At 44.5% G+C, this 217,993-nt stretch overlaps 6 protein-coding genes and 1 pseudogene across 22 annotated transcripts; 3 read left to right on the top strand and 4 right to left on the bottom strand.

Annotated features, from left to right (window-relative positions):
• Window positions 1-8,292: 8,292 nt before the first annotated feature.
• On the bottom strand, window positions 8,293-10,263 carry CCDC184 (coiled-coil domain containing 184). The gene has a single exon (XM_019748366.3). It carries the CDS (start codon window positions 10,113-10,115, stop codon window positions 9,525-9,527), a length of 591 nt encoding a protein of 196 aa, XP_019603925.2. The 5' UTR covers window positions 10,116-10,263; the 3' UTR covers window positions 8,293-9,524.
• Window positions 10,260-40,355, top strand: ASB8 (ankyrin repeat and SOCS box containing 8). 7 transcript variants are annotated; one of them, XM_074325776.2, is made up of 4 exons: window positions 10,260-10,648; window positions 34,883-35,042; window positions 36,489-36,593; window positions 38,461-40,355. In XM_074325776.2, exons 2-4 carry the CDS (start codon window positions 34,914-34,916, stop codon window positions 39,091-39,093), a joined length of 867 nt encoding a protein of 288 aa, XP_074181877.1. In that variant the 5' UTR covers window positions 10,260-10,648; window positions 34,883-34,913; the 3' UTR covers window positions 39,094-40,355. The 7 variants fall into 7 exon arrangements, with proteins under 7 accessions (XP_074181877.1, XP_074181878.1, XP_019603922.1 ...); XM_019748363.3 differs by lacking the exon at window positions 10,260-10,648 and adding an exon at window positions 31,657-32,114 and having other exon boundaries at window positions 34,879-35,042; XM_019748362.3 differs by lacking the exon at window positions 10,260-10,648 and adding an exon at window positions 31,658-32,114.
• Window positions 22,317-23,520, bottom strand: LOC109456193 (ERO1-like protein alpha pseudogene; annotated as a pseudogene).
• A 1,046-nt stretch (window positions 40,356-41,401) lies between the features above and the next one.
• Window positions 41,402-87,339, bottom strand: PFKM (phosphofructokinase, muscle). 4 transcript variants are annotated; one of them, XM_074325772.2, is made up of 25 exons: window positions 86,324-86,350; window positions 85,065-85,155; window positions 84,304-84,426; window positions 64,145-64,237; window positions 57,383-57,456; window positions 56,464-56,541; window positions 54,909-55,098; window positions 54,515-54,680; window positions 53,741-53,785; window positions 53,174-53,282; window positions 52,965-53,060; window positions 52,619-52,711; window positions 51,878-52,003; window positions 50,682-50,746; window positions 50,127-50,190; window positions 49,211-49,360; window positions 46,911-46,981; window positions 46,474-46,561; window positions 46,239-46,391; window positions 45,584-45,748; window positions 44,510-44,571; window positions 44,160-44,271; window positions 42,356-42,455; window positions 42,169-42,274; window positions 41,402-41,928 (listed from the first exon to the last, which is right to left on the bottom strand). In XM_074325772.2, the coding sequence occupies exons 2-25, from the start codon at window positions 85,144-85,146 to the stop codon at window positions 41,784-41,786; spliced, it is 2,556 nt and encodes an 851-aa protein (XP_074181873.1). In that variant the 5' UTR covers window positions 85,147-85,155; window positions 86,324-86,350; the 3' UTR covers window positions 41,402-41,783. The 4 variants fall into 4 exon arrangements, with proteins under 4 accessions (XP_074181873.1, XP_074181874.1, XP_019603914.1 ...); XM_074325773.2 differs by lacking the exons at window positions 84,304-84,426; window positions 85,065-85,155; window positions 86,324-86,350 and adding an exon at window positions 87,114-87,339; XM_019748355.3 differs by lacking the exons at window positions 84,304-84,426; window positions 85,065-85,155; window positions 86,324-86,350 and adding an exon at window positions 67,352-67,505.
• Window positions 86,392-134,691, top strand: SENP1 (SUMO specific peptidase 1). 4 transcript variants are annotated; one of them, XM_019748361.3, is made up of 19 exons: window positions 86,392-86,506; window positions 90,216-90,263; window positions 91,703-91,833; window positions 92,978-93,062; window positions 93,916-93,957; window positions 98,168-98,327; window positions 102,844-103,015; window positions 108,852-108,955; window positions 109,038-109,324; window positions 111,371-111,425; window positions 116,435-116,473; window positions 117,322-117,406; window positions 117,714-117,869; window positions 118,783-118,914; window positions 129,412-129,615; window positions 130,478-130,557; window positions 131,482-131,566; window positions 132,084-132,179; window positions 133,120-134,691. In XM_019748361.3, the coding sequence occupies exons 2-19, from the start codon at window positions 90,260-90,262 to the stop codon at window positions 133,180-133,182; spliced, it is 1,980 nt and encodes a 659-aa protein (XP_019603920.1). In that variant the 5' UTR covers window positions 86,392-86,506; window positions 90,216-90,259; the 3' UTR covers window positions 133,183-134,691. The 4 variants fall into 4 exon arrangements, with proteins under 4 accessions (XP_019603920.1, XP_019603916.1, XP_019603919.1 ...); XM_019748357.3 differs by lacking the exon at window positions 86,392-86,506 and adding an exon at window positions 86,529-87,076; XM_019748360.3 differs by lacking the exon at window positions 86,392-86,506 and adding an exon at window positions 86,529-87,131.
• A 36,634-nt stretch (window positions 134,692-171,325) lies between these two features.
• Window positions 171,326-202,460, top strand: COL2A1 (collagen type II alpha 1 chain). 2 transcript variants are annotated; one of them, XM_019748445.3, is made up of 54 exons: window positions 171,327-171,642; window positions 175,778-175,984; window positions 177,453-177,469; window positions 177,670-177,702; window positions 177,815-177,847; window positions 177,945-177,998; window positions 178,157-178,258; window positions 179,245-179,322; window positions 179,953-179,997; window positions 180,097-180,150; window positions 180,552-180,605; window positions 181,374-181,427; window positions 181,822-181,875; window positions 182,007-182,060; window positions 182,351-182,395; window positions 182,921-182,974; window positions 185,564-185,608; window positions 186,065-186,118; window positions 187,648-187,746; window positions 188,055-188,099; window positions 188,195-188,293; window positions 188,470-188,523; window positions 188,915-189,022; window positions 189,413-189,466; window positions 189,563-189,661; window positions 189,813-189,866; window positions 190,304-190,402; window positions 190,792-190,845; window positions 191,236-191,289; window positions 191,645-191,698; window positions 191,864-191,917; window positions 192,141-192,185; window positions 192,375-192,473; window positions 192,679-192,786; window positions 193,125-193,178; window positions 193,459-193,512; window positions 193,890-193,943; window positions 194,341-194,394; window positions 194,704-194,811; window positions 195,392-195,445; window positions 195,853-195,906; window positions 196,650-196,811; window positions 197,046-197,153; window positions 197,397-197,504; window positions 197,845-197,898; window positions 198,074-198,181; window positions 198,293-198,346; window positions 198,503-198,610; window positions 198,873-198,926; window positions 199,371-199,478; window positions 199,835-200,123; window positions 200,564-200,751; window positions 201,082-201,324; window positions 201,869-202,460. In XM_019748445.3, the coding sequence occupies exons 1-54, from the start codon at window positions 171,558-171,560 to the stop codon at window positions 202,013-202,015; spliced, it is 4,464 nt and encodes a 1,487-aa protein (XP_019604004.1). In that variant the 5' UTR covers window positions 171,327-171,557; the 3' UTR covers window positions 202,016-202,460. The 2 variants fall into 2 exon arrangements, with proteins under 2 accessions (XP_074181880.1, XP_019604004.1); XM_074325779.2 differs by lacking the exon at window positions 175,778-175,984 and having other exon boundaries at window positions 171,326-171,642.
• A 3,519-nt stretch (window positions 202,461-205,979) lies between these two features.
• Window positions 205,980-211,726, bottom strand: TMEM106C (transmembrane protein 106C). 4 transcript variants are annotated; one of them, XM_019748438.3, is made up of 9 exons: window positions 211,549-211,567; window positions 211,302-211,395; window positions 210,853-211,064; window positions 209,496-209,559; window positions 208,849-209,008; window positions 208,617-208,757; window positions 208,119-208,168; window positions 207,631-207,684; window positions 205,980-206,712 (listed from the first exon to the last, which is right to left on the bottom strand). In XM_019748438.3, the coding sequence occupies exons 3-9, from the start codon at window positions 211,034-211,036 to the stop codon at window positions 206,616-206,618; spliced, it is 750 nt and encodes a 249-aa protein (XP_019603997.3). In that variant the 5' UTR covers window positions 211,037-211,064; window positions 211,302-211,395; window positions 211,549-211,567; the 3' UTR covers window positions 205,980-206,615. The 4 variants fall into 4 exon arrangements, with proteins under 4 accessions (XP_019603997.3, XP_019603996.3, XP_019603998.3 ...); XM_019748437.3 differs by lacking the exons at window positions 211,302-211,395; window positions 211,549-211,567 and adding an exon at window positions 211,615-211,726; XM_019748439.3 differs by lacking the exon at window positions 211,302-211,395 and having other exon boundaries at window positions 211,549-211,617.
• Window positions 211,727-217,993: the final 6,267 nt, after the last annotated feature.

The raw sequence follows: 217,993 nt of genomic DNA, 5'->3' as shown, positions 1-217,993 counted from the left end.
TTTAAATGTACTCCAAAGCTACTGAGCTATATGTCGCATTCTGTGTCTTAGTTTTTTCACTAAGCACTGTGTTTCATCTCCACCCACATTGCCAGATGCTAACATTCAATCTGTTGCTTCACACGGATGTTTAGCATTCCGTGGTGTGTGCTCACCACGCTGTACCTATCCACTCCCCCAGTGGTGAACACCAACTCTGTGCCGCTACAAATAACCCTGCGGAGAACACCCTCATATTAAACCCCTTCTGGACTTGGAAAGAATTGGTTTTATATTACTTAGCAGAGGAATTGCTGGGCTATCGGGTATGATTCTATGTAATGTGTCCAAGTACTGCCAAATAGCTTTCCAGAAGTAGTGCAACCATTCTTGCAGCAGTGCAAGATTCTATATTTCCACATCCTTGACATTTGTAATTATCTAGATTTCTAATTTTTCTTGGTTTGATAGGTGTAAACTGATATCTCATTGTGGCTTTAAATTGCATTTGATTACTAATGGTTTTCATTAAATTTCCATACACATATTAGCTTTTTTTAAATTCTGTAAATTGTTCGTTGATATCTTTCGCACCCTTTTTTTCCTATTGGGTTATCTTTTTCCTGTTCATTTGCAGGAGTTCCTTGTATATTCTAAGATGATATTACATCCTTGTCAGTTTTAGACAAAAGCAAATATTTTCTTCATTCTGCCATTTGCCTATTAACTGTCCATGGTGCCCTTTATAGAACACAAATCCTTAATTGTTCTGTAATCAAAGCCCTCAGTTTTTGCTTTATGGCTTGTGCTTTTGAAAGTGTTGAACTATGTGGACTACTTTCTTAGTTATGCCTACTCTCTGCCCGACATCTCTAAATCTGAGTTCATTGGAAAGGTCCCTAGAGTCATTCCATCCACGCCTCTTCATTGGACACCAAAGTAATTGCACTGACTGAATTTCATTCTTAAGAGAATTTCACCTTCCTTGAGCCTTTCCCTCAGGCTATGAAAAATCACATCTTTTAACTCTTTGAAGTTAGACTTCCCCTAGCCCTGGACACACATCTCACCTCATCTCCTTGTCTGTCAGGAAGAACCAAAATGGCAGTTCCTTTCTCTTGAGATTTTCCTCACTCCCATTTCACTAATCAATTCCATCTTTGTGAGTCAGAATTAGATGCAGAATTGCTATTCTGCTCTGCCATCCTCTTCCTTCTGAAGGACTATTTTACATTAGATGAACTTTTCCCTCACATCTGGAACGTGGCTTTGCGCTGGTTTCATTTGTTTGTTTCCGGGATCTAGATGATCCAGTTTGTGTTTTGGCAGACTCTAGCATGTTTTTATAATGATATCACTTCCTTTCTTCTCTTTTATCTCACCTTGAGAATTTCTTTCTTGTTTCCACTCTCAAGCACATATAATCCCATATGAGACTCTTTGTGATGGGAAGTGCTCCTCTGATTCTACTATCATTTTCTTTCGTTTTTGTTTTATTCCTCCTACTTACTGTCTTCTGTCATTTTCCTTCTTTCCTCCCTTCCCTCCCTGTTCTTTTCCTTCCTCCTTCTCTGTTCCAATTTTGGAAATGCTGAAGGCAAGGGCTGACTTTCTGTAGATCACAGTAAAGCTGCTGCTTCTGTTCCAGAAGCAGGTTCTTCACAAACATATGGTGTGTGTCGCATAACTGGTAATTCCTTTCCAATTACACATTGGAACCCAGTTCTGTTTCTTTGGAACGATGCACTGTATCTTTTTTTTACTGCATGTTCCAGGCATGAGTCCCATCTTACCAGGGTTTTATATATATATATATATATCTGTGAGATATTATTTTCCTCATTGTATAAAATCTCAAGTTCTATTTGTGTATTTCCTGTATTCTGTGCACTGATGTAAAGGCCATAAGTACTTTGCCCCCCACCCCAACTCCTTTCTACTTACTTTTTCCGGAGAATTAGAGGATGTCACCCTTGCTACTGCTGTTCTTCCAATGTCATACTTGATGTCCTCTGTAGTATAAAATTTGGGGGTTTTCTCAGTATTTTTAAAACGTTTGTCCTCTCCTGGCCACCAGCACACACACCATTCCCATTTTTAGATTAAAGTGCTTTTAATTCAGTTAACAAGGCTAACTGAAAACAGATTTTACCTTCAGTATTCTGAGAAGCACTCTGTCCCAAGTCCTTCCTTCATCATTAGATTGTGAGCAACTTAAGGGCGGGCAGTGTAATTTCTTGGCGTCTGCCCCAGAGCCTAACACTTTCCATAAGACATGCTAGGCAGTTGGTAAAATCTTTGCTGACATCAAAATTCAGTCAAGTTTCCCTTCTTGGATGTCTTTTATCATCATGCTTATAAGAGTTATTCGCTTGCTTCAGAAGGAATTTTGACTTTTTTATTCCCAAAGCTGAATCCAAGCCACCCTACGCTTTCCCTAGCAGATTGTGATCACTTATAGCAGAGTAAGGTGCAGTACCATTTAATAGGGGGGAACCCCACTGATCTATAATTCAGATGAACAGGGTTCTGGGCCTAATGCTATCATTAACTTGCAACCTTGGGAATGTCACCCCATCCATTTCTTTAATTATATGCAATTATATGTTATTCACTGTAACTCCTCTTAGAAGGAGGCTATACTTTTTAATAAAATACTTGTGATAGAAATAGGTAAATTTTCACCACCCATGGGATAAAATGTGAGAGAAACTATTTTCCTCAAATGCTCCTTACTGGAACAGGCAGGAGGAGGAAGAGAGTAAAGGAAGGATAGGGTGAAGGACCTCTGAAAGGTATAAAGTCCTCAATGGGAACTTCCATTCTGGTCACTCCCCCTGTGTATTTTTTTTTTTTTTATTCAAGTCTACAGTAAAAAATTTTAAATGCCTTGTAGGGTTATATTTCTTATTGAAACCAGTAAAAGGGTTATTTTATTTGTCCCAGAGCTGATAAGGAGTCAACTGAGGCAGCTTGCATGGATTCAGGGGTGTGGATACACAAGGAATCAGAAGCAAATAAACCAGAGGACATTGCAGAAATTGTATGAAATGCTGTGGAATTCCCAGATTTTGGAGATTGACTTTGGGCCACATTTAAGCATCTATCTGAGACATTGGCAGTCTCATCAGACATGTGAGTTAACATAAAATGGCTACATGAGCATCACTAAGGTTTCTTTCAACAATAACATTTTTGAAGATTCTAAGAGATGCTGGCATATTATTTTTTATTCCCAGCTCTAAAACCCTTTAATTTTTCATTTATATATTTAAGACTCAATTAAACACTTATTTTCTGCTTATTATGAGAAAGGTCCCTGGCTGATAATTTCATTGATTCCAGACACACTTTCCCCCCACAGTTTAACATCTCTGCAGTTGGAGGGGTCCATAAGCAATTATCGATGTCAGCTTACAATTACTGTTGGCCAAGCAGCAGTTATGGCACAGTTGTCATTGCCTACACATGCCTGGCTGCGCCCCGTTGTTATTCTAGGTGGCATGACTAGAAATCTACAATCCCCTGGTGTTTCATTTAATTAACAGTTTAAAGATCATTTGAAGGAATATTAGTCCTGGCTGTTGTCTGAACATCTTCCTTGAACACTTTTTGGCACGATAAAAAAAAGTCCCAGCTTTAAAACTTGTGGAATAGGTGTTGTGGCCTAGAAGAAATTCCCAGAGACAATAGTGAAGCTCTCTTTTTAAGAAATGCTGCTTCAGTAACACTAACATGGTCCAGAGAATATAAATGCATGGAAAAATACAGACATCAACAACTCTGAATCAATACGTGATTCAGAAGTGTCAGACTCAATATGAAGAAAGTATAAGAATATCGTAATGACTTTTAAGTTATATTTGTGTGCATTGTAGTGATATAAAAAAGTTTTATCTCTAAATAAGTCTAAATGAGCTCTTTAAATACAAGTGAGATTTTAAAATATAAGAGATAAGAAAGCATAGTGATAATTTAATTGGCAGTATTTTTTCTGCCGATTGATGTACCACACAATTGATGGGGCATTAAAGTCAATAAAATAAGGCAAATACTTCAGAGACTGTAAAAATAAAAAAGCAGTTCCAGCTCTCAAGGTATTCATAATCTGGAAGGAGGAATAAGAAGCACATGAAGAAAAAGTAATCGTCCCAAAAGGAGGCCCAAACAAAAAAATTGGGGCACTTAAAAAGGAGGAAGAGATCACACTGGAATGGAATGGAGTAGGAAGAGTAAAGAGACCGAGCCAAGAATCAGATCAGGAAAACGAGCATTTCTGGGGAATGGTGAATAACATATTTGGACTATAGGGTTTGCTCATCTTTTTGGCTTTATAGACCACTTTAAGAATTTGATGAAAGCTATGAATCCTATGCCTAGAAATAAAAGCACACATTCATAATCAGAGTGCTTCGCATATTGTTTCTGGGGATTTCCCATTGACAGGTAGTAGAAAAGAGGGAAGAGGGAAAAGCAGCCTTGGTGGACACCCCATGAGAAGCTGGTGCAGGCGACAGAGGTAGAAGTCCCTTTTCTGGAGTAAAGATTTGTATCTGACTGCACTTGGGAAGACTAAGGGAAACGTAATTAACAGCCAGGCGGAACTCATCCGTCCACTCATCCAGAGATGAAAAGAACTGGGATACCCTTGGGAATCATTTCTAGCTGACTGGCTGGTACGGACTTCCAATTGATGGGCTGGTGACTAGACAGTGTACCTGGGAAGTGAAGTGTACGGGCAAAACAGCACGCCAGGTCTTATTAGGGAGGCTCTGACGCCCCTCCACCCCTGGATTTTGTATTTAATTCAGGAAGTGATGGGGACATCATACAGATTTCTGAGGAGAATGAATGTGTTCAGAGCTGTGGTTTAGAAAGATTAATCTTCAGGATTATAGGTGTGTATGAGGCTGGGGGAGACGTGTTAGGAGTTTATCGCAGTTGGTTTTTATGTTCTCCAAATACGTTTTATTTATTCAATTTCCTCTTCTATCCCTGCCACCCACTATTTGGCAGACAGCCCGGCGGTTAGTAAGCATTTGGTAGTGCTTGCTGAATTGAAAGCCATAAATTCCCTTTGAGGGTCCCCTTGTAATGATCCCGCACCTCGCCAGGTGGCACCATTACGGCAGTATTTACAGAGCAGGCTTCTTTTTATAAGCACAGTGCTTCCAAGCAGAAAGGCTGTGTTTCTCTGGGGGAATTCACCTCTGGAAATAGTCGAGGTGGGAAGGCGGGGAGTGGTAGCTGGGATAAGAGTCAAGAATACTCCTTTGGTACTTCTATATTGTGTCTTATTGTAGCTGAGTGTCTTGGCTCAATTTCTATAGTGATGTAGATGGGGAAAAAATGCTTAGGAAAACCTGCCTTTCGAAAGATGCAGTTTTTTTGTCTCGTAAGAAGGATAGACTTAAATATATTTGGGAAAGAACTGTTCCTTATTTGTGGGGAAACTGGGTGAGCCATTTCATTATACATATCAAGCGGAGACCATGTCTGTGGTGATACTGAGTCCACATAAAACTGCGGACTTATGTTAGAGGCCAGTTTGCAACTCTTACAAAAATAAGCTATTTCTATTTCTCTAGTACAGATTTTAGTTGTGTCAGGCTAAAGTTGTAGCTTATTTCTACAGATGTGTATGTGTTTGTCTTTTGAGATGAAGAGCTAACCCTGAGAGATTTCCCTTAGACCGTGAGAGGTAGGAGTGCCAGGAACCGAAAGAGCTGTGATGAATTACACGCGGTGTTGTGTGGGGCCCAGACGTGAAGCGCAGCACAAAGCTACGGAGGGGACCATCTCCTCACCTCTGTGTAGCAGTCGTGCCCTGGCAGATTCTAAGTTTTTTTCTATTCTCAGCACATTCTAATGGATACCAGTATAATTTGGATTTGTTGAGTAGGTGGGGAGTAATCAGACTCATGTGAAGAGCTCCATTCAGTGTAGGAAATACCCTGGAGGCCCCAGGAAGCAAGGGTGTATTGCCAGTTCAGTATAGTACCAGTTCAGGCAGGATTTTTTCTTCTTTGCTTTGGTGTTTTTCAAGTTAAAAAGTCTCATTACTCTTTGGCTCACTGATTCTTTTTGACTTAATTCTTACCTTTAAGAATTAAGTTGAAATAACAGACCTTTTCTCTAGACAATGTATATACTTACATGATTTTTGCATTCAATTTCAAGGGGCTATGGCCCCTGAACTTCCATCGTGTCCCAGGTTAGGAATTTCATCTGAAACTCACTCATCAGGAGCATTCCAAATGAGAAATGCAAGAGGAGAGTGGGGAATAGGGAGGAAGGAAGAGGTGGGAGACTAACCTGTGTTGGATCCCTGTGAGACGCTGGTGCAGGTCACTGAAGGAAGGTGAAGAATTGCTTTTCCTGGGGAGATATTTTTTCTCTATCTGGACTTAGAAGGAATAGGTGGAAAACTTCTAGGAGGCTGGGCTAAGGGACTGATGACACATTTAGGACAGTTGGCATAGGAAGGGGAACCAAAATAGAGTCAAGGCTGCAAGGGTTCAACCAGACCCTTCTACAGAGGCTAAAAGGGCTGCACTGCTTTGGGATTCTCATCAGACTCTGCAGAACGTGAGCTATAGGGAACGGGAAAGAACAAGAATGGAGCTGTGTCAGGGAGTATCTGGGAACATCAGCTTCTTCCTCTCAAGGAGCAGGTCCAGAAGACCATCTTCTTGGTGCCATTCTTGTATTGCCATCCACTGGTATCTGAGAAGGGTCACCAAAACCTGAATTGCAATTCCTTGTTCCAATTGAAAAGATAAAAAAATGACTGAAAGTAATGTTATTTCCTTTTCAGGACTCTTAGACTCTTGATTGGGGAATAAAGGACTTTCTTCTCTGAAGATCCAAATAAAAGCGCAATTAATAGCATGGCTCTCATCAAGGGTTCTTTAAGTCAGAAGACCTGGGTTTAAGTTCTGCCAACTACTAGCTGTGTGACCTTGAGCAATTCTTGGAATGTGTTTCTGGAACTGTTAAGTGAAAATAATAGTACCTACTTTGTATAGTTGTTGGGAGATAATATTGGGCACGGTGTCTGGCACACAGTAAGTGCTCAATAAATGATAGCTACTATTGTTGATATTGGTGCTGAATACTGGAACCATAACAGGACCCTATCTCCTAGCCACTTCCAGGGACACATCCCCACTAATATGCTTTAGTTGCCTTCTCTAGGGCCCCAGCCCACATTCCCCAACCGCTGTACAACTCGAAGCTTCCTCTGGTCATACTATGTGTACAGGGCTGGCCCCCAAGACCTTTTTGGCCCATAACTGCATGACATTTATGATGAAAAGACCTATTTCAGCTTGGGAATCTCATCATCCCTCTTTACTTGATTATTCTGAAGGATAAGAGTTCTTTAGGTAGGGAAGGATTATATAAAAAGAGAGTTTCTAGAACCTTCCCTAGGTAGTTTTGTTTTCCCAGAAGAGCCAGTCATCACCATCACACCTCCCGACCCCCACCAAGAAAACTACATATAAGAAAACTAACATTTGCACAGACTTCCCAGGGGCCTTAGATAATTTTCTCCCCTACAACTTTTTGTCCCCATTTTACACATACAGAAACTAAGTCTCAAGAAGTCAGTGTTGGAACTGAGATTCTGTGATTCCAATGCTCTTTTCACCTCTCTGCCGCAAACAGCAGCAAACACACACACACACACACACACACACACACACCACCCTATTTCATTCTTCTCCCACATTTTGTTTGGGATAGCCTTGGGAAATCTCCTACGCCCAAGGGAGCTGACTAGAGCTGTTGTCAGTCTAAGCTCCCTGGGGAACACCTTACCGGCATTCTCCACTAGAGGCCGGAGGCAGTTATTGCGGTTTCCTTTGTGATGTGTCACTCTGCCCAGAGATCCCCGGCAAAACCTCCAGAACAATACCCTCTCCGGAAACCTCCCAGGAAACAGGTGTCATGCCTGCCATTCCAGGACTCAGATTTGGAAATCATTTATCAGGGGCCAGGTGTCTTCACTTGAAAAGAAGTCTCCTGTACATCTGGAGTTCTGGCTACTAAAAACCCTAATTAATTTGGGAGTCTCAACACGTACCCTTTCTTTTCCCAGTCCAGCTGGAGGTCAAGGTCCAGGATGGAAGGGAAAGCAGGTAGAGTTGGCAAGGACTGTCCAAACCAGGGCAGGGATGGTCAACTCCTTGGAACTGGAGGCAAGGAGAGAGGAGGGAAGGCATGGTCCCTGCGGTTCCCACTAAGTCCTGGTCCATGCAACGGGCCCAGAAGCCCGACCCTGACATCGCCCTAGGACCAGTCAGCAAGGAGGGGAGATGACACCTCTTTATTAAGATTAATACCAAGGAAAGCATTCAGAAGGAATACACAGAGGAGGAGGAAGGGCACACAAAGTCACCACTTGAGGAGATGGGAGGGAGGCACATCAGTTAAGAACCTCAGGACAGCCACATGCTCCATGCCCTGGTTGTGGGGGAAAAGAGGAAAGGAGAGGGGAAAGCGCCATGATAGCCAGGGGCTCACAGAAGGGTCTGAAGCCCCCTGAACCTAACACCAGAGCCACAAGCCCTGCCCCTAAGGGCTCACACACTACTACACAAGTCAACACACGTAACACACACAAGACATTATGGAGGCAACACCGAGAGGCAGCAGGCAGGGGACATATTGACAGGAAAGGAACTGAAGTTAAGCGGGTGTAGCCAGGAGAGAGACAGTTTTTGGCTGCGGCCCCCAAGAGTCCCTCAAATGTCCCCTAAATCTGGGCTGTTGCTGAACACCCCAAGTCTCTGCCTGTGAACTGGGCTCTTTGTTCTCTAAGCCCCAGTGGGTGGATAAAGCAATTCCAGATGAAGTCAGTGGCAAGGCAGGATCCGTTCTGCATGCAAAATCCTAGAGGTCGACCTATTATGTCTTCATGCACATTCACAGCCAGCTCCTCCCAGCCCAGGGGCCCTGGGAACCCCATTCTCTCAGATTCCTAGGGCTGCAGTTCCCTCCTCAAGCTTCCTTTACCAATCAGCAGCCGCAGAGATCTGTGAGGGGGAGAGGCTTCTGTAGAGCGCTGAATATCTTGGATTTCAGCAGAAGGGTAAATTTTCTGTTGCCAGAACAGAATACCCCAATTCCTTAATTTCTAGGTAAATCGTTAGAGACTATTTGCCATAGTCCTAGATAAGTCCTTTTTCATAATAGAAAAAGCAGCATTTTATTTACACAATTCAGGGGTTCTCCTGTTGGCTGGGGAGAGGGAAAGGAAGGTTAGAGGATGGATGGGAGAGTCCAGAGATGGGCGCTTCCTCTCCGGGAACCTCACCTTTCCGCAGTTTGCTACGTCTCGCATGGTTAGGCAGAAAGAATTCTTGATGCTCCCAAAGTCCTTCACCCTATCGATCTTTCCTCCAGGGAGTCTTTCTCTGCCTGACCCACAAGAGCAGCGATCCGAGTGAAGCGTGCTGCACCGCGCGGTTGAGTCCGCTGGCGTCATGCACTCGGAAACCCAAAGCCAGCCCGGGAAAGTAGTGCCCCTCGGAGTCCCCTCACAGGGAGGCCTCGCCCTCCAGCTGCAGCAGGGTAATGTCGGGCAGATCGAGGGGCTCCACAAGTGGCCCGGCCCCACCAAGGAGACCAGCACGGGGGCTCTCGAGGCGCTCACAGTGACTAGTGGGTGTGGCGGAGCGGGGCATCTTCTTTTCGTCCTCTTCATCGTCGTCTTCCTCGTCCTCAGGATCTCGACCCAGCAAACCGCTGTCCTCGATCCCAGGAGAAGGGGTCTCAGGTTCTTGGGGGGCTGCCGGGAAGCTCCCCTGGCCGCCGACCACGCCCAGGCCACCCTGGCGGGGCGCCGTGGTCATAATCTGGCACATGGAGACGATGGCCCGCTGGTTGGCGCACACGTCGTCCGAGAGCACCTGGATGTGCGAAGCCTGCTCGTCCAGGGCCCCCCGCATCGCCCTCACGTCCTCAAACAGGGCCTGCAGCTGGGCCTTCAGGTGCTCCATGAGTTCCTTCATGCCGCCGTTGTACTCGCCGGAGATCACGTCCCCCACGGCCGGCACGGTGGACACCTCCAGAGGTGCCGGCATTTCGCCGCCGTCCTTGGTCATGATCTCCAGCAGACCGTCCTCCATTGAATGGCAGAAGCGGGCGGTGGCCGCTCTGGGTCCGGTCCAGCCCGGCCTCCAGAGTGGGGGAGGGGCGGGGAGGAGGCGAGGTCCCGGGAGGGACTGGGAGGAGCCGAGGGAAGGGGCAGCTCCCGAGAGGGGCGGGGAGCCGACGTGAGGAGACGAGTCCCGGGCAGAGGCCGCGGCAGGATCCGGGGAGGCCCGGAAGAGCCTGCGGGACGAAGACCCGACGAGAGTCCCAGGGCCGGCGTCTCTCCCGCTTGCCCCGGGGCGAAAGTGCCGTCTCTTGCTGCCTCGCCTCCTGAATTGCGCTCGTGTCAGCGCCGCCCTCCCGGAGCCACGAGCAGCAAGTGCCCGCCGATTCCCTGGATCACAGAAGCGTTCGCGAAGGGACCCGGGTCGAGGCCAAGGCCAGCAGCAGGTCCAGCTCGGGACTCCCCCCCGGCCATTAACTGGCAGCGCCTGCAAGTGTGACAGGAGCGGCAGGGGCGGGCTTCCCAGCAGCGCCGCGGATGCTCCCGTTTCCAAGGCGACGCACGGTACGTAAATGACGTGTCTCCATGGCAACCAGGAAGTGGAGAAGAAAAGGGAGGATGGCTGGGAAGCTGCAGTGGGGCTCTGGTGTCTGAGCTAGCGGGTGGGGCGGGAGGGGAGGGTACGCTGCAGTGGCCTCAGCTGAGGCTGGGAAGAGCGTGTGGTTGCACTATTTCTTAGGGAAGCATGAGAGCAGTGTGCTGCATAAACCCCAGGTCCGGGAGAGGTCATCCCCTTTCCTAGTCTGGGTGCTACACACTGAGCCTACTACCTAGGAAGGATATTCACCTGCCCGCAGTCCTTCAGAGGATTGCGCTAGAGCCCAGTCCTGCTTCTCTGTCCTCCGGCGGTCCGCAGGAAAGCAGAGAGGATACGGAATCCTAGACGAGCTGGGACGCGGTGGTGCCCTGGAGCCGGCCCGGCCGGCCTTAGAGGTGTAGAGGGGGGAGGACACTCTGGAGGTTTCCGCATCGCTATTCGGCTTCTGCAGTAAATCAGCCCTCTGCGTGTAGATACAGCACAGGAACCGAGAAAGAATGAGATTCCCCCTCCCATATGAGACCCACCCACTCCTACCCAGGGCACTGGGAATTTTTCCAGGATGGTGAGGCAAAGTACTTAAGTTTTGAAAAAGAAAGCTCCATAAGAGAAGAGATTTTTGTCTCTTCCGTGCCTTCCATCACCATCAGGGAATCCCCTGCACCTAAAATAGTGCCTGGCACGTAGTAAGTAAGTGCTCAATACATTTGTTGAATGAAAAACAAGAACCCTATGTCCTGTTTCCCCATCGGTAACCCTCCAGCCCACACATAGTGGATTTTAGGAGACCTGAACTCAGTTTTGTATCTGCCACTTTTTAATTCAGAGACCTTAAATAAGTCGTTTTCCTGATCTGTTAGAGGATTGGACTCGATAATTTATAATGTTATTTCTGAGTAACCCTGTGCATCAGCTCACAGGTGGAAAGGGTGGCAGTGTGTGGGATGGGTGGATGGGGGGGCTGTGTGTAACGGTAGCCCCCCCTCCTCAGGCCTGGTGCCCAGGTACAGACCTACACTGAGTGTCACAACCTTTGTGACAATTCCTTTCCCTACTTAAGGGGCGAAGTGGGAGGGGAGCAGGAGGAAGAAAAATGGGATTTAACATATTTCCAGATGACTTCAGATTGAGAAGTAAACAGCACCTGCGCAGCAGCATACAAATATAACCTTGGTCAATTGGAGAAGCCAAATGATCAGAAACCAAAAATAAAGTTCACAAGAAGAAATAAATCTGGGGAGGAGAAACAAACTGTATCTCTCCAGGATGGGGGACAGCTAAGTATGAGTGAGTGTTTTGTATACTGGTGGTTCAAGTTTTCCCTGGTTGTGTACTCTGGTGAGGAAGAGTAGGACTGGCCCAGAGGAACTCTTATGGGCACGAAAGAACTGTTTGGCTTATGCCTGTTTTACTGCTATTAAAATAGAAACAATTGGGGAAATACCCTACACAGCAGAGTGTTTAAGGCATTGCTGATATAATAAAGTATTGTGCACCCATTAGAAATTTGATTTTCTAAACAAAGATATGAACAAATTAAAACCCCTACAGTATTGTATTTTCTAAAACAAATGATCCCATCCTATTTGCTTGCTCATTCCTTCCGTACTCATTCCACAAACTTGTGGCGCTCTCACCTTGGTTATCTCTCCCACCTTTGTCATGTGCTCTACAGGTTATTCAGAAAGCTCAGGAGAAAACAAAAATGCTTTTCCTTGGTTTCCCTAAGCACAGCTGACCTTACCAAAAGACTTTACAAAAAAATCTATACTCTGCTCTAACCAGAAAAGACGGTCGTGACTTGCAGGGTTTTTTCCTGGGTCTGTAGCTTCACATTTCTTGACCAGCACTTGGCATGGACTTGCCGGCTCCTTCACCCTTCAGGTGAGTTCTTGCTTCCATCTACAAGGAGTGACCCTGTCCCCAGTATAGGGCCTCCCTCTTAACCTTCACCTTACATTAAATGTAGCCCCCATCTCGTAGGAGCTGGATTATACCATCATACAAGGCCCTTTGCCACTATTGTTAAGGATACCGTGTATGTCAAGGCTTTCAGCATAAGATTACATCATGCTCCCAGAGGTGCTGGCAGAAGTCCACTGAGAGTACAAGGGGTCTGAGCCTAGAGGGAGGGGAAATTATTGGAGAAGCATGAAAGACCATGGGAAACAGGGGCAGAGATCAAGGGGTGTGGCTGATCCACTCAAGCTCCAGGTCAGACATTTGAGAGCCACGGGTGGTGGGAACTGGGGGAACGGACAAATAGCAGAACTTGAAAACATAAAGAGGAAACAATTGGTGCATCAGATTCAGAACCAGATAATTTTAGGAATTCCATGTGAACATGAGACAGGGAAAACAGGAGAAGGGTCTAGTCTCAGAAAATAAGGGGGGCAGATGCAGAGTGAAGTAGAGCCTCAGTTATCTTGCTGGGTTACAGGGCTGGGCCCTCTGGACTCCAGTGCCCCGGGGTTTGTTGAGTGGGTCCACTCCCAAGGAAAAAGAGGCTGAATGTGTACTCTGGCCATGTCGCTAGAGTATTCACACATAAAAAGTATGCCACATAGCAAGAAAAAAAGAAACCCTGCACACTCTTCTTCTGCTTCCCGCCTTTCTCTGTCTTCTGGGAATCACCTAGCTGTTCTGTTCCTTCATTCCAGTCTCATAGGCCAAGGAGGGGAATAGATTCCATGCTGCATACATATAAGTCTCCATATAGGTACACCTAGTTCCAAACATCACATTCTCTCTAAAATTATGATTCTCAGTAGTTCTGCCAGTTTTCTCTAGCTGTTGTGTAGTTTATCTCCAGTCTCTACATAGCTGGCATACTTTTTGCATTATAAATCTAACAGTCATGGTGAAGACGCTCGCTCTGTTCATCTAGGTCTAGAATAACTGCTTCATCCTTAGGTCCACAATCCCCGATATGTCTCCCCAAATTCAACTTTTATGAAGCTGAGTTGCCTTGTGGCCCATCTTGGCATGATATCACATTCAAAAGAAACATATCTAATAGCCAAATAGAATTAAAAAGCAATTTAGATTTTTTATTATAATCTCTGGGAAAACTCTAAAGGGGTTTAGCATAGAGGAAGACGTCTTATACTTCTCTTCCCTACTTCTTTATTCATCATTCACTTTATGGCACAGCTGTCTGCCATTCTCTCTCCTTTCTCCCCAAACACCCCCAAACTTTCTCTCAAGCATGGCCCTTGCTATTTCACTGCCTGCCCCCCTTCACTTCTTGGATGTATCCTTTTTCTCTTCTACAAGAAGAAACCCCTTGTTTCAGCTCCTTTGATTCTGTCCCCCATTCCCCATCATCTGCACAGGTGTCAGGAGCCCCAGCTGTCAATGACAGGGGTCCCTTCTTGGAGGGTAAGAAAGATTGAGAGGCTAAGAATACTCATATTGTTGCAGGTTTTGTCTGTCACATATTAGACTAAATTTTATCAGCCTGGGAGGGAGGTTTGCCTCTCATGGGAGTTTGCCACCCTTTGCTCATCTCCATGCTTATACAGAGAAATTGGCATGGTAGTTTACAAGAACCCTCAAATCTTTTGAGCCTTTGACTGGAGAGGGGTTCCAACTGCCTACTATCTCAAGAGACTCTAGTGTCACAGACATGGCCACGAGGTCACACACACACACACACACATACACACACACACACACACACCTCACTTAAGGCCCGAGTTACTAGACTTCCAGTTGCTTGCTGGAAGGAGTCCTAAAGGACAACCCCCACCCCACCCCCATTCCTTTCTCTTCCATATTAACTACTCAGCAAGAATTCCAGGAGACCTTCTAACCTCTCCTGTAGTCTGAATTTCCACGGAAAATAACCTGTCATTCCAATTAGACCTGTTTTTCTGGTGTTCACCGTGTCTTCCCTTTCTGCATTGCCCACTGCAACAGCTTCTCATGTCAACACTTGCAGGGGCTTTTCCCCATCTTCAGTGCACATTCAGTCCTGTATCCTGTTCCACTCTGACATGACTGGTTCCAGTCTAGGTTTTGCTGGTTAGTTGGCCACGCACACACAGGCATTCGGAGCACTGGGCAGGGCCTCATGCACCCTCCATCCTCTCCATATATTTTCTGCCCCCAGAAAGTTGCCAACAGCTCAGGGCCTGGTTTGGCTCCAACTCAGAATCCTCCTCAGGCTGTGAGAGTGCTGTACCCTCTGAGGACACTCACAATTTCTGTTGTCATGGCACAATTTTGCTTGACAAATTGCCTCTCCCAGAGTATCAGTTCAATTTAGAGGAAGTATCTGGGCGGGATACAGACTGTGGTATGCCTGCCACACACTTCTCTTCCAGTTAAAAGAATTTTTAGAAATTTACTGTTCCTCAGTTCTGACTTATGTGAGCTTCCAGACCCTTCTCACCTGTCATATCTTGAGGAAGTCTGTGGTATTCTAGCGTAGAAATTCATACAAAATTTTCTTGGTCTCACTCTTACTAATACATCTAGTTACGCTCTCTCCATACCTCCTAGAGGCCCTAAAAATACCATCAAAAATGGTTTCTATCACTTCCCCTTTGCTGTGAGGTGCTATCCCAACGGCCAGCAAGGCATTGTTAGCTGCAATTTCACAGCCACTGTGAGGGTGCACTGTGGTTCTATTCCACACGCACAAATGAGGACTGCCCTGGTATTCGTGATGTATCATGGACAGGGCCCCCAACAGTAATCCATAGCTTCCAAATACTGCAGCATAGTGAGGAGAAGGGCCCTTCCCCCCAACTTTTTCACTCAGACCATAAAGCCCGTGTTTTAGCAAGTCTTGCATGAAAATGGCTCCTCCATCTTCTGTGGTCAACCATGTGTTCACAGGTTATAGGCACAGTACCCGCTTTGTTTTTTGTTTGTTTTAAGGCAAAAGTAAAGTCCCTTTACTTTTCTTTATTCTTCTCCACAGCAGTTATCAACATCTGTTATACAATATTTTTACTCGTTTGTTTGTTTATTGTCTTTCAACTTTCAACTAAGGTATAAGATCTATTATGACGGGGGGTTGGTTTTGTTCGCTGCCATCTCCAGCACCTAGGATAGCACCTGGCACGATGACTCAATAAATATTTGTTGACTCGAGGAATGAATGAAGCCTGAATCCACACCTGGAGAAAGAAACATCTTCCTTAAGGACATGTAGTCTGCAGACCTCCATCTCTGTCTTACCTTAGAGAGCAGTGCTTTCAGCTTCTTTAATTTTGACCATCTACTTTGACGATTTATGGTTTGTGTTCACACAATTTCATGGCCCTTTTAGTGGCTTTTTTTGAACAAAGAAATACTATAAGACACATGGAAGTCTCCACCTCTTGCAAAATATAAAAGTGCTTGCGGCTTTGAAATGAGAGTTATCATCCAGTCACCCAGTCTGTCCCCCAGCAGCATATTCTACCCCTATTCCCATCAGTCTCAAAGATACTGGGGCCAAGTTTTAGTCAGGAATCAAGGTCAGAGGACTGCGTGTGCTCCCCTCCCCTCAATATTGTTTGAGGATAGGATGATGCTAAGTCTGTATTCCCATCCTGTATGTCAAGGAGAACTCCTGACTTACACTCTTATTGTACTAGAGACAGGCTCAAAAAATGTACCCTGCTACTCCTGTTTATAAGATTGGTAGCTAACGAAGAAGAGACAGTATAAACAGAAGTGTTACTGCACTTCAAAGGGAGTGTTTCTCTTCCCTTTCTGTTCCTGAACTGGTAGACTAGTAATTTAGGATAATGTTAGCCCCAGGTACTTTTTGCTGTAATAAAATTGAGGCTGTTTTGTCCTTTGCTTGTGCCTTCCCTACTTCTGTTCTAAAACCAAACCAAACAAAAACAAAAATTATCCACACTTATCAAATATATAACAAAGGACCTATAAAGTTCAGTCTTTCCAGGATCGTAAAACCAAATTAAAATCAAAGCTGGATCAGAAAAACAATACTCCAGGAGTCCAGGAATTGAGGTTAGTCTTTAAACAACCTTAGCAGCACAACTTCAAGAAGACCTTGCTCTTCTCCACAGTGCTGCTGTCTGGGTCTCTAAGAAGTAGAGGGCGATTTTATGTGACATTCACTGGTGATTGCCCAGATCGAATGCATTAAACTGGGACCTGATTCCCCTCAGAGGGTGACCCTGAAATCACTTATCCGATCTCCTGGTCATCCCAGCTCCTCCATTACCATATCATACACCTGCTTCCAGTTGCTTTTTATGTTATTAAAAATCAATTCCCTCTGTTAATGGCCTTAGTGGCTTTTGCTGCTCAACATGAGTACCTCCAAGACACCTCCAGGTGTGATAGATAATAGACTGCCCACAACTTCACATTATTAGAACATTGAAATCTCTGGTGTTTAAGTTGTAATGAGGTCTGTGGGACATAGGCCTCTCGGCTTCATGCTTGTGGACTTTTATTAGTGTTTCAGGGGACATATCTCCATAGAAAAGAGTGGTTATGGACAAAGGTACTAAGAAGATGGAGATGGAGCATGGAGATGATGCCAGGGCTGTAATTTGAGTCTAAGATCTGATGGGAAAAAAGAAATAATCAACAGAGGTGTATGAGAAAAGGAAAAGCTAGAAAAAAATATTTCTCAGTAAATGTTTAGCTCTGAGACAAACTAACACAGAGGACAGAGAGCACCATGGTTCCCTGATTCCACTATGAGGGCAAGAGGCAGGGTGAGGCATTTGAGTAACATTTCTTCAAGTGTTGGGTATGTGAGAAGAAGGAGCCTCAATCTCCTTTTTCAAGAGGTCTCGAAAACTGGGAAAAGTCTTATTTGAGTTTTTGGGGAGAGGAAATAGATTTATTTATCCCTGACACCAGCTTTGTCCGCACCCTACTGCCCACGTTTTAACCACAAAAGAAAAGTTGAGAGAGTCCTGAAGTGATTGTGTGTTTTTTCAAATAAGATTACCATCGTCTCCGATACCCACACATACTTCTCTAATCCATTTCCTCTTCCCCATTTCTACAAGCAAACTTCAGGACCTAGTTATCTCATGCCTGGAGAATTAGTTCCCCTTTCAGCCTTTCCTCTGCACCCTTCTCACTTCTCCCGCCTCCCAATGTCTCTGTCTCCTCACAGCATTCAGAAGAATCCACCTGAAATTCAGATTTGAGCCTTTTCACAACCCATCTTAAAATGTCCCAAAGGCTTCCCATAACCTCCAGCCTCATATTTTTTCACCCCTTTCTGCCACACTATTTACCCTCTAGATGCACAAATCTACCTGTAGTTCCCATATACCCAGCACTTTACCTTTATTCATGGTGTTCTCTATGTTTAAAATGCCTTTCTGGCCTTTTTCTTTTCTTTTCTTTTGGACTTTTATTAATTGTGAAATATAATACAAATTTATAAAGTGAACCAACATACATGTACAATGTAATGAATAAAGATAGTACCTGTACAATCACTACACAAATCAAGAAACAGAACATGACAAGCATCTCCCTCTCCCCGCCACCTGAAGTCCCCTTCCTATGCTGGAGTCAAAACCTTCTCCCTCCTAGGGTAGCCTCTATCTTGATTATTATCTTGATAATAATTTCCTTGCTTTTCTTTATAGTTAGTTTATCAATCACATGTTTATACATCCCTAAACAATAAAGTATAATTTTGCTTGTTTTTGAGTGTTATATAGGTGAATTTATTCTTTTGAACTGGATATGAATGGAATCACAGAATTTATTGTTTTGTGTTTTGCTTTTTCGCAATATATATTTATTTACTATTATTATTTTTATTGTTGTTATTATTTTTTATTGGGGAATATTGGGGAACAGTGTGTTATTCCAGGACCTCCAGGAAACATGTCAAGTCATTGTTTTCAATCTAGTTGTGGAGGGCGCAGCTCACTGGCCCATGTGGGGATCGAACCAGCAACCTTGGTGTTATGCGCACTGCGCTCTAACCACGTAGCCAACCAGTGGCCCCCCAACTATAAATTTGTAAAAGTCATCAGTGTTGTTGAGGTACCTGTGCTTTGTTCATTTTCATTGTCCTACTGAATTTCATTGTATGAATATACCGCCATGTATTTATCTGCATTCTACTGTTGATGGACATTCCAGTTGTTTTCAAATTTAAGCTATTGCTAGCAATGCTGCTTTGAATATTCTAGTACATGTCTCATGGTGCATATAACAGAAGTTTTTCTAAAGTTTAGACATATGGATGGACTTGCTGAATCATAGGGTATGGTATGCTTATCTTCAGCTCTACTAGAGAATATCAAATTGTTTTCAAAAGTGGTTGTAATAATTTATACTTCACCAGCAAGGTAAACGGTCTCATTACTCCACATTCTCTCTAACACTTGGTATTGTTAGATTTTTAATTATTATTAGGTTGGTGCAAAAGTAATCACAGTTTAAAAGGTTAAAAATAATTGCAAAAACTGCAATTACTTTTGCACCAACTTAATTTCTCTCTAATATAATCCCAAGCGCCTAGAACAGTGTGCCTAACTCATAATAAGCACACATTAAGTATTTGTTTAATAAATGAATATTTCTTAATTTCCAAGCATGGGACTTTACTAATTGTCTTTTTGTTATTAGTTAATAGTTTAAATCCATTTTAGTTGAAGAACACTTCCTGTTCAATATCAACCTTTAGAAATTTGTTAAAACTTGTCCAATACACAAATTTTTGTTTATAATTGTTACGGATATGCATTGTGAAAGGATGTGTTTTGCATTTGTTGGGTGCAAGGCTTAGATAGTTCCATTAGTACATTTAAAACAAATGTGTAAACTATTTATAAAAATTTTCTATATCCTAAGTGATTTTGTCTACTTATAAACTATTAAGAAGGGATTATTATAATCTTCCACTATGCTTATGAATTTATCCTTGCAGTTCTGATAATTTTTGCTTTATACTATATTCTGGTGCTATATTTAAGTGTAATTTACATTTTTAAATTGTAATATTTTCCTGGTGAATTGCACATTTTTTATTATTAGGTGGTTGTCTTGTTTAGTAATATGCTCTTTGCCTTAAATTTCATTTTGACTGATATTAATGTACTGGCACCAGTTTTCCTTTGGATGGGGTGCATGATATATCCTTTTCCATTCCTCTACCTTCAACCTCTGTTTCCGTAAGTTTTAAGTATGTTTCCAGTATATAACATATAGTCAGATTTTGTTTTGCTTTGCATATTACCCATTTTGGCATCCTTTGTCTTTTATCTAGAGCACTTAGTCCAGTTATATTTAATATTAATAAAATTAATATTTGGATTTAAACTATCTTTGTGGATTTATCTATTTCTCATTTCTATTAGTTTTTGCTTCCTGTATTTTGAATGTCTTTTATTGTGTCTTTAACAATTTAGGATTGTTATGTGCTTTTGCTTAATTCACTGCTTTATCATTATGAAATGATCTTTCTTTATGCCTGGTACTGTTCAATGCTGTAATATTTACTTAGTCATTAATGAAACCCTTTCAGATTCTTTTTATTAATGTTTGAATAGCATATTATCCCATTTTTTCTTTTGCCATATCTATTTAAGGTAGATTTCCTATAGGACAGAATATACATGGGTCTTACTTTTTATCCAACCTGACCATCTCTACCCTTTAATTGAGATATTTAGCCCATTTACATTTGTTATAACTATTGATAAGATTGGTTTTCAATCTAGCATCTTGCCGTTTGTCTCCTATTCATCCCATCTATTCTTTGTCTCTTTCTTTCTTATTTCCATTCCAGTGTTTAGACTAACTGAAATTTTTTTCAGACTAATTGAATTTTTAAATAATTCCTTTTTACCTCCACTATTGGCTTATTAGCTCTTCCTCTTCTTTTTCTTCTGTTTTATTGTCATTGTTGTTGCTTTAGAGCAGTGCTTTCTCATAGAATTTTCTGTGATGGAATCATTCTATATCTGCACTGTCCAGTATGCTAATCACTAGCCACATATAGTTATTTAATACTTGAAGTATAGTTAATATGACTAAGGAACTGAATTTTTAATTTTTCCTAATTTTAATTTTAATAGCCATATGTGGGGAATAGCTATTGTATTGGACAATGCAGCTCAATAATTTAACAATATACACCCTTAATTTATCAGTCTACCTTTAAAGAGTATAAGAATCTTACAACAACATACTTTGATTTCCTGCCTTATGTCCTTTGTATTTTTATTGTCACACTTATTACTTCTACGTATGCTAAAACCCCAAGTGCACTTCTTTTATTTTTCCTTTAGTCATTTATCTTTTCAAGAGTTTAAATTTGAGAAAAATATTTTAAATATTTACCTATATATTTATCACTTTGCACACTCTTTATCCCTTTGGTTGATCCAAATTTTCATGTTATTTTTCTTCTGCCTGAAGAACTTCCTTTAACATTTTATCTTTTGTTTGTTTAAAATAGTCTTTATTTCACCTTTATTTTTGAAAGATATTTTTGCTGGGTAAATCTTCTGGGTTGACCTTGTTTTCTGCTTTGCATAGTTCTTGTAAGAAATCTGCTGGCATTATTTTCTTTGTTCCTCTATAGCAGGAGATGGCAAACTTTTCTGCAAAGAACCAGATAGTAAATCTTTTAAGCTTTGCAAGCCATATAGTCTCTGTTGCAACTACTCAACTCTGCCATCATAGCACGGTAGCAGCCATAGCAAATACATAAATGAATGTGTGGGGCTGTGTTCCAACTAAACATTATTTACAGAAACAAGAGGTAGGCCAGATTTGATCCATGGGCCATAGTTTTCCAATTCCTTTTCTCTATGTAATGTGTCAGTTTTCATCTGGCTGATTTTAGAATTTTTTTTTTTTTTTATCCTTGGGTTTTAGCAGTTTGATAATGATATGCCCTGGCATGGTTTTCTTAAAGTTTATTCTGCCTGGATTTCATTGAACTTTCAAATTTGAAAATTTTTTAGTCGTTATTTAATTTTTTTATTATTTATTTATTTATTTAAGCCCCCAGCTCTTCTGAATCTTCAGTTACATGTATACTAACCCACTTGATATGCCTCACAGATCACTTTGCTCTGGTTCTTTCTTTTTAAATCATTTTTTTTTTCCTGTGCTTCATTTTCTTTTTTTTTAACTTTTATTTATTTTGAGTGTGTTTTTCCAGGACCCGTCAGCTCCAAGTCAAGTAATTATTTCAGTCTAGTTGTGGAGGACACAGCTCACAGTGGCCCATGTGGGGATCAAACTGGCAACCTTGTTAAGAGCACCCGCTCTAACCAACTGAGCTAACTGGCCGCCCCTGTGTTTCATTTTGAATAGTTTCTATTTCTGTGTCTTCAAGTTTTCTAATATTTTCTTTTGTAGTCAACAATTTGCTGTATTTCCTCCTGTGAAAATTTTTAATTTTATTCATATTTTAAATTTGATAATCCTGCTTTTATTCAATATTAAATTATAAAATTTTTGCCACATTATTGAAGTGTTACTTTGACTCACAATAATAGTATACATATTTAAACTTAACTCAATTACAAAATAAAACTGTTCACTTAAGCAGTATAATTCTCCTCTAGTAAAAGTAGCTTTATATAAAAGGTTTGACTTCAAACTTTCATTGCTATCCCACTCTTTGGCCTACATTGTCCAGAACCAGGCACATTTCTACAAATTTCTTTAATCAATATTTTGCAGCAAGTTCCTGAAGTTTTCCAATTTTTTTACACTTATAGAAATTCTTCCAAATGCATTAAACAATGATACTATTTCTTGTGTGTTAGATAGAATTCATAAGTGGGGCCACTTTTCTGTCATGTTTCCTGTCAATTTCTTTGCAAACAAGACTTTCAAAGTAGTGCCCAAACCCTGAGTCTGAATCTTGTCCCACAGTTGACATGTAAGCCAACAAACAGTCCATAATTTTGGAAAGATTTCTATAATGCAGCCTAAAGTCTGCCTGTAATTATCTTGCTTCTTTTTTTTTTATCCCAAGTAAAAAATGAATTCCATAAAAATGCAAAAGAAATTATTTGATTTTGTGAAATATTTCCAAGAATAACTTTGTTTTCTGTATCTTAAACTTCATTGCCAGTAAATAGTTGAAAATCTGGGTGCCCAGAGAATGGTAATACTTTAGATAAAATCCTTAATTCTTTTCAGTAGAGAAAATGCAAGTTCTTGAGACTTCTTGGACCTTCCCCTTCAGTCATAATTCCATCAAATGCACTGGTGAAATTCTGTAATGTATGTCTCCATTTCTTCTCCAAACAGGTATCGTGTAAAGGCTATCTTGCACTCAAATGCTCTTTAATGCCTGCGTGTAGTCCAGATATAAGTCTGTAGAATGCCTGCCCCCCTTTTTACACAGTGACCTTATAGCTATTGGTGAAAAATGTTCTCTTCACATTTCCCTTGACCAAAGCCAAAATATTTAAAGGTCTTTTAATTGCCTGTGACTTGAAACAGTTTTCTTTGTAGATGATTACATTCCCTATCTTCCAAACATCTGGTCTCTTATAACTGTGTAAAGTTTAGGATTAAGAACAAAGTACGTGTTCAGTATCAGGGTTTTATATGTCCTCAGCTTCACCGAAATTGTCTGAGGAATCATCACACACCTGGCCCCCTGCACAATCTTCTGTGTTTCTTCACTCGGATTCATGCATAGCGCCAAGTCATTCAGCTTCTTCATATCCTTCAGTGAGATTATCGGTTCTTTAGAATACCTGTAGTTTACAGATTTAATGTAACTTTCACAAAAACACTAAATTTTTTAATTATGTGATTTTTACATTTGTATTACTTACACTGAATTTGTTTACTTTAGCATATACTATAGATAAAACAGTTTCACAATACCAGTATTAGTACTAACACTAAAACTACAGAATGAAGTTTAAGGGTTCTTTGCAGTTTATTTTGTTCTTAGACTATATCCCACTAAAGAAGGACAAAGTCCTGTTTCTAATAGTCATTTGAAATAAATCTTTCTTTTTGGTTATGTTACCAATCTCATACACACCTAGTTTTCTTTCACTCGTTTTCAGTTTTAGGGATTGCTTTTCCCCCCCCCTCTTTTTAGTTTAATTGACTTTTCGAATATGTAAAATAATTGCATGATTCTAAAGTCAAAACTATATAAAAAGGTATAGCCAGAGTCTCCCATCCCCATCCCCTGGTCCGAGTTCCCCCTTTCCACTTCCTATAATAACCATTTTTATTTGTTTCTGGACAATTGTTCATTTTGTCCAAAAAGTAGCTACCATATACACTGTTCTGCACCTCACCTCACATAATACGCGTATATTATGAACATTTTATAGCAACACGTAGTAAAATAGTCCTCATTATGCTTATAGCTTCAGTGCTCCACTATGTACCACGGTTTATGTAACTATTCTCCTCCTCACTGTTGATAGTGTTTGGGGTATTTCTAATCTTTTGCCATTACAATAATGCCACAATGAATAACCTCGTGCATTTCAAGTTTGTGTAGATGTACTTTTAGTATAGATTCCTAGAAAATGTGATTGCTGGCTTAAAGGGTAAATGCATCTATTTGGAATTTTGCTAGATGGTACCAAATTCCCTTCTTTGTAAATGACTCTTCAGTTCATCTAGGAGCTCATAGCAAAACTCTAGGAGTCACTCTTGGCAATAAGTACCTCGTCACCTCCAGCTTATAATCAACCACCAAGTTTTATCAATTCTTACCTTAAAATATTTCAAACTCACTTCTCTCCCTTTCTATGGCCACTACCCTAGTCCAAGCCCCCATTGTTTCTTGCCTAGATCACTTAACTGCTGCTTTTCCTTTTGCAGTCCTTCCCTTTCTGTAATACATTCTTCATCAGAAAATCAAATGATCCTTTTATAGATGTGATCATAAAACCTATCAATAGCTTCCTACTCTTTTGGGATAAAGTGTAGAACCCTTAACATGTCCCCCAAGACCATGCCTAATCTGGAGCATCCCTACCTTTCCAGCCTCAACTTGTGCCCCCCACCTCTTTATTCTGGCCTCTTCCAACTTCCTAAGCTCTTTGCCTCTTGGAGTCATTAAATAGTCTTTTTTCATTTGCTAGAAGGCCTACTCCCTACACTTCCTCCACACTTTTGATCTGATCATATCTATTCATCTTCCAGTTCTGTGCTCAGGGAAGTTTTCATTAACCTCCTAGTCTGATTGCTCTACTGAATAGTCATATTGCCCTCTATACTTTTTCTTCTCACTACTGTGGTTATTAAGGCATTCAGGTGATTCTTTATTTAATGTTTATTTCTCACATTAAACTATAATTTCCCTGGAGGCAGGGCCCGTGTTGATCTTATTTTCAGATAGATCTTCAGCATCTATCACAAGGAACACAGTAATAGGAATTAATAAGTATTTGTTGAATGAATGAATGAATGAATAATTAATAACTATTAAACTCTGAGCAAGAAGCCTGAAGGAACAAATGCTCTATTTCCCCTCCAGGGGGAGACATACTCCAACTAGAAAAAGCGCAGGCCTCAAGAGAGCACAAAATTCTGAGATCAACCTAACTGTGCTTCTCAAGCCCCTGAAATTGATTCAGAGAATCTAGTCATTTCTTTGCTAGTAGGATTCTCCAGATCAGTCTGGACCACCCACTGGTACCAGGCGTTTGGGCATTTCCTCTGTTAATTTTCCCCCCTTGAACAATCTTAAAATCTCTCCTGCTAGAGTTGTCCACTGCAGTCTTGGTTTGCTAGGAAAGTTTTGCTGTAACTGCCCAAATTTGGGGGGAAGTAGTATTATGTGTATATATAATTTAAAAACTATCACAAACATTGTTATTTATATTCTTACTGTAATGTTTTCCCCAAAATTCCTCAGGTAATCTTTCTCTATGCTGTCTCAAAAGGTTTCAAAATTATTCTGATAGTGAAAAATATTGGTGACATGTAGGGCCCCCAAAAAATAACAAAATATTGATGAAAAACTGATTTTAGAAACACAGTGATTTATAAATTTCCCTGGGCCTTGGGGAAACTTACAAGAAAGAAGAAAAAGAGTGGAGTTTAATATTGACAGCATGTCCGCTTCTGAGCTGTTTCTGAAAGAAGTCCTTGTTTAATTCTGGTGACACATCTTGGGAGACTACCCCTGCTGCACATTAATACTGTTCTTTTCTAAGCTGAATTACTTTCTCTAGGACAAGGTTTAAGTGTATAAGAAGTTTTATGAGGCTGACATATTTCTCTGAAAATTTTTTTTGTTTTTCTTTGCTGTATTTCCAAAGCTCCCTGGCAGTTTTCCTTTTATATGTGCCTCTGAGTTCTTTCCCGATCAGGGATCAGTATATAGAGGCATTCCACTATTCCTTTTTTGGGGAGGTTAGTTCACTTTATGGTAATTCAGTTCGCATTTATCTAATACTGTGTGTTTGGGACTGTGCTATGGCAGGGAGGTAAGTGCGGGAAATCTAAGTCTCTGTGCTAGAAGTGCTTACAATGGAACTGGGAGGACTACACATTTGGTAACCTCGTTGAACAAATATAATATAATACAAAGATGACATAGATGAGAACCAACATTTATGTAGTTTACAAAACCACTCTTCACAAATGTGATCTAAGTTTTGTGAAATTCACCCTTTGGGGAGGTCCTGTTACTCTCACGCTGTTGTACAGATGCTAAGACAGGTAAAGTAACTAGAGCTACTATCAGAACTGGAACCTTGGTCCTGATGGTGTTTGCATCATATTACATTGTTTCTAAAATGAGGAATATGCTATAAGCAATATCCCTAAAAATTGAGAAATTCAAAGTAAAGAGGAAATAGATTATGTTAATGAAATAAAACTTATTTTTCCCAACTAATCGGACACTTGGATCTTATTTTTTCATCCTACTTTGTTAATTTTGACTGATCCCCTCTCTCCTTTGCTCTTAGGGTATCTCAAACTTCCTTTTGTTTCTTTTCTTTTACTTTGGTGATAGGAGAAGGGCTTTTTTGGAAGGAATCACTTCTTACTTAAGTCGCCTTTCTTTAGGAAGGGTGTCAGGAAAACTTTGCCATCAATATTAGCCAGGTGGCCCCTGAAAAAGGATAAAGCTTTTTCAGACAGAAGAGTGAGTAATGAGTTCTGGCCAGAAGCCAGAAAACGGTTATGAAGAGCTTCTTGTTACCACTTAGAGAGATTGTAAGGCAGAGTTCCTCTCCTCCAGCACACTGTCACTTTAGAGGATTGCACTCAAAATCAGGAAAGAGTTTGGAGCCAGCAGGTAAAGAAAGGAATTTTTCACTCCAAAAAGGCCTGTGGTCAATAGGTAGCCACAGTGCTCAAAGAGCAAGACACCCACATCTGTCACCTGGGACAGCTTGATGGCATCTATCCATGGAGACTGGATACTGACACAAGTTGAACAGTGATAGCAACAATAATTACAGGCAAAACATTATTATCAAATTTCTAGTTCAAGTTTCTGCCAAGGTCTGAAAATAGAAACACTAGTGCCACTGTAAATCAACCCTAACTAATGAACACTTCTTGAAAGCAGAACTGGAATTAGCAGGAGGGAGAAGAAAAAATATTGACTTAAAAGTTTTATGAGAGGGCTGGCCCGGTGGCTCAGGCGGTTAGAACTCCATGCTCCTAACTCCGAAGGCTGCCGGTTCGATTCCCACATGGGCCAGTGGGCTCTCAACCACAAGGTTGCCGGTTCAACTCCTCGAGTCCCACAAGGGATGGTGGGCAGCGCCCCCTGCAACTAAGATTGAACACAGCACTGAGCTGCCGCTGAGCTCCCAGATGGCTCAGTTAGTTGGAGGCACGGGCTCTCAACCACAAGGTTGCCGGTTCGACTCCCACAAGGGATGGTGGGCTACGCCCCCTACAACTAGCAATGGCAACTGGACCTGGAGCTGAGCTGCACCTGCCACAACTAAGACTGAAAGGACAACAACTTGACTTGGAAAAAAAATAGTCCTGGAAGTACACACTGTTCCCCAATAAAGTCCTGTTCCCCTTCCCCAATAAAATCTTTAAAAAAAAAGTTTTATGAGAGATACAACACATATAAAAAAACTTAGGGAGTCACTTGTAATCAAAACATGAAGAACAGAAATAAACTGAAATATATATATAGAGTTAGGATATTGAATGCAAGATTCATGGGATGTCATCAAAATACAACTTTGTTTTTTGGCTTTTACCATGTTTTAAAAATAGTCATTGGGAAGGGATAATCTCCCCCTGCTCCTGAATGGAAAAATGAGCACATTCCCTGACTTTTTGTTTCATTCTTCCATAATTGACAGTCACTTAAAGTGAAAAAAAAAAGAGAGAGGCTTGATTTAGTAATTAGAATGTTGCCAGTCCAAGATAGTGAATGAATACTTCAGTCTTCATTCCAAGTTACTAGGTAGTCTAAGACTTCTCCTTCTCCCCCTCCCCTAAGTAAGGCCTCTTGTGACTGGTGGCTGCCTGCATCCAGCTTTCTGCTCAACTTACCTCCACCCCAACTAACTAACTGCTATTTGATCTGCTGTGTGGAGGAGGGAGGACAACTAAGGGGCTAGGGCAGTTCTGTCCTGATAGGCTGGGTCTGTACTACCTGTGTCTGGCAGATAGTTAGAGTTTACTCTTTTTCTTGCAGAGTGCTGTTAAAGGTTCTCTGAATATTGCCATCATCAGAGACCTCTCACTGGAGTCCCTTTGGCCTAGACTGACACAGATGGTTGCCTGTGACATCCTGTGTAGGTTCTAGGATTCCTGTGTTCATCTCTAACTTCTGATCACTGGGTCCCTCCACACCTCTAGACAGCCTTTTTGAATAGATGAATGGCAACCCCGTGCTGACTGTCTTGTATGTGGCTCACATCTGGTCCAGAGGAACATTTACACATTCATCATCCGTACCACATCTGGGAGTACTAGTAGATCGTAGTGCAGCCACCTCTGCTTTGTGGTACCTCCTTCTTTAGTTTTATAGGCAAGAGTTGGTGCAATTCTCTGTGTTTTCAAGTATTGGGAACAATTTCTAAGCTCTCTAGTCCCACAGAAGCCCCTTTTTGGCTTGAGGAAAACATACAGCCCAAGTACTGCTTTTCCCTCTGGGTGTGAGCAGAGTGGGAACTCAACAGCTCAAACAAATTTCTCCCCAAGAAAACTCTTCACAGACCCTCCTTCTCTCTACCCTATCTTGATCTCACCATGAAGTAGAACTATTTTTCAACATTCACTTTGTACATAAAGCTTCACTGAAATAATAAACTTTTATTGCAATTGACTATTTGCAAATCTGTCTCCCAACCCTTGATAGAAAGGGAATGTGTCTTTCCATCTCTGTCTACCCTGCATTGCACTGCTGAGCACAGAGCCTAGAACCTAGAACCTAACACTGTCCAAAAAGTGTTTGATGAATGGATGAATGAATGGATCTGAAATCTCCTTTGGTTGTGCAATCGCTTCTCAGAGACACTATAAAATAATCTATATGGATCGTCTATTGTAGAGTCGCTGGGAGACTCTAATCATTCTTATATTTATAAGACGCTGGGAGTTTCCCAGAATTTATATACCCCTTTTTTTACCAGCCAAGAAATTTTGAGACATGAAACAAACACGGGTAAAAAAATTTGTCTTTTTTCAAGGAAGCAATGTATAAATAAATATGAGATAGTTCAGGTTTTTAGGAAAGTTATGGGATGTCAAATCAAACCTCAGAAAAGAATTTCTCCCAAAGCTGTGGGAACTGTGGAAAATAATTAGTTTATTTCAAAACCCTAAAGCTGGACAAAAATAATAAAGAAACAAAAAATTAGATTAAAATATTTAGCAAAATGTTAATGTGTTAAATATAAGTGATGGATATAACAAGTTCATCATACTATTTTCTCTAGTTTTTTTTTTTTTTTTTTTTTTTTTGGTGTGCTTGAACATTGTTTTGATAAAAATAACATTTAAAACTTGAAGCTGGGAATTACTACTGTCTTTACGTTGTCTTAGAAATGAGCCAGAAGAAGCAAAAATGGAACAGAAACTGTAGACTTGGCCATCTTATAATTAAGCCTTCATAGGTCCCATTAATATGTTAGTGTTATGATAGACATAAAGCTGTTCTTATTTGGACTAGGGAGTAAAAATTTGGAAGCAGGAAGTTTTGCTTGGGCATTAAGTATATTCAGAATTTATAGAAATAGAAGGATATTTAGAAATTACTTCAGCCAGTGTTCCCACTTTACAAAAAAAAAAAAAAAAAAAAAAAAAAAGAATGAAAGAACTATTGATCTCAGAGCCAGGACAAAAAGCTAGGTTTTCTGTACTATGGTTTTTCTTTCTACCACCCTGGTTGGTACATGACATTGAACAAGAGCTGCCAAAGCATGGAATCTCAGAGAAGGGACAGATGCCACCTTTCAACTGTGGTACTTTCCTTTGCTGGGTCCTTTGACTCTATCATTTCTGTTGTGTTCAGGTGGGGACCTCCTTCTTTTGTGCAGTTGATTTTCCAAGACAGAGTGGTGGACCCACCAGAGCTAGACTTAAAAAGATGAAGGCCAGAGAAGCAGTCACCAAACCCTCATTATGTCAGGTGTGTGAAGCTATACTCCACTTTGAGAAAACTATGGGTGGTGCCAAGCAAAGCATCACCTTGATCTATAATAGAAAGAGGGAGATTTAGCAGGCCTGGGCCCATGGCATCATGGAATGCAATTTATTACATCTCTGCCTCTTATCTTATTAATTCTGCAGCCAAGTAGGATCCAAGGAGCTCAGGGGAGAATATACTACTGGGCTATTAGTGTAAATCACACAGTTCTAGACACAGGAATGGGAGTTTGACAGGTACTGACTGAAACGAGGTTAGATCTGGACAAGGTATGTAGGTGGTTTGATTTTTCTTGATTTTTTCCTGCTGGTGGGTAGCCAGGAAGGACTAAGGTTCACAGATGAGCTCCTCTATTTTGGATCAACACCAACACAGGTATGCCTTGCTCCTATGTTTGGAGGTTTAATGTTCTTTAGGGCCCAAATATAGGTTTCTGGTTTAGAAGCAGTGAACACAGAATCAAACTATTTCCAGTTCACTGATTTGATCAAATGCCTTACAGTAGTTTGGTGGGTTGGGGTGAGGAACTCTAGCTTCCACATAATCTCATTCAGGTTCCTTCAAACTTTCCCAAATAAATCTATGAATTAAAAACAATGTAGTTAATATGTAGCTACAGTTTCAAATCAACTCCCCAGACTCCCTCCCAATCAGAGGGCTGCCCCTAAACCTCTCTTCCACAGAGCTGTCAATGACCAAAGCAGCCTTAAATCCAGAGTCTGGAATTGGTGGCTTGCAGGCTGAATGTTGACTGCTTTTAAAAACGATTTTTTTTTTTTAAAAGAAAAAGTTGCCAACATTTGCAGTTTGGGAGAATTCACTTTTTAAAAATCTGGATTTCAGTTTCTTTTGAAATATTAGACAATCTCACCACAGTAGAGTGGCAGGAAGTGGAGGACACATTCCTGCATGGCAAAAATCCTTTTCAGTTTGGAATTCAGAGGAGGCTCACTCAGGGCATGATCTTTTCCAGTTTGCCGCCCCCTCACTGAGGTATATGAATTGTCTGAGCCCCGCTTTACTTTCAAACTGGTTATATTTTGTTGCTTAGAACAAGCTTTGGGGAATGGGCGCTGGGCACTCTTGGGCAAACGGGCTGCCAGGTGGTCCACAGCCTTTACAGTCTGTGTGGGCTGCTTCATTCTTCACATACATGGGCCTCTATGTGCTCCTGGCTTCGAAATGTTTATGCTTTGTATGGAAATTACATCTCAGAGGCGTCAGTATCTCCCCGGTGGGCAGGGTTATTGTCAGCATGTACCTCTTTTTCAGTCCTCAACATTTGGGCTACTACACCTCTTGGATGGTTGTTTATCTTTGGTATAGCTCCTTCTGAGGGAGGGTGGACAGTATCCAGCAAGGTTCCAAGGAGCATAGTTGCGTTCCAATATTATGAGTAATGCTGGAAGTCTCTTTTATTTGCCAAAGACATTTCTTACTAACAATTTGTCTCCTAAAATACTGAACCAGTGTAGCGAATTTGGGAATAATCTGGGAATGAGATGCCCAGGCCTGATCACAGACGGAGACAGTTGGAGGCAGCAGAGGGCGTGGACGAACGCACTGCGGGCCTGGACCCACAGATTCGGTCCAACAGCCGGGACCAGTGAGTTTTGTGTCCACCGCCGCTCGGCGGCCGAGAGCGCCACATTGCGCCTGCGCACAAAGCCTCAAGGCAATGCGAGAAAGTGACCGGTTAACTAGACGTGGATAGGACAGATGCTTCACCAGTCTGCGCAGGCGCGTTCCGCCCACAGCCACTGCTCGGTGCGCAAGCGCCCATCCTAGTCGCCTTCAGGTCCTGTAAACAGAGGGCTCCACTGGAGACAACTTCTGCTTCCGGGTCACGTCTTGACAGCGGCTTTCACGACCCAGATCAGCCCCGCGGTTTGGTGAGTGCGGCCCTCTCTGCGGTAATGCCTGCAGCCAGGCTCCCTAACCCGGTGCACCATACCCAGTAACGCTTCCTCCGCTCCCCGCTCGGGGTCCGCGAGCCCTCGAGGCTGAGACATCGTTCCCGGCCTTGGGGAGATCCGAGCGGGGGTTGGTCCGCCTCTGTGGGTCCCCCCGCGCAGATTGTGCGACCCTGTTAAAGGACAGGCCCCGGGAGATCTGCGGGGATTGAAGCGATCTTTGGGGAGCCCATGCGGAGAGTGACACCACACGTCCTCCCATTTCGTGCCCTTACCCTCCGTCCCCTGCCTCGACGAGATAAAGCTGCCGCGAGCCCTCTCTCAGCAGGTGCGGTGGGTTGGGGGCGCCTCTGGCGGGGCCAAGGGTCTCCCCGCCCGGGCGGAAGCCAGGGCCTCACTAGCACCACAGCTGTTAAATATTGCCTCTCTCCCACTTTGCTGCTAGCTTCGCAATAAAAGCGCCTTGGTGTTTTCTCTGGATCCGAAGGGAAAGAAAACGGGGAGAGGGTTTTCAGCTCCAGCAGAGGAAAGGGGCCTCTTGGGGGTCAAACCGTGCACGGGCTGCTGTCCGGAGATCGGTCGAGTTTAGACTTCCTTGACCCTTCCTGACAGTGCATGTTGTCAATGTGCCCTGGAGTTTCACTACTCACCAGTATCTTCGAGGCAGCAGCAGAGGACCACTGGTCATATTCTGAGTTAGGAGTTCTGGGGTCTAAGAGCGCCCCGAAAATGATTGCAGGGTTTATTTAGCTTCTTCCGATTATCATGGGCTAGAAACGGTTAACAGAACCACTTCAATCTAAGCCTTCCACTTCAGATGCTCTGTCTTCTGCCCCCATTCTTGGAATCGCTGACTCAAATGCCTCCCCCCCCCCCCCCATTTTTCCTTGCAACGAAGAAGTGTAAGATACAGACCCTTGTCTCTGAGGAGTTTAGTGGCTGTTGGAGAGATGAAAACATATGCCAAGTCTAAACTATCTAGAAAATTTGAGAGAGACATATAACAAGTGTGTAACCTTATTCACTTATAATAGGGGAGAAGAATTCCCAATTTGAATCATTGATACCTGTGAATCGAATATTTTTAACTTGTAATCTATTAATTAGTATTATATATATTTTAAACAGATAAATGGCTAGTAATTAGAAACCATTAGAGTGTATAGTATGTTACATAATATATGAGCAGATACTCTTATCACAAAAAGCAAAAATTGCATAGTATGAAATGACCAAAATAATTTTAGGATTTTTTTCCCCCTTAGTAATCATCATATACATAATGTGCTTAATTACTGCAAGGCTTGAATTAATTTTTTTATTTTTCAATTACAGTTGACATTTAATATTATATTAACTAATATACAGGTGTACAGCATAGCGGTTAGACATTTATATGACTTACCAAGTGATTCCTCGGGTAAGTCTAGTACCTACCTGGCACCATCCATTGTTGTTACAATATTATAAGTCTTGAATTGGTTAGGATCCGAAGTAATAAGCTTTACATTAGTTCAATAGATATTTATTGAGAAGCTGGCATGTACAGGGCACTATTGAAAATAATACTGTATTTACCCCCAAGCAACTTATAGTTTAATAATAACATAGATTCCTAAACAGTTACACCTAGAGAGCTGTACTTCATGGTATTTTCTGTACAGTTTTTGATATCTGCTTTTTCATTGAAATGCTCTACCTTGTTTGCTGTAATTTTAATTGTTTCCCAAATAGTACTCATATATGGCTGTTACACAGCCAAAACTTTAATCATCGTTGAATTTAAGTATATTGCATTATTTTTTTTTCTATTCTAGAATTCTTTGTCATGTTGTGGTTTCAACATATATTTGCCCAAATCTGTTTCTCAGTTGTCACAAGTGGCCAGTTATTAAAATTTTTAATTCATTTTGCACTCAAATCTACTTGTTTTCCAACAACTGCAAGCATGTGTCATTGGTGTGAACTTTGACATTTTTTTCTGATTTCATATAGATGACTCCAGAATTGTTATACTTTTGCATTCCTTCCTTATTTTAGAATGTTACCTCAACTAGTTCCCCTTTTTTTTCTTTTCAGGAAACATTTTAAACTATTTTACAATTGCCTTGTCATGAACATAGATGTATTTGTTCTATAGCCTTTTTCATCTCTTCTCACTTCCATACCTTTTAGCCAGTCAGTCAACCAATATTTATCAGCTACTTCTTTTTGTGAGACTCTGTGGATGGCCTTACATGGGCAAAAAAGTGGAAGACAAGGACCATGCTTGTTTTCCAATTTTTTATAATTTAGATGGAGAAGCCATATGAACATAACTATACTGCAAGGCCAAATGTAACAAATAACCTAAAATTGGTGCTGATAATAAAAACCACAAACTTCAGAGGAGGAAAAGAATGTTTTGCGGCATTTTCAGCCTTTAAAAAAATCCCCTTCCTTGCATACTCTTGTTGTTAAACCACACAGAACTCCCTGGGGGTCTTGGAGTCTCTTGGGGAAATCTTGTGCTAGACTTAGGTCAGAGAGTAGAACTGAGAGTCAGATCGTCTGTGTCCAGGTTTACCCGGCTCCCTAAGCAACTATTATTAACCTATTTCCTTACGATTAAGAGAAAATGATATTAATCAATCACTGATCATTGAAATCTGCTCTTAGTACTGGGAAGGCCCCAGAGAACGCCTGCCCCTAAGGACAGGTGTGCTCAGTGATACTGTGTATGCCTAAAACTTCTTTGTTCCAGACAGCTTGGAGCATGTGAACATACCCTGAGCCTTGATGAGTTCCAGTATGTGGTATATTATGCAGAGCATTCAGAGCAAATACTCTCTCTCAGAGCGCTTAATCCGAACAATTGCTGCCATTCGTTCCTTCCCACATGATAATGTAGAGGACCTCATCAGAGGGGTGAGTGTGCTGTTATTGATGCCCAAGTCCTTGGGGAGGTGAAGCGGGAATGTTCCTGGGGAATCCTCATAGATTACACATTTGTAGCTTTGACTCAGCTCAAGATCACAAAGAGTTTTTACAATCGTCATAAATGTATTGACTTGACCATTGAAGTGTAATTTTCCTGTTTTGCTTCTCTTCCCTTCGCCTTTTCACTTTGAGCATCTGATGTTTTTCTTCAGGAAATATGTTCTAGATAACGCCAGTTTCATGATCGTTGTAAAATCTGTCTGGAAATGGTGCATATGGGATCTAGCAAGCTCAAAGTCTTCTGTACATGTTGTACTAAGGGAGGAAGGAGATGAGCAAAGCAGACGTGGCTTTCAGATCCTTGTGCTTTATAATGATTACATAGCTATCAGTTGTCTTCTATTTTAACAACCGCTACCTCTTCTAGTTCTGTAGAAAATATCACCAACTCCTAAAATGCATGGTAATTTTTGACTTTAGAAAACACATTAGTATCTGATATCTGACCACTGCTGTTCAGTAATTTTGTTATACGACTAGTGTATCCTAGAAGGTCTTTATACCTTTTACTGTATATTATTCCTGTTGTAGAGAAGTTACAGGGTAATTTTTGATCACTAGAAAATGCATCCAGATGGTTACTTCTGTACATTCTTTTCAGCAACTTTCAAATCCTTATTTACAGCCGAGAGCTCTGTATCTGCTTCAGAATTGTATGCCACGGCTGTGAGAAGAAAATGTCATAGTCTTAGTTTGTTCTCAGCAAAAGTGGTGTCAGAAGGCTCAGCAGTAGAAATTTTGTCATGTTCTAATTCTAGCTCTGCTGCTGAGTCATTCAATGACTTTGGTCTGACTGTGGTATTTCCATCTCCTTTATCAGATTTGAAATAGAAGTACGAGCAGGGGCTAGGTGGCAGAGAAGGCTGGTACTAAGAGGCTACCTTGAAGATGTTTGTAAACAAAAAGATGATGTTAAGATGACCTTACTATTGTCTGTTGAATGACAAAAAGAGTGCGCCAGTTCTCCTGGCTTCAGTCTGACAGACTCACTTTCCTGACTTTTTCAGAGCATAATGGCCAGAGAAAGCTTTTCCAGCTTTCCTGCCTCATGATGAGGTTCCCACTGTTTTCTACACATCAGTTTATGTCCGCAGTGATGTCCAAATAACCTTCTGGCAGGCTACCTTGTGGAGAAACTTAATAACTTGATCTACAGAATTGACAGTTCCTTTATTCCTCTTCAGCGTATTTGCTTGGTTTGGACATTAGCATCATCATGTTATTTAATTAATAGGAATAGGAACTGAGACCAGTAGTCTGTTTACAGTACAGCCCGAGTTAGAATCCTCTTCCCCCCTGGACTCAGTTCTGAGTCTTATCCTGCTCGATGAGCCGGAGCTGAGCACACTGATTGAAGTTTCCTTCTGCCCATAGGGAGCAGATGTGAACTGTACCCATGGCACACTGAAGCCGCTGCACTGTGCCTGCATGGTGTCAGATGCTGATTGTGTGGAGCTACTCCTGGAAAAAGGAGCTGAGGTAATGTTTTACCACTGTCACATTAGTGATTCACAAAAATGTGAGCTTCTTATTTTCTTAAAATTTCTTATCTCTTCTCCCACCTTTTCCCTCCTTCTAGCTCATGGTCACATTGGCAGTGCCAATATTAAAGCAAAACGTAATGGCCAATATATGAAATGATCCAAAGGATTTTATTCCTTTGTCTTTCTTTCTTAAGCTGTCCATGGCTTCACGAAGAGGGAATTTTATCTCCCCTTTTTCTCCCAATGGAGTTGTTTGTATTTCCATTTAATCCTCTCAGTGCCTCTTAACTGTCCAGGAGCTATTAAGTGCAAAGGTCCTTCAACTCTGATTAAATCTAAACTATTTCAAACCTGCTACCGGATGTGCACTTCTAATGCCACTGTCACTGGGAGATAAATACGTATCATTAGGCAGTCTTATCCTCAGGATTGGACTTCTTGTGCTATTTCTGCCCATTAATTGTTTTCTGTTTTAATATATCTTGTTTTCTGTAGTCTTTCTAATGAGTATGTTAACATAAAAACCACAGCTTAATTTATGTTGGCATTAGCAAAAAGCAGCATAGTACAGTGAGTGATTAAAAGAATAGACTGTCTGGAGCCTGACTTCATTGATTTGAATTCCAGCTGTCACTTCCAGCTGCGTGACCTTGAACAAGTTACTTAAAGTTTCTTTGCCTTAGTTTCCTCATCTGTAAAATGGGGATGCTAATGATATCTTCTTTATAAGGTTATAAAGTGTTTAGAATGCTGGCATGTAGTAATTGCTAAGTAAGTGCTTGTTAAATAAATATATTAGTGGTTTTGACTCTTGGTGAGCAATCTTGAATGTGTATATGCTAAGGCGCAATTTGAATCAGACATGCCGTGAAGCCATTTTGCAGGCCCCAGACACACTGGTCAGTAGGCCTAAGGGGCAGCCCCCAGCGTCCTCATCTCCGCACAACCATGTTCTTCTCTACTTGTCATTATCTACTCCATCACTTTTGTGAGTGACCCTGGAATGAAAGCCAGTGATTTATGTCAATGATGAAAAGTGAAAACATCTTGGGGGAAAAGAAGAGGTTTTAGCTAAATAGGAAGTTTAACTCAGTTAAATATTTCAGTTATTTATTGCATTTTATGGGGGAAGGTAATATACCGTTTAAAAATTTGGGTTTTGAAGTCTTTGTAGCAGCCTTCAGAAATTAGAGGTGATGCTGCCTCTTAGCAAGCCAACTGCTTTTTCGGCACGGGGAGGTTTGTGCTCTTTCCTCCACATACTCTCACCCAGGTTCTCTTATGACTCCGCAGCATATTTTTGCAAGGGGCTGGCTTGGATGAACAATTTGAGCTTCTCTGCCTGGTTAAAGAGCACAGCAGAGCTATGTGGGCAGAGCTTAGTTTGGCCTCATTATGTTTCAGTCTGGTTGCCTTAAGCCACAGGATAGAGTGAGTTAGGGTAGATAAAATGCTCCAAAACCCTTACTCTGCTTAGTACATTCAAGCTGCTTTTTAATAAACATCTTTCAAAGTAGTTACAAGGACAGACTTCATCTTCTCTTTCTTTAGCCCCTGTTCTAATGTTAGAGATTCTAGTGAATGGTCACTAAGAACATAGCAAACACCTGAATAATGCCGGCCAGCCACTCAGTGCACATAATAGAATGGTGTTGTTTGCGGACAGATCTTTTCCAGTTTGTTGCTAAGCTCCTGTCATATCTCCACCTTGATCACCAAGGCCCCCTGGGAATTGCTTATTGACCCTGTTGTTGAGAACATTCCATAGCACAGGTAGTGGATACACACATGCAAGCTTCTTTGCCGGCCTGTCGTCCTCTCAGTCGTCTGTCTACTGTAATATAGTTCCTCGCTCTCTACAGGTAAATGCCCTGGATGGTTACAACCGAACAGCCCTCCACTATGCAGCTGAGAAGGATGAGGCTTGTGTGGAGGTCCTCCTGGAGTATGGTGCAAACCCCAATGCACTGGATGGCAACCGAGACACGCCACTGCACTGGGCGGCCTTTAAGAACAATGCTGAGTGTGTGCGGGCCCTCCTCGAGAGTGGGGCCTCGGTCAATGCCCTGGATTATAACAATGATACCCCGCTCAGCTGGGCTGCCATGAAGGGAAATCTGGAGAGCATCAGCATCCTTCTCGATTATGGTGCAGAGGTCAGAGTCATCAACCTAAAAGGCCAGACACCCATCTCCCGCCTGGTGGCCCTGCTAGTCAGGGGACTTGGAACTGAGAAAGAGGACTCTTGCTTCGAGCTCCTCCATAGAGCGGTTGGACACTTTGAATTAAGGAAAAATGGCACCATGCCACGAGAAGTGGCCAGAGACCAGCAGCTATGTGAAAAACTGACTGTTCTGTGCTCAGCCCCAGGAACTCTAAAAACACTCTCTCGCTATGCTGTGCGCCGTAGCCTGGGACTCCAGTATCTGCCCGATGCGGTGAAAGGCCTTCCACTGCCAGCTTCTCTGAAGGAATACCTATTACTCGTAGAATAGCCTGGAGGAGACGTTTGCACCATCACGCAGGCAACTCTGGGTGAGGTTGTTTTCCTGCAGTACTGTCTCTGTGTCTTGGAAAACGGGAAAAGCAGCTGTTCCTGTTGTGTGGTTTATATTTTGAGGCAACATGTCACAACAGTAAGCGCCACACCATCTCCCCTCCCCAAACCAAGCAACCAAACAAACAAAAACCTCTCCCTTTGTTTTCTGTGTACTGCTTACTTGGCTTCTTATATTGCACCCTGCAAAAAAGAGATCTCTCTTATCTTCCCCTTTTGGGAAAATGTCAACAGTACAACTACATTTCTCTAGGAAGATGAAAATCACTGAAAGAACGTGTGTTTGGTTTTCCTTTGGGGACATAATTAATGTTTCGGAAGAACCCCGCTAGAAGCATTTTAGCTGATCTGTGAACAACTTTAAGAAAATTCCAGCTAACATTATGGCCCTCAAATGAAAGTACTACAGCCTCAAATAGTGTGCAGATTGAGAATTGGCCTGGGTGGTGTCCCTAGAATGCCACATTATGGGGCATTCAGAAGGGACTGGCCCCCTTTCTCACCAACAAAGGAAACAGTAGTCTTTGCCTCTTTTTCATGGTTGTGCCCAAGGGTTACAATAGTCGAGCAATGTTATTTCAGAAAGATTGTCTCCAGGCTTTCCACATAGTAGAAGAGATAGCAGGTCCTAAGCAGTCCTAAGAACTTTTCTAATGCAGTTCTTTCTCTTCCTGAAAGCCAGTTTGCTCTAATGGCTTAGCAGGCATTTCCTGCATCATAGACGAAGGTGTTTGCTCTAGTGGAGGAGGAGTTGGGCTGCCTTTTCCCACGAGTCTTCCTCATTCCCTATACGAAGCTCACTCTGCCAAGAGTTTGGAGTTATTTTTCTTTCAGTTGTTTTGGAAACTTTGTTTTTTACTGATCTGTACAAGACATTGGTTGGGGTGGGCGGGGGAAGAGCATTACAAGAGCTTCTTTTGAGATGGCCCCCCTACCCAAAAGTAATCTGTTTTAGTGACCAACACTTAGTCAACAGTACTCTTCTTTTTTATGTTTCTAAACTAGATCAAGTTGTTATTGATCTTAGATGACCTGTATGCAAATTTGAAAAACCTTTTTTTAAAAACACTGATTGGGAACTACAAATAAAACTGAACAGAATCGGCTGACACAGCTAATTTTAAAAAGTATGTCTGCTTTTGCCCTTTTGCTATTGGTGTTTTTGCTCACTTCAAAAAAGAAATAAACAGTTCTAAAGCACGTCTGGCAATTTCTACTATTCCTACTTTTCTCCACGATTTAATCACCGAGCCCCCGTGTCCTCAGCTCTGAAATGGGGCTGTTGCCACCTACCTCATAGGCTGCTTTGAGGATTCCATGATAACAGTGCTTGATCTTTATTGTTAATTCCTGTACAAAAAGCACTGGCTGCTTGAATTCTGGGCTATGATAAGGCTTCTCAGTCACTGCGTAGAATTGTTTGTAGGGTACAGCAGTAAGACTTTGGGCAGCCAGCAAAAGTGATGCACTAGCGGTAATTCCTTCTTCCACCCCTTGTAACTTTGAACCTCCTTCCTGCTGCATGAAGCATGTGAGGAAACTGTGAGTTGGAAGGAATATATATGCCTGTGCTGAGAGCCAGGATGTGGTTTTTGGAGGCTAATCTTAAACCTGGCATTGACAGGGCACCATCCTGTCCATTTGGAGTGTAATCTGTAGTCCCAGTTCTGAAGACCAACTGCATTACATGGGTACTTGGCTACTGAGGAAGCAGCAGCTGTTATGGAACAGAAATTACGCTGAATAAGAACTGACATCTTTCCAAAGCAGTATGTCAACCAACCCGCAAAACCAGGTCCCAGACTTGGTGTCTCAATTTCCCAGACTTTCAAAATGTACATGTCTCCCTGCAAGTGGAGTCTTGCTTTCATCCAGGAAGTAGTATAGGGGGAAAGTTGAGAAGGAAGAACCCTAGGTCATCAGCAGAGGAAGAGAGATCATGCGATGGCTAGAAACATGCTACTCTGGTAAAGGGCATATGTTCAAGAGGTGACACACAACTTTAGCTTAAGGGAGACTGGAGCATCGTCCTGGCTGCAGAGGATGCAGGAGGGGCTAGTGCGGGACGAGGGTGAGGACCAGTGTACTATGTTCTAGGACCCCGTGTGAGCCAAGACATGCCGCAGAAGTCCACGGGGCGATCACCTCGCTGCATTTTCCCAGGTGTTCTGTCTGGGCGGAGTGTGGTGCTTGGGGTCAATCGTGCTATATTCTACTTGTGAAAACGGTAACAGGAGAACCAAAAACAGTGACCAGTTGGCATTTATTAGTGTAGTAATTGTTTGTCACTGTAGCAAAAGTAGTAGAGGAACCAAGGCTTTGTTATCACAAAGAAATAAATAAAGCTTATTTTTAGGAAAGTTCTAACCGAGTAACTGAAATCTAGCAGTAGCACTAGACGAGCCCAGCCTGTGTGACTGATGAAGCTGGGTAGAAGTCATGAAGAATTCTATCTAAAAGGAGCTTCCACTCATTGCCCCCTAGTCAGAGCTGATCATGGCTGCAGTTACCAAATAAAAGGAACCTAATGGAAAATGAGCTAAAACACTTGCAAATACACGGACTTGCATCTAGCAGGAGGTGAGCTGACCATAATCAGGCAATCCGTTCCCCTCACTCCAAAGATGCTTAGACAGGAGCTTCCCCAGACCGCTTCCGACTGACGTGCTCCAGGTGAGCGTGCTCTGAGGTATCCAAGTCGATCTCGTACTTGGCTAGGATTTTGAGGATGGGTCTCAGCTTCAGCCACCACTGTTCCTTGGGGATGCGGTGCCTACAAAGGAATGAGGTAGATGATGACTTAACCTTTCAGCACCGTAATGAACTGCTATCAAAGGTTATGGGGAAAAGGTGAGCAAGAGGCTGGATTTAGGGCACGGGCGTCAGCTCTGAAGTAGGTACAACTACAGGTGTTACTCCTAAGAGAAAAGGATTGAAGACAGTAAACAGGTTAGGAAAAGAAGTTCTTGGACCTACCAGAGAGGGAACCACTCCAGGAAGTAGATGTACTCACTCAAAATCTGTCTGGTCCTTTAGCTCAGTCACTGGTTGAAATACCAAGGCTCTCTTACGCATCCCCAGAACACAGCCCGAGTCTGGCGTATTGGCAAAGATCCGCCCTGTAATAAGGGATGGTCAGTCAGCTTCTGTACTGGGGAACCAGCCTCTATGCAGGGGGCTCACCCTCTTATCCCACCTACCATTACGGTAACTCTCTTTGATTTTCCCAGTCATCCAGTTCATAGCCTTGGCACCCATCTTAGTGGCAAAATTCCTGTCAAATGGAGTTGGGCTCCCACCCTAGAAAAAGAATCATAAAAATTACATAGTGGATGGACTCTAATGAAGTAGCAGAGATAGCTGAGTACACAGAAAAAAAGGAGAGCCCAGGTTTACAGCCAGAAATGGGAATCCAGAAATCAAACTATGAAAGGAAATCCTGAAACCGTTCTGGGAACCAGGATGAGCTGCCCAGCATATTTGGCCATTTGTCAGGTATAAGTTACTAATTAGTTAAAGGGGATGACTGGTCTCACAATGGCTTCTTCTAGCTCCATAGCTCTGACCCTGTTCATTGCCTTCTAGTCTCACTGGCCACTTGGTCACTTCCCTACCCCCTCAGGCTGGCAGCTTTGGTCAGTCACCATTATCAATGACACCGAAGTGTTCCTTATGGCCCAGTCTAGATGGCCCTGGTAACACCTCAGAATAATGTGAAACATGTCGATTTTCTCTGAACTAAGAGAAAGTAAGTGGGAAAGTGGGAAGGAAGGAAAAACAGGAAACAGGTCTTCATACTTTAATCGATTAGGACCCCATTCCTGCCGGGGCTAATAAGCTCATTTAAACTGAGATACTAGGAATTTATTTGCGGATAGAGAAAAGTCAAAGGTCAATGCTTAAGCCGCATCAGGTAGGGACGTTTGGCACGGGGGAGCCTCAGACCACTAGTGCCAGCTGAGTGAGGCCTGCCTTGGGTGGGCATGGAATGTGGGTGCTTGTGGGGACAGAGCCAGGAGAGCAGTTTCCAGTCTCTCGTGGAAAGGTGCTGGCTAGGATAGTAGATGGTCATCAGCTGTGACTAGTTGGCCATCAGCTGTTACCGGTTAGCCATTAGCCACTGATACAACTGCTGTGGCTGAGCTGGCAAGCACGGATTGTGGGTTGTGGATGGCAGAGAGGCGGATTGCAGTTGGCGAGTGAGGTTGGTTGGCAGGAAAGCAGACGGCGGGTTGCGGATCGTGTGGCTCCTGCTTCCTGTGTCTCCATCCCAGCCGCCAGCGAGAATATAGTGGTATGATTCCCCTATCTATGGCTCCGTGGGTGTTCCTTTTTGGCCTCACCATGTCCTGTGTTCTTATGTGGGGAGCGGGACCAGAGACCCCGCATGACACCCTGCCGTGGTAGAAAGGAATTCCTTTCCTCTTGAAACCCAGTTAGTGGAGATGGAGGCCAACAGCAGCGAGGTGCCTGTCCTCATTCCACAGGTTCCTCAGGAAGTCTGTGTGGTGGGAAGAGCCATGGCCGCGGCTGTCTGGCTCTTACCCAGGATTGATGAATGGCCCTGACAGAATTGTTTCTCCTCTCTGGGCCTCATTTTCTTCATCTCAATCAGTGGTTCTCAACTGGGAACAATTTTGTCCTCCAGGGGACATTTTTTAGTTGTTACAACATGGGATGGAGGTGCTACGAGCATCTCGTGGGTAGAGTCCAGGGATCCTGGCAAACCCACAATGCACAGAACAACCCCCCCGCGCCCAAGAATTATCCAGCCCCACATGGCCATAGTGCCGGGGTCGAGCAACCCTGCCCTAAATGAACAGGATGGCCACATAATCTGTAAGGCCACTTCCAGGATAATGATGTTTTGATTCTATGACTGTAAAAGACAGCAGGCTCGTGCTCCGTGGTGACAGCCTCCAGTAGTGAGAGCCCACTGGGAGCGTCGCTGGGTGTTGGGGGTGAGCGCTGATTGGTGGCGGGCGTGACTGGGGTCTTTCCTACCTGCTGCATGTGGCCGAGCACGTTCTTCCTGCTGTCAAAGATGCCCTTCCCCTCCTCAGAGTACAGGTTGAAGATGAAGTCAGTGGTGTAGTTCTCATTGCACTTCTCATTCCTGCCAGGTAGACACCAGAAGCCTGTGACTGTGCTTGTCTCCCCACCCCCCACCCCCAGCCACTTTCTGCCTTTGTAGGCTCTGTTCTGCCCTCTCGATTGCCTCCTGTGGTTCAGGTTCTCTCCCTTTGTGCCCACAAGTTCCTCAGAATGCCCGAACCCCGCATCCATGCCGGGGGCCAAGACCACAGCCTGACTATTTTCTCTCTTCACTTGGGGACAAACCGTGGTTGAGGTACCTTAACACCAAGCCCCTTTTCACAGTTGTTTTCATCTTGTGCACCAGATGTTCAACATTTGCCTGAAAATGAAACAGTGAATCCTAAGACTGGCTGGGAGTGAATAAGCTCTGGCAAGTGCAGAGACCTCTTTTTTTCCCATCCGGCCTCTCCAGGAGGGAGAGGGAAATAAAGGAAGCTGTTTACACTCTTGAGCCTGAACTCTGCCTGATCCCTTTACAAAGTTCAGTGCAGACCGAAATTTAAATGAAGTTCCAAATGAGACAGGCAGAACTGTAAGAGGGAAAGTTCAAGACTGTCAGTTTTCAGCCCCCCTCCAAGCCTTCTGTTTTCCTTTCCAGGTGTTTCTGGTTCCCCTTTCCTCGGAGGGGTGACTCTGCTCTCAGTGTCAGTCTTTAAATGCTTGTATGTACCTGGGAGGAACCAGTTCCTTCACTTGGGCTTTGAGTTGAGGGTGGGGGAGGAAAATTCCTGCCCTTCACTCCTGCAGGGGCTGGCTGGGTTCTTGGGTTAGGATCAGCCTGCCACCCCTCCATTGTGTGATTCTTTTTCCCCCCAGGGAACTAGGATCTTGGAAAATAAGGATCATATGGTCCCTCTGTGAAACATGAGTCAGAGCTCCCCTACCCCCCGGAGGTGAAAGGGTATCCCTCTCAAAAATGGAATGAGTCCACTTTGGTAGCAAGGGAAATCAGGAGGGGTGGCGTGATACAGTAGAAAGTCACCTATTAATGAGATTAGAAAAGCTTTGGACCTCTCTAAACCTTCCTCATCTGTAATACGAAGACAGCATGTCCCTTGCATGCCTGTTGTGAAGATAAAATGAAAAACATATAAAGGGCTGAGCAGCATGCCGCACCTCAAAATGAATGCTCCCACAGCAGGCACTGTGGTCCGTACGTGAGATCACACCAGAGAATGCCTGCTTGGGGCTTTCTGGTCCCCTCACAGGACTCCACAGACCAATCAGCTCCAGCCTCATCTTATGCTCTCATGGCATAGGTCACTGTGGGAACAGTGGGGACAGACTGGGGCAGGGGACAGCTACCCAGCAGGCTCTGGGTGGCCACCTACCTGCAGGTCTCGAATGGTAAAGGGCTCCTCAAAAATGTAAGCAGCATCGGCCCCAGCTGCCAGTCCTGCCATGGTGGCCAGGTAGCCACAGTAACCACCCATAGTTTCAATGATAAACACCCGACGCTTGGTGCCAGCTGCTGACTGCTTGATGCGGTCACAGGTCTGCAGACAATGGGTCACAGAAAGACAGGGTCAGGGGTCTCCTTCTCATCACTTCTGTGGCCCTTGTCATAACCCGACTCGAACTATCTCCACTCCAGGCCAGCAGGGCCCCTACATCTCATCAAGTTCTTGCCTTCCGGGATGGCAGGCACATTTGCCAAGCACAGTGTGGCACTTCTCTCCTGGGAAGGAAGGAGTACCTACCCTTTCTGTTGCTTAGACTAGGGAAATTACACTGTATGACCTCAGAGAGGAACAAACATTTAGTATGCAGAGTCCCGATGCATTTCTAGGTTAGAAAACTCACAAGGTGAGGAGAATAAACACCACATGCATGGTTAAATAAAGTCTGTGCAAACGCCTGGACTTGAAGAAGGATTTTTCAAATAGTGCCCCTTGTACAAAAAATATAGCTCCCTTCCTAGAACCGGACTCAGTCCAGGACTTATAATCGAGGCCAGAGGCAGTGGTGGTGGCGGTGGGCGCTCACCGTGCAGATCGTATTAAGCGCTGTGTCGGCCCCCACACTGAAGTCCGAGCCAGGGACGTTGTTGGAAACCGTAGCGGGAATGATGACAAATGGGATGCAGAGCTCATCGTACTGCTTCCTGCCCTCCATCAGTTCCAGGCCCCCCGTGTAAGCCTGAGGACAAAGGAGCACGGGCAGAAGGGAGGGGACACAGGGAAAGGGGGGCGGGAGAGAGGAAGAAATGGCAGGCACTCACCTCAAAGCCCCCAATGATGATAAGGCCTTGAATGTTAAACTTCGTGATGTTGGCACTGATCTGTTCTAAGCTCTTCTTGGGCAGAGTCCTAGTGGATTGGGGGGAAGGAGGAGTATTGGAATTTGGGGAAGACATAGCAGAATTGAGGGAGAGAAAAGTTAGAATTAGAAGACACTTATAATTTCTCGACTTGTGCCCTCTTCCCTACCCCACTTCTCTCCCGTGTCAAAGGACACACACTGGGGCTCTAAATTATCAGAGCTGCTAAATGATGGACGGTCATGTCTGCCCTCACTGAAGCAACTGTAACCTTGGGGGTAGAGGACCCAGACAACAGCAATGGTCCAAGCAGACCCTGACCATGGATTGTTGCCCACATTCCAAGGGACACATTTTATGGGGTGACTAGGAGGTGGTGCTCCTATAATGCCACTTACCTTTTAGTCCCAAGTTTAGAACCACCTTGGCCAATCCAGCCCCCAACATAGCTCCAGCCAGCTTCCTCGATCTGCAGGGGAAGGACACACGGGTCTGCATCATGGACTGGCACCACTAGAGTTCTGACCCCCGCCCAACACCCCTCCGGTTGGAAGAGGAACACCAGGGATTGGTTTTCCCCACCTCATTGAACTTCTTCCACCCTTTTGTTTTCCAAAGGAAAGAAAATATATTTATTGGAATACAGTTCCCCTTTTTAATAATTCTTTTATTTTTTTAAATTATAGTTGACATACATTATTATGTTAGTTTCAGGTGTACAACAGAGTGGTAACTTACAAAGGGATCACCCCAATAAATCTAGTACCCATCTGACACCATACATAGTTATTACAATATTATTGACTTTACTCCTTGTGCTATATTTTACATTCCCATGACTACTGTGTAATTACCAATTTGTACTTCTTAATCCCTTCTGTTTTCACCCCAAGCCCCCTCCCAACTGGCAACCATCAAAATGTTCTCTGTATCTATGAGTTTGTTTTGTTTATTTTGTTCTTCAGATTTCACATATAAGTGAAATCATATGGCATTTGTCTTTCGCTGACTTACTCCACTCAGCACAATACCCTCTAGGTCCATCCAGGTTGTTGCAGATGGCAAGATTTCATCCTTTTTTTATAGCTGAGTAATATTGCATTATACATATGTACCGCCTATTCTTTACCCATTTATTCATTGATGGACACTCAGGTTCATTCCATATCTTGGCTATTGTAAATAACGCTGCAATGAACATATGGATGCATATTATCTCTGATAAAGAAACCCAAAAGTCGGTTTATTGTCCTTCTTTGTCTGTTATAGCCTTTGTGTTAAAGTCTATTTTATCTGGTATAAGTATTGCTACCCCAGATTTTTATTGGTTTCCATTTTTATGAAATATCTTTTCCCATCCCTTTACTTTCAGTCTGTGTGTGTGTATCTTTCAATCTGAAGTGAGTCTCTTGTAGTGTGTGTGTAAGTCTTGTTTTCTTATCCATTCAGCAACCCTATCTTTTGATTGGAGCATTTAGTCCATTTACATTTAAAGTAATTGTCGATATATACTTATTGCCATTTATTATTTACATATATATCGTTTTCTTCTTGTTAAAGATCCTCTAACAATCCTTGCAATACTGGTTTGGTGGTGATGAACTCTTTTAGCTTTTTCTTGTCTGGGAAGCTCTTTATCTTCCTTCGATTCTAAATGATAGCTTTGCTGGGTAAAGCTATCATTGTTTGTAAATCCTTACTTTTCATCACTTTGAATATTTCATGCAGTCCCTGCTGGCCTGCAAAGTTCCTGTTGATAAATCAGCTGACAGTCTTATGGGAGCTCCCTTGTAGGTAACCAAGTTTTCTATTGCTGTTTTTAAGAGTCTCTGTCTTTAATTTTAATTATGATATGTCTTGGTGTAGGCCTCTGAGTTCACCCTGTTTGGGACTCGCTATGCTTCCTGGGCTTGCATGTCTATTTCCTTCACCAGGTTAGGGAAGTTTTCTGTCATTATTTCTTCAAATAGGACCCCTCGCTCCTCCAGGGGGATCCTCCACAGCCAAGATATCCCTCCCAATCTTTTTTTTTTTTAATTGGGGAATATTGGGGAATAGTGTGTTTTTCCAGGACCCATCAGTCATTGTCCTTCAATCTAGTTGTGGAGGGCGCAGCTCAGTGGCCCATGTGGGAATAGAACCGGCAACCCTGTTGTTAAGAGTTCGTGCGCTAACTAACTGAGCCCTCCACCACCCTTCCCTCCCGATTTTTAACAGTCACACAGAGGAGTGGGACCAGCCCATTCCATGTCTCTGCCCCTCCTGCCAGTGTCAAGGTGCTTCTTCTGTATGTCCTTAGTTGTAGGACTTTGTTCCAGTTAGACTTCGGGCTGATTCTCAATGACGGTTGTTCTGTTTAGTTTAGTTGTATTTTGATGTCACACTAGTTCCACCCTTACTGCTCATTCAGATACCGAGCACCTACTTATGTCAGGCACTGTGCTGAGCTTTGGGATAAGACATTCTCATTTAAAAATTAAATATGACATGTTGCTTGCAAAAGGTTCGTTTGAGTGGCCCCTGTGTATTCCTACCGCCCTAAAATTAAATATTTACTTCTGCTCAAATCCTGAGCGAGAAAGGTAGTAAGGAACAGGGGAAGGAAAGGGAACAGACAGGTCACCCCAGCTACACTTCTCGCCCTATGACCGCTCCTTGGTCGCAGAGTATCACCCCCTTTTCCTTTCAGCCCCCGTACCTGACCCTTGGCCAAACCCTCGAAGCCGTCATGCACAACCAGGACTCGGTTGCCCTGGATGAGGCCAATTCTCACAGTGGAGCGGACGGCAGCATTCATGCCTGCGGCAGGGGCCCCCACATTCATCACGGCCACTGTGTGCAAGCCAGTCTGTGGAGAAGGAAACAGAGAGGGACCAGGAGAAAGAGGGGGACAGGTCAGTAAGGAAGCTGAATGGAGTCCCTTGTGGTCCTAGAATCAGGACATCTGCCTGACAACACATCCCCTCTCTCAGGGAACACCAGCACACCTTGCTCCCTCAGACTATCGAAGCAATATTCTTTATCACAAATCAATAAAGCAAGCTGCTGCCCCTGATCCCAGATACCATTCTAAAATGAATAAGAGACCTTCCAGAGCAGCATTTCCCAACATGGACCACCTGCATCAGAATCCAACAAGGGAGCTTGTTAAATCTGCAGCTTCCTGGCCCCTACCCCAAATCTGAATCCCCTCTGAGGGAGGCACCCAGGAATCGGCATATCAACCCAGCTAATTATGATATACACTAAATATTGAGAACCACTAATCCAATGGAAGAGGTGGCTTAAATACACTTAGATATGATTTTTCCCAGATTTTCCCAGAGGACACAATACATAAGCCCTTCTTCCCATTCTTCGCATGCTATCTTGTCGCCCTGAATTGGATATGGGTCTTAGGTTAGAGACACCCATATCTAAGAACTAAGAACACAGTGGTGGTATCTTGGGTGGCTAAGAAAAAAATTATCTGAGTTGAGTCAGGGACTCAACACTGAATGTGAGTGGGACAAAGAAGTTGGCAAGGCTGTAGGTAGTAGGAATTGGGAGAAGCACTTTGTAAAGGGAAACTGGGGGTGGGAGAGGATCAAGTGGGGAGAGCAATTTGCCAGTACCTTAGATACTGGGGGTCTGACATGAGCCAGAAGCTTGTATACCTCCCAGTTGTTCATGAAGCTCCTGTAAAAAGCACAAAGAGAGAGAGAGAGGTCTCTTCAGGCCATTCCCCAGGCCAGCAGCCAAGGGGATCTGGTCTGAGGTTTTGCTCCCAGCTGAAGTTCCACAGGGCAAACCTCTCGGGACATAATTGGGGCAAGAGCAGGGATTGGGCAGGGACTGCAAAGGGGCCACTAATTCATCAAGCATTCCTGACACTCTTCCTCCAGGTTCAGCACAAGAGACTGCCGCTTACCCAGAGAAACTTATAATCTAGCTGGGATCCACATATAGAAACAACAGATTATAAAAGGCTAATCTCAGGGAGGGCATCCTTGGGATGAAATGAGGCTCCTCGTCACCTCACAACTAATTCTCTTAGGGAAGAAATTGTTGCAGAAACAATAAGAGGAAGAGGCAGAAGCTCATATTTTGGGTCTGAAGCTATGTTGACTTTTGGCTTCATTTCAGCATCTCATTTTTGTAACTTAGCGAGCTTCTGGTCATTTCCTCACCGGCCTCTCAGCTTCATGGCTTCCTCAAATTTCTTCTCATTCATGGCCTTGGTCACCTCTTTGGTCTGAGGGAGGAGCACAGCAACAGTCACAACTCCAGGGAAGGTTCTGCAGCTGGATTTCCATCCCATGGGGAGATTGCCCATCTCTGGGCTTGTGTCTAGCTCCTGCCCACTTTGCACCCCACCTTTTCTATGCCCCCCCAAACTTTCACAGAAATGTTTTTGTTTTTCATTAATTTTCTGAGTAATGAGCAGCAAAAGAATAGGGCTGATTCAATGTTCTTTTTATTAGAATATGGGCAGTGGAGGAGGGGTTCACAAATAAAATAGGACCTCCCTCCATCTCACACTCAGCCTCAAAGTAGCCTCTGAACTAGTGAGTGAAGGAGGGAGATCCTGCAGATAACCCAGTTAGAGAGAAAGACTAATCCCTACCATGTGTTTCCCAACTACTGATTTCTGCTCTGTGAGCCAGGGCACTAGCGGTGGGGCTTTTAGAGATACCGTTCCAAGCAAGGCCTGTCTAGGCTGTAGATCACTGGGACTCCCAAGTCTCGGAGAGAAGCAGACCAGGAGGTAGGGAGCACTCAGGCCAGACCCCTTAGCTCCCAGGCACAATGTTCGCTCAGTGGTATTAGAGTGATTCCTCAATAAGAGCCACAATATTTCCTGAGCATTCAACAGTCTCCGGGTACTGCATCAGACCCTTTACATATCTTCTCTCCAATCCTTCTAACCACCTTCAAGGTGAGTGTTAATACTCCATGATGATTCAGAGAAACATGTCCAGGATAGAAATCACAGAAAGATTTAAGCTACCCAGCTAGACCTTAATAACATTCCCCTGCTTTTAATAAAGTTTAGAGAGATATTTCATTTCTGTTTCAGTAAAGACATGATGAAAGCATTTGAGGTTGGATATTATGAGATGATGGGTCTCATTACTAGAGAGGATATAGAGTCTCCTAACTTCTTTAGGAACATTTCACACATGGAGACACTGAGGCTTAGTTAGAGAGGGAACAGCTGCTACGCAAAGCCCACTGCGTTCTTTCCCCATATGTCTCTTACTCCACCGTGCTGCCTTCTGCTCCTATCCCAGCAGCATTGGAAGTTGGTCTCTTTTCCCATAAACTCCAGCTCAGACACAAGGGCTTGGAGCTGTTAGAAAGGGGCGTTGGGGTTAGTACTTACCATTTGGACACACTCCATAAGAGGCAGGCGCACAGCCTGGTTACCAGAGAGGCTCACCACACAGGCTGGGGTGTCTGGGGTCCCCTCCAAAAGTGCCATCACTGCTTCTACACCCATCCTGCTGCCCTGCAGGAACCCAGGGAGAAAAGACAGTCTGGTTCAGGCCTCTCCATCTTGGATTGGCTTGGATAGCCAGTGCACTCAAAGCCCTTCCCAACTCACAGGGTTGAGTTCCTCAATTAAGGACTGTAGCAAAGAACTTACTGACTTTACCTCCCTACCCACATTTCATCTAAAGCTTCGTGACTCTTGCCATCAGAACCCCAAAGATTGTACCTGATTCCAGAAAATCATGTCCCCTATAGTAGTCAAGAGGATCAATGAGGCTTAATAATATTCCCTTCTTATTAATAAAACAAGGAAGGATATTGCCTCTCTGAAAGTAGAATTAGAGGGTTCAAACTGAGTGTCTGAGGGTAGATCTTATTAACTTCACTAATGCTCGTAGCTCTAATATATTAGCCCTCACCATTGGGGACTCACATAGTCTCCCATCATTATTTGCAACAGAAGAGAACTCTTGAGTGTGTGGGAAAGGGCCGAGTGCCACGCAGTCGAGGCTGGTGGCGGGCAGCATGACTTGTGGTTTAAGCCCCTGTGCTGATGACGGGCAGTCCCGCAGGGGAAGGACACCGAGTTGGGGGTTCTAAGGCAGGAGGGCCACCGAGCCCCAGGACTTACCAGGATTCGGTCAAAGGCAGATGGTGTCCCACCCCGCTGCACATGCCCTAAGACAGTGACCCGGGTGTCATATCCCAGACGCTTTACCACCAGCTGAAGAGACCAAGAGAGGGACAGAGAAAGGGATACAGAGAGTCAAAGAGAGAAAACTAACAGAGATGTAGATAAACCATGGACGACTTAGCCCCTTATCTTATAATGATCCCAGGTGGGAGGAAACCAGAGGGGCAGGAAATCTGGGGAGATGTGCAGAAGGACTAAGGGGAGACTCAGAAATCACTAGGGAATGGGGCCGGTGGTGGGTGAGGTAGGTGCCCAAGAACTCCCCGGCTTCATTCATACTAACATTCTTGATGTCTTCAGAGGTGATTGGTTTCCCATGCTTGTCAATCGCACCCTCAGCCACAATGATGATGTTGAGACGAGAACCACGAGTCCTGGTCTGGTCAAGCACAGAGAGAAAAGTGGTCAGTGGAAGGAACCTGTGGATGGGAAAGGGTCCATCCGTGGAACAGGGTGAGAGATTTTCTTAAGAGCAAAGAAAAGTGCCAGTACCTCGGTGAGCCGGCGACAAAGGTGGTCCTCCCAGTCATCATCTGGTGGACATTCAGGAATAAAAACCCAGTCGGCGCCACAGGAGAGAGAAGTGACAAGGGCCAGATATCTAAGATGAGAGCCAGAAGCATCACGCTAGGAGCTCGATTCCACAGGTAGCCTCACCCGTACCCAATAAGTTCGCACGTCCCCAGAGTTGGCGAGAGGACTAAGGATCCTCCGTTTCATTCTTGGGGTGAGGGTAAGAGCACCCCTGAGACAGCTTCTCAATGAGATTCTGTCCCCAAAGAGCACCTTCTATTCATGCTCACCTGCTGCAGTGGCTTCTAATCTCAGAGCACTCTGTTCTATCACACTGCCTGTGTGTCTGTGCAAGTACACACATGTACACACATGCAGAGGTAGCTATGATGGGGGAAGAGTGGAGACAGGGAAAAGGGCCACACCAAGAGGAGCATGCCCACGTCCTGATCTGCTACCACTGGGAGACCTCTCTGGACTCCCCAGGGAAGAGGAGAGGGCTATTGCTGGGTCCACAGGATAAATGAGTCAAGACAGAAATCTTACCCACAGTGCCGGCCCATCACTTCTAGCACAAATGTCCGCTGGTGGCTGCAAGAGACAGACATTTATACAGTCCAAGTGTCCCTATGGCCAGGATCAAGCTGCCACCCACATTGAGGCCACGTAACCTCTCTGGGAGATGCATTTATGCTACTAGGCCTTCCAGCAGGTTTCCTAAGAGAACAGGAAGACCTAAGGGAAACACTTTAGCCACAGGGTGTCCTTCCTAGTCCTGAGGAAACACCGCAGTAAAACGTCTCAATACTGAGGCTCTGTTTCAAGAAGGAATGGGGCCCAGGAAGGGAGGGAGAGAAAGGGAAAAGTAAAGAAGAGAGGACTCAACTCACCTGGAATCCTCTAGGATTGCCCTGGGGCAAACTGTCACCCTTTCCCCCTCCCATTCTCCCACACTGCCTCCCAGTCCCCTAACCTCTGAGCCAGGGTGGTAATGGCCTCTACAACCGCTATAATGTGCTTACAAAGGGTGGCTCATGTTTTGGGTTCCCTGGATGTGTCTCCGTCTGGACACTAATAATTTGGGAGACGCCACAGGTATTAAAGACCTCAGAGCTACAAGTTTGGATGGTGGGCTAGACAGTGGCAAGAGGCAAATCTTATAGCATTTAGCGAGCAGTGCAATTTCAGCGCTCTATGGATAATTCCTAGTTAAAAATGTGTTCCAGCCTCAGAAAAGTAGTCATTATTGTCACATAGCTCAAACACTTGGATCTTCCTTCACCCTTTTGGCTGTCTCAGCTGCCTCCTCCACCCCCTTACCTCTGAGCAGTAGTAGTGATGGCATCTACAATCTCTATTATTCGATGCAGGGCAGAGTCAGTGCCAATGGTCATATCAGTGCCACAAAAGTCATTGTCAATTGAGCCAACCAGGCCCACGATGTTCAGGTAGCTGGACTTCTTAGCCTCCTCAGCCGTGATCTTACCTGACAATGGGAAGCAAACCAGAAGCCCCTGGGTGAGGTGCCTGACACGCCTAAGGAGCAGATGACTGGAGAGAGAAGGAACTGTAGCCGATGGGAATTGTAAGCAGTGGCAGAAAAGGGAGGGCAAAGGCTGCCTATTTGTGTCTGGGTAACAATTTTCCTCCAGGGGAGGTAAGGGGTGTACTCGTGTATGTGCAGGCACACATACTGATGAGAACAATGTCTCACCTGCTTTCTGGAGGTCATTCAACAAGTCACTCCACTCAGAACGGAAGGTGTCAGCCCCAGTGAGGCTGCCGTCACCCCCGATGACACACAGATTGGTGATCCCAAGCTTCACAAGGTTGTTGGCAGCTCGGAGTCGTCCCTCTCGTTCCCGAAAGTCCTTGCACCGGGCACTTCCAATCACTGTGCCTCCCTTTGGGGAAGAGGTCAAGTCAGCTCACCAGGCGACACAACCAAATTTGGGCTCAACAAGCTAAGATCTCCCCTACTCCAACACTGCGATGGGCTGACGTAACTGCTCCCTAGGAAGTTCCCTGTCATCTTGAAGAGTCATCTGTCCCTTCTAAAAAGGCAAGGGAAATGATGGCGGCTGGGATGTCACAGCATCATTCCTGTATTCTGCTACACCTCTTGGAAGGTAGCTAAGATCAACCCATTTCCTTCAAGGCTTTGTCACCAAAGTGATTATCAAAGAGAATACACACGTCTGTTGGCTTTTGAAATAATCTCCATCTTTCACATCTTTTTAGAAGTATAAGAATGAGCAGTGACTTCAGTTTTTGGAAATTCTCCCTAATGGCCTGACATTACTGGATTGTGTTCACGTGCCCGGTAGTATGTTTCCCTCTCCGCCACACTGTGATTTCTAATTGTAACCAGGCACTGCAAGTCTTTTCCCCTTTGTTCCTTGGGATCTATGGTGCTAGTGGATGGGGCCATCAAACTCAGGTAGTCACAGGAAAAAATAGCTCTGGGTATAGAAGCCTCATATTACCAGGGGTTTATAGATTACCCCAAGAGAAGTAAATATACTTAAGGTTTTAAAAAGTCATATAAACTCCTGCTATCCAGACTTCAGGGGTACTGATGGAGAATTCTGGCTCATTCTCAGACTGCTTTATGGCACGCACTAGCACCTGTATAGAACCTTCATTATGCACTGCACATTCAATTTCTTCCCATGGATTTGAAGCGACTGAGGTAAACAATGGGGATACAAATGTAATTTGTAGATTTTTTTCAATAAACCAGAAAATGGATTATAATTACTTAGAGAAAGTAATGAAAAGGGCTGTGGATATGATCGGGATAGTCTTAGGTCTTTTTGGAAACTGTGAAAGGTTCTCTGGGTTCCTTCCTCCCTTAAATAGTCTGGTTTCAGGTCACCTCATCACCATCATATGAGGACTGGCAGATTTCAGCTCTACTTCTGGCTCTGGCTCCAGTCCTCTGCTGAGGTTATTTTCAGGGCCAGACCTTCCCCGTGGCCCCAGGGCAGGACTTGCTTACGTACCAGTTCCCCAAGTCTTGCCCATGACCTTTATCTAAAGAGCAAACTGTCCTGTGATCACATCCCCACTCCCTATCCCACTCTAGGAAACCAGGGTGGTATTTCCACATTTAAAGATTTGTAAAGGGCAAACACAGCCCCTGACTTGTCACTGAATCCCTTCCCATCAAACCACGTGGCAGGGAATTTGGGAAACCATGAGCCTAAACCAGAGTAGGGTGAGACAAGGACAGCACACATATGAGACAGGAGTCCTCGGGAACATACCAGCTGAAGCATCATTGAAACGCTCTCCCAGGTGGCTTCACGGATGTGGTTTCCACCATCCACCAGGCCTTGATAACCCTGTGGGGCACATTATATCCGTTCAGCGTTGGCTAGGCTTCCCCTTAAACTCCCAGGATTAAGACAGGATCCCTAGGAAGAGGTTCTCTGAGAATCAAGTCACCTCCTCCATTACTGATTCCTGGACGCTTGTGAAACTACCATACTTAACGCAGTCCAAGGAAGGGGGCATTAACTTTTTCAATACCCTCTTTTAGTTTCTCCCATTCTTGATGTCCTTCCTAATATTTAATCTTAATTCATCTTGTTCTTGGCTCATCCCATTTAATCCTATCTGCTTCCCAGGGGATCTAGATAACAGATGGTTTTGGTAACAACAGAGGGAAAGAGAAAGGGATGTTCGAGGGATGGAGGGGAATATGACTTGAAAAGACAAGAGACTATAAAATTTGAAAGAAAGGCAGGGCGACCTTTCCTAAAGAAGAGTAGACACAGAATGAGAGGGAACGGAAGTAAGGAAACCAAAGAGGAGTTAGAACCTTAGAAAGTAGGCAAGTTACAGAAATCTAGTGAGACTCTTCCATCCTAAGGCTCTCTCTGTGGATAGACTCAATTTGCTATGAAATACTAATTCATTTCAGCTTCTCTCTCTGTTTTGGGGGAGGTGGAGGGAAGACAGTTACTTCTTCCCTTAAAATAACAGACAACACGAGGACCCAGGGTGCCACCATCGTTACAGGAGCCAAGAGAGGGGAGGAGTAGACTCATGTAGACAGGGAGCCAAGACAAATCAGACATAACGATGTAATGGGGAGGTAAGGAAAGAGAAAGTGGGGAGACAGAAGGGGCAGGGTAAGCAGATACAGAGAAAGAATGATGGAGAATAAAGCAGATAACCAACCTCATGGACAAAGAAGACACGGGCACCAGTAAAAATACCAACTCGAACCACAGCCCTGACAGCAGCATTCATACCTGCAAGGAGGGAAGAAAGAAGTCAGGGACAGGTTACTTCTGAGAAAAACAGTCCTGGACGTTTAAGATAAGAGACAGTGCTTTTTTAAGGCTTTTCTCTGAATCTAGAATATTCCTCTCATCCAAGTCCTCTGGCCTCCCCATTAACACTGAATTACTGTATTCAATGTTAATGTAGCTCCAGGTACCTGCATTTATCTTCCATCTCCCCCAAATCCTGTCTTTCCTAAGACTTTTCCTTGCCAGGGCAACCTGGAGAATAATAACCTTAAATGTTTATTGTGTTAAGTGCTTGTCAAACATCATCTCTTTGAATCTGGAGTTGCCTCCATTTCACAGATTTCAAAACTGAATTGTAAAGAGCTAGTACTCTTAGAAAGTTCAGATTGGACTACAATTCCAAAAATACCTAAACCAACACTGCTGATCTCCATGTATGCCCTGCTAAGCCCAATGGCTGTACTAAGTTTTCCCTTGCCTTTTGCACTGAATCTAGACATCCAGCTTTGGTAGGCTTTTGGGGACAAAGACGTGACTCTCTGAGGCTCAGTGAGCTGACCAGTTAATTACAATCTGTTTATCAGTACGTCCATTACTTGTTGGTGGATTCTACCAGTTGCCACACATACACAGCTTTTTAGTGTCATTTGAGTTGGTGTACGAGGTGTAATAAAAAAATACAATAAATGTTTAAATTAAAAAAATTTATTACACTAAAAGACACATTGCCATTAATCCCTCTCAAAATACTCCCCCTCGCTTCAAACACACTTATCTCATCGTTCTTGCCATTTTCTGAAGCAGTTCTGGAAGTCCTCTTTCGTGAGTATCTTTAGTTGTGCTGTCGTGGCTGCCTAGATGTCCTGAATCAATTCAAAACATTTATCTTGCATGGTCATTTTCACTTTGAGAAAAATCCAGAAGTCGTACAGTGCCAGATCTGGTGAATAAGGTGGATGAGGACATACTGTAATGTTTTTATTTGACAGAAATTGCCATACCAGAAGTGATGTGTGACATGAAGCCTTTCCATTGTGATTTAAAAAAAAATACGGTGACTGCTGCTACTGAGTGCCATCCAGTGGAAAAGCAGGGATCTTCAATACGGGAAGCAGCGTGTCATACCTTAGTAAGTGTGACAAGTTTCAACTTGTTCAGTGCAGAGTGCAGTCAGTCAGATGTGAGGTACAGTTGAGAGAAGGTGTGTTTTAAAGAGAGCCATAAATGATCATCATGACAACACTCTGTGTCACACATCACTTCTGGTATATGGCAATTTCTGTCAAATAAAAACATTATGGTGTGTCTGCATCCACCTTATTCACTGGATCTGGCACTGTATGACGTCTGGCTCGTCCCCAAAGTCAAAATGATTCAGGACATTGAGGCAGCCACGACAGCGCAACTTAAGACACTCATGAAAGATGCTTTCCAGAACTGCTTCAGACAGTGCAAGAATGATGGAATAAGTGTATTTGAGGAATGATGGAATAAGTGTGTTGTGATGGAAACAGGGTGGTATTATATGGCTATTAGCTCCAAATCAAATTGAAGGTCCATTTGCTCATTGAACAAATATTTATGGAATATCTATCATGTTCTGGCACTTGGTAGGCACTGAGAATATAGCACAGAATGATACAGAGTCTGGAGACACAGAGATAAAGGACTTGGTCATGGTCCTGAAGACTTGTAACATGGTAACAATATGGATCCCTATGAAGGAGATTTATACAAAGTGCAGTGGAAACAAGGAAAAGAACCATCTCAGCTGCCAGAAGGAAGTTTGGAAAGGCTATAGAAAAAAGATAGCATTTGTCCTGAGACCTAAGGGACAATTTTCTTTTAAATCTTTTTGTCAGTTGGACAACTTGGGGGAAAGTGTTCTAGGCAGGGAGAGTAGCACAAACAAAGGTGAGTGTCAAACAATAACCTTGAATAATTCAGTATTATAAAGAATAAAATATTAGGTAGGAAGTGGTGAGAGATGAAGCCACACAGGTGGGCAGACACCTGTATGCCACACGAAAAAGTCTGGCTTATATTCTGAAGGCGAGTGTTTGACTAAGGATCCATGGGTGATGGTTTTGTGGGCATGACATTTCTTTTGGGAGGTCTACAGCTTTCATTTGATTCTTAAAGAGGCCTGTGACTTAAAAATAAGGAGTTGCAGACAATGGAGAATCATTGAAAAATGTTGAGTAGGGAGACAGGATGAGATCTATGTATCAGAAAGATCATTCTGGCAATCAGTGTGGAGGACAGACCGAAAGAGGTGACATTAGGATTAGGTGGCTATCAAGCAGCCTAGACAAAAAATGATGAGGGCCTGGACTGGAAGAGTGACATTTGTGACAGAACAGACATACTGGACAGGAGACACCTGGGAAACAGAAGCAACAGGACTTACATCTAGGCAGCAATGTGATTAGATTTCAAAGTTTTGGAGAGGAAGAAAGAAATGCCCGTGACTGACTTATGCAAAGGGTAAAACTGCAGTGCAATTAACTGAGCAGAGGCAGGTATTGATTTGGGAAGGTGAGGTTGGAGACGATATATTCATATTTGGATATGCTGAGTTTGAAGTTCCTGTGGGACATCCATGTGGACTTGGAAGAAACTGTCTCAAGAGAATATGTAGAACTAGAAGGGAAAAGGGGAAGGAATGGAACCCTGAGGAAAACCAACATCGAAGGAATGGGCAGGGGAAAGGGGTTCCACGTAGGCAACTAATAAGGAGCAATAGAAAAGATAAAAGGAGAACTCGGACTTAGCAAAGTCTTAGAAGCCAAAAGGGACAGTTTCAAGAAGTTGGAACAGTGTCAAATGCTTCTGATAATTGATTTAACATAAGAACTGCAAGGTTGGGCTTGCCAACAAGAGGTCATGGGTGAGCTCTGATGTCAAAGCTTATTTACGACATCACTGAGGCAAAGCCCCATGAAGGCTATAAGTCTAAGTTCACACCCTCACATTGAAGGAATCAAAACGGAAGAATCCGTGAACAGTTACCCGGGAGACTTATCAGAAGCTTTAGGAAAAGCCTGTGTGCATGAAAGGAACAAGGTCAGAATCCACACAAAGCTATCAATGCTTTAGGAAAGATGAATACAATCAATTTCAGTAAGATCAGGACAGATATGAAACTACGTATCGTTTATTTTCTAGACTTTCACGAGGTCTGTAGGATTTTCTATTGGATACCTGGAGTTCTGGGGTATGAATTTATAATCTTAAGAAACAAGGAAAAAACATTCTTCCGAAATGTATAGCTTGGAATGTTGTTGATTGCTCTTGAGCTGACTAAGGGTAGAGGAGAAAAGATTTAAGAAAAACAAATGACCTAAGAGGTTTTAGCTGTAAAGCAAAAAATAAATGGTGGGCATGAAATATCCAAATCTATTAGGCAGAAGAAAAATCCCACAAGCAAAATACATTCTTTCCCTTCTCTCCTTCCTCTGCCTTCTTCTTATCTCAATTCTATCAACCTTCAGAGGTCATCCTTCATGCCTCTAAATTGGACACCTGTTTCCCTAGAAATCAAGCTTTAGGACTCCCTTTATGCTCCTGAACGTCTCAAACCCCTACTCCCCTAGAAATCAGACGGGGATGTATAGAGAACTTATACTAGGGAGTCCCACTCATTCTTTGGACTCTCCTTTCCAACCTCTTTGGCCTATTCTGGCCCCAGGCCAGTCTTGGCCAGGCTCCCCTTGGCAGTTCCATGTTGCCCTAAATAACCGTCTATGAGCAGCTGTGTGACTTATTAGAAGCAAGATGAAGGATAAGATTACAGGCATCATCCAGGGAGTATTCTGGGTTCTGGAGAACATCAGAAGCATGTACTTTGGAGTCTCTAATTACATATAGCCTGTTGGAAAGAGGCTTTGGGGAGAACTATGGGTGATGGTGCTCTGTGAGATGAGATGGAAAAAAGTAATAAATGACTTGGTCACTACCTTTTTGAAAACAGATGCTAAAAAGTTTCTACCTTAACTGAACTTTGATAAGAAAAAAATTATTTAATTCCAACATGAGGAATAAATACATGATTATTAGATATGAATTACACTTTCTGATAGACATGTAATTAAAAATTATAAATCCTAGAACAACAATCTAGAGAGATAATAGAATCCCTATTCCTGTAAACCTGTAAAAATAGGATGAATATGCATTTGGGATGGACTGACACAAATGACTGGAGGTCCTTTCCAGCAGAATATGTGGATTTCATAAGGCCAAATGTGGCATGGTTTGGGGGGCCTGGGGCCTGGAATGAAAATTAGGATTTGGTATCTAACCAGCCTAGCTTCTGAGCTCAGGATGTCTCACTCCTGACCACTCTTCTACTTTAAGAGGTTATTAGCTTTGCTAAGATCAGGGCATGACAGAGCTATGGCCACCATGGATCTTACTTTCCCACATGGCCCATAGCCTCTAGGGAAAACACATTTCTGTGCTCTCTCTCTGGGAGAACTAGGGACCTTTAAACTTATCTCTGGGCAGGTTGCTTCTGATTTGAGCTGCTCCTTCAGGTGGGACCTCTTAGCTCTACTTTGAGTTTTCTACTTTGCTTCGCTGCCTCACTAGAATTTCATCCTCTATCACTCTCAGGGCCTACTGGCATGTGTCTGTGATGTTATGTGGACTCGCAATGGGATATCTCCCTGGGTACACTGTGTCTGTCACAGAGTGCCAAAGGCCGGGCCCAGCTGGGCCCTCCAAAAACCAGTTTATCAATATGCCCCACTTCCATGGAATACGATCTTCCCCTTAAAGCAGGTGATGGGCGTCTCTACAATCAGAGGGTCTCTCTGTTCAGGATCAGAATCTGGAAGAGCCCTGCTGCTCTTTTCTTTTGTCCTTTTTGTTTTACCTCTTTCCCTTCCCAAAGAGCTCTTCCTTTTAATAATTTCATAACTCTGTGTGGCTCACTTGGATTATTTAGCAGGTTCTTGCTTCCCCCAATCTGACAATCCAATTCTATAGGCCTTCCTACCAAGGTTTTAGGATCAACACTCAGAGTTTACGTTGAAAAACCCAGTATTGGCCTGGGATTCTCTCCAGGAGGCCAGAGAGAAGCAACAGAAGCCAGGTCAACAGTCTCTACAGCCTCAGCTAGGGGCTGCATTCCTAATCTGGCCACTAGTCTTACACTCAGACCTCTGTGCCCTGCTTCCTCATTCTAGCATTCTTCTACTCAGAAAATATGTCACATTTATAATGAAATATACAAAAGACTGGTGTTTCCTCATACAACACTGGAAAGAAAGAGACTAAAATAGACTTAATGTCTAGCTTTATGAATATACTCATGAGAAGGATAATAAGAGCAAAGACAATGTGTGACTTTTTCCTTAATGTATCCATCCTTAGTACCTACTACCATCCTGCTTGGCACACAGCAGATGTTCAATAATTCACCTTTATTTAATTAGCAATACATTTATGGAGTACTTACTATGTACCAGGCACTGTTGTAAGCACTTTAGTTGAACGAAGTGTTCAGTTTCCTGAAACTTACATTCTCTGTGAAGTTTTCCCTAGTTAATCCAACCAAGGCCTATCATTTCATTATATAAGTGGATTCCATTTTGGTTAAGGCACACTTGGTTATTGTTATTTCTGTGCCCTCCCTAAGAATTCTAGTAATGTATGCTATCTTGTCTCATTAAACTGTAAGTTCCCAAAGGAAATCAATTTCTTCACAACATATGAGACAGGGTTCCATACAAAGTGGGTGCAAAACACAAAGTCTAGGAAAGCCTAAGGAGAGCGGTGCAGAGGGAAGGGGAGACTAGCTGAAATCTCTTTCTCTCTTTTTCTCACCACATTCTCTATGTCCTGGTATCCCTTTGAAAGAGATTTTGCCTCTCTTCAACATAGTATAAATGAGAATATACAAGATCATCAAAGGAGCAAAAAAGTACAATGAGGCACACCTCCCCTATCTCCTGCTTCATTTTCCCATATACCTGATTTTTCTGAGGCCTGGGTTTCTTAGCCTCAACCCAGAAATGGGTTTTCTCTGGCTTTCCGCCCACTTGCCCACCCCACCACAGATCTACACTTGAATAACTGCTGCTGTTCTGTGTGTTCAAGGGCTAAAGAGATGGGAGGGGAAGAAAGGCCAGAGGAAACAGAGAATGAAGCAGAACTGTGCCTAGTAGAAGAACGTGAGCTATAGGAGTAGGTGCCTGACCCTGGTCAGTGCAGGAACTCTGCAGACATCAGAGTTGGTACTGCAGATCTAGCTAGAGCCCAACAAATACCAACTCTGGGTCTCCCCTTTCCCCGTCATTTCCAATGAACTTGAAGGGAATCCACCTACTGCCTTCTCGACAATTTTATCTCTTTAGTCTCTTTCTTTCCAATGTTGTCTGAGGAAACACCAGTCTTTTAGGTACCAAAGGACCCAAATCATCCTACATCTTTAGAGAAACTTGGAAAGAAGTTTTCTGAAGATTTGGGTAAATAAAAGTAGAGCAAATAAAATCCAAAAGCAGTTGAGGACTTAGACCTGACAGAGATTTTTTTAGGAAAGCCCAGGATTCCAGTATGAATCTATAGCAGGAGGCTATTAAGGAGGATAGTTCTGTTCTACAGGCTAAGGGGAGTCAAGAAATGCAAGGGGGCCTGTCAGCCATGTTTTTTGTCACTAACCAAGCAGGGCCCTCCTCCTTACCTTGGGCATCTCCACCAGAGGTTAAGACGGCGATGGCTTTGCCAACCCCCAGGGTTCTGGCTGCATGGTGCTCTTCATGGGTCATGATCCACTCTAGAATTCAAGAGAATGATCAATTAAGACACAGCTGGATCAAGGTGCTCCGAGCTCTGGCAATGGCTCGCTAGGCTGGATAGAGCCACCGCAGTCAGGCTCTCCCACTATACTAAGTCTGGGCTGTGCAGCCTGAGAGCCTGGACTTCTTCCAGAGGAGAGCCCCACCCCCACAGAGTGACAAGCTAAAATGTCACAGTAATCACACCCAAGACTGCAAAAGTCCTGGCTAATCCTTCCCACTCCAATTGGAGCCTATTTGGATAATAAGCAAAGGTCAAAGAGAAGGGCGGTTGACTGAACAGAAATGAGAAAGGAAGGAGGAAAGTTAAGTTAGCTCACGGATTCCTTCCTTTTAATGAAGTGGTGGAAGGACTGTTGCAGAGGATAGGAATCAAATGAGAACCAGCAAAGCAGAAACAGAAAAGCGAGGGTAGGTTGGGTTATGGTTAAGATTAGGGTTAGGTGTTACAGAATTGGGCTAAATTGGAACTGGAGTTTGAGGTTATAAAGGCACATTAGAGCTTAGGCAAATGAATGGTGTCAGGCTCAGGAATGGGTAGGGAATTTTCTATGGCTTTTCCCATTGCTCCTGAGCATCTCTTGAGCCTTTGTTTTCAAGCCTTGCCCCTCACATTACATTCGATCCAATGAGAAGAGTAACACAAAATCACCGTCACAGATACACAGGTATGTACACAGGACACGTGAATACCTTCGTAGTTTTGTCTTTAGGGCTTATCGCTCTCAAAGGAACACACAAGACATATTTTTGGATCCACAAAATGCCAATAGAATCATCATTCTCCCAGTTATCCAGGTTAAAATCTGTTATTTTTAAATTTAGCTCCTCCTTACTCTCAGAATCAGAAGTTACCAAATCCTATTTTTCTCCCTTCTTATTATCATCCCTTTTCTGTTCTCCTCTTTTCTATCCTCACTGTCTCTTTCCACCTGAATTGCCTACCACAGTGGCTGGTCTCCCTCTCCTTGTGTTTCCCTTTTCCACTCTATTAGAGACACAAAATAAACCTCCATGGGAAGGTCATAGACCCAAGGCCTCAGTGGCAAGAGGATTCATTCACAAGAACAGGGGCTGATGACCTAGCATAGCTCATGTCTCTGCTGGGAATCTGGGGAAATCAGCGCAGAAACACATAGATCCACACATATGCCAATAAAATACATGCAATGAGACACTCATGAACACATATGCACACAAACACCCATAGGATTATTAAGAGACACAAATTCACAGACATAACTTCATATAATCAGTACTGACAGACAAAATCCAAACTTCTTGGGTTGGCATTCAAAGCTTCCATGATCTAGCCTTTTCCTAGAGCTTCAACTTTTGCTCCCATGAATTCTGTTCCATCATCACCTGAACATTACTTTACTCCTCCCCACTTCCATGTCTGGGCGCACTGCGTTCCTTTTCCAGAAGCTTTCCAGTTCCTTATTGATCTGTGGGCCTTTTCCACAGCTCAATACCCAACTCCATCATTTAAGCCTAGTCCTAGTCGCACCCCTATTAAACCTATTTAGCCTTCACTGATTACCGCAGGTGAAGGGGGGCTTCTTTTGGGGCCTCCTCTAATCACATATTGTCTGGAACAGGATCATGCATGTAGTGAACTGGATCATTCACTTAACGACTACTTTATGTAGTATTTTAATTGCTTGTTATATATTGAAAATGTTAGACCAGGGGTTAACAAATTACAGCCCATGGGACGAATCCAGTCCTCCTGCCATTTTTGTATGGCAGCTAACTATGAAAGGATTTTATATTTTTAAATAGTTGACAAAATTTTTTCATGGCATGTGAAAATTATATGAAATTCAAATTTATCTGTCCATACCACTCTCATTCTTTCACGTATTATCTATGACTGCTTTTGTGCTACAACAGCAGAGTAGATTGTTGCAACAGAGACCAATAGCCTACAAAGCCTAAAATATTTACTACCTGGCCTTTTACAGAAAGTTTGCAGAACTATGGACTAGATGATTGCAAAAGTCATTTTCCCTAACTAGACTGCGAATTCCTCTAGGAAGGGATCACGTTCATTTTTAAAACTCTCCCAGTCTATCAAAGCCTAGCGAAGTCTATGCACATAACACGAGTTCAATAAATACTTGCTGAAAGCATTGGTGAACTGACCGACAACACAAAAATGCACATAAATACATGAAAAAATTTAAATATGTTGAGATACAGCTCTGTATTCTCTGCACTTCTAACACATACAGATACAAATAGAACCTAAGAAAGCATATAGTGCCAAATAGTGAAAGAAATATAAACCCACATGAATAGAGACACTTCTTCAACTAATGTTTATGTCCAAATTTCTACTGTTCTCAAGAAAGGAAAGACTACGTGTCTGCTGCAAACAGGAAGGCAAAAATTTGGAAAGAAAAGAACAAAATATGAGTATGCTGATCTCTTTTCCTGAGTGTTTTTCCTTCTCATCTACTCTGGGAGCTCATCATTGATAGAAATTCACACAGGGATCTTCCACTCCTGGAGACTTCAGTGAAGGACAGAAGTCATTGTAACAAGGGGAAGGTTAGGAGTGCTGATTGCAAAAAACAGCTCATTTTCTTCTCCTGCATCTCTAAGACAGTTTTTGAGGCACAGGACACAGAAATGCACACAGATTCATAGATAAGCACCCTTTAGAGATCCACAGTGACACGCACGTAGAAATAAAGATATTAAAACATAAACATAAAATCACGTGTGTAGAGAAGCACGCGTGAGGGAGAAATACATAGAGACAGCATCATAGATGCACTGATTTGAATAGGATGAGGACCAGGGTAGGAGTCGGGAGGCCAAGGGCAACGAGGTCCGAGCACCACACACCCACCCGATTCCCAGGGAATGGGGCTGTGCTGCAAGCCGAGGGACAGGAAACAAGGGGCGAGGGTTGTTCACGACTGCTCTACCCATCCCCCCTATTGGCTCCTGCTTCTGATGCCACAACACCTCTTCTTTTCCCTGCTGCTCCTTTCAGTTCTCCCCACCGCCTCCTCCCTGCACGTCCATTCCCACCTCGGTCTCGGCTTCCCCCTCGCTCGTTATCCAAGGACCCCTCTTGCCTTTCTGTTTTAGCTCTTCTCGACCGCGGATTTCTTGCACACTGTCCTTGGGGAAGGGGGCAGGGGAGCCAGCGAACACAGGGAGGAGCCAGGTGGAGGCCACAGGGAGGGGAAAGCGGAGAGGCTTCCCAACCCCCACTGGCTGATGCTGGTCAGGAGGCTCCGCCTCCCCCTGCTCGCCTTTCTCCTCCTCTTCCTCCTCCCCCCAAGAACGCAGCTCAGATTTGTTTTGGGCTTAGTTTCTTCACTCTCCAGAGGGTTCTCGGGCCCGATATCAACCTCCGGAGCCTCCAGCTCCCGTATACAGCGGGAATCAGAAATCAGTTAGTTGCTTCCCGTGCTGTCAGCAGATACCTCTCCTAGTCAAGCATCCTCAGCAACTGATGGGTGATAACCTCTCCCTCAGGCCCTATCCATTCTCTCTTATTTCTATCACTCTTTGAACAAACACGCATTGGAAGGCTGTGTGCCAGGTTTTAGGCGCTAAGAGATGAAAAGATAAATGAAACAGAGTCCCTGCCCTTCAGGATCATTAAACACTGGTATTTACTGTAGAGGGACTTCAAAAACTACTTTTCCATGTATGTTACCTTTCAGAGAAAATATAGAAAAACTGGCTAGCAATGGGAGTACCAAGAGGCAAGACCCCTGCGGGAATAACCCCCTCTCACGCCTGCAACACGAGGGGGTGCAGGATCCTGGTGGTGAAGCCAGCATGTCTGCTGGGCTGCAAAGCACACGGGACCCTCCCTGGGACGTGGGGCAAGGAGTCCCAGAGCAAGAGGTGCATCCTTTACTCAGAGCCTCTTTACTCCTTCCTCTGCTCCACCCATGTCTTTGCTTCAATGCCTCTCCACAGTCACCTCTCTTCTTGCTGCTTCTACTGCCCTTCCTCTTATTTTTTGTTTCTGCCTCTGCACACTCTGGCCACGGACAATAGGAATGCAAGTGACTAGGAGATAAAACCATTTGATTACACAAAATTAACTTTCGTGCTGCAAATGCTAGTATCAAAAAATTGAAAAGACAACCCACAGGATGAGAGAAAAAAATTGCAAATCATATATCTGATAAGGACCAATATCTGGAATACATAAATAACTCTTGCAACCCAATAATAAAGATATAATGACCCAATTTAAAAATGAGCAAAAGATCTGAACTGATACCTCACCAAAGAAGCTGTACAGATGGCAAATATGAAATGATACTCAACATCTTATGTCATTAGGGAACTTCAATTTGAAACAGTGAGATACCGTTACAACCTATTAGAATGGCTAACAAACAAAAAACCTGATAATACCAAATGGTGACGAGACTGTGAAGGAGGATCCTTGGTGGGAATGCAAAATGGTACAGTCACTTTAAAAGACAGTTTGGCAGTTTCTTATAAAGCTAAATATAGTCTTACCACATGATCCAGTAATTACACTCCTAAGTATTTACCCACGAGTTGAAAACTATATTCACATAATAACCTGCACATGAATGTTTATAGCAGCTTTATTTATAATTGCCCAAAACTGGAAGCAACTAAAATGTCCTTTAAAAGAGGAATGGAGAAACTGTGATGCATCCATACAATGAAATATTTATTATTCAGCAATAAAAAGAGAAACTACAGAAAATCTAGGTAGGAATGAGAGTGCCAGGAGGCAAAACCCCTGCCATGATATGACCCATCAAGCCAAAAAAAGATAATGAAACTTAAATACATATTGCTTAGTGAAAGAAGGCAATCTGAAAAGGCTATATACTGTATGATTCCAACTATATGACATCCTGGAAAAGGCAAAACTGTAGAGACAGTAAAAAGATCGATTGTTGCCAAGAGGTTGGAGTAGAGATAAATAGATGCAGCATGAGGGATTTTTAGGGCAGTGAAACTATTCTGTATGATGCTATAATAGTGATTACATAGCATCATGCATTGTCAAAACATAGAACTGTACAACTGTACAACACAGTGTTAATAACGGGAAAATGAGCAGAGAAGAGCGATGATAGATGAAACACTCTGTACAATCTGTTCAAATTTCTGTAAGCCTAAACCTGCTCTGACAAATAAAGCATATTAATCTCAAAATACATTCTGTTTGATGAAATAGCAAATGAAATTGGATATTAAAATAGCAAATGAAATTGTGATATTAAAACAAAAAAATGGGCAAGGGTTTGAATAGACATTTCTCTAAAGAAGATATACAAATAGCCAATAAACACATGAAAAGGTTCTCAACATTAGGGAAATGCAAATCAAAGCTACAATGAGATTCCTTTTTACAGCATGAGGATACCTATTACCAAAAAAAAAAAAAGTAAGTGTTGGAGATGATGTGAACAAATTGGAACCCTTGTATATTAGCCAATATGAAAAACAGGTTGGCAATTTCTCGAAATTAAACAGAGTTACCATATGACCTAGCAACTCCATTCCTAGGTGTATACCCAAGGAAAATGCAAACATGTACACACATAAACGTGCACACAAATCTTCACAGCAGCTTTATTCATAATAGGCAAAAAGTGGAAACAGTCCAAATGTCCGTCAACTGATGAATGGATGAATAAAATGTGCCATATCCATACAATAGAATGTTACTTGGCAATGAAAAGAGTAAAACATGCTGCAACATGGATGAACTTTGGAAACACTATGCTAAGTGGAAGAAGCCAGTCACAAAAGACCACGTAGCATATGATTTCATTTATAGGAAATGTCCAGAATAGGCAAATCTATAGAGACAGAAAGTAGATCCCCAGTTGCTCAGGGCTGCAGTGAAATGAGGAGTGACTGCCAAAGAGTATCGGATTTTGTGTGTGTGTGGCGGGGGGAAGGGGTGATGAAAATGTCCTAAACTTGGAGTGACTACATAAATCTGTGAATGTGCTTAAAAACTGTTGAATTGTATACTTTAATTTTAATGAAGTCAAGCTTATCAATTATTTCTTTCATGGATCATGACTTTGGTGTTGTATATAAAAAGGTATTACCGTATCCAGGGCCATCTAGTTTTCTCCTATGTTATCTTCTAGGAGTTGTATAGTTTTGTATTTTACATCTAAGTCTATGATTCATTTTGAGTTAGTTTTTGTGAAGTGAGTGAGGTCTGTATCTAGATTTTTATTTTTATTTTTTTGCACATGGATGTCTAGTTGTTCCATCACCATTTGTTGGAGAGACTATCTTTGCTCCATTTTATTGCCTTGGCTACTTTGTCAAAGATCAGTTGATTGTATTTCTGGGCTCTCTATTATGTTCCACTGATCCATTTGTCTATTTTTTCACCAATACCACTTGTCTTGATTACTATAGCTTTATGGTATTCTTAAAGTCAGGCAGTTTTGGGCTTCCAACTTTATTCTCCTTCAATATCATGTTGGCTATCCTGGGTCTTTTGTATTTCCATAGAAACTTTAGAATCAGCTTTCTTATATCCATAAAATAACTTGTTGGGAGCTTGACTGGGATTGCATTGACTCTATAGATCAAATTGGGAAGAACTGACATCTGGACAATATTGAGTTTTTTATCTATGAACATGGAATAGCTCTCCATTTATTTAGTTCTTTTATTCCATTAATTAGTTTTTTACTTTTCCTCATAAAGATCATGTATATATGTTATCAGATTTATCACTAAGTATTTCAATTTTGGGTTGCTAATGTAAATGGTATTGTGTTTTTAATTTCAAATTCCACTTGTTCACTGTTGATGTATAGGAAATTGACTTCGCATGTCAACCTATCATACAACCTTACTATAATAGCTTAGTTCCAGGAGTTTTTTGTAAATTCTTTCAGATTTTCTACATAGATGATGATTCCATCTGTGAACAAAAATAGTTTTATGTCTTCCTTCTCAATCTGTATGCTTTTTATTTCTTTTTCTTGCCTTATTGAACAAGGATGTTCAGTAAAATGATAAAAAGGAGTGGTGAGAGGGAACATCCTTGCCTTGTACTTGACTTTAGTGGGAAAGCTTCAAGTTTCTCAACCGTAAGTATGATGTTAGCTGCAGTCTTTATCAAGTTGAGACAGTTCCCTTATATTCCTAGTTTACTGAGAATTTTTATCATGAGTGGGTATTGGATTTTGTTAAATGCTTTTTCTTCATCTATTGATATGATCATGATTTTGCTATTTTGGTCTGTTTATATGATGGATTATATTGATTTTTGAATGTTGAACCAGTCTTGCATACCTGGAATAAATCCCCTTGGTCATGGTGTATAATTCTTTTTATAAGTTTTTGGATTTAATTTACTAATATTTTGTTAAAAATTGTTGCATCTGTGTTTATAGGAGATATTGATTTGTAGTTTTCTTGTATGTTTTTGTCTGGATTTGGTATTATGGTAATGCTGGCCTCATAGAATGAGTTAAGAAGTATTTCCTCTGCTTTTATCTTCTGAAACAGATTGTACAGAATTGGTAAAATTTCTTCCTTAAATGTTTGGCAAAATTCACCAGTGAAACTACCCAGACGTGGTGTTTTCTTCTTTGGAACGGTACTAATTATTGATTCAACTTCTTTAATAAGCATAGGCCTATTCATATGGTCTATTTCTTGCGTGAATTTTGGCAGATAGTGTTTTTCAAGAAGTTGATCCATTTTGTAGAGTTCATAGTATTCCTTTATTATCCTATTAATTCCCATGGGCTCTGTAGTGATGTTACCTCTTTTCATTTCTAATATTAGCAATTGTGTCCCTTTTTTTTTTTTTTTTCTTTGTTAGCCTGGCTAGAGTCTTATAAAGTTTATTAATCTTTTTCAAGAACCATTTTTGGATTCATTGATTTTCTTTACTAATTTCCTGTTTTTAACTTTATTGATTCCTGCTCTAATTCTTATTTATTTTCTTCTGCTTACTTTGGACTTAATTTGCTCTCCTTTTTCTTGTTTCCTAAGGTGGAAACTTAGATTACTGATTTGAGATCTTTCTTCTTTTCTAATATATGCATTCAATGCTATAAATTTCCCTCTAAGTACTGCTTCTGCTGCAAATTTTGGTACGTTTTCATTTTCATTTAACTCAAAATATTTTTAAAATTTTCTTGAGATTTCGTCTCTGACACGTTATTTAAAAGTGTGTGCTGAATGTCCACATATTTGGGGATTTTCCAGTTATCTTTCTGTCAGTGACCTGAAAGTGGGCATTGTATAATTTCTGTTCTTTTGAATTTGTTAAGCTGTGTTTTATAGCCCAGAACATGGTCTATCTTGGTGAATATTCCATGTAAAATGTGTATTGAGAAAAATATTCTGCTATTGTTGGATGAATTGTTTATGTCAATTATATTCAGTTGATTGGTGATATTGTTGAGTTCAACTATGTTCTTACTATTTTCTCTCTGCTGGATGATCTATTTCTGAGAGAGGTATATTGAAATTTCCCACTTTGATAGTGAATCCATCTATTTATCCTTGTAGCTCTATCACTTTTTGTCTCATGTAGTTTGATGCGGTGTTGTTAAGTGAATACACATTAAGAACTGTTATGTCTTATTGGAGAATCAACCTCTTTATCACTATGTAATCCCCTTCTTTATCCCTGATAACTTTCCTTACTTTGAAGTCTGCTCTGTCTAAAATTAATATAACTACTCCTGGTTTCTTTTTATTAGTGTTAGCATGCTATGTTTTTCTCCATCCATTTATTTTTCATCTAAATGTGTCTTTATATTTAAGTTGGTTTCTTACAGACAATATATAGTTGGTCATGTTTTTTCATTCACTCTGACAATCTGTCTTTTAATTGGTGCACTTAGACCACTGACATTCAAAGTGATTATTGAAATAGTTAGATTAATATGTAGCATATTCATTATTGTTTTCTATTTGGTGCCCTTGTTCTTTGTTCCTATTTTTGCCGTCCACTCTTTTTTTCTGCTGTTTGTAGTTTTAATTGAACATTTTATGATTCCATATTCTCTCCTTTCATATAAGTAATACTTATTTACTTTTCTTAGTGGTTTCCCTAGAATTTGAAATAAATGTTTATATCGAACCCAAATTCACTTTCAAATAATATCATACTGTTTCACAGGTAGTGTAAGTACCTTATAATAACAAAATAATCCCAATTCCTTCCTCCTGTCCTTTGTATCATTAGTGTCTTTCATTTGTTACATATAAACATACATAAGCATATGCATATAACATATACCTGAATATACCTAATCAAATATATTGTTCTTATTTTGAACAAACTGTTACCTGTTATACCAATTAAGAATAAGAAAAATAAAAGTTTTTCTTTTATCTTGACTTATTCCATTTTTGATGTTCTTCTTTTCTTTATGTAGATCCAAGTTTCTATTTTCCTTCTCTCTAAAGAACTTCTATTAACATTTTGTGCAAGACAGGTCTATTGGCAACAAATATCCTCAATTTGTGTTTGAGAAAATCTTTATTTCTCCTTCACTTTTTTTTTTTAAAGATTTTATTGGGGAAGGGGAACAGGACTTTATTTGGGGAACAGTGTGTACTTTCAGGACTTTTTTCCAAGTCAAGTTGTTTGTCCTTTCAATCTTAGTTGTGGAGGGTGCCATTCAGCTTCAAGTTGTTATCCTTTCAGTCTTAGTTGTGGAGGGCGCAGCTCAGCTCCAGGTCCAGTTGCCGTTGCTAGTTGCAGGGGGGCACAGCCCACCATCCCTTGCGGGAGTCAAACCGGCAACCTTGTGGTTGAGAGGACGCACTCCAACCAACTGAGCCATCCGGGAGCTCAGCGGCAGCTCAGCTCAAGGTGCCGTGTTCAATTTTTAGTTGCAGGGGGCGCTGCCCACCATCCCTTGCGGGAGTCGAGGAATTGAACTGGCAACCTTGTGGTTGATTGCCCACTGGCCCATGTGGGAATCGAACCGGAAGCCTTCGGAGTTAGGAGCACGGAGCTCTAACCGCCTGAGCCACCGGGCCGGCCCCCTCTCCTTCACTTTTGAAGGATAATTTTGCAGGATACAGAAGTCTAGGGGTTTTATTTTCTCTCAATACCTTAAATATTTCACTCAACTCTCTTCTTGCTTGCATGGTTTCTGAGAAGTCAGATATAATTCTTATTTTTGGTCCTCTGTAGGTAAGATTTTTTTCCTTTGTCTTCTTTCAGCATTTTTCTTTATCTTTGATTTCCTGTAATTTGAAAATAATACGACTAGGTGTAGGGTTTTGTTGTTGTTGTTTTGTTTTGCTTTGGTTTTTTGCACATTTATCTTGTTGGTGTTCTCTGAGATTCCTGGATTTGTGGTTTGATGTCTGGCATCAATTTGGGGCAAATTCTCTCTCACTATTTTTTCAAATATTTTTTTCTATTCTTTTCTCTCTTTCTTCTCCTGGTATTCCCTTTATGTGTATTTCACATCTTTTGCCATTGTTCCACAGTCCTTGAATAATGTTCTTTTTTTCCCCCCAGTCTTTGTTCTCTTTGCTTCTTGGGTTTTGATGATTGTATTGATGTATCCTCTAGCTCAGAGATTCTTTCTTCAACCATGTCCAGTCTACTAGTAAGCCCATCAGAGGCAGTCTTCATTTCTGTTGCAGTATTTTTTGTCTCCAGCATTTCTTTCTGGTTCTTTCCTAGGATGTCCATTTCTCTGCTTACATTGCTCATCTGTTCTTGCATGCTGTCTATTTTACCCATTAGAGCCCTTATCACATTAATCATAGGTGTTTTAAATTCCCTATCAGATAATTCCAACATCCCTGCCATGTCTGGTTCTGATGATTGCTCTGTCTCTCAATTATTTATTTATTTTTTTTGGCCTTTTTATATATGCCTTGTAATTTTTTTCTTGATGGCCAGACATGATGTACCAAGTAAAACAAAGTACTGTAAATAGACCTTTAGTAATGTGCTGGTAAGGTGTTGGGGGAGGGGAAACACTCTATAGTCCTATGATTGTGTCTCAGTCTTTTAGTGAGCCTATGCCTCTGGACTGTGAACTTCACAAGCATTTCTCAGATTTTTTTCTTCCCCCTTTAGGTGAGACAGAATGGCTGAAATGGGCTGGAATTGGGAATTTTTCTTCCTCAGGTCAGAGAAAACTGATAATACCCCAGCGAGGTAGGCTCTGGTTAACTACGTAGTTTCCTAAGGACAGCCTTTGTTAAGGATAGAATGCTCTGGCATATTTCAAAATGGCTTCTTTTTTCCTCCTGCAGCCAGAAACCTCAGGAGATTTTTCTCTGATGTTTACTGTGAGAATTTGGTCGAGGCCCTAGAAACAAATCTCACAATATTGTGGAGACCTCACCTTGACTCGGACGCCCTTGTAGTTTTTAACTCCCAGAGTTGTCAGCACTGAGCCTCCAGCAATTACAATTACAGTTCAGGTTTTCCTACCCCATCATTGGCTCCTGAGGTTTCTGCTGGTGAGTCTGTGCTCCAGTAAGCTGTGATAAACTGTATTTGCCTGTCTGTCTCTCCATTTTGGGGTCAGCAGTTTGCCCTCTGTACTCCCCTCTCTTATGGATCCAGGAAGAGTTGCCGATTTTTCTGTCTCTTTACTTTTGCTTGTTAGGGTGAAGTGGTGACTTCCAAGCTCCTTGGAAATCGTAAGTCCAAATTATACATGATAAATAGGTGAATTTTATGATATGTAAATTTTATCTCAATAAAGATGTTTAAAAATTTGGGGAAGTAAAAGCTAGAAAAGCTCCCCACACATTCTGGGGTTTGTAACTACAACAATGAAACCGAAAGCTGAAATTGGAGAGGCAATCCATCCCTTCCCTCCTCTATCCACTACCAACTCCTATGTCTTCATTGAAAGTGATCTTAATAAATTACTGCATTAATGAGTCTACCTTAATTAGGTAAAGGCAAGGAAATGTTAGTTAGTTACTCAAAGGCTTATCCCCAAGACACTTGATCCTTTAGATCCCTTTTTCTGTCCAGGATCAATGATCCCCAAGAGTTCTTGGAAAACTAAATGAGCACAAATCAAGGATATATCATCTCAAAAAGGCACCTAGGGAACCTTCAGGTCAGTTAAGGTTGGGAGTTCCAGAAAAAAATAAATTTTCTCAGAAGTACTTAGGCCTTGCCTATGGTTATATTAGTGTAATTCCCCAACTTGAAGATGTTACTTTCTGAGAGTTAAACTAGTAAAAACCAACACAAAATAAAGAGGAGTTAATGGAAGAAATATGTCACCTTAAGAAATAGCTGAAAATATCTTCCTGACGATAATCTTAACAAACCTCTATTCACTATTAATTCATTCATACATTTAACAAATATTTACTATGGACTCATTATGTGCCAGCCATTGTGCCAGGTACTAAGGAATAATAAGTTCTCATGGAATTTATAATCTAGAGGGACTATCAAATGTTCATAGGAAGCTTACATTTCATTGGACCTGGGATATAATTGAAGAAATCAACAAATCAATTAACAATTGTAATGTATCAAATTCTTGTAGCATGAATATGTTTGTTGAGGGTAAATGGAGTAAAAAAATTGGACCTGGATAGTATGAATTAGTAGTGTCTATTTAGTATTACTTAAGAGAAAGATACTGGTAAGACATAAATATTCCAGCCGTAGAGAAATGGATGATATGAGGAAACAGTCATAGATCCTTAAAACTGGATTTTCTTTAATTTTGTTCCTAAACTACAAATGATACATTTCACATTTTCCTAATTTTCTGTTTATCAAACAACTTTTAAATTTCAAATATAGTTTCCCAGGAAACTTAACTTGGAAAGGGGTACCTTAAGCTAACTATGGTTGACTTATGAATCAAAGTTTGGATGAATAATTTCATGGTGGCCTGATGACAAGAGAATGTATAATATCTAGGCAGTTCTAGAAAATATATGTCCAATCCTCATCTCTCCAATGGGGGAGGCTGAGAAGCATCCCTTAAGGTAGGGTGTTGGTACATGAAGCCTCCAGGTGAACACAGTATTGTAACTAAGGAAGAGTGGGCTGAGGAAGGGGTCTAAACATTGTCATACAAGCTAGGGTGCCTAAGGAAAGTGTTAGTAGTAGGGTTCACAGCTTAGCAGAGCTAGAGGACCAGGGATCACAAGAGCAAAGCAGTAAGTTAAAGAGTCAAACAAGAGATGGTGCCGACGAATTCCAGAGGCAACCAAACTAAACTAGTAGCTGAATTTGTACTCATTCCAAGATTATTTTTATTGATGGTATAGTTTAATGGGGCCAGAAATGGGATACCCTGAATCCTTCCTCCAGAGGAGAAAGCTAAAATGTTCTGGGTTTGCACTGGAAAAGAAGGGGCCATCTGATAGACCTCTCAAGAGAACTTAGGTCCATTCTAATGGCTCAAGTATAGGAATTAGCTAGGGCACTGAAGAAATCTAGAATTTTGTCCCAAATATAATCAACTTTCTTCAGTTGTTGAGGTTGCTAGAATTCAGAGTTTAGGGAACTTGACAGAGAGTGAAGGGCAAAAAAAGGACTGAACCTACAAGAAGAAGGTCAGTTGGACCCAGAAGACCATGTGATTAAAGTCCATCTTTCTTTCGTCTTGTACTATGTAGCTGCTGGTGGTCTTCCTGTTGTCAGCATGGCAGGTAAAGCTAATGTGCACAGAGGAGAGTCAAAGGACATTTAACCTCATGTGTGATACCTTGGTACCCAGCAATGAAAGGCATATTCTTTATACTGATCCTCTCAGTGTATAGGAAGGCATTTAAAAGGTCCTCTTAGGCTTCCCAGAGCTGTCTAGGTATCACTCAGCTATTAGGGTGTTGGCATGAAATCCAGGCAAACAGTAGGGACAAAAATTGTAATATTATGAAAGAAGGCATTCTGGAGGAGAAAAGTGTAAGAATATGTTTGAAAAGAATTCTGCAGCAGCTAGAGAGGAAGAGCACTTGAGTAACCAGCTTAGATATTCTTAGGTAGACCTGGTTCATATGCTCTGACCAGTAACCCTGTAAGTAGTGGATAGGGAAATGAAGACGTGAGAGCTTTGGACAGTATCCTCCAAACCAGGATAAAACTAGACATTACTACCAGGAAGTTGAGTAGTTCATGAGGACAGACGATCTCTCTGACAATGACTATCAAAGGCTGGCATAGATGGACGGCAATAAAGGGGATGTTGTATGCCATACGGATGAATCCATTCATGCCAACAGGAGGGTATCGTGACTATGGATGGGTACAGATCTATAGTTAGACCACTGTGAAGACAAGGTGAAGGTGATGTTGAGGATAATAGTTTTGGTGTACCAGAACATTTAGAAATGAGAAGTAGGCATGGCAGTCATCCAGGTGTGATTCTAACCCAGGAGAATAGGAAATAGCACACTATAGGTTTCATGTATTCATTCAACAAATACTGAACACCTATTACATGTTAGGCACTATTCTAGACTCCAGGGGATCCAGGATTGGAAAAATAAAAACCCTGTCTGTCCTCATGGAGCTTCCATTTTAGTGAGGAAAGCAAGTAATAAACAAATTAGTTAGTAGTGATGAGTGCTTTGAAGAAAAACAAAGCAGGGCAAAGAAGCAGAGCAACAAGGGTACTATATGAAGTAGGCTGGACTGGAAAAATCTAGCTGAGATGACATTCTAAGAGGTCTGAACAAATGAGAGTGAAAACCATGATACCATTTGGGGGGACAGCTTTCAGATAGGGAGAATAGCAATTGCAAAGGTGCTGAGGCAGGAACAAATTAGGAGTATCATACAAGAGGATCACTAAGATATCCTCTGGGCTAGAATCAGAATTGTAAATGGGTAATTATGACGTGGTGGGTTGATGTTGTGGAACATGGAGCAATTAAGTATGGGCCTCTCTCTGGATTGAAACAAATATACATCTGGTCTTCTCATTTCTATACAAACCCTGGATCTCATCTAGTCATTACCTAACTAATATACTATTATCTGTCTTCCTCCACTAGAATATAAGCTCCATGAGGACAGACCCTGGGCATAAGCATGAAACCATTGCCTGCACTGGAGAGTCATCTTTTGCTCTAGCTGGGATAGGATGACCCCTGGAGATAGAACAGCCTCCACCATCCACTAATATTAAAGTTTCTGACATACAGCACTGGCTTAAGACAATGGTTCTCAGTTCCAGTCCAGTAGATTCAGCATAACCTGGATACTTGTTAGAAATGCAAATTATTGGGCCCTACCTGGGACCTCCTGAAATCAGAAACTCTGGGGGTGGGGCACAGCAATGTGATTTAACAGGCGATTCTGATACATGATAAAGTTTGAGAACTACTGTTCTAAGTTGTGGAAGTCCAAGAACACTATCACTTGAAGAATAAATCTGCATATCTCAAAGGCCTGGATGGCTCCTAAGAAGTCATTTCCACCAATTAGGATCAACTTCTTCAGAAAGCTAGCTCAGGGAAGAGGTCACAGGTAATAAGATGATCCCTACTGCAGGTTGAAGGCAATACTTTCAAGTTTTGATTAGGGCAGAGGTAAATGAACTCTTCAGCTGAGGTATGTATCCTCAAGCTTGGACCAGATACATTTTTTCTTTCCTTGAGGAAGTAAACTTTTGGGGATATCAGAGCAGAGAAGACAAATAATCATTATATAAGATGATCCTGCGAGCCTTCTGTCTCAGATCTGCTAACACCTCAAGCATGATGTGAAAGACTTAGCTATTTAGTAAGTATATGGGCCAAGGAATATACCTCGGCTCCTAGATACACTTCCTGGGTTAACTGAGAAGTAGTTCAACAGAGGACCGCCTAGCATAGGGTGGTCCAAGAGGGTATTTAAGATCATCTCTATTAATCAGTGGAAGGTGAAAAAGTGTTCCACAGGTCTACTGGTGGGTATTCTTGCATATTGGCTGAGAAGTAGAGCATCTGTAAAGCTCCTTTCCCACTCAATGATCTTCCCAATTCAACTGACATTATAAGGGCCCTGAGAATTTTAGCTTCATGAAAACCCAAATTCTCTAGAGCTGGTCCTGGAAGATTGGGATCAGAAGCTCCACATCGGGATTAAGGCAGTCTTGATAGAGACAGAACTCCCACTGATTCTCCTTCAGCCAAGAGTGCTGGTTCTTAGAGCACAGTGTCTACATATGGAGAATCTTGTCTCTGATACAGAAAGCAAGTATACCTGTTTGGAAGGAACTCTGGGCTGTGGAGAGCAATTATCTCTACATATCTGCTGCACTCACAATATTAGGGTAACTGCATCCTGGTCTGCATAAACCTCCTAGGTGTGAGTGTACTGTCAAAGGAACAGAAGGGTGGTGGGGACATGGAAAATGCTGGTGACTGACAGCCTAGAAGTATAGAATGTGATAGTAAGGTTTTATGCTTCTGGGGAGAAACTGTGGCACTGGAGGCACGTGGATGTGACAGTACTTACTATCTTGGCATGATCCCCCATTGACAGCCCAATAAGAAGTAGTCTCAGGAGTCACCGGTTACCAACCAAGGCCAGTTGCCCATTAGTGAATAGGAGAGATTTTTGCACAAGGAGGCTTTAGATAACAGTTGGATCTGCTGGACCAGAGCCTGGCTGACAAAGCTGACCCTGAGCCTTTTTCCTGGAGGTAGTTGTCCCCGAGTCATGGCTATCCGGGAATGCGAACCACCTTTCTTTACAAAGATTAGGGGCCTAGGTGACTCACTCCCTTGCTGTGCCCCAATGCAGGACCACATGGCTTCCTTATGTTGGGGATTGATCCTCTATAGGCCAGAAACACACACACACACACACACACACACACACACACACACAGCCTTCCTCATTACAGAACAGGCAAAGTACTGTCTATACTGTTGACTGGCAGGGAGTTGGAGAAAATAGCAGCTGTAGCTGCTTCCCTGCCAGGTGTGGGACTAAAAACAAAATGTATTCCTTTTCTTGAGGACTAGAGCTTGGCATCTTCAGTCAGAGCAAGGAGCAGAACATCCTGGAGGGAGTCCCTCTGAGTTTTCCAGGCTGGCAGCAGCAGCAAAAGGACATTAGGCCAGGGGTGCTTTGGCATCAGTAGCTCTGGCCTCACCTCTGCCAACCATGCTATTTGTGGCATGACTTCTTCATTTGTGCCTTATAGAAATGCGTTGCCTACATGCAAGGAATGGAGCAAGGCAGTGGCATTATCCATCCTACCAGAGCAGGTAACCACTCTTGACCTTTCCAAACCGTCCTCAAACCAGGAGCCAAAATGACCTTTTAAAAACACAAATATCATCCTGTCACTACTCTTCAGTGACATAGCTCGAGAATGGTAAGACTTAGAATGCAGAGCATGATTTGGCTCCTATACCATCTTTCTAGTTCACTCTCCAGCTACTCTTCCTCTCACTCAAGTTGTACTGGCCTTTTCTACTCCTCCAATGAGCCAAACTCCTTCTCATTTCATAGCCTACTGTCCCTTTCCCCAGAAAGCTCTTCCCCCTTTGCCTGGCTAATGCATACTAATCTCTCAGGTCTTCCTGAGAGAGGGTTTTTCTGACTTCTCAGGCCAGATTAGGCCCCGTTTTATACTCTGAATACATGGTAGGTATTATTTTCTTTCATTGTACTAGCACCATTCGAATTATCTAACTATGTGATTACTGTCTTATTCCCACAAGGTTATAAGTTTCATGAGGGTAGGTAATGCACCTATTTTGTTTACAGTGCCTGACATAGTATGTGCAAATTTTCTTGGAAGGAACAAAAAGAAGGAGGGAGGGAAGATGGAAGGAAAGGAGGAAATGATATAGGGAAGCAGGCAAGAAAAAGGCAGAAAAGGAGGAATGGGGATCCCAGTGGGGCTAATTGGGAAGACATTTGATTTTCCGACTCTAGTAGGAAAGCTGGAAGGGTTAAATGCAGCTCTTACCAGAGGCTTCAATACTTAAAGGCTGAAATTGAACATCAGAATTTTGTCCAGAGGATAATGCTGAGTTCAAAGCACAGAAGTCCAAATGAATCATCACAACAAAGGGGGTCTGAGATGAGAGTTAGGTATGGAGCAAAATGACACTGGAAAAAGCATGGGAGATGAAGGCAAATAAGAACTAACCTATACATATTCAAGAAACTGTAGGATAAGGCTCCCAGCTGGGCTTATTTCTTGTACCTAGTGGCTTTTTATGCATGAGCAAAGCACAGCTGATTAAAGGGACACAGACCAGACACACAGTTGCCATATATAGATCTGACAATGTAAAGGTCTGAAAATTAAGTTCGCGAACTTGTTGCACCGATGTTGCTAACCTTTTTTGATATCAGAAGGATTACTCATTATGAATTTGTACCAACTGGACAAACAGTTAACCAAGTTTACTATTTGGAAGTGCTGAAAAGGTTGCATGAAAAAGTTAGACAACCTGAAATTTTCGCCAACAATTCGCCAATGGCTCTCACATCACGACAATGCACCAGCTCACACAGCACTGTCTGTAAGGAAGTTTTTAACCAGTAAACAAATAACTGTATTGGAACACCCTCCCTACTCACCTGATCTAGTTCCCAATGACTTCTTTCTTTACCTGAAGAGAAAGGAAATATTAAAAGACAGACAGTTTGATGACATTCAGCTCTGATGGCTATTCCATGACAGCTCTGATGGCTATTCCAGAAAAAGAATTCCAAAATTGCTCTGTAGGGTGGACTAGGCACTGGCAACGGTGCATAGCTTCCCAAGGGGAGTACTTCAAAGGTGACCGTAGTGATATTCAGCAATGAGATATGTAGCACCCTTTTCTAGGACAAGTTCGCGAATTTAATTGTCAGACCGCATATTGCTCCAATAACTTAATAGATTGGTATTCTTGTATATAAACCATTTTTTTGTGAGTCTGGTTAACTCTTGACATGCTGATGAGGCTGAATTAAGTTAGATTTTATGCCATTTCAAAGCTTAGGACTGGATTGGACCACGATGCCCTGCCTACACGCCAGAGCTCAGTTAAACTCTGCCTAAGAAATCGGCTGGCCCCTCCTTTTCCTATATCTCTATGGCATCCTCTTTTGAAATTCAACATTTTGAACCAAAGTTATCAAACTCTTAACTTACACATTGTCTCAAACTATGTCCTTTCTTTATAGTCGGCTCCTGGGGGGCAGGGAGTATCTAGTTCATTTTCTCATCTCCTACTGAGCCTAGTACAATTACTTCAAGTATTACGTCATTACTGAATAAATGCAAATAAATACAAAAAAATTACTGAATAAATACTGCTATATATTTCTTACGTGCTGTGAGTGATCACGCCAATGAATTGTTAACTTCTTGAGAAAAACCATTTTAGACCTAAATTCCTTCTGACAACATAAGGAGTTGGACTAAATAATCTCTAAGACATTTCCAAAATGTGAAAAATTGGGACAATGATAAGGTTATGGCATATATATATTCTATCATTTCTCGTATATTACTGGACACATAGTGGGAACTCGATAAATGTTTGCAGTGAACTGACTCCAATATAGATGTACTTAAGTTGAGAAGAAACACAGAGATGTGTTTCTGAAGTTTCATATAAATTACTTATAAGTTGAACACTACTTCAAATATACAAGAGACATTTGTTATTAAAGGAATTCCTAAGGTGAATATTTTTTTACAATATTTGGAATCACTTTGCAACATAACTCTTCAATTTAATCAATTTTTAAGTCTCATATTTTTACATATCAAGGTTGCTGATAAAACGTAAACCAGATTAGGAGCTTACAGTTATGAGGGCACCAACTGACTTACTGTTGAGTAAATCAAGCTGTTCTTCAGAGAGAGCTGTCACTCTTTCTACGTTTCCCAGATAATCTATTCTCTCTCTCTCTCTCTCTGTCTCTCTCTGTCTCTCTCTCTTACATACACACACACACACACACACACACACACACACACGCACGCACACATTCTCCTTTGCATTTTAACTCATATTTCAAATTTGGTAGGTCTATCCTAAATTATAATGCTATGCATAAACGTTCCAATACTCCTTTCCACATTCCTCGCACTCATTTAACCACATGCCTCACCATTTCCCAAAATAGGTGTGCTTTCCACGGTGTCTGGATCATCCAAAGTATCTAGACTCTTCAAGGCATCTGTCTCAGGTGGTGGCTTTTGTATGAGCATGCTGGAAGTTGAAGCTTCCCCATCTGAGAAGCAATATCTTTAGGTCATCCTCAAGGTGGGATTCAGGAAAGGCAGTGCTCCTTATTCTCTTTCATTTTCTCTATGACTCTTGCCTGTCCAGGGCCTTCTCTCCATAAATCCAGTAGAAAATTAGAGAAGTGATGACTTCTCAACAATTATCTTACCTTAAAAAGGTTCTACTCCTTTGACACAAATGGGGAAAAGCAGAACTTGTAACTAGATTCTTTGAGACTGGGATAGAAGAAAAAGCCAGTTTTCTTTGGGACTCTATTTTATAAATTTTGGAGTATCAATTATAATGGCAGCAAAAACTCCCACAGAAAAGGTTGAAATGATTCACAAGGAACAGAGAAATTAACTATCAGCTCATGTGCTATAAATCTTGTTCTCCCTCAATTCCTAAGTCCTCCTTATCTGCCTAGAGCTTATTCTCACATATCAGGCCATAATCTCTCCTGATACTTGTACCAGGGAAAAATATGACTCAGTAACAAATATTTTATCATAGTGAGGATGGAATAAACAATGTCAGTTGACGCCTAAAGCCTGAATTTACACTAGTAAGTCTCGCAGCCTATATTGAGACTCCATGTAAGAGAACCCATTCTGTCACTGGAGTATGATCAAGAGATAATGGTACCTGGTCTCTGAGGAGTCCTGACTACCTGGCGAGATTGAATGACACACACGAAAAATTTCAGATGTAATTCCTCTTTACGCATGGCTGTCTCCTAGAAATAGACAGAGTTTAATTTAAATGAACAGATTTGTGAAATGATTAAGATGGACAAAAGTGACATGGACCAGTTATGCTCAATACTAATAGGCCTTAGGACCTGACAGTCTAAACATCAGCATATGAAATGATACAAATAATCTACTTTTATACATTTGACAGGTCAGGATCCCCTGAACTCAGCAAGCATCTCCTTTTCCCAGCTGCAAGAGTAGCTTAAAGGCTGGGGGCCTCCATTCTTCAGGAAAGAATAGAGGCTTCTTCAAGAAGCCTCCATTCTTCAAGTCTGAACTCAGACTGTGGCTGTCACCTGGGTTTAGAGCATCTACTCAGAAGAATTTCTCCAAGACTTCTAGACAGGGCCTAAGTCCAGAGGTCCACCAAGTTGAGGGGCTTGGTAAAAAGTCTGAATGAACATATTTCTTTCCATTATTTTCTCTTAAAAAGTATAGCACGGATTACAGGTTAATAAATTTGGTCCCAGGAACAACACCAGGGCCATTTAGTTCTTCAGAGGGCAGACTCCTGGGTCTTGTCCGATTTTTACTCAGAAAAGTAGATCTCTGGTGGACCGCTTTCCTCACACCTATGCCCATGTTTCAAACTCCTCCAGAGTCGTGGAAGGTTGGACATGTTATAGTCTAACCTATGCCAATCCAAAGCTGCTGCCCCTCCCTCCCTTTTCGCGAATGACTAATCAAACAGGATGCGGTGCAAAGAGTACAGGACCGCAAATTAAGAAACTTGTTACCTAATCCCAGACCTGCCATGCGCTTTATAACTTTGGGAAATGACTTCACTTCTCTGAAACTGTTAGACTAAAATATCTCCAATAACATCTCCAAGCACCAACGTTCTGTGATTCTCAATAAAACATGAACTAGCCTGAGATCGATTTAGCTCTCAGATCTACATCTGTCAAGGTGGTCACAGGTTCCCACAGATGAAGGGCCACAGAGAAAGCTGCCATGAAAACCAGAGTGAGCAAAAATCGCCAAGCGGAACCAGAAATCGGCGGGTTAGGGGACCGAGGGAGCAGACAAAAGCGAAGGACGAAAGGCACACTAACAGTACTCCGAGAACAAGAAAAAGCTCAAACTGAAACGGGAACTGGAAAATTATGACTACGGTCTTAGACTCTCCCTTGGCGTCTTGGGCCTCACCACACTGCGCAGGCGTTTTGCGGGTCATCTCTGCTCTTTGACCTCCCGCCCCACCCCCCTCCTCCGCAGTCACCGAGCGGCTCTTCCGGTGTTGTGGAGGCGGTTCCGGTTCGCGGCGGTTCCCGGGTTTTGCGTTCCGCGCTCGACCGGAAACCCCTTCGTATAGCAGCCGGTTCCGGTTCGGTGAGTGGCGGCGGGAAGCTGGGGGAGGGGTGAGGATGGAGGGAGCCCGGGCCCGGAGGCAGTGCTGCTCCGGACCGGGCAGCCAGGGTTGGGCGGAAGCGGGGACGGCTGTGGGGACGGCGCTTTTTCCTCTGCCCCGCCCCCTGGGACCACCTCCCCTCCCCACTGCTGTCCGCGGGCGGCGAACTGGCCGGCGGCCGTTAGTGAGGCTTCCCGAGGCCGGTTATTCAGGCCTCTTTCTTTTGGGTGGTGGAGAGCCCGTCTCCCTGCCGTTACGCCAGTCCCCATCTCAGCGGCCAGCCCTCCTTGTGGGGAATAGGCCAGTTGGGATTTCGGGGCTTTCCCGGCAGAGCAGGGTCGTCTCAAGGGAAAGCTGTTTTCATCGGGAAGCTCTGCTTTCTGTTACACCTGCTTCACCTCCCGCTTTCCTTGAGACCTGAATGATATTTCTCGACTACTTCTGCGTCTCACGTAAACATTTCTCCAACTCTTTTACGCGGTGGTATCTCCCTGAGATGCGATATCGCTAGTGCCACCACCGGAAAGAAACGTCTGGACCCTCCTGCCCAGGTTATGAAAATCCCCTTAACTGCCACAGTTTGCTTACCTGGCTCATCGCCTCCTGGTAATTCCCTTGAACCGTCTCTTTCTTGGTGTGTCCTAACGTGGTCTCTCTGGATATATGCCCTGTTTCTCTTGAGCTTGGTGATTTCTGTTTATCGGTGCCTCTGCAGTATTTGCACTATCTTATTGGCAATAACTTTCTCCTTTATCACTTTCAAGTCAGCCTTGTTAAGTCGTTTCACTTCACGTTTGGTACACTTATTATATTTGGGGTGGTGGTGATTCTTATAAAATTTATATAAAGCTACCAACGATGTGACTTAGGGCCCATGTTTTAATTGGATATTCTGGATGGAATAGATCGCCTCATCGCCTATATCTTTATAAAGATAATTGGTGTGAAGGATGCGTACTAAAAGATACATTGCACTAAATTTGAAATTACAGTTACAGTGAAACCGTAGTCATCTGTTGAAGCACGATCCCTTAACTTTCTTCCTATTTAGAGATTCCCTTCCTTTCCCCCCTCTGATCCAGTTCCATTTTGGAAGCGTCCCTTGTTTTATCTTCAGAAGCCTCATTCATTTTTACCTTATTCCAATTAATTACCCCATTGCAAAGATGGTCTTCATATCACCTGTCTGATGAGTTAAATCTAGAGGGAGCAAGTGGATTAAAAAACAGGTTCTGCTACTTCAGGCCAAGGTGATGTAATTCTTAACTACTGCTTTGGAAGTCTTTTCTTTACCTGACTCCCACACCTACTAAATTGCACCAGGTTTATTGTCTTGCTGTAAATATCCATTTATGGATCTGACTTCCTCCTGTAGACAGTGAGCTTCTCAGCAGCAGGGACTAGTTCTTATTCTTTTTATCCCCAATACCCTTGTAATTGGTGTACAGGAAATGATTGTGGATGAAAGAAGTTGAATACTTAGTGTTTAAGGTGTTGGGAGTCTAATTGGGAGAGAATACATGTGAAAATATGAAAAACAGAAACGTGATGACATAGTACAAATTGTATCATATGCATAGTTTTCCAGAGTTCAGAGTAGGGTGATTCACATGATCACTTCCACGCCCTTTTCATATCATAAATTGTTCTAACCACAGTCTTGTTCCTGGATAAAACTAATTGTACAGTGTTTCTCCATAGTGGGTGCTTTCTGGTAACTTCATCACAGTTCTAAACATTCTCTTTTATAATCGCCTCTTTGCATGTATGTAAGCTTGTAAATGTTTTACCATACATGTTACATTCTGTTACTGTCAGGGCTTTGCCATTCTTTTTGTCTTTCAGATTTCCTATTGTGTTCAGCTACTAACCTATCTTCTTCACCTGCATATCTGTAACTGCTTATGTTCTTTCAGTAAATTAAATGACCAAGTAAACTAGGAAATGAATTATTAGAATACTTTTCTTAAAAGGGAAAAAAATTTATGCTTCTAAGAATTTGGTGGCATCAGTGGTTCCAGATCCAGCATTTCGTGTTGAATCTTGGGGTAAAATATTCTCCCAATGGAATTGCAAAGTGGCAAAAAGTACCATAAGCACCCTGAAGAAGCTGGATGTATTTGTATTAAAATGTAAATTTAGGGCTTTATTTATTAAAATTATAAAACGTTTCCCAGAATTAGCTAGAGTTACTTTTATCTTGTTAAAATGTATGAATCCTTGAATAAGGGTATGTTTAAGGATGTAAAGTTCTGTGATGTTTGTTGAAAGCACATTTTCTTGGGAGTCAGGATACCTGAATTTTTGTTTTCCCTTTGCCCCATCTGTGTGATTTTAGGTAAGTCACTTAAACCTTTCTGGGCATAATCGCTAGAATTCTTTGATTTCTTGTTTGCTTCCCTCCTCACATCTATCTCAGCAATGCAAAAGAAGTTAACATGGGACTGTTTGACTGGGCACCAAGTTTTTAAATTGGCATTCTTAATACAACAAAAAAAGCTAGAGATGACAATTAGGACATGACCTGATAGAGTGAAATGTAAAAAAGCTACTGCCAATTTATTTGTTGATGGGATTTTTACCCCCTTAATCTGAGACCCAGGGAATTCTTCTTTATTAAAAAAGAAGTAAGGGGAAAGAGTAACCTGGAGAATTTCCAGATAAAAGCCTTTTGTTAAGTTGAGCGTTTAGAAACATATTTGGAGCCTAAATCTAAGGCTTAAATATTTGTGGGACTCCTCCCTGGCAAGACTAGGTAGGTAACCAGATGTACTCTGCTGAGTTTGTAGCTATACCAAGACAAGCTGAAGCAGCCTTTTTTTTTATGCACTTCGTTGTCGTGACCGTCAAGAATACCTCTTAGCACCAACCAGTCCTCTTAGTAGATTGAAGCCCTGACATTGCCATGTAGTGGATGAAGTACTCAATCTTTTAAAAAATACGGTGATAAGATTATGAGTAATATAAGTGTGACTATTTTCCTCCCTAGTGTTCTCTTGGAAATCTGCCAAGAAGCATGTGTGCTGAGGGTATGTTTATTAACCTAATTCCAAGCAGTTAGGCTTCTAACTTCCTTTTCCTGGGAAAATTAGATACATCAGAGGAGAAAATAATTTGACACAGGCAAAGGGACTTTGGTTTTTAGCAATTTGGTAAATGATGGGGGAGAAAGTACTTAGTACAACAGTGAAGTATTCCTTGATTGTCCTCAGAATATCTGTAGCTTTATGTTTGGCCACTGAGTAAGCTGTGTATGGAAGAGAAGTCTTAATAGGACCACTGCAAGATCTGACACTTGTTTGAAATGGTTTAACATGAGGTAATAGAGCGATGGATTGGGAAGAATTTCTAGGTTGTAATTTCAGTGTAGTCACTAACCAACTTTATGACCATATGCAAATTACTCTCCAAATGGTTGGCTCTCCCACCTTGCTTCATGCTGTAATAGTCTGTGATTCTGTGGGTAGCCCACAACTGCTGTTCAGTATAGCACAGATTGCAGAAATGTTTGTAACTACCTCAGGCCAGTTTTAGTTCTTATTCTCTTGCCATCAAGTCAACTCTCCTTACCACCTCTTATTTTTCTCCACTAGAAACACAAATGTCACTTCTGAGTGGCTTCCTATTTTATAATTATATGAAGGAGATGTTTCAGTATGTAACACTTCTGTTTTCTGTCTTCCTTTATAGGACTCTGTATCTCTGCTAAAGTCAGTGATGTGAAAAGACCTGACATGGGTAAGACTGACTATGAACTAGTCCTTCGGTCCTTGTAGTTACCCTGATTACTTAAGCAGGAGTGAAAGAACGGGTTTTCCTAACATTTTTAATATTTGCATCTTTGTGCTTAATAATGTTAAGAGAGATCTTGTTCTAATTATGTTCTACTGTATATCAAACAATTTTCTTTTGGTTGAGACATTGTTTATGGCATTGTTTGGAAGCATTTTCTCATTCATTGTATTGAAAAGTCAAATACACATTAGCTGACGCTTACTATGTGCCAGGCCCTGTTCTAAGTACTTAAAATAGATTCATTTAATTTTTTACAGTCACCTTAGAAGGGTACATTATTATCCCTGTTATATCAACAAGAAAACTTAGACACAGAGGTTAACAGACTTGCGTAGGGTCACAGAACTATAACTGGCAGAGCCAGGATTTAAACTTAGGCGACCTGGTTCCAGAGTCCTTGTTCCTTAGTACTATGTTATTCTCCTATATGATAAATAATAATTTGATTAAGGCAAATTTTATTTTATTTTATTTTGATTAAGGTAAATTTTAAATTTTATTTAGCTAGAGGCACTGACATTTGTGATTGGAACATTTTCCACTATTCATAGTACTTTATGTCTGTAAAGGGAATTGATATAAGGTAAGGACTAGTAGCCAAATTAGGAATAAACTGAAAATCTATACAGTTAGAGCTTATAACATCCCATATACTCCTTTTCAATTCACATTTGTCTTCTCTGTACTTTGGTTTTTTCTTTTACTTTGTCTGCCTTCTCTCTCTCTCTCTCTCTCTCTCAGTTGTTTCCCTTTTTTCTCATTGCTGATGTCATTGAATTTCCTTACTCTCATTTGTTCGTATTCCAGCTCTTTTATAAGAAAGTAACAAGGGTCTCAAAAATGGTTATAGTAAGGTTCTGCCACAATGTTATAGTGATTGAGCTGATGTCTGTTAAGAGCCATGTGAATAAATTATGCTTTTTGCAGAAAAAATTTCCAGGTGGATTAATTTTTAAAGCACCCTTTTGAATTAAAACAATAAACCAATGTTAACAAGTGTTTGTATTTGAATGGTGAATATTTTTCCCCATCTTTTTATACTTAAAATTTTTTCTACTGTTGAAACATTCAAAAATTTCTTTTGGGAAAATTTCATTGTTTTTAAAGCTTTAAATTAAGCTCTTGTTATACTCATACAAGTTTTGAACTATTTAGTAGATAATCTCAGTCAATTCCAAATGAGCCAATTCCTGTACATGGGCCTCTTTTATTGACAATGACATTTTGAGATTTCTTGCCAATGGTTATTTATGAAGGAGAGCTTTTATTTAACTGTAGAGCTATTCTTTGGGAATCATTTTTGCTAGGTGAAAAGATTGGTTCATAGGAAAATAGTTATTAAATAATTATGTAACTTGAACTAATCCAGACTCTTTCCCCAGATGATATTGCTGATAGGATGAGAATGGATGCTGGAGAAGTAACTTTAGTGAACCACAACTCCGTATTCAAAACCCATCTCCTGTCACAGACAGGTTTTCCAGAGGACCAGCTTTCACTTTCTGACCATCAGGTTAGGAATAGTTTTCTTCCCTTAATTAATGAATTATTTTGGCTTAAGTTTTCATCTGATGTAGTTTAAATGCCACACTCAAGACTATAAGCATGTATATAAATTTTTTACAATCAATAAATCTAGTGTTTGGAATTCTGTTTGATATATTAAAGTTAAGACAACAGCCGGGCTATGTATGAGTTCTTTGAGAACAGTACCTTTGAGAAAACTATTATTCCTCTGAATATTAGTTACCAGTACCGAGATCTGTGTTCTTTTAGACTAGTCTCTTGAAATTGCTGAACATTAAGTGTGTGTGTGTGTGTGTGTGTGTGTGTGTGTGTGTGAGTGTGTGAATACATAGCAGCTTTGAGGTTTCCCTGCTATGAAGCTGAGGTTCTTAAAGGATCCGCAGCATCAGCATCACCTGGGAGCTGGTTAGAAATGCAGAATCTCAGGCTTCATCCCATGCCTACTGAATCAGAGTCTGCATTTTAAACATTGCCAGCTAGTGTATGTGCACATTAAGGCTTGAGGAGCACTATTAATAAAGCAGTCCTTCTTAGTAGGAAACCCATTATTAATTTGAATGAGGCCATCCTTTGCTGTGTGAATCTGGCCTAAGCATAACAGAATGTTTAACATTCTTGGCCCCTGGGTACTAAATACCTATAGAATCTGCCCCCAATAATTATTTTGATAACTGAATATATATATTCACACATTTCCAGATTTATACTGGGGTGACCCCTGATTAAAAACTCTGTAGTTTCCAAAAGAATCAAAACCGGATCGATTTTGCCCACCTTTTTGATATATGATACAACTGGCTTTCAGAACAGGGTATACTAAATGCATATTTGCCTTCCATTGAACATTCTTTGAATTAAGTTGTGTAACAAATTTTTGCCCATTTTCCCCTTGAAGCCTCAACCATTTCATCAGATTGTGTATTTTCCTTTATTATTAGTATGCTGTTTAATTTATAATATATATAAATTAATTATATTGAGTTCTGAAGTATGTCATAATCTTGTTTAATAATACATTTTTCCTAAAAAAAAAAATAAATAAATAAAATAATACATTTTTCCTAGTATAAATTTTTATTCCATTTTATTGTCAACCATATGATTTAATAAAAATCTTCTGCTTTGTTTAGATACTACCTTCCACGCAAGGAAATTTGGACCGATCTTATACATGTTCTACAAGAAGTGCAGCTTATAGTCCAAATTATTATTCAGGTATGACACATTACTTGGAGTCAAGACATTTATACCATTGAGATTTCTTCCTACCAAATCATTTGTGTTTATCATCTCTAAAAGTATAAAAGCATCGTCAAAAGCAAAATAGTATTTTCTCAACTAAAACATCATTTTAATGAGCTCTGTGTATGTGTATGTGTGTGGTTGCTTTACTGACGATACTTTACTGATCTAGTATCAACCAAATATTTTATAATGGAAAAGTGTATTTGAAGTCTGTTCTCCTACTTGTTCATTATACCATTGTAAAAAGCACTACAGCTTGTTTTTTAGATGTGCATATGTGATTTAAAGGATAGTTGTTTTGTATTGATTGAAAGCACAGAGTTAGCCTATTTCTATTCCACTTGAAACCATGAATCCTGAACATTTATTTCTGCCCAAGTTTATCCCTCCATCAGGGCAGGAAATGTTAACTACATGTCTCTATCTAGCACCTGCCACAGCCATGCTTGCATATTCAAGGGCTTGCTTATTCCACTTGTGATCCATGACAGAAGTCAGCATTCTCTAGGCTATTCTAGCCCCTGGCCTGCCTGACTTTTCATCTCCCCTTCCTAAGGTTTGGACTTCCAATGATCTTCTGGCTCTGTCTTGGGGAAACGAAGAGTGTTTTTGTTGGTTAGCCTCCTGGTAGCATGACCCAGGAAGGTTATAGTGTCTTCCCATGTCTTTTCACTCCTCCTGTTTCAATCTCCTCATCTTGCCACAAATAAGGGAATATTAGCAACACCACTGAACCTGTCTCAATGGGATTTTTATGAGGATAAATTGAGATAATAAATATGAAATGCAAATAATAATTATTGTTGTTATTTGGCTTCCTCAGGATTCTTTGTCAACAAGATGAGATCTCCTCCCCTAAAAAGACGTTAGTATGTTCTTTTAGATTTATGTTATATTTAAATGTCATTTAGGTGGGTGGTACTTTACCCTGGGCACTGGATTTCCTCTCCTGGGATGGAAAATGGTCTCTACATAGTATGTGCATACTTTGTACAGAAAAATCAGTTATTTTGCTCTAAAAGTATCTCTCCCATAATTATTATTGAAAAGGCCTTCCTGGTGAGCACAGAGCCTGAAATCTGGTGTGATAGCTCATTATTAATCCTAGGGGAAGGACAATTGAGTGGGTAATGAAATCAGGTGATTAATATTTCCATTTGAACTCAGGTTGTGTTTCCTTGTAATTTCATATGCTAATTTATCATTGGGCAGAATATTTGCTTGTAGTTTAAAATAATTACTCAATAATAAACAGTTATATCCAAAATCTCTTGACCATAACTGAACTCTTTGTGGTCTTTTCTCATTTTTACCTGTGTGTACATGTATAGTACACGTTGTATGATTCGATACATACAATCTTTTTTTAGCCCAATATTTTACTTTCCATCTGTTTACGTGTTATTCTTTATAGTTACCTTTTCTGTTGATTTCTAATAATCCATGGAATTGATATGCACATTCACAGTCCTTTATGTGCAATTCCAAAATCCAAAAGGCTCTGAAAACCAAAAATGTTTTTCATAATTCATTTAGTATCAAAATTTGACCGAAATTCTTTCCTTGGCAAAACCTACATGAGCTGAAATGAAGCTATTTATATTTTGTCTTTCATCTATCTCTGTAAATATGAGTACTTACATTTTGCTACATATATATCAATATGTTTGATTATAGCATGCTGCGTCAGATTATACTTGGAAGTGTTACGTAGTATATTCCAGGTTATCTTTCTAAAATTCCAGAATTTTTAACTCAGAGACTGCTGAACCCAAGGGCTATGATTTAGGATAATGAGTCTGTGCCTTTATTTGCTTCATTATTTTCCCTACAGTTTACGTTCCCTTCACCCTCTCCATTTTCAGCTATTATAAATAACTTAAAACATTTGTATATATAGCATTTTTTTCTTTCAAATTTCAGTACACCCTTGATATTCACAAAGGATATATGTGAAGTCATCTTAAATCATCATATCTTGACTGGTGATACTTGACCAGATTCCTGGCTTTCTACTCAGTTACGTGATTTTTGAGAGTTACATTTTTCCTACGTTTGTCCTCATACCACAAGTTGATCCCCTTACTAAAATCTTAACACTGAAGTTTTATTTCTCACTTGAAGGCCATCATTTTAGGAAAAGAAAAAAATATTACTTTATAACTGTTACTGAATAATGATGATGAAAAGAGAGTAACAACAGTGAATAGTAAAGCCACATTGAAATGGGGGTACTTAGCTATTAGATTTATTCTCTAAATTACAGCCTGAAGCAGAGGATTCATATTTGTGCCTCTATCAAATTTCATCTAGTCCCTGACCAAATATGACATGTCATAGACCTCCAAGGTCACTCCCTAACAATCAGAATTTTAAATCTTGAATGCCAAGGATCTATAGGTATATATACTTTTTTCTTACAATAAAGTCTTTAATTCAAACCTACTTTTTACTGTGTACTTTTTAAAACTTTGTTACTTTGCCACACCCATTCCAATTAATTGCATGTCCTGCAGAATTTTGTCTCTGCTATCTCCTTTGGATGTGTTCTTTTCTGATAATCCCCATACTGATTTCTGTGGTCTGTTGCCTCAAGCCTTACCTTTTGATTGGGCAGGCCTGGGTCCCCAGTTTACCTGCCCTAGTCGTCTCGCTCTGACTCTGTTGGTGTTTGTTTCCTCTTTCATTTTGTCATCCTTTCCTTCACCAGTATGAAAACAAACACAGGAAAACCCAAACTTTAGAATCTAGGGTCTGGAGCTTCCTATTTACTGCTTTACTGGATCTGCTTCACTATATCAAGCTTTTAAAAAATCTGCTTCTTAATCCATTTAAGATTAGACTGTTAAAACATTGATTTTAAAAAAATTTTAGCAAGCAGAGAATAGTAACTTTCAGAGCAGAGAGAATAATAACTAGCAAGCAGAGATTGAATAACTTAGTGCTTGTCAGACTTCAAGACCTCTTGAGGTTATTAAGAGTACAATTGAAACGAAAATTAAAACATTTTAAACCCTAAACAAAGAAAAGTAGATTAAGATGAAAAGAAATGATTTTGCTCATGCTTAGAATCTTAATCTTCCCTTTGGAAAATACAAGTATGTTAAATTAGGCTGCCAAACTGGCATTTAGTAGGTAAGATGATTTAAAGCATCCTGCTATTTATAATAACAAAATAAATCCTTAAGTTAACAGGAACAACTGTTGGTTACTTTTATAGTAAGTGATTGGCTGATACACTTTTTTGAAGATACAAAGTTTACTTAATTTTGTTCATAAAGGTATTGCCTGTCCTTGTAGAAAATTTACAGAGAAAAGTAAAAAAATATCCATCATTCTATTAGAACACAACCAAAATTAAATTTTTGTGTATTTCCTTATAGTTTTGTGTGTATTTATGTGCACATAATAAGTAATCTTATTTGTGGCATTTGCAGTCTTATTTCTTAATGATAGACAGAATACCAGGTTAAACCATTACTAAAAAAAGAATGTCTACAACACCCTGTGGTCTCCTCTAGCTTTGCTTGATTACATCAGCAGTAGAGGCCTATTCAGTGATTTCATTGAATGGGGTTGGAACCACCTTATTCTGGTTAAACAAACTGCTTGATCCTGTGCTTTTCCCTTGCATTTTAAAGCAGAAGCCTCTGTCACATGCCATTGAGGAGGCTACTCTAGCTTATCCTTAGTCTCAAATTTCACACCTGTCAGGGTAATTTGCATTTTTTGTAGACATCTCTAGTTGGATCATTCCCTAATCAAATTTTAGCAAAAAAGTGTAAGAGACAAAAATTTATATTGTTATTCACATTTAAAGATAATTTTCTGGTCATAAATGAGACTCATTTTCATTAGCCTCATGTCTGTGTCCTCGAAGCAATGGTAATAGATGCTAAGCATAGGTAATGATTCTAACAGAAAAAAAGTTATAATTCATTTTGAGACGAAATTTAATTATTAGATTCATCCACTGGGAAATCAACTGGTACTAATACCATCCCTCACTGCTGCTTTTTTTCTGCCTTAGTTATGCTGAATCCTGATCAACTGAAAATAAAAAAGCCACGAAACTTACATTTTTGTCAGTTGCCTTTCTTTTTGGATAGAGTATCAAAAGCTACATTAAATATTTTAAATAACAAATATGTAATATTGTGCAAAGTTCTATAGTAATATACTCTGAAAGAGAACCTTCAAAATGATGTTGACATTAGATAAAAATTCAAGAAGTAGAGAATTGTCATTCTCATTTTTCTGCGGGCACTCCTCAGAGTGCCATAGCCTAACATCGGAAGTTAATTTTGAAGGCGTTGTTTTAAATTGTCCAATCCTGCTGATAAGAAGAGGGTGTATAAATTATTCTACTCCTAGCTGAAACTTCAGGAGATTTCTTACCACCCCAACTTGTAAGCCACAAGTCAGAAAATTCAAATAATGAACAAAAAAATCCTCACTTAGTCTGATTGTAGTAGCAAACATTGCAGTATTGATGTCTGTTGATTATGGCACTGACTGAAGGTTATCATACCAGAACCAGATGCATATGATGGGTCATTCCTGCCATAAGCTGGCCAGAATAAGCAGCCTTTAGGTTATCTCTGCTCTTAGAGCCCGAGTTGTGAACATGGTAATTAAAAACAAGAGACACCAGCTGCTTATTAAACAATAACTGTTGTTCATTTGAATTACAATTCTCCTTGGCCCTCCACCTGCTTTCTTACTGGTCTGGCCTACCTTCTTTCAGGCCCAGGCCTGGGAGTGCTTGCAAGATATAGTTGGGGTAAAATGTTGACTTTTGGTGGACACCACGGAGTCACATTGATGCAGATAAGGCACATGGCTGTGGCAGGATTCAGCTCCTTCAACAATTTTCAGGTTAGTATGGCTGAATCAATTCTAGTTTGTAGAAGTTCCCTTACTTCAGACTTTACTGGCAGTTGAGACTGGGATCTTCCATGAGAGACATGGTAATATGCCACATTACTTTGGAATACGATGTTGGACATGGTTGCAGTCATATGGAGAACCACCGTAGGTATTTGTTTAATTTATTGAAACTTTTATTCTTTTAGATAACCCTTCCTCAGACAGTTTTCTTGGCTCAGGAGATGTAAGAACCTTTGGCCAGAGTGCAAATGGTCAGTGGAGAAATTCCACTCCAGCATCAGGTTCAACTTTACAGAAATCAAGAAACAGCCGAAGTCTTTACCTCGATACCCGAAAGACCTCAAGGTAGGTATTCTGGCTGCTTCGTTCACAAGCCCTTCCTGCCATATAAGAGAAAATGGCTATAAGATAGTTGTTACATTGACATTTTAAAAAAGTAACACCATTTTTGAATTTTAAACCATGGAGATACGGACAAGTCCATTTTAAACTTTCAACTTTTCATTTCCTTGGTGCTGAATTTTGGTGACAGCCAAATCTTATTAGAGGAGAGAGTTTTGAAATCTTTGTGGATGTTGAGTATATTACTACCCTTCAGGATCAGTATGGCTATTAAGAATCTTAAAGTGAAAATCACTCAGTTTCTACAACTTCAGTAACAAAGAAACTAGCACCTTTTGTGGGCTCTCACATGAACAGAGACCTGACTTAAACCAAAGCAGCTCTGCACCTCATGACCTTAGTCAACTAGACCTAAGCTACTTCTGTCAGAAAGTAGCGTCACAAAGAACTTTATCCTATTTAGCCCAACTTCATAAGCTCTACCTATTCCCTCACCAAGCATATACTGATTCTTAAAGGCACATGACGTTTGGCTTAGAAACTTTTCCCTCAGGTACTTTATTATATTAGTAAAATATTTCTTTTTTAAAATAGTACTTATGACTTCTTAAATTTTACTCTGGTGATGGATTTTAGGAATGTGGTATGTTTAATTTCCTGCTTAGTCAAGGCTAAGCTTTTTGGTGTTGACTGAAACCAATAAGATGGCTTTTATTTTATTTTATTTTTTACTTCATGATTATCAGAACATAGACTCTGTAAACGTGTCAGCACTCCCAGGGGTCGTCTTCCCACTTGTTACTATTTTTAAAAATTACACCAGAATTCATTAATACATTCACATTGTAAAAATCAAAACATTACTGGTAACGATAAAGAGCGCTTGACCACTAATACACAATCTTGTTCCCCTCCTTTTGGTATGTTTCCTTCCAAACTTTTTCCTATGCTTGTTTCACGCTCACTTACTTACATAGAGGGTGCCAAAAAATATATACACATTTTAAGAAAGGAAAAAAACTTGAAATTGTAATACTCAATATATACTGATAACAAAAGATGATTACAAGTCACGTTTGACTTCTGCAATTACAAGAGGTGCTCAAAGTGGTTACCATCAGCGTCCAGACACTTCTAATTACAGCAAACTACTGCTTCAGCAATGTTGACCAAAGTGTCTACTTGTATACATTTTTTTGGCACCCCTGGTATATAGCACGATATATATGCTATGTATGCTATGAAATGTACAATATTTTCTCTTCATTAAAGATGTTTTATACGCATCACTTGGCAAGTTGCTTTTTTAATTAAGCAATGCCACCCTGTTATTTTTTAAGGTAACATCATTACAGAAACAGTACACGTGCCTTGTAAAAAATTGGAAAACACTGATAAGCAAAAATAAAATTATCACATTTCCTCTAGCTAGAGATCACCTCTGTAATATCTTAGTATATATCCTTCCTATTTTTCTCTGCAATCACACATTGTTCAAAAATGAGTTTATACTGTGCACACTCTTTCGTAATCTGCTTTTTCAGTCAGTTATCTCTTCAGTAAATTTTATTCTGTACACTCACTAAATTATATTTAAATTATTCTAGGTGACCCGAAAATATCTTTCTAGCTAATTTGTCCAAACTAGTATCCAATCTAGATTGCACCTGGTGGTTAACGCTCATAAGTCTCTTACAAGCTAGAACAGCCTCTTTTTTTAATATCATGACTTTTTTCCTGCATAATTTTCCATTTTTTGGATTTGACAGATTTCTGCCTCATAATATCATTATTTTGTCCTCTATTTGCTGTATATTTTTGTAAACTATATTTTTGACTTTAATAAAAGCTGCTGCTGTATTATACATTAGCAAACCTACAGTATCTGGTTTTCCTATCATTAGTGATGCTGGATTGACCTCTGGATTGGGGAGATAACAGTCTGGTCCTTATTTGTGTAGTTAGGTTTTTGCCCCCTGTGTCAAGAATGTAATCTAAATGAGGTTATTTTGGCATCACATGAATGACCAGTTTCACATCAGCCTGATAGTTATTAATATCAATTGATAATCCTTATCTGATGATAATTTTTTAAAACCAAGGTATAATTGACATATAACATTGGTTTCAGGTATGTAACATGATTTGATATTTGTATGTATTGCGAATTAATCACTGTAATAACATCCATCACCATACATAGTTACAAAATTTTTTTTTCTTTGGAGAACTTTTAAGGTCTTATCTTTTAGCAACTTTCAAATACACAATGTAGATTATTAACTATAGTCACCATGCTCTACATTATATGCCCATGACTTACTTATTTTATAACTAGAAGTTTGTACCTTTTGACTCTCTCTGACCTGTGATAATAATTTTATTAGAGTTAATGAAATAGTACTTTTATAATTTGATCATTTTTTTCTTCACTTATTAATTGGCATTCTGCTATATATAAAGGAAGGCTTTTTTTCCTCATCAGCTGGGGCTATTTGGTTACCCTGAAATACATTTCCTACTAGGAAGACAGGGTATATGATTAGATCTTTCTTTTTTTTTTTTTAAGATTTTTTTTTTTTAGTTGGGGAAGGGGAACAGGACTTTATTGGGGAACAGTGTGTACTTCCAGGACTTTTTTCCAAGTCAAGTTGTTGTCCTTTCAATCTTAGTTGTGGAGGGTGCTGTTCAGCTTCAAGTTGTTGTCCTCCTTTCAATCTTAGTTGTGGAGGGCGCAGCTCAGCTCCAGGTCCAGTTGCCGTTTTCTAGTTGCACGGGCACAGCCCACCATCCCTTGCGGGAGTCGAGGAATCGAACTGGCAACCTTGTGGTTGAGAGGATGCGCTCCAACCAACTGAGACATCCGGGAGCTCAGTGGTAGCTCAGCTCAAGGTGCTGTGTTCAATCTTAGTTGCAGGGGGTGCTGCCCACCATCCCTTGTGGACTCGAGGAATTGAACTGGCAACCTTGTGGTTGAGAGCCCACTGGCCCATGTGGGAATTGAACTGGCAGCCTTCGGAGTTAGGAGCATGGAGCTCCAACCGCCTGAGCCACCGGGCAGGCCCTAGATCTTTCTTTTTCATTACCAATTTTTAAAGCGTTTTTTTTAAATAGCCACTTCATGTGGTTCAAATGAAGTTTCTTTTTTTTTAGTGTTATTATGGATTCAGTGTGCTTCAATCCACTACAGTCATTATTATTTTAATACTTACATTCTCACAACTTTGACCAGTGGGAGCTTACTTCTGTTTCTGGCCCAACTTTGTTAATTGTTGGTAGCATCCTTGCTTTCCAGCATTGCAAGATGCCCTCATACTGTTTCCTTAGAAAAAAGAATCTTTTGTATTAAAAACACAAATACAGCACACACTCTCTACGAAGCATAAATACAAAAGACATTGTGGGGAATTCATTATATCGTTAGCAAACAAATTTTATTGCCCTTGCCATCCTTTCCTAGCTGCATCCACCCATCCTAAGAAAATCAGCCTGTTCCTGAAATTCTGAGTCCTTCGCCTTTCCCCACTCTATACACATAGAAACCGTTAGAGTTTGAAGAGTTAGAGGCTATATTTGTTTTTTGATTTTCTTAGACCTAGTCTGATTTCATTTGGATCCAGACCACATGTACTGACTTAAAGATTTGACTTTATTGAATTCAGTTTAGTCAACTATGTAGCTCTATTTTGCATCCTCAGCAAGAAAAAAAAGAGAGAAAATTCATTATGTCGATAGCAAGTACCTCAAACTTGCTAGATAATGATGAGAAAGAGCACCTAGAAAAAACTTTATTTACCTAGCCTTAGAGGTAAGACTGGGTTTTGAGTTTACAAAAATATTTTTTCTGCCAATTTTTCTCATTATTGGGGCACAAATAGTATAAAGAAACCTTACCTCTAAGGCTAGGTAAATAAAATTCTCCTTCAGAGGAGGTAAACAGTGAGGCCAAAAGGAGCATTTACAGAGAGTGATGCAGCCTAATAAAAAGCCTTCTGGTTGTTTTTAATGAAGGATGGGAGCCCTCTGTTGGTGTTTTAGGAAATTTTAAAACTCAGTTTAAAAGCTTTAGCTGAGAGGCTTCAGTTTTATCCATCTTTGCATATTTAATCTTAAACTAATTCCCTAGGAAGGACTTGGGGCAGGGGGCTGTGGGGAGTAAATAGGAAGTGTATGTGTACGTTGGCATACATAGAACCTAGGATTTCTGAAGAAGTCTGATCTGATAAGCTTTCTGCCATCCCACACAGGTCTATGGTTCCTGACCAAAGGAACTTCATGAAGCTAAGACATACAATTTTAGGTGTTTGCTAATCATATAGTTTGGCAATCTAAGACCTCTTAGTGACAGCATCTGATGCAGCAACCTATATATCATCTCTTGTATATTTTCCTCAAATGGTACATGTGTCATTCTACCCATTAATTTTTGTGTTTGTTATTTCTTGAAAGTGAAAATAATCACTAGGTTAGATTTTCTTACCTACTGTTCTTACCTTTTCTTACAATTTTTTTTTTTCAGTGGATTATCAAACACCTTTACAGGAAAATCAAACCATCACTGCCATGTATCTGCATATGAAAAATCTTTTCCTATTAAATCTGTTCCAAGTCCATCTTGGAGTGGTTCATGTCGTCGAAACCTTTTGAGCCCCAAGAAAACTCAGAGGCGACATGTTAGTACAGCAGAAGAGGTAAGGAACACCTGCAGTGAAAGCTGTTAAAAGTTAGATTTTTCCCTACGTTCCATTTGTTCTTTCCAATTTAGATGTTTATTAACCATTTCATTTACTTAGCCCTTTCTGTGTTTTTCTTTCTTAATTACTTTTTTTTTAGTGCTGTCATTTGTTCTTAAGAAATTGGAGATATATTAGTAAGACTTCATTATTTTCCTTACCATGTCCTATTCCTGTTGGACAGTAGACTTAATCCTCAGTGTTGTCTGAATGGCTACCCACATATCAAACTCTTCTTTTTTAGATCCTTTCTAAACACTTGTTTCATGTGACAAAATTGTTAACCTTGCTGGGTTTGATAAAATACCCACTGTTACTTCTTACTAGGACAGTTTTTCCTCAAAATAAAAGAAAAATCAAGAAGTCAGCTAAATAACTTAAATCCTTTCATTATGAGAAAGATCTTTGAGATCATAGATTTTCCCCAAAGGAAAGATGTTCTCTTGGCACTGGGTTGTTATATTCATTGCCCTAAAGGAAAAAATAAATTCTGTCAGTATAATATAAAATATGATTTATACAATAGCAATGTGTTTATACCTGTTCAGGTAAATATTTATTATGCTTCTGGTCGGCTTTGGACTGATTGCTGTGGAGATACAAATGAATAATAATGACCTTACATTTATGTAGCATTAGAGTTTCCAGTGCGCTTTCCACATGTGATTTTATTTTTAATCCTTTTAACCTGGTGATTTAGGTAGAAATGAGGTAACATCCATATTTTGCAGATTTGGAAAATAAAGGTCAGAGATCACACAACTAGTAATTGGCCAGCCTGCAACGCAGGACTTCTGAAGGAGTCTAGTCTCGTGTGCTTTATGTTATACATACAGTCTGGTGGTATGGTTCTTGTCCATTGGAACTTACAGATCGTGGAGTCAGAAATAATTATCTAATTTGGTAATGAAGGTCTCTTAGGTGGCAAAACTTGATTATTTGTGACATGGTTAGTAAAAATGCTGTACATTTTTTTGGTTTGAAGTTTGTATGGAATCTAAAATATTCAAGCAGAGGGTGGCAGATTTAGTAAATCATATTTAGTAAGAAAAAGGATAGACAGGAGCTCGGCAACAATTGGTGATAAGAGCTGAGCAACAGTTACAAAAAGGAGAGTTATTTTTCACTGTACCTTTTGTACCATTGAATTTAGTACCATGTATGTATTTATTACATGTGTGATTTTTTTTAAATGACTGGAGTTATGGGGCTTGTGCTTCTGCTGGAGTCTAGGCAGCCTATGGGGTACAGAGAGACTTGTGGAGAAAGAGACAGCAACAGCATGGCAGCTGGATACAGGCCTTCCAACACTCCCCTGTCCCATGTGACTGCTCCTGGAATCAGTAGGGTCCTTTACTGTTCACTCACTAGCCAGCCAGGCCTTTGGACGACTCAGCCCCTTCTCCTTTTGCCTCCACTTCTAGCCTGAGGACTTGGGCTGGACAGGTCACAGACTGGGACACTGAAGGACATGAAACAAGGGTTCCTCTTCCTTCTACAGTAGAGTCAAGGAGATTTCACGGATTTAATCTGTCCTATGAAACGAGATGAAGGAAATTTTGCCTCAATTGATTTTAGGTCTATATTCTGCTATGAAAAGTGATAGAACGGAAACATGGAATAACCCATATAATATGAGTAAGACAAAATATTAGACCAAACTTGATTAAGTCAAACTTTCAACAGATTATTTCTATATTGAGTTTTGGGTATTACAGATAATCTAATTAAAATATAATCCACACACACACCCCGTCCCCCCGCCCCTCCCCTGGGACTAAAGAATTTATTTATTGATGGGAGCTTACAGACTGGAGGAACAGTTATTTTCCATGGAAATGTTGGGATCTCCAAGGGAGATGCAGTTGCTTATCTTAAAGAAGGAAAATTATGTATTAATCTTACTGCTGGATTTGTCCATCACCTTCAGGAATATGAAGCCATTGACACAATTAACATGATGATGTCACCACTGCATTGTTCAGTGTTACAGCAGGGTTTGAAGAGAATACGTGAAGACGAATTTGGAAATAAGCAAGTGGTGGCTGTACCACTACTTGTCTGATGGCTGTTCCAAGGGTGGCATTTAAAAACTAGCCACATGTGCTACTTAAATTAATTCAAATTAAATAAAATAAAAATTTAGTTTCTCAGTCATACCAGCAACATTTCAAGTATTCATTAACCACACATAGCTAGTGAGTACTATATTGGACAGTGCAGATACATCTTAATGTTTTCATTATCACAGAAGTTCTTTTAGCGCTGTTACAGAAGATGTGAATTTCTGTTTGGGAAAGAGAAAATACTAGGGACAATAAAAATGTTAAATGTAGGTACACAAGTAATTTCTCTTCAATTATGTGTTGCTTCCAGAGATGCTTCTCTGCAACATACTGAGCAACGTTTTAAAGTGTTGGACTTCCTTAATAAACGCTTTTTTTTTTAAATACAATTTTATTATAAGCCAAACGTTTTGGACTTAAAAACAGAAAGTTGTTGAATTATTTACTTTTCATACTTGGAATTTATATAGTATAAAGCTATTTAAACAAAATCAAAGTTGGGGGATTTATGAAGTTATTTGGGTGATTTATAACAGGATTTACTGGTTTGCTAAAATTTATTTTGTGTTCTCTGTTAAACTTTTATAATTTTACAATTCATTTTTATGATGGAGCCCTGTTGCAGAAGCATCTAAATGCAAGAATCTGCTACATTTTTTTCTTAATAGAATTCCACATCTTAATTACCCTTATACAGTTTTAAACTTTCCTTCGTCCTTTATTAGGTTTAAAACGTAACGTTAACCAACTTCGTTTACTTAAACGTATTATCCAATTATTGCTTCCTTTCATGTTAATTTCCTGATTGGCTTACTCAATAGAAAACAGTTTAATAAATAATGTAAAGAGAAAGATGATTTCATTTACAGTATCACATGCCCCAAAAGATTGTGTTTGAAGTTTCAAGTGACTTTTCTCTTTACATTTGCTTTTGGTAAAGCCAAATGTATATGTTCTTTTTAGAGTTGCCTAGGCTATCATTTTCTTTGACATGGTTCTAAATAAAGTATAATATACCCAATGTGTTTTGTTTTAATGAAGCCTTTGCATCATTTTTTTTTTAAAGATAGTCTTGTGACCTTCAAATTAACATGTAGAAATATGAAAAGTTCTTAACTTTTTTCTGTAATTTCTTTTTTAAACCGTACATTAAACTGAAAGCATGAGGCTTGAAGAGACTTCAGATCAGTGTTTGGAATATGGAACATTTATTCCTGTTTACTTTATATTATCTAATGACTGTGAGGTTGTTTGGGCTCAGACAGCAGCTTTTCTTTGAAGATATATTTATTGGGGAAAATGACTTGTGGGGGACTTGTGTGCGTTAAATTGATTTTTAAAAAATAATTCTTTGTATGGAATTAATCTAGATTTCTCATAATTTGCATTAATTGAGTCAATTAATGGCACATTGGTTCTTTATGTTTTATTTATAAGTATACAAATTTATTCTAAGAAAACATTTTGCTTTGTGGTGTGAAGGAGGAGGGAAGTGTTTTTAACTTTATGGTTGAAGTCTTTTAGGGTACCATAAAACAAAGGTCCTTTCTGTTACACTGTTCTCTTGAGGTCTTTATGAGAGAAGAATTTTTTTTTTACATTCCCTTGGTATGCAAAGTAACCTCCTACACCAGTTTACTGCTTTACTTTCTTTCCTATGATGTGATAATGCAGTCAAAGCCTTTTAAAATCTAATTTTGTGGGACACTGTAAATGAACTAAAATGACTGATTAATTAAGAGTTAATATCCATGACCACGGTGGTATTCCTCTTCTGATTTTCCTTCCCTCCTTATGTTTTACCATCCCTGAAAGCAAAATACAGTTAACTCCACTGTATTGTGGATTAGGTTATTTGGTGTAGTGGGAAAGTGGAGTCAAGATTTACATGGGGTGAGGGTGGCGGGTGGTATTCAAAAATTCTGGTCATTAAAGGGTAAGATAACACAGCTTTCTTTTCTGTATATAGATAGATCACTGTGGAGTTGGTTGGCAAAGGTCTCTCTTACAATCTAATAATCTGTAATGATGCTTCATTCTTCAGACTATCTTCATAATAGCAAATTTTGGTTTTAATAAAGAGGAATTTATTTTAATTATGGTTTTTAAATTTGTTTCTCAAATACTCGTATCCTCTCTAGTAGAATAGCCCCAAAATACAGATTTGGTCATTGATGTTAATTTACACCTGGTAATTGTGTTTTTCTAAACATAATTTTGTGCTGTCCCTGAAGTGCCTGCCCAATACCATAGACACTTTCTTCATAAACACTAGAAAAGTGGACTGCCATCAACTGGAATAAAATATTAATGTCGAAGGGATAAAATAACGGGGTTTATTTTCTTCACATAGAACATTACAAATTTGTTTTTTCTCTTGGGTCTATTTTTCCACCAAATGGGCTCAACTAATTCCAACTTTCCTTATCATTCAACTATTCAAATTTAAGGATAGCTTTTTCTCATTAGTAATTGTCATACATCACAGTTCAAGGTGTATCTTGTTAGATCAGTAACCTTATACTGACAATGTAATTGAAATTTACTATGTAGCAAAAAATGATTCAAAAAGAAAAAAATTAGTATTTCTGTACTTTTACATGGATCATTGCTTAATTCATGATGCCTCTAACAAACATTTATAACTGAATAAAATGCTGTGTGCGTATTGAAATGTCATAATGCAAAATGCTGCTTGCCCTGGCACAAAGTATTACAGTTATTTTGTGAAGTTCGTGATTGTAGTAAGATGTATGTAAGATTTAAAGAAAAAATAAGTACTGGGTATATTATTTAGTGAGTGCAGCCCTTTGCTGTAGTGGATCTGAATGGAATAGACTCTTTACCATGGTTACAAGTCCTGTGTAATCTGATTTTCTGCTAAGTGATCTCATTTCGTACTACTCTTGTCCTGACTCACACTGACCTTACTATTCCTTGAACACATCAAGCACATTCCTGTTTCAGGGCCTTTGCATTTGCTGTTCCTTTGTCTGGAATACTCTCTTATAAATTTCTATGACTTACTTCCTCCCTTGATTTAGGTTTCTATTGAAATACCACCTTTTTAGAGAGGTCTTACCTGTGTCTTCTGTTCCCCTTCCATCACTTTCTATTATTCCCTTCTTTATTTTTGTTCATTTTACCTGACTAGTTTTTTGTTTGTCAATCCTTTAACTGTAATGTAAGCTCTACAAGGGCAAGAACTTGGGACTTAGGAAAAGTGAAATAAATGTTGGAGATGAAAACCATGTCTGGAAAATACCCTCTTAAAAATTGAATAGAATAGAAAACTGTTAGCAAGATATCACACTCAGATCTTGACTGTTCTGGTTACTGCCTTACGATTTTTCTAGCAGGTATCAGGAATCAAGGGGTTTTTTGGAATCTTAACTTAGAGCTCCTCACGTGTTTTATTTCTGGGACTCTTAACAGTTTACTCAGAAGTGATTGCCTGCTGGCCTTCTGGTTTCATATCCTATAGCTTCTCTGCAGTATTATTTATGTGTGTGCCCTATGATTTTCCAAAATATACTATCTGATATTTACTTTACTAAACTCCTCTTATATGTACTTTATAATTTTGTAGAATATCCTTAATGAACCGTAATTCTTAATTTTCTTGAGGACTCTGCCTGAGCTTTGGCAGGGCTTGTGGAAATCTAGATGCTACTTTGGGAAACACTTGCCTCATTAAATGTATTTAAGATTTCGTTTTTCTTTTATAGACAGTTCAAGAAGAAGAAAGAGAGATTTACAGACAGCTGCTCCAGATGGTCACAGGGAAACAGTTTTCTGTAGCCAAACCTACCACACATTTTCCTTTACACCTGTGAGTCACAGAAACATATTTCAGATGAATTGAATTCTCCATTTTGTTCCATGATATTAAAACTGTGTTCTTCCCTTGCTAGTTCTCGATGTCTCAGTTCCGGTAAGAATGCTTTGAAAGACCCACTGTTTCAAAATGGAAACTCTTGTGCGGCTCAGATCGCTGGCTCTGACGCGTCATCCTCTGGATCTGCCAGCGTTTTAACTTCCCAGGAGCAGCTGTCCCACCGCACGTGTCCCTTGTCGTCTTATACGCCAGACGCTTCCTTCGCATCCAAAGATTCCGACCCCCTCTCCCCACCCCAACATCACCAGTCATTTCCACATCAGCTAGATAACTTAACAGCTTTGAATAATACACAATCTGAAGGTAAAAATGTTGTGACAACTGTATTTTCCATGTAATTCAACTCTTATTTCCTCACAGCCAATTAACTTTATGGGACATATGTGAATTACACGCTAGGTTGTAATACACATGTAACTTAACATAAATAAATAACTTAAATACATTTAATTCAGTTAGCCACGCTATGAGTAAACTAAATCTACAAGTAACATTTTTTTTTAAATGGAGATGCCAGTGATTTCATGTAGTATTTTATTTAAAAGATTAACTTCCTAAGCAAAGTCATAGTATGTTCAGCCCAATCACTTCAGTACTTTCTTTGTTCTAGTACTTTACAATGTAAATTAAGTACAGTTGATCCTTGAACAATGCAGGTGTTAGGGGCACCACCCATCCGCCTACCCGTGTGCAGTCAAAAATCCGTGTGCTGTATAACTTTTAACTCCCCCAAAGCTTAACTACTAATAGCCTATTGTTGACCAGAAGCCTTAACAATAATATAAAGAGTCGACACATATTCTGTGTGTTGTATGTATTATATACAGTACTCTTACAGTAAAGTAAGCTAGAGAAAAGAAAATCTTAAGAAAATCATAAGGAAGAGAAAATACATCTACAGTATTTATTGAAAACAAATTTGCATCTAAGTAGACCGCGCAGTTCAAACCCATGTTGTTGAAGGGTCATCTGTACTCTGATGTTCTAGGAGTTTTAGAACATCAATTAAGTATTGAAGTGTAAGTTCTTACTCAAGTAATACTTACAAAATCTGTATAATGGCTGTATGCACTTTAGAATGGTCCTCAACAAGTTTTGGAAACAAAAAGAATTTTCTGCCTCACTTTCAGCTAACCAAAATATTCTGTCTTAGCATTCCAGTTAATTAAGGTTTTGTCATCATAATTTTCTTTTTTTGCTTAGTTTCCCCTTCTTTAGGTATGTGTTATGTGTATACTTCTGGTATGCATTTAGGTATGTAATTTAAAACAAGTTTTATGTTAAGTGTTTAGACATTGGGAATCTTTTGATAGATGGATTTCTAAGGCTCTCCTTCCTAAGACATTTGATTTTTTTTTTAATCTGTTCCTCGCTTTCAAAAATTCTCACAATTGTAATCCCCAATTAAAATTAAAATTATTGGTGGCATCATTATATAGCTACACATATTCATGAAAACTTGTGTTAAATTTAGTGAGGTGACTTCGAGCTATCATTTTTTTAAAAAGCTTTTAACCTCAGAAACACACATTGTATGGCAGATGCTTAGATACAACTAAACTGGGACAAATACCTTTTTTCCCCAAAAAATAAGACCTAGCCAGACAATCAGCTCTAATACATCTTTTGGAGCAAAAATTAAGACTGGGTCTTATATAATATTGGGTCTTATATTAATTTTTGCTCCAAAAGACACATTAGAGCTGATTGTCCACCTAGGTCTTATTTTTAGGGAAACACGGTATACTACATCAAACTGTTTAATTACTTTCCTATTTAATAAATATTCTAAATAAGGTTTTAATTGTAGTGCTTTAAAAGGACATGATTTTTGCTTTTATTAATACAGAAAATAAATGATAGAATGTGATAGAATTCAAACTTTTTGTACTGCTACTTCTCCTATAGCTGTTTCATTCTGCTTTCCCTTCCCTTCTTCCTTCTCCTTCCCTCTTCCTTCTGCTTTGCTCTTTCACCTTATTCAGTCATATGGTAGTTTATGAACTAAAGATTTTTGTTCTTCATTCCATCTTCCACCATGTTCTTGTTCCCTAGGAACAGAGAGGAAGCACAGGGAACAAGCACAGCCCAGAAGTAGATGCTGAAGGGCACGTATACTTGTATTTTAGAGTCACTGCTTTATTTGCAGGCTCTTTAGTAAGCCCTGTTCTTGGCTCAGTGAAAATGAATGTGCCTTTCTTTCTCTTCCATCTTCCCTTTATCCTCATACTAGGTTATTTTTATGGAAATAGAACATAACAAAGTATGGGAACTTAAACTACAGACATCTAGAATATATAACTGTGGAATTCTATTAATAATGATAGGCTCTTGTGTTTCTTTGTTTAGGATCAGACTCCGTGATTTTACTCAAAGTGAAAGATTCCCAGACGCCAACTCCCAGGTAAATTTTAGAAAAAGGACATTATTAACATACTGTTTTCCCTCTGTTTAACTACATTTTTTTTCACTAAGAGTTACATAATATAAAACTAAAACTGCCTCAATTCAGACCTCTGTCATGTGTGTTTGAATTATTTCAATTACTTTCTAAGTGGTCTTCCTTTCTCCAGCCTCCATTTTGTTCTTCATTCCATCTTCTACCATGTTCTCTGATCCGTTCTATGAATTGTTCTTTAGTCTTTCATTCTGCAACCAGAATGATCTAAAATGCATATTTGATCATTGATTAAATTCCCTCAAGGATGGCTTATTAGACAGAAGCACTTCCTCTATAAACCTGGCTTCTTATCATACATTCTTTCCTTTAACAAGTATTTATTAATAGTCTACTGTGTGCCAAGCAGAAGTCCAGACACTGGGGATAACAGCAGTGATCAAAATGAAATCCTGCTCTCAAGGAGCTTACATTCATGGTGTTGCTCTAAGTTGATACAGTTTCCCTTACTCTTTACCCTTTAGCTCCTAGGGAATTGGACTCATCCAAATTGAGAATATTTCCAGGAATGCTGCAGGGATGGAGTGAGCTGGAGATTAAGATGGGTGACTTGAAATCTGCACACTGGTATTTAATTCAAGAGTGTGCAATTCTAGTTAATATTCTGCGAATATGGAATATGAATAAATAGATAAGATACTTACTATATAGAAACCAATATATAGAAAGTAATAAGTTGTATTTTTGTGGTACATTAAAATCAAATTCAGATAAAGATTTAAAATCATAGCATAGCCAGAGTAACCATTTGATAGGTATGTATAAATCTATATTAGAGGTGTGCGAACACAAATTATGGAATGCCAGAGCAAGTTGATTGAGGCTGCTTTTTCCCTAATATAAATAATACACAGTGCTGCAAATATTCAATTACACTTAAAAATATTGGAATATATTTAAAAAATAATTAAGTAGTTAAAAGTATCTACAATACTAATTCAAAGTGCACAGTATTTTTGCTTTAAAGTGCACTAATACAATTTGCATTTAATAAAAAAGGAGCTTATCTTCTAGTTGTAAGAAGTGTAAGGGGAAGAGTGGGGGACAAATAGTGAACAAATAAACATATATGCCTGGTGGTGATAAGTTCTGTGAAAAAAAAGAATAAAGTGGTAATATATCGATTGAAGAAGGGGATGCTGTTTATCAAGGATGGTCACAGCAAGTCTGGTAAGGTGACAATTGAGAGACATGACAGAGGTGAGTGAAGGAGCCATATGGAAATATGGGACTCTTTCATGTGTTTATTATATGCTGTGCTATAATATGATATATACTTTCTTACCTTCACATTCAACATTCTTTCTGCCTGATATGTCCCCCCACCTCAACTTGTCTATCTGGCAATAGTTGCTTTCTTATCTTTTAAGCCTCAATTCCAATGTGACCTTCTATATGCAACTTGACCCCCTGGGAGGTATCAAGTACTTCTCCCTCTGTAATTCAATATGGTACTAGGTAGATTGCTACATCTTTGCCATATATGGCCTTAGCAATTCAATTGCTAGGATGCTGATAGTACCAGTTTTCCATTGAGAAGATTAGTGATGATAATAAAATGTTCTTTCTCATCTCAGTTCCACTACTTCTTTGCCACTCCCCTACAGGTTCTAAAGTTTAGATATTTATAAAATAGTCTCTGTTTCTCAAGGAGACTTTACAGTTTGGATTCTTTATACTTTTTTTTTAGAGTCAGGCCTGGGTTCTGCTCCTGCCTTTTCCAGGCTTCACGTAACTTTGAACACGTTACTCTTCTGAACCTCAGTTTCCTTATCAATAAAATGCCAGTATTAGTATCTTACTATTGAATTGTTGTGAAGATTAACTTTCAGATAAAGCACTTAGAAAGGTGTTTCACAGGTAGTGCACAAAAGAAGGTGTTCTTTCTTGAAACGGTCGGTCTCCTGTGAAGGGTGTTTTCAGTTCTGTAATTGTTTTTTACTAAATCTGCCTTTCCGTTATGGAGGAGTTCTCCTAGTGGTGACTGAAGAATGAGATAGAAGGAGAAATGGTCTCTTGGGTAAGACTGATTGGATAATGCTGTTTATCGAAATTGAAGGCTACTGTCCCAAGGCTTGGTGGATTGGCTCTTTATTCTTAATCTCCTACCAGCAGTGAAGGTTTGCCCTTATTTCCCAGACTATGCCATGTCATTTCATGCCTCTGTGTCATTGTACATTCTGATCCTGCCGCCTGCAATTCCCTTTCTCTTCTTGTCCACTTGTTAAACTCTTATTTTGCTTTTTGAAATCCGACTCAGGCTATTTTTTCTCTGACTTCTCCAGGTAGCATTTGTCTCCCCTCCTAGAACTTCTGTCACTGTACCTTGGGAGCAATCATAGTGCCCGACACATGACGGGTACTTAGTAAATAAATCTTGGTTAGGTGAGTGAATTTCCTAGAAGGCCTGCGGTGCTCTCTCGAGGAGTTCAAGTACTCACCATCTTCGTTTTGGCTTAATGCTTTAGTTATTAAAAGGTACTTTACATTTGTAGAGAGAATGTAGTCCTTGAAATTGGACAGACACAGTTTCTAATCCTGGCTCTTTCAAGACAAATTATCCTTCTGAACCTCAATTTCCTTTTCTGTATACTGTGAGTAGTAATTCCTTATACCTATTATACGTGTATGGAGGTTTAATTGATATGTGAGGATTAACCTGAGGCTTAACTAATATGTAATGCATCTAGAGCAGAATTTTACAGCTGGAGTACAAAGTAGGTGTTCAGTAAGTTATTGTAGTTATTACTGTGTGCTTCAGTTGTATGAGAAATAACATATAATCTCTTTGAAAAGCAAAGAGATTTTGCTTCCCCCCCTGCATTTTGTGTTCCTAAGCCAGCAGATACCTCCACCCATTGAAGAAAAGTCTTGTCCCCTGCATTATTCATTTATTCAATAAATACGGAGCGCCTGCTATGTGCCAGGCACTATTCTTGGTGCAGAGGATACAGTAGTAAATACAAAAGACAAAAATTTCTGACCTTATGTAGTGTATATTCTAATAAGGGAAGTAGTCAAATGTGAATAGCATGACCCAGTACTGTGCAATTCTGGGTGGTTCTTGTCAACTTTTCATATTGTGCAATAAATGCGTTCTCATGTTTATTTGTTTTTGTATCACTAAGTAGACCCTAACTGCTACCACTGATCTCTGTGGCTTTCTGTTTTAGTTGTTATGTCAGTTGTTCACTGCACCAGGGGGATAGACCACTTCCTCCTATGTTCTCCCCTTATTAACCTCGGTGCCAGTGGGGAGGCAGTAGAATAGCATTTTCATTGCCAAACCCCAGCCTAAGGATGGTTGGCAATACTAATTCTCAAAAGATAGGCTAAGGAGCAGACTGCCTTCTGAGCCTTTGTTCTTGCCTTCACTAGGACAGATTGTAGCGATTTAAGCACTGAAAGGGTCTCTAACCTCCATATTTTACAAATCCAGAAATTAAGGCTCATGGGAGTGAAGTGACTTTCTCAAAGTCACCAAGCTGATCAGGGACAGCTCCAGGAGATCCTGGTCTCTTAACTCCCAATTTGATGCTATAGTCACTTGTACTGTGTATCTAAAAGTTTTCTTTGTGAAAGTGTTCACTCTTCTTCCATGTGTTTCTATGAGATCCTTCAGTTAGGGCTTGGCAAGGAGATGAGGAAGTGGAGAACAGCAAGAGACTCTGGGGCATACACTTAACATGCCTGTGACTCTGCTAAGCATTTATTCACTCGGGTTGTCTGTCAGCAAGAGCCGCACAGAATAGAATTGATCTCTCCCGTTTGGAATGGAATTGTATTGTCGATTCTCCACTTTGATTTATTCATTGACTCATTAGCTGTTTGATATGGACTGTTCTGTGGGTGGGGATTTTCAGTATCTACTGTGATTTGGTTGAACGTATCTTTTTGTTACGACTTTTTTTTAATTTTTAAAAATTTATTTTTCAATTACCGTTGACATACATTATTATATTAGTTTCAGGTGTACAAAACAACATAGTGATTAGACTTTTATATACCTCACAAAGTGATAACCCCAATAAGTCTATTACCCATCTGACATTGTACATAGTTATTACAATATTATTGACTATCTTCCCTATGCTGTACTTTATATCCCTGTGACTATTTTTTTTTCAATTATAGTTGACATTCAATATTACTTTATATTAGTTTCAAGTGAACAGTGTAGTGGTTAGACATTTATATAATTTATGAAATGATCCCCCTGATAAGTCTAGTATCCACCTGACACTATACATAGTTTTTACAATATCATTGACTATATTTTCCATACTGTACTTCACATCCCTGTGACTATTCTGTGACTACCAATACCAATTTGTACTTCTTAATCCCTTCACCTTTTTCACCCAGCCCCCCAACTCCCCTCCCACCTGGTAACCACCAGTTTGTTCTCTGTATCTATGAGTCTGTTCTCTTTAGTTTGTTCATGTATTTTGTTCTTTATAGTCTACATATAAGTGAGATCAAATGGTATTTGTCTTTCTCAGTCTGACTTATTTCACTTAGCATAATACTCTCTAGGATCATCCATATTCATATGGTTGAATGTATTTGATTCAAGTAGACTGACAAGTCCAAGAACCTGTAAGATTTGATTAAATCAATAAATCTGTCAGTCTGAACCATTTGGGAAGAATAATGTTCTAGCTTAATGTATTATCTTGACAAGTAATATACTCTTTCACATAATGTAAGTAAGGAGCTATGCTAAACTTAATTTCTATGTTGAACTTTTTAACCAGTATGTATGCTAATGACTCATTTGTATTCCTTTAGTTACCAGTTACAATTATTTTATGTAATTTGGGTTCTTTTATTTATTCCCTATTTGTAAAGCATTCTTGTAAATTATTTAAATCATTGGTTTTCTTGGTGAAGATATTTGAATTTTCTCATAAGCCTCCTGCTCATTTATCACATTTTTCTTTTCCTACCCATAGTCCTACTTTTTTCCAGGCAGAGCTGTGGATCAAAGAATTGTAAGTTACTATTTTTGGTATCATTTTTCCTTTTCCATCACTTTCTTTTCAGTTAGAAGAAATCAATGAGCCAATCATCCTACCTATTATTAGTTAATAAAAATTCCCTATTTATAGCTATTTATAAAACACCTTTTAAGTTGTTGGTTTTTTAAATTCTGTTGGTGTTAGGACATTTCTGTGTTCAGGTTTATTAAATTTATAACAATTGTCGAAGCTAACTTGAATTGGAAAAATACTTCAAAGTTAGCAGTTATATAGAAAGGAAAATAAATGCCCTTATTTTCACATTGATAAAACTAATTTATTGACTGATTTCTATTTCTGGAGTTTACAAAATCATTGAAAACCTTTAGTCTCCAGTTTTAAGAACTCACTTTGACTTATCCAATGTCCCGGTCTTGTTGATTTTTTTAAAGAAAAAAGTAAACCCATATTTCTTCTTTAGGTTAATAAATACAATATTTTAATTAAAACCTCATTGACATCTTGTATTATTTTCTCCTTTGGGATTCAGTCTCATTTTTGGATTTCTAAAATAAAGTTTCATTTTCTGTAGACTCTTAGAAACTGTTTTTAAAAAGGACAGCACGTTTACAAGTATCCACAAAAGTCACCTGTTCACATTTGGTCACAACTAATTTCATCATTTCAATAAAAACAGTAGGATGATTTCAATAACTCCATGTGGTTTCACTCTGTCTTGAAATAGAAGTACAGTGATAAGTTGGTGTAAGGATTTAGACTTTCTGTAGGAGGATTTTATATTTAATGCTCATTGTGTATCAACAGTGTGCTTGATGCTAAGAGAGGGGTCTGCATTTGTCACATTTCTTTTCATTTCCTAGAACTAGTGTTTATGATTCTCGAGCACGGGAAAGATTGCGCCAGATTGAAGAGCAGAAAGCACTGGCATTACAGCTTCAAAACCAGGTAAAAAAAAATTGGGATAAGATTATAATAGCATATATAATCGTGTATATACATACATACATATATATATATATATATATATATATATATATATATATATATATATATATATATAAATAGCATTTCCAAGTTGAAACTAATTTGGAAGCTTACCTGGATTTGGCGTCAAAGCTGTTGTAATGCAAGATTGTGTGACACAGCATTGTATGGTAAGTGGTGTATGTTCTTGGTGTATCGAGCTAATACTACTCAGTGTAGAGAGATAGCATATGTCTTTATCCCACTTATCTGAAGTTCTGTCTTTCAGAGATTGCAGGAACAGGAACATTCAGTACATGATTCAGTAGAACTACATCTTCGTGTACCTCTTGAAAAGGAGATCCCTGTCACAATCGCCCAAGAAACAGAAAAAAAAGGTCGTAAATTAGCTGATAGTGAAGATGAATTTCCTGAAATCACAGAGGTAAATTACATAATATAAATTCCTGTACTAGCAAGTGTTGTGTTAAGAAAGAATACTTTGAAGGAATTTAAAACATAAAAGTAGTAGAACACCTGATATTTAAATTGTATTGCGTGCTCCTGCTTTCATTTGTATTATATCCCAATATTGGCTTTATTTTTAAAGGATTGAAAATTGAGGGAATAATTATGGGTGGCTTTTAATAACGTCAGTGAAAAAGCATTTAATAAACTTGTTTCGTTTGCATTTTTTTTTCATTTAATTTGCATCATCAACGTGCATTTTTACTTAATGCATATCTATAGTATTTTGATATAAAATAATAAACTGAGGTTTACTTTTTTTTAAGTAATAAAAATTCAGTATAAAATTTGGAACATACATAAAAGTCTATGTACATTTTAAAATAATCTGTTCCTTAATCCAGTCTTCTGCTTGAAAATCTATAATATAGCTGGTGAGTATAGCACATTTATTATAGTTGTGCTCTATTACATATTTTACATTAAAAAAATGAAATTTTCCTGGGAAAGTGTATCTAAAAGAGACTACCTTTACTCCCTGACTACCTTTTAGGAAACATTCTATTTCTCAGGAAATTGTTTAGACCAGAGATATAAAATATAATTAGGTCTTCTTATGGACTTAGAAAATTTGAAAGCGGAAGGTTATTTTAGACTTTAGGAATAATATGAAACAAGGGTCTGAAATGTGCTGAAAAAAGAGAAGAGAGGACAAGATGGGATGGAAGGAGGTAATCAGGAAGATCACTGGAAAGAATGGAAACCAAACGTTAGAAGTAAACAGTGGATTAATGATAAATAGTCTGGGGATTGTATGGGGTTTAGTGAGAACTCAGGTGTGTCTGAAGCCATGTATGCTTGATCTCGGATGCCTCTTCTTGGTTCTTTAGGAAATGGAGAAAGAAATAAAGAATGTATTTCGTAATGGGAACCAGGATGAAGTTCTGAGTGAAGCATTCCGCTTGACCATTACACGCAAAGATATTCAAACTCTAAACCATCTGAACTGGCTCAATGATGAGGTAATCTTGCACCCATTTTTACATTCAGATAGGGGGTGAATATTAAATGAAAATTAAGTCAAGGCAGTGTCTCACTATTTCTCAAAGTGTGGTCCTTGGATGACCTGACTGAGAATCAGCACTCACATGCCTCTCCTGAATAAGTATGAGGCAGTGTGGTAGAGATGCACATTTTAAAAAGCATCTCAGGAGATTTTTATATACCTTAAAGTCTGAGAACTGCTGATGTACCTTTTTATGTATTGACGATTTGGACACTGAAGGAGAGGACATTCACTCACTGGTATTCTCACTCTCTTTAAGGCCCTTACCCTGCAGTTCACATCTTCTGAGCAAATACTTAATAGCTGACTATGTTGTAGCAGGAAGGAATACTTTGCATGCAGGAATCCATTTCTGCTTCCCCTGCTCTCTCTACTTGTTCTAGGTCACAGGTTATGACTTTCTAAAATAGCCTACATTTTGTACATGATATTTAAAAAACAGACATTAAAAAGTTATATTATTAAATATTTGATGTACTGGGTTAAAAGTTATGGTCCTCATCTCCCAAGGGTTCTAATTATTTTAAGTAAGTTGATTACACTGTAGTCTTCAAACTGATCTGTCCTAGTCCTAAACCTCTAGGAGCCTGTTTTATTTCAGAAGGATATTTTCACAACAAAAGAAAATGGGTGGAGTTCTTTTTGGTGTTTTTTTGTTGTTGTTGTTCTTTCCTAATTACCTGCTTCCCTTCTTAGGCCCACTAGGAGCATCCCTGCCTCATATTTTTGGGTGTACTCAAGCTTTCCGGCTATGGAGGACTTTTAGATACTCAGCATAGTAAGCACTAGATAGTCTAGATACCTGTGTTTTGGTCTTGTATGCTTAGGACCTTCCAAATAATAATATTGGCTAACATCTATTGAGCATTTACCTCATGTTAGGCATTATTCTAAGTTTTCTACACATGCAGTGGTCACCACAACCTTTGGAGGTAGATACTGTAATTTTATCATCTCCATTTTATAGATGAAGAAGCAAGGCGTAGCAAGATTAAGAAACTTGCAAGATTACACGGCTAGTAAGTAGCAGAGCTAGTAAGTAGCAGGATTCAGGCCCAAGCATTGGCTCTTATGTCTGATATCATACTGCCTCAGAATCTTAAATTGGATCCTGGTATATAGAATTTGAGAGGCATATGTCATGCCCAACATGTTGATTTTCTCTAGGGCCAGTTCAGCTACCCCATTCTCTTTGCCACTGGTGAGTTTATAAGATACAAATTTCAGAAGTTCATTACTCCCTGAATAATATCTTTGACCAAGAATAGCAAGGAAGATATGGTTCAATACTGTCTTGCTTTAGGGGAAACCACCCTTGCTTCTTTTGGCTCAGAATAATGATATTAGGTCATATCAAATAACAAGAAAAAAAGAGCTTACCAAATCAAAGGACAAAATGAAAATCAAGGACAGCAGAAGTATCTACCAATTAAATGTTTTTGATTTGGAGACATTAATCGAGGTCCCTTGCCGTTTTTTTTTGCCTGCCGCTGATAAATAGGAGGGGGTTATTTATTCTACAGGGATTGTAGCCTGTTTGTTGTGAATTATGCAAAACCTTCTAGGGGGCAGCAATGAGTAGGGTATGAGCTGAGTTCTTGGTAGTTGTTTACTGTGGCAGTTACCTCAGTGAGATCCCTTACAGAGGTGGCATTCATCAAGACATATTTTCCATTCCCTAGGCCGATCAGAGGCTGGATTTTTAGCAAGCAAAGTTAATGGAAGTTACATTATTTATAACAGATGAGGGGAAGGACAAATTCCTTGTCTACTTTATCTCTACCACACCTATCCATAATTTTTGTAGGGAGTGCTTGTCTTCTGAGTTCAGAATAATGGTAATCTTGAAAGCAGGTGCCAATTCACATGTCCATGATAATGAGAACCATTTTCAAAGTACCACACTTCCTAAGCTTTCAAAGTTATTGCCCTTGAGAAGCTAACTTCTGATGGAGAATTAGTAGTTATCCTTAAGTATTTGTATTCATTTAAAAATATTTAATTCTGTTTCTCAATTGTGGACTCTCAATTGTCTTTTGCAAGTCAGTTTGTCATCTCTTCAACCCTATTCCTCTTCCCTCAAATAGATATTTTCATTAAAAACGATTTCTCTTCTTTTTGTATCTCCTCTCAGTTTTATAGATTTCAGTAAAACTTTTTCCAAAATAAGGTGACTGACAAATTATTCTTAACTTTTTATAGACAAGGATTATAAGATCCTGGAAGTGAAAGGGATCAGATTTAGTCTATAAGGAAAATAAAATCCAGAAGTTCTGTATTTGGGATATGTACAGAAAGCCATTAGGCTACCCTTTGTCTGGTCTCTTTCCTAAAAGAAGAGTAGGCCACAGTGCCTGTTCATCCAGTAGGCTTTCAAACATGTTTTCATGAAAGGATTTTTATGTGGGTGAATAGTTAAATTCTGTATAGCTTCAAAAGACTAATGATTGACAGGATTCACATTTTACCTTACTGTAAGAAAGTGAAAATTTTTCAAACATGGAATGTGGGAACTGGCTGCCTTGTAAAGAATAAAAAAGGAGGCTGGAAGAGTGACAACATCAGGGACATTAGATGGGGATTTCTATACTGGGTCTTGTGATTAGTTATTAATAGAAATATTTAAGGGAAGGAGGACCGGGTTAAAGCGAAGAGGAATTAGGTGCAAAAGTAGATTGAAAGCCAATCAAGAAATAAATGGAAATATTTTAAAATGGATATCAATACTAGAAATTATTTATTAATTCCTAGAGATTGAATTGGCTAACTTCTGGAATCTAACTCTAAGATTCTAACCCTTAGATTCTAATGATCCTAAGAGAGGACTGCTTTGGGCTTTGTGTTTCTCTTTATGGCTTGATGGTTCTGCATAGAGTGTCTGAGAGTTGTTTTTTAAGACATCAGATAAATTTAGAAATACATGGAAATTATTTAGGCATACAAATAAATGGATCTGACTTCTCCTTTTGGTCAGGATAGAATAAAACAGATCAAATTTACCCTTGCAGCTTAACTAGAAAACTAGAGAAAACATGAAACAGCAATTTTCAGACATTGGATAACAGTGATCCCTGAAAGAAGGGAAATGAAAAGGAAGAGCCTATGATTGCCACAGCTTACTGGGTTTGTATGTTGAGGGTGCAGAACTGGTAGAACTTAGCAGTGCCTGACAGTCTTGCTGCATGGAGGGGACAGAGTTTAGTTCGGAGAGACTAAAGTAGCTAAGATTTGTGAGGTAAAATACTGGAGGGGAAGTTGCTGCGTAAAGGGAAATCTCCAGGAATGTGCAGAGCCTCCCCTCCTTGAATCTTTGGCTGAGTATTCATTTGTACATATTTGGGAAGAAACTACCAGAGGCTGGGAACCACCAGGAAGAAAGAATCAGAACAAGCCTCAGAGCTAACACAGGTGCCAGAAATAGTTCATGCTTCGACCAGCTAGAGTGGAAAAGTCATGATTGACTAGAATCCTCAAAAGGGTTATTGCTTCAGGAATGGGGCCAAACTGGCCCTAGAATAAAGGCTACTCTAGACCCATGGTAACAAAGCTTAAATACAAGTCTTAAAAGCTTGAAACTGATCCGAGTAACTTAACTATATCACAGAACAAACCCCAACAATATTTAAAGGAACATGACAAATTCTAGTAACAACAAAACCTAACAACGTGAAATTCACAATATCTAGCATGCAATCAAAAATTACCAGGCATGCAAAGTGGAAGGGAAATGAAACTTGTAACAAGGGAAAAATCCCATCACTAGAAATACCCAGAAATGACAAAAATGATAGAATTAGCATATAAGGATATTGAAACAGATATTCTAAACATATTCCGTATGTTCAGGAAGGTAAAGGAAAATGGACAGTATGAGAAGAGAAATGGAGGATATAAAAAAAGACCGAAATTGAACTTGTAGAGATGAAAAATACAGTATCTGAATTGAAACATACGTGAGATGGGATTAACGGTAGATTAGACACTGCAAAAGGAAAAAAATAAATGAATCTGAAGATACAACAGAGGAAGCAAGTGAAACACAGAAAAGGGCTGAAGAAAGATGACTAGAGCATCAGTGAGCTGTGGGACAATATCAAGCAATCTAAGCATATAATTGGAGTCCCAGAGGAGTGGTGGGGTATAAGTGGTGTCAGAAAAAATTAAGAAACAATGGTGGAAGATTTTCCAAATTTGAAAACTTACAGCAACAGATCCAAGAAATTCAGCATACCCCAACTAGAAGAAACACTACACTAAAGTATATAATAATCAGGTTGCTGAAAACCAGTGATAAAGAGAAAAATAATAAAAGCAAACAGAGGAAAAGAGACATTATGTACAGAGGAACAAAAATCTGCCAGAAACCATGTAGGTCAGAAGAAAATGTACTTAGTTACATCTTTAATGTACTGAAGGGAAAAAAAATTGGCAAACTAGATTCTATACCCAGTAAATGATCTTTCAAAAAGCAGACTACTTTTTTAGACAAATGCTGAGAGAATTCATCACGAGCAGACCTATACTATAAGAAATATTAGAGGATGTTCTTTAGGAAGAAGGAACGTATGAGGTGGAAATTTCCATCTACACAAAGGAATGAAGAACAATGGAAACGCTCTCCTTTTTTAATATCTTAGAAAGATAATTGACTAACGCTTAAATAAAATAAGGTACTGCAGGATTTGTAACATGTAGAAGTAAAATATATGACAATTCATAACACAAAGGAGGGGTGAAATGGAAGTATGCATTAGCCTAAGATTCTTACACAGTACATGAAGTGGTATGATGTTATATGAAGGTAGGCTGTTAAAGACATATATTATAAATTCTAGAGCAACCACTGAAAAACAAAGAGTAGTTTAATAAACCAATAATGAAGATAAAATGGAATTAAAAATCCAAAGGAAGGCAAGAAAAGAAGAAAAACTATGCAAAGAACAGATGAGACAAATAGAAAAAAAAAAAGCGTCATGGCAGATTTAAACTCAGCCATATCAATAATCACATTAAATGTAAATGATCTAACCCAGCATATCCAATAGAAATATAATGTGAGCCATCTATGTAATTTTAAATTTTCTAGTAGCCACATTACAAAAAGTAAAAAAAAAAGGTAAAATTAATTTTAATAATATATTTTATTTAACCCAATATATCCAAAATATGTCATTTTGTCGTGTAATAAATATTAAAATATTATTGAGATATTTTACCTGTTTAAAATGTGGTATGCATTTTACACTTACAGTAAGCACATTTACACTTAACAGCACAATTTGGATTAGTCATATTACAAGTGCTCAATAGTTACATTTGGCTAGTGGCTACCATTTTGGACAGTATAGACTAAACATCCAATTAAAAGTCAGAGATTGTCGGATTAGGTAAAAAAAAATTGTCTACAAGAAATCCATTTTAAGTGTGAAGACACAGATAAGTTAAAAGTAAAAGGAAGGAAAAGAACGATGCAAACTCTAATCAAATGAATGAGGAAGTAACTATTAATATATCACACCGAGTAGATTTCCAGTGACATTTCATCATGATAAAGAGTTAAGTTCATCAACAGGACTTAACTTAGATATGTAACCATCTAATAACAGAACTTCAAAATACATGAAGCAAAAACTGATAGAACTGAAAGGAGAGGTTGACAAATGTCTAATTACTGTCGGAGAATTCAATCCCTCTCTCTCAATAATCAATAGAATAAGTAGACAAAAACGATTAAGGATATAGAAGACTAGAATAGGGAGATGGATGCCATGTACCTAAATGTTTGTGGGCAGGAGACACTTTGTCCTCTACACAACATGTATGCCCTCTTCCGTGTGAAGAAACAGAATGATACGGCATTTCTCGTCGCTTTATTTTCCCTCCAGCACCCTATCATTCTTTACTAGTAATTTACATGGATGGATTGGAAAAATAGCAAGCAGACATGTCTTTTTTTCTGGTTCTGTTTTGCAAACCCATGTTAATTATTGCCAGTTGTTTCCAAAATGCAAAAGCATTGGACTGTTGGAATACTGTATTTCTAACTGTACTCGCTGAGGAAAGGCCAAATAGCAAATATGGGGAATGAGGGAGTGCAGGAGAAATTAAGGTAGAATCCACATAGCAGACTGACTATACTAATGACAGTTAACCAGGCAGACTAATTGCCTATTTTGTAAGTCTCCTCTCTGAAAGGAAAGAGATGTCTTAGCTATTCAGCATTACAGTAGACTTGTGTATAGGGAAAGAATTCTTACTTGATAGTGGAGAAGTAAGATTTTATAAGGGATATAAACCAAGGTCACCTGATTTTTATTGCAGAATCAGGATCTGGAATCAGAGCACATAAATCTTTGCCTAGCATTCTGACTTTCAGAACACAAATGTTTGATGAAAATAGGGAATTGGTAGTGGTTATAGCTTTCTAATTGTTTCCAAGGAGCAGTTAAGTTTAAGTGATACTTAGTAAAGAGGAAACAGCTTACAAAACATTAAGTCCAACTAGACAAACCTAGCACCGGCAATAGATTTTCCTTAGGGAATAAAAACTGATTGCTTAAGGGAAATAACTAGACAAAATGAGATAAATTAGTTAAGGGAATGTGATAGGTCTGCCATATACTATGCGTCTTGCATGTGGAATAGAATGATCAGAATGGAAGTTGTAGCATTTCTAACATGACTCTTTGGGTAGATTTCACATCATTGTAGTTTACCTCTTTAAAGTGTTTCATAGTAAAACTAGCCCTTTTGATTAACCAGGGGGTCACAGGGCGAATAGTTACTATAGTTGTCATGACTCCCTAAAAATAGGTGTTGCCTGCCTATCTTTCTCTAAAACTTTAGCAGTAATTCTAATAATTTGTTGCTTGAATTTGCATGTGAGAAAAATCCTGGGTGCATGTTTATAGTGAGGAGTACAATACACAGAGCTTACCTGAAGTCTGCCTGCTTGGATTTTATATTATTAGGCTGAATCTTAGGAGTGAATAACTTTGACTCATGGTATTCAAGTGCTGCTGCTTGGTTAGTCTTTTGGGCTTTGTGGTTGACAAGTCATATTGAATTTTAAAAAATCAGAGTGGGAAGATCAGGGTGAAAATCTAGAGGTAAAATAGGGGAAAAACCAGCCCCCCCCCCCCGCCCCACCTAAAAGTTGCCTTGGTCTCTGCTCAGGAGCACTGTCATGCCCAGGACTTCTAGAACATTTTTTTTCTAAGCCTGTTAGAAGGGTTCAGAGTGTAAAATTGAGAAGAGTTAAAAGTCAAGATTTTACTGTTAGTAAAATGTTTTACTTCTAAATGCATGAGAAAACCATAGTTTGGCTGGTGTACTGGGCAAGAAGGAAGATACAAATAGCAGTGGTCATTTCTGTCATTGTGGTAACATACAGGAAAAGGATTGAGTCCTCAGTTTGAAAACATTGTAGGCTTTTCTTTTAAAGAGGAGCTTTTTTTCAGCTTCAGCCTGGCAGCTCTTCAAATAAAATCACAAAGGAACAAGACACTCTAAACAAGCGTCCCACCCCCGGACAGGGCTGCATAGACAAGCAGGCGCTCATGGCCAAGGCTGTGAAGACGGCAGGAAGGGCAGCTCCGTGGGCACCAGGAGCTGCAGCAAGCAAACAGGCTGTGTGAGGCCCACAGAGGGACAAGTGGACCGACGCTGGCAGTCGTCCTCAGATGCCGATATATTGGCAAGACTGACAGTAGGCCCAGGGCTGATTTACTACTTTTAGCCCCCTATTTCAAAGGGAGTTCAAGATCTTTCGGGGCTAAGAGAGTCTTGTGGGCAGAAAGGCTCTCGCCATGGGAGGGAAGGGACCCTTGACGGCACAAAATACAAGCAAATGCTCTGACCATCACTGCTTCTCTTTCATCTTAAGTGCTGTGATCCCTTCTCTCATTTCTTTTTCCTTCATCTTTAGCCCTCTGTGAGATGACATGTAGAATTCTTTTTGTTCTCTATCTCCTAGCTTGTATTTTTGGTATGATTGTGTTTTGGCTAAACTATGGCACTTTTCCTCATTTGGACAGAGTAATAGCTGAAAAGCTGAGGAGAGAAACTTGGATCGAAATTCTGCCTCAGATGTCAGATTACACATCCTCAGCTAATGGGAGGGAACGTTGAGGTCACCAAGCTCCCTCCTACTGGGATATAGGGGAAATGAAAAAGAACCCAGATTACTCCTTAGAGCTAATTAATGAGCTGACTTTGGAGGAGGCCATTTTCCTCTCAGTGGAGACATCTTGGTTGGAGGCAGAGCTAAAAAGCAATGGAAGAGGGATTCTCAAAGGAAACAGTGTGGTATCCTGATCGCTAGGTTTCTGTTCTGGTCAGCTGGGTCAGTCTTCAGCCTTATAGTCCAGTCTCTCAAAATAAATAAAAATTAAAAACCAAATAACCCAGGCTGTGTAAGTCCAGCTAAATTTCATTGGTTTCTAGAATTCTTTCTCCCTGAAAAAAATAGGATAGTCATGTGTAGCAAGACACGCATTTATGTCATTCTATTTTACTTCAGGATAATTATCCCAAAGGTCATAATTACCCTTACGGGCACCTGGAGGAGAAATAGCTCCATGGCTTTCATGTACTCGGCTGTTCGTCTCTCTGCCTGATTCCTTCCACCTCTCCCTTGAGTCCTTATTGCCTGTTACATAACTTGTCTGCCATGGAAGGTTTGGTTACAGTGACTGGCAGGTCACCCCATGGATTGAAGGGTGTAGCCTCCTAATATGGCCAGTATTGTGGGATGGGTAGAATACCAGAGGAATCTGTCCCTTCTTGCTGACTTTCTCTCACTAGAGAATGTAGTTTATAGCCTAGAAATCTGTGCTTGCTGGGCAGACCCTCCTGTGTTCCTACCTGTTTCATTCCTAGAAGCATCTTCAGCACCATTATCCTCGGGGTCAGTTAGATTGGAAACGTAGGTGGAGAAATCTATAATCCTAATTGTGTCTTGATTCATTATCATTGTTTAAAATAGCTGAGCTGTAATTATGTATGGGCATCACACTAGGCCGAGAATTAGCCACAACCCGAATCCTCTGGGCCTGCTGGGCCTTTGCTCAGGCTTCAGAGATTCAGGCAGAACAGTGTCTGTCTTCAATCCCAGCTTTCCCCTGCCCCCCTTGGAGCTCTGCCTCACGGCGAGTGTGGTTTCCCTGCAACTGCCTAGGCATCCTCATCTATAGGCCCTTTCTCTGGTCTAGACCATGCTCCGGTGTGTTCCTGGCAGTGGTCCCTGCTGCCTGCCTGGTATGTAGTTGCCTACTGTTGGGCAGTAGCTCATTGCTCTGGCATCCTAGTGTGTAAATATTTGTCAAAGGACGGGGGCATTTTCCCATTCCCCAAAAAGCATTCTGAAAAATGTGCCTGTTTTCTTAGTCATATGTCCAAGCCATGGATCAGTTAGCCCATTCATTCCTTGCAGTTGACAGACACTGGCCTGGCCTCATCTGACCACATAAAGTAAGTATGCAGCAACTTCCGGCCCAGTCACTTGCAAGCTTTAATACCAAGGAGTCCTGGACCTAAAGGAACCTAGACGACATAGTCAGTATTAGAGAACACATTGTTTCATTAACAGAAAGAATCACATATTTCCTATATCAAGCATTTTAATTTCTTTCCCTCATACTTGACATTGAAGGCATAAATGGAATCAACGAAAAAGAGAAAGCTAACCATACAGATTCTGGGAAGAACGTCACTCTTCGTGTTTGTGACTTTCCTTTAAGTCTCATGTAATACAGGTTTTTTATACTGCATGCATGTCTGCCTCTATGAAAGGTGACATTGCTGAGCTACTCATCAGTTTAGAGGTTTTTTCCCCGGTGCAATTGATGGTTTATCCTGTCACTCAGGTCCGCTTGAGTCCAAAACAGTTTGCCTCTGTGAGGTGGCTTATTAGGCTGAAAAAGCTGTCTTTGGCCATGGAGCCAAGTTTTCTATCTTTGTGTAAAACCTGGTGACCCACATATAAGCATTGAACTCTTGGTCTTAGCCTTGTTAATACTACACTCTGAGCTCAGGATTTATTTAAATTGTTCACACAGTTCCAATAGGTTAAGCTAACTACTAATGTGCCGTATTAAGCGGCTGTACTCCTTCCTTTCTTCTTCTCTCAGTCTCACCTCTGTAGCCCCCCTTCCACCTCATCCTGCAGTCTTTTGACCTAATCCTCAGTCTTTTGTCCGGCTTCTGCCCATATGTATATCCATCCCCATTATATGTATATCTCACCTTTTTCTTTTTCCATTGTTTATAACCACCTCAACCCTTCTCCCTTCTAGTCAGAATTTGATATAGGGACATGAGGCTGTTGGGTGTTAGAGTCTTAATTGAATTGATTAGGAAACAATACTTACGCTGTATAATACAGCCACTGCTTTCCTTCGTATAACATTTTGAAAAGCCTGAGTATTTTAATATATATAATTTCTTCCCACAGATCATCAATTTTTACATGAATATGCTGATGGAGCGAAGTAAAGAGAAGGGATTGCCAAGTGTACATGCATTTAATACCTTTTTTTTCACTAAGTTAAAAACGGCTGGTTATCAGGCAGTGAAACGTTGGACAAAGAAAGTGGATGTATTTTCTGTTGACATTCTTTTGGTGCCCATTCACCTGGGAGTGCACTGGTGTCTTGCTGTGAGTACCCTTTTGTTTTTGATAAAATTTAAGATAAATCTATAATTTTAGAATACACAGAGAATAGTAATTAGTTCTATATCTTCACTGGATGATTGAGAGAAGAGCAGTGTTTAGTTGGCTAAAAATTGGAGAGCTCAATGAATTTCCTGTCAAGAGTGGGAGATACTTAGACTTTGAAGAAAGCTGTGGAATTTCCTTTTCTGGAAACATTTAAAAAGGAGTTATAAGACTTATAACTCTAAGCAGCCTCGAGGCAAGGCATGGGAAGAAAAAGTGACTTCTTAATGATGCTGCCAACTCAGATTCTGTGACGACTATTTTCTGCTGAATCATGACTTGCTTTGTATAATTGGTAATTTAGTATTTTTATAACTCTGAGAACATGGATATGTTAGCTTAATGTATTAATAAAAATGTAAAAGTTATTTCACAGTCTGTTTTGAATTACATTTGAAAAACAACGCCAAAAAGGAATTCTCCAGGTATAAAAACAAAACCCGGAGTCTGTTACCATCTTTCTGAAACTGTGTGGAAATGATCTTAGTCATCTTACGTTCTCTGAAGAGCATGTTGTGTCTTCACTGTTGCCCACACTGTAGGTGGGGACCCTGAGTACAGCAAAAGGTTTTAGGGCAGTAATGGGGCCACCAGTTGATCAGTCCCCACCATAGTTCTATATAAATAATCCTGCTGTTCTTCTGTCCCCTGCAGATTAAACATGGTATGATGCAAAATACCAATCAACTTGTCATGATTTCACAGGAAATCTGACAAAGGTTCTAAGTTTCAGGAAAGGGAAAAGCTAAGAAACCAGTTTTCTTCACTTTATAAACACACAGATTTTTTTTTTTATTCCCAGGTTGTGGACTTTAGAAAGAAGAATATTACCTATTATGACTCTATGGGTGGGATAAACAACGAAGCCTGCAGGATCCTCTTGTAAGTAGGGAGTTGAAGACAGAAGAGTTTGGTGTCAGATATATGTTGTATTTTCTAGCTATTGCCCTCAGTTCTTTTATAACTTCAGTGGAGTGATTAATAAAGGAAATCACCATATTAAGTAAGAATGAATATTTCACATCTAAGTAAGTAAAGTTTAATGGTAATATAGTAATACCAAATATATGCCCTAATGGGGACAATTACATCTTAGTGCACTAAAATATAGAGTGGATATATACATATAGATATAGAAACTACTTAGAAATCATCTAATCCAACCTCCTACTTTTTCAGATGAAGATACCAAGACCCACAGAGTGATTTTGATTTGCCCAGGTCCTACTAGTTAGTGGCTCAGCTGGGAACCAGAATGCAAATCTTTTTATACCGCCTCTGTTTCTCTTTCCAAAATGCTTATTCCTCACTGTACCACCCTGGTGGGCAGGAGGAGGTAGGTTCCAGAATGGTGAGCACTTTGCACTTAAGAGTGCTCTGTATGAGGTATACATTCAACAAACTACTGATTTGGATTGAATTTTTGCACAGGACACTCAAGACTAAAAATGGTAAATAAATACTTTGATATTGCTAGAGAAATATTTGTCTTCCATTAGATTGAGTTCTAAAGGATCATAGAAACCAAGGAAAAGAATCAAACTCCTTCCTCAGGAGTAACAGTAGGTAGAAGGGACCTGGATGTCAGAGGCAGAGGCCGTATTTCTCTTGGGCTGACGGGGGCATGAATTGGGCAAGTTGCGAAGGACGCTTAGCAGTCCAAAGATACCCGGCCCAGCGTTATATACTGTTTTCCTCAGAAGTGCATATGAAAACTCTTCCTGAGGATTGTCAGCCCCATTCTTTGGGTGGCAGCTGTCATCAGTGTTCCCCACAGCTCATCTCATTCTCTCCCAATACTTTTAGGCAATACTTAAAGCAAGAAAGCATTGACAAGAAAAGGAAAGAGTTTGACACCAATGGCTGGCAGCTCTTCAGCAAGAAAAGCCAGGTACATTTTATCTTGATGAGATAGAAAACCCAACAGTATGGTATTTGAGAGGAAAGGATTCTCCTGCTTGATTCCCAGGGACCTTCCTATCTTAGTGTCTAGCCTGGCTTCGACTTGGTTGTTTGGTTCCTTGGGGAAGATAGAGCAAGCTATTTGTGGGAAAACTGGTGGTGTGTTTCTTATGTAGAACTAGGTTTCCTAGATGCCCAGCTATTTTGCCAAGCTTGTCACTCCTGTGGGACATATTTGCTGATTGTTTGGCTCTTGTGGGAGGGACCAGTTTTTATATCCTTAGGTGCCACGGAAGTCTCAGATAGTTTCCTGTGTGATTAATATGAAGTCCACAGGCCCCACTAAGATGCTGTATTTTTTTTTTCTCTGTGCCTGTGTTGTTCTGAGTGGGGAACAAGGGTCATCTCTTCTGTAACATTTATATCCTTTGGTTCTTATTTATAACCTAATAAGAAGGAAGGAATGTTGGAAAGATGTCACCTTTTTGTCGTTTTTGGTCTTTTAGGAAATTCCACAGCAGATGAATGGAAGTGATTGTGGGATGTTTGCGTGCAAGTATGCTGACTGCATTACCAAAGACAGACCGATCAACTTCACACAGGTGAGCTGAGCCTTCGAGAGGGAGCTCTGTGACCACCCTGTCTCTAGGCTGCCCAATAGGTGTTTTCTCTCCACTTGCTCTGCTTAGAGGGCTCTTCTTCAGCCTATAGCTTATAACACTGGTGGTTACTGCCTGTGCTGCATCACAAGAAAAAGAAGGCTAATAATAAGCCACATTCTGGGTTCCCATATATTACATATTGAAGTCAAGGAATCCTGGTCAATAGCAGAGCCTTCTTCACTGCCCATTTCCCCCACCTACCTCAAATCCTATACAAAACAGAACTGGGACAAGAGCACATTTTCATCAGTTTCCCTTTGTTTGGTTAGCAGTCAGGTTTTGGAACATGCCAGCCCTACATCTCCTAGTGTAATGTGTTATGCTGCCCTCCTCCCCCACCCCTCACTTGCTGGCAGCTGCTCAGGCTTCTCTCAGTTTGTGATTGGTTGTTTCTGTCCATGTGGTCCTTCACAGACCCAAATGGATGGAGACCAGAGGTTATGGTTTATTCTGTGTCCTCCACTTAGCTCTTCTGTTTGAATTAATGGCTTTACCGGATTTTTCCACCATAGCCCTTGAATGAAACATTCTTGAAGTTCCTATAACACTTTATCTAAAAAGTGACTTTTGGATTTTCAGGCCTCAGGTCTCACACCCTCTTAAGATTTCAATGTAGAAGATTTGATAGGCTTCAGTCTCAGAATTTTTGGAGACATTTGGGTATCCCCTGGGGACACCTAGCAATACTCATAAAACATCTAAGGCTACAACAATGGAAAATAGCAATAGAAAAAAGCAATGGAAAGAAAAAATATCACTTGTAATCAAGAATGAGCAATTTGAAAGGCCAGAAATGCAAGAGATTATTTTAGTTGGGGGAGGAAAGGAGTATTGGGTGTGGATAAGAAATGAAAATTAAGATGTCTCTGTGTCCCGACAGCAACACATGCCATACTTCCGGAAGCGGATGGTCTGGGAGATTCTCCACCGAAAGCTCTTGTGAAGCCTGTCTCAGCAGATGTTGACGTTGTGGGGGACCAGCTCTTTGTTGTCTGCAGCCAGAGACCTTGGAAACAGCTGCTCCCAGCCCTCTGCTCTTACAAAGCCCTTGATCCTGGACCAGACCCTGGCGAGATGCATTCACAAGCACATCTGCCTTTCCTTTTGTATCTCAGATACTATTTTTGCAAAGAAACTTTGGTGCTGTGAAAGGGGTGAGGGACATCCCTAAGCTGAAGAGAGAGACTGCTTTTCACTTCTTCAGTTCTGCCGTCATGTTTTCAAAGGGCTCCAGCCTCACTCAGTCCCTAATTAGGGGGCTGAGAGAAGCTTGGAAAGACTCTTGGTTTCATTTAAACTCTTGTTGTTAGGCCTTACTAAGAGGTAGGAAAGGGCATGGTTGAAAAGGTAGGGATAAAAACCACCAGCATATACACGCACATATACATGCACACATGATTTTCAAGGTGTGTCATCAGGAAAGTGAGTCAACTGGGCTTTGGGGCACATACATAAGTCCCTCCAGGACTGTTCCTATTTATATGCCCCTTTGTGAAATCCGTCTGCTTCTATACGGGCTGTTCTATCATCTAGCTTCCTCCCATCCTGAGGCACAAAACATGAGCCCTGGGTGGACCCCAAAGTCTCAGGCAGTTCTTTCCGGAAAAGCAGGGGTTTGCATGTACTCACAACTCATGATATGGGGAAGACCCACCCAGGGAGCGGTTTAGTGGAGCAACAAGGCACCACTTTTACTGCCGCCTGCTTCTGACCAAGAAGAAGAAGGACCTCAGTCTTTAGCATAAAATTCCAGCATTGGATGAATGCGAGTCTAGTTTGGTCTGTGGCTAGTTATTTTAAATGTTTCTAACCACAGAGAGAATTTAAAATATATATATATACACATATATATATGTATACATATATATATGTATTTCACAAGGATATGCATTTTTTTTAAAGGCTGAATGTGTTAACCATTTTAGCCTGTAGATTTATTTCCATTTTCTAAATTTAGCTCCAGCACTCACACATCCCAGCCCCTATATGTAGGGTGTTTGAGGACTTCCTAGCAGAATATTTTGAGGCCTGGATGAACTTTGGCTTAGGGGTAGAGGTTACAGAGGGAGGAGAGATTTTCAACTGGAAAATGGGTAGAATTTGGACTGATCAACTTGAGATTTAAAAAACTGCTATTTGTTTTGTTCTTTCTAGCATCTCCCCCACCCTCTGAGCGTTCCTCAGGCTAGATAGTGAAAATGATCCAATGCCAGTGTCATTTTTGTACTTAAGTTCCAGAATAGGAACGTTTTATACTTTTTTCTGTATTGTAATAGGTAGTTTTGTATGAAATCTTTTCTCCTCTTCCCTTGTACCCCGTCCTTTTCAGCATTGTGCTTTCTCCCTGGGCTTCTTTGAAATTTTACTCTGTTTTATACCAAGCTTGTTTAGTACATTTTTCTATGTTTTACCACAGGTTACAATTTGAAAAGAAAACTATTTTTTTTAAATATTCCATTGTTAACTGAATGTTACTGTTTCCACTCCAGCAACTAGATGTCCTACCTTTTTCATAACTGCCTGCCTTTTGGGGGAAGACCAGCTTTTGTTTGTTTTTTCTTTCCTTTTTTTTTTTTTTTTTTGGTGTTTTCTGTAGGAAATAAATAGCTTCCTATATATGAGTTGCTGGGACCTTTCACATTCTCTTTTAGAAAGCAGTGGCGTGCAGGTTTATTGTAGGACTCCTGAACATTGACTCTTGGTACTTTATGTATTTAAGTGACAACTTGAAAGGTGGCAATATGGTGTAGGTTATGGATTGTCAATCAAAAGACCTGAGTTTTTCAGTCTCTCTCTGTTTGGGGGCTCAGAACAAGATAGTTCTTTGTACCGATTGTCCATTTGGATAACATCTGTCTTTCCTCCCTCACAGACTTTTTGTACTGACCAAAGCAACAAGTATTTATTGCCATGTACAGCAGAAAATGAAACATGCAACAAAATCACTTTGAAAAATACATAAGGAATTGTTGAGCCTGTCTGAACGTGGCCCCCCTTTCTGACCAGTGCAGTTTTATACAACGTTAAGAGTTGGGGTCCTTGAGACCCCCCCTTCATGGTAGGAATGGGCCAAGCTGAGACCTAGGTTATGGCCCAGGTGGCTCAGTGGGAGCCAAATAAAGACTGTTATAGTGGGCCATTCTATCCAGAAGGCTAGCCAGCACGAGCAGGAGCAGCATCTGGAAACTTCCTGAGGCCTTTATTTAAGGGTGGGCTTTAATGACCAGGAGAAAAAAGGCATTCCTGTATTCCATGACCAAGGGCATGTTAACCAATATCTCGTTTAACCTGCTTTAAACTAAATAAGCCTCTTGCTTTTATTCTATTTTCCCCTCTCCCCTTGCTCAGTGCTCATACTCACCTACACCCCACCCCACCCCGGAAAAGGAACATTTGAGGGTTGATAATCTCTAGATGCCAGATACAGTGTCTTCAACAGAAACCATAGTCCCAGCAATCACTCCTGGGCCCTGCATAGAGAAAGTCAGATAGACTGCTCCTGTGCATTTGAAAATACACGGTGAAGGCACAGAGGCTAGTTCCATCCTATTTGTCATCTGGGTCCCACTGTTGCTCCTGAGAGCCCTGTTTAAGGTTGAATGGAAGTACTTTTTCCTCATCCAGCCTGGAGACTTGGTGTAAATTGGGTGCTTTATATATGAAGTTCTTCATACTTCTCTCTGATACAAACTTCTGTCTTCTTTAGCCTCTGTCATCATGCTAGCATCTACCCACCATCTCTGGCAGTATTAGCCCCATGTTTTTTTAGTGGTCTTGGGGTAGAAACAGAGGTAACCTACAAGAGCACTTCCAGACCCCCACCCCATAGCCTGTCATCACCACCATAAAAGGCTCTACAAGGTGGAGCGGGACAGGTTCATTTACGAGCCCCAGTGTTTGTTTGTTTTTTGTTTTGTTTTTTTAAGGAGGGCGCAGCTTACAGTGGCCCATGTGGGGTTCGAACTGGCAACCTCAGTGCTACCAGCACCATGCTCTAACCAACTGAGCTAACCGACCACCCCAAGCCCCAGTGTTTTTGATGTTTCAGCCTGTGGTCCTTCTGTGCTATCCCTCCAGCTCTTGCCAGAGGAAGAGACATTACTGATACCTGGGCTTTGTCTTGTCCCTTACTCCACCTGGACGCACCAAGGTGAAGTGGAATATGCTTTCACCCTGTGACTTTATATACCCGAGAGAATCGGGAAAAGAGGTGCAAAGCTATCAGGCCCTATGGCTTACTCAAACGGGCTACATGCTGAGCTGGGAAAGTTGCCATGTTTCCCAGGGACAATCCAGAGTTTCAAATTCATCCTAAAATTTTGGAAAGGCTAAGTAAGGCTCAGCCCAGTTCCTTCCTTACAGTCCAGGGCCTTACTTCACCTGTGCTGAATCCTAACATCTGTCGATTAAGAGCCCACAGCTACCATTCCCAGCTTTGGAGGTGGGAAGGGCGTAAGGGCATGTCATGCTGTCACTCACTAAGATAGGAGAGAACTTATACGTGAATCCCCTGTGGGAGAGACAAGAAACTAGGAAACTTGGAGCTGGAAGGCAAACCTTGAGGAAGTGTTAGTGTGAGCTGCCTCTCTGGCGTGTCACGGATGGGGTAGGGATGAGTCCAGGGTCTCGTCAAAGTCTAAGATTCTGAAATGTCAGCGCCACGGTGCTGTTTGGAATAGAAATTGGTCAAGGTAGAGATTCAAAGCTCCATTTCAAGGCCAATGTTATTACTGGCTTGGTCTTAGAGTTAAGGCTCAGATCAGTCTTACCCTTGTGGGACATACCATAGCTGCTGACTTTTCTCCATTCTCAGCTGAGAAGTCATCAACTGCTTGACTTCTGGAGGTTGTCTTTCCATCCTACACAGACCATAAGTTCTGGAAAGGGGAAGTGTGTGGCAGAGAGGTGCATAAGGAGCCCAGAGTCTTCAGTCTGCGCGGCGCCCCCTCATTCAGTTACTCTTATTCCTCTCACAAATACTACCGAGCACACACACCCACACCCGCCTCCTGGAAGCCCTCCATGGTCACAGCATTTCTTATCTGGACTTCTGCAGTCCTTACAATCAGAGAATAAGGTAACTTCTTGCGGGATTGGTATTGTAATCTGTCTTTTACATCAGGGAGGGACTGAGGTGTGGCCCCACTGACGGCAGGTGGATGATTTGGTGCCTTTTTGTGCAAGCCAGGAGTGTAAGCTCGCTCTGGCTTGTCGGGGAGGAGTTAGGGGTAACTCACTGAAACGTTTCAGAAAGACTGTATTGCGGGGCTCGGGGGAAGAAGGACCACTCACGACAGCCTGTGGGGAGGCTGCACCTCCTTCGGGGTTCCCAACCGTGATCTCTGATCCCAAACCTCATGCCCCACTCTGCCCTTAACAAAAACACCTTCCTCAGCAGTTCACGCTCTTCGGGGGTGTCGACCTCTATCCCCAGGGGCTAATCAAAGTTTTTTCTAACCACACATGTTTCTGTTATGTACAGTTTTCTCCATCTTTATTATTTCCAGTGATATTGTACATCACTTACAGATTGAGACTGTGGGTCCCTCTCTGCCTTGTCCTTTAAATGGACTGTTTTACATGCTGCCTGTGCTTTGTCTATTAGTCAGAGCTAAGTTCCTGGGAGGCCTTTGCCTTATACTTCTGGGGAGCCCCTTAGGGTAGGTGTTCAATAAGCATGTGTTTAAGCACAGGGCGTGGGCTCCCTGAAAGGTGGAATGAAGAGATGGTTTGGCCCAGGAAATGGAAGTCACCTGTCCTCACGGACCTTATGGTCCTTATTTGGGATGCCAGGCAGACACCAAGCAATGTACTTCACCAAGAAGGCAGACCCCTAGGCACATGGTAAAGCGTGAAGCTGGATGTGGGCGACGGAGGGGCCGACGTGGAGATAAGTCAGGGACGATGTTGCCTTTATCTGCCAATCAATGTGTGACTCCCTAGTTTATAAAAGGTGGTTTATTTAAAATAAATTCTGTGGATTTTGCTTTCTTGCTTTGACTGGAAACTCCCTGGTAAAAAAGACCCGATGGTATTTGTCTCGCTAAGACTGTCTCTCTGTCTCTTTGACTGTTTGTTCTGTCTCTGCTTGTGTCTATGTCTCCTGATCCAAGCTGAACCAGTGATTGGATCTTCAGTGTGGTCTAGATTCCTGAGTCCACCCCTTAACCAGGAGTCTGAATACTATTCATTCATTCATCTCATTCCACATACCTGGAATTGAATCCTGAACACAAATAACATGCAAATCCTGGCACTTTTTAAAACCAGGTCTGTCTGTGGAGCTGGCCAGAGAGCCCTCCTGAGCCAAACACACCAGTCGGGACTCCAGCACACCCTGCTCACAGCACCCTTTGTCTACTTGCCCCTCTTGCACCCCTTCTCCTCACAATCTAACCTCAAAGAAGTGCTCTCTCTTGCTCTGCCTATAATGTGCTCACACTCCAAAGAATGAAACATAAGAAAGCACCAACTTTTGAGAAAATCTCCCACTATGTTGATGAAACGGGGTTTTTCTCTGTGTTGAGTTAGAAGAGCCCCTCGTAGTCTCCAGGACATTTTTGAGTTCTCGTATTTTTCTAGGCCTGGTTAAGATTTTCAACCATTTGACAATGGCTGGAGTGAGGGGGGAAACCTTCAAGCCACCCTTATTTTCTGGTTCCTGAATGTGGTTAAACAGCTGACGATTGCCTTGGGTCTGCATGGCTATCACTGAACAGGGAGAGAATGCCCTCACCGTGTGGACCTCAGCCCGGTCGTGAGTCAGAGTCAGCCTCTCGCCCCAACTGCTCCTGGGGTGCCTGGTTTGGTCTTGGGTGCTGCAAAAAGTTACAAAGACGAGGGTGTTCCTTAAGGAACTTGTGTTCTAGACACTTCCTGAACCCCAAGAAAAATGTCTGGCTTCCGTCTGTACCTGTGCTGCATTTCCCATCAGCCCTTCACTGGCTCATTATCTGCCTCCAGTGGTCTATGAGGCCCCGCACAGTCAGCCCCCACCTCCAACAGCATCTGCTACCCCTCGGCCCAGGCTCCCTGGTCTTGGCCACACATGCCTTCCTAGGAGTTTGTCTAACAAACCAAGCTTGCTTCCACCTCATGGCCCTGGCCCTTTGATGTGCTGCTTCGTGTGTCTGCAGGGCTCTTCCCCAGATAGGCTCCTGCATCCCTCCCTCACGTCCTCCAGGCTCTGGTGGAATGTTATCCTCACACCCCGATTCTTACACTCCCTAGCTCTCTTACCTTCATTTTTTTCCCTGTACCATGTAATATCTGACTATGTGACTCATTTGTTTTGTCTCTCACTAAATGTCTCTTCTGTTCATGCTATGTCCCAGGTGCCTGGAGCCCTCGAAGGAGAGAATTGTTGAAGTGAATGTTACTCGACGTCTCTGAGCTGTGCTTCCCTCCCGTTGTGACCGCTTCCTCCCTCTTCAGGTCCTCACTTCCTCATGACCGGTTTACAGTGCATCCTTCTCCAGGGTCTCTGGCTTTCAATTATCCTCCACTTAGCAGTTAAAGCTGTCTTCTTCCCGTAATAATAAGAAGAGTATTGACTCCCTAGCCCCAGCCTGATGTGCCAAACACCATGTACGTTACCTCATTTAAGCCTCACAAGCATATGATGTTGGTACTATTATTATCCTCATTTCTCAGACGAGAAAACGAGCACAGAGATTGAATAATTTGCCCAAAGTCTCACAGATGCTCAGTGACAGAAATGGGAACTTGAAGCCAAGAGCACGTCTCCAGAGCCCTTAAAAGCCCGGTGATCTGCTGCCGCACACAGCAGTGTGTTTCCTGTCCACAGGGCAAGTGCCTGACCTAGGCACTGGGCTGCACCAGAGAAACCAGAGAAGAGAGACTTCAGAGTGACAGTCCGCCCTCTGCTCTACTGAGCAGGGCTGAGGTTCCCATGTGCTTCTTCACCTTCATTTGGAAGGTCCAGTGGAATGGCAGGGTCCCTCTGCCTTTGTGTTCATCTCCTCTTGGCTTCTCTAAAAGGGGTACCAAGGAATTCCCTCCCCTGCCCCCTCCCACCACAGCCCTTTCCCTCACTGTCCTTTTTCTTGTAGCCTCCCGCTCTCCTGCCCAGCTCTAGGCTGCCTACATTAACAAAACTTTTCAGTCTTCCCGCCCTAACCCAGGAAGGGGGCAGAGCCCAAGATTGGAAGGTGGGGAGTAGGGAGGCCCCCAGCAGATCCCGCTCCACCCCACAGGGTCTCAGGAATCAAGGGTATGTGGGGGGACATGTGGAGACATTTCTGTTGCTCCGCACTGTTCCAGTTTATCTTTTCACTTCTCTATCTCATGCTCTGTCCTCTCAGTATGGAGTTGCCTTTGCCATTCCATTCCAACTGGTTTGAGAATCTCAGGAATGCACAGCCCTATGCCCTCCTGCTCCCCCTTCCATCTCCACACAAAGTGCCCCTGGAGAGGTGAACTTAGTTCAAGCTAGAGGCGAGGGGGGAGGGGTCCTGCTCCCTCCTGGAGAAGAAAGACGACACACACTCAACCCTTCCACCCTCTCTCCCCCAAATCAGTCTGCCACTTTCAGCTTCCTCTTAAACAGAAAGCCTTTCCCACCCTCACCCCTCACTGGGGGCCTCTCTGGATAGTAATTACTCCTAATTGTTTTCCCTTGGCTCACAAGGGCTTTCCTTGTCTGCCCTGAGCCAACAGTTCTGTCTACTCAGAAAATGAACTCAACTTCGACCAGGAGCAAGCCCTTCGGTCCTCTAAATCCAGGCTTTCCAGGTCTAATTCAGCTTTGCCCATCGATAAGCTTTAAGTGAAGACATCCACTGGGGCTCTCCCGTGGCAGATTGGAGCGAGGAATAGCGATCGAACTTTAGGAGCACTGACTGCCCAGCAGCAAGGTCCTCAGGAGCCCTGAGCATTTCCTTTCATGAAGATCTTAGCACCAGAGAAGATCTATTGGGTCTGGCCTGAGGAACAGGACTCCTAAATGGGGTCTCTGAGCCCCATAGTTCTGGCTTTGGTGGTATGGAGCTGCCTATTTCATTAAGCTAAGCCACCACCCCCCCACACACACCAGAAGGGGAACAGCCTCCACCCACCAAACCCATACATCATCCTATGCCCTGGCCAGTAGGGTGAGGAGGCCTTTTGCCAAAGCTTGAGAACATCACAGTCACACACACACACACACACACACACACACACACACACGGCTTTGTGTTACTCCCTCCTGGTGCCCCCATCAACACCATGGTGACTGGTGGTGAGGGTAAGGGTGAGGGAAGAGGACCGTAGGTAGCGGAGGTGGAGATGCATACGTTGTCCCTTTTTCCCTCTGCAGGGCTGTTGACCCTGATTCATTCTACCCCCAGAGGAAGGTCCTTAGTGGTCCAGAACTCTTGAGAATCTGTATACCCCTTAGAAAAGGATTTTGGGGTATAAGCCATAGAGAAGAGGATGTAGAAATATTTTATTCATTCATGCATTCATTCATTCATTCATTCTCATTCAATAAATACTAAGTGCCTAATATACGCCAAGCCCCTGTGTTAGATGCTGGAAATGTCCTCCATCGACTGGTCCAAGCACACAACACTTTGCTGTAGCTGCAGCCCAAATCATTCTGTCCCCAGGTCCCTGTTCCATGGCTCTCCCCATCAGCCTGAGGCTCATCTCTTTCCACCCACCTGTTTCCTGACTCAGTACTCTGTGCAGCTAGAGAGCACCTTTTCTAGCGGGAAAGGAAACCTCTGCAAGAAGGAGCCTGAAGGGGCGAACGGGTGGCTCAATTGGTTAGAGCACAAGCTCTGAGCAATAGGGCTGCCGGTTCGATTCCTACATGGGCCAGCGAGCTGCGCCCTCCGTAACTAAAATGAAGTCAATGAGCTGCAGCTGAGCTCCCGGGCGACCAGATGGCTCAGTTGGTTGGAGTGCGGGCTCTCAACCACAAGGTTGCCGGTTCGACTCCCGCAAGGGATGGTGGCTGCACCCCTTGCAACTAACAATGGTAACTGGACCTAGAGCTGAGCTGCGCCCTCCACAACTAAGACTGAAAGGACAACAATTGACTTGGAAAAAGTCCTGGAAGTACACACTGTTCCCCAATAAAGTCCTGTTCCTCTTCCCCAATAAAATCTTAAAAAAAAAAAAAAAATCTTTAAAAAAAGAAGAAGAAGGAGCCTGAAGACTATCCATGAGGATGGAGAAAGAAAAGGCCAGTTTCATTCAACCAGACCTTCAGGGGAGTCTCAAAGACACGCTATAGAGGATCTGGGAAAGCTCTTAGATTTCCTTTAGATTCAGAGCGAAGATGGCTGCATCTTCTAGACCTGTGTCTCTCCTTCCTTCATTCCCATGTTTGGGAACCAAGGAACCAGTTTGGGACCAAGGAAAAAGATTAGGTTTTTATCAGACTGTCTACTTGGATCTAAGAGTCATTTATTTATCCATCTACCCATTCACCTGTCTACCCATCTACTCATCCATCCATTCAACGATTCACTCACTTATTCTTTTTAGGACCTACTCTGTGCCAGGCACTGTGGAGAGAGGGATGAATGTGGTATGATTGCTGGTCTCTGTGGGCCTACACTTTGGTACCAGGTATCTTTCTCAGCCTCAGATATTTCCTCAGAACCCAGATCTCCCTTCTCCCCTCACACTGGGGTCCAGACTCCAACTGAGAAGATCTCCCAATGGGTAACTAGAAGTCCTAAACCAGAGGCCACTGGTAATTAGAGCCAGCCAGGGGAATGGAGGCCAGGCTAGTGTTTGGAGGGATGACGAAGGCTCCCAGCCAGGCCACTGAGCCCATCACCGTGGTTTGGCTCCTATGGTGAAAAAAATAGCAAGTTTGGACAAGTGTCTCCCTGTATCCTGAGCTCTGGGTTGCTCCCAGACAGGAGTCGCTCCATTAAACAAACCACAGCCAAGGACAACAAGGGCCCAGAGGGGACTAGGAGGGGGAGTGGGAACATGGGGCTCAAGACAGGATTTGAGCCAAGCTGTGCATCACAGGCATCACGGTGCAATGAGGCCTATCGGCTGGAGGGAAGGTCTGAGCGTGCGCTGCAGGAGCTGCAGGTGAGGCAGGGGAAAGAGGAGCCACACCCAGACTCACAGACAAGGAGAAGACAGACACACAGAATGTAAAACTGAGACAGTCACTAAAGCAAATGAGGTTCACTCTCTAGAATCTGTTTTAGGACACTAGCTGAAGAATCTTCCTCAAAAGTACCCAGATGAGTAACAGGAGGTTGACAATAGGATTGAGATGAAAAGGTTAATACGTGGTACCAGAGGGTGTGTGTGTGAACTCTATTCATAGATGAGTTTGGGTCTGTATAATTTCTTCTGTGTCTTCTACTTCATTCTCAAATCAGAGGGACTTGGAGTGGTTTGGGCTTCTCTGTGCTTCTCCTCCCTTTTCCACATGTGGCTGAGGGCGAGTTAATGGGACCTGTGCACACAGAGCCTCACACAGCCTTGAAGACAGAGGCCCATTCATACCAGGACACTGGGGCACCTCTCTCCCAGGCTGGCCTGCAGTCCTAGTCCTGTAGCTCCAACACGCACAAGTGAGAGACGTGCGTTTTTGCACATGCAACCTTGCTCTCGAGCACACACACACACAAAGCCACACTCAAGCTCTGTTAACCCTTCACCACCATGTGCAGGGGCCTCTTGGATCTTAACCTGGGCTCTGGCTTTGCCTTTCTCAATCCCTTCTACTCAACCTTGGACACACCTGAGTTAACCCTTGAACAACCTCCTTGGTACCCCAGGGAAACTACGATGGGCTTGCAAAGCCTCCCAGTGTCTTCCTGGGAGGGGAGATAAACACAATCTCAGCCAAAGAACAGGATGGAGGCATTTCCTTCCAGTGGAGGAAGGGAGATGACTATTAAACTCTGGGTTCAAGTCACAGCTATGCTCCCTGCAAGCTGTTGGTCCTCAGACAAGTTATTTAACCCCCCTGGGCTTCAGTCTTTGACCTGTGAGATGAGTATGGAGAAATCTGAGGCCCATAGATAAACCTACTAAAGTTATATGCAAAAATGTAGAATTCTACTTTTTGCTGGGAAGAGGTTTCATAGGTTTAGCCAGCTTCTCATAGGTCCCTTGAACTCCCTCAAAACCAGTGAACTTCTTAGACATTCCAGGACTCTATATGAGTCAAGTGCTTTGTAAGTGATGCAAATGTGGCCGTTGTAAGTCTATGGAATCATAGTAGGTCAATGTCAACCTCCCACTGCTCCTAGTGCCTGAAGTTCTCCCATGTGATCCCCACTCCTATACCCCATTTGGGGAACTGCACACCTCATCACCTCCATGAAGAGCCTGTCTCAGGCTCAGCCAAGGCTCTCTCATCTGATGGACTCGTTTGCTGGGATGAGGTCAGAATGGGGTCAGGTTGGAGGGTCAAGCCTAGCAGGGGCCAAGGAGCAAGAGAGAATGGAGGATGGAGTGGATTTTAGGAATAATAACTACGATACTGGTGTTTATTGAGTGTTTACTCTGTGCTGGACATTGTGTAAGCAACCAATGAAGAGAATAATACCATTATTCCCATTTTACCGATGAGGAAACTGAGACTTAGGGAGATTGTCAGTTGCTCAGGATCACTTGACCAGTAAGTGATAGAAACTAAGTGAAAGGAGGTCTGCCTGACTCCAAAGTCTTTACTTTTTGAGAGGACACAGAGGGGATGGCTCCCTCCCTGGTGACATTTCAGATGAATTAGACACCACCCTGCAGAATTGGGGGCACAAAGCTGCATAAGGAATCCCCTTCTGGGAGAAGGAGCCAGAACCAGCAGTCTGCCTGAGTCCTTGGGAGTATGAGGGCAGCTGGGCCAAAGGCTCTTCAGAGCTTTCTCCGACACCTGCCTCAAAGGTGTGTTTGTTTACTGCTCTGACTTCTACAAGGTATTCTCCACCCCAGCATCCTTCATCTCCATCCTCAGGGACCTTGGGCTACTCCAACCACATGCAGGGATCTCTAGTCCTTCCCACCCTTTGTTCACCCAGAGAACAGACAGCCCTCATCATACCATAGGGTCCCTAAGGGGAGGGGTAACTCAGGGACCAGGGGCAGGACAGCTAGAGAGATGGGGTGGGCAGGAGGGACTGTCAGGGAGAAGCAGAGTGGAAGGGCTGTGTGCTGGCCACTCCCAGACAATCAAACACATTTTAATTCTTTTTTTCTGGCAGAGAATCAAAGGGTTATTTGCTGTTTATTTTTATATTGAAAGAGTTTTGCAAATTCTTATTGATTTGCTCTTAGGGCTCAGAGTTCTCCCAACCACTTGTTCATACTGATCCCCTATCCTCTTCTTCCCATAATTCTTGCCATTGCCCTCGTCAACCTCTGTGGGATCAAGAGGAGCAGGGAAGATGGGAAACCACGCCAGAGGATTATTGATGGATACCCCTGAACTTAATCCCAGCCCCTTTGTCCCCAGACTAGAGTCTAGAAGGAAACAGAGAAAGCAGGAAGAAGCCCTAGCCCTCAGGTGTTCTGGAGAATGGGGTTGGGTCAACTCTACTAGGCAGTGGGAATCAGGGAATCTCCGACTCCTTCCCTAGTTCCCTTGATGGACACTCCTAAGACTCCATCCTTCTCACTCTTTCCACCTTGGACCTTCTGGATTTGGGCTCTGCTTCCTTCCTGAGGGTAGGGATGGCAGTCATTGTTGCATTTCCCAAGTCCAGGAAGAATATGACTTAGAGTTCTGCAGGAGCCTCCATTTCTGTGACCTTGTTTCCTTGCCCCCCTTTTCTCTCGAGGGCAAGCAGGAAGCAATTTCCAGACAGGCTTCGTTCCTCCTGCTTGACTCATGGAGCAACCTCCTGCTCCAACACAGGCATCTTTCTACCCTGGAAAAGTCAGCTCTCCCTGGACCCAAAAAATGGGAGTGGAGGGATGGCAGTGTGCCATAGAAAAAGGGCATAGGATTTGGGGCCAAGGGGCTCAGGTTCAACCCCAGAGTCATCATTTGCTACCTAAAGGACCTTAGTCTTACCCTCTCTGAACCTCCATTTTCTCCTCTCTACGATGGGCATAATATTATCCATCTGTCTACTTCAGTGGATTGTAATGAAGGTCAAATGGAATTGCAGATGTCAAGCACATTGAAAATAGTTATTATATCATCATTAATCATCTTTTTTTTTTTTTAGGCGACACCTATCTGTTCAGCAGGTTACACTTAATGTTTCCAATGAATCAACACACTGCTGTTTTTAACAGGTTATACAATTTACTTTTTTTTTTTATTATTGGGGAAGGGGTACAGGACTTTATTGGGGAACAGTGTATATTTCCAGGACTTTTTATTGGGGAACATGTGTGTTTTTCCCAGGACTCTCATCAGCTCCACCCAAGTCAAGTTGTTGTCCTTTCAATCTTAGTTGTGGAGGGTGCAGCTCAGCTCCAGGTGCAGTCGCTGTTGTTAGTTGCAGGGGGCACAGCCCACCATCCCTTGCAGGAATCCAATTGGCAACCTTGTGGTTGAGAGCCCGCACTCCAACCAACTGAGCCATCTGGCCACCCGGGCGCTCAGCTGCAGCTCATTGACTTCATTCTAGTTGTGGAGGGCGCAGCTCACTGGCCCATGTGGGAATCGAACCGGCAGCCCTGTTGCCCAGAGCCCGCACTCTAACCAATTGAGCCACCTGTCCACCCCAACATTAATCATCTTTAGAGCAAAGGGTGGAGGGAACATCCTGGAGAGACCACCAGAAGCTTTATGATGGCATCTTATCTACCTCTTGGCCTCTAGTCCAACCCAAAGATATCCAGGGAAGGAAACCCCAGGCCCTCTCAGTCTAATTCTGGCCTCACAACTTTGTGAGGGTGGTCTCAATATAGTTGAAATAAACACCGCTGGTTTACATGAACAACAATGGTTCAAGTTTAATTAAAGGCAAATTTCCAAGAAGGACTCCCTTTGCTAATTACAAGCACAACTCTACCAGACCTCCAGGGGAAGTGGAACCCACTTTAGGGAGCCCCAGCCAGGTAGGGCTTCTTGGTCCACGTGGTGTCGATGGGGACTGTCATCTCTAAGCTCACTGTCTTACTTCTGACTGGGGTAGAATGTGGGCCATTGTACTCTTTCTATCATTTGGGCACAGTCCTAACCTATTAGTTGAAAATTGGCTCTCCTTGGACAGCCCTCCAGCACTGCATTTTTTTCAGCTACTCGTACCAGACCCACAGATGAATTTATCTTCTCTGCGTGCACCGTTTGGCTGTTTCTGTTTCAGGGAACTTTGAGCTCAATACGCTCCACTGTTCTACCAAGCTGGCCAAACAGCGGCGTCTCTGTTCTCTCAGCCAGACCCTGGGGCCTGGAGGACTGCCTCCGGGAATTCCAGAATTCAAGAATGTTAGAGCTGGAAGAGACCTCAGTCCTCACCTAGTCCTCCCCAACCGCTGCACAGATGGGGAAACTGAGGCCCAAGGAGGGAAAGGCTTTCAGGAGCATAGAACATGACCTTTCCTTTGAGCCAGCATCTGCCTCATGCAGGCACCAGTTGTCTCCTGGTGTGCTGCTGGCCTCTCAGCCATGGAGAATTCAGCCTGTCGTAGGCAGCCCACCCCATTGCTGGAAGAATAGGAACTCTCTTCCTAATATTGAACAAAAGTTGACTTCCTGCCTCCCTTGAATGCTTACCTATTTGTGCAATCTCCATGGAGAAATAGGACCAACCTGTATAGAGCAACTGAAATCAATTCATTTTCAAAGGGAGTGGAACAGACCGTCCTGGGTCATTCTTGGGCAGCCTCTGCCCACCAGATTGGATAGAACGACCAGCATCCTGATCACAGAGACCTGGATTCAAATTGCTCTCTATTGCTTACGAGCTGTGTGACAGTGAGCATGTGACTCAAACTGTTTAAGCCTTAGTGCCCTCATCTGTTAAAATAAGGATAATAGCAGTTTCCATCTCCAAAGGTTTGTGTAAGGATGCAGTGAGACAATAGGAGAAGTGATTAAGCGTAGAGCAGGTATACAGTCAGTAGGCACCAATATTGGTTTTGCTGATGCTGTTGTAAGAGCATAAGCTCTAGATTTTCATATTGGCTTCATTTGAATACCAGCATTTTTACTTATTATGTCTACTACTTGACTTTGGACAAGTTACTTAACTTTCTTGGGCCTCATAGTCTGCATACTTTTAGTTGCAAGCTACCAAACAAACAAAATCCAACTCAACTATCTTAAACAATAATGGATTTTATTAATTCACATAACTGAAAATCCTCAGATCATGAAGTTCTCAGGAATAGTTTGATCAGGGCTTCAGCTTGTTTTCTGTGATTCTCTTTAGCTTTGCCTTCCTGACATGACGGTTCGTCCTCAGTGTGATTCACCTATGATCCTAGGATGGCTGCCAGCAGTTCCAGGCCTCATACCTGCATATATCACAGTCTCACACAAAAAGGAAAGAGAGGTCTTTTCTTCTCTTATCATTAAATCAAGTTCTGCCCTATACTGTGTTTGGACCAGCCTGAAGAGGTTCCTTTGGCACAAATGATGAGATTACCCTGATTGGCCCAGATCTACCAGGGCCTACCCTTGGAACTGGGACTGAGGCCAACCCAACCAACAGCAAGTCTGCTACACGGTGGGGGTGGGGTGTGATGGATGCTGGGGGAGGCCACCACATGTCCTCTGCAGAGGACATTTGTAAGGGCTAAATTCAATAATGCATGGCAAAGTGTTTGGAGCAGTGCCTGACTCACAATAAGTGTTAACCATTTTTTAGTAACTATTATTGTACGTAGTTAGTATCCTGAGCACATACCATGAATCCATATTCAAATGCAGCGCTGAGGGCTGGTTTGGGGTACAGTCCCCATGGCATCACCAAGCCTACTCCTTTCTATTTCACAGCAGCCGTGTTGCTGCAGCCCCACTCCCTGTTTCTTTCTCTCTTGGGCCTCTGTTCAGCCTCAGGCCACTGGGAACACTTTAGGCTCTGTAGTGCCAACAGCCTGCTTTGGATTATGGCTCCTGTAGTTCCCTAGCTTCGGTACACAGCTGTGCTACCTGGCTCTCTGTCCCAATAGTACAGCTTCCTTTACAGTCTCTCCATATTTTAATTTCTGCCTCCACAAGTTGCTTTAAAGCATCGTGGGGGATGGGGGGTGGCCGGTTAGCTCAGCTGGTTAGGGCCTGTGCTAATAACACCAAGGTTGCCGGTTCTATCCCCATATGGGCCACTGTGAGCTGCGCCCTCCTTAAAAAAAGAAAGAAAAGGCATCGTGGATCCCAGCTCCATTCTCCTCTTTGATCTGTGTCACTCAACACCAGTTCCAAGACCCAGGGGGAGATAATATGTCACCTTCTGCTGGCCCCATAAATTTTCTAGGAGAGAGAACTCTTCCCTCCTAGACAAAATTTCAAGCGTGTCTTCAACAGCATGTGTCCTTTCAGCCTCTTATATGTGAATCAATCCCAAGTTTTGGTGATGAAAAACTATGGGAGATATCTGACAGCAAAGGACTTCACTTACGTGGGTAACACTGGAACCTGTTCTCCTCCAAATGGCTGATGCTGTGGGCTTCCCTTTGACCCTCTTACTACAACAGAAAGAACCTCTCCTGCAGCTTTCAGGACAGACTAAGGCTCTGATGAATGTTAGGTCAACACCGGCCTATTGCCAGTGTCTGGAGAAATGTGTCCGAGCGGGTCTCCTCTCTGGCACTGCACAACTTCGAGAGCCCACTTGGATGCCTGTCCATGGATCTGCCCAGTGGCCTTGGGAGGTGGTGGTGGTGAGGCTAATCATTTCTAGTTTACACATAAGAGAACCAGGCTGGAAGACTTTAAATAGTTTGTACAAGACCACCCAGCTCAAAAGGGGGAGAATCGGGACTTGAATCCAGGCTTCCTGAATCCAATGCCAGCTTTCTTTCACTCCTGCGATTCGCTTCTTACTTTTGGACCTGACTCTTGGGAAGGGATACCTTGAGGAACCTGAATCAGGCCTATGTCTTCATGCCTAGCTCAGCCTGAGTTGGAGGGGTGGCGGGGAGGGGGTGGGGGGGGACAGTGGGGATCCCAGGAATGGGAACAAATCCTCAGCTACATCTGAAAACATGGCCGCAGTCTGTTTCTGATCCCTGGAGCTCCACATCACTGTGGAGGAACATCTCTCTTCTTTCTCCTTGGACTTCAGCCTCCTCCCCATGTCGCTTCTCTCTGTTGGACTTGATTTTCCTGTCTGCTGACCCCTTTGTCTGTCTCTTGACATCCAGTGTATCTCCGTTGGCTTTTATCGCTTCTTGATTTCTTCTTTCTTTCCCTTGGTTTCTCCTTCAGAACTTCCTGGGTCAAACAGGCAGGGAGATGCTTCAGCAGTGCTTCCGCCTTCCCCTCCTCCCTCCCCTTCCCCACCGCCTCCCCTTCCCCCCTCCCCCCACTGCCCTCCGTTGGCAGCCACCCCACTCCCCTCTCACTTGGGCCCTGGCCCCTCATCACCATAGCCAGCTCCTCCTTGATGCTTAGGGCTGAGGTAAAGGTACAGGGAGGCCGTTAGAACCACTTCTCTGGATACAAAAGCTTCTTTCTCCCCTTCAGAGATGAGGTTTCCAGGCAGGTTATTTTTATAGCAGGGCTCAGGCAGGATCCTTCAGAGAAAATAAACAAAGTCACACACACCAGTCCTTCACACCCCTCAGCCCCTTCCCTGGAGAGGGGCCCAGCCTGGCTGTGCCGACACAGGGACGCCCACCGCCCCAGAGGGGCAGCAGGGGCTGCTGCCTGGATGGGGAGAGGCCAGAGGCCGGGAGGTCTGGGCTGGGGGAGGGGCGCCCAGGAGGGAGACAGACAAAGGTCCTCTTCGGCTGGCCCCAGGCTGGTCCCAAGAGGGTTGGGAGAAGAGAGGTGGAAACCTGGGACCCCATCACATAATCTGGGCCAGGGTCCCAGGTCCTGCATCTGTAAGGGAGAGTCAGATTCAAATTCAGATTTAACTCAAATATTCTAAATGCCTGCAAGAGCTTGCAAACACATCTCACTTATTCTCATCATTGAATCTGGTAGAATTCAGTTGGACAAATTGCAGTTTTGCATGCACTGCTATGTACCCTGTGTTAGGTGCCAGAGAGTAGGGAACAAAGAGGGCTTTCCAGCGGTGGGGAGCTCAGATGGTGACTACAAAGACTTTGAGGCCGGTATTGTTATCCTCATTTGGCAGACAAGAAAACCTGGGCTCAGTGAGGTGGTGACTTCTCCATGGGAAGCTTGGGCCTTGGATGCAATGGGATCAATGGCTCTGAGATCTCTCCTGGCAGGTTTCCGCTAAGAGGATGTAGAGGGCAAGCAGCCTGAGCAGGGATAGAGAACAAGGCACACATCCACGTGCAGTTCTCCTGGGCTCCCTGAACCCCACCAGTCGGGACCTAGGGTGGGGCACACGGTTCTTAATCCTTGAGGGCAGGCAGATCCCCAGAAAGGAAGGTCTGTCATAACCAGGTTCCTTGTCGTCTCCTCAAAGCGCCTTTATGAGGGAGCCTCAGGTTAAAGAGACTTCATAAATCACACACATTCCCCGTTGGGCATGACAAAAATACACGGTCCCTGTGTGTCCCTGCCCAGCAAAGGCAAACAGAGCTCACTGAGCTCACTGCAGCAGGGCAGGCTTCCACACAGGGGGCACTGTCCTCTGCCTCCCTGAGCAGAGCCTGTCCCTCCACAGGACAGCCCCTCCCCCCTCAGGACAGAATTCCAGATTCCAGCCATTCACACTAATTACCCTGCAGGAGGAGTGAGTTTCAACTGTTGCCTCAGCCCCAATCCTCATTCAGCTTTTTTATGACTAATCGTGGAAGGAAGGAATGTGCCTGTGGTTCAGAAGTTCCGAGTATCAGTAGGTGGAGTGTTAGTGAGCTCTTGAAGGACCAGAGGAGCCTCAAACAACACATTTTGGAATCTACACTTCCTTATCTTTCAAATGGAGCTAATAATACTTACGGAGTGGCGGAGTGGCGAGGTGTTATAGATAGGCAGTGCTTAGCACAGCACCTGACGCATAATGAGTACTCAGGAAATCTAAGCTGTTGCTGGCCCTCCTCCCTGGGAATAGGCTAAGTATTCATTCATTCCTCAAACATTTGTTGAGTGCCTGCATGTGCTGAGCCTCCAACCTCCAGGAATTCACGTGATGGAGGCTGGTCAGACCTCACCTCTGGGACTCTCAGGATCAGGCAAGAAACACTGGCAGCCCTTTCAGGTCCCAGGGCCTCCCCCTCCCAGCTTGAGCCCCGGGCATCCCCTTTGAATTCCCCAGTTCACTTCCCACCCCTCTCCCAGGTCACAGTGTATTTTCATTCTATCAGAGGCTGACCTCAATATGGTTTAATGGCCTTTTCCTCCTGCGGCCCCTCAGCGGACACCTGGAATGCTGCTCTGAGCTGCGTCCGCCTTTCTGTCTCTGTTAATGAGGTTTTCTAACAAAGCCCTGCGTCCCTGGAGTCTGCTCACAGGGGGACTGCTGGACTGCAGCCTGGGGACCTGGGCTCTGTGGGAGGAAGGGGACGGGACAGAGGGGAAAGCCAAAGAAACACAACTTCTCTTTCAGAAAAGACTGAGGGCTGGGTGCGGCAGGGAAGGTAGCTTCGGGCCTGCTCCAGGGTGGCCACAGGCTGGTCATTGGAGAATCTGTCCTACCCCAAGGCCCTGAGGCTGTCTCTGTAGCCAATCTGAGCAAGGGTTATCGGGGCCGGGACCAAGGAGCGGGGCCTGTCTGTCGGAGGGTGCTCCTAGCACAGGGCGTCACGATGCGCCCCTGGCTTGGCCTGTGCTGTGGCCTCTCTCTAGTTTGTCTGTGCAGATGGGATTCAGAGAAGATGGGCTGTGTGTGTCTGGCACCGTCCTGTCTCTACCCATCTGCTCTGGGAAAGCTTCCTGTGCTGGCTCCTGGGAAGTCTAGCCTTTAGGCCAAACATGAAGGAAGAAGAGGCAGCTCCACAAAGAGCCCTGTAGACCAAAGATAACTCAGCCCAGAGAAGAGAAGACTTCACATGAGATGGCCCAGCAACAGATGCTCTTCAAGGTTGCAAAGGGCCTTTAGACCCAGGAAAGGGGACGCTGCCCTCAGGCTCCGTGGAAACTTTGATCAAGAGAAGCATATAGGAAATACATCACAGGAGAGCCACAATCAATCAACAAATGTTTATCACACACCCATTCCCTGGAAAACGAGTGCCAAAGGCTGCTCTTAGCAAGAAGTAAACACATTCGAGGAAGGCGCAGTCACCACAGTTTACTTGTTACTCTGTATGTGGTGCTAAGCCAAGAGTATCATCTCATTCAAGTCTCCCAACAAACCTGGGAGGAGGTAGATGTTGCTCGTTACAGATGAGGCAGGTGGGTAAGAGAGGTTAATTGGCTCAAGGACACACAGCTAGCAAGCACGAGTGCTGGAATCAGAACTCAAAGCCTGACCTTGAGTATTGTGCTGTATTAGCGGCCCCACCTGCAGGGAGGAGGATGTTTGGGGGCCTGGGAGGAGGCTGAGGAGGAGCAGTACAGGTTGGAGGTGGATAGGTGGTTCACATCAGCAGTGTGAGCAGAGGGGAGACCAGATGTCTGGGCAGTGAGCCCACTGGGCCTGGGGCAGAGATGGGCAGAATGGATTGAGAAGGTCCTCGAGTGCCCAGCAGGGGAGCTGGCCTCTATCCTAAAGGTAGTGAGGAGTTACAGAGGGCTTTTGATCAGTGTGAGTGAGACATGATGAGAGTGATACTTGAGGACAGCAAATTGGGCCAGGTGCAGACCGGACGCAGGGGACAGAGAACCACAACTGAGGGAGCTTCACTGGAGCTTTTTGGACACGGAGAAGTCCCTTTCTCTGGCCAGCCCAGGGTAGGGCCACACTGTTTAGATCGAAACTCTGCCCATCCATTTGCCATGTCCAAGAAGATTTAGGTGAGGGTTGAGATCAAGTGTGCAGTGTTCCCAGCTCTCTTGGTCCGATCTGAGGGCCACCTCGCCTACTATTGATTTCATGCTTTCCTTAGATCAGCTCTCTCCTCTTTTGCTTTATTCAAGTCTACTTTAACCGAAAACTCTGTATCATGGGATTGATATTCTACCTCCAATGACAAAAATAAATATATAACTATTAAAATAAAAAGCATTTATCCATATTCCACTGAAAATCACCCCAGGGACGTCTGCACTTAGGAAATATTGGTGACCCTCCCCTGGCTCCTCCAGTCAAAGTGACCTCATTTCAAGATTTCACATTTGGAAAAAGCAAGTCAGCACTCAGAGCCAGGGGAGAGGAGAAGGCCAGGCATTGGGGGGCCTCTGTAAACCCGGCCCAGAGGGGGTAGCTAATGGGTGTGGGACTGAGAGACTGGGGGCAGCTGAGGGAGCTGCCTGGGGAAGTGAATAAGGCCTTGTTGCAAGCCAGGCAGCTAGGCAGTGTGCAGAGACCGTGCTGTAAAGGTGAAGTTCCCAATAACTTTTATGGGTGGTTTCTTAATGAACATCGGAGCCGTCTCTCTGCGCTGAGAGATGTGTTGTCCCAGGCAACTGGGATGGGGCTGACTGAGGGGCTGCTGTCTGCTGCGTCAGGCCTCTGCACCCCTCCCATGGTGTCTCCTCTCCCCAGCCTTGACTTGCCCCTTGTTCTTTCTTTCTGCCATAATTAGAATAGCTTTCATTGGCTGAGCGCTGACTGTGAGTCAGGATTGTACCAAGGTCTTTCTATGTTTTGTCGCACAAATCCTCACAGCCACTTTATAAGGCAGCTGCTAGTATTGTGCCACTTTTACATGTCAGGACACATGGAAGCACATCTTGCACTGCTGTTAGGTGGCAGAGCCTAGCTAGCTAGCCCTTTGGGCCCAAGGCTCCGTGACCCCAAAGTCCATGCTCTGAGCTATCCACACCTTGATAACTTTTACTCCATCCCTCTTCCTTGCCTTCCTCAGCACACCTCCGCCCCTTTCCTCCTCCACATCTCCTCTCAGAGCCAACCTCAGCCAGTGCCTCTCCTCTGAAACATCACTGGGGAAATACCTCCTCCCAGGCCCCCTGTCAGAACTGGCACCACTCATGAATGCCACACGCCCGGTCTGCAGCGCAGCTAATGTGTCTGTGAGGGAACTGGTTAATGCTTAGAAACCTTGTTAACCATTGAATGCCATTTGTATTATTGGCTCTGGCTTCAGATAAACAGGATAAATAAACTTCAGCCAACACAGAAATGGTTCCTGGGGTCTTTCTCTGAATTTGGTATCTCAAAGCCAAGTTCCAGTTGGAAGCATGAACTTCTCACAAGCACCTTCCAATGGTGCCCCTTGCTTTGTTTAGTTGACTTAGCACTGGGCTATATGAACTGATAATACTTTTTTTTTCAATTCTAAGTGCTCAATGGCCTTGTTGGGTCTATCCAAAGATAGACTGTTATAGGAGAGGAAAACATCTCAAGAAGAAAGGTTCTCAGATGTCAAGAGACAGAAATGGTGGCCTTGAAGCATTTCACCTATGGCCCTAGCAAACACTCAATGCATCGCTCGTAACGAAGCAGTTGGCATGCTGTATTAGCCCTGCTAGAACTGGCCACACTGACTTCACCCCTTTATTTCTTGGGTCTACAGCTTTTGTAGGCCCCATTTGATCTGTAAATATATAACTTTCAAAAACTCCCAACGCGGAAGCAGCCACCTTCTAGTTATAAGCCATGAACAGGAGGTACTGTGCTGCTTGTGCAGAAGAAAGTCCAATTGAGACTATTCAGATCCCTGGATTGACTGATGTGTATCCATGTACCCGCAAATACTGGACGTGCACCCTCAAACAGTGTCTACGACCGCTCGTATTTTGTGTTTGTATGCATAGTATAAGGCCCCTGAGGGCAGAGACCAGAAATGGAGACAAGAGCAGAGAGGCTGGCCGATTATAGACCTCAGGACCCACGGGATGCCACGTCCACACTCCACGCTCTGATTTAGCGTCTGGCTCCCGGTGTTGTGGACCTCTGGGATGGGAGCACCCCGGTTTGTTCTACCCTAAGATAAAAGATAGGAAGATAAAACATTAGCTAAGGAATCTCAACAGCTGATGAGCCAAAGCACTGGCCCTCCTTTGGATGGGGGCAAAGCCCTCCCTGGCTGGGACTCAGGCTGGACAATTGCCCCAGTCCCTCCCTTTGCCTCATCTGTGAAGCCTGCTCAGGGGAAAGAAATGGGAACCCAGGCTCTTGGTGGCTTCACTGAAGGACAGAGGGCGCTTGTTACAAGCAAGTCCTTCAGGATTGAAATTCCACTGCAGGTCTTAGCACCTAAAGTCATTTTTCTTCCTTGTTTATGTTTCCTGCGGAAAGTCTGAAGGAAAACTTGTGGAGCATCTTTCGAGTTTGCATTTGGAAGGGAGAAAATATGCTCCTTCTCTTCTGGGCAAACATTGCAAACCTTGGTGCTTTCATAACCCAAACACAAGCTGGTTTTTGAAGCCTCCCGCTTGGCCCGGGGGAACTCGTCAGAGGGGAGGAGAGGGCTGCTGCCACCTGGGCTGAGGAGGTTTGCTTTGGGAGCAGAACTTGGAATTGGTGAATTTTCGACTCCAAGCACATCCAAACGGTGCAGCCGCAGCCCCCTTCTGCACAAGCTCGCTCAGGCCACCAGGCTCCATCCGCCTGGAGTGGGAGTGCAGCGCCAAGGGCCTCAGGGGACCAGCTCCTTGCCCCCAAGAAGCGCGTGTGGGGATGTAGGAGGCCCAGCAGAGGATGGAGATGGTCTCAGGAATTCTAGTCCCTCTCTTTGGGTAATGCTGGGGAGAGATGGTGTGGGTAAGAGTGAATGCGACATGATTCTGCACCCACAACAATTTTCAGGCTCCCAAACACTGATCAGGGAAACCAAGGGGCGGAAGTAGTTCCTGTGGAGCTAGAGACCAGCGCTGAGATGGCAGCTACTCACTGCGGGCTGTAGCAAGGGTTTCCCTCCCTCCCTCCCTTCCTCCCTCCCTCCCTCCCTCCCTCCCTCCCTCCCTTCCTTCCTTTTTTCCATCCTTCCTTCTTTTCTTTCATGAGAGAATAACTTAATAAACTCCAAGCACTACTAGCTTTAACAATGATCAACCCTTGGCCCATCTTATTTAGTCTATAACTACACCTATTCCACCCACTCCGTGCCCTCTGACTGGAATGTTTTAAAGCAAATTCCAAACATCAAATTATTTTATCCATAGATTTTTTTTAAAAAAATAGTATTGGATTCTGATGAACACCAAGAACCCTTCCCCCCACCCCTTAGAAAAAAATGCTTCCCCCAAACCTATGTGTAAATTTGGAAAATCATTGCAGGCGTTCAGGAAACACCTGAAGTGCATCCAGAGACCTTACTTTTAAAACCTCTGGAATATAGGATAGTTTTTACCATCAAAGGAAAACATTCCTTTTGATAGCTGGGCGCTATTAGCTGTTTCCATTTAAGGAGATTTATTTTCTTATTTTATTTGCAATAGCTATTTATTGAGCGCACGGGGACCATGCTATGTTATTGCAGGGAAAGGCGAAAGAAGCTGGAGGCAGTGCAGCTGCCTTCCAGGCGTTTCCAGTCCAGTGGCGGGGTGGGCGGGGAGGAGGGAGATGGGCCGGTGCTGAGGGTGCTGAGGGAGCAAAAACTCAGGGGCCACCCCAGGGGAGGAGAACTCTTCTGCATAATCTCTCTTGAAGGTTTATTTATTGGCTCGCTTTAGTTAGGTCTCTTAGCGGCTGTTAATGTGTTTGTTTAGGGTCTGTTGTAATGTCTTTAAGATAAGGACCAGCTCAATTTACACTGGACCATCAAGTACTGGGCTTGGGGCTTAGGGAGCCTGTGAGGGAAACAACTCGGTGATCAAAGCTGCTCCCAGGCCTTCTGGCCTCGTGACAGTGGCAGAGAAGGCACCAGAGAGAGGATCAGCAGAGTGCACAGCGGAAAGGGGGTTCCCTCTGGGCTGGACAAACAGATAGTCAGATTTTTAAATGAGGAAACAAACTTCTTTGTTCTTGTTTTGTTTTTCTTTTGAGAGGAGTTATGGGAGCAAAGCCATTTTAGATGTGGGGTTCTTTGGAGAGAGCTTGTAAATTTTCTGACGTTAAGAGCCAACCCTTTTGCTATCCACCCCTGCCTTTCCCACTCCAGGGTTTGCAAACCCAGTGACCCGTAGCCAAGTCCAAGTGGCACGTAAGGAAGAAGAGAGAGTGAGGTGCTGGTGCCTGAGGATGTTGGCCAAGGGGACAGACACCAGAAGAAGAGCTGAGATCGTCACAAACTCTGGAATTTACTACATAATAAATAAAGATGGCATTTCAACCAGTGAGGAAAGATAAACTTCTCAATAAATTTCCTGAAACAACTGAACTGGGTAGACACTCAAGGGAAAAAAAGTAAAGTTCAGATTCCTACCTCACACCTCAAAATGAGATAAATTACACATGGTTTAAATGCAAATATTAAACCCTAAAGAAACCATGAGATTTTTTTTTAAAGTCTGTGAATGAAACCAGAAACTACAAAATAAAATAATGGTAAATTTAACCATAAAAAGAGAAGGTGTTTTGCATTGCATCCCCATAGGCAAAGTCAAAAGACAAAATGTCAAACCATGAAGAAGTACTTGCAACTCTTATCATAGACAGGTCTAACGCTCTGTACAAAGAGCGCATGCAAATCAAATACAGCACAAAATACAAAAATACAACAGAAAAAGTGGACACAACGTATGAACAAAGAATTCCTAGAAAACAAAACAGAACTCATAATTATTTAATAAGAGAAATACAAATTAAAAACACACTGAGATACCATTTTTCCCTTTTCAGATTGACAAAGAACAGAGGGTTAATTGCATATGGGGAGTGGCTGTGATTTCTCCAGGCCTAGAGTGAGGCAAGCAAGGCACTCGCCTTGGGTACAAACTTTAAGAGGCACCAAAACACTCAGGAATCAAGATGAAGAGTATCTTATAGCAATATTATAAAAATAAAATTAATGCAAAAAATTCATGATGAACAACATATCAAAATTTTAAATAAAGATGGGATCAGTATTACTGATGCTTTCTCGCTGTAGGCTCCAATGTGGCTCACAGCTCTTCTCCCTAGGCCTCATTTCCCCATCTCTAAGTCAAGAGGATTGGACCATTGGACCTCCAAGTAGCCTGCGGGGCCCTAATGCTATGGCATGCTAATCAAGTGCCACTGAAGAATTAGGGAGCATTTTGCGAACTGCTAATTGTACAGCCCAGACAACAGTGCAGGTGGGTGACAGGGAGTCTTTATTGAGGCAGTGGGACAGCAGTTGAGTTGAGACATCTGGAGGAGATAACACCATTGCACAGCTTTTTCTGTTTCCACTGGGCACAGCCTCACCTACGCAGCCATGGAGGGGAGACAATCTTCCCTCTGTCTCTTTCTTGATTCTTCCCTGAAAATGGGTGTATGTTCGACCGGAACACAGAGAGAGCCTGACTCAGAGGTGGCTTTGTGGCCCAGGGGCCTGCTGGCTAAGGGAGCTTTCTAAGGCTGTCTGGATGTCTGCAGGATTCTGGGTAACCTGCAAGTGGATATGAACATGGAGGGGAGAGCAGCAAAGGCACTTGGTATGGCTGGCTGTCCTGGGACACGCCCAGAGCTGGCCCTTGCTTCTCCCTTGCCCCATATGGACAAAACATTATGGCTTACTCTCTTGTACCCTTCCTGAGGACGTCCTTATCTTGACTGGGTCTTCTAAGTTTGACATAGCATGCACAAGAAGAACTGTGGATGTAAAGCTTAAGAATCTATGAACATGCCAAGACAAATGAGCTAATAATCATATAATTGGGGATCCCATTTCCAAAGTGAAACACTTGTATATCCATCTCACCCAAGTCAAGGATGACATTCCTCAGGGAGACTCTGGAAATCGATGTTCCACGTGGGCTGCAGCTCCATCTCTTGGGACAGCCTTACCACTCATGGGACCTGATTTCCTCAGATCCTGATGTTAGACGTGCTTTTTCTGAACCTGTACCAGCTGGGAGATGAGGACTCATCTCTACAAATGTCATTCATCACTAGAAAGTGGCTGGGACTTCTCAGGTCCTGTTTGGATCAACAAGGTGAGAGAGTCTGGCTCTTCAGGAAAACCCACCTTTTTGCTTTGGCCCCAGTGGCCCTCGGGCACTGGCTGAGCTACAGGGAGAAGCAACTGAAGACAAGTGGCATTGGAAAAACCAGCCACCTCCACCCTGGATGGGAAGAATAGGTCCCTTCATGGGACTGCTCTGGGATGGCAGTGTGATCCAGGTCCCAGAGTGAGGAAGTGAATCAGTCCTTCCCGGCCTTCAGTCATCCGGCCAGTTCAATATTTTTTTGTTGGTGTGGCATTTGGATGCGTTTTGTCAAAAACTAATGAACATCTCACTTAGGCATTGGAAACAAACATAAGCCCCAGCCAGCTCTCACACTTGCTGAGGATGAATAACTCCCTTTGGTTTCCCAGAAAGCCAGGCTCAACAAGTGACTGTGGAGACTGAGAAGTGAGTCGCTGGTCCTCACATGGACCCGAGGGCAGCCATTCTCAACCTTGGGTGCACTTTAAAATTACCTGGGGGCTTAAAAAACCCTGATGCCTGGGTTCTACCTTCCCAGAAATTCTGTTTCAATGTATTTGGGGTACAGTCACAGCGTTGGGAGTTTTAAAAGCTCCCAGAATGCAAGTGATTCTTATACATAGTCAAGTTGGGAAGCACTGCCCTAGACTAGAGCTTCTCAACCTTAACGTGCACACAGATGACCTCAGGATCTTGTTAAAATGGAGGTTCTGATTCAGTAGGGTCTGGGGTGGGGCCTGAAATTTTGTATTTCTAATAGTTTCCCAGGTGATGTCATGCTGCTGGTCTGCAGAACACACTTGGAGTAGCAACAATGTGCTGTGTGGTCCAGGATCGTAGCTACTAGCCACATACATCTATTCAATTAAAAGCGAAACCAATTAAAATGAAATAAACGTGAAAGTTCAGTAACTGACAGGAGACGGGTAGAGCTGGGAGAGAGGTGCTGAGTCCTAAAGGCAGCTCCGGCTCCATCTGACTTAGCCACACTGGGAGGGGAAGCTGAACCCTCAGCCTGCTGCTCTCTTGTCTTAGCATCACAGGGGTTGATTCCGATTCAGTTGATAGGTCATTGAAAGGAAAACTAAACTCTGCTAGGATTAGGGTAAAGTGATACAGGGAAAGGAATTGGAGCTGGTGCCTCATCACAAAACCACATGCAGCTACCTCACTTCACAGGTGAAGCATCTGTCGCCCACAGAATAAAGCAATTTGATCAAGATCACATGGCAAGTTAGCTACAAAGGCAGGTGTAAAATGTAGCTTTGCTGACTCCAAGGCCAGTGTTCTTTTCACTGGCCTTGCCCAAGAAATTTGCAAGGATGTATCAGCTATTCAAGAAAAGAAATAGAATATTACATAAATATGCATCTGTAGTACAATACACAATGTAGGTGTTCTTTAAAAGTTTACTGGAGGGGAGACGTGTGGCTCAGTTGGTTAGAGCACGAGCTCTGGGCAATGGGGCTACTGGTTCGATTTCCACATTGGCCAGTGAGCTGCACCCTCCTCAACTGGAATGTAGTCAATGAGCTGCCGCTGAGCTCCCGGTTGGCCAGATGGCTCAGTTGGTTGGAGTGTGGGCTTTCAGCCACAAGGTTGCCGGTCTGACTCCTGTTGTGCCCCATGCAACTAAGATTGAAAAGACAACTTGACTTGGAAAAGTCCTGGAAGTACACACTGTTCCCCACTAAAGTCCTGTTCCCCTTCCCCAATAAAATATTTTTTTAAAAAAAGAAGTTCACTGGAAAGGATGATAATGAAATTACTTTTTTCCTGCCTTCTCACTCCTACCCACCACATCCTACTTCTGGATTCACCTTGCAGACACTCATTCTGGAATAACTAAACCTCCCCCCATCCCACACACATATTTCAGCAATAAAGCAACATCTTTAATTAGTAACTCACCATGAGTAAAGAAAGGTGAAGCGATTAGCACTGTAATCACAGGGAATGTTTCCAAGCTGATAAAGAAGAGAACGGTAGATCGTTTTGTGAGTCTCCAGACACACCACCCTACACATTTGCAAGCTGTGCAGCCCAAGGCACCAAAGCAGTGATCAGTTTGCTCTTACTAAATGCATAAACTTACAACAGCCAACATTTATTGAAATCTCATTACCTCTTCCTTTATTCCAGCTCTGATCATGGTACTGACCAGTTCTCAGGCTAGAAAACTCTCTGAGAGTTATCACCATTCAGGGTTATCTCCATTGAGACTCGGTGCTAGACAAAAGTAATCATTGCCGTTTAGTTTAATGTCAAGGACCAACAAACACACCAATAGTGGACAGACACTTAGAAGGCATTAATATTGGGGAATCTAACATTTGCTAAGGACTCTCATTTAATAAACATCAGTAGGTGTAATCTCACACACAAAAAAACCATATTAACTAAATTCACAAGTGAAATGTTAGGGATTTACGACCATCTAGAAGAGGAGATGAGATTATTTTGGTGTTAGGTTGCATTTGCCAAGTCAGCACTCGTCTGGCTCCTTGCTCCTGGACGCTTTGCCTGCAATTGCAACCCTCTGCCACTAGGTGGAGGCTCTGTCTTACCTGTGGCCAATCTGAATAACCTGGCACCTGCAGTTATCTATTTGAATATATCTTCCTCGACAAACTAGAACTCTTTTTTAATACAGTTAAGTATAAAGGTCACAAAGGATCAGGATAAGTAATTTATTGGGTTGGTGCAAAAATAATTGCGGTTTTTGCAACTATTTTTAACTTTTAAAACCGTAATTACTTTTGCACCAACCTAATATAAAGTTACACAATTCCAGGCAAGATTTAAAGAGACAAACACTTAGATACAATCAAGCATTTCCCCACTCGTTTTGAACTGTTCTTCCTGACTCGGAAATGTCAAGTTAGTGCTATCCTGCCCCGAGGAGCAGCTTCTCCCTCATATGTTTTGAGTTAGATCCTCTGGAGATTCTCATCAAACCAAATCAAAAAGGCTTGCACGTTGTTCCCCTCAAATCTTGATCTTTTCACAGTTATATCAAACTTGTTTATTTGTTGACGCTGATAGCTGTTGAGAAGGTCAGTCACTATCCTTGTTTTCCTGGCTTTCATGCTAACCTTGTGTGGGGACAGAGCCAGGAGAGCAGTACCCAGGCTCTCGGCCTCACATGGAAAGGTGCTGGCTCGGGTAGTAGATGGCCGTCAGCTGTGATCAGATAGCCATCAGCTGTAACCAGTTAGCCATAGGCCACTGATACAACTGCCGTGGCTACGCTAGCAGGCGCGGAGTGCGGTTTGCAAGGGGGTTGGTTGGTTGGTTGGTTGGTTGGTTGGTTGGTTGGTTGGTTGGTTGGTTGGTTGGGTAGGTGGGTGGGTGGGTGGCTGGCTGGCTGGCAGAGAAGCGGAGGGTGGATTGCACATCATGTGGAGACCGCTTCCTGTATCTCCAACCCAGCCTCCAGCGAGACTGTAGTGGTATGAACTCCCTATCCGTGGCTCCGTGGGTGTTTCTTTTTGGCCTCACCATGCGTTCTTGTGCGGGGAGCGGGAGCTGAGTCCCTGCATGACACCTTGGAAGTTCCTCTTCTCCTTTTTAGGGAAAAGTTGTGCTCAGTATTGGGCCCATATATCCTCAGTGCCATGTTTCCTTTTCAGGTAATGTTGAAATTTGTGAATGCCGAGTTTGTGCTACTGATTTCAAAACAATTCAAATGTCTTCAACCCTACACCTCAAATTCCAGGATATTCATCAATCAACCCAGATCCTACCAATTGTTATCCAAACTCATGGAAACATAACTGGTAAGATAAAAATGTTAACAGTACTCAAGTGAATTAAAAACGGAGACATGAAATTGTTTCTTTCTGGTATGGTAAGTGGGGCAAATATGTGGGGCGGACACCGAGGAAGGCAGTGCTGAGGATACTGCTACAAAGACTCTGAGCATCCTCTGTAAAGCTCTCTGCTGAGGCCCCTCCGCTGTGACTTCATTTTTCCTCATGATGACCCCAGGAGCAAATTGCTGTATTCCCTATTTTATTAATGATGATCAGAGAAGCTGAGTAACTCACCCGAGAGGACGCAGCTGGAAAGTGCAGTTGCCACACCCAACTTGGGCAAGGTGAAGGGCAACCCTCATTCTTTTCATGTTTACCCAGGAAAGCATTAAGCATATTGTGCATTTCTAGGCACTTTTAGGGTAAAACTAGACAGGCTCTCAATGGGCGTAGGAGGAAACTGGGTGCAAGCAGGATTCTTTACTCTTGTTTCCATGAGAATGGAGCCCTGGTATAAGCAGTTGGGGATTCCAGGGCAGGGTCCTACATGACAAGTAACAAAGCCACTGTGAAGGCCTCACTGGTGTCTTAGTTAAGCTGCCAGAGGAAGACACTCATAATTGGAGATGGAGGGGGTGGAAGCAGGCAGATCGCTGCAGACCCTAACCATTAACAGTAACAATGTGGAACAGATTTGACCAAGCTGCCTTCACTGCCCAAGGCTGTGTCAAGAAGAGCTATTCTCAGGTAAAGACCAGCACAGAGCGCTTCATCATACGTCATTGCACTGTGCTGTGTCACCACATTCCACTATATTAGATGATAAGTTGTTTATCTCATAGTTTGGCTTTTTATGTGACTATCTCTCCTGAGGTGGTAATCTCCTTGAGGACAGGATCCATGTCAAGTAGATCTTTCTTGGTTTCCCCACCCCAACTAGCAAGTGCTTGGGGCATAGTTGGTGTTCAACCCAGTAGAGCTGAAGGAATGCTAACCAAGGAATGGGAGGGGGAAGGGGACAGGAAGGAAGACTGAGTGACGACTCTTAGGGATTGAGTCCAAGAGTCTGGGAGGAAGGGGTGTCAAGGGCAGTGGGTGGTGTCAACCTGGGACCTGGCCTTCTGGCTGGCGTCAGCTATGGGCTTACAGAATAGAGCGGTGCCCTGGCTGCCCCTGGATAGGTGCCTTGGGCAGGGCAGACAAAGCTCTCTCACTGGGTTTGCAGCATGGGCAAGGGCAGCACGCACTGTCCTTCTGCTCCCTCCCAAGGTTGTTCTTGGCACAGGAGCCCACTAGAAGCTGACCACATGTTCCCTTGAGCTTTTCAGGGACTTCTTGGAGGGCTGGCCCACCCCACCCACTGGAGCAGACTAATCTTGGTTTCCAGGTGCCTGGGTTTTTCTGAGGGGATACATACCCTGCTAGATCCAGAGGCATCCCAGTCTAGCTAACTCCTTGCTTTCCATGGTACTTCCCACCCAGGAAGAAGAGTTCGTGGGTCAGGAGTCCCCAGGAGGCAGGGCTGAGAGGCTATTGGAAAAGAGATAGGACATCAGCCTGTACTCCACTCCCAGTTTTGCCCTGACACTCTCCCCACGGAATTCAGGACTGAGTTCTAGAATGGGTCAGTCTCTTCTTAGCACTGATCTCTTTTCCTATTGGAGAAATGGAACATGAGAAGAGTTACCTCCTATCTACTCCAGAAGGAGACGGCCTTTGCCTTTGAGAGTTAACACACTCACATCCCAGCAGTGGGCTTTTCAAAGTTGTACATCTGTCGCCTCCTCTACAACCCTTTGTCCATCCCTCTCTCTCAACTCACTTCTCCTTTCCTCCAACCCTTACCTCGGATGCCCTCTTCGCCATGGCTGTAGACGCAGTGCAGGTATGATCCCAGTCCTCTGGAACCACAGACCACCCCACTCTATTAGCCAGGGCCACACATCACTATTCATCAACCAATATTGAGACCAGCACTTGTCCAACCTTAACTGCCAATCCTGATTTAGTAGATACTGTTTTTCTAACAAGCTCGCGGAGAGGTTAATGCTGCTGGTCCATGAACCACACTTCCTAGCAAGAATTTAGAACACTTAATATGTGACAGCACGGTGCTAGACAGACTCTATGGTGAGACTTCAAGTGGGCAAGTTATGGCCCCTGTTCTCAAGGAGGTATGTGAGTAGCCTCAAACAGGATCTCTACATGTTTGAGGGATAGATGAATGAATGAATAAACAAATGAGGACACAACACGATACTGGCCATATATAAGTGCAAAGAGTTCAAGGGCGGGAGAGAGATGGGAGATAGAAGCTACCACTGGCAGGTTGCTGGCCTCTCAAATGGTGTCCTTGGAGCCACTGTGCTTGCTATACTCTTGCTTGCTGAGTGCCCACAGCTAATGCATGTAACCTCTGCTGGGAGTGCTCAGACACCTTTGCATTGAGGCATTTATGTTTTTCCCTTCACTCCAGAACCCTTAGGAGCTGATGAGAGAGGCAGACATATGTTCCTTAAAGCCAGAAACCTACGCACTTAAAGAATATGCAAGATTTGGCACGAAAGGATTTTGTCTTTTAAAAAAGTTTTTAAAAGATCATTTCTGTATAAAAAGTACAGCCATTTCTTCAAGAAGTAAGCCTAAAAAACACCCAGACATCTTTCTTGTTTCCCCAGAAAGCCTATCTAGCAGGCGATAAGTAGAAGAGGGAAAAGTGAGCAGTGAGAAAGACAGGTCTGAGCCGTGAGAAGGATGGCTCGGTGACACCTGGTGGCATCCATAGAGTCCTCCGTGTCTGGCCTCGATTTCATCCTTAGTGCCACGTCTTATTCCCACTGTGGCTGACTCCACACTGCTCTGGGCCCCTGCCATGATTTTTGGTTCATCTGTCCTTCTTTGTTTTCTGACAGGAACAATCCTGCCTTCTCACTAGACCTCTGCATTTCAAAACCTCACCCACCCTTGGAGACTTCTCCCAGGAACCTTCCCCACCTTGCTCTGTGGCCCCCACCCCCAACGCTGTTCTTTCATTCTGTGTTTTTGGTTGGTTGGTTTGTATTTGAGGAGGGAGGAGGACACCTTTCCTGCAGCATTTTTCAGTCATTTTTTTTCTTGTTTCCTCTACAGACTCAAAGATAGGCTCTTCAGCCTCTTGGTCTCTCCATTTCATATAGGAGAGGGTGTTCAGTCCAAGGGCTCAACTGAATTCACGTGGTGCTGGGGCAATACCGAGGAGACTGGCTGGGCTTCTTAATGTTGTTTGTTTGAGAATACAGAGTGCCATATTTATGCTCCTGTGAGATGGAATGTAAGCCCATGAATCTGGAAACCCTCTCCTGCACAGTCCTGATCCTGTTACTTTGCCCCCCAAACGCCAAAGCAAAACATAAACACCTCTTGAAAGGATGTCTGACCCAAGCCCAACCAACAGAAGTGGAATGTCACTGAGTGAGCTGGACCCACTCTCCTCCACCGGGGCCTTCTGTGTGAAGTGCGGCTGGAGGCTGAGTGAAGGGTACGCATTCACCACCTGCCATATTTGGGGTGGGCTTAACCTCTTTGGAATGTGAATCCTTCCTCACTTTTATCACGATTTTAAAATGGGATTTGTGTCAAGGGAGAGAAAGAGATCTTTTCTTTACCATCCACCTACAAATATCTTTCCCAATAAGGCTGTGTTTACATGCATCTAAATTTAATATCCCCATAAAAGAGAGAAAAATAGTGAAACAGTTATTTTGTCTCTACAACACAAAATGACTGGTTTAATCCATTTGTCTCACTGAGCTGGTCTCATTGGGGTAGACACGCTGATTGTGTCTGTTATTTCTAACTGTTCTGTACACCGCTAGGCCTGCTGTACTTAAAGGGGCACGTGCATGACCAAGGTGGGACCTCCATCCTCAGCCACGGGTGTCCTCCTTCCACCTAGGAGCGAAAACAGCAGCTCTGATTCCATTTCTACAGTTTTAGAAACTGCAGTGCTTCCTCATCTGTCTAACCCTGCTAGGATATGAGATCTTTCACATTAAGTGAATGGACATTTATTTTCATTATATTTAATGGAGACCTTTCTAAAGCATAGTATTTCCCTGTCTCCTCAAAGACACCATATTACATTTAAATAACATTTTATTGGACATTTAAGTTCATTGTAAACCCTGGGGACTATAGCAGATGCTATGAACCAGGGTAAGGAAACAACCTGGAACAATGGAGACCACAGAGCTATTGGGACCAATAGGACTGTCCTATTGGCCCTCGGCTACCATGTTTCTTATTCATTGTCAACATATCTTACCTTTCTGTCTCCTCTCTTATCATCCCTTCTTGCTCTTCTTACTGTATTTTTATCCAGCAGTTGCTCTCCTGTCTTACCTCTCTTTTTCTGTATCTAAATGGTGAGGTCAGATGACACTACCTGTTAGTACAATATCCAAAGTATGAATGAATAGACACAGAGTAAGAGGGACTCTTGGATGCACAAAATGCATGAGATTTAGTACATAGTGTAAACTCTGGCTGCTCAGAATTCTGAGTGCTGTTGCTATCCTGGCTCTCAGGTTTATTTCCCCTTCTTTTCAATTTCTTGGCTATGTTCTAGATAGTGATATTGCTAGATAAATAATCTCAAAATCTGTGATTTTTTCCCCTATACATATAGGTTCCATTCCTGTCAGAGTCACAAATGAGAGGTTTCTAAATTGTAGTTGTTTGGATTCATGAATGGGTAAAATATTAATATTGGTGTTTAGTTGACTTTATAATTTAAATAATTTACATAGTTTATTTTGGTTTTGTCAATTTAAGTTTTATTTTGCTTTTGTCAATTCTCATCTGTGATGAAAAAACTCCCCCTCCCGCCCCACCTACAGGGAGTGGAGAACTAAACTTTGTATCCACAGATGAACCATGATTAGTAGAAAAATCCAGAGTTCTTATATGTAGATACAGTTCACTGGCAAAGACGAACCACAGAGTTAGAGGATGAAATCAAGAGCAACTTAGCAATACACATACGTATTACTTTGCTGCCTACTGAACTTCATCACTTTAAAATAGGCTTCAATTTTTTCATGGATCTTAGTATTTTCACCAAAGCTCTTTTTTTTTCTAGTTGAACTTTTATAGCCACTTGTATTTGAGGTCAATTGTATGAATGTCTAGCTTTATAGCTGCTTGTATCATAAATCATATTTTGCATCTAAATGCATTAGTCCATAGGGATTTAGCTGAATTTTTCTATGTGCTAAAATTGTGCTAGGCCCTGTTCTTGTCTCCAAGGAGCTTCCAAGCTCATTGGTAAGACCTATGAATACAAGGGGAGGGGGAGTGAGAACTACACGCAAAAGTATGTAGCTTAGAGTGTAACTGTGGATATAGGCTATAAATGCCAGAAGGATTCAGAGAGGCAGAGAGACACTGCGTTCTAGAGATATCAGGGGACACTTTTATGAGAGGTTTAAACCTAGAAGGTCTTGAGAAATGTGTGGAATTTGGTCATTCTACCTTCTAGGTAGAGAAGATAGGACCCATGGCCCCAAGGAGGGCATGGGACATTGTGGCTGTGAGACCAGCTTTCTCTTGGCAGAGGCTGGAGCTGGTGAGAGTGTCAGAGCTCAGTGCAAGGCCTTGAACAGAAGGATGGGAAAAGAGCCAAGGAAGGCCCATGGCAGGAGAGGAAAAGCTGGAACCACTGGTTTAATCCTTCACCCACCTCTATCCAGCCTGGATAAAATGTGTTGGCTTTTCTATAAATAATAAAAGTGCTTTCCTTTTCCAGCCAGCACACTTTTAGAGAAGTTCTGCACACTTGGAACTCAAGAGACTTCAAATCATGGGGTGGGGGGAAGCCCGGAACCCCCTGTGGAAGCCTGAGGCCAGGGTGGTAGAAGCAGCTTCTTCCAAGTGCCCTCAGTTCCAGGAGGAAAGTGCTGCAGAAACTTCACTGCTGGAGAGGGGAGTTCTGGTTAAGTCAGACCCCAATTCTGAGTTTTGTGAAAGTTTGCATTTGCCTAAAGTTCTTTGGGGGAACCTTACAATCCTCAGGGACAGAAAGCTATCAATCCTCAGGGACAGAAAGAGGAAGAAGTCCGTTTGGGGGCTTTTTTATCTGGTATCAAAGGAGGCACCAAGAGCCAAGCGAAGAGCACAGCTGAGCCCTGGGAAGAAGGCAGAACTTGGGCAAGGTGCCAGAGGGCGCTCACCGGGGAAGGTGAGGCGAGGTGGGAAGCAGAGGGCCAGGGGGCCAACTAGGAAATTCTGGCTTCTGCCCTGGCTCAGAGAACTCTGTCCAGCTGGAGCGGCCTCCTCTCTCCCTGGACAGGGCTGCAGCAGTGACCAACCGTCTCTGGCCAGAGCTGCTCAACCCCAGCCGGCAGCGCCCACTCCCCCCCGGGACTCCCGGAGCTGGGCCAGGAAGAGCAGACACCACGTCTGAGCCTGTAACTAGACGGTCTCCCACCTCGGCAGCGTGCACGGTTTAATCTCGGCTTCCTCTGTCCTCTCTGGCTCCTCGAGCCCCCTTCCCAGGACCTGCCCCCGCTCCCCTCCCCCCTTCACACAGGTCTCCCTCTGTGCTGTAACACACCGGCCCTTTTCCTGGCGATCGGCTCCCGCCAACGTCTGCCCAGGCTCCAGAGGAGGCTCTTTCATCGCATAGCTGGATGGGGGAGGGGTTGGGGGCACTACCGTTCTGAATTTCCAGGTGGGAGCTCGGGGGCCAGGTACCCCGAGAAAGGGCCCCAAAACCTGTCCCTGCTTGCCAGTCTCCAAGATTTTGGACTCCAGATACCTTCACGGGCTCCCCCTGCGCCCTACCCCACCCCATCCCCGCTGCCCAAGGTCCCAATACGGTGCCCCTCTTCCTCCCCCGCTGCTCCCTTCTACAGCATTTCCCTCCTCCCTCCCAAGTCTTTTCCGTCCGGGTCTAGGGCTCGCGGCCTGTGCCTGTGCAAACACCCCCCGCCCCTCCAATCCGGGCAGAACTCCGAGGGGAGGGGCCGGAGGCCCCCCTTCCCGCCTGTGGTCAGAGGGGCCAGCGCTGCAACCCCGGGTGGGGGGAGGACAGGGGCCGTTTCAGTGCCCCGCCCGATCAGACCACTGGGCTCACTAGAGCTGGGGGGCGGGAAGCCCGGCTAGCAGTGAGGGGAGTCCGGCCCAGGCAGGTGCGGGCTCTGGCTGGGCCTGGGCGGGCTCCGGGGGCGGGGTCTCAGGTTACAGCCCCGTGGGGGGCCAGGGGCGGCCCGCGGTTTGGGCCAGTTCACCAGCCTCGAGTGGGGCCGGGCGCATATAACGGGCGCTGCGGCGGGGAGAAGACGCAGAGCGCTGCTGGGCTGCCGGGTCTCCTGCCTCCTCCTCCTGCTCCACGGGCCTGCTGCATGAGGGCACGGTAGAGACCCGGACCCACGCCGTGCTCCTGCCGCCTCGCTGCGCTCCGCTCGGGCCCGGCTCCGCCAGGCCCCGCGGTGAGCCATGATCCGCTTCGGGGCTCCCCAGACGCTGGTGCTGCTGACGCTGCTCGTCGCCACTGTCCTTCGGTGTCACGGCCAGGATGTCCGTAAGTCGCCCACCAATCCTGCTTGCCACCCTTCCGTGCCGTCCCTCCGCATCCTTCTCCTCGGCCCTCTGCCGCTCTGGAGCCCGCGGGTCCTGGTTAGAGAGGCTCCTCGGATCATAGCGCGCCGACACTTGGGCGCAGGATGCGCAGGAGTTCATCCAGCGGAGTTCTGCAACCTCTGTCCAAGCGTCCTCCGTGCGGGCGGCGGTTGGAGGCGTTTGCTGGTCCCTACGCTGAGTAGGAATATTAAACGTGCAAAGTGTAGAATTGGAGAGGTTTGCACACAGATTTAAGCGCTGTCTTTTACACCAGCTTTGATAAGTAAGCGCACACGCACACAACTTGCCTCGCTGAAGCACTCGCAGTTCAGCAAAACAGGTCGTGGCCCATCGTTCTTAGAAGTAGGAGAGAAAGAGCACCAGCGAAGGAGCGAGCAAGCGCCAACGGGTATACTTCGCAGTCGAGTCCAGGGGTTGGTGGCTGGGGCGTTCAAAAGGGAGTTAGACAAAGGAGATGCTCTGAAACTGGTGGGCTGAAATCCGAGGCCACAAAGAAAGGCTTCGGAGGGGCGCTCTGAGATCCCAGCGCCTCTCGCGGTTCCCTCCCCCTCCCGGCGGGCCCTGGAGCAAGGTGCAGCCCTCGTTCGCATCTCGGCTTTCCCCCTGAAACTTCCCGAAGGGGAGGCCATCTGAAAGGCGATAACATTCCAACCAGACCGTGCTTTTCAAACGCCCCGGAAAATAGCGCCCCCTCCCCGCGGTTTTCCCCCCTAAATCCCCGAGGTACTACAATGAGTTACTTTTCTAAGTTTCTGGAACTCACCGAGCCAGGCTGCAGGCCGTGTGTGTGTGTGTGTGTGTGTGTGTGTGTGTGTGTGTGTGTGTGTGTGTGTGTGTAGCAGGGGAGAGGGGCATGGCTGGTCAATTGCTATAACTATTTCAAACGAATATAGTTAGAGATGGCAGTTTTACAATCTGGTCCAAAGTCCGTTCGGACCGCATCGTTCCTTTGGTAATGTCCCACTGTCTGGGATTATATTCAGAACAAACGAAGCCTGGAAAGTGTATTAGGTAGAGAGATTTTTTTCCACGTGTTTGGGCACGTTTCCGAAGGCTGGGATTCCAGCCCTGTCTTTGTATGTTACAGATTGTAAATCAATCGCAGGGAAAACTTTTTTTTTGGGGGGGAGGGGAGGAAGAAATCAAAGTCCCTCTGTCAACGAGGCTCTATGCGGTCTCGCCTGCCACCAGGCTGTCTCCAGAGATGGTTTGGCAGGCTGCGGGCTGGGGAGGACCTTCCGTCCTTAGAGCGGCTGACCCGGGCAGGGTCAGGAGTGGAGCCCCGCGGCTCAGCCGCAAGGAGCCCGGGGCAGGAGATCCTGGCCAGGTAGTCACGTAGCGCGCCAGTTGGCAGCGCGCTCCGGGGCACCTGTTGAAATACGGTGTGTCTATAAGTGGCCAGGGCTCCACCAGGCTATATTTTTGTCCTAAATCTGCATGTACATACCCACAAAGCTGTCTTCTTGATTGACCTCTGCTTTTAGTGTGTAATGGAATTAGCTAAGTGACTAAAATAATTCCTAAATTCTCCATCTGGTATTAGAGGGTCTCACTTAAGTGGCTAGAGCCCTCTCACCGCCGCCGCTTTCCCAGGAGGGAGTGAATTCCACAGTTCCTTGGGCCCAGCTCTTCCAGGCGCTTCTCCTCCTCCCCAGAGAGAGTGCATCCCAGCGGCTGATTTTGCGCCCTGGCGCATCCCAGCTCCATAACCCCCTCCCCCGGGCCAGCGGACCCAAAAATGTGACGTGGGAAAAGACGCAGTCCGCTCGGACGTCAGGAATGTCAGAAACCTGGAGCTCGGGCACGCCCCTCCTCCCCATCTTTCCACGAGCTTGAGACACTTATTGGCGGCGGCGTCTTTGACCCACATCTGCATTTCACAGCCCTCGCCTCCGAAAGTGCCCCTCGGCTCGGGGGAGAGACCTCAATCCTCCTTTGTGAGGCTTGTTTGCGTTGGGAGATTGGCAGCGATGGCTTCCAGATGGAGCTGAAACGCTGCCCGTATTTATTTAAACTGGTTCCTTGCGGAGACCTGTGAATCGCGCTCTGTGTGCGCTCGAGAAAAGCCCCATTCATGAGAGGCGAGGTCCAGTGGGTTCCCCCGGATTCCCCGACCCCCTCTCTCACAATGCCCCCCTGTGCCCGCCCGCCGCCACCTCCTGGGCTCCAGCCCTGAGCACAGCGGCGGCGGAACGAAACAGTTCCCCGAAAGAGGTAACTTTTTAATTGGCCTGCTACAAAGAATCACTTATGCAGCGCTGCGGTAATGAGCGGAATCCGATCGGGCGCGCCGGGATGCTATCTGCAGCGGTTTGGAACAGCAATTATGGTAGTGTTGGGCTCCTCCGTCCACACCTAGGGGATCTGGTTACGAAGCTGGCTCCTTTCTGGGGCAGTCATTTAATCCCACTTTTCACCCTCCCAGTGTCTGAGGGCGAGCCATGTCCAGAGCCGCAGCCACAAAGAGTCACCCAGCGGCTCTCACACGCAGCGCCGCCTGGTCCCGCCCCCACGCCCGCGCATCCTGGCTGCCTTGCCAAGCGAAATCCGATCCGCGTTCGGGGTGCTCCCCCCTCTCCCTGCATTTCCCTCTCTTTCCATCCTGGGCCCTCTTGGGTGAGGGTGGGCTCTTCCTTAGTCCGAACGGGAGACCATTGACCTGTACGCCAGCCCCTTCCCGGCTGCGGGCTTTATACAGCTCCAGCAATTTTAGCGGTGGGTGTGTCCCAGAGGCTTCCGTATATTCCCTGAGATCCCGGGATCTACCCCCGCCACCCGTGATTGTCTTGACTAAAGGATAAGTGCATTTCTTCTAGTGGAAAAGAAAGAAAAAAAAAGGTTTATCTTTAGATTTTTCAGTCTCCTTAAAGAGCAGGAGGCAGGCCCATTTCTGGCTCCGCCCACTTGGTTTGTGGCTCTTTCCTATTATTCATCTCCTGCAGTTGCCATTGCTTTGGGGATTTTGATGAGAAAAACAGCGCTGGGCGCTCCCTAGCATGTGGTGCGGGCTCTTCAGATCTTGGCGCTCTCCAGAGCGCTCTTGTCAGCACAGGTTTCATTTGCAGGGTGGATTCCAGGCGGCAGAGCCCTTGTGGAAGACACTAGTCCCTGTCTTGCTTGATCTGCATTCTGGGTGAAGGTCTGGCCTGGGCGGCTAATCTTAGCCCAGGCTCTGCATTCAAAGCCACCAGCCAAGCAAATTGGGGTATTGTCTTCAGGTGGAGGCAGGATCTTTCCAGGGATATCAGCACCCTCAGGGATATATGAGGGTCCTCTGGCTCTGCTTGCCTCCCCAAGGCATTTTATTAGCCTGCTTGGGTCCCAAATGTGTTGTTTGAATGGGCCTATCCCCCCTCCCCCTCCTCACCCCCAATTCGCCCTGATCCTAATATGGTTTAAAGAACGGGACAAGGTTCTAATTCTAATAGTTCATCCTTTCAGCTACCCCTCTCCCCCCCCCCAACCCCCACCCCCCGCCCCATATCTACTGTTGGAACCTGGCTATTTATAGACTCTAAATTTTGTGGGTGGAATTTTCTACATGCCTTCTGAATTTTAGCTGTCAGTTGTATTTAGCAAATCCAAATTCCTGGAGGAAGGCAGGAAAAAAAGGCCTCTGTTCCTGTGCTGGGGGGTTTCTCTGTTTTTCTCTCTTCCCTATTTTTATAGTCCGTGAGTTCCCATTCAGGGTTTCATCTTCTCCTGCTCCCTCTAACTTGCACTTGCCCCTGCCCCCAAACATCACCAGGTCTCCCCAATGTTAGGTGCATGAAGTGAATAGAGTACAGTCGTCCCACCAACCCACCCCCACTCCTGGACTTCAACGCTGCGTCAGGATTGTCATTGGTGATAGACAGCATCGTGCACGGCGCACAAATATTTGTTGACTACATGGTAAAATGAACGATGTCTTAGAAAAATAATATTCGCGTTCTCTATGTTTGGGTGGCCCGAGTCCACATTCTTAAGCCTTTGAATTATGTCAAGTTGACTGCAACCTCTTTCTCTTTTTCTCTCTGGCTCCCACCCCCTCCTTCCCTTTGCGCTCTGCTTCCCCTGCTCCACCCTTGGTGCAGAGAAGGCTGACAGCTGTGTGCAGGACGGGCAGAGATATAATGATAAGGATGTGTGGAAGCCCGAGCCCTGCCGGATCTGTGTCTGTGACACTGGGACTGTCCTCTGCGACGACATAATCTGTGAAGACATGAAAGACTGCCTCAGCCCCGAGACCCCCTTCGGAGAATGCTGCCCCATCTGCTCAACTGACCTCGCCACTGCCAGTGGTCGTAATTTATTTATTTCCTGTTCCACATAAATAAATTACTTGCAGGTGCAGCAAATGCCCTCCCATGGATGCTGGTCATCTCTGTGACGCAGAGGTGCTGGTTATCCATGGGACCCCAGCAGCGGAGGCTGAAAGGAAAGGTCACTTCTTGCTTGCAGGTTGAAACTGAGTGAGCCTGAGCCACTAGGGGTGCGTGTGGGGGGGTCCTTCCTCACCTAACACCTCCAAAATATGTGCTACCCAGATACATGCAAGGACAGATGTGCATCCACAAAGTATACTCTCTGGAATTATCCCTGAAAATTATTAGAGCCACAGTGGAGATTAAATGTTTCATCTGGCCAAACCACAGATTAATTCCGACTCTGTGATCCACACTTGGTCTTCCCCTTAGAAGACCTCTAGCTATACGGTCTTCAGTGAGAAGAAACTTCTGCTGGCTACTGGGAGACAGAGGGCAGGCTCCCTCGTTGAGATGGAGAACATTGGTGGCAGTTTTCTTTTGTGTCTACCTCTCTTGGAGTTGACTGCCAGTTAAGAAGCACACTAATAGGAGAAGAAAGAGCTGGGCTCTGAGAGTGCTAGTGGTGAAGGGTGGGGCTGGGGCTGGGACAGAGCTCCCTGTGCCTGCACTCAGGTGGGCAGTTGTTACCTCCCAGCTAGAACCAGTGCTGGTGGGTGACCTGTGTGCGGAGAACCACCCCAGCATTCAAACACTTGCCGGCAGTGTGGGTGGGGACCCATGTCTAGGCCTCATGTGGCTCTCACTGCTCTCTTCCTGCTTAAGTAGAGAAAAAGTTGAAAGGGAGGGGAGAAGTTGCCTTTCCTGAACACTTCATCAACACTGGGAAACTGCTTGGGGAAACTGCTTTTATTCCAAGTTCCCAGATCATTTCTGAGGGGGGCCCTCTGTGAGTGAAGTGTTGGTTGCCTTTACTGTTGCTGCTACAAAGGGCAAGGGGTTACTGATTGGGGGTGGCACTGGCTGCAATGCCCTTTATAACTCCTGTGCCCTGCTGTTTTTTTTGTGCTTGCTTCAAGGAGACCCAGCTTGAATGTAAGACCTTTTTAACTACCTAATTCTTCCTCTGGGAGGGCTTGGGCTGCGGGAAGGGCTTCCTATATCCTTTGGGGAAAACAAGAGACTGACAGTTCTGCCAGCTTCTGGTGCTTTCTTCTCTGGCAGCTGATTAGATCTTGAGCTCTTCTTACTGCCCCTGCTCCCTTCTTTTGCATGCTGACTGCTTTTTGAATAACAAAGTCTGGGTCATCTTCCTCATGGGACCTCAGCCACCCCAGGACTCCTGTGACTCTAACACCCCAACAGAGGGTTCAGTAGAGGACCAGGAAGCTGCCTCCTTCCTTGGTTGTGTTTGATTCCTTAAAGACTGTTAGAGTGACAAGAACTTGTATTTCTCCATCTCACAAATCTTACATTCTCCTTCTCTATTTTTTTCCACTTACAGGGCATCCAGGACCAAAGGTGAGGGTTTTTTCTTTTTCGCTTTTGCCTTTATAGTTTTCTTCAGAAGCAATGCTATGCTCATTCAGCCTGTCATTTTTTAGATGTCAGCAGAGGTGTGTTTCAGAGGGCACCTTGATGCAGGGGCTGCTGGGCAGGATTTTGTGCTTGGGGCTTGGTGGGCTTGCTCAGCTCAATCCTGAGAATGTGTCAAATTTCAGGGACAGAAAGGAGAACCTGGAGACATCAAGGATGTAAGTAAAAATTATTCTCACACCGTGTTGCTTCTGCTGCTCTCATTGGGTCATTTCCTTGTGGTCTCCTTTAACATGCCACCCTGTGGGTCTCTCTCTCTCTCACACACAGATTGTAGGACCCAAAGGACCACCTGGGCCTCAGGTAAGAAAGGGAGAAAGTCTTTCCTTCACCTCTTCCTTGAGTTACTGATCTGCAGGCCCCTGGCCTTGCTGTCATCTCAACATTTCTTCGCCTTCAGGGGCCTGCAGGTGAACAAGGACCCAGAGGTGATCGTGGTGACAAAGGTGAAAAAGTGAGTAGAGAAACAATACTGTTTCATCCTTGTGGACCCCCCACCCTGTTCTCTAAGGCCCCGCGACATGTCTGACAATGCCTCACGAGCAGCCCATGGACAGATGGTTCTTGCATAAACACTGCTTCTCATCGGTGCCTTTGCTTCTTTCTGCCAAGGGTGCTCCTGGACCTCGTGGCAGAGATGGAGAGCCTGGGACCCCTGGAAATCCCGGTCCCCCTGGCCCTCCTGGCCCCCCTGGTCCCCCTGGCCTTGGTGGAGTAAGTATCCTTACATCCCCTTTCTTCAGGCTGTCCCTGCAGAAATGTGGCTTCCAAATTGCTACTCACACTTACCTGGCTGACTCCCAGGGCTGCCAGCAGTGTGTACACAGCCTGACCATGAGCTTCTCCCCCAGGCCTATAATTCAGTGGAATCACATATTAGGCATGAGGCTATGGCACTAAGGGTTGACTTTTTCCACTCGCTGGGTTTCTGCAAAGAAAGTCTTCAGTTACCTGGCTCCCTGGCATCTGTACTATGTGGTCGATTCTTGGGGTGGGTGTGGGGTTTGGGAGGGAGGCTGACTGGGCACTTGTAGTTCCCTGGAAGAAGAGTGACCACTGTCCTTGGAAGACATTTATTCTTGGTCCTTGCCAGATACATTCCAAGCAACTATTCATTCTCATGAAAGAGCCCCACTGAGTGAAGGTGTGTGGCTAAAGTTGTTTTTGGAATCAAACCAATCAACAAATTATATTATTGCCCAGGTTTTGCAGGTTTGCCATTTTGATGTTTGCTTTATTTTACATTTTTAAGCTTTAAACTCACAGACGCCTACGACATCCCCTGCTAAAATATTTCAAGACTGTTGATTTTAGTCTTTTGCTGGGCATTAAAATTTGGGGAGAAAAAAAATCCACCTTTAAAAATGAAGTTTTAGTTATGTTCATTGGTGTGTGTCAAATAATGTATTTAATAGTTTAGAATTAAAAATAATAATTTTATAAAAATAAGATGCAAGTAACTGATACTCCTTCAAATAACACTTCATCTTCCAGGGAATTGATTATGCCATTGTCATCTAAGAACACATTTCCAAATGATTTTCCAGGAATCATTGGTAATTCTGGTCAATGCTAGGTTAATCTCCAACAATTAGAGTTTATCTAAATAGAGTTTTTCTCTATCCAGATATAGCTTACCCAGCCAAGTAGGAAAAACCTAGGGCCTCGCAAGCTCCTAATATTGTTGGGTTTATTTGCAGAATTTTGCTGCCCAGATGGCTGGAGGATTTGATGAGAAGGCTGGTGGCGCCCAGATGGGAGTCATGCAAGGACCAATGGTAAGAAAAGACACCAGTTCTTGCAGCCAAAATGGCAGGAGGTGGCCCTTAGCGGAGCCAGAGACTCTGACAACCTCACTTTACAGATAATTGCTTAGAGCAGCTCTTCTCCATCAGTTATGTAACCTCTCATTTAGTTAGCCCAAAGCATTTGGTTTTTAATGGCGATGGATGCCAGTTTTAATGATGCACTGGAGTGAGTAAGAAGAATGAGGATGGAGAGATGCATATAGGCCGATCTGTTAGAAGGTCAGTTGCTATTGCTCTTGGAAGGAGAACTGAAGAATGCAGACAGCAGCCACTGTTCTCCAGCATCCACAAGACTTCCAGCAGGAAATCTCAGCCCTGCAGCTCTGACTTGGCACATGCTAAATGAAACTCAGACTTTAGTAAACATGGCTGCTGTCCAGGAGAAAGCAAGGCCAGCTTCTCTGTCCAAATAGAGCCTATAAATAAAAATAGATTGTTGCGTGGGGAGTGGGAAATGAGAGGGAGCAGCTACTGAAGGCCCCCTGCCCACAGAATAGCTCCTTGTCCTGTGTCTGGGCTGCTGACTCGGAGAAGGTGGCACTCTGGAGGCTGCGGCTGAAGCTTTTCCAGTAAACCTTCTCCTGTTCTGTTCCAACCCAGGGCCCCATGGGACCTCGCGGACCTCCAGGCCCGGCTGGCGCTCCCGTAAGTACCGGGTCTTCTCCTCTCGGTGGCAGTGCAGATGCTTTCACGTTGTCTGTCGGTTTGTGGGGGTCAACCTTGTGTCCTCACTTGACTTTTTAGGGACCTCAAGGATTTCAAGGCAATCCTGGTGAACCGGGGGAACCTGGCGTCTCTGTGAGTACCCGTGTGGGCCCGACCGCTCCTGTCAGACCCCTGTCCTGTCACTCCTCCCTCCCCAATCGATCCTGTGCTTTCCCACAGTGGAGGGTGCAGAGGAAATGCAGGTGTCACTTCTTAGCAATGGGGGAACTCTAACAGAACCAAACATGCCAAGGACCACCAGGATCTCTGTCATCACCATCCCCCTTCTGGGCCACCGCTGGCCTGACCTGTCTGCTGCCTCTCACTGGGATCTGCTCTGGACCTTGGCTCTCTCTCCACACAAAATGGGGCTTTTTCATCGTTCTTCCTGAGAGGGGAATTAGCTTCCAAAAGCTCCAGTCCCAAAGCTTTGTCCACTGATTCAGTGTCTGCCCCCTCCAACCATCTCCTAAACGCTCTTATTTTGTTTATAGGGTCCCATGGGTCCCCGTGGTCCTCCTGGCCCCCCTGGAAAACCTGGTGATGATGTGAGTATATCTGGGTAGTCACATGAGTGGCGACCTCTGTGAAAGGGCCTGGAGAGGCTGTGTGTTGGGGCAGAGACTGGCTTGGCCCCAGGGTCGAGGCGTCCTAAAGGGCAAGACCGGTCAGTCAGAGACTCAGGCTCTGTCTACATTCCCACTTGCAACTTAGCTTGCAAAGGCCCTGGGGACTGCTGTGGACCCATTGGGAAGGGAAATAATTAAATCATCATTAGCTCCAAGAAGGGAAATTGAGACATGAAAGAAGGGAGAGGGAGAACACCAGGGGAAAAGATATAGAGAAGAAAAAACAAAGAAAGAAACATTCAACAGCCCAACATTATCTTAATTGTAAATGAGTTAGGAAAAGCTCAGCCTGAGTCAGGATGTCTACAAAGGATGCAAACGAAATGAAGAGACAAAAGTTGGCACTTCAGCTATTCTTATGAATAGAATTAGACAGTCAAAGTCTCCCAAGGTTAGGGAGAGAGAACCCAGTCAGCAGAGTCCAAGAGAGCAGAGAGGGAACCTTCTGGGGGAGGCGGGGGCTGGTGGCGACAGAGGGGCTAACCTACCCAACATGCAGCTGTCCCAAAGGATACATAGTGACCTAAGGAAGACATTCAGGGAAGTCTAGAATGTGAAGGAGGTGAGGGGAATGAGTAAGTAGATTGCCAAAGGCAGGGAGGACTGAGAGAAGAGGTGCTGTTCTGGAGTGTGCCAAGGTTAATAACGTGTCTCCCGAGGAAGCTGAGGTACATCTCTCTTTTGCAGGGTGAAGCTGGAAAGCCTGGAAAATCTGGTGAAAGAGGCCCTCCCGGCCCTCAGGTAAAGCCCCACTTTTCCAGCCTCACACCCAGCTCGTCTAGTTGGGCAGTGGCCTCACACCCAGCTCCTCCACTTCAGTCTGTTCGCTTCTAAAAGGAAATTCCAACAGTCTCCGCATATATCGTGCCCGCAAGCTGATGATCACATTTCTGACCCTAGCACAGGCGTACGGGGGAGGCAGGGCAGTTGTCCTTTCTACCCACTGTGCATAAGATGGGGTGAGGCACAGTGAGGGGGATTCTGGGATTTACTAACAGAGCTGTCCAAGTGCTGGGCTACTCGACTGCTCCCTGGCCACCTCAGGGAATTGGCTCCAAAAGCTGTCTAGCAACTCAGGGCAGCTTTTACCTGGTTCTTCCACTGTGTGTCCTGACATCTCCTCTTTGGATTGCAGGGTGCTCGGGGCTTCCCAGGAACCCCAGGCCTTCCTGGTGTCAAAGGTCACAGAGTAAGTATCCTGGGTGAGAGTACTGGAAGAAAGGGGCTGCCTAGGGGAGAGAAAAGCATTTAAGGGCATGTGTATGTCTTCCTACGTGGGTTCCCCAGAAGTATGCTTGAATGTTTTCTCTTGTCACCTAGGGTTACCCAGGCCTGGATGGTGCTAAGGGCGAAGCTGGTGCTCCAGGTGTGAAGGTAAGGACCAGGAAATATGAGGGGTGGAGGGAGACGACAGGGAGCCTTTCTTCTCAGTCAAGGAGGTGCCGTTGAGCTTAGTGGAGTCAGGAGTCAGAACAGCTTTGGTTGGGAACACCCAGTTCTACACCTGATGGACAAAGAGAGCTCAGGGAGTTGTCCCTCACAGAACTGATGTTTGGGGGTGTCAGTGACAGCTGAGATGACCAGAGCTTTCAGCCTCTTCCTTGGCGGTTTCCTGTGGCTGGCAGTGGGGTCCCAGTCACTGACCTGGTGCATTTTTTTTCTAGGGCGAGAGTGGTGCCCCTGGTGAGAATGGTTCTCCGGGCCCAATGGTGAGTAATGGCATCACCCCTGGAGGGCCTCCCGACACTCTTCAGATACCACCTGCAACCCTGCAGAGGGCTCCTCCATAAACACCAGGGCTTCCCTTATGCAAAGTACTTATTCAATTTTGTAGACTGAGCCAACTATGAGCACATAGCAAAGTGTATTAAATAGATGATTTGTTCAAGGTTTCACGAATGTTTCCTTGAAATTGCCCTAACACACGTTAAGTGTGCTTGGATTTTTAAAAATTCTGTTTATTCTCAACATTTCGAGGGGCTCATCTATTGTAAGAGGCAACATATGCCTGTAACCAGGCTCCAGATCAATAACAATGGGAGCATCTGTGTGTTCTGCTTGGGCAGAAAAACCTGTGGTTTTTGCACGAGTCAGGAAGGCATCCATACCTTTGCTTCCTGGGTGCATGCAGGCTCCCTCCCCTCAGGTGTCTGGGAAGGGCCTACAGGTGGAAGTGACAGCTCCAAGTATTGTTGAGTCAACTCATGGTTGTGCTGCTCTGGTGTGTGTTCCAGGGTCCCCGTGGTCTGCCTGGTGAGAGAGGACGGACTGGCCCTGCCGGCTCTGCGGTGAGTAATTGACAAGGCCAAACGCCACCATTTGCCCAGCACTTCAGAGTTTACAAGGCAGTTACTTCACTTGACTCAGAACAACCCTGCGAGTATCTTCATTCCACAGGATCCACTCTGCGGGTGCCGTCACAAATTCCCAGGCTGGGTTGACTCAGTCGAAGGAGGGGGGCGCTGTGGGAGTGTTGGTGGTGAGGGCAGGATTCCCTGTTAACTAGTCTGGATTACTCAGGTAATCCCCTTAACAGTGTGCACCCATTCCCCAGTCAATCCAGTTTGAATTTACCGACAGACTTAGACTGGCTACAGTGCAGTGTTACTTTCTGTCCTTTTGGTTGCTCCGATATAGAAAATGGAGCGTCACTTCACAGAGCCTTTATACATGACATGGCTGCTGCTGGTGTCGTAGGACCAGCCGCCACCGTTTCACGGGCACTTCCTATGTGTAGTGCTTTATATGCTTTGTCTCGTGCCATCTTCCCTTAGATCCCATGAGGTGGATTCTTTTATTCTCCCCATTTCAGAGAAGAAGAAACTGAGACACAGAAGGTTAAATAGCTTAAGACAAAGAAAGCTTGGCAGCCTCAGACTTTGGTTGGCCTCTTGTTAATGTGGGAAATGAAGAACGAGGGGATTTGCAGCCAACAGAGGGTGCAGGTGCTTAGCTCTGATCCCTTAGCAATAGAGAGCCCTCGTAGGCGCTTGGTCAGGCAAATGATGCGATGAAAGCCGGGTTTAGGAAAGATTATGCTTTCTGTTGATTTCATACCCCAACCACCCAAGATCTGAGTCCCGTCCTCACAGGTCCTTCCAGGGCTGGCCAGAGTAAATCAGCTTCACTCAGTGTGCTGCTTTCCAGATAATGTATCTGTTTGGTAGAAATTTCCCTCAAAAGCAGATCAGTGAAGTAACAAGCAGCCTCAACAACCATTTGTCAGCCAGAGCTGCTGAAGTGCCTTGTCCCCGGGTCACTTTATGTGAGGGGATTAGAGAGTGCAGGGCCTGCCAAGAAACACTGCTGTTTCTTCAGATTAGTGGGACCTGGCTTGTGGCTTTTGGGCCAGGCCTGGAGCCATGGTGGCTGCCCCCTTGAGGGACAAAGATGAGTTGCATCCCGTGCCATGTTCTCCCTCTTTCCCGGGCACAGCAGGCCCTGCTTCTTGGTCAGCCTTGTTGGTTCCTGTCCCCACAGTAGTTAGGCTGGCAGAGTACGCGTAGGATTTGGCGTAGAAGGTTGACAACGTCACATAGTTCCAAGTGTGGGCCTGGTGTCAAGTCTGGGCCGGGGACTGGGCTGGGTTGGCCTCTGCCTGCTGTAGCTACAGTCACGTGGTCCCCCTTGGGCCAGACTGTGTCCTCCCCCCAGGCTCGCTACAGGGAGAGCCTCAGTGCCACCCCAGCTCTGGCCTCTGGGAGCAGCACCACAGCTCCCTTTTGCTCATGCCAGGCCCAGGCCTCTCCTCTGGCCGAGCCCTGAAGATCAGGTTCCCCAGAGCTTCCAGAAGCAGCCCCGCCAGCCCAGAAGGCCAATGCTGAGGCTTTATGTTCTCTCTGACATTTTTTTGTGAAGTATTCTCTTGCTTTCCTGTTTAATGCCAATCTGGAGAGTCTCAGTTGGGAGAAACGGACCATAGCCAGGAAGAAGATTTGAGTCTCATTTAAAACATGAGCTGCCCCTAAAGCATCTTTCTTCTTCAGTTTCCGAGGAGTGGCAGAGGCAGGCGGGCAGGGCGCATCTGGGGAAAGGTCGCCTTCTGGCCTGCTTCCATTCCCTGCCAAGGGCCAGGTGCCAGCCCCAGCCCCACCTAGCCTAATGGTTCCCAGAGTTTGGGTAAAATTTCCCTGGGTCCCCAGGGGCCTTGAGTGAGAAAATGAGGGGTGCTCACCACAAACCCAGGGAAAAAAGCTTCAGACTGCAAATCCTACAGAGAAAGAGCTGGCAGCCTTGCTTTTCTGTATAAAGGCGTCTCAGGGGCACGGGCTTCAATGTGATCCTCCAGCAATGCTGGGTGCGCTGTTCCCGTCACAGAGCTTCTTCCTGGGCTGACGGCAGACATCCTGCGGGCTTTGTTTTTCTTAGGAGCAGGTTGTCAGGGAGGGGCCAGGGTATGGGGGCAGCCTGGAGTTAACCAAGGGGAGGCCTTAACCAAACCCCAAAAGTGCTTCCCTCTGTGAGCAGGTGGGAGGACCCACATCAGGATTTCTCCTTGGCTATTTCATTTTCCTTTGGCTCAGTTCTCTGCGTCTTTAAATGATAACTTGGCCTTGAAGTCGGGGATATTTGAGATCTACACTGAAGTTTAAGAAATGACGGAATAGCCGGGCAATTAGCCAAGCTTGATTTAAGCTGAGAACAAGCCCTCGGCTGCCTCTTGAACACCCATTCACGCAGCCAGCATGGAGGGGTTCTGGGGCCACTCCCTCCCACAGGGCTGTCCCACAGCTCACACCTTGCCAGCCTCATGCTTAGCCCTGGGACACCTTAGGCACAGTGTCGCCCTGTTTTCTATGTGGGGTGGGCTGTGGGCAGGGAGGGACTGGACGTGTGGGCACTTCTTACAATGGCTGCTTCCTTCTCCATGCTCACAGGGTGCCCGGGGCAATGATGGTCAACCAGGCCCTGCAGGTCCTCCGGTAAGTTTGTTTCATCCTCGGCAGATTTGTTCTTGAGGCCCACTCAGCAGCCCAGTGGAGTCTACTGTTTCTTCCGTGTAAGCGCAGCAGTGCTCAGACCTCTACTAGAAAGGAACAGGAATAATTTTTTAATACGCTTGAGCTTATTGATATGCTTTGAAGCAATGGTTCCTTTTTCTCAGCCACCCTTTCAGCAGGATTTTTTTTTTTTGAGGAGGGATAGAGAGAGAAGTGTAAGAATCGTCTGCTTCCCACCATGTACATAGTCAGAATCTTACGTTGCTTCTGAAGCCAAGCCTGTGGGACAGTTTTCATCCAGGGGCTTTGGCAATGGGTGGAGAGCCAAATCAGTACAGAGGTGGGAAGGAGTGTGAGGTGTGGGGTGGCTTACTCAGGGGTCTGCAGAGATTCTGCCCAGCAACGGCATTCACCTCTGTACCCCCTTCCTTCCTCCAGGGTCCCGTGGGTCCTGCTGGTGGTCCTGGCTTCCCTGGGGCTCCCGGTGCCAAGGTGAGTGCCCTGGTTGTTGAGTCAGGAGCCCCTTTCCCCCATAACCTTTGCTGATCGCCCCCTGGATGATCCCCCTTCCCTTCTGAGGAGTATCTCCCGCCCCCACCCACTGCTGCTGTCCATGGAGCCAAGGAAAAGAATCAGGCATTTCGCAGAGTCACCAGCTGGAAGGGAAAGTGAGATGGAATGATAAAGAGCTAGAGGTACTACAGTTACAGCTGCAGAGAAGGGAAAGGCTGAGAAAGATGGGGAGACACCGGAGACCTGGGAGGGAGCAGAAGACCAGGAATAGAAGGAAAGAAGGCAAAGCTCAGCCGACTCTGGACCGGAAGAGAGTTGGAGGGAAATGGGCAGGGGCCGGGAGATGGTTCCATGCTTCCCTCTCCCCGCTTCCTCTGGGGGCTTGGCTCTTCCAAGTCCTGTTAATTGAGTTCTTCGGAGGATTAATAGAGGCCAGTAGGAGGCCAGCCAGTGCAGGGAAAGGCCCCTGTGGCCCAAGAAGGATTCCAATGCACATGTCCCTGGGAATTCTCTCCTGTCACCGCCAGGAGATGAATAAGGAGCCTCCGTGTGGTCACTGGCATCAGGTTGCTTTTCCCCTCCTGGGGGTTTCCATGGCAACCAGACAGTGTCTGAGGCCCTGGGAGCCTGGTGAAGGAGACCCATTGTGAAGAGAGACAGCGGAAGGTGAGGGGGCCTGACCTTTAGAAAATCATAATTACAAAAGTGAAGCAAGAATGTTCTGAGAAGAAACCTGAGGAGGCTCTGCCTTCCCTCCAGGTCAGCAGTCCTCCCCAGGGATTCTGCCTTCCAGAAAGCCCAGATCTCAGCTAGTTGCAACTTTCAGGAAAAAATGAAAGTAAAAGCAGAGGCCATTTGGGGGCGGGGGGGCGGGGGACTGCCAGAGAAGCCCAGGAGAATTGGACTGTAGTCAGAGCAGGGAAAAGTAGAGTGGGGCACTTGTCCCAGTTTGCGATTGCCCTGGCTTTCTGGCTCGCTTCAAATGGGCCTGGCCCAGAGCCTGGGGCAGCCGTGTTCACACATCAACCAGGTACCAGCAGAGTGGTGCCCTGAACTGAGGTATCTGAGGGTCTCCATTTCCTCAATAAAAGAGAAACAAAGGTGAAGAGGGGGAGGTAGAGGTGCCTGCCCATTTCAGCCGTCCGTCCATCATCCCACGATGCTAGGATGGCAGGACACCCCCTCCAGCCCCCCAGCACAGGCTTTCTGATGGGCGCTGATGGGACCAACATGATGCCCATTGCTGTAGTGTGTAACTGTGCATTTGCTCATGGTGGTTCACAGTATCGAGAGGAGATGGAGGGTAGAGAGGCAGTGTGAGGAAGTCATCAGGTCAGCAAGCCTGGTCAGGTGGTCCCTGTGGGAACACGCGTCCTTAGGTGTGTGGGGGGGGAGGGGGGAGGGGGTATGCATGTGCATGGCTCAGCTTTTTGGTGCATGCATACAGCTGACCCTGGACTGTTGCTGGCCCATCTTCCCCTCATTCCTTTCCCCACTGTCTTTTCCAGGGTGAAGCTGGTCCCACCGGTGCTCGTGGTCCTGAAGGTGCTCAAGGTCCTCGTGGTGAACCTGGCAATCCTGGGTCCCCTGGGCCGACTGGTGCCTCTGTAAGTGCAGCTTTTCTTTGGCCTGTAGGGCCTGGGGTCTGTGGCCCTGGCACTCTTGACTCTGTGCTTAGCTATGAGGAAAGTGGAACCCCAATCACCAAACCTTCATTCTGACCCAGTGCCTGCTTCCCCATCTCTACAGACATGTCTCCCTCTATCTCCTATCCTCCCCTCAAAGCATCCAGCAAGACTGTGCCTGGAATGGGCAGCTACTGGCCTAGCCCCTGGACCTGTGGCCTGGGAAGGCTGGGAGAGCTGGGGTTTATTCTTTGCTGCTCATGTTATAATGACACTGTCTCCTTTTTCAGGGTAACCCTGGAACCGATGGAATTCCTGGAGCCAAAGGATCTGCTGTGAGTGTTGCCCTTGGACTTGGCTCCTCCAGGTGGGGTGTCGATCCTCCCTCACACCCTCTCCTGATGACCCCTTCTTCTGCTCACGCTGACAGGGTGGTCCTGGCATTGCTGGTGCTCCCGGCTTTCCCGGGCCCCGTGGTCCTCCTGGCCCTCAAGGTGCAACTGGTCCTCTGGGCCCGAAAGGTCAGACGGTAAGATCCTGGAGTGAACCCCAAGTCCCACTGACACCTTGGAGTCAAAACTCCACCATCAGTCCTTCCCACACTCACACTGGTGTCCTTTGCTGGGCGCCTTTAAGGGTTTCTGGAGGTGGGGGCAAGTTCCAAGGAGAGAACCCAGTGTGAGAACCTTCCTTTCTTTTGTCAAGGGTGAGCCTGGTATTGCTGGCTTCAAAGGCGAACAAGGCCCCAAGGGAGAACCTGTGAGTATCTGCCCATAGCCCTTGTCTCTCCATGCTGCTGCTTTATGGGGCCCAGGGCCATCCCCGGGCCCATTGCCCACCTCCTCTGTAACCCTAGCCCCTCATCTGGGACCTGCCAGGTTGTGCCCAGAGAACGGGATGTAACAGGGTTGAGAAGATGCAGAGTCAGTTCTCATCTCTGGCCTGACCAGTTTGAACAGTTTGAACTTTATACCCTCTCTCTTCCTGCTGGGCCACTTCCATGCTTCCACCATTGATCCTTTATGGTGGCCTCCCTTCCCCAAGTCCCCCAGCCCTGAAACAGTTGCCAAGAATTCCTCCACACGCTGGCCAGTGCTTGTCCAGGGCCAGGTGAAGACTCACCCTGTTTCTCTCTTGTGTGGGTTCTTAGGGCCCTGCAGGCCCCCAAGGAGCCCCTGGTCCTGCTGGTGAAGAAGGCAAAAGAGGTGCCCGTGGAGAGCCTGGTGGTGCTGGGCCCGTTGGTCCCCCGGGAGAAAGAGTAAGTGGGCTAGGAGTCCCTATGTTCACTGGTGTGGGACCTTGAGATTGAAATCAAGTTCTGGTGGCACTGTGCTTTTGCCAAGTCTTGTGGCCTTCTGGATATCACACTCCTCTTTTCTCCACCCACCACCCTGGGGATAGGGCTCCCTTCTTCTTATTTGTGTCCCCCACCCCCAGAATGACATGAAACAGTGAGCTCCTTCTGAGAAATGTGGGGACAGGCCCAAGAAGTTAATCTCTCAGAATCTTGCAAGCCATAGCTACTGCTACACAGAAACTATGGTTGATGGGTGGGTCAGATGGACCCCCTGGAACCTGGCTAGGCTCTCTGCAGCATGATTGGGTCAGGGACCATTCTAACTCACTGCTTCTCTCCACTTCTTCCTAGGGTGCTCCTGGCAACCGTGGTTTCCCAGGTCAAGATGGTCTGGTAGGGCCCAAGGTGAGTTGAGTTTCCCAGGTCCCAAGATGGTCTGGGTCCCTTCCTGCATCCTTGGTCTAATGACCAGCTGCTGACTCCCTGCCTTCTCTTGGATAGGGAGCACCTGGAGAGCGAGGGCCCAGTGGCCTTGCTGGCCCCAAGGGAGCCAACGGGGACCCTGGCCGTCCCGGAGAGCCTGGCCTTCCTGGAGCCCGGGTGAGTATGGAACTGCTTTTGCCCTCGGCTTTGAGCTCTGAGCAGACCCCTCAGGCCCTTTCCCACCCGTTCCCTCCAACCCTGTGCTGCCAGGATTGGGAGGTCCTGGGACCTGCTCTCACACCCATTTTCCTCTCTCTCCTGAACAAAGGGTCTCACTGGCCGCCCTGGTGATGCTGGTCCTCAAGGCAAAGTTGGTCCTTCTGTAAGTCCATCAAATGTTTGTTGGGAGGGGGTGTGGTATATCCTTGGGGAGGCAGGTGGGAAGAGAGACAGGAGTTTGGGTGGGGGCATCCTGAGAATCGGGGAAAGGGCAGATGGTAGGTACTAGGATCAGGTGTGGCCTGTGCAGTGGCTGTGAGCTCTGAAAATGTCTCCCCTTGTGCATTTGGTCCTTTTTCTGGGGGAAGCTCAAGCCTGGTGTGTATATTCAGGGGCAGAATTTCTAAGTTTAGCAGTGCCTTGTCACTGACGGGGTCTACGTGTGTGGTGTGGGCTGCTGGTCGTAACCTTGGTCAATCTCACATGCTGTGTCTAGCTAATGCCTAACCCTGTGCCTGCCACATAGTAGGCTCTTAGTAGGTATTGGATGGACAAATGTGGTCAGCGTGTCTGTTCTGAGAATGGTGTCCTCTCTTTCAGGGAGCCGCTGGTGAAGATGGTCGCCCTGGACCTCCAGGTCCTCAGGGGGCTCGTGGGCAGCCTGGTGTCATGGGTTTCCCTGGCCCCAAAGGTGCCAATGTAAGTAACAACCTGCCCTTCCATTTCTTTCCACATGGTCCTACCTATCTCCCTGCCCCTGGGGAGAGGGCTGGCTCCTGAATATAGTTCATTGAAGGGCAGTGACAAGCAGGGTCCCTGGTACCATGGGCAGCTCAGGCCTCCATGTCTTATAGGAGTGCACGTGATCTGGGGAAACCCAGGGCTCCTTAGAGCTTTGAGACCTGTCATCCATGACATTGTTCCATGGGTCAGCGCCCTCAGTTCATACCTCTGAGTGTAAGAGAAGGTGCTGATAATTGGCTTTAGCCTTTGCTGTCCATCAGGCCCCCAGCCCCAGTCTCCCCAGCTTGTTGTACCCCCACTCTCACCCAAGCCCTCTACCTCACGGTCCTGCGCTCTCTCCCCAGGGCGAGCCTGGGAAAGCTGGTGAGAAAGGACTGTCTGGAGCTCCTGGTCTGAGAGTAAGTACCCTCCCCACAGCAGTGCCTTGGTGTTGGCTGGACACCCACAAGGGAGAGATGTCTCTATGGCATGTTCTGGGATCCCTAGTTAGCAGTGTGGCTTCCTGTGGCTGAGCCCATCTGCTCTGGGCCCTTTTGGAGTCCACGTAGGGGCACTTTTGGTTGCACTCAGTCAGTAGCAGCCCAGAGAGACAGGGGAGCCCCTTCTGCTGAGAAAGACTGAGGGGCCAGGGAAGGAAGGGGAGGGAAAGGGTAGTACACATGGAGTTCCGGTTGGGGATTGTGGCGGTCTGGAAACTCTGGACCACAAAGTGTACCTGCCCAGTCCTGGAGGGTCTGCAGAACTGAAGAAAAGTATGTCATTACGTCATTCTTCCCTCTTCCCTCTAGGGTCTTCCTGGCAAAGATGGTGAGACAGGTGCCGCAGGCCCCCCTGGACCCGCTGTAAGTACCTGCTCAGCCTCTCCAGGTGGTCCTGTGGGCAGGGGCTTGGTGGGGTGGAGGCAGGTAGACCTTAGGCCCACTCAGTAATGGAGCTGACAGATGTGGACCTGGGCTGATCCAGGACACCAACCCCACCCTGGGTCGAGGGGGGTTATCCCACCCTGAGGAAGCAGTGTGGACCCCGCCCTGGTTGTCATTGGTGGGAGGACAGACAACAAAACACATAGGCGTGCACACCTTGTTGGGCAGTGCAGGGCGGTGTCTGTCCTGTCCTCTTGTGGCCACTCCCAGGGCCTCCTGTTGAGGCTCTCGGGTGCTCCAGTGCTGGTTCAACTCACCTGCATTTCCTCTGCAGGGCCCTGCTGGTGAACGAGGCGAGCAGGGCGCTCCTGGGCCATCTGGGTTCCAGGTAGGTGGCTGAACCAGGCTCTCTCGGAGCCCCTTTCCACGCTCAGGGCTCATGGGAGCAGCAGGCATGGTGGGTGGAGGGCCCGCCCCCCTCAAGGGGGAGCAGGGGAATGAGGTTTCCCAGCAAACTCACTCCTTCTCTGATGCTTGTCATTTTGGCTTCTAGGGACTTCCTGGCCCTCCTGGTCCCCCAGGTGAAGGTGGAAAACCAGGTGACCAGGTGAGTATGGGGCTCTTTGAACCTGCAACCTGTTTAGATGGAAAGATGTCTTCTGATGCTCAGGAGACAAGGCAGGAGGGCATGAGGAGCCCCATGGAGGCCCGGGATGTCTGGGACCGCATCCCAGCTCTGCTAGATGACAATCGGAGGTCGGGGAGGGTGGCTCAGCCAGGGCTTGGGCACAAAAGCCTTCAGTCTCTCACACATCCTTCTCGTTCTCCAGGGTGTTCCCGGAGAAGCTGGAGCCCCCGGCCTCGTGGGTCCCAGAGTGAGTGTCCTGTCGGCCATTCCTGGTGGTCTCCTTGGGCCTGCTCTCTCCCCGTTCAGTTCTGCCAGCACTTCCCAACTGTACAGCTACCCTGAGTCCTGGGCCCCACTCTGCTTCCCACCTCCCTCCTTTTCCTTGGGCCTCTACCCTGTCTCTCTCCCTAATCGCTCCTTGGTGTCTCTGCCACAGGGTGAACGAGGTTTCCCAGGTGAACGTGGCTCTCCTGGTGCCCAGGGCCTCCAGGGTCAACGTGGTCTCCCCGGCACTCCTGGCACTGACGGTCCCAAAGTAAGTGAGGCTGATGCAGCGACGGTCCTCTGGGCTGGCCTAGGAAGCCTGCTGAGGGGGCAAGAGGAAGGGGAGGGGGGAGGAGGGGAAGAGGAGGTAGAAAGGAAGCCTGGGCAGAGGAGGAGGAGGAGGAGAGGGGGGGTTGCGCACTGGAGTCCTGAGGGAATCTGCCCACCACAGATTCCCTGTCTTCCCCCCACCCCAGGGTGCATCTGGCCCAGTTGGCCCCCCTGGGGCTCAGGGCCCTCCAGGTCTACAGGGGATGCCCGGTGAGAGGGGAGCAGCTGGTATTGCTGGGCCCAAGGGCGACAGGGTAAGTACCAGGCTATGTCCCTCCCCCAAAGCCATGCTTGCCTGCTCCCACACTCACACCCTCTCCCACAGTACCTGGGAGTGAAGTCCCTGGCTACCCCTCTTGAGGAACTTGGAGGTCTCCCCTCCAACGTCTCTGTTCGCCTTTTAATGACATCTTCCCCCACCCTTCCCTCATTCTCACTCCTGCTACTCCTTGTCACTCACCCTGAGACCACAGAGCAAGTCCTCTTGGCCAGGGTCTGAGCTCTGCCTGGAGCCCCATTCAGAGTGACACTGAGCTGACAAAGGGGGTCTTGGAGTGCCCCCTTGAGGTATCCCATTCTCTCTATCCCATAGGGTGATGTCGGTGAGAAAGGCCCTGAGGGAGCCCCCGGGAAGGACGGTGGACGAGTAAGTGAATGCAGACTGTTTGGGGACTGGGTGGGGACAAATGCCGGGGACCCCCAGCCCTGAACTCAGGAGATCGGGACCATGGGTGAGTGGGGTCCCTGGTCCTATCTCGGCTGTCTGGGCTGGGCAACCACAGGGACTTCCCTGTCAAAACTGGGGGCCACAGGGTGAGAGGGAGTTCAGGGGGCCATGGAGGGTGCGCCAAGGTTTACTGGGTGTGAGATCCAAGTGTTTGGCCAACTCTCCCTGCCTCCCTCACCTCCTCCTTCTCTCTCCCCAGGGTCTGACCGGTCCCATCGGCCCCCCTGGCCCAGCTGGTGCCAATGGTGAGAAGGTGAGTCCTGGCTCCTTTTCTTCCCTTTGCCTCACTTCCCCCACTGAGTCTCCTTTCCGTATCCTCCCAAGGGCTGTTATTTCTCCCCGGCCCTCATCAATTGTCACCCTCCTGCCCACTGGGGACTGCAAGGAATGAAGGGTGGGGGTCGCGTGTGCCCTGTTGAGTGGAGCAGTTGAACTGGTGGTAAAGTGCATTCAGCAAAGGCCCCTAGGAGACTGCAAGTGCAGGCGGAAACAATAAGGAGAAAGGCTGTGTGTGTGGATGGGGGGTGGGGGGGAGGGTGACCCAGAGCCCCCATCCATCCTGAGGGCTTCCTGGAGGCGCTTTGCTCTCATAAGGCCTCACTCTGACCCGCAACCCCCTCCACACCTTAGGGTGAAGTTGGCCCTCCTGGCCCTTCGGGAACAGCTGGTGCTCGCGGTGCCCCGGTGAGTATCTGCCCCCTGAGCTTGGCTCTGTCCCCAGGCCCCTGGGAGTGAGGCAGCCTGAGAGCTGGCCCTGCAGGCCCTGGCCCTGGCTCCCCCTCTGCCATTTGGGTCTGGGGGTGGAAGGAGAGATGAAAAAGGAAGGGAGAAGGCATGTCACCCTCGTGATACGGAGAGGGTGAAGGGCCTTTGGGTCACCAGGTCCTCTGACTAAGAGAGGCTTTCTGACCTGGGCCCTTTTATTTAGGACCAAACTTCCTAACGCTCCTTTCAGATGCCTTCTCTCTGGGGGTTACTATGCAAGAGGCTAGACTGGGCCAGAGGGGCGCTGGGCTTGCAGGAGGGAACAGAGCAGACAGGCAGCGGGGCCTTACACCTTCTGGGCCTCCTTCTCTCACAGGGTGAACGTGGAGAGACTGGACCCCCTGGACCCGCTGGCTTTGCCGGTCCTCCCGTGAGTACCCCATCCACCCTCCCTTCCACCCCCTCTACTCAGGCCAGTCCACATCTAGCTCCTGAGGGTAGCTTGCAGCCTGTGGGGGAGGGAGGGACAGAATTTCAAGAAGAGAGGAATGGCCTCTTCCCTCCCTCCTCTCCGTTTATATGTCCACACTTATATAGCAGTCCTATCTTAGACCCAACTTTCAGGCCTAGGATGGACAGGCACGTGCACACACACTCACTCAGAGTTGCTCGCCCTTTTGGAAGAACCTCAAGTATTTGGCTTGCCCCTCATTCGCTTGCTTCATCCTTCCTGGAACAGGGTGCTGATGGCCAGCCAGGTGCCAAGGGTGAGCAAGGAGAGGCCGGCCAGAAAGGTGACGCTGGCACTCCAGGTCCTCAGGGCCCCTCTGGAGCTCCTGGGCCTCAGGTGGGTAGTGCCAAGTCCCCTGGGAACTGTTTCCACAGGGCAGGGACTGCTGGGTGCAGGCTGAGGGGTGGCCAGACAGACGTGGCTGGGAAGCCTGGGGGACACCCCACCTGAGTTCAGGGCCCTCCACCCAGCAGACGGGAGCCTGCTGCTACCGCTGCCACAGGAGGGAGGGGCTGTGGGGAGGAGGAATTTGTACTTTGGGATAAAGGCTCAAGTAGCTAAATTGGCTTTCATTGTCTTGGGTGTGGGGTGTGTGGTGGGGGTGCTCGGGGACGGACACAGAGTGAGGACGCACAGCTGGGACAGAGCAGTCTGTCTCAGTGGGGGTGGGGACAGGGGAGACCTGTGACCGGCTCCAATGGATGCCTGATGGGCTTCTCCTCCCCGAGATCTACAACACGAGTCTTAGTGGCCCGGGTGGCAGGCCCCCCTGTGACAGCTTCTCCAGGCTGGGATTTTAGTGCCAAGAATGCTGCATCTTTGAAAACCTAGCCCTTAGGAGTCCATTGTTGGGGTTCAGATAGTCCTTCCCCGGAGCGACCAGGCCTCACTGTCTCTCTCCTTCCTTCCTTCCCAGGGTCCTACTGGTGTGACTGGTCCTAAAGGAGCCCGTGGTGCTCAAGGCCCTCCGGTGAGTGAGGCCTCTGTCCCCACCCTCATCCACATGGGGTGGAAGGTGCTGTGGGTGCAACAGCTTCTCTCATGCCCCCACCTCCCGCCTCATGAAGAAGGTCTGGACCCAGAGGCTCCACTGCGGTGTTCTGGGATTCACTCACTTCCTTCTTCCTTAGTCCTGTTCTTGTCCCAGCCTGAGGCCATCCTGAGACAGGCCTGGCCCTACCTGAGTGCCCCCTGCAGGAGCCGGAGGCAGAGAAGCTACAGCTGCTCAATCCTGTGGCCAGACCCCAAGGGCCCTTTCTCCCTCTCTGGCTCCCTCACCCTTTTTCACACCAGCCTCGGAGACCTCCCCACCCCATGTTAGATTCTCAATCCTCCTGAGAGCCTGAGGGATTCAGGGGTTCTCCTCTCCTCACACAGGGAGCCACTGGATTCCCTGGAGCTGCTGGCCGCGTTGGACCCCCAGGCTCCAATGTAAGTGCTGCTGCTACCTGGTTCCTTACTCCGGGAACGGGAGGCACAGGTAGGGGCCACAGAGTCTGGCCCAGTCCCCCTTCCAGGGCCCCAGAGAGTGCAGGCTCATCCTTTTGTGCCTGTTCCCACTCCTGGGAAGAGTAGCTAATTGGTCTCAGGCTCGTTCCCCTTGTAGACAGCTAGGAGCAGGGGTTGGGGGGGGGGCGACCCTCTTGTTGGCCATAGGCAACCTTCCCAGCTGGCTGGGGCTCAAACCCTCACAAGTCTCGCTTGGTGGGCAGGATGGGGCTGACATAATTGCCTTCGTCATGGACACACATTTCTTGAGCATTCTCTATGCACCGGGCCCTGTACAAGTCATATATCTTGAAAGGCAGAGAGAGGAGGAAAAGTCACCCAGCTTACCGAGTGCAGGGGGACTGAATACATAGGCTAAGGGGGTGAGGGGGCAGGGTTTGAGTTGTTCCTTGAGGAATGGGGGTGGGGTGGGGCAATGGAAGCCCAAGGGAAGGAGGCAGGAGGGCCGCTAAGTAGACCAGAAAAAGCAAGGCATGCAGGGGCTGGAGAAGCTAGGGGTGGCTGCCCAGAGCTCTCATATGAGAGAGAAGATCAAAGAGGGAGACTAGGGGTCAAGCTGCCCTTTTCCAGAGGGGAAACTGCTGTCCCTGGGGCCATGGTGGCTTTGGCAGCCCAGATGGGGAAGGGTGAGTTGAGTTCTCACTTCCTGCATTTGCTCCTTCTAGGGAAACCCTGGGCCCCCGGGACCCCCTGGTCCTTCCGGAAAAGATGGTCCCAAAGGTGCTCGAGGAGACAGTGGCCCACCTGGCCGAGCTGGTGACCCCGGCCTCCAAGGTCCTGCCGGAGCCCCTGGCGAGAAGGGAGAGCCTGGAGATGATGGTCCCTCTGTAAGTCCACAATCAGGCCCAGGCCAGCCCAGGGCCAAGGCTGTGAGAGGCTTCTGAGCTCACAGCGCACGGTCCACGGGGTGCAGTGGTGTGGGTACGCAGGGAGGGGGAGCAGTGCAGAGAAGGATACGCAGGGCAGGAGGAGTGCTGCTCCCTGCTGAGCTGGCAGCCAGGCTGGTGTGGGTAGAACTGACTGTCAGTTCTCAAGTTCTCATCTCCCACCTCTCCTCTTAGGGTCCCGATGGTCCTCCAGGTCCCCAGGGTCTGGCTGGTCAGAGGGGCATCGTTGGTCTTCCTGGGCAGCGTGGTGAGAGAGGATTCCCCGGCTTGCCTGGTCCATCGGTAAGTGACGGGTGCCCCTTCTTCTGGGCGAGCTGGGCCCAGCTGGCTCAGGCCAGAAGCTCTTTACTCAGTAATCGGTGCAGTGGCCTGAGTTCTGCAGAAGCAACACCACCCCGAGGCTTCCACCCACTCAGCACCCTTGGAACTGTCCCTTCATCAGCCCTTTCCCCAGAGAGGCTCAGCGGGGTCCTGGGCAGGGACACTTAGTGGGCACACTCATCGTCCTTGTCATTGTCCTTTCAGGGTGAGCCTGGCAAGCAGGGAGCTCCTGGTGCATCTGGAGACCGAGGTCCCCCTGGCCCTGTGGGTCCTCCTGGTCTGACTGGTCCTGCTGGTGAACCTGGACGAGAGGTGAGTAGTGGGACCCACCACAGGAAGGCCCTTACTAGGGAGAGAAGCCCGTGCATCTCAGTGCCAGGCCAGCCAGGCTAAGTGCTGGCGCCCTGGAGAAGGGGACGACAGGATGGGCGTTAGGCACAAGTGCCCAGGTGCAAAAGGAAGGTTGTGATGGGAGAGAGAAGGGCACAGAGACTAAGATCTGCTACACAGAGAGGAAGACAGAAGGAAGCTCGGTGAGAAAGCTTTAGACAGAAGGAACAAGCCTGGGGCTTCTGAGGCGAAGACAGGGGAGCAGACAGAGTGGGAGATGGGCAGGGGCAGCTCTCATGGCATCTTGTTTCCCATTGTCCAGGGAAGCCCTGGTGCTGACGGCCCCCCTGGCAGAGATGGTGCAGCTGGAGTCAAGGTGAATATCTGGGGGTGTCTGTGTGCAGTGGGACTGGGAGGACATTCCGTTGAACCTAACACGTCAGCTCGGGGTAGCGGGTGGGAGTCAGAGTCTGGTGTCACTCTGGAAGGACCTTCTTTCCTTGCCTCTTCGGAACCATTTTTCTCTGAGCCTGAGACCTCTCTCCTGACAGGGTGATCGTGGTGAGACTGGGCCCCTGGGTGCTCCTGGAGCCCCTGGGCCCCCTGGCTCTCCTGGCCCCGCAGGCCCAACTGGCAAGCAGGGAGATCGAGGAGAAGCTGTGAGTATCGTGGGGATCCCAGTCTCGGTGCACCAGCCCGAGGGCAGGTAAAGAGGAGGGCCCTCCCTGTCCTGGCCTGGCTCTGACACTGCTCCCACTTTCTCCTCACAGGGTGCACAAGGCCCCATGGGACCCGCAGGACCGGCTGGAGCCCGGGGAATCGCAGTGCGTATTTGAGCGTCCTGCACTGGGTCTCTGACAGAGGCAGGCTGGGAGGGGAGCAGGGGCCCTGTGGATGCTGGACTCCTTGGCTTGGACGAGGCCAGTGGAGGCCTTTTGCCCAGCCCGACCCGACCCAACCTATGTCTGTCTTATTTCCAGGGCCCTCAAGGCCCCCGAGGTGACAAAGGAGAAACTGGAGAGGCTGGCGAGAGGGGACTGAAGGGTCACCGAGGCTTCACTGGTCTGCAGGGTCTGCCTGGCCCTCCTGTGAGTGTTGCTGTCCGAGCTTGGCTCCCCAAGACCTCCCACTGCTCTGAGCCCACTTGCATTTCCCATGCTGCTAAGACAACTTGGGAGCATCCTAAGTAATTTCTAGGACTTCTTCAGGGTTGGAGGGAGGAGCAAGCGGAAAGGGAATAGGGGTGGGACAGGTATCTCCTCCGCCAACTCCATGTATATATTCAAGGCTTTCCATCCTGGAAGATGGGGCTGTGCTCACCTATGACCTTTGCCTCTTCCTTCTGCACAGGGTCCTTCTGGAGACCAAGGTGCTTCTGGCCCTGCTGGTCCTTCTGGCCCAAGAGTAAGTAAGACAACTCTGCCTCAGGGGGAGGGCCAGGGCACTGCATGGGTGTCCAATGGGGAGCAAAATGTTGCTGCTTCTGAGAAAGCTTGGGCTTGGGGGGCCTGAGCAGTGGAGGCAGGACTGGCTCGGTGTGACTATGGCCAGAAAAGTACCTGAAATCACAGGGAGGATGAACTTGAGAGCAGCTCTCAGCTGTCAGATCCCCTGGGAACAGGATTTTACGAAGAGGAGCTTAGGAGGGCAGGAGAGCCTTGAAGCCGTCCTTTTGGCTCTTGGTCAGATAGAGAGCAGTTTAGGGTTCCATGACTGAGAAATGAGAAGAATTGGGAGCAGCATGTAGCCACCTGCTGTCAGGATGGCCACCTGACCAGCCCCAGCTCCTCCCCGACCTTCCCTCTGCTGATGGCTCTTCTCTCACCACCTTTCTCTCTTGGCTTGCAGGGTCCTCCTGGCCCTGTTGGTCCCTCGGGCAAAGATGGTGCTAATGGAATCCCTGGCCCCATTGGACCTCCTGGCCCCCGTGGACGTTCTGGCGAAACAGGCCCCGCTGTAAGTGTCCTGACTCCTTCCTGCTGTCTGTGGTGTCCCCAGCATCTGGGGCTTGAGCTCTCTGGTACTAAGGGCCTCTTTGGGGGCATCAGCCTACAGCTAATAGTGATGGCACCCTTTATCCTGGGGTCTCCCTGGAGGTTTAAAGGGCCCGTGACTGGTGTTGGGAAGCAGAAGAGAGGGACTAAGGAACAAATAGGGACGATGCTGTGGTTTTCTTGGTCCTGCCCTACTGTACCCCCTCCCTCATTCCTGAGACTAAAGAAGATACTCTAGTACATTCTAGCAGGTGCGGGTGGACACAGGAGATGTGTCTCCCCACAATTCCTGGCTGATTTCTTTGATTCCTGCTTCAGGGTCCCCCTGGAAATCCTGGCCCCCCTGGCCCTCCAGGGCCCCCCGGCCCTGGCATCGACATGTCGGCCTTTGCTGGCCTGGGTGGGAGAGAGAAAGGACCTGACCCCATGCAGTACATGCGGGCAGACCAGGCAGCCGGCAACCTGAGACAGCACGACGCCGAAGTGGATGCCACGCTCAAGTCCCTCAACAACCAGATTGAGAGCATCCGCAGCCCCGAGGGCTCCCGCAAGAACCCCGCTCGCACCTGCAGGGACTTGAAACTCTGCCACCCTGAATGGAAGAGCGGTGAGCCAGAAAAGCAGGACCCCCAGCCCCAGAGAGTAGGAAGTCAGCCCACTGGGCACCACTCCTTCAGAACAAGGCAGGAGATGTCTATTAGTGCAGGGCAGGCCTGGGAGGTGCTGGCAGATGGCTGCTCCCCCATTTATCAGCAGAGCAACTGCAGGCCTGGCTCCTGTCCTGCCATGGCTACGTGGCAGAAGTAACATCAGGGTAGAGTTTCACCCACCGGGCAGGTACTGCTCCTGCCCTATTGCTCACACCCCAATTTAGCACTGGACCTTCCCATTCAGGTCTCCTTGCCCTTGGTCCCTCCCTCTCCTCCCCCCTCCCTTGGGTCACGTGTGACCCTCACGCCCTGCTCCTCTCCGCTGGTGTCCATGTAGGCCTGAGTGTCTCTGTGCTTGTCTGAGCCCTGACAGGGTGTCGCCTCTTCCCCCTTGCAGGAGACTACTGGATTGACCCTAACCAGGGCTGCACCTTAGACGCCATGAAGGTTTTCTGCAACATGGAAACTGGCGAGACTTGTGTCTACCCCAACCCAGCAAATGTTCCCAAGAAGAACTGGTGGAGCAGCAAGAGCAAGGACAAGAAACATATCTGGTTTGGAGAAACTATCAACGGTGGCTTCCATGTGAGTGCCTGGTTGCTCTCGGCCGGAGATGGTTCCTCAAATCTTTCTCTTCTTTCTCCCTGAAAGTTTTTAGAACCTTGCCCACATTCTCACCGGTTTTCTTTGGGGCTTAAGGGAAGGAAAGAAGAGGAATAGTATTTTCTCCCATTTAGAGGTGGAGGAAGAGGTCCTCGAAGGCTTGCTCTCCTCTCTGGAAGCAAAAACATCCTCCCAGGGACCCACTCAGAGTCCCCTTTCACTCCTCTGAACCCTGGACACTCAGCAGCCCTTGACACCCATGGTCCCTTCGAATGCCACTCGGCCTCATACCACTGCTCTCTGCCCTAACAGTTCAGCTATGGTGACGACAACCTGGCCCCCAACACTGCCAACGTCCAGATGACCTTCCTGCGCCTGCTGTCCACCGAGGGCTCCCAAAACATCACCTACCACTGCAAGAACAGCATTGCCTACCTGGATGAAGCAGCTGGCAACCTCAAGAAGGCCTTGCTCATCCAGGGCTCCAATGATGTGGAGATCCGGGCTGAGGGCAACAGCAGGTTCACATACACCGTCCTGAAGGATGGCTGCACGGTGAGTCGGGACAGCTGGAGCTGCCAGGACGATGAGTTGTCTGTGGCCGAGGGCTCAGGTTGGAGTGGGAAGGGTTTGGTCCCCAACAGGCGTCATGGCCCTAAAGTGATGGGCTCATCAAAGGAATGAGGGTGAGGGGTTATGTAGAGAAGACATGCAGAGTGACAGGCGAGGGAGAGGTGCATGTTGTAGCTTCCTCACTCCCCTCGCTCAGGGGAAATAAGACGCTACCCATTGTGTCCAGTTGCTCTTGGAGGAAGATTGCTGTAGTAATGGAGGGGCTGCCTGTGAGGTGGAGCGATGAGGGAGTCCTAGGCTGGGGGCTCACTGTGGGGAGTGGGAAGGAGAAGAGTGGGATGGAGGAAGCCCTGCTGCTAAGGACAGGAGTGGAGGTGGAGAGGGCTCTGGCCAGCCAAGAAGAGGTCTAGGGAGCGCCACGTGTTTTGCACTTTGTGTTCTATGAGGCTCAGTTTTGGGGTTCTGGGCAGCTGGTATTGGATTGCAGGGCACCCACTGAATAGCGTCTCCTCTCTTTCTGCCCTAGAAACACACCGGTAAGTGGGGCAAGACTATGATCGAGTACCGGTCACAGAAGACCTCCCGCCTGCCCATCATTGACATTGCACCCATGGACATAGGAGGGCCCGAGCAGGAATTTGGTGTGGACATAGGGCCTGTCTGCTTCTTGTAAAGACCTGAAACCAGAAACAACACAATCCATTGCAAACCCAAAGGACCCAAGTACTTTCCAATCCCAGTCACTCTAGGACTCTGCACTGAATGGCTGACCTGACCTGATGTCCATTCATCCCATCCTTTCACAGTTTGGACTTCTTTCCCCTCTCTTTTTCTAAGAGACCTGAACTGGGCAGACTGCAAAATCAAATCTCGGTGTTCTATTTATTTATTGTCTTCCTGTAAGACCTTTGGGTCAAGGCAGAGGCAGGAAACTAACTCATGTGAGTCAAACACCCCGAGTGACTGCCCCCCCCAAGCCCAGGCAAGAAGATGCCCCTTCAGGTGCCGGGCGCAGGAACTGTGTGTGTCCTACACAATGGTGCTATTCTGTGTCAAACACCTCTGTATTTTTTAAAACATCGATTGATATTAAAAACAAAAAAAATTATTGGAAAGTACATATTGACTTAGGCTGTGTTCTTTACATCCCATGAATCCTTGATTCTGTAGACATGACCAGTGGCCTTCTTCTGTTGACTTTTTGACCAAAAGGGAGGACACTGAAGCCACAGTGCCTGGTTTAATGACCTCACACAAACACAAATTTGCCTCTTTCCATATACCTTGGCACTGTTGGAACCCAGGGGTGAACTGGGACCAGAGACCAACATTTGGGAAGGGAGGCACGAAAGAGGAATGGTCTCGTTCTTCAGAGTAAACACAGAGCGTGACTCTAGGGCACATCAGGGCAAGAGAAGTGACAAGCTCTGGGCTCAGGCATGGGGACAAAGTGTGGGCCACGTCTTGCTGAATGGGAGAGAGCTGAGACACTCCCAAGAGAGGGGCTGCGGGGTGAGGAAGGAGGGGAAGGGCGTGAATCTGCAGGGGCCCATGCTAAGTGCACACAATCAGACAAACTTGGTGATCTATTTATTTGTGTCTTTCTCTGAAGACTTTTATTAATAGGTCAAGAGAGGTACCCACCCCTTATTCCTCTTCCGCACCTGTCCCTCTGGCTCCCATTCTACACTTCTCGGACCTGCACTTAAGGCTTCCATGGACTTTCTGTCAACACCAGGCTTATGAATGGACAGCCTCCCATTTCTCCCAATCATCAGGTGTTCCTTGCTTTCCAAGGGCTTGTGTTTGTGTGGCAAAAATGAGGAAGCTGTCACCTTGTCCACTAGAGGGGGCTAGTTCATGACAAACTAGAAGCGTAAAATGAAAACATAATTAAGAACACATAATTAGAATAGCTATGGGGGCGGCTGTTTAGCTCAGTTGGTTATAGAGCGGTATTCTTAGCAACAAGGTTGCCGGTTCAATCCCCCACATGGGCCACTGTGAGCTGTGTCCTCCACAACTAGATTGAAAGAATTACTTGACTTGGAGCTGATGGGTCCTGGAAAAACACACCTGAAATAAGTAAAAGTTAAAAAAAAAATTAATACTTAAAACAAAAAGAATAGCTATAAATAAACAACACTTCTATCTACCAAGAGAGCTAATGGGGGCCCGGGGGAGAGCAGTGAGGTGTACGGATGCCTATGAAACCTTTTCCTCAGACAATAGGCGGAGCTGAAGAGTTGAGTTCCATTCTAACTTGTCAACCACACCTCAGAAGAGCCCATCCTGCTTCCTAGCTCACGTCACTTCCCACTGTGGCGTCAAAGCAGCTCAGTAGATTGTGACCAGCAATTCAGACCTTTGTAAGAGAAGTCTCATTTGCACCAGGGTATCAAAGTGACCCCTTGCAGCCCACCCACTGCCTGGGTACCTGGTAAACCTAGAAATGATAGCAGCTGCTGCATAGTAAGCGAGGAGTGAACCAGAGGATACAGTTCAAGGGAAGAGAAGCAGTGGAACAGAAAGCCCTGCCTCTGTGATTAAATTGAAATGCATCACCCTGGCTGGCAGTGCTGTGCTACTTATTGCGGCCCCCTTGTCCCAACTTGGCCACGAAGGGAAGATGGGAGTAACCAGGTTCATTACTAATACCCATGATCCCTGAAGCCCCAGAAAAGGCAGAAGTTCTCTCCAACCTCTCAGATAAATTCCTGACACGAGCAGGATCGAGCGGACAGACCTGGGTTACTAACTGTGAGGCCTCAGTCAGGTGACTGTTCCTCTCGTGAGCTTCCTCGTCTGTACGAAAGTGTCCAAAGGCTTTTAACTAGGAGTCAAGAGGATGAGCTCCAGCAAAGACTTACTCAAGTTCCCTGGATCCTGGGTAAATCATAGAACATCTGAAACAGTTTCCCCTTCTAAACAAGTGAAGGAACACAGAATCGTAAGAGTGCTCTAGAGGTGACGAAGAGACTTACTTATAAAAGCAAAGAATAAGGATTACTTTTGCCCAGAGGAAATGCTTGGGACCCTTTAGATTCATGTAGAGCATTTACAAATAGGCTGATTCTTTCAGTTATTTCTTGCACCCTTGGGGTCAGAATCCCTTAACAGTTGACCCAGAGATTGTGGGGATCCTGCTTTTGGGTAACTACGGCTGCATCAGACAATAGAGGTAAGTTGTAGCCTAGATGGGGCCAGGTGAGTATAAGAGGCTTGTGATGGTGTTTTGAACTTCTAGCTATGACTCTGGACAAAATGCACCAGAAAATGCAATTCTTAGCATACAGCAGATGCTCAGTACTTTTTTGGAATGATAAATGAACAAAGGGAGGTTGCAACCAGGTGACACAGTGTAAGTAGTTTGAGAGCAAGAAAGAGGTCACAGTAGAGGCCAAGCCAGGAGCTACAGAGATCTCTGGTGAAGTCTCATCTCCAAGAAACACATTCTTTCCAAATCTCAATCCACTAGAAATACAATGATGGCAATGATGCCTGAGCCAGCCACTTCCCATTTTGATGTTGCTGAGAGCAATTTGTTCAATAACTGACAGATAGCACGATGTAACTACGCAGAGCACCCCGAAATGCAGTTTAGGGTGCTAAGAATGTACGTAGGTATTAGAATTCATAGCATTATTGGGTCAGACTTACTGCTGTATGTTTAAAACAAGGGCTTTCATTTGAACAGCACATCTGGATTTAAAGTAATATTGAGAAGAAATGCTATTGAGGCAGTCACAAAAATTATTAAAACTTAAGTACCAATATGAGTAGTTTTTTCAAAATTACATGAAAACCATGCTAGGGGCTATTTGGAAACTGGGAAAACTAAAGAGAAAGTGTAGCAATGTGAACAGCTTCATGTGTTTAGGGCAATGTTCTGAGAAGTGGTGTACATTGGCTTCCACACAAGTGGTGTTTCATCATCAATGCACAGTCACACTGTCGTGTTCATACAGACCATTCAAGGATCCAGTGTGATATTGAAACAGCTTTCAACCCTCAGCTTCCGGGTTACTCAATCATGGTCAGTGGCAGCCAAATAGTCACAAAATTTAGCCTTGGTTAAATAAAGATTCAGTGTCAAAATCATTAAGCAAATATTCAAGGTCAAGCTATGGGAATGACGACTAGTATAAATCCCACCACCTCCTGCTCCTCTTAGGGTTTCGCGAGGCTACCTCACCGAGTTCTGAAACCTGACCACTCAGGCTTCCCAACTAGATTCTCTGCCATCGTGGGGCTATAGCCCACTCTTTGGTGGCTGACAGCACGGAGACAGCTCAGGGAACTTTCAACCTCAAACCAGGCCCTCTGAATCAGCACTTCGGGAAGTTATTCCTCCTCAGGTAGCAGCTTCTTTCTCCCCAGGCATCTCTGCTCTATCCCCTCCAACCTCCAGCGGGCGTTAAGTGCTCCGTTCTGGAAGAGCAATAGGGCAGCCCGGCACCACCAGAGGCAGATGGAGAAGAGAGGCTGCTTTCTGTGATTAGGAGCTTCCGGGGACAGCGCAAATCAGGGCTCCTTCTCTTCCCTTCCCATCCTGTGCTGACATACTTAGCAGGTGACTATTCTACTGTCCCCAGAGGCATCTATGAAGACATCCAGGCAAGCAAAGGAGACGCAGATGAATCAAAAGCAGGATTTATTCTTCTACCAAATCCCCAATCCATGTTCCAGCCAATGGATGAAGGGTAAGTCAAGCTTCACATAGACTCTTGGTAAAAACAATTATAACTTTCTGTAGGAAAACAAAAAAGCTTTTGCTTTTTTTTTTTTAAAGTTCCTAGGTGTTTAGGAGACGAAAACATTTCACATATTGGTCTGTGCTTTCTTCTTTTACATATTCAAATGTTTCCTCTGCAGCCTCTTCTGTGCAGGTGAGGTCCTGATAACAGCTGCGCAGCTGCATTGACAGTCCTATCTCCATGTCACTCTATGGTTTGATAACCAAGTACCACTGTATGCTTTCAATTTATAATGCTCCAAGAATGGCTGAAAAGATCTGAATTAAATTCAAACCTTCTTGGATTGCCTACTATTTGCTGGGCATAGCCTGGGCCCTGGGCAGTGATTCTGCTGGTTCAGAGAAACATAAATGGTGCTACAGAAAGGCATTTTCCGAAGTGGCAGGAGGATGTTTGCTGGGGATTGAGAACCAGCTTCTCTACTTCTGCCACCTGGGGTAGGTAAGGAACTCAGGCCCTGGGAGTAGATGCTGTGTCTTCTCACAGGTGCTGCCACGGAAGAACCAAGAGCAGTTTCTAAACAGCTGTGGAATTTGCTCCACAATCCACATAGTGATGTGTCTCCAAGGAGCTCTGGGTCACGTGGCCCATATATGAAATCTTCACTGAAGTTCTAGGAAAAAGAAACCGAGAAGAATTTTGTTTTTGAGATGAAATAAGAAAAACTGCCCAAATAATTTCTTGCAAGCTTAGGCAACAATATCCACAGGTCCCAGACACTTATCTTCATGGTGAGTTAACTAGGGGGCCAGAGGATCTTTCTATATCCACAGAGATGCTGTGCCATGAAGGTGACTTTCTAAACAAATGTTTCTCAATTGGAGAAGACTTTTCCCCACAGGAAACTTCTGGCAATATCTGGAGACATTTTGGATTGTTACAATTGAGACGGTGGTGAGTGTTACGAGCATCTAGTGGGTAGAGGCCAGGAATGCTGTTAAACATCCTGCAATGCACCAGACAGCCCTCTACAAGTAACGATCCGGCCCCAATTGTTAATAGTGCCAAAGCTGAGAAAACTTGCTCTAAACACTCATATTTCAAATGTATGTAGCAGACCCACTTGTCACCTGCAAATTTAACAGTCATTTCTAGAAATACCCTTAAAGGTCCATGACACATGGAATTTGTGTGACTAGAGAGTAGTACGTGTAAGTCTGAACAAACACCCAGTACTTAGACCTTGGGAAAGCTTTTCTGTTCTTTACCAGTCTCATTAGCATGCTAAAGGGATTACAAAACTAGACCCCATTTCATGGAGAAAATTGTATGTCGAACTGTTCACTGTGAGTCTGGTGATTTGTGAAGTGCAGGGGATTTGGACACTACACCGAGAGTTTACTGTATCTGTGGCGAGGATTACAAGAGAGTCCTGCTTATTAAATGTGACTTTCACCACTCTGATGCCATCATCATCACTGGGTGTCCCCTCTTTGGTTGGGTGCCTCTGCCTTGTGCATCACACAGGGTCTCCCAAGCAGAGGTGGCAAGCTCACACAAAGGCCGCGGAACTGGAAGGAGAGCGACGTACCTCATGAAGATCACTATGTTGTGCACCTGGATGTCAGGTAAGGTGCAGAAGAAGCTACCAAAGAGCAAATAGGAAAACGGTCAGTTGGTGAAAAAAAAAAAGAGAATCAGCAAAAGATTGACAAACACTGTCAAACTGAGGAGCAGTCAGCCTTGGAGGAGGGCCGCCCCTCCCACACCCACCCTCCTGACCGAAGTGCTGACATGGCTCCCTCGTTCTGAGTCACCAGTGTCCTTTTCACCTTCCCACACTTTTTGTTTTTTCAAACCCATCACATAAATGCTAGAGCTTGGAAATGTTTCTAGTGGCTTAACGTTTTTAGCCACACATCTAAAAACACACCCTCCAAACAAGCCTCAAGACGGTCAGAACTAGGGAACCTATAGGCTGGGACTTAAGGCAGGATGAGCTCCAATCAATTGAGAACAACCCTGCATCCCTTTCATCCAGTAGAGCACACACACAGAGAGAACAAACACCGTCCTTACTACACATAGGAATATGGTCCTCCCATCTCAGCCTGTACCGTAAAATTCACCTGAAAAGAAGATACCAGAGTCAGTCTGTGGCCAAGCAGGACCGACACAGAACAGTACCATTATAAGGATCCGAAGACCCGGGAGCATCCTTCCATCACGTACAAAATATTTCCCCAAGATTATCCCTCAGACAGACTATGAGCCACTAACAAAGGCTTCCAACCTCGTCCCTCTGAGAGGGCAGTGGATCTCTATCATCCTGCCTCTTCTTGATTTGTAGCAAATTGATTTCTTTTACAAATTCTTTTGTTCCCTTATTACTTAAATGCTAGCTGGTTTTTTTCCCTAATTTTTCATAATTACAGAGCCCATCATCAGGTCTTCCTCATCAAACAGTTCCTACAAGTGGGAATGAGAGGAAAAGGGAAACAACGCGGCTACAGCACTCCCACAGCCCCTCCTCTCCCCTCAGGCCTGTGGGGCAGGGATCCTAAAAGGACAGCATACCAGTTGCTCGCTCCGAGGTGGGATGAGGGAGCTATCAGTTGTCACATATGACCCAACCACTGTGTTCATGTACTGAACCTGGCTGGACAAGCTGGTCACTGCCACAGAGTAGAAATTGGAGTTCCTGATTTTCAGGGTGGCCTGAATCATGACAAGTGAGGAAACAAGTGTAAGTGTCTTGGGTCCAAGACTCACAGGTGCACAACCCAGGAAGGGAGGTCCTAAGTCTTACCTTGATGGCGAGGATTACAAGAGAGTCCTGCTTATTAAATGTGACTTTCACCACTCTGATGCCATCATCATCCACAAGGACTGAATGTGGAAACAGGAAGAAAACCACCAAACCAGATGCCAGGAGACAGAGCAGGACAGACAGGAGGACATACTGCTTACTGCAAATGACACGGCACATGACCAACTTGGGTAGTCAGATATCAAGGTCCAATCAATTAAGATTAAATGCAAAACCAGGAAGGAGGCAGGAGGGACAGGAAAATACAAAGGTTAGGAACTACAAACCAGGCAAGAATGAGTAGAAGAAGCCTTTTATACCCATTGGAGTGCTGTCTGCAATGTTTGCAATGAGGAGAGGGGCTGCGTGGACAGAAACGTTTCCTAACCTCCCAGGATACCACCCCATTCTCCAATGCCTTCCAATTCAATTCCTTCATTTGGCCCTCAGAATGTTTCTAGCTTCAAGTTTCCTTCCCCAGATAGTGACAGGGGCAAAGATACCTTGCTTGAGCAAATAGTATGAAAGGAAATAGAAGAATTTACAAGAACAGATAAAAGCTTTCAAAAAGTTAACTGGCATTCATACACATAAAAAGGGACTAGGGGCAGAAGTAGGTATTAACAGGAGAGAGACAGGTAACTCACGTTCTCTGAGGGCGCAATCTCTGATCACTGTGTGGGATCAAAGCTACCAACTCATTTACTTGCTCTAGGAAAGAACCAAACAATTATTGGGTAGTTAAGTCCCATGTGTTGGCAGTACTTTCCACATCACACATCAGCCTGCTCCAACATATACTTGTCTGGAATTAGACATTTAGAAGATATTAGTTTCACATTTTGGGTCTAATGAACAAGAAACAAGTAAATTTGTAGAGAGTGCCACAAATTACAAAACGTCTATCAGAGCTGCCAGGGCAGTGACGTGGAGGTTGAGAAATCTAGGGTCTTGTTTTGGCTTTCCTGCATGACCTTAGGGAAGTCATTCTCTCTCTAGGCCACTGTCTCTTTATCTCTAATATGAAGGCTTTATAGTTCTCTAAACCTTTGCAACTCTCCACCTGAACTGCTACGATTTTCTGAGGGCCACTTCGTGATAGATAACCCTGCACCTAACCCAGGCTCTACTCCTGAGCATTTGTTTGTCTCTCCTCACTTGATATATTTTTCATACATTAGGTTAATGATTCACTATCTGCTTCTTCAAACAGAAGCTCTGAAGGTGGCTCCCCCCACCACCCCACCAGGCAAAGCTGTGCTAGGCCTTATGAGTGAGAGCAATAAAGAAATGTACCTGTCAACAAATCCTACCATGTACAGCAAACTGTTAAAGAGAAAACCACAGGACCAAAATGGGGTCACTTCTGCTAAGCCCATGACAGTGAACCTAGACTTTATACCTGACCTAACTACAGTTTCAACCTTCTCCAGGAATGTAATATTAATCTGTCAGTCTGGAATTTTCTGGTCAGTACCAATGGGGTAATCTGTCAATAGGGCCCTCTCTATCAACTCTCCCCACCACCCCCAAAAAAATGTACCCTTGCCTGACCTAATTCTTTCTTTTCTTTTGCTACCAACTTTCTTGTCCCACAGTTTCTGCCTATAAAAGCCTTCCACATTGTACAGCTTCTCAGGGTTCCTCTATACTTGCTAAATGGGATGGTGTTCGATTCACGAATCGCTCAATATAGCCAATTAGATCTTCAAACTTCCGAGATGGAATTTTTGCTCTTTAATAAAACCAAATGTTCCAAACCAAGGAAACTAAGAACCAGAGAGTGGAAGTGAAGAAAAGGAAGGCTTTCAAATATAAGGAAACCTAGAGAAGTTGTGGAACCTGCTGGTTTATCAAGTCAGCTGAGCTGGCTCCTGTTCAGAGCACAGTATGTGACGGTATTACTACCTAGAACAAAAGCTCTATATAGGAGACAGAAGAAGCCCTCTGAGCGCCTTGGGATTCACGTTGGGAATCATCCTTCTCACGATCAAAGATTCTTACCTGTTGGAATGTAGCCTGTCCCTTGGCACGTGAGGCAGGTGATGCTGTCCCGACCCGTGAACTCCACATACGGGAACTGGGCAATCGCTTCTTCCTGCTCCCGCTCATCCAGCAAATCCTCCCTGTCATCTTTCTTCCGCTTGTAGGAACGGGGGCGGGCAGAGGTGGAATGCTGGGATCCCATGGCTGGGATGTGCCACCTGTGTCATGTCCTGGAACGCAGTTAGGTTAGTGCAGTTAGTGGCCACACTGGCCAGGAGAGAAGAAACGACGAGAAAAGTGAAAACACAAAAATGAACAAATTGCCGTCCTGAGTGTGATCCCAAACACTTGCACAGTTTCTATCAGGTCTTCATTTTGCAGCAGTGCTCCCCACCCCGCCTCCGACCCCCATATGCAGCCAGAGGGACGGAGCCCGCCTCCGCCAACCTGCCCAGCTCCTAACCTACCCCGGACTCGGGGCACCCCGGCTCCTAGCTGGTCCAGCCTCGCCCCTTCCCGTTCGCTATCTGCAAACTCTGTGCTTTTCTCAAGAAAACCTTCCTGAGCAGACAACAAACAATCAAATTAATACAGGCCTTAGAGATCCTCCCACCCCACTCCCAGCCACCGGAGGCGGGCTCGGGTCACGCCCCCTGACAAAAAGTGACGCCCCAAGCCCACCAGAATCGGAAGCGAAACCCAGAATCCCCGGACCTGCAACCCAGGGTAGTTCCTTTCGGGGCCGCATCCCCCGCCACCAACCCGCTTCGGCGTATTTACCTTCCTCTTGGGTCCTCGGAGCTGCTCACACTCGGTGCGCACGCGCCAAATGGCAAACTGGCCGGGAGGGGGGGGGCCCCCCCGGGGTGCGGCGCGCGTGCGCTCTTCGCCGCCCGGCAGTCGGCGCCGCTAGAGGGCGGCAGAGGGTGGGGGACAGCAGCACCTCGGGGCCTCGGGGAGGTGGACGCCGAGAGGGTGATGCCCTGCGGTTTCTCAGAAACGGTGGGAAAGGCTCTAGTCAAGTTTCCTGAACAGAATGTCTCTCTTCCGGCGGGAGAGGAAGGAATCCCCGGCGGCCAAAGCCATTCTTTGAGCCTAGGGCCTGTGTAGACGCTGAAGGTACAAAAATGGCAGAAGACACCCAACCTGCCTTCATCCTGCTTTAGGACCTCCCCTACTCCAGCCCCCCCACACACACACAAAAGGCAAGCACATAAGGGATTAGGGGACACTTTTTTTTTTTAAGTTTCCGGTGTACAAAACGTAGAGATTAGACATTTATGTACTTCACAAAGTGGTAACCCTAATAAGTCTATTACCCATCTGACACTACATACAGTATTATTGACTATATGCCCTATGGTGTACTATACATTTCTGTGACTTTTTTAAATTATAGTTGACATTCAATATTATTTTATATTAGTTTCAGGTGTACAGCATAGTGGTTAGACATCTATATAATTTATGAAGTGCTCCCCTGATAAGTCCAGTACCCATCTGACACTATGCATAGTTTGTACAATATTATTGACTATATTCCCCATACTGTATTTTACATCCTTGTAATTCTTTTCTAACGACCAATTTGTACTTCTTAATCCCTCCTCTTTCTCACCCAGTCCCCTAACTCCCCTCCCAACTAGTAACCATCAGTTTGTAGAGACCACTTTTCAAAGGATGGGTTTCTCTGTAGGTACTGCCGTGTTGATCCGAGTCTGCCACAGAAGGAAGTGAGAGTGGACCTTAAGCAGGTAAAGTTACTAAAGATGATGCTGGGGAAGAGGAGAGATTCTGAACTGGGTGAATGAGGGGCCTGCTTGGCAATGGGGAGTGAAGCTGGCAGCTCCGAGGTCTCTGCCACCTCCATCTCTTTCCTCATTCTCCTGTGGGGAAGGCTGATGCCACTGCATCTGTCTAGCCACCTGCCCAACTGCTGGTCGCAGTCACCCCCCCACCCCTGAGCCTTTAGAATAAAAAGTGTTAACGAAAAAAATATTGAATGACAGTTGTTGAAGACAGTAAGGCGGACTTTAGTCAAGAGGTCCATGGTAATAGGTGTAGGGACCACTGCCATGGGGTCTTGCAGTGGGAGAGAGAGATTGGGCTCAGCTCTGAGTACAACATGGGCAAGTAGGAATTTGTAGCCACGGGCAGGGTGACGGTCACTGGATGGAAAGTTACTAAGAGGAAACATTAGGGGAAAGGGGTGTTCTGGCTAAACTGACCTAACAGTATTCTTGCTGAAGACAGGCCAGGATGATCAGACATCACCTGGGGGTGGGGGTGGGAGGTGGAGGATGAAGAACCGGATCAGATTTGAGGTTAAGCAAATATTGAGGGTTGGAGGTTCTTGCTAAGCTGACTTAGCAGGGTTCTTGCTAAAACTGGATTATACAATAAATGTACAGAGGGGCCTAGGAGAAGGTTCAAGAGACTGACTAAAGTTTGGTCAAGCAAAGAATCTTTGTCAGAAACAACAAGGATTCATTGCTCATCTTTTTCCACCTCTGCCCACACCTTCTCCCTCCTGAAATCTGGCCTTGACTTCTCCTTGCAAGCACTATACCAGTTTATATTCCTTATTTGTACAAATCTCATTTTGTTAGGGCAGCCGTATGCTCAATTAAAAAATATGTTTCCCAGCCTTTCTTGCCATGTGACATAATTCGAGCCAATGAGCTCTAAGCAGAAGTTGTGTGGACTTCCAGGAAAGCTTGTTAAAAGGTATGGAGATGCAACTGGTCCTTTGACCTTTCTCCTCCATGTTGGAGGTGGGGCAGCCATTTTATGACCATGAGGCAAAAAGTGCGTCCTAAGAAAGGCTGCATAGGAGGATAAAAGGAGCCTCGGGCCCTATAGCACTTGGAGCCACATTCAGACCCTGGACTGCCTGTCTTCTGACTTCTCATTACATGAGAAAAATAACCACCCCCTTAAAATTGTGGGGTTTTGGTTGTCTCTCTCACAATGGGATGCTATCCTAAAAGATACACAGAGCTAGTAAAGGGGAAAGCCTGGATTTTAACCCAAGCATTCTGACTGCTTTAACCACACACCATGTAGACCACGCTTAGGTTTCTATCTTTTTCTAATGTCTGCCCTTGGACACATGTCCTTAGAGAGAGAGGACCCCTTGCCTATCTGAGGCCTGTCTTCCAGTTCAATTTTCTTGTCTGAGGACTCACTTCTGACAGGGAATTCACTTGGGGAATCTGGGGAATGAGCCCATCCTTTAGTCACCTGGGTGTCACCTCACTTGGTAGCCTGTGCTGGAACTCTGCCAGGGACAGGGTACAATAAACCTAATGTCTGTCTGTACTATGGATGGACGTGACAGAGGGTTGTCCAGGCTGTGCCAGAAGCAGGCAAGGTGAGGAGGCAGCAGTCTGATTCACACCAGCTTAAGAAGAAGAGGAGGCCAGGGAAAAATTGAAGGCTGTGGATGCTTTGAAAGGAAGAGAAAGAGGCTAAGGGCTGGGGCCTGTGGGGGAGAAAGGGCAGGGCTTTGGGTTGATGGGGACTGTAAAGGGGTCTACCCAGCATAGCCCTTGACGCTTTCTGATAATATGCTTCTGAAAGTGTGTCTGGGACAGATGGACTGCACTCTCCAGTGTGGCTATTATTCCTCCTTGTCTCCCCAGCACCTCACTCGACAGCTGGTGCATAGTAGGCCCTCAAGAAATGCTTGCAGAATGACAGCCTGGAGGCTGGCCAGCATGGCCCAGGGGAGTAGTCCCAACATCCGCCTGAGCCATCTGGGAGGCAGTTTTAATTGGGCAGCACATTCCTGAGGAGACACCCATCACTTCTCACCTGTGCCTGGCTTCCAGGTTTGTCTCATCATTCTGGTTATGAGCAGTGAGATTACTGCAGACGTGAGCTCACTGGGGCTCTCCAGGTGGGCTGGGGCAGAGTGGGACCAGCTAGACATCCCTGCACCCCCAGACTCCTGTTTCTCCATGTACATTATGTCCCCCTGGCCACACAGGTGAGGGGAATAGAGGCTGTGGGGACAGAGCCAGGAGTACGGTTTCCAGGCTCTCGGCCTCACGTGGAAAAGTACTGGCTCAGGTAGTAAATGGCCATCAACTGTGATTGGATGGCCATCAGCTATGGCTAGTTGGCTGTCAGCTGTAACCGGTGAGCCATTGGCCATTAATATAATTGCCGTGGCTACGCTAGCAGAAAATGGGGGCTAGCAAGAAGATGGTGGCTGAGATAGCAAGCAAGGATTGCGGTTAGGATGGCGGGTTGCGGACAGTGTGGATCCAGCCTCCAGTGAGACTATAGTGCCGCCAGCGGGAATATAGTGGTATGACTCCCCTATCTATGGCTCCGTGGGTGTTCTTTTTTGGCCTCACCATATCCTGCATTCTTATGTGGGGAGCGGGAGCTGAGACTCCGCATGCCGCCCAGCACGACAGAAGCTTTGAAAGGCTGCTGTCCTGAAAGGCCTCGAGGGGCAAGGGGAGGTGAGGACTAGCTCTGCTCTGCTCCGCCACCCCACCTGCCCCTGTGCACAGGACGGGACTGTGCAGGGGGACATCTAGGGCGGTGTTAACCTCCCTCTGCACCGACAGGGAAACTGAGGGCTTAGCGTTGACAGCTCTCTTCATAGTCTTCATTCTGTCCGCCTTCACTTATTCCGGCTGGGAAAACTTGCTTGAGGTGCAACAATACCCAGTAAGTAAAAGAACCAGAACCAGAACCAAGTCTGCTGTTTTCTTGTTTGGTATACTTTCAAAGAGATCAAGAGACTTGCTAGAGCTTGGAGAGTTAGGGGCAGAGCCAGGTCTTAACCTTGTGCTGCAGCCACTGTGGTACACAGGTGGGTTTCCGGGCTGCACAGCCCTTGTTATGTAATGGACTCTGTTTATTCTAATGGGAATCCGAGATCTCAGTGCACAAAGTGCTGGCCCACGTGCTGTCCAGATAAAGACAGAAAAAGGCCCCATGCTCTGAAGTTCCAGGTTGGGTTCTCTAAAGGAGGGTCTAAAGGGAGAAGGGGAAGAAGAGGTCCCTCGCGTTTAAGAACCTCTCATATTAGTAGAGCATTTTGCCTCTTACTTGATAACTTCTTTTGCTGCGAAACAGCTTTTATTTCCTTTTTATACAGAAATACAGTCAGGGAAGTGGATTGCCCCAGCTCTAGCGGTAAGGTAAGGACAGAACTGGATCATGGGTTTTCTGCTCCCAAGTCCTGTCTCTTTTTACTGTGCTATTTCCTATGAAGAATGGTCACGGGAAGAAAGTTTACAGACCTGCACTAGGCAGAGGAATGGCTCAAAGGGTGCTTATATGTAAAAGGGTCTAGGCAGGGGTTGTACCTGTGTGCTGTGCCCACAGAAGTTGGAGGCAGGGGGACTCAGAGAGGTGGTCACCAGTGATGGGGAAACAGTGGGGTACAGGGGCTTGTGTGTTCAAGGAACTGACAACCCACCACAACCTGGTAAAGGAGACCCCTGAAGCCACGGTCAATCAACATGGCTTGCAAGGCCAGGGTCTCCTGATTCATTCTCTGAGGGGCATAAAGGAGGCTGATTGTGGGGCTCACGTTCGCCTGGCTCAGGGGTGCACTCTGAAACAGCCAATACAGTGTTCTGAGTGCTGGCTGCAGCAGGAGGTAGGAATCTTCCTCCACAAACCCAGGTCGACAAAAGATGTCCTAGCCTTAAAAAATGGAAACCAATCTAAATCCAACTCAGCCCCATCCTGACTGGCTGACAGGCCATTTAATTTCCACGGTTATTGAGGCTGCCTTCCATTCCCCAAGGTTATTCAAGAGTCCTAGAAACTTGCTTCTTAGAACCCAGGAAACAAGGGAAGGAAGGGTCTCACACCAGCCCACTGGTCACACACTCTCTTCCTTGTCCCCACAGGCCTCTGATGTGAGTGTTGTTAAGTCTACCTCAGAGCCCGTGAATCTTTGCCCAGGCTGGCAGAGCTGGTGCCCAGGGTTGGACGTGTTTAGTGCACAGTGCAGCCGTTCCTCCACGGCAATGCTCATGGCCCTGTCAGCAGGCTCACTTCCCACCGAGCGCAGGCGTTGTCTCTCCTTGCTTTCCCCATGTTTTCCCTTTTCTCTTCAATGGCAACTCAGGAATACCTGATATTACCTCTCCGTTGAGCTGACTCATGGATGGAAGACAGTTCGAGGGGTTGTCTTAAAGCAATGTTTTAAGAAATATTTCTACCCCGCAGCAATCAAAGAAACTCGAAGGGCTGTTACCTCCGTGGAATGGGGGACAGAAGTACAGGGAAAACCACAACACAAGCTAACATCGTAAGGAACACCTAAACCAGGCCCTTAGAGGGGGGCTTGCTGGCCGAGGAGACAAACAGCTGGCCCCTAAGTACTATTCATAACTGTCCCCAGGCTGAGTGATGGCTGTGGGGGCCTTGGTCCTTAATAACTGCCAAAGTCCCTTCACTGCTGGCAACCTCAGATGAATGCAAACCGTAAGCCACATCGTCACGAGTGCGGCACGTGTCAGCTCGGTGGTCCTCCCGCCCCTCCAGGGATTGCCAGCCCTAAGCACCCCTGCCTAGAAATTCTGGACCACCTCCTGCATGGGAACTGTGTGAGGAGCTGGCAACCTCTGGGCGGTATGGCAGGAAGGCTAGAGAATTTGGGAAGCTGTGCTTGAGGGGTGGGCCAGGGGTGGACACTGTGGGGACACAGCCCCAGAGAGCAGTTTCCAGGCTCTCGGCCTCACATAGAAAGATGCTGGCTCAGGTAGTAGATGGCCATCAGTTGTGACTAGTTGGCCGTCGGCTGTTACCGGTTAGCCATTAGCCACAGATATAACTTCCGTGGCTAAGCTAGCAAGGTGTGGTGTGGTGGTGTGGCATTCTGGCGTGGCGTGGCGTGGCGTGGCGTGGCGTGGCAGAGTATGGATTGTGGATTGCAGAGAGGCGGATTGCAGCTAGCAAGTGAGGATGGTTGGCAGAGACAAGTGGATGGCGGGTTGCGGATCGTGTGGCTCCTGCTTCCCGTGTCTCCATCCCAGCCGCCAGTGAGACTATAGTGGTATGACTCCCCTATCCATGGCTCCGTGGGTGTTCCTTTTTGGCCTCACCATATCCTGCATTCTTATGTGGGGAGCGGGACCAGAGACCCTGCATGACACCCCGCATGACAGACATGCTGGATTTC

Source organism: Rhinolophus sinicus, chromosome 1, assembly GCF_057876585.1.
Source record: "Rhinolophus sinicus isolate RSI-liver-muscle chromosome 1, RSI-T2T, whole genome shotgun sequence".
NCBI lineage: Eukaryota > Metazoa > Chordata > Mammalia > Chiroptera > Rhinolophidae > Rhinolophus > Rhinolophus sinicus.
Note: the sequence above shows the minus strand (reverse complement) of the source record. Positions and strands in the feature narration are given on the sequence as shown.

Bases quoted from the DNA above. Each gene is read 5' to 3' on its own strand.
- CCDC184 (XM_019748366.3), bottom strand. From the start codon at position 10,115: ATGGAGGACGGTCTGCTGGAGATCATGACCAAGGACGGCGGCGAAATG.
- ASB8 (XM_074325776.2), top strand. From the start codon at position 34,914: ATGAGTTCCAGTATGTGGTATATTATGCAGAGCATTCAGAGCAAATAC. The intron at 35,043-36,488 runs GTGAGTGTGCTG...TTCTGCCCATAG, and splicing joins TAGAGGACCTCATCAGAGGG to GGAGCAGATGTGAACTGTAC. The intron at 36,594-38,460 runs GTAATGTTTTAC...CGCTCTCTACAG, and splicing joins TCCTGGAAAAAGGAGCTGAG to GTAAATGCCCTGGATGGTTA.
- PFKM (XM_074325772.2), bottom strand. From the start codon at position 85,146: ATGCGTAAAGAGGAATTACATCTGAAATTTTTCGTGTGTGTCATTCAA. The intron at 46,982-49,210 runs GTACGGGGGCTG...CTTCCCCTGCAG, and splicing joins AGGGTTTGGCCAAGGGTCAG to ATCGAGGAAGCTGGCTGGAG. The intron at 44,572-45,583 runs GTAGGTGGCCAC...TTTCATTTTCAG, and splicing joins TTACCATTCGAGACCTGCAG to GCAAATGTTGAACATCTGGT.
- SENP1 (XM_019748360.3), top strand. From the start codon at position 87,080: ATGAAAATCCCCTTAACTGCCACAGTTTGCTTACCTGGCTCATCGCCT. The intron at 91,834-92,977 runs GTTAGGAATAGT...TGCTTTGTTTAG, and splicing joins TTTCACTTTCTGACCATCAG to ATACTACCTTCCACGCAAGG. The intron at 117,407-117,713 runs GTAAAAAAAAAT...TCTGTCTTTCAG, and splicing joins CATTACAGCTTCAAAACCAG to AGATTGCAGGAACAGGAACA.
- COL2A1 (XM_019748445.3), top strand. From the start codon at position 171,558: ATGATCCGCTTCGGGGCTCCCCAGACGCTGGTGCTGCTGACGCTGCTC. The intron at 193,513-193,889 runs GTGAGTCCTGGC...TCCACACCTTAG, and splicing joins CTGGTGCCAATGGTGAGAAG to GGTGAAGTTGGCCCTCCTGG. The intron at 194,395-194,703 runs GTGAGTACCCCA...TTCCTGGAACAG, and splicing joins CTGGCTTTGCCGGTCCTCCC to GGTGCTGATGGCCAGCCAGG.
- TMEM106C (XM_019748437.3), bottom strand. From the start codon at position 211,036: ATGGGATCCCAGCATTCCACCTCTGCCCGCCCCCGTTCCTACAAGCGG. The intron at 207,685-208,118 runs GTAAGGACGGTG...GCTCTTTGGTAG, and splicing joins GGACCATATTCCTATGTGTA to CTTCTTCTGCACCTTACCTG. The intron at 206,713-207,630 runs GTACGTCGCTCT...TCTTTTTCCTAG, and splicing joins AACATAGTGATCTTCATGAG to AACTTCAGTGAAGATTTCAT.